Source organism: Thermobia domestica, chromosome 5, assembly GCF_964235325.1.
Source record: "Thermobia domestica chromosome 5, izTheDome1.hap1.1, whole genome shotgun sequence".
Lineage (NCBI taxonomy): Eukaryota > Metazoa > Arthropoda > Insecta > Zygentoma > Lepismatidae > Thermobia > Thermobia domestica.
The window spans coordinates 321,648,527-321,896,130 of record NC_137458.1 but is presented as its reverse complement, the minus strand read 5'-3'; the positions used below and the strand labels follow the sequence as shown (position 1 = coordinate 321,896,130).

The following is a 247,604-nucleotide window of genomic DNA, read 5'->3' as shown; positions in this document are numbered from 1 at the left end:
TTAGTTTTGTCGCCTGCAGAAATTTGTTCCCTATAAACATGTCTTTTCATGCCAAGTATTGAATTTTACCTGTAAATCTTTCAAAATATGGTGCGCCAAAACTACACCTGCACCCGGTTATCTGCCGCAAATGGCAGTCCCGAAATACAAAATTTACAGACAAATGAACAGAATCAGACGAAACGTCAGCTTGAGAGTAACAAAAAAAGGTAATAACAGTCATCAGTCTAGAGTAATTAATTAAAAAGAAAACCTAAGCTAATTATGCAATATTAGGTAAACAAGCGATACAGCAGTGGTTCTCACCTTTTTTTTTTTTTTACTGACGACACAATTTACTGAACGTCTAGGACATTGATACACTCGTTTTGAAATTGTTCTTATAAATAATAATTACAATTATAATTATAATAATATCTGTTATAATAGTGAAACCTTTTTTTTAATATAATGACTATTAGCACTGCCCAAGTAGCATTTTGGGTTGACAAATGGTTGGGCCAACCGAGCATAGTAGGTTGGCCAACGGTGATTTTGGCGGTACTGCAAATTGTTATGCCAACAATTATTTGCAACTGGGCCAACAGATGATTGTGTACAGTTGGCGAACCAAATAATGGACGACAGTGTGCCAACCATGGAGGAGTTGGGCCAAAGAAATTCCAACGAGAAAATCACAGTTGGTCAGCGATCGTTATCCTACAATCTACCAACTATGGTGTGGTTGGGCCAATGGAATGCCAACATAACACCAATGTGAAAAAAACAGTTGGCCAACAATCGTTATCCTACGGAACGCCAACATTGTGACAACAAAATGAACATCGTCTTTCGATGCGTTACCGAAACAACGATGCACCTACGATGAACCATTGTTTTGTTTTCGCTTGTTGGGATCGATGGTTGATGGATTGTCCATTTGCCGTTGGCATTTTGATAGTGGCTTTGCCAACGATGCCTAAAAATAGACAACGGTTGGCACACCGTTTGACAACGAAACTGTTACTTGGGTGGGTGGGCAAACACTGTGTGCGTGGGTTTCCTAAGGGTTCTCCCGTTTCCTCCCACTTTCTTCATTCCACCATTTCATGCATTTCTCATCATCGCCCTCTCCTTTAGCCTAGCCGGCATGTACGTGGGACACAAAACTCAAAGCTTTCATTTTTTCCTGTAGCAGTGAGCATTATTCCTAACGCTGGAGATGTTGACTGCTATAGTCTGTTTGGGTTTAAACTAATTATTATTAAATTCTTCATGATTTTTAAACTCTAAAATTTCGCGACACACCTTAAGGGACTCGTGACACACCAGTGTGTCGCGACACAGCGGTTGAGCACTACTGCAATGGAGCATAATATGACAGTGTTACAAACCCACTGTCTTATTAACTAAACTAGGATGTAATGGAATGAAATACAGATGTGTAGAACGAATACTAATAAGAGGGAATTGCATCTGAACTGAATGTACTGAAATCTGGCAAAATTTTGGTGCTATCCCATTTTATGTGTGTGTGGGGGGGGGGAGTAAATTTGTAAAATCCACCGAAGAAATATGTTGTTTGATATCACACTAGGATTGCACAAGTAATGAACTTACCTCGGAATCTTACATCTTACATGTATACTAAGGTAGACATACGAAATTGAAAGTGTGCTCTTCACCACATAGTGCTATGTCAAGGCTGTGTATGAAGGACCATACAAGTGTCGCAAAGCTGTTCATCACACAAGACATGTATTTTATGCCATCTAAAGTAATTTTTCACTATTCTCGTTTATGCGTAAATCATGATCGTTGACGCTCCTGCTGCCTACCGATGTACCCCTCGCTAACGCATGACCCTCCCTCCTGCGCTTTCTCGGTTCTCGTTTTAATGATACCTAGCGCAAGTTGGTTCGTGTTATGTGTACCGTGGTGTTTTTGCCGTATGTACACACTAAAGCCCTCCTTAAGTCAATTTGCAACTAGTAATTAGCAAACAAGCAAATAATATAGAAATTCTTGATTACTATAAAAAAAATATAAATCCCTGTACAAAAAAAGACATTAATAAAGCCAAAAGGGACTATTACAGTAATAAAATAAACAATGCACATAATAAAAGCAAAGAGTCGTGGAAAATAATGAAGTGTGAAATAGGAAAGAAAAATGAAAAACAAAAATATACAGTTACGTACAAAAGGTAGTAACATAACTACAAATGACCCAAAGTTCGTTTCTGAATACTTAAATATTTACTTTTGTACCGTTGCAAAGAAAGCTATAGGGGCCTACGTGATATGCCTACCCCAAGTGGCACAAGTAGACTACAGCCGCTTAAGTACATCAGTAGGTCATTCTTCCTTACCCCAACTTCCCCACAAGGAATTGTGGAAGCAGTAAGTAAATTTGATAATAAAAAGTCTGCAGGAATGGATGATATTCCGCAGTTTCTTTTGAAGAAATGTGTCCATATTATCGCACCTGCATTAGCGGACATCATTAATGTGTCATTTTCCCAAGGAATCTTTCCCGATGCATTAAAACTCTTAGTCGTTAAACCTATGTTCAGAAAAGGACGTAGGAACGAGATAGAAAATTACCGTCCTATATCACTTTCTTCCGTTATTTCAAAACTTGTTGAAAAACTAGTATGTAAGCGACTACTAAGTTTCATTAATGAACAAAACTTAATCACGAAAACGCAACACGGATTTATGAAAAGCAAATCCACAATTACTGTCATATATGAACATATCAAAATAGCTATAACGTCTGTTGATCAGAAAACCAATCCTGCAGGCATATATTGTGAGCTCTCAAGGGCGTTTGATTGTGTAGACCATGATATACTTTTTTGGTAAATTAGAGCTTCATGCCGTAGGCGTCGGAGGACCACTGATGGGCAACTAGAGATATCTCGCCAAAAATTGGCGGCCCCGCAGTGGCCCCACTTCCGTTTTGAAAATTACACCGTCAGCGGCAGAGACGCGACGAAATGCCAATGAACAACAAAATTACTCCCCTAAAATATGTTAAATCGCATAAATGCGTAATTTGTTACATTAAGGACAGTCTAAAAAACACTTTTAAAAAGTAAAAAATTACGTGTCCCAGGGTAAGCGCGAACCACCAATCTTTGGAATAATAGGCACGCTCTTCCAACTTGGCCACGGAGGCGATGGAGAAAACGTCGTTTGTAGAGGCATAAAGCATTGAGGTGTTTCTGATTTAGCTAATCAGAGTGTTCCTGTAACCGTGTATATTCGACGATAACCGTTTGAGATTAGATAGAGTCCGTTCGCCATGTGATTTTATAACAAAATGACGCCGTCTATTTGCTTTATTTCATGGTTCTCCCATATTCACTTTCAAATAATCAGCTACACTTGTAATCTAAATTCATACAATTATACGCACTTATCTCAAGATTTTTCACTTCATGGTGTAGAGCCAGGGGTTATTTTTGACCCCCGTAGTTTACTTTAGGAACAATTTGTCAGGAAAAATAATATATAACAATAACCGCATGCACATGACTGGCGATAGTTCGTGTTGGTCCCTTCGCTATTCCCCGCGACGAATCGAAAAAGCGCGGACCAAAATGAAGTCCTCGCTGCTACGCGGTGGCAACTTCAATACTCCAACTCAAGATATCTCTTTCGACTCGACAAAACCCTGCCGCCAGTGGCACACTAGCGGCAGTCCTTCGACGCGTCGCTATAGTGACGATCGACATTTACCAGCAAATGAGCCACTAGGTGTTGGCGTCTTTTACGGCATAGGGAAAATATGGTATTAGGAGTATTGCTTTGGAGTGGTTCAAATCATTCTTGTACAATCGTAAACTAATCGTACAAATTATTCATATGGACGAAACAACTAAAAGTCTGAGCAAAATAAACTCAAATGAACGAATAAATAGAAAGGGTGTTCCACAAGGATCAGTTTTAGGACCTATATTCTTTCTACTGTATCTTAATGATTTATCCTTAAATATAGAGAAGGGTAATATACTCCTTTTTGCTGATAACCCAACAGCAATTGTAACTAAGAAGACAGAGATAGCTTGCAAGAAGCCATTGATCTTACAACATTCCAACTTACACATTAGTTTTCTGCAAATAAATTATAGCTAAATGCAGATAAAAACAAGCTATGTTTTATACCATTTATCTCACAGAACATCACACCAACTCCAACAGATATTATTGAATAATGAACCATGTACATTTACTAATACCGTAATCTTTTTAAGGTTTGTATCTAAATGATAATTTTTCATGGCAAGAACACGTAGAGAAACTAAGCAAAAAAGCCCAGACTATGTGCATAATACGAACTCTAGTCCCAATACTGTATCTGCAATCAATTCTGTCCCTGTACTATGCCATAATCTATTCTCATATTAAATACTGAATAGGGTTCTGGGGATCTTCGCCGAAGCTTCAGAATATATTCAAACAACAAAAATTGTCTTAAGAATCATTACCAAATCACCGAAGCACCTCAGCTGTAAGAAACTATTTGAATCATTGAATATAAAGACAGTTCCTTCTTTATTCATATTTGAATTTCTCAAAATTACCTGGGATCATTTAGATAACATTAAAAGAGATGGTGATACAGCTACCTTACGCATGGAAAACATAACTTATCTACTGTGTATCATAGAATATCTGCATACGGAAAATCACGTATCTACATGAGTGTAAAATAATATAATAAACTACCTGGGTATATAAAAAATAGTCATGGAAAGAGTTTCTTTGTGAACTCTGTGCGCCAACTGCTATTAAAACACATTTTATACTGTAAATGAATATTGATTACAAATTACAAATTGATTGATTATTGATTTGCAAATTTTGAAACTTCCAAAAGTAATTAAATTCCAATTGTATGTACTAAATGGTAAATACAAATATACAGTAAAGGATTCATTGTTTTAGTAATCATAACCATAATCATAATTTATTGCATCCGTTCATCGTCATACAACGAAATTGGACATGTCAGTTATATATATACCGGTATACATCAACATATATATACTATTATTACATATGGATTCTTATAAATTCACTAATTTACTTAATATACATTTAATTTTACGTATACGAATTATTTTGAACATATTCTTGAACAGAGTAAAAGCATTGTTTTATCAAGTAGGCTTACCTTTTAAGTAAGATTCTAAAGCTGTTTACAGAGACCTGGTTTTTTGTACATGACGGAAGTAGATTGTATAATAGAGTACCTTTGTGAGTAACTGATTTATTGTATACCTGTATATTTGTTCTATGTGTGTGTAAGTGAATTTCTTCTTTACTTCTTGTGTTGTATCCGTGAATGTCTTTGTTAACAATAAATTCACTACTATGTTTTTTCAAATATGTTAATATTTCGAACAAATACATTGAGGGAAGAGTTATTATTTCAAGTTCCTTAAAAACATTTCTGAAAGGAGAGATCCATTCTTCTACTGCTAGTATCCTTACCAGTTTTTTTCTATAGCCTAAAGATGACAAGTAATATATATACTTAGCTGTTTTAACATTAATCTTATCTCTTATACACATAATCGCATAACACAGTTTGCTTAATTTACTTCTTACGTGTTCTATATGCGGTTCCTAGTTGAAAGTATTAGATATTTTAACTCCGAGAAAGATAGCAGTTTATACATATTTAACTATTTTATTATTTATTTTTATTATTGCATTTCCTTGATTACTTTTAACATTATGAAAATTTAAGGCACACGTTTTATTTGCATTAATAGTTAGGTCATTTTTATTCATCCAACTTGAAAGTTGGTTCATTGCCGTTTGGCAATTTGAAGCTAATTCGCTTTCATCTTTCCCGAAAGTCACACATGAACTGTTAATATTTTTAGGGAGATCATTTATATAAAGAAGAAAGAGAACTGGTCCTATAATTGATTTCTGTGGTAGTCCACGGTTAATAATTTCCTCACTTGATACACATTTTTTATTTTTATTATTAATTATTCCTGTGATTGCAGTTACTTGCCTCCGATCTTTAAGGTATGATTCAAACCATTTATTTACTAGGCCTCTAATACCATAGCAACTAGGTTTTTCTAGCATTACATTATGATTTACTAAATCAAAGGCTTTTGTTAAATCCAAAAATATTACTATACATAAATCTTTCTCATCCAATAACTTTCTGCAGGTCTCTAGAAAATAAAAATTGCTGTCTCTGTTTATTTACCTTTCAAGAAACCATGTTGTGTGTTGGGTAAAATAGAGTATTTATTAATGAAATCCATTACCCGATTCAACATTCTGAATAGGGCATAGTTTGCAACACTTAACAGTTCGAGTGAACTAATTTTGGGCTGTAATACCATATAGATGCATATGGATGCAGGGAAGAACAAAGAAAGCATGAAAATAAGAAATTAGAATATTTGTGATTAACAGTGAAAGATTAACGCCGGAATCAGTGGCGGTGGTTGGACGTTAAAAGTGGGGGGATAAGACATGATCTTAACACTTGTATATCAATGTTAGATTTCCTGGTTGTTTCTAACAATGGTTAATGAAAGGTTGCATAACTAATAGGATACTATCTTTTTCACTTAAAATGCCGTATATCGTATTTCTGTTTTATTAAGTAAATTCGTAAGAGCAATACAGGTACAGCAGAGCAATAACTAGCCCTTTATACTCTTAAACAACGAAAGTATAAGAACAGATTTAATTCCTTGCTCATGAATATCTTACAATTCTGTCTGGAAGATTGTGTGATCAAATTATTTAATAACAAATTTGCAAAACAAATAAATAGAAAGGATAATATCAATCATAGTAATGAATAATGATGCTTGTTTTGCAGAAGTTATATTAAAACTGGGAATTAATGAAGAACTTATACTTTTAATTCCACACATGCCATTAAATGAATGTTTTTACTCTTAGAAAATGAAATACAGTAAGTACTGCAAGCATATGCTATGACATTTAAGGAAATATGCAATTGCAATATTAATTGCTTTGAATTGCAATTAAAACGCAATTCTTGTAGCTTTCTTAACTCCACGGGAAGACAAATATCCAATACGTACTCACACAACTACAAATATCATATGGCACCATTTTTTCCTATGAAACAGTAATGCATACAAAACCTGTACCAGGGTCCACATTCTTGTAAATAAGTGAAAGTCAGGGAAAGGTCAGGGAAGTAAAAATGTTCAGGTGAAGTCGGAGAAATGGCAGATTGGCCAGGGAAAGTCAGGAAAAAATCGATTTAGGCCCATTATTCAATTTCTGAATTTATGAAATAGGGTTGATTTCTTTACTGTTACTGGATGCAACATGTAGTGTTCTCTGATATAGTTGTTGAAACTAATTTTCTGCGAAAACCACATATCTAACTGCATCCTGGCATATTTGCTCAAAAGAGTAGACGCTGTTCTAGAAGAATTGCATGGTGGAAAAGGATATCTGAACAAGTGGCTGAGAACGAGAAGAAATATTATCTCCAGCTCACAGTAAAAGCTCAGACTGAAGAATTTAAAGAACACTCGAATGAATTCATAGCCAATGATAGAGATTGTATTGGACTTGATGAGTTTTTTACTTAGTCTTAGGAAATAGGAAGAACTTCGTTGACTTGTGGTCAGTTATGAAATTATGTTTTATCTTCTTTCAAGGAAATACATTTCTTGAAAGTGGTTTCACAATAAATAAAATTCTCATTGTTGACAACTTACAAGAAGAATCTCGGGTGGCTCAACGGATCATATATGATTCTGTGATGAGAATATGTGGATAATCAGGATTAATAATTACAAGAGGTATGATAAATTCAGTGAGAAGTTCAATGAGACAATACCATGTGTATCTGGAAAAGAAAAGAGAAATAAATGCTGGAGACGAGAAGAGGAGAGAGAAACGGAAGATTCAGCAACAACTAAAGGAGCTGGAGGGAGAAGAAAAGAAAATTAAACTGCGGAGACAACAAGAAGGATATTCAGATCAATGAGAAGAAAACTATGCGAGAAAAAATGAAAACAAATTTTTAAATGTGTTGCATTTAACAACTGCACCAGCAAAATTATGTATGTCTGTGTGCATTTTTTTAATAATCAGTAAAATCATGTATGAACTGTTTATTATATAGGCAATATTATAATGCAGTGTAATTGGTATTATAATGTGTATTTTTATCATATCTTAAGTACTCTGTATACTGTATACTTTCGTTTGTAACTTTACATTTTGTGTAATATGTAGGCCTAATCAATATCGGCCTAATGCATATGTTTGTAAATTTACATTCCTTTGGAAAGAAAATTGAAAAAAGAAAGAAACAGAAGCGGAAGAGAAGAAGTCCAACTATGGGAAGTGTGAAGGCTGGAGTTTCTTCCTTTTTTCTATATTTTAAAGTTATTCAGGGGTCAGGGAAATCTGGAACTTTCGTCATGGAAAGTCAGGGAAAAGTCAGAGATATTTTTTCCAAATTGTGTGGACACCCTGTTTACATTTCCAAATGAAATTATATAAATTAGGGCTTCTCTTCAAAAAAATGGGGGACCAACTGCCCCCTCTTGCCCCCCTAATCGCCGCCCATGGCCGGAAGTGAAACAGGAATACTTGTAGGTAAGGTATACTAAAATAACAACAGGTAAGTAGTAATACAACGTTGAAAACAGCTTCGTGTGTATCTTACCTGGGGCCGCCATCTGCGGAAGATTAGCCAGATAACTCCATCCACCTGATTCCGGAATTATTGCTCAAATAATTAATATTTTTCTGACCAAAATAAAAAATTAATATTTTCCTTCTATATTAAAATTAAAATAAGTCGTAACAGTCTCAATAACGTATATTGTAGCTAACTTTTATATATAATTATAGAACTGAAATGGTTGTTACGACTTTATAAAACATAGAATGGAGAAAACGTCAAATTTAACTGATAATTGAGAATAAGGAGAAGAAAAGAGAATAATAATAATAATAATAATAATAATAATAATAATAATAATAATAATAATAATAATAATAATAATAATAATAATAATAATAATAATAATAATAATAGTGAATATATATACTGTATATATATATATAATCATTTTTTCTTTCTTTTCTTCTTATTCCCAAATATGAATTAAATTCCCAAATATCCCTGAATTTTTATTCTTCAATTCTTTCTAACAAGTTATCCCATAATTCATGAATTTGAAGTGTATTTGCGCAATTCATTAATAATTCTCTTTTTTCTCTATTCATCCTTCGCGCTTTCATCTATTTTCTTATTTATGTTCTATTCTCTTTTTCTAAACCTTGTACTCCTTCCTAATTTATATCATGTCCTGTTTCTTTTACACACACACACACACACACATATATATATATATATATATATATATATAATTACGTTATTCTCTCTTCACGTCATCCTTATGTTGTTTTACTCTTTCTTTAAGCTTTTTCCAGATTTCTCCAATATATATCGTATTCAATGTTACCAAAGTCAATGGACTTAGAAAATCCTTTAAACTTCGCTCACTGTAACAAGTAAACACCTAGAAAGAGGCGCTTGTGGATGAAGTTATCAACAAATTCGCTTCATAGTCTCACATCTTTCAGCTGAAGTTCAAAACAGTGGAGGAGAAAAACTAAAGGAAAAGGTTTGTAATTATATATATATATATATATATATATATATATATATATATATATATATATATATATATATATATATATATATATATATATATATATATATATATATATATATATATATATATATATATATACTATCTGATAATAAGATATTTATTTGTATTTCAGATTGGATAACAATATCGATACTTTAAAATATTATACTTATTTAATATCATAAAATTATTAATTTGTAAGAAATAAATCTGATTGTTCTCTGTCGCATACTTCATACCAATATACATTGGTAACCATATTTGAATGTTCTTAGTCCCTTCAATGATCTACCGTATTTTATGGACTATAAGACACACTTTAATTTTTAAGCATTTCTTTTTAAATACCGTAATATTTTTACCATTTTTATTATTTGATTGCAAAGCCAGACTTAAAAAATTCTTAGTTTATAAAACCTTCAAAATTCCTGAAAATCGTCATATGAATTTTCTTCTTCCAATGTTGCCAGGTAGAAATAGGTTTCCCTGGGCATCGAACATATGGCCATTTTTAAGACCGGTGGTAATTTTAAAATCAAACACTGGATATACGCATCTGAATTTTGAAGGCATTTTTTCGAAGAAAGAAGTACGTTTTATAGTCCGTAAAATACGGTAATTACATAAAAGAAGTCGGATTCGCACATGACAAAACCTTGGTGTTGGCCATTTCTCGTCGCGATAGTGTTGCCAAAAAGTTGATACAAGAAGTCACTAAACGGAGGATCAAAAGACTCCACATCTCGGTGCAAATAATGCTGTCTGGACTTATTGATGCACTTATTGGTCGGGTACCCACAGTTAGTGGAATGCGGATAAATCCTGCCCACCCCCCATTATAACAGTGTGCTGTCTGCCAACATGTAGCCTCGAGTGTGTTCTTTCTCTGCAATACCACCAGTAGGGGTGGTCACGTAATTAGCTCGGTGGCTAGCTATACTTCCTTGCTGCTGTGTATGTGTGTATGTGTGTGGGGGGGGGGGGTCGCAATTGAAATGAAAATGAAATGAAATCTTTAAGTCCCACAGTTATGCCTGTTAGGCTAAAGGAGACTGTGATAATGGGAAATGAATGAAATGATGAATGAAGAAAGTGGGAGGAAACGGGAGAACCCCGAGAAAACCCACGAGCACGGTCTTTGTCCACTACAAAGTCCACACGGTGTGAGCTGGAATCGAACCAGGGGCCCCAAGCACCAGAGGTGAACTCTCTACCACTGAGCCACCGAGTCTCCACGGGTCGCAATTGAGTGAGCACTCGGTGGATATGGGTATGGGTAATTAATATGTTACTCGCTGTAATCAAAAAGAAGGAAAACATTGTTAAATTCAAGGAAGTATTAAAAGATATCTCCTAAAGAACTGCTTTTGTAGTCTTGATGAGTTTTATACTTTTGACTGTAAGAACATATAATTATGCTTGAAAATTGACAAATCCAATATCATGGATATGATCTAAGGTTGCAATACATTAAATTGAGTACGTTGAATAGTGTTGGTGAGATGCAATGTTTTTGTCGAACACTTCTTCCAGTTGCATTACGTTCTGTTATTTCTTCTTATATTATAAATCTTAATCAAGTTTCGTATATAAGTTTGTTCTGAATATTTGAGTTTTTTTTATTCAGACCTAAGTTTCATTAGTAAGTTCATGAAAATACTCAGTTCACGCGGTTAAAAGGCTTCATAAGACGAGGTTAGAAACGTTTATCTAAATTAACAATCACTAAGTATATAATTCCTCTGTTTTGTTTTAAAATCTTCCAACTATTACTTGGTGAAAGCTAATTGTATCTCTAGCGCTCTTTTCTCACTTAAGGTGGATCACCACCCGGAAGTCAGTACATATTTTAGCTCATTCCCGTAACTACTGCGCAATGAAACGATACATATTATAAATATTGTACTATAAGATAAAGTCATGTTTCAGCTACAACACAAGACACTCATTCATTTGGTTATTTATTCTGATATCGAAAAAGGTAACAAATAAGAGAAAAACTTGATTCGTTTTACAATGAGTACACAAGATGGCTCCTGCTGTTAGATCTTACTAGAAGTGCTCAGTTTTATGAAATATTTATTTGTATGTGTAAAGTATTTTAAAGTAACGATCCTATTACGAAATAGATATATTGTTTGACCGTTTTTCGTGTTATCTTTCACATTTTATTTAAATTTTAATTTACATTTAAGGAAATAGATTTTGAGACGAAACTTGCGCAGAACGCCATAATATGATGTTGCCAAATTTGCACGTTTACTGTAGTAGTCACAATAAGTAAATTCCTGGATTCTATCGTTGCAGTTCCAGAAGCGGAACTTAGTTGTCAATTGCGGTATGGGTCAAAAACTAATTTCTCCAGTAAGTATCTGAGCAGAATTCCATGACTACTTCCTTTATTATCTGGCACCAGTAAACACTCGTCACTATCTGGGAATGCCGCATTATTCAAGCAGCGTTTAGCATAACACCGAGAACACCTAGTGATCCACCTTAAATCAAAAATCTTCATCTTCAGTTTTGTATTGAAACTACATAGGTCCTTGGTTCAATATCAGGTCGTGTGAGTTTGTGATGGATAACGTCGTGACTGTGAATTTTCTTGAGGATCTCCAGTTTGCTGCTACTTTTCATTCCACCAACAGGGCCGGCCTAAGGCAATTTGCCACCCCATGTAATGTATCATTTGCCTCCCTCTCCTTTCTCCAGAAAGAACAAATCTTAAAAGACACGATTTTAAGTATGCTACCCCATCGTGAAGAACGAAGGGGAGGGAAAAAGCACTCGCACTCAGAAAAGCCTAAACACTACCAATACGATCTCGTTGTCTCTGTTTTTTCTTTAAATAATAATATATTATGTTAGTGAAAGACAAAGCAAACACAACTCCAGAGGAAAGTTGGTAATCCTTTTTATAGAATTCAATATTGAGCATCAATCTTAATATATCAGTTTGTAATTTCAGTCCAACTAGCTCTTTTATCTTTATTTTTCTTTTATTTTCCTTCTACATGTGTTAAAAACTTTTCAAACAAACTTGTTTCCACCTTCAATGATAAGGAATTTGTTTGTGACAAAGACAAGATTACTTTTCATATGAAATCTGTGATAGGTAATGAAATGGAATAGGTGTTCGCTATTGTTCGAGAATTCAGTTCTTGTATTTGACAACAATCAAGCAATCCATGCTCGTATTTGTTTGACCGTTTGCCTCAGCACTGTCCACGTGACCTTAAACTAATGCGACCTAAACATGATTTCTGAATGTAGTATTCAAACAGAAGGTCAACTTAGTAAATTTAACTACCATCAGCATGAAGTTTATTTCCAACAAGAAATATTTTAATAATATGCCACCCCCGAAACATGTCGACTGGTGCAAATGCGTGTGTTGCACATATGGTAGAGCCGGCTTTGTCCTCCAATTCTTTCAGCGTTACAGTTTAGGCAACAGTTGTATTTCATAATCTGTCTGATGAAGGTAAAGATACTCTGCCGAACTGTAAGGTTATCATTTATTAAATAATATATGGTTTAGTCAGAATTGGTCTTTTATTTTATACAAGAAATTCCAAAGCTAGAATGAGTTTCATTCATTTTTCAATATCCTCATTTGTTCATCCACACCATTTTCTTTTCAACATTTGAAACAGTAACTTATTGCGTGCAATGTGAGACTATAGTTCTACATCTCTTACATCGTTTGTATTCTATTTGACTTCTATTTGGAACTATTTTTTAAAGATCTAATGACGATTTTCATTTTTCGTATATTTGATTAGAATTCACAGTATTTCAGTTTTCATCAACTTTCTTTACATTCTTATAAACTTAGTATGTATATTATTTATGGTTAGTGTTTTTACTTCATTACTTTTGCTAAGAACTTTCTCAAAACTATTTCTTCAGTAGCGCAAATTCTTGTCATCCGCGTTTACTTATTTTGCTTTCTAATATTCAAAATACACAGCTGATCCATACATTTTTAATATACTCATTCCATCTTCCTATAAAATTTATTTCGGTGTCAAAAGTCCATTTGTTCTTATATTTACTAATCGATCCTATGGTATACATATTATGTAAACGAATAAAAAAGTACTAATCTCTGTATCATGTTGAAAATTTGAGATAAGATTATTTCGAACCTCGCTGAAATCTTTATCGATAGTACATCGCCTCGTTGCATTGACTTCTTTGAAGAAAGAAAGAAGAAGAAGAAAAAAGAATTTTAGGAATGATCAAAAACAATGGATCAAAAGATTGCGATCTTCACCAAGAATTAGTTTTTGGATCAGGGGCCACAAAAGTTTTGGATCAGGCCCCTAAATCGAGTTTCCATAGTGTTTACGGAATAAGCACATCATACTGAGTTAAGTGATAGTTTGGATTTGATTGAGTTATGTGTAGTTCTCCAGATATAAGGCGTACAAGAAAACTTTTAATTGAAATATATTGGATCTTGGATCATGGGCCAAAAACTTTTTGAATGGCCCCTAAATCGAGTTTTCGTATTTTCTACGAAATAAACACATAATAGTGAATTAACTGATAGTTTGTGTTTGGCTACACTATATGTATTATAGGGAGCTGGCTTTAATGCGAAGCTGAGGAATTCAGATTTGATTGAGAGGTGCCCCACCTCCGTCACTAAGAAAAGGTCACTCGACGGTCTGGGCAGGGTTGTTTGTGCGTTGTCAAAATATTCACCTAATACTCACTTAATTCAAAGAGTTTATGCAAATTATGCAATCCCTATCGAAAGAATTAAAAAAAAATCGTCATTTAGAAATTTGCATAAGCAGTTACTGTATTTGGGTACATTTTTCATATTACTCACCTTCTATATGTTATAACCATCCGCGTGACGGAGCGGTCTAGTATTACTTTTCTAGTTTCGCTGTGAATAGTTTGCCCTCTCTTACGCTGTGAATCCATTGTCAAATGAATAATAAGCAACAAAACTGCAACCACAACAGCACTCAACAAATAACCAATTCACACTAACTCTTCAGAATGACATTCACATGACAATTTTCTACCCCTGGCAACGCTGACATATAGAAGCAGGGTAAGGGAGTGTCGGAAGAGACAGGCAGAAAAAATGTTGAAATTTTCCTCCCTCTACCTCAGCCCCCGCTGGTAAACAAGCTAGCTCCCTATAATAGTTTTCCAGATATAATGCCTACAAGAAAATTTGTGATTGAAATATATTGGATCTCTTGATCCAAATACGTAAAAAAGAATTCTCTTGTGTATATGAATTATCCTTTCACAGTAAATATAAACTACTAGTGATAAAATATTTACTTATAACATCATCTTGAGAATTGCTTAAGATCACATCTATGATGTTATTTGCAGCTGCTTGTGTTATGAAGAGAAACATTTGACTATCAGTCGCCTCTCCGAAAACAATTTTTGCTGACGAGCACATCTAAGTAAAAGAGAAAGGCGAAAAGAATTTATATGACAATAAAACTAAATTGTGTGCGAGGCTTGCTTTTTCTGAAATTACAAATCATGTTATCTCATTGGTACTCTAAATTACCTTTATCAAAGTTGAGTAGTGGTTCTTAGGTCCGTATGATAAAGACTCCAATACAATTCTATTATTACGGTGGAACAAGGGTGAGGTACTTTAACGCGATCTATCTGATACCTAGCCTCTCATAGTTGCTAGCCGAAGTGAGTACATGCTTTTTCACTCTGTTGGAGATGTCTTCCTATGTAAAACTTTGAATAAAAACAAAAAACTATATACAGGTACACCTCTAAAGTAGTTTAAATAAATGGTTCCAGAGTTTACAACGAAATTAATGCAAAATTCAGTTCTTCTGTTTCAAAATCTTTTTGGAATACATACTAAAGAGATAAAGAGACCCATTTTTGTCTGCTTGATGCTTGTATATCACCATTTTTATGAGAACCGTTGTGAATTTGCAATACGGCCTTCTTCCACTTTTCCAAAGTGTATGAGCAGGGTTGGCTGGTTTAAACCAGCCTTTTTTTCTTTCTTTTTAAAGGTTTAATCACACACCCCAAAAAATAGTAATAAAATGAAAATAAGAAGGAAAAATGCTTTAAATCGTCTGAACTTCATGGTGATTTTTCCACTTATCAAACCATCTTTCCACCTTTTAATCAAGGCGTGTCATGTTCAATTCTCGGTCGAACCACAACTCTTCTTTCAAGTGTAAACCAAGTAGCGGTTTGGATGTCACTTTAAGCGAAAATCTTCTCCTTGATAACCTCGGTACTACACAAGGATGTTAAGCCTAAACATACGAAACGAAACCAAATTGAATATTTCTGCTTGCCTGAATGCCTGTCATTTTATAAAGAAGCCAAGGTTGCTTAAATATATTGATAGAAATTGGCAAAATTTATCGACTGACTACTAGCTTCCAACATTAGCTTGGATTGGACTTTCAGTTTTAATTTAATTGAATGATATCTACATACTAAATTTGTAATTTAATACCTCAGTTTTAGCGAACTGATTATGATACGTTGACCATAAAATTTTATATGCCAAGCAATAATGGGATTTTCCCGTTATTGTTTTGCATTTAAAGTTAACAGGATTTTCCCGATGGCTAAGGCGGGAGTTTCCCGATTTATATATAATCCTGTATAATGGTTTCACTTGTGCAATTGTTTATCTTTTTGCCCTTCTGAAATGACTCTTGGCGATTATATTACAAGTATGTAAAGATTAGTACAACGTATTTTTATCTGCAGTGCTTCGTGAGTGAGTCGGCAGACTCATCGTATTAGTGGCCAATTAGTCCTTGTTTAGAGTCCAAATGGAGGACAATTTCTCCTGGATGTAAGCCGAGAAGCAGTTTGGATTTTCTCTTTATAAGCTTACGTGATCCCTTCCAGTATAACCCCGATGCTGCATAATAACACCAAGGTGAAACAAACTTATTTCTGTTCGTATGTATTATAAATACATAGAGCAAATTATTTAAACTAAAAAAAAAAAATCCGATTTAAACCAAAATAAACAGGTTTTTTGGTTTTTTCGAAGAAAAGTGTGTTTTTTGCCAACCCTATGTATGAGTTAAATCCACACTTTCTAGTGCAAATAACATGTGTATATGTTGACGGAGCTCTGACTCGTTGAAAAATGATTAGGAAAGCACGTAGAAAGTAATTCTTTCAAACGTTTGCCTTTATTAACTAACTCTTCGTGGATAAAAAAATGTCACATGGCCTTTCTTTTCTATGAACAGAAGTGAAAAATTTGTTTTACTTTGTGTAATTAAAACAGTTGTTATTACAATGATAAATACGTTAAGTCAAGAAAATTTATTTGGTTTTCTGATTCTTCTTCCATTGTGAATTTTAAATTAATAAAGATAGCATAGAATTCCAACAAGAGGTCAACAAAGTTATTTTGCTCTTGTAGATGATCCGGCAATCGTCTAAAGACAAAAAGTTCTTTATATACGTGAACTTGTCTTTACTATAATCCTGGTTTTGAAGTGGTTGATGATTACACATATTAGTTACTAGGAAGATAGGAGGCTATCCATAGCAAGAGAATCCTTTTGTTTGAAGATTTGATTTTCGAAGATAAAATGACTATTATTTTACAGGAATTGTAATTCTTGAAAGGAAAATTATTGTAAGCATTCCTGAAAGTGTTAATATATTACCTGAAAGTAACTCTTGTTGAGGAAGTACACAAATAGTATTGGCAATTTTATTTATAATAAGGTATGGAACTTGGTCACACAACTACTTTTGAGTACAGAAAACAACATGATGAATCGAGATGGAGTTAATCATGTCTGTGACATCAATGAACTTCTTCAGTGCCGTGCCGGGGACGGGGCGAGCGGCGCGACGGCCCCAGGCCCCGAAGTAAGGGGAGCGCAAAATTCGGAAGGAAAAAAGAAAACAAGGAAAGAAAAAGGAGAGAAAAAAATTACTTGGAATATTACTAGTATGCACTTAAATCCTCTTCCTTGTTTAGGAAATGGTCCTATAATATTATTCATGTTAATAAAATGCATGTGCAAATATATAAAATGCAAGGAAAAAAGTAATAAAAAATGCTCAAAATCAAGGAAAAGCAGGGTTTATTTTTTAAAATTTTCTTACGCTTCTCGCCAATCATAATGGAGCTTCGCGACTTGTCTGTTGACCTCACTCATATGTATGGGGGTGCCGTCGTATACTCTCGCCCCGGGCGCTGATTTTCCACGGCATGGTACTAGGCTTTGTACGTAGTATATTTATCGTAGTTCTTTTCTTTTGCCTCCTTTCTATTTAGATTTCTGTACTCTTTCTACTTTCCCTTTGTTACCCCTTTATGTCTCTTGTATATTTCCCTGCTTTGCAGGTTTCTCCTCTTAATTTCCTGTTAAATTTTCAGTGTAGTCTTTTATCCTTCTTCAGCACAACTTAGTTTTCACATTCCTCACTACCTTATTCTCCTCAATGTTTCTTGTATAACTCAAATTACTCATCTCTGCTTCCTTCACAAAAACACAACTTTACCCGACGCTCAAGAGGTTTGAAATGATTCTACAACCAGCTCAATTCTCTATCTCGTTCTTCTCTATTTAAGTAACTTTTTCGAAGTCCCGAACGAATCTTTTTTGAGCTGAGCGAAGCGAAGCTCTTATACTCGGGTTAGCCGTTTGGTTGTCCGCGAACTCCTCCTAGACCATTTGGCCCATCTCAACCAAACTTAGCACGCTGATAGAGTATGTCGTGCTGAGTGACAACATAGGTCGAAATCAAAAATTCGATGTACCATCGAGGAATAATCACCGAAAAACGCTTGCATAGACTTAACATGGGGAAAAAGTTTTCACGCGATTTTTTGTCAACAATTAAAAATGGCATTTATTATTGCATAATGGCCAGGAATGATTACGTAGTTTAAGCTCGCTCAGCTCATTTCATTGCAATCGGGTACATCCATTGCATTCCTAATATTATTATTATTATTATTTATATATATTTCCCTATCTTCAAAGCTTTCAATATTTACTTGCTCCTGCTTTCTCATTGGCTTCATTTTACAGCTGGGTTCCACTTTAGGCAATACAAGATTATAACTGAGAAAACATCAGCTTCAGATACAACCTTCAAGTTCTCTAAATTGTTTCGAAAACTATTCTGTATTAACATATAATTCATTTGGTATCTCTATTCATCGAATGGAGAGTTCCAAGTCAACCTTTTCTTGGGTTGAGTGATCTTCATGTTACCTATCGTTAGTGAGTTGTATCGGCAAAAGAATTATTAATCTCTTTTTCTCTTAAGTATTACAAGATTAGAGGGACGACACAATTCTTTTATTCTTACTACCCTCAAAACATATAAATTTCATATAGCCATACAACGCAACATCTAAACGATGTCATAAAGAACGCAACTTTCAAAATGGCCGCCATTTCAGTTCTAGTAAGTTGGCAGCACTGAACGTTACAAGATTTTTATCTGTTGTCTTTGTGCTTAGTCACGGAGTGCGCATGATCGTCATTTGTTTTCTGTACGGATAGGAATGGAGCGTTTCACAACGGAAAAGTGTGTTGTCATAGTGAAAACTTATTACAAATGTATTGAATGCTGTAGAGAGACTGTTCGCAAACTTCATGGAATGTTTGGGCAACGTAATGCACTGAATAAGTCGACTGTGATAATGTTGATGAAACATTCCACGTAGTTTGCGAACAGTTTCTGTACAGCATTCAACATTTGTAATAAGTTTTCACTATGACAACACACTTTTCCGTTGTCAAGCGCTCCATTACTATCCGTACAGAAAACAGATGACGATCATGCTCACTCCGTGACTAAGCACAAAGACAACAGATAAAAATCTTGTAACGTTCAGTGCTGCCAACTTACTAGAACAGAAATGGTGGGCACTTCGAAAGTTCCGTTTTTTTTATGGAACATCCTTTACTACTATTTATTTAACAACGGATATAGCATTTAGTTATTTTTTCCTTTTCATGTACACACTTAAACTTGATTTATTTAAGTCATATCCAAGATAATTGGGTGTGACAGTCCCACTTTTCCCCGCTTGAAACGTCTGCACTTGAGCCATTACCAAACAATTCTACCTGTTTCGGCATAATAAATAGCAGACAACAGATCAAGATTTAGGCTTTCAAGTTAATCGATAGTTTGCTCAAGATCAATTCGAAGGTTTTAATGAAAATGAAAAACAATCATTCTCAATAGTAACCAAGAGTGTCGACTCAGTTTATGCTATAAATCGCCAAGTGGTAGATAGTTCTCTCAAGGAACGCGTTCCATTGCTTTATTCAAATAAAATGAACGAATTCCAAGGAACGTGTTTCTCCCAAGCATTGTCCGATAATGAGGTACTTATACTTTGCCTTTGAATTTCTAGAATATAAGTATAAACTCTTCAATTGTTTTCTGTTTGTTGTTTTTATTCTTTCTATACATGTGCAAAGTTATCTGTCACACATATGTCCACACTTTTTGTATTTAGAAAATGCTAATTATACCGTATCATATGTACGTCTGAGGGTGGCAAAAAGACTTCCTGAAGACGAAGAAGAAGATACCTATGGCTAAGAAATTGAACCCACAGAGATGTGAGGATTATAGAACTATTAGTTTCATATCTCATGCAGCAAAAATTTTGCTTCAAATTCTGAACAGAAGGTTATATGGAAGAATAAATGAAAAAAGTTGAGAAGGAAGAGTTCGGGTTCAGGAGAGTAAGGGCACAAGAGATGCAACTGGATTATTAAGGGTAATCGGTGAAAGGTTTGTAGAAAAAGGGAAAGAAGTGCATGTTCTATTTATTAATCCTAGAAAAGACTTTGACTGCGTGCTGTTGGGAGTTCTAAAAGCAGATTGGTTGGAATGGAAAGATCAACAAGAAACTTATATATGTATCAAAAAGTAAGTGTTAGAATAGGGGATGAAATGACAGAGGAAAGAGCAATTGGAAGGAGAGTTCGACAAGGATGTTATTTCTGCCAACATTACTTAATATCTATCTGGAAGATATAGTGAAAAAGAACTTACATAATGGAAACGGTATTTTGGTAGGAGGTAGAATGATTAGGTGAATACGGTTTGCAGATGATATGATGCTTGTTGCGAAATCTGAACAGAAAATCAATAAGATGTTCGAAAATTTGAAGGAGGGCTGTGAAGAATATGGGATGAAAATAAATAGTAGGAATACAAAAGCCATGGTGATTGAAACGAAGCGGTCGGTGTCAAATATACAAGTAGGAAGAGAGAAAATACAAAAGGTGAATAGTTTTAGATATCTGAGTAGTATTATTAGTGATTATACAAGTCTGAACGCGAAATAAAAGCAAGGATAGGAATAGCGAGAGAAGCCTTCAGGAGGAAGAAAAGTCTATTTTGTGGAACCTTGAATAAAAAGTAGAGAAAAAGACTCATAAAATGCTTTGTGTGGAGTATGATACTGTATGGGGGAGAAATGTGGACATTACTCAAAGATGATGAAAAACAACTGGAAGTTTTCGAAATGTGGTTGTGTAGAATAGAGAGAATTAGCTGGGTCAAGCAGAAAACTAATGAGACGATGTTAGAAATGGTAGGGGGAAAAGAACAATTTTAGATGTTATTAAGAAGAGGAAGAGAAACTGGTTGGGACATTGGCTAAGAAGGAACTGTATCATGAGAGACGTCATAGAGAGTATTAGGAATGGTGGGTAAGAAAAGAACAATTTTAGATGTTATTAAGAAGAGGAAGAGAAACTGGTTGGGACATTGGCTAAGAAGGAACTGTATCATGAGAGACGTCATAGAGAGTATTAGGAATGGTGGGTAAGAAAAGAACAATTTTAGATATTATTAAGAAGAGGAAGAGAAACTAATTGGGACATTGGCTAAGAAAGAACTGTATCATGAGGGACGTCCTAATGGGTATTAGGAATGGTGGGTAAGAAAAGAACAATTTTAGATATTATTAAGAAGAGGAAGAGAAACTAATTGGGACATTGGCTAAGAAGGAACTATATCATGAGGGACGTCCTAATGGGTATTAGGAATGGTGGGTAAGAAAAGAACAATTTTAGATATTATTAAGAAGAGGAAGAGAAACTGGTTGGGACATTGGCTAAGAAGGAACTATATCATGAGGGACGTCCTAATGGGTATTAGGAATGGTGGGTAAGAAAAGAACAATTTTAGATATTATTAAGAAGAGGAAGAGAAACTGGTTGGGACATTGGCTAAGAAGGAACTGTATCATGAGGGACGTCCTAGAGGGTATTAGGAATGGTGGGTAAGAAAAGAACAATTTTAGATATTATTAAGAAGAGGAAGAGAAACTAATTGGGACATTGGCTAAGAAAGAACTGTATCATGAGGGACGTCCTAGAGGGTATTAGGAATGGTGGGTAAGAAAAGAACAATTTTAGATATTATTAAGAAGAGGAAGAGAAACTGGTTGGGACATTGGCTAAGAAGGAACTATATCATGAGGGACGTCCTAATGGGTATTAGGAATGGTGGGTAAGAAAAGAACAATTTTAGATATTATTAAGAAGAGGAAGAGAAACTGGTTGGGACATTGGCTAAGAAGGAACTGTATCATGAGGGACGTCCTAGAGGGTATTAGGAATGGTGGGTAAGAAAAGAACAATTTTAGATATTATTAAGAAGAGGAAGAGAAACTAATTGGGACATTGGCTAAGAAAGAACTGTATCATGAGGGACGTCCTAGAGGGTATTAGGAATGGTGGGTAAGAAAAGAACAATTTTAGATATTATTAAGAAGAGGAAGAGAAACTAATTGGGACATTGGCTAAGAAAGAACTGAATTGTGAGGGACATGCTAGAGGGTATGGTGGCAGGAAAGAGAGGAAAAGAGCGAAGGAGACTACAATTAATGGACGATAATAAAATAGAAAAATCGTAGAAAGACGAAGAGGTTATCGGAAAACCGTAAAGAATGGAAGCTTCTCTGTTGCAGCAAGTGACCTGCCAATAATGGGAAAAATACCTAGGATGATTATGATGATATGTACGTGTTCTTCTGTATCTATGACACGAATAATAATTACCTGAACTAAACTGACTCACTGTAATTAATAACCAAGTTCTTTCCAGTCACCTTAAATTCATTCTGCAGAAAGAAGGAACAGCGTGTTATTAGGGAAGTTAGAATAACAGTCACTGATTAAAACAGTACGTAAGACATGGCCTTTATTTCTCAGAAACTGTGATCCTCATACAACATGATTCAATAGAATCTTTTATTGTATTGGTAAATAAAGAAATTTACAAGGATACTTTCATATATATATATATGTCTCTTTTATATATATTTTTTCTGTAATATCACCTCTCACCATGTTTGGTAAGAAATACCCAATGTGATCACTCTTCCAACACAACCGCACAAATTCTATATACAATAATTACTTTGTTTTCAACCATATTATTTCATAAAAATGGCTGAACCAAACTTAAAACAATAAGGAGAGTGCCTTTCCTCATATATATATCTCTATATATACCTTCATCTGCAGTCTTCTGTTAAGGAGAATTGACAGTGATTATCATTTCTGACGTCTTTGTAACATTTTCTTGGACTTACTTATATGTACAAATTTATGTAACAGTTGCACCATAATATACAGTAATTAATACTGGTGGTAAAACGCAGCGGTAGCACTTTTCACTACACTTACGTTCTCTTTTAATAATAAGAAGATAAAGCTTTTCAAATTGCAGTAGATTTTTAAATCAGCAGTATAACGCTGAATTAATTAAGTCAAACGTGCGTAAAATGATAAATAAGTTATTGCACTACAGATCACAGACTATCTTTACACTAACGTGCTGAGTTGTACGGTTGTACGTACCAACTATTTTTCTTTTTTTTTTAAACAACTTACTTCTTTTTTAAATGTAACTTATTAATTCGCTTCAAATAAGATTATTCTTTAATTAATTAATGTATTTAATATAGTTATATACATTGTTATTCAACTACACACTCTCTTTTTTTTTCTCACTACAGAATATCAACTTGCAAACACTTTTTATTTCCTGTGTGTATGTTTTGTATTCCCAGTACATGGATTTTCACGTAATATCACTGCATTTTAGCCTGTGCTTTTTGTTTTCTACTTACAGGTAATAGTTGGAGCATTGTGATATGTTCAAAATTTCACCAACAAACATACGTATCCAAAAACATTATTTTTCACTCTCTCTCAACATAAATGAGAACAAGAAAGACTCTACGTGAAGTGTTTCCACAATCAATGACTACAAGAACTTGTAAGCAGCGTAACGTAATATTATAATTACATACCACATAATTCTTGATAAGTGTTTTACGGTACACGATGAATAACTCAAAATATGGGGCGGTCAGAGCAGAAGAGGTTAATAAAGTCCAGTCACTAAAGATGTTAGAAAAAAGACATGAAATTTGTATAGTAAGCTTCAGTATATGGAAAAATTAGCACTACGAGTTATTTACAATATATAAACGTAGGTCTTTTAAACTTTGAAAGGAGCTTCAAATAAAGATCTTAAAAGCCTGACTCACTAAAAATAATAAAAAAAATTACCATTATTCTTTTCCTGATTTTTCATAAGTGAAAGAAAATAATGAAACGCAAATTATTACAATCATAGATAATGTTATTCTACAAATATTAACTTGAAGAATTTTCAGTGTTGCCATCCATAGAAATTACAGTATTGCCAGAATAATATTTCTCCCAAAATCTAAATTAAGGCAACGACTAGAGGAACGAACTCAACTGCATTTGATTACGTATCATGTTGTCTTGGAATACTGTGAACTACTTTTTAAATAGTAGTTGTATTTAGTTTGTAATAAACAGAATAATATTAACATACAGTTATTAAAATTAAATAATAATGTTATGTAAAAAGTAGTTCACAGGATACTAAAACAACATGATACGTAATCAAATTCAGTTGAGCTCGTTCGTCTAGTCGCTGCCGTAACTTAGAGTTGGGCAAAATGTTATTCTGGCAACACTGTAATTTCTATGGATGGCAATACTGAAAATTCTTCAGGTTCATATTTCCTGTTGTAGAATAACATTATCTATGATTGTGGTAAGTTGCATTTCATTATCTCCTTTCACTTATGAAAACCAAGCATAAGAAAAATAGTAAATTTTACATTATTTTTAGTATGTCAGGCCCTTAAATATGAAATCTGTTCAAAATGACCAAAAGTAGACTTGATTGCCTTGTGCACTGAATGCGCCATATATATATATGTATTTTTTACCTTGTATCACGAGGAAGTTATATTCTAACTAAGTAATTTTAGTGTACACTGTCATCTTTGTCAATGACTTCTAAAATTTTCAAAACTGAATACGTGTGTGAAATTTCCTGTCTACCTGTGGGATCTTTCCAAAAGAAAAGTAAAATAACTTCACTCTTCAAAACTATAACGAACTAGATTTATTAGAAAAGGAAGTACTATGCACAGTTGATAGTATTACCATTGATAATGAGTTTAATCACTATATTGGTATTAAAGGATGGCCAAAATTTTCCGGAATCGGAAATTTCACTTTCCGGATTCCGGAAAAATTCGGATGTCGGAAAAATTTACGAATTTTTCTAAATTCTGGAATTCGGAAAAAATCTGGAATTTAGGAAATTCCGGAATATTTCCAAATTCCGAATTTTTTCCAAAATCCGGAATTTTTCCGATTTTACTTTCCGGATTCCGGAAAACAAAAATTCCGGAATTGGCTATCCCTAATTGATTATAGATCATTGTATTTTCTGTAAGAAGCCTAGTTCGTTATAATTTTGAGAAGTGAGGTTATTTTACTTTTGTTTCGGAAAGACTCGACAGGTACGTAGAAACCTTCACAGATATGTCCAATTTAGCAATTTTTAGAAGGTGTCAGTGCACACTGAAACTGTTTCATTAAAATGTAACTACTTCGTGATAAAAGGTAAACACTGTATATTTGAGTTAATATATCAAATATTTCGTTCCAAAGAGGAAAATATTATCAAGAAAAAGAACAAGATAAATGCAAGTAAAAAATCGAAAAGAATGAAGATGAGACGCTAACATTTGACGACTTGTCCGAAAAAATTAGAGGTTCAATAGTAGAGAGCTCACCTCTGTTAGAGAGGGTCTCTGTTTCTGCGCAAGGCTATGTAAGATTCTGGTGGGTACCATATCCATGGATTTCTTCGGATTTGTTACCTTCCTCTCAGCTTTCTTCATTTTACTCAGCTATTGGTCATTTATAATGTATTGTGGGCAAGATTAAAATGAGAACTAAATTTGGGGACCATTTTCCATTTTCTTTTTCCCTTTCTAAAGCAACAGTTCACTGAATATTTTCTGAATCTTTGTATTATTCAGCGTATCCGGTTTCTTGTTTCAAGATTTTATTTCTTGTTCTGAACAGTTAAGAGCCTGTCATATTACAAAATTAACCATTTTTCTTTTGCTTGGTTTTCATAGCTGAAAGGAGATAATGACATGCAACTTACCACAATCATAAATAATGTTATTCTACAACAGAAAAGATGAACCTGAAGAATTTTTAGTGTTGCATCCTGGAAATTACAGTATTGCCAGAATAAGAATTCTCCCAAAATCTAAGTTAAGACAGCGACTAGAGAAACGAACCCAACTACATTTGATTACGTATCATGTTGTTTTGGTATCCTGTAAACTACATTTTAAATAACATTATTATTTAATTTTAATAATTGTGTGTTAAAACTATTTTGTTTACTATAAACTAAATAAAACTACTATTTAAAAAGTAGTTTACAGGATTCCAAGACAGCATGATATGTAATCAAATGCAGTTGAGATTATACCTCTAGTCACCGTCTTAACTTAGATTGTGGGAGAAATGTTATTCTGGCAATACTGTAATTTCTATGGATGGCAAGACTGAAAATTCTTCAGGTCTATATTTTTTGTTGTAGAATAGCATTATCTATGATTGTGGTAAGTTGCGTTTCATTATCTCCTTTCACTTATGAAAAACAAGCAAAAGAAAAATGGTAAATTTTGTATTATTTTTAGTATGTCAGGCTCTTAAGGTTTAAGCTACGAACATTTGAAAATGCCACTAAAAAATCTGTATTTTCCTTAAAAAAGAAAAAAACTGACGGCATTACCTTGCAGAATGGGCTCGAATACTAAAAGTTAAGAAAAAATACAATTAAAGTCAAGTTTCGATTCAGGCATATTATGATGGCTAACTACACTTTACCTGTCCCGCATAGAGTTAAAAAAGGAAGAAATTACACTTTTTCCATTTTTATATGCGAGCGGATGAAGTAGACTCGCGAACCGAAATTTGGCCATCAATGGTTTCACTGACCTTATGTCATCGGTCATTTCCATGTATAATCTCTTTCCTTTCGTCTTCCGCACGGAACGTTATAATCAAGATTTTACTTATTTGTTCAAGAAATAAAGAAAAGATCCTTGATAATATATTTTTCCCATTTCCTTCTTTGTTTTAACTTCTTATAACTTGCCTGACAACAAACAACAGATGATTGAACTTTATACTATACTTGTAAACGTAATCCTGGTAATTTGCTTTAATTTTACACACAAATATAAACATAAATGCTATTCTCTTTTCATATAAATGAAATTAAAGTAATCATTACACAAACACTGCTGACACAGATGTTTATAATTTTTGGTGTGTTAGTTCACCTCAAATCATCGATGAATTTTAACATTTTTTACTGGTTGCTCGAATTATCATTGCCTGAGTTAATTGATCACAAAAGTCTTTCTTGAATTAAATTGAAAGTGGTGCAAGCGCTTTCAAAATTGAAATTTGAATTGTTGCCCTTTCGCGTTTATCTGTTAAAATTTCATTTTTACTTTCTCTTCTTTGTTCCCGGTTCCTGTCAAATACTATTAAAGCAACTATTGTCTCTGGACATTTTCAGACTGAGATAAAAAAAAAAAAAAAACATTTATTCTACTATCAAAGTCTACTATTTATTTCAAGTGGATATATCTTTTGTTTGCAAAATCAATTAACAAGGCAAAAATCCACCTAAACTGCAGTTTTGCCCATCAAAATGAGCGCTCGCACTTAGTTAAAGTTAATTTATACAATATCGGAACTCAGTGTGTGTATCTTATACGTATTTATAACATAAAAGTGACTCTCAATAATTGTGATACCTAAGAACATTGAAACATTTTGAATCAATAAAGATTGCTCCTTGTTCCAGACAGGCCATGGATGGCCCAAGGCTAGGGTAAACGTAAGATTCAACACTTAAGTAAGTTCTACACTTAAGGAGATGATATAATTAGCACCACCTCTCAGTAATTTCAAACTAAATTGTTATAAAATTCCATCTTGAAAGGCAAATATTCCATTTTGATTCTGAATTTTAAACGGTATACACTTACATAATAATAATATATGAAAATGAAACTACTTTACATTAGCTTTTTCAATATTTGAGTGAATTATTTAGAAATATGTATTTTTGCTCAATTGAAAACAAGTATATTTTGTTGTCAGTGCAGTGTATGCATCATCCTTTTGTGCCATCATCTTGTACTGAGCCTAACTATATCAGAAAAACTTCATTCTACCATATGTGTTGGAAATTTGTTGTTTCTTTTGATAGTTTGCTTTCTTTTTTTTTTCATTCGTATTTCATTGTTTTATTTTCTTGCTTCTTCAAATACCAGAGGACAATTTTTATTTCTCGATGTATTTCATTTTTGAGAATCACACATGATTTCGTCACTCCGCGCTAGCATCGACGTTGCTGATGAAAAAAAAAAAAATAAATAAAAGACAATTAACACTGGTTTCACGCTTATTAATGACTGACTCATTTACGTTTTCTTCCCACTCCTGAAGAATTTTCTTGGCACATTATATAATAATGAAAAATCCCTATATATATATATATATATATATATATATTGCCAATTTTCGACGAACATTTCCTTTATTCCTTTCCGAAATATTAATGTGAAAAAGATATATGGGTTGGTATCACTCTCTACGTTCTCCACGTTGCTCAAGGTACCCATTTTGAAGAGACTCTGTGAACCTTTAGAGCCTCGCATTGAAACGAGGATTCAACGAGAAGAATGTTCCGCCTCCACCTGACATCGAACCCAGACCCACCTGATTTGTAGGTAGATACTTTAACAACTACGACACCACGACTCTAGTGAAGCATTGTGCCATTCTTCTGTTCTGTTAGGACAAGTCGGTTCATATTAGCAGTTCATCCTCATCTCTTTCATTTTACAAACATTCACCTTTTACCCAGTCTTTCCCTTGATGATGATTCCCAACAAGAATCGAAATATTGGGTTTGCAATTATAGTAATGCATGTGATATTGCTCACAGGTTATTGAAGTTCATGAAACGAGTGGAAACACACCAGATTGATTTTTTCTTTTTTTTTTTTTTTTTTTTTTTATTCTCACAAACGGCTTCCTTGCTCACTAGACATGAATATAAATGAGATCCAACAGTATATTTTGATTTAAAAAACATCTTTTCTCGCCAGTATAAACTAACATACTGGCTAAAATATACCATACGTAGAGGAAGATATAATTGTATTTATCACTGTATTTAAGAGCACTTGAGTTTTATATCCTCAAATGTTGCTTGTAAACAATTACATAATAAAAGCCACAGAAAAAGGCAACCAAATTATATAGGAGTAAAAAAAAATTATCGGTACAAAAGGAAATTTTTCAATAATAATAACAATATTTAAAAAAAAAGATCAGAAAACACATAGAAAAAGGTGTGAAACCGGGTGTTTGACAAAAAGTGCTTACACAAATGCATGTATAACATGCAAAGCCAGTGGAATCATCATACATGTTCCATTTCAGTGCTATTCTGCAGTGAAAAATCCTAAAATTACTCGATATTTTTTTAACTTGACTTTTTTTTTTTTTTTAACTATATACCATAAGACACATATCATTTGCCAATTTCAGTTCGAAATAAGTAGAACAATGGCCATGCTAATTCGTAGGAATGTTGTGAAATATGTTTTTATTTTTTTTTATTGATAGAAAAAAGATATCCTAAACTAATAATATATCATATAATTCATTTTTCTTTAAAACCGCACTGGCTACTAAAGAAGTAGTACCTGAACTTACATAATTAGAAAGTGAAGACCAACACAGGGAGCAACAATAAATTCACAAGTTATTATTATTATTATTAACTTGTGAAGGGTGTAAGTCCTAAAAAGTATGTATAAGCAGTCAATAAAATTACCTTCGCATTTTTTTTTTAAATTATTGTTTCTAACATTATATAGCATGCAATGTGGACTAAATCGGATAAATCACTTTGGTGAGCAAAATTCAATTATAAAATATATCTGAAACTACTACTATTTCAACGTTATTATACTTTATTCTCTTCCTGTTCTTTTATTAATAACATTAGATCACCAAAGACCTTACAAAATGGTGAAAGAGTTTATCACTGTTTCTTTAACCTTATCACTTATTGCAACTCTGTTAGATAGAAATTGATTTTCTTGATGATCTTGTTCACACGTTGTTTTTACATGAATTTCGATCCGTCCTCTTTTCATTGTTTTTTTCTTCTTTCTTTTCTTCATTTCATGAAGACCTTCCTTGAAATCATGTTTTAATTCATGATACCGTCGCTTGATCTTTGTTCGTTTGTTTCAATATTATTTTATTTTCTGTTCACACAGTGAAGAACCTTCCCTACGTTAATTTCGAGTACATATCCTCAATTTGTGGTTTGAAATACTTCTTCAGTTGCGGCCTCTTTGATTTCATTGTTGGCGTGAGGAGACCATTTTGCACAGAGAAAGGATCTGGATGTAGATAAATATCTTTCACCTGTAACGATAATAATAATAATAATAATAATAATAATAATAATAATAATAATAATAATAATAATAATAATAATAATAATAATAATAATAATAATAATACAAATTTAAATATGTAGACAAGAATTTTAGGAAAACTAAAAATGGATCAAAAGATTGTGATCTTGGCCAACAGTAAGCTTTTCAATCAGGGACCACAAAATATTTGAACAGCCCCTAAATCGAGTTTTCGTGTTTTGTACGGAATAAGCACAACATACTGAGTTAAGTGATAGTTTGGGTTTGGCTACACTGTATGTAGTTCTCCACATATAAGACCTAAATAAAATTTTTGGTTGAATGAAATATATTAGATCTTCCATCAGGGGCCACAAAATTTTTGAACAGCCCCTAAATCGAGTTTTTGTATTTTCTACGTAATAAGCACTTCATATTGAATTAAGTGATAGTTTGGGTTTGGCTACACTATGTGTAGTTATCCAGATATAAGGCGTACAAGAAAACTTTTGATTGAAATACACCGTGTATGTTGTATATTTTGATACATTTTTGGATCAGGGGTTACAAAAGTATTTGAACAGCCCCTAAATCGTGTTTTTGTATCTTTTACTGAATAAGCACATCATACTGAGTTAAGTGATAGTTTGGGTTTGGCTACATTCTATGTAGTTCTCCAGATATAAGTCGTACAAGAAAATTGTTGTTTGAAATATACTGGATCTTTTGATCTAAAAATGTGGAACCAAATCAGAAACAATTGAATATGTCACAGGTTCATCCTCTATAATAGCTCCCAAGGTCTATCTGAAAAGACATAATAATAATATTACGAAAACTATTCACCAGTTCCTCGCAGATAACATGGAGCCAATTCCCAACACCATTATATAACTACCTAACTAACTAACTAACTCGATGGTCTATGGAACAAGGAGCTTCAATGCCGCGTTCACAAAAGCTCTCCACTGACTTCTATCCTTAGCCAACTAGATCCAGTTTCTGCTTTGTATTCTTATTTCTGCGAGATCCATCTTAATATTGTCCCCTCATCTGCACTTAGGTCTTCCTAATAGTCGTTTTACAATTGGTCTTCCAGTTAAAACTTTGAAAGCGTTCCTACTTTCTTCCATTCTGGCTACATGATCTGCCCACTTTAGCCTCCTAGATTTGATGACCCTAAGAATGTTCGATAAACCGTATAAATTATGCAGTTCCTCGTTATGAAGTTTCTGCCATTCCCATTTCCCATTCTTCTTGGGTCCGAATATTCAAATTAGAATTTTGTTCTCAAATACTTTCAGTCTACGTTCTTCCCTCAGAGTAAGCGACTATGTTTCGCAATCTTACAGAACAACAAATGGCATGATAATCGTGTTATATATTTTAAGCTTCAAATTCCTCGACAGAATTCGTGACGACAAGAGATTTTGAACTGAATAATAACACGAATTCCCTGCTTTTTGTCGACATTTAATTTCTTTGTGAATATGGTTTTCGTCTGTTAATATTGATCCAAGATATTTGAAAGTATCCACTTTATCAAAAGTATTATTTGGTATTTTAACGCATCCATAAATTACCGTATTACGATCCCGATGAACTTCAATGTATTTAGTTTTCTCCGCATTTACTTCTAAGTCCATGTGCCTGCAAGCGTTTAATAAGACCTCTGCATTTCTTTCTATTGTTCTCCTATCATCTCCTATTAAATTTACATTATCAGCATACGCCATAACGTGGTGAATACCATTCAACTCAAGGCCCTGGTTGCTATCTTTGATCTTCCTTATATCGTATTCCAGGACAAAGTTGAATAATAATGGCGATCAAGCATCTCCTTGTTTCAGACCATTCTTGACGTGAAAGCTCGTGGACAAAAATTGTCCTACCCGGACTTTACTTTGGGATTCATTTAAACATATCTTAATTAATCTAATTAGCTATCTCGGTATTCCAAGTTCTGTAAGAACGATGTATAATGTTTCTCTCCTAATCGAGTTGTACGCCTTTCTAAAATCAATAAATAGTTGATGTACCGGGCTACTGTGTTCCTACTTTTTTTTTTCGAGTATTTGGTGAATGGTAAATATTTGGTCGATAGTTGATCGATTTCGTCTAAATCCGCACTGATAATCTCCAATAATTTCATCTGCGTATGGGGTCAATCTTGCTAATAGAATATTTGAAAGGATTTTATAGGATATTGACAGAAGAGAAATGCCTCGATAATTATTACAGTCAGTTTTGTCGCCTTTCTTATGAATTGGAACAATGATTGATTCTTTCCACTCTTGTGGCAATTCTTCCTTGTTCCAGATAAGGAGAATGAGTTTGTGTATATTGTTTCATAATTTTTCGTCTCCAGCTAAAATTAACTCAGCCGGAATTTCATCTACACCCGGAGATTTGTGTTTCTTTAATTTCTTTAAAGCGGTTTCTACTTCTATTCGGTTGGGTTCTGGAATATACTGTTCTGCGGTGTGTATTTCTTTTTCTCCACGCACATTAGTTTTTGGTTGCGTGTTCAGCAAATCGTTAAAGAAATCTTTCCATCTATTTAAGATGCTATCCGTATCAGTGAGAACTGTACTGTCAGCTTTCTTTAATATATAAGCACGAGGTTGATAGCCTTTCTTAAATTCGTTGATACCTTTATACATGTCCCGAATGTTTTTATTTTTACTATTATCTTCAAGTTCCTTAATTTTAGCTTTCAAAAAGTCGCGTTTCTTTGTTCTAAATGTTTTGGAAGTTTCCAGCCTGATGTCTGCAAAATTTTGTGTAGTTATTTCATTCGGACTTTGTACCCAACGTAATTTTGCCTGTTTTCTCTTCTCTGCTAGTTTAATGCATTCCTAATCGAATCATGGTTTGTTCCTACGTTGAAGGACCCATACGAGATGTTTAGTTCTTCGGAAAGCTCTCGAATAGTCATTCGCCTGTTTGCACTTACCGTTTGTGCCACTTTTTACACGTTTTCATCTGTTTTTGACGTCGAAGGACGTCTCGATCGTTGCTCGTTTTCAACCGACTCCTTGCCACTTTTCAATCGCTCATACCAGTTGTAGACAGTCTTCAATGTCATTGTTTTATCGTCATACACTGATTTTGACATTAAGTGAGCTTGTTTGGCACTTCTTTGCAGCTTAGAGCAAAACTTTAATGTTGGCGCGCGACAGACATTCTTAACACGTCCTCACTCTTCTGCCTCTGGAAGCCAACTAACATGTCACAACTCGTTCAAACTCGACACTGACTATACCAAAGGTTTAAGCTACCGGGCTTATTAGTTGAAACGAATACAACATCGATACATGGTACCGTGCAACTACATTCACTGTACTTTTTGATCACACCCTGTAGAAGATCTAATTTAGTCTTAGTTAGTTTATTGCGAGTAAGAAATACAGCGACTTAATTCAATTAGCATTTCAATAAAAGAAGTGAATAAAGATACGAATCATTTGAGTTCAGTCTGGCTCTGAACCATTCATATCTATGCACAAAATACTTTTGGCTCTAATAAATCACCTACATTCATGTTTCTTGGATTTGTAATGTATACTAATATATTCTATATGGTTTTAGATGTAAGAAAATGTCACCATGGGGATCCCTCAATTTGCAGTACTTTTTCATTTTATTTTATTTATTTATTTATTTATTTATTTGGTGTGTGTGTGTGTGTGTGTGATGCGCTTAAACCATTAAAAAAACACCTGTTTTAAACCACCTTGGTTTAAATAAACCAACTTTGATATAGGTCATCTAATTAACAAACAAAGATATAAATGGAGAAACTATCATTCTTTAATCTCCTCACTACATGTTAGTTTAAATGTTGCCTCATATAACAGTCAGCTAACAAATTCTGCTCTTTTATTTCTTATTTATTTATTTTTAAACGATAAACTGTCACAGCTTGCCTCTACGCCCTTCTATAAGAAGTAAATCACGACAATGTATATTAAATCAGCTAAATATATACCATCCTAAGGTACAGGGTCTCGGTTATAAACTAGATCTTATGAACCTTTTAGTTCAGGCCATATTATTAACTGTACTTGTTATTTGCATCACGAAGCACTGCTTAAGTTCTACTGATATTAAATCTGTAAAATTAACAGATTCTGATAACTTGACACATGGTGGTGTTTTTATATTTGCTCAATGTGCGTTAAATGTTCACAAAATTAATGTATTAAAAATTCAATCTTGAATTTCACTTCGAAGTAGGGGCAATAAACTGCACCGACAACGTGTATATATGTATGTAGTATTTATACGAATGAGTATTTGTACGAAACATTTATAATGGGGTTCGGACCCTTGGGAACTCGTGAAAATACTTTTTTCTCTTTCTCATTCAATTCAAGTCGTCATTTAATTGTGATTATTTCAAATTTGAACTTCCTAGCAAACTGCCCGTGTGTGAGGTCATACATACGACCAATTTTGCCAGCAAAACTTTTCCACAGAAGCTGTTTAAGTTTGTAAATTTAAAATCATGAAAATAAATCAAAGAAACAGATATTTTAACACCATAACTACCTGCGAAGTTGTATCAATTTTTATAACAAATATCAATCATTGATTGTGATAACTGACCACCAGTATCAAAAGCTTTCACGATAAGTCCCTGTTTACTTCAGAAAATGGTAGTATAAGTGATTCTAAGCAAATAATGTTCATACGAACATGGGTCCTATTATCAACGGTTTGAGAACCATTTTTGACCTCATGTTGCTTATTGTTCACCCTGTAGTTATTGTACAGAGGTGAGACATGGTGTACTTGAAAAAGATGATGGAATTTCCCTTTCAACAGTATGCAAGGTTTGCAGTGGTATCATTGAAAAGGAAGTTATTGATGGAAATACGTAGTTCATCTCATTACGTAGTTCACACTTGGCGGCCGCTTTGATTTGCATTCGATATGTTTTTTACGTTCTCTACACTACAATGACTGAATGACCGAATCTATGTATCGGTGTGGCACGGGCGTCGTTAGCGGAGGGGGTCGGGGGACGCGACTCCCAAATTTTAGTTAAATATATTTAAAGAAACTATGCTACTTTGTATATATAACTTTTGTCGGAAAGAAAATTTTGATTTTGATTCATCTGACCTCCCCTCCCCCCAGATTTACAAAGCTAACGTCGCCAGTCTATGTGGTGATGGACTATGTCCAATGAACAATTTGTCTTATCTCCATTTCGTCATCTCATACGTAACTCTCCTCCGATGGTGAGAACAACGGTGGCTCAGTGGTAGAGCGTTCACCTCTGGTGTATGGGGTCCCGGGTTAGATCCTACCTCGCGCCAAGTGAACTTTGTGGTGGACAAATACCGTGTGCGTTGGTTTCCGCGGGGTTCTCCCGTTTCCTCCCACTTTCTTCATTCCATCATTTCATTCATTTCTCATCATCACCGTCTCCTTTAGCCTAGCCGGTATAACCGTGGGACGTAAAACTCAAAGATTTCATTTCATTTCTCCTCCGATGGCTTAGCGAAAGTTGAAAAACAAATATCCCTCGTATATGTAACATTATTTACTTGCTTCAACTTCACGTGAAGTTCATTAAACAGGCACATATTGATAGTATAAGATTCCGAATCTTTGGGTTCTTCAGTGTCACAGACGTAGTCATTTGCTGGAAAAGAAGATAGTAACCTAATCAGAAGAATTAGAAAAAAAAATACACATTTAAACTGATTAAATATTTGTTACATGTCCTTGAGGCATTGTAGTTTTCTTGATGAAAGATAACCGAATCGTTATCCAAAATATCTACAGTTAATCATTTAGCTGTCATTGGAAACATGGTGTTTTAGTAACTTTAAAGCTAATTTTACTTATTAGAAAATCTTTACCTGTTCAAATGATTTAAGGCCTGCCTCTTTGCCCATTTGAATCATGTCATCCATGATGAGTTTTTTCACTTCCGGGTGAACACACAATACTGACAGTGTGCCTGGGATGTCGTTTTCTGCTGCCCACTTTTTCACTACTTCTACGTCAGGTACTACCACAGCCACAATACAAGACTGAAAAAAAATCAGGACAATTGTTAGTGTTTCTTTCAGTAGGGTTGGCAGGGGCGGTATTACCCCCAATTCTTTCAGTAGAGTTGGCAGGGGCGGTATTACCCCATCCTTTCAGTAGGATTGGCAGGGGCGGTATTACCCCCAATTCTTTCAGTAGAGTTGGCAGAGGTGCTATTACCCCCAATTCTTTCAGTAGAGTTGGCAGGGGCGGTATTACCCCAATTCTTTCGGTAGAGTTGGCAGGGGCGGTATTACCCCCAATTCTTTCGGTAGAGTTGGCAGGGGCGGTATTACCCCCAATTCTTTTAGTAGAGTTGGCAGGGGCGGTATTACCCCCAATTCTTTCAGTAGAGTTGGCAGGGGCGGTATTACCCCCAATTCTTTCAGTAGAGTTGGCAGGGGCGGTATTACCACCAATTCTTTCGGTAGAGTTGGCAGGGGTGGTATTATCCCCAATTCTTTCAGTAGAGTTGGCAAGGGCGGTATTACCCCCAATTCTTTCAGTAGAGTTGGCAGGGGCGGTATTACCCCCAATTCTTTTAGTAGAGTTGGCAGGGGCGGTATTACCCCCCAGACTTCGAAATTTACCCTTACCCCCAGAAAATTCTTAAATTTATCATTGGTGAAGTAAAGGAAGATCACGGGTGCAGAAGAAGAAACTAACTTGGAAATACTTCTTAAATATGCCAACACAGTAATGGCTGACAGAAACACAGTACATTTATTTTCCTTGTGTTGCTTGTTTGAAACTTCGGATTGTATTTAGCTGAGAAAAAAAAAATATGTCAGAGACTTTTGTCAATTTTCATGATACGTAGATGAAGATAATATAGAAACAGATATAAAATCCTTCAAATTCTTGACAAAAGGTGTGAATGACAATGTATCAACACTAAAGTATATTTTGAGTCAAGCTCTGGTATGAGTTATGATGCACTAAAACACGCATGTGTGTGAAAATGTAACTGTGCCTGTATCAATAGTTACCGTTGAAGAGTCTTTCAGGGTGGTGTATAATTATACAGGGTATTTCAAAACAACACCGACAACGTTTGGAAGGTGATTCCTGACACCAAGATAAGACAAAAAGTATAGACCAACCTGGGTGCACAAATGCTTCCTTTCGGAGTTATAGGCTGCCGAAAACATGAAAAAATGAACTTTAAATTTTCATAGCTCCAATAGTATGAGACCTAGCGGAGTCGGGTCAAGACTTCATTTAGGAACTAGTATGTGCCTTATCCAAATATCCATGTGTTAGAATAATGTGGTACTTTCGCAACAATTTTTATAGAGGTAGTTGATGAGTACTTCAAATTATATGCCCGCAGCCAAACTGTCTTCATAAAAATTGTTCCGTGAGTACCTTAAGATTCTGAAACATGTATTTGTTTGGCTGCGGGCCTACTTTGAATATCTGAATGAAGGGTTCCTACTTATCTGGAGAAATATTTCCCTGACTTCTCCCTGACCTTTGGCAGGAAATTCCTTGACTTTCGTGACAGGTGTCGGATGACGTTGACATATAAATAAGGAATAAATAACGGTGAATATTTATATATGAGAACATTTATTCTTATAGAGACAAGAGCTCCTTCGTGGCTAAGCGGTTAGCGTACGCGCCTTTGGCGTGGGAGAACTGGGTTCAATTCCCGGCGGGAGCTCAAGTGGTTCGGATTCCACGTTAATCAGTAGGTCCATGTCTCATATAGCCTCGCTGCTGAACGGGACATTAAACTCAAAATCAACTCAACTCTTATAGAGACAAATAGTAATCAATTGCTTATACGTACATTCCACTTACTTCTAGTAAAAATATGAGCAATGTCCCATACTGTGATAATTTATGGTTGGCAAAGCTGAAATTAGTGCACAATTAATGTTAGAAAAATATATTTTATAAAATTTCCCTGGTTTTTCCTGATTTCCAGTCTTTTTCCCTGAGTTCCCCTGTCCTGCACCATTTTCCCTGAGTTTTCCCTCACTTTCCTGACCAGTAAGACCCTAGAATGATAAACTGAGTCAAACCTATCTTAACTATCTTGCATATAAAAAGATATAGACATTTTTTTTTAAAGATTGCTTCCAAAGTTTTTCAAATATAGATATAAGTTTTTCAAATATAGATATTCAATATCACATAATCTGTCAACTATCTATCTAATTTTATGGCTTAAGGAGTTCAAAGGTTCATCACCACAGAAACAACAACAACAACAACAACAACAGCAACAACAACAAAACTGTTTTATCCTATCTTTGTCAACTCAATTTAATTGAGATTGATAAACATTACTTGCTGAGATTTTGTTTTGTACATCTCACGCAATGTATTCTGCCAATTCTAGACGTCTTGAGCTAATAATAATGATAAATTAGTTGACTTGTATATTATTCGGTTCCGTTTTAAGTAACTCTTTATTCATCTTTGTACTGGTACCCTTTAGTTTCCATACTCAAGGCTTTGTTTTCACAATACCCTTAGCTTGTGTTAGTCCCGTCGTGTTAATGATAAACTTTCGCATATAGCTACTACAGTCAATACTACTATGTTCTTATATATAAACTTTCGCATATAGCTACTACAGTCAATACTACTATGTTCTTATATATAAACTTTCGCATATACCTACTACAGTCAATACTACTATGTTCTTATATATAAACCTTCGCATATAGCTACTACAGTCAATACTACTATGTTCTTATATATAAACTTTCGCATATAGCTACTACAGTCAATACTACTATGTTCTTATATATAAACTTTCGCATATAGCTACTACAGTCAATACTACTATGTTCTTATATATAAACTTTCGCATATAGCTACTACAGTCAATACTACTATATTCTTAAATATAAACTTTCGCATATAGGTACTACAGTCAATACTACTATGTTCTTATATATAAACTTTCGCATATAGGTACTACAGTCAATACTACTATGTTCTTATATATAAACTTTCGCATATAGGTACTACAGTCAATACTACTATGTTCTTATATATTTTCAATTTTAAGTTTATCAATATAAGAGTTCCTGCATCGAATAGAAGACACGATGGCTCACTGGTAGAGCGCTTAAGTGAGTTCGTGGCAATAATATTGTATCCGAGGGTTTTCCCAGGGTTTTACTGTTTCCTTCAACATTTTCATTCCGTCGATTCTCTAATAATCATTCACTTTCATTAATTATCCGGCTTCTTTAGCCTAAAGAGAATAACCGTGGGACGTTTAAGATTTCATTTATTTCATTCTTTTGAATCGAGTAGTAACGAGAATTTTCCAAAAAAAATCTGGCAGTACTGATGAAAAATTAATAAATTGCAGTACGTATATTGTGGGCCATCAAAACTATCACCGAAGCTCATATCTAAAGTAATACCAGCCAGTTTCCCTCATGAAGAATTAGCGCGTAGGTTTGAATATGTCTCGTTCTCTACCATTGAACAGAAGGGAAGATGTATGCTTACTGCAGCAGCCTTCGTATGCTTACTGAGCAGCCTTCGTATGCTTACTGCAGCAGCCTTCGTATGCTTACTGCAGCAGCCTTCGTATGCTTACTGCCGCAGCCTTCGTATGCTTACTGCCGCAGCCTTCGTATGCTTACTGCAGCAGCCTTCGTATGCTTACTGCAGCAGCCTTCGTATGCTTACTGCAGCAGCCTTCGTATGCTTACTGCCGCAGCCTTCGTATGCTTACTGCAGCAGCCTTCGTATGCTTACTGCAGCAGCCTTCGTATGCTTACTGCCGCAGCCTTCGTATGCTTACTGCAGCAGCCTTCGTATGCTTACTGCCGCAGCCTTCGTATGCTTACTGCAGCAGCCTTCGTATGCTTACTGCAGCAGCCTTTACCACAATACAACAAGGAGGGGTGAGGCGGAAGGATGCAGGAATCAGCACGCCAAGGTTTCGGAATTCCACGTCACCATACACACACGAGCGTCTCCGAAATGTGCCGTACGGATACGGACACAACTGGCTTTTAAAATTCTGCATAGCACGTGGAGTTACAAGCAACAAAGTACGTGTTTTTAATTGTGTGATTGTTACGGTCCTCAACAGTTGTCTATTAGTATTAGTATTATTTATTTCATATAGTGTACAGTTTACCAAGACAGCTGCTAGCGCTAATTCTTCGAAATGGATGAACAATGTGTAATAAAACAATAGTGAAAAACCATTCTACTCGTAACAGCTGAAATACGAGGACAAGTTAGTGATAGTAAAATAGGGCGGGCCTACTCCAGCTCTTTCACACTTGCAGTGTGAGCAAAAGGAAAAAATAAGAACCCTTACAAAAGGTATTTTAATATAAACAATTATGATAAGTATGTATGACTGTCTGGTTCATACGAACTAAATAAACTTTATTGCTGGCCATGAAATCAAATTGAACTTGATGTTGTATATAGTGTGACGACGCAGTTTACCTGTAAAGAAAGACGGCTGGAATTCATGTATATATAAACAGGTATAGTAAAATTGTTTATTTTCATTTTATAATTGTTGTTTAACTTATATACAGCTTATTTCAAGAAAAATTGATTTAAATGCACTGATTGTGAAGTTAACATTTAATCGACAATCCTTTATTGTCCGGATCTGGTAGGCCTAATGATAACCCAAGTCACAATTCCAGCATACGCCACTGATAAATCGAAACAAATATGGTCTATCGTCATGGACCATTGAAAGTACAAGAATTAAGAATGTTGCACGATTAACAATAAATTTTCATCTTTATTAGATAAGAGCTATCTACTTATTCATGTATATATCTTTGATAAGGATTAGATTTATTCTAATTCTTTATTGGCTGGGTTTTGAGATCAAATTGTGGCCTGTCTTATAATACGCCTCGGCAATCCATCTTATAATAGTGGCCTGCCTTATAATATCTTCAGAATAACTCCCCAGATCGCAAATTAAGATTTATGAAAATGAAATTCCCATACCTTCAAGGATTCTCCATGAACGAAGACTTGTTCTACGTATTGACTTCTTACATAAATGTTTTCTATTTTTTCAGGAACAATGTATTCACCCTGCGAGAGTTTGAAGATGTGCTTCTTTCTGTCAATGATCTTCAAAGTTCCATTCTGAAAATAAGCAAATAAATAGTGTTAGATGATATGGAAGTTTTAATACAATAAAATTAATCATAACGATCGTGTATATAGGGTGTTTCAAAACAACACCGACAATGTTTGGGAGATGATTCCTGGCACCAAGATAAGACGAAAAGTATAGACCAACCTGCGTGCACTCTGAGTTATAGGCTGCCGAAAACGAAAAAATGAATTTTAAAGGTTCATGGCTCCAAAACTATGGGACTTACCGTAGTCGGGCCAAGACTTCACTTAGGAACTAATATGTGCGTTATCCAAAAAATATATGTATCAGAATCCTAAATTACTCACGCAACAATTTTTATAGAGGTAGTTGGTGAGTACTTCAATTTATATACCCATAGCCAAACTCCCTTTATAAAAATTGTTACGTGAGTACCTTAGGATTCTGAAACATGTATTTTTGAATAGACCACATATTAGTCCCTAAGTGAAATCTTTACCCAACTACGGTAGGTCTCATAGTTTTGGAGCTATGAACCTTTAAAGTGCATTTTTTCATGTTTTCGGCAGCCTATAACTCCGAAAGGAAGCATTTGTGCACCCAGGTTGGTCTATACTTTTCGTCTTATTTTGGTGTCAGGAATCACCTCCCAAACGTTGTCGGTGTTATTTTGAAACACCCTGTATATTTCAAGTAACTTCGATTACTTGAAATGTTGATTTCTGAAAATATTTTGCACATATGAGCTTTCGAGTCTGCCCTGGTGTCATGTTCACGGAGGGTAAAAATATAGAAAAAGTAATAAAAACACCAAAGAAATAGAAGAAAGGGACTCACCGGGATAGAGCAATGTGAAAAACACCTTGTCTATTGCTACAGGTCACACATCAAGTAGCGGGCTCAAGTTGTATGTTCTTTTGTTTAGGCAGGGAATGTTATTATTATTATTATTATTATTATTATTATTATTATTATTATTATTATTATTATTATTATTATTATTATTATTTGCTAACACTGCATGTACTTTTTAATGACTATCTCCCATTTCTTGCTTAACCAACTAAGCTAAGATTTGAACTTTAAGAAAAATAAATAAATGTTCTAAAACAAGTCCTTCTATTTCATTATTTACTTCAAATAAAATTCTTGAATCTAAAATATTATGGTTTGTCTGTTTTAAATGTTTCGAAAGATTTGAAACTGGACGTTTAACTTTAATATGTAAGATGTTACTTGACCTTACATCTTTTTGTTATGCATTAGGCAACTTCACTTCATCTTTTGTACTCCAATTTTTGAAATGCAATTATTTTGAACTGTATTTTGTAGTTAAAATTTTATACGTAATATTCCATATAGGAATATGAGTAATTTGTAAGTTTTTATGTAGCTCTTCGAGTGTGGCAACAGCTCTACGATTGTAAAAAATAAATAAATAAACAAAATAAAACAAGCGTTTCCAATACAATTGTAAAGTGCGTACTGCATAATATGATATGGATCAAATAAAAATCGAATTTTACCTAATTAAGTATATTACATATAAAAACCATACATAGATATAAATATTATATATAAACACAAAAGACATAAATACTGTTAAAGTTGAGGAACAAGAATTATCTTGTACTTTTACCTATATCAATGATCGCTAAACCATCGATCGCGAGCTGCTAATAGCTTGCGGGAACATTTTCGGTAGATCGCGTTAACGCTCCGATTGGCTAAACTTGATTCCTCCACTGAGTTGACGCTAATTACAGGGGGCGCTGACGACAACTACTACTTGTTTCTCCCGCGCAACTGCCATTGTCATCCTGATCTCACAGTTGATTGTATACGTGTCGAGTTGTTTACGTTATGTTTTTCGTGTGTTATTAGGCGTTTGCTAACTTGGATAGTTCGATTTCATATTTGCTAGAAATGTACGTTTATAGGCAATAAACAAATGTAAGATACTTGTTATGTTTATCACATGTATATTAGACATTTGCTAACTTGGATAGTTCAATTTCATATTTACTAGAAATGTACGTTTATAGGCAATAAACAAATATAATATACTTGTTATGTTTTTCACATGTATATTAGACATTTGCTAACTTGGATAGTTCGATTTCATATTTACTAGAAATGTAAGTTTATAGGCAATAAACAAATGTACGATACTTGTTATGTTTATCACATGTATATTAGACATTTGCTAAATTGGATAGTTCGACTTCATATTTACTAGAAATGTAGGTTTATAGGCAATAAACAAATGTAAGATACTTGTTGTTTTTCACATGTATATTAGACATTTGTTAACTTGGATAGTTTGATTTCATATTTACTAGAAATGTAAGTTTATAGGCAATAAACAAATGTAAGATACTTGTTATGTTTTTCACATGTATATTAGACATTTGCTAACTTGGATAGTTCGATTTCATATTTACTAGAAATGTAAGTTTATAGGCAATAAACAAATGTAAGATACTTGTTATGTTTTTCACATGTATATTAGACATTTGCTAACTTGGATAGTTCGATTTCATATTTACTAGAAATGTAAGTTTATAGGCAATAAACAAATGTAAGATACTTGTTATGTTTTTCACATGTATATTAGACATTTGCTAACTTGGATAGTTCGATTTCATATTTACTAGAAATGTAAGTTTATAGGCAATAAACAAATATAAGATACTTGTTATGTTTTTCACATGTACATTAGACATTTGTCGTATTCCTGTTTAATACACCAAAAACTGCTTCCTTTACTTTGTCCTGATGAAGGGCATATGAGTGTCAGAAATATATTTGACTGGTATATGAAAGTGGTTATATTTGACTTGGCTGGTATATGAAAGTGGTTATATTTGACTGGTATATGAAAGTGGTTATATTTGACTGGTATATGAAAGTGGTTATATTTGACTGGTATATGAAAGTGATTATATTTGACTGGTATATGAAAGTGGTTATATTTGACTGGTATATGAAAGTAGTTATATTTGACTGGTATATGAAAGCAGTAAAGGTAAGGTTCTATCTTTTCCTATTTTATTAATAGATGGCTTTGTAGTGCTTGATTCATATCAGGAAAGACTTTACAACGAAATACTTTGTATAAATCGATAATTACTTGTATTTTTGGGCAGAAAGTGCTTCTACATAAGCACTATACCAGATATAATGTTAATTTAAAAATAACAAAAGAAGAATGTTTTTAATATATGTAAGAAACATACATTATTGTATAATTAGTTGCTATGTAGTTGTTTATGGATACCTAACAAACATGTACGATTGCAAGACAGTCTGTGTGCATATTCGTTCAAAGAGAATCAACGAATAAAATTGTTTAATACGTATCATCGTTTTGTAATTTCCGTATAAAAGGTGAGAATACTAGTAAATGTAATCACGGAAGATATTTTAAGGTGTGAATAATTACTACCACTAAAAATTTACTTATATTATTAGCCGAACCAGGGTTAACGATTACCTTTGGTGAATCGTTGTAAAAATTTTGGTTTACCTCACCCGGGACTCTTGTAAATTCATATCCCGAAGTAAAGTAAGGGTGAATTTACTTTTGTAATAAGGTTAATGACTATGAACTTGACAAGACTTAAAAGTGGTAGAATAATCACAAGAAAAATGAACGGTGAGGCAATGGAGAAAGAAACCAGTGATAGTGATAACGGTGAACAAAATCCAACATTAGAAATGACATTAGAAGACAGAATCATACTAGCTTTACAGCGGCATGAACAAAGCCTAAAAGACGATATGGAGGCCATGAAGCAGGAATTAAAGCAGATGATACAGCAGAAATATGAAGAAATTAAGACTTTGCTGATTAAAGATAATACATGTCATAACAACATGGTTAATGATTGTGTGGAAGTTCCTTGTTTACAAGAGATGACCCCGCCTTCACCCGTATTTGATGAGGACATTATTTTGGAAGAAATCCATCCGAAGAATGAGGACATTATTTTGGAAGAAATCCATTCGAAGAATACAATTGAGCGGAAAAGAGACGGTGGATCTACATATAACGCCGTAGATAGGAATGGTCACTCAACAAGAACACGGAATGATAAAAGGAAGGTAAAGTTAAGCGTAAATATGAGTGAAATACGTGTTATGAGTAAATGCATCGGTAAATGTAACGAAAATGCTACTTCTTTCCTAGAAAAATTTCAGGACGAGTGCAATATAATGTGTATAGATAGATCGCAATATATGAAACTAATCCCTCATTTATTACTCCCACCGAATCATCAAGCGGGAGTAGATAAAATTAAAAATAATTCAGATCATTTTGTACCTGTTCGAAATCTAAATATCCGTAATGTGAACGATACGGAACATAACCTAAACCGAGTAAATTCTAGCAATCAGAACGAGCAAAATAGGCAAAGCTGTGTTGGGAATCAACCTAACCTAACCAATCGTGACAATAATTATGTCAGATCACTCAACCGAAGTAGACACAAAAACAATCGAAATACATGGCGAAATTCTAGAAATGCTACAAATCCTATGTATAGACATAATCGTTGTTCAAGAGATGGCACTTCGTATCAAAATCAGAATCACGACGCAATACATGTACAAAATAGTACGGAACCTAATCATGATTGTGCAGTACAATGTACTTCATTAGAATCATATGCAAGTACAAATTTAAACTGACTCTAGTTAATGAAGTAAGGGTTAAACCCATACCAGCTATAGATTCTTATGAATATTTATTTTTAAGTTTATGTGTTAATATCAATAATGAAAACAATTCTTATGACTTTGAAGTACAACACATTAAAGGAGTAGTTAAATATTTTATCACATTTGTTTCAACAAATGATAATTTTCAAACGATTTTAATTCTTTCTTGTTAATATGAAGAATTATAGTTCGATTCATTAAAAGCAAAGGTTATTTATAGTATATTTGATTTGTGTTGAAACTTAATTGTCAAAGATTATGTTAAGTATAAGGTTCATTATATTAAGCTAATTATCCGACAACTGTCTTCATGCGCCATCTTATATGTTACTTAAATAAGATTCTTCTATATTCTGACGCCTAATTAATACAATGCATACTGTAAAATATCATTTAAAGTAATTACTATATAATGCGCCCTTGATCATGGTGACTCATGTTTTAAAATGTAATTGCTTCTTACTATTTTGAATTCGTACCCTTCGTTAATTATATAAATAAGCGACGACGTTTTAATAATAATAAAATATATATATTAATGTAATAAAAGATAAATGATGATGAAATGAAAGATTTATTATAAATATATTTATATGAATGAAAATAAATAATGTTATATATATGCGAGGGTCGATCAAAATGTATAGGACATAATTAATGGAATATTGTTATTATAAACGGACCAGTGGTTCTTAAATATAAAAGTCAAGCTCCCTTGTAACTTTTATATTCAGTCCCATCGTCGGGCGACATTTTATACAACGAAATACTTTGTATAAATCGATAATTACTTGTATTTTTGGGCAGAAAGTGCTTCTACATAAGCACTATACCAGATATAATGTTAATTTAAAAATAACAAAAGAAGAATGTTTTTAATATATGTAAGAAACATACATTATTGTATAATTAGTTGCTATGTAGTTGTTTATGGATACCTAACAAACATGTACGATTGCAAGACAGTCTGTGTGCATATTCGTTCAAAGAGAATCAACGAATAAAATTGTTTAATACGTATCATCGTTTTGTAATTTCCGTATAAAAGGTGAGAATACTAGTAAATGTAATCACGGAAGATATTTTAAGGTGTGAATAATTACTACCACTAAAAATTTACTTATATTTTTAGCCGAACCAGGGTTAACGATTACCTTTGGTGAATCGTTGTAACTTATGTATCTTTGTTTCTTAATATAGTCCTTGGCAACTACTTATGTCAATGAGCTATACAAAGCAACTCGCCCAGTAGGATGAAAAGTGTGCTTAGCAATAGCCAAATATTGAAGCATTAAATGAGAGACAAACTGAGTGAAGTAAATCTGTGCGTTTAAGAAACTGGGGCGAAATTAATTTTCTGAGGCCCATAGCAACAAAAATGAGTATGAGAGGCATATTTGAAAGTTTGAAAAAAACAGGACTTAATGCGCCGTTTCTGGCAAGCAACTCTTCTAATGACGTGAAACAAATTTCTTTCCTACTTTATATATAAATACGTAAAGTAACTTTATATATACAATTTGAACCATTTTTGTCAGTTAGCACTCTAATGAGCGTTATGCGTAAATTGGACATTACCTTGTAGTTTCATAATGTTCTGATGTTACGTTACCTGTTAGGTTAAGTTATGCGAAAAATACCCTCCTGTTAGGCTAAGACAAGTTTAAAAGTAAATACTGAAATGAAATTTTAGCTAATCAGAGTGTATATTAGGTGTCCCGAGTAGCAAGGTCGAATTCAAGAAGGACTTACTTTGGAAAAATGCATTTTCAACTTTCTTCATAAAGGCGAACTCAACAAAACGTTCTTTTGAATTAGTTATTATTATTATTGTCGTTAAAATTTCTGTATTATCATCAACATTATTATTATCATTAAATGTCGACTAAAAGCAGGGAATTCATGTTACTATTTTTTTTTCAAAACTTTTTGTCGTCGTGAATTCTGTCGAGGAACTTGAAGTTTAAAATATATATAACGATAATCATTCCTGTTGTCATGTATGGTTGCGAAACATGGCCGCTTACTCTGAGGGAAGAACGTAGACTGAAAGTATTTGAGAACAAGATCCTGAGACGAATATTCGGACCAAAAAGAACCGGGAATGGGGAATGGCGGAAACTTCATAACGACGAACTCCATAATTTATAAGGTTTGCCAACATTGTTAAGGTCATCAAATCTAGGAGGCTCAGGTGGGTAGGTCATGTAGCCAGAATGGAAGAATGTAGGAACGCTTTCGAAGTCTTGACTGGAAGATCAATTGGTAAACGACGATTAGGAAGACCTAGATGCAGATGGGAAAACAATATTAAGATAGATCTCGCAGAAATAGGAATACAAAGTAGAAATACAAAGTAGAAACAGAATGCAATTAGCTAAGGACAGAAGTCAATGGAGAGTTTTTGTGAACGTGGCATTGAACCTCCGGATTCCATAGGCCACAGAGTAGTTAGTTAGTTAGTTAGTTATTATTACTTTGGGTAAATTAAAAAAAAAGAAGAAATTAAAAAATGACCTGATGCTGAGTTTGCTTTTACTACCTTAAACATCTCATGTTGTAATAGCAGTTGATCGTAACTTTATGTGTAAAACTTACCGGCAACCACGTCCCAATGTCTCCAGTATGAAGCCATCCGTCAGAGTCCATCACCTCCTGTGTTTTCTCTGGTTCTTTGAAGTAACCTTGAAATACATTTGTACCTTTAACACATACTTCGCCCTGTCCAGCAGAAGCGAAATACTCCATTTCAGGAACATCGGCCAGTTTAACATGGCAGCAGGCTACTGGAGGGCCAACATGCTCTGGAACGTGATCTCCTTGTACTGTTAGTGTTATAGGAGCCACACATTCTGTTTGCCCATAGCCTTCCACAACCTAGAATAATAATAATAATAATAATAATAATAATAATAATAATAATAATAATAATAATAATAATAATAATAATAATAATAATAATAATAATAAATAGAAATTAAGATATTAACTTAAAGGTAGAGCATGTTCCAATCTTAAGTTTCATTCCCACACACTCATACACAATGCGCGTATATTTAGAATAATGTTAAACTGGAAGTATTGAATCCTTGAAATGTTGAATGAGTATAGAAGTTTATGTTGAAAAGTTATTTAAGTTTAGTAAATTGGATATATACATAACGAGAATAAGCTTGTAAAGAACAGGGCTCTGAAATAATGGATCCTTAACTTTTATAGGGAAATATTTTATTATTACCATGTAGTATGAAATTCATTATTTGTCTTTACTATTTTATGCCTTTATATACTACGAACGGCAATCTTTATAAGAAAATACCTGAAACCATCTCTTAAATGCAACAGTGACATTCATACATACAATACCAGAAACAAAAGCGATCTTGCAATTCCCATTCATAATACAGCACTTTACCAAAAAGGTCCAAAATATACAGGAATACAAATTTATAACAGCTTACGCATCAACATAAGAAACTCAAAATCCGATCACCTTTTTAAACAAAGACTAACAAAGTACCTACAAGAGCACTGCTTTTATACTGTCTCGGAATTTTATGAGCATACTCAAGCTAGAAACTTGTAGTTGTATGAATCAATAGTAAGGTATTTTATTTTATTATTACATGAGTAGTCATATTTATTTATATATTATTATAATCAAATATCTTGAATACGTGTTTCCTAAATACTAAATGAAGATAGCATAATGTAAAGAAAAAACTATAGATTCTCGCACTATGAATAAAACCAGGTAGATGAATAGATAAGGTATGGTATTTCTATGTATATATATGTATCATGTTATAAGACAAATGTGATGTATAAGGAAGTATAGTAGTAGTTTATTATATAGACAATAATAGAATTTGACATGTTCTATATCGCATGTACAAAGGTACAATACTGTGGTCTCTTGAACGCAAAATGAATATGAAGTAAACCCCTATTTTCCACGAGCGGATGATCAGCGATGTGGATTATCCACGAGTGCCGCGAAAAATTATTTTAGTTCTGCTGCAGTCGTGATCATTTATTTTTCATAAATTGACGCTGCGGACTGACACTCCACATGTAAATAAGTACTGTATATTCTAAAACATGAAAATAAATTACATTGTAAAAATCAATATTTCCAACAATAGTGCGAAGTGGAGTTCTACTCTAGTAAACAGAAGCCGATTGTTGTAAGGTATGGAAAATAGGAATTGGAAAGAATGATTTACGTACATTCATTGTTCACTGTGGAGTGAGAGTCCGTGGGCGACTGTTGGAGGGTTAATTACGAATCTTTAAAACAAAATCCAAGCAATTTTAATCTAGACTCTTGCTCTTTCGTTTTGGTCATGACTTTTACATTCTCTGATCACTGATCTTGATGTTTCAAGCAATACAAACAGTAAAATATAGTTTTTATACTGAAATATTGTAATTTTTTTCGTGTCTGCACTTCATTTTAATCTTTTTCCGGATTATCTGCGATTTTCGCTATCTTTAATGCCATTGCCACCTAATTCCGCGGACAACCGTGGCCTTACTATATGCGGATATTGTGGTTATATACACCGGATGACAGTATTGTCTGGTTTAAATTCTTAAGTGACACCTACATTTGAGACTTATAAAGTATATTGAAAGATGATTTTTCAAATAGTCATTTGCTTATATGACATACTAGCTGAAATGCTCCTTTGCAGGGGAGTACAGACTCATAGAAAGTATTTGAACCCCTTCCTTCATCTGGGATATGTACTTCAACGAAAGTGTAATAATAATAATAATATATATTTAACATAAATTTTTGAACCCCCCTACCCACTTAGCATACCGTACGCCCTCGAATAAAAGTGGCATAATAAAATCGTAGTTTGTGGTAGGGATTATGTTTCAAAATTCGTTTGAAACTGTTCCTGTGATGCGATTACAAACATCAGACAACGTCTCTATTAATGTAGCTAAAAAAAAATATGTATAAAATCCCCACTTTCCCTCCTAGAAAACGGGAATTTTCAAAAATGCTGCCACACATGTCCATTTGTTATAATGATGAGTTACGTATCGAGTTTTTATCTTTCTAACTTGACAGCCTCGTAAGATACTACATCTCTCCCTTCCTCCGCATCTTTCCTTTAAGCTTTAGGGTATACGTTTTGGAATGATTAAAAAAAATAGGAATGATAAAAAAAAAGCCCTACGAGGAATGATCAGGAAGAAGATTACAAAGCCAGCAGTGAAACGTGTGTATATATTATTTCATAGAACCAATACAGCCGAAAGAAAGTACGTGAAACGTGTATATATTATTTCAAGCAACCCATACAGCCAAAAGAAAGTACGTGAAACGTGTATATATTATTTCATACAACCAATACAGCCGAAAGAAAGTACGTGAAACGTGTATATATTATTTCAAGCAACCCATACAGCCGAAAGAAAGTACGTGAAACGTGTATATATTATTTCATACAACCAATACAGCCGAAAGAAAGTACGTGAAACGTGTATATATTATTTCATACAACCAATACAGCCAACAGATAATACATTAGGTTGTTTTTCCACATAGTCTCCATATCAGTTGAGACACTTGTTGCATCCTGGGATGAGTTTGAAGATTCCATCCTGGTATAAATCCTGTCCTTGCGTGTTCAGCCACGCTGTCACGAAGTGTTTCACCTCCTCTTCTGATGCGAAGCGACAGCCTCCTAGGTGCTCCTTCAAGTGTGGGAACAGTTGAAAGTCGCTTGGAGCGAGGTCCAGGCTGTAAGGGGTGTGGTCGATGATGTCCCAGCGAAACTGCTTCAACAGCGTAGTAGTCTTCTGGACTGTATTCGGGCAGAAGTTGTTGGGAAGAAAAATAACGCCCTCGGTGAGAAGTTCTGGCCGTTTCCTCTACCAGCTGGCGGTAAATTTCAGCCGCGGTTACACGTTTCGCCCACAGAAATCGAATAAATGAGTGAACTTCTCCAAACGAGTCATCATTTGTGTTTACCTACAACTAGTACCACAGGTGGCAGGTGGCTGAAACTCTGCACAGTTGCCAACTCCATGTATTAAAATTACCACACACTTTTCATTCCTCTATAACAGACGAAACTTCAGAAATATAGGCCTTGTAACCTTAGTTTCTGAACCTCCCTCATAGGTAGATGATAAGTATTTCATTCTTCATTTCAAATGATCAGCCGCTTTCTCGTAATTCGATTACACACAAGATCAGTCGAGGGGGTTAGCGCAACAGTGGTCTAACCCACATTTTTAAAAATGGAGAAAAATCAAGTGAAACTTAAACACACCTGGGTTTTTGTACAATATATGTATATACAATGTATGACACATTCAACCACCTGTGCTTGCTTTTCTTTTGTTATATTGTACAAAAAACCACATGTGTTTAATTTTCACTTTATTTTTCTCCATTTTTAAAAATGTGGGTTAGACCACTGTTGCGCTAACCCCCTCAGTTTAACTTTTTTTATTTATGTATAAGTAGCTGCATATACAGATTAATATAAAAATAATATGGATGGGAAAAATGCGTACGCGCCTTTGGCGTGGGAGACCCGTGTTCGATTCCCGGCGGGAGCATGTGGTTCGGATTCCACGTTAATTAGTAGGTCCTGCCTCATATAGCTTCGCTGCTGAAAGAGACGTTAAACTCAAAATCAACTCAACTCAACAATATGGACGGAAATATTTTAACCAAATGTAATATATCTGATTAATACTGCGTTGGAACACCTTTCAGCTATAGCAAAACTACTATTCGTTGCGAAATTGAACAATATAACTTGTAAACTTTTTCCAGATAAACAGGACAACAATTCTTCATACAATGCAACATTCAGTAGCTTGAGGGATGATGAAAGAGTCAAATTCTGCCAAACTCGCTGGTCTACAACTAATCATAGATGTTTAATAATGTTCACGTCGGACGATAAAGCGGGCCATTTGAAGTGCTGAAGTTTATATTAAACAATGCTGAAGTCGGGAGTGACAGAGCGGTCCATACAAGATATTGAAGTTCATCCTTAAGTTTCTCAAGCCACTCCTGAACAGGTCTAGCCATGTGTAATAGCGCACTGTCATCTTGAAATAACGCATATTAATTAGGAAATAATGTCTGTACTATAAGATGCTCCTGGTCACGTAACCATAATCTCTGCCGGTAATTCGTCCTGTAAAAATAATATTAGCACCAAAGAAATAGCACGAAATTTCAGCCCACACCAACACAGAGTCACCGGCATGTATAACGCTAACAAGGATATGGTCCCGAGCATACTTCTTTTTAGACGTTCACTATGCATGAACCCATCCTATTATTGGAAACAAGGAAAAGAATGGTCCATTGAATCATATTACTCTTTTGTAATCACCAGTGGTCCATGTTTTATGTTCTAAGTGTCACTATTTTCGCCTTATCTCAATGGCGAGGTTGATCAGAAATTTTGAAATCGCAATGTGATCATGTACGTTCAGACATTCCAGTTTTCTTCGGACTGTGATTATAGAAATGAGGTGCTGATTGAGTCCTTCAGTAAGTGGTGTTGCATTAGTCTATGATTTTTCTAACAATTTCTAACAATGTTTGGCGATTCTTTTCATCTAGAACTCATTTTCGTCCACTATTTCTGTTCTCTGATAATGTTTTGCCACGATTCGATTCAAATTTTAGCGTCTCTTACAGCATCGAGGTTATAAGAGACGTGATTAACTTAACGTAGAATCTGAACCACATGAGCTCCCGCAGGGAATATGTCTTACGATGAGTAATATATGCCTTCGTCACACAAAACATTATTGCTCTCGCATACTGCTAGATGGATACATATGCACCAAGTAACGCTCAACCACAATTTGCTCTATTTAAAGTCAGAGAGGTCTGCCATTTCTCAACACCAACATTTGTCCTGTTTCATAGACGAATCCGTAATACTTGCCTCCCATATTAGTCATTATCATCTAACACATTACATATGTATTTCCATTATTTTGTTAACTAGTTGTGTATATGTGCTAATGTCATAATCAAGAATTTTCAGAATAGCGTTTCAAAGTGGGATACTCCTATTCGATTACTACCCAATACGCTTAGAGGTGTTTGCTTTACTATAAACATAATTAAATCTGTAACAAATAGAAGTACTACACGAACAGTATACCCAAGTCTACTTAAGTCACATTAGATATGGAATAATATTTTGGGGTAACAGTACAGATAGCAGACGTATATTTCTATTACAAGAAAAACTCTTAACGTATTGTAAGTGCAAAGCCAAAGGTATCGCGTAAAGAAATATTTGAAAAGCTAAGTATTCTGCCACTATCATATATATATCGGGTGTTCTAAAAATGGCGCCCACAGACTACAGAGGACTATTCTACAGGTCAAAATAAAGCTATATATATATATATATATATATATACCTTTGGGATTCTCGTCGGGTGACACGAATTGCACTATGTAGCAACGTCGCAGATAAAGAACCATAGAGTATCTCTACCAATTCTTCAAATAGTTACATCGATTTTTTTCTAGATGGCAGCTAAAGTAGATACAGGTTGACACTAGCATCACTTATTAGTGTAACATTAGATGTAACTGCTTCATAGGTTCGCAGAATAATGCTAATGGTTCCAAGTTAATATGCGACGTTGCCATATTGTGAAATTTTGATTCCCCATAGCGGCTGAAGGAGGTCCTGGAGGGTATACCACCATATAACATTTTTGCTTTATTTTGACCTGTAGAATAATACCCTGTGGTCCGTGGACGCCATTTTTAGAACACCCTATATATATATATATATATGAAAAAAGTTTTAGAATATTTCACTTGACTTTTGTTACAGGAAAGTTGAACTTTTTAGAATTAAATGAAAGTAAATATTCACACAATATAGAAACTAAAAGATCTCTATATGCTACTTCATAATATACATCATTATCATCAGGATTAAGGGCTAAGATACATGACAACTGGAATGTACAACAAATAACCGTAAAAAGTATAGAAAAATTTGAACAACTGTTAAAGAACTTCTGCTTTCTCGTTGTTTTTATTCTGTAAGTGAACATTTAAATTAGAGAAACTACTGTACATAACTTGTAACATACGAAGATACTGTTTATCATTATGTAACTGTATAATTTTTGTATATTTATAACGTATAATGAAGCTAGTGATTATATTTTTAGATTCTGACTATGTGACGTATTCGAACCATAAGTGTAAAATACGTATCGTTGTATTCAATGTATGAAAATACAATACAATGGAATACGACTGATAAGTTACTAAAGTGTCATGTTTAACCCTTCAATTGGCAAACATTGATAGCATTACCATTAAAATATTTAGTTTCTTTTCATGTTTGAACCATGTCTTCCTGATCATAATTTCGTAATTTTTAAAGTTTTTTTGTACTTTGGTTACACAATACAGAGCGTTTATTTCAAAGCAACATATCCATAAAATAGGCCTTATGTCTAGCTACTAAGGTAAAATATCATAAGAATACTCTCAGTGTTTAGCAGCAGTTTCATTGAAATGTTTTCATACAGAGCAAGAAACCACAAATTAAAAAAAAAAAAAAAAAAAAAAAAAAGAACTTTCGTGGAACGTAGGAGATAAAGCTTTTGACTGTCCTCTGTTGACGAAGATTAGAAGTATCTAAAGAAGCGACCGGCAAATCATGTACATGAATATTGTGTGCAAGCAATAATGCCAAGTAAATGATCCCTGAAGTTATAATTCATGCGGATAACGCAATAGAATGCGATGTTACTTGAGAGCAACAGTGCCAAATAAAGGGTTAAAACCCTGTTGTATTCCATATGATTGTAGTTTCATTTATTTTGAACAGAAATGAAAACAGAATAACTTCAATGAAAAAAAAAAAAATCACACAAAAGAAAAAAAAAATAAAGTGGATGAATTATCGAATGTTGGATAATAAAAAGATTATCTACCTGGATTTTACAAATAAAATACACGAAATAAAGAAGAATTTGATTTTTTTTTTGTCCGTTCAAGAGCATACACAACGTATGACAGCAAAGTAATTGTACTTACAATACAGCCCAATGCACATCTAGTGAATGTAAGAACATTTCCAGCTAATGGAGCTGACCCAACTAGCATCATTCTCAGACGACCACCCATTCCGTCTTGGACTTTCTTGAACACAAGCTTATCCCACATACTGTTGCTACGAACAATGCCTCTGCAAATGCAAAGTTTCTATACATGTAAATCATTCTGTGCAAAAATTAACTAACATAAGTTTATTAACGAACATTTAGAAATTATCAAGCGTTGACAAAAAATTATTAAACTTAAATTCTCTTTATAATTATAATCACAACAATGTTCAATCTTATGAGGAAACCTATATCTTATGCTGTATATCCACACTTTTATGGATGTAAGATGAGGAGAAGGGTATATAAGGATAACATGAAGTGAGATATTACTTACAAAACAAACAAACATGCAGTTTACCAAATATTAACGAAAAGAGAAAACAACAGAATTTTTTACAATCCGAATCCTCTGTAGGTGTTTATTCAATTATATACAAGGAGTGAAAAATGGATGACTGGAGACGGGACTCGAACCCGTGATCTTCAGCATGCCGTACCGGTGCGATAATCACTACGCTACCCAGTCCGCTTCCCAGAACAGCCATACACTCTGTCACTCAGTTTATGACTGTTCAAAGAGACAGTGCCGAAGATCCCGGGTTCAGTCATTCACTTTTTTTCACTCTTTATATATCAAAGATGTAGTTTGTTTCTTAAAACAAATGAATATCGTTTTATATTGTAAAACTCGGTAGACTTCCAAACCATGCGAATTTAATACCGAAACCGGAAATAATATATCTATAACTTCCGATTGTAGCAGAGGGATAAAGCCAGAGGTGGAAACCTATTCTTTGAACAATGAATCCATATCAATAAGCCATTTCTTACTATTTTTTTTACCATTTTGCTGTATGGAGATTAATATTCAACCCGAAAGTATTATAAAATTTCTACCAGTACCGGCTTTAATTGAGAGAAGTAAGGATAGAAACGAAATCTGTTCTTGGTAATTCTGAATCGATCCCAGAAAACTGCTTCTCGCTATCTATTACCATATTTGCTTCACAGTGATCAACGTGCAAATAGGAAAATGATTGCTTTCTACAAGAACAAAAAGTTAATGGAGGAGATGAAAGCTATTTTTGGGACGAAGAAAAAAAAAAGTTTTTTGCTATTTCTTACTATTTTTATCCTGACATCTGTCAACAGACGGACATGACCGTTCTACAAGGCTACTTGTACTTGTGAATAACATAATTGGAAGTCTGGGGAAAAAAGAAAATAGTGTTTAAGCTTACATGCATGTTTATTTTCTTTTTGTATATATTGTTATATTGTTTTTGTAAAAATAGAATGTTTTCATAAATAATTCTTACAAGAAGTATAAAAATATGTTGAAATAATACATCTCTACAGCTTTAACATAATTTTGCGATATTCCCTTCCTGTTCAGAAAAAGGTTAGTTGTTAGAAATGGGTTCTAATCTACTATAATATAAATTCCTTGCACTGAAAAATAAACATATAAATTCCTTGCGCTGAAAAGTAAACATACAAATTCCTTGTGCTGAAAAGTAAGCATTCACATTTCTTGTGCTGAAAAGTAAGCATCCACATTTCTTGTGCTGAAAAGTAAACATACACATTCCTTGTGTTGAAAAGTAAACATACACATTCCTTACGCTGAAAAGTAAACATACACATTCCTTGTGCTGAAAAGTAAACAAATTGACAATACTCACGGGTACAATGGCAGATGGCAGAAAATTAATGTTTAAACGCATTACAGTGGTTCGGATTTCACCTTAAGTTATAGATTTATGTCTTATATGGCCTTGATGCTGAAAAGGAGAAATAAAGAGACAAACAAACTGAACCATACCTCCTTAATTCATTTTCCTTGCTCTTTAAAGCCATGTTGAACAGCGTCCTCTTAATAAATGAATTGCTAACCTCTGACTGGACTTTATCATATATTCTGTTCAGAAGACGAGGAACTGCAGGCATAATGGTGGGTTTTAATATCTTCATGTCGTCTGACAATTTCTTAATATCCCCTGAGAAGTAACCAATAGCACCACCAACCATAAATAATCCAGTCTAAAATAAAATAAGAAATAATAAAACATATATATATATACCTGTATAAACCAAGTTGAGGTGTAATTCAATAGTTATAAATCCACAATACTGAAAAACAAAAACCAATCACTCAGATTTAACATTATTATTACTATATGAACTTCGATAATGTTTATGAATCAAATGGACAACTGTGTTTTCAGATTACTTTCAAATGAAGAGAATAAGTAAATGTACATTTATTTAAAATGCTAATGCACTTACAATTTTTTTTTTCTTACGGTAACCAGCTGCAGAAAATAGTATTTAACTTCTTGCTTTCATGAGTTCGACAACTGTATCTTTTCATAACTTCCACAAACCATATCTTTCCAACTTTTACTTGCAATTGTTTACTTCTTCGCTTAATTTATTGTTTCAAATAATATTGCAAATACATAATTCTAATATCTTCTGATATTCTATCTAATATACATGTATGTTATTATATATATTAGGAATAATTATATATTATTAGCTTGGTAAGTCTCAGATCTCGTAGATATTATAATTCGAGAAAGTATATAGTTCTGTATCTTGCAACAGGTCGTATGTTAAGAATCAGAACTTTACAGGAGAGCACAAAGACCTTCTCATTTTATATAGTTTTGAATAGCATAGAACACAATTCAATTCTTCGTAACTCTGCTTCTACTAGTATTTTAGTACAGTACATACAGTATTTTACCAGGTAATGAAACAAGTGTCAGCTCACCTGCTGATATTAATAGAAAGACCCTAATTTTAACATACGACATGTTGTTGCAAGATATAGAATGATATAATAAACTCCGTGTCATTTTACGAAGCATTCAGAAAGGTTGATTTGGAGTTTACGATGTTGTAAAAGTAAATATATTGAGGTGGTGTGTAATTGTTATCAAACCTACATAGAAATTATGAAGAAGAACATCTATAATAGAAGCAAGGAACGTGAGACTACACCACTAATTACAATAAACAAAACAAAAAAATCTATCTTTTCAGTATTGCATCAAACATTCCGTAGCAATTGAACTACTGAACGATTCCCAATTATTATCTAGTTCAATATTAATGGATATGAAAACACTGTTATTCGATGAACAAAGTTGGGAGCTGTCTTATATTCAGCGCATTGTGTTTTACATGTAGTTAAGTTATCCCATTTCAGAAGCAGACTGGTTTACAAGGTTATTAATTTTGACTTTACGTAATGAAGATACCTTTTTCCTTCACACTAGTAGAAAAACAAATATGGAATATGCAACAGTTTAAGAAATAATCCCAGAATAATAACATGCTCGTCAATGTTGACAGAAATAAGCCCAGAGTAATAACATGCTCGTCAATGTTGACAAAAATAATCCCAGAGTGAAAACATGCTCGTCAATGTTGACAGAAATAATTCCAGAATATAATAACATGCTCGTCAATGTTGACGGAAATAATCCCAGAGTAATAACATTCTCGTCAATGTTGACAGAAATAAGGCTACGAAATTCTATAGCTTTTCTAAACAGACATTCACTCAGGCATCACTCAGGTAAACAAACTCTGATGTTTGATAGAAAATAGTGCATTGAAAAACATACCTTAGTGCAGAGTTTGTAAAATTGAGGTTGGGACTTCGTGAAAGGAGGTAAAAATCATAAATGTGATTAGGAGTCTAGTAGCAGAATATTTTTTAAAAAATGGATTATTTTGAATTTATTTTCATAGACATACAGCATATATGGCATTATTATTATTATTATTATTATTATTATTATTATTATTATTATTATTATTATTATTATTATTATTATTATTATTATTATTATTATTATTATTATTATTTGTGTACATCTTTATTAAATACAGCAAAGAATATTAAATAAAAGTTTAAAAAGAAAAGAATAAAAGAAGAATGAAATGTAGACAAGCAAGAAAAATGCAGATACAACAAAAATTGCATAAATACAATTCAAAATTAGGGTTACTCATACCTACAACTGTAAACGATCAGCAGCAGTGACTAAAAAACTTATTACAAACCGAAAATTACTTATAGGAGTCGCTAGTAAGAGGATGTGATAAAAGAGGGCCGTGATATAAAATAGGTTGAAATAGGCTGCGTTAGCGTATTATAAATATACAATTATTCAAATTTATACTGGTATGATAGCTTATTGCATGGTTTTATTCCCTCGACCAGGATTGTGTGATTCGATTTTATTAGCGGACATATTGGTAAATATAAATGTATATATGTTTTGGTATTGTATGAATAAAAATTCGTGTTCCTTTTTTTAAAAAAAAAATATTTAGTGAATGTATATTTAAAATTGTTTCCAAAATATATATACAGATGGAAGACGTAATATCTTGAGGCTCTGCGGGCGCAGTAGCAGAGATTAAAAAAAAAAAAAATCAAAAGCAGCTTCTATCTGCAGAATGAAAATACTTCTCATTGCAGCACATTTTTTCCAAAATATATTTCCGTATGTTAACAGAGAATGGAAAATTGTATGATTGACAATTCTGAAGTTGGTGCTTGATAATATTTGGTTGAATTTAGAAGATAAAAATATCCCTTTGTATAACGTCTAAGTATTCTTTAACAATGGGGAACCACGCAAACATTTTATCAAGTAGTATTTTCTACGTGCTAAATAGTAAATGGATCAATCATGACGTATTTCTATCAGTTTTCTGTCATTATTTCAATTCCGATGGGTTCCAAACACATAAGGTACAAATGAAATATACAATGGTTATATTTTGATTGATCAATTAATATTATAATGAAAAAGAGAATGCAATTTTTAATTTTCCGAAAGAAGGAATTAAAAATGAATAAAAGATGGGAAGGAAAGGAAATATATTTACATGAAAATGAAGCGAAACACACCGGTCTATGGTACTTATGCCTATGCATCTAGCAGACGTATTGTTTGGAATCGAAAATACGACTTTTGAAATCTTGCACACTCAGTTTTACAATGCAGATGATGAAATTGCTTAATTCATACATTACACAGAGATTTTTTTGTGTTATTCTGTGATCTTCACCATATTATTATTATTATTATTATTATTATTATTATTATTATTATTATTATTATTATTATTATTATTATTATTATTATTATTATTATTATTATTATTATTAATAATAATAATAATAATAATAATAATAATAATAATAATAATAATAATAATAATAATAATAAAATCAATGCAAAGGTGCACTCTGATAATATAGTCTACGTTAACTTTTTTAAACATTAAGAAGTCAAACTTAAAATTAAAAATTACAATGCAATAACTACTGCAATAACTACTGCAATAACTGCAATAAGATACATTATAAATTCTGAATTAAAACCTCGTACTAAATTGTGTACGGTACTTACTGTAGTTTATTAAAAGCCATGACATTAAAATATGCTTCTGTCACTAGGTTGAAATAAAAGTTTAGTCTTCGTACCATATATTTGAACTTTCAGATTTACATTTTTCAAACATATCCTGAACTATAGATATTATCAGGTATTTTTTATAACAAATGTTTAGTCAATCAGTTTTCTCTTGTTCATCATTGGTTCCAATTTCAAATATATTCTTCAGTAATCTGACGTAATACAGTAGTACCTGAGTCCCAAGTTAAAACATAATATTCTAATAAAACATTTTTACACCGTTTCAATATTATGTATAAATATTTATGGTACGGTGTTCAAAATTATCGATACATGTACTAATTTTGATCTTGCTAGGAGTTTATATAAATATATGTAGATGTCTGGTTGACAGAAGGCAGGCCATTGTTTAAACACGAACCGAATTAATTTTTTTTGCTTCATTACATATGTTTTGTATGTTATCAATAAATAATAATAATAACTATAATAATAAGTAAAAATTAAGTGAGGATTGATGATCAACATTAAACATATTATTTCTTAACGTTTATGTCAGACTATGACCTTGGCGAATTTAGAAGCACGAAGGGAAATAAGTCTAGTTTTCGACAATGTCGGCATTAGTTAGAGATTAAAAGCAAAAATTATTAAAGTAACAAAGATGATAGTATATGATTCAAATATATGCATTAACGTAATAATACTTTTGCATGTGTCCTAAATTCCATTCCATTGTTCTTACTGTAATTTGTTCTGTATATTTGTTACCACAAAATTTACACAATATTGTAGAGTTGTTTATAAAATTTGTAACAACTGTAATTTGCAAATTGAGCGCCAAAACAATTTCGTTCCCGTATTTTGCCATAATCTATCAGGGTATGATGCTTACTTATTTGTAAAAGAATTGCGATGTACTCTAGGTAAAATTAATGTCATATCACAATCTGAAGAAAAATATATTTATTTCTTAAGCAAACTGTAATGTTTTTACCTCACAACAACGTTCCAACATATGAGCTAAAGGTAGGAATGAGATCATAATATCGTTACGAGTTGGTTTGTGTTCACCAAGCTGCATCAACACTGCACACACTGCTGAAACTACATTCTCGTGGCTTAACATCACACCTTTGGGGTTTCCAGTTGTACCAGACGTGTAACAAATTGTACAAATATCTCCCGGTTTTGGAGGCTGCAAAGAATATAAACAGTACATATTAGAACAGTTAAAACGTTAACGTAAATATTTCATTCCGTAAAATTAAATAAGATATTTCATTTTGCTATAAAAGCAAATGAAAGCAAATGAAATGCTTATATTCTTTGGACAAGAAAAAACAGTTTTAGGAACAAAGTTAGGGAATCAACATTTTCTCTGATTTTCATGCTTCATTTGATTTTAGTTTTTTATAAATTGATATCACAAGTATATTATATTGTCACCCTCAGATGATCTAACAAAATCTTTATCAAACATACTACTAGTAGATTTCAATAACATACTAAGTGCGAAAAAGTGACTGACTGGGCCAAGACTTAAACTCGGAATCTCTGGCATACCATGCAGATGCGTTAACCACTACGCTTCCCAGAACAGACAAACACCTTCTCACTGCTGTAGTCGGTGCTCTCCGCTCAGACCGCATGGCCTGTACCAAAGCCTAGCTGTGTGCTTGGACAATCCAGCGTCCATATAATGAGAACATCTTTTGACGGTTGTGATCTCATACATTAATGAAAGGATGAATCAACCAATTTAAATTTATTTTTACACAGGAAATCATCTGTATGTGCGAACTCAATAACATACAAAGAGTGAAAACGTAATTGATTGCATTCCGGGTTCCACGGTATGCCGAAGATCCCGGGGTCGAGTCTTAGTCCAGTCGCTATTCTAGAAATTCAAAATTTAGAATTTATTCAATGAGAAGCTTATGAGACGATTTGTGTATTGTATAGGACCTTAATAAAAGCACTTTTACGAATCTTAATAGGTACAGTAGATATGATTTGTGTATTGTATAGGATCTTAATAAAAATCTTTTGTGAATTTTAACAGGTACGGTAGAATCAGTGATGGTGGTGGGAACGGGAGCCAGCATCTTTGCCAACAGCCCAGTCTTAAACCAGATATAAACACAATAAAACATTTAGTAAAATAACTCTTTTGATATTCCATCTATCAGGCACGTAGCCAGGGGGGATCCAGGGGGTCCGGACCCCCCTTCCTTCGAGACCAGAAATAAAAAAAAATAAGGAAGGATGAAACAAAAAGAAACGAGAAAAAGAAGAATCAGTGTTAAAAATAAAAAGCTACACCAAGCTTTTGGTTACTCTTTCTTATGAGGAGATTAGTATTATTAGGAGCGAACGAGCAGGATATCCTGAAAAAATCAGAGAATTTGAAATTTCTAGAAAAGTTACGGAATTCTCACAATTTCTGCTACTAGTCAGGAAAATTTCAAGGTTTCGAAAACATAGTGCCGTTCTGTAATAGTGTTTTCCTTTTTTTCTCATAATTTTTCGTCATCGCTTCTCTACAGCATCAAACATGTTATTTCAGAAACAGTTTTCTACTGCTCCTTTAACCTCTCATTTGGAACAGACAGTAGTAGACGGAATATTGAAAACAAAAAAGTTAATGTGGAAAGAAAGTTCTGTTAACATTTAATTTTAAATAGAAAAGAACGCAGATATTGTAAAATATTTTACAAGACAATATTGGGTATGTACTTTTTATAATGGTGAATGTGTACTTTTTATAATAGTTGAGGTCATAATGAAAGGAAAATTGTTATATTTGAATGAACAGAGCAAGAAATGCAGATATTTGTAAAATCTTTTTCAATGCTTTTTTTTTTCTACTCGAGATTTCTTCATAGTTTGTTATTAAAATACTTAATAACGTATCCTCAATTTATTGTCCTAACAAATTAATATATGTTGCCAGTAAATTGTTTAGATTGATCAAGCTCCTGGGCCTTAAGTATTTCATGTCAAGCCCCCCCCCCCTCCCTATTACGAAATCCTGGCTAAACGAATCACTATATGTTGCCAGTAAAATAGTTTAGAATGATCGAGCCTTTGGTGTGGCGACCACAGTATTTCATGTGACGAACCCCCCCCCCCCCTTTCCCTTTACGAAATCCTGGCTACGTGCCTGAAGTCTAATAAAATAAACACGAATGAAATATCAAGAATGTTACTTGTTGAATTACAAACATGTATCACAAAAATTACGTTGTACAGTAAAATACAGTATTATACAGTAAAACATATTAACGTTGTTACATTGAAGAAACTACAATTTTCCCTAACACATACATTATTTATTACTTTACTTATTATCTTTAAGTTGGTCTTTATGGGTCTTGAAGCTTGGTAGTTTTTTTTTTTTTTTTTTTTTTTTTCCACTTTTATTGTTGACAAGTTAACAACAGATCACATTCTGTTCTCAATGAAGATTTTTCACTTATCTTGTATAATTTATCAAGAACATCTTGCCAAAAATAAATAAATAAATAAATAATGAACTAGGGAACTTTTCAAATTTGAAGCACGTTCTACTAACGAAGAACACATATAAAAGCGCCAAATTTTAATCTTTATTTTGAACTACTATTGTAATAAAATTATTATCTAGGCGCATGAGAGGATGATTCAAATTAACAAAGAACTGGTTACTTATCAGTAAGTCCTCCCGTGGGGAACTAGACATTCTCCACACGTTTCGGAACAACAAGGTAGTTCCGTCTTCAATGGTAAGGTAAGAAGAATAAAAGTGGATGAGAGAAATATTGTATGGAGAAAGGAATACATACCACCAAATAAATATAACGTGAGAGATGGGTATTGAAAACCACAAGTAGAGCACAGTGGACGAAAGAAGGAACGAGCTAAGTTGAAGGAAGCACGATGTCAATGTTATGTCAGTATTGCCAGATCCAAAATATACGCCAATTCGGTAAGTAATCAGATTCTATCAATGCTGCCAAAATTCAGATTTAAAGATTTATATTTATTACTAAAAAAAAAAAAAAAATGAAATGAAATCTTTAAGTCCCACGATTATGCCGGTTAGGCTAAAGGAGACGGTGATGATGAGAGATGAGTAAAATGGTGGAATGAAGAAAATGTGAGGAAACGGGAGAACCCCAAGAAAACCCACGAGCATGGTGTTTGTCCACCACAAAATCTACACGGCGCGAGCTGCGATCGAACCAGAGACCCCAAGCACCGGAGGTGAACGCTCTACCGCTGAGCCACCGCGCCCCCTATTTATTACTTAAAGAAAGATTCTTTAATCTCCAGTTGTTTTTTTGTTTTTGCTGAACCTATTACATTAACCTGCTTTATATTGTGTTTATGTTGTTATATTCTTTCAAGTGATGCGTCAAAATATACATCTGGTTACCCTTGATGTATATTTTAGATCTAAAAATAGTGACGTAACATGGAATCGCCCTTCCTTCAACTCAGCTCATTCTTTCCTAATGTGCTTTGCTCGTGGTATTTTAGCATCCTTCACGTTACTATATTTATTCTTTCTATGGTGTGTATTCCTCTTTCCAAACCTTTTTTCTCTTATCCGTTTTTATCGTTGTTACCTTACCACTGAAAACGGAACTAGCTTGTTGTTCCGAAACGTGTGGAGAGTGTCTAGTTTCCCCACGAGAGGATTTATTGGTAAGTAATCAATTCTTTGATAAGAGCCTGACGTACTATAAATAAAAGAAAATTTACCATTTTGCTTTCGCTTGTTTTTCATAAGTGAAAGGAGATAATAAAATACAACTTACCACAATCATAGATAATGTTACTCTACAACAGAAAATACGAACCTGAAGTAGTTTCAGTGTTGCCATCCATGTAAATTACAGTGTTGCCAGAATAACATCTCCCCCAAAACCTAAGTTAAGGCAGCGACTAGAGGAACGAACTCAACTGAATTTCATTACGTATCATGTTGTTTTGGTATCCTGTGAACTACTTTTTAAATAACATTATTATTTAATTTTAATAACTGTCTATTAAAACTATTTCGTTTATTATAAACTAAATAAAACTATTATTTAAAAAGTAGTTCACACGATTCCAAGATAACATGATACGTTATCAAATGCAGTTGAGTTCGTTCCTCTAGTTCCTACCTTAACTTAGATTTTGGGGAAAGTGTTATTCTGGCAATACTGTAATTTCTAAGGATGGCAGCACTGAAAATTCTTGAGGTTCATATTTTCTGTTGTAGAATAACATTATCTATGATTGTGATAAGTTGCATTTCATTATCTCCTTTCACTTATGAAAAACAAGTACAAAAAGAAAACCATGGTAAATTTTCTATTACTTTTGGTAAGACATGCTCTTAATTTACTATTGCAATAATTGTCACAGTTTTCAAATATTCAGAGTTATTCTCTTGCAGATGTATTTGCTAAGTCATCACAATAAGATAAGATTGCCTATTTCAACAATCAACATCAAGTGCAGATCTTACAAAGAACCTGATATACCGTAAAGTGAATGCTTAAAAAAAATCTACCTACTACTTCTCTATTACTTTTCGCTGCTCCTAGTCGCTCCACATCTTCAAATCTGAAGATCTCAATGCCTTTGTTTTTCGCTCTTTGTATTGTTGCTAGTCGGACTTCTTTAATAGTTATAAGCTTTCGTAGACATTTTGGGGATTTATCCAACAGGAGATTGCACTTGGCATCGCTCTCACACACAACGATGCTGATATCAGCTGGAAAATATATGAACAATGTTTCATCTTCAACATTTACGAGAAGTCATAACAAGGAGAAAATACTTTTATTTTACTTGCTAAAATTAAAATAAGATTATAGTATTACTTGTTTCTGCCCACGATTATTCCAATCTCCGTTGCTACCAATCAGTTTTAGATATGAAAATTAACTTATGTTGGCAAGATTCTTGTAAAAGGTGATTTTTTTTAGAGGTGGAGAACTTTAAACTTGCAACACTGTTTTCTGTGACAGCTGATGTAGTTCTCGGTTGTTTTGAGGTTAGTTTGGCAATTCATCATGAATAGATTCACGCCGGAGCAATGTTTGGAAATTATGCAAATTTATTTTGAAAATCATGGTTCAATTCGACAAACTCAATCGGGCATTACGTGCGTTTTACGTTGCTCATAACAGGGGCGGCTTTAGGATTTTAATTTTAGGTAGGCCCGCTCCCTTGCTTATGAATACATATACGCATTTGATTGATTATTAACCGTAGGAAATTACTTTTACAGAAGTGGTTGAAGCAATTTGTTAAATAATTATCTACCATTAATATAAATAGTGGAATATATATTTACTCTTTATTGTAGTATCTTTTAACATTTATATATGTGTATTTCAAAATTTTTGGGTAGGCCAGTGCCTACCCGGCCTACCTGCTAAAGCCGCCACTATCTAATAATCGTTCATCAGAGGATTAATTCGAGAAACTATGGATCGCTTTCGCAATACGTTTACTTTAAACGATAATACGCATCCGGTGGTATCATTGGTCCATATGTCTTCAAAAATGATGCTGGTCAGAGCGCTACAGTCAAAAGTAAGCAGTACAGAGACATTGTTACTAACGTTTTCGTGCCTCAATTGAAAGACATTAATGTTACTGACATGTGGTTTGAGCAGGTCGGCGCCACTTGCCACACAGTGCGCGCCACAATTAATTTACTGAAAGAAACATCTGACGAACAATTAATTTCATGAATTGTACCTGTTAACTGGCACCTCGTTCGTGCCATTTGACGCCATTAGATTATTTTCTCTGGGGATATGCAAAGCCGCATGTCTTCGCCGAGAAACTAGAAACAATTGAGCACTTGGAAGCCAACAGTCGACGCGTAATTGACGAAATACAGCCTGATTTACTGCGACGAGTGTGTGAAAATTTGACCTCCAGATTACGCCATGTACACGCCAGCCGCGGTGGCCACATGCCTGAAATCATATTCAAACATTAATGCCATAAAATGACCTATCAAATACAGAAAATTTTACAGATATTATAAACATTTTTCTGTGTTTTATTTCAACATAAAGTTCTCCGCCTCTAAAAGGAACGCCTGTTACTTTACCGATCTAATTTACAAGAGGTTCATAACAACTGAAAACAAAAATTAATCAATCAATTAATATTTAATCTTAATGAAGTATGTTGCTGTTTTGAATTTAAGTTTATGTACCCAACCTATAATTTAGATTTAAAACATATATCACGACAAGCATATATCATAATCTGTTTTATTATGCACAGATTACCAACGAGGACAAGAAGTTAAGAAATACTATTTGATACTAATTTGTTTTAAGTTTACAAAAGCTTTACATAGTCACTATATTATGCAAAATTCCATGTGGGTTTTTATTATGTCAATAATATTAGTTTAACGATGGAATGATGTTTAATCCGTCATTTAAATAAATAATAATAATGGGTGAGATTAAAAAGGAAAATATTCCATATATAATCTTACCAAGCCAATTGCAAGAATTACTTACATCAAAGAGATATTTACATTTTTATATGTATTATACAATATATTTAGCTCTTTTAATGATATGCATTGAAATAATATTATGCATCCTAAACACAATATTTTAAATGCATAACAGAGTTCTCAGTGCTATGTATATTCACATATAATAAAAGTATTATACTATCTTGTAATAGTCATGCATCGTAATCTGGATAATAGAGTACATTTTAATTGGCAAAATGAAAATTTGAAAGATACAACGATGCTATATCATCACAATTTTGTAATTATGTATTTTTTGTGCTTTTATGTATTCAAGCCTGACATGTTTTATACCATTTGTATATTTCCATACATAATGTAATCGTCACATGAGAAAGTCAGATTGATTTCGGTCTGGATACCAGCTTCATCGATCAACCACGAGAACAGAGATCTATGCAGCTGTTAATGATGTCATGCGAGCAGCAGTGGAGGCAAATCCAATGCAAACTGTTGAAGAACTAGCCAGCGAACTCCATGTTCATCTATTTTACAATTTATCTTCATCTGCAGTAGCTCCGGTTACCCCATGAGTTAACGCACCAACAGAAGCACCAACGGCTGGACCCACCTGCAGTTTCCTACTTACCCATCACAGACATGAGCCATTTCTGAACAGAATCGTGATAAGAGATTAAAAAAAAAAAAAAAAAAAAAAAAAAAAGTGGATCCTCTACCTTAACATACATGCAAATGTGAGTGGATATTTAAAGGGGGCGCAGGAACTACACCAAAACAAGATCTTCACCGCTGCAAATCGATGTTCAGTGTTAGAATACCCGTGGGATAATACATTTTGACCAGACCTATAATAATAATAATAATAATAAAGAATTTTATTGTCGTTAAGCTATACATAGCAATAGACAACGTCAAAATGAGATACAATATTGATACGTAAGTATAAATAAATAATGATATATAACTAAATTAATGATGAAATGACATTACAAAATAAATTACAATAACAATATACATTTTAAATACAAGCTCAACATGAGATTACAAAATACGTTACACTTCTATTGAACAATTAAAATACTCCTGTAATGAATAAAAGGGCGTTGCAACTAACCAATTGTATAACTTACTTTTAAATCTATCTATATGTTCATCTTTTAGTGATGCAGGCAACTTGTTATACAGTTTTATTCCAACTGTCTCATAACTGTTCAATGATTTGGACAATCGTTGATATGGGACATTTATGAATTTACTGCTTCTAGTATTATACGAGTGGATGTCTTGCCTGAGTTGTAAATTTTGGTGATTACTTTTTATATAGAGGAGTACTGTGTAAATGTATAGATTGATTATTGTCATAATTTTAAGATTGATAAACAAAGGTCTGCAATGAGCTAATTTGTCTACGTTTGAAATAATTCTGATGGCCTTTTTCTGTATTAAAAGAATGCTATTTACATGATAATTGTTACCCCAAAATAATATACCATACAAAATTATACTTTGAAAAAAAGCAAAGTAAGCCGATCTGACATAGTTATCAGGAACATGATTTTTTAGTTGTTTTAGCAGATATATTACTCTTGAGAGTCTTCCAGAAATATAATTAATATGCTGTTCCCACGATAACTTGTTGTCAATATATATACCTAGGAACTTCACACATGTTGAGTTATTCTCAGCAGGCACTTCTTTTAGACTAAAAGTCATATGTTGAGTTTTATTCTCGTTAAGTAAAAAACCATTAGCCTTAAACCAAATCACAACCTGATCCCAAGTATTTTCAGTTATAGAATTAAGTCTACTAAGATCAGGACTAGTATTTAGGAAGGTCGTATCGTCAGCATATAGTATAGAGTAAGCAGATAAAAAGTAAGGTAGATCATTTATCATTAGTAAAAATAGAAGTGGCCCAAGTACTGAACCTTGGGGTACTCCGTATTTAACTGATGCAATACCAGATTTATTGTTATTTACAAAAACAATTTGTTTACGGTTTTCTAAGTAAGACTTGAATAATCTAAAACTTAAACCCTTGATACCGTAGTACTCTAATTTTTTAAGGAGAATTGTGTGTTCAACACAATCAAAGGCTTTGCTTAAATCACAAAATGTTGCCTGAACAAAATCCTTGTTTTCAAACCCTCTAATAACCCTCTTTACCAACGAATCAATCGCTCCAACAGTAGATCTACCCTTTACAAAACCAAATTGTGAATCACTAATTAGGTTATACTTATCAAGATAATCACATAACTGCATATGTATCACAGTTTCAAGAATTTTTGAGAAGACTGGTACCAGAGAAATTGGTCGATAACTAGATGGACAATTCTCGGGTCCCTTTTTATATACAGGCACAACTCGTGATAATTTTAAAACTTCGGGGAAGATTCCCTGTGTTAGACATTGGTTAATGCAATGTGTAAGCGGCAGAACAATACAATCAATAACTTTTTTAATTAGATTACTCGACAATCCATAAACATCAACACTGTTTGAACACTTAAAGTTATTTACAATGTTGAGAACTACTTGGGGAGATATATTTCTGAATACAAAACTATCGTGTATAGGATTTACAGATTGTTCCATTAGATTGACTGCTGTTACATCAGGTTTGTCAATATTATTGTGTACTTCATCTACAGAATTTACGAAATAATTACTAAAATCTTCTGGATTGGGGTAAAGACAGTCCTGATTACTCTTAACTATAGAATTAATTACATTCCAAGCTTGTTTACACTTATTAACAGACGATTCGATTTTTGCCGAAGTATACTGCTTTCTCGCTTCATTAACAGCTTGCTTATATGTATTCCTAGCTTTCAGATAGACTGACCTAGTTACATCATTTTTCTCTCTCCTATATTTGTTTAAATGTAACATCACCTCATACTTCATTGAGTAAAGTTGAGGGGTATACCACGTGGAATTATTTTCTTTATGTGGCTTTTTAAGTAGGCTCCGATTAACTTTACAAATTCTTTGTGGGATGAAGATGTCAAAGTTATAGAGAAACAAATTCAAGAAGCGTTCAAACAGTGCATTAGAGTCATTGTAATTCGACAGCAATTGAAACCAATTCATGTTGCAGAGTGAACTCTTAAACTCAGATATTTTACCTTCAGTGATTGGCCTAGAGACAACTATTTTACATTCTGTGGACAAGATATCAACCTCCTTACTTAATAGTGCGTTATCCAATTTTACCCATACACAATCATGATCAGAAAAAGGAAATATTGATACATCACAATGAATTTGACATAAATTGAAATTTATAAATATGTTATCAAGACAAGCTAGACCTCTTGTTGGCTTCATATTTGTAATACCATAATTAAATTGCCTTAACAAATTGTTTAATTCAGCTACACTGTTCTTTGTTGTTGTTACGTCAAAATCAGAGTTTAGATCACCACCTATGACTATCTTAAAATTTCTAAAACTAGGCCTACTCAATAAGTTTAGCAGTTCCTCGAGCCTATCTAGAAAGACTATTGAATTACCGTTTGGGGATCTGTATAGTGATACGAAAACCAACTTAAGACAATTAATAATGATACCTGTGGCTTCGAAATCGATTTCAGTACATAGAAAGTCAAGGTCTAATTTCTTACACTTAAGTGAGAGCTTGTCTCTTACACAAATAGCTACCCCACCGTGACCACGGTGATTCCTACAGAAACTATTAACAAGTACATAGTCATCTAATTTATTAAACACAATTTCATCCTCTTTGCACCAATGTTCACTTAAACCTAAGACATCTAAATTATTCTCATTCCCAAAGTCATTTAAAACTACATGTTTATTATTGATCCCTTGAACATTTAAATATCCCACTTTAAAATCAATAGCGTGACTTTGTTTTACATTATCCTGTTGTGCTATAACCGCTTGCACATTTTTGGCTAAGTCCGCATCATTAAACTCTTTTGATCTAAAAAATTAGCATGAGCTAGAGGTATTGCATTACCTGAGGTAGTAGATTGTGAGATTATGAGCTGGACAAATTTATTACACATAAGGTGCTTCCCATTGCTGTTTAAATGTAGCCCATGTCTTGTGAAATGTGACCTATCTAGCGACTGCAAATCAACGTACTTTACATTTGGGAAAAACTTACATACCTTTGCTATTTTACGATTGGTACAATTCAGTAGTATATTTACACATGAACTCTCTACCAGATCATGTCTGTATGGAATTCCCACTACAAACACATTAGTCTTTGTTAACGTACACAGCACCTCGTACAAGTTTCGCACTGCCCCCTGACCCTCATTCCTTGCCACATCATTTCCTCCCGCAATCACAATTAATGTATCTTTCATGGTCATGTTTTGGGAAAGCAATACACAATCTTTCAACACTTCGCTGGTTCCGGCCCCAGGCTTCGTAATGCAGCTCACATCATAACTTGACTGTAGTTTTTCTTGTAGTAGGTTAGCTATATTTCTAGCATGACTATCTCCAAGAATCAAAACGCGTCGTTTGTCACTTAATTGCAATTTACTCGGAGTTACTTCTTTTTTTACCTCGGAGTTTTGTTTCACTTCTTGGGCGACGTTCTTTTGTTTCTTTTCACTTTTCTTCCCTATGTGTAAACGATTATGCTTTTGAGATGAAAATTTCCCTTGCACATTGACCGTTGTTTTTCTTGAGTGTGCAAGGGTACAGTTCTTCCTTGCACTTGAATTTTCTACTACTTCACTGTATAGAACATCAAACTTATTGTTCACTGGTACAGAATATAACGTTGTAGACAGATCTCCTTCATTCAGCGTATTACCTTTTTCAAATACTATGTTTTCTGCTCCCCTTTTGTTATGTCGTACCTGTGTCTTATCGTGTCCAGCAGTATGCTGTACTACAGAGTCAATTTGTATACTTACTTCGTTAAGTTTCTTTTTTAACTCCGTGTTTTCAACTTTCAGAGATTGCACATCACACTTTAAAGCACATAGTTCTTCATATAACACACTTAGTATTTCAGGTGTGTTACATTTGCATTCAACACTTTCCAATACACATTGATTGTCACCTGTCACTGTTGAACTGGAATTTAGCATTTTTCTTGACGTTGCTCTTGTGATAATTGTATTTTTGTTTCTAATTTTAATTTCACATGGTTTACATACCTTTTGAGCACTATTTGTTTCGGTTTTGTCACAAATATCACACTTAATTTTATTCTCTACACGGGAAGCCTCAAAACTTTTACCTACCAGTGCCGCCATGATGATATGATGTATGATGTATGACCAGACAATCAATCTTCCTACCACGTAACCAGACAATCAATGCATATGTCAGCAACTTGAATACAGACTGCATTATTGGATAAACGTCCTGCTCTGGTTCATCGCAAGGGTGTGCTCATTTATGATGATAGTGCTCGCCCACACATGACAAGAAGGACATGCGCTAAGATCGAGAGATGTGGTAGGAAGAAAATCCTCCACCAGATCTTGCACTGTATTTTCTTGCACGGTCTTTTCACCAGATCTTGCACTGTATTTTTCGCATCCTGCCAAACCGCCTTTCCGAGAAAACACTGGAAGATGGAGATTACGTGCGTCGAACAGTGACTCAATTCTTTGCCTCCAAAACAGATGACTTCTTCTAGCGAGATATTCAACAACTGGTTGACAGGTGTCAGAGTGTTATTGAGTTCGATGGAGATTATTTTTCTGGCTAACGGTAATTTCCAGGTAAGTTTTTGTTCCTTTCCTCACGGTGTAACAATACGACATTACTTATGAAATAACCTGGTATATATGCAAGTGCGAAAGGTGAGTCGGGTTACCGAAACTATTGACCAATCTAAATTTATGACTTCCATATGAGTAGCAACATTTTTGACTCGTCATCTGTTATATTTCTACCATTCTAGCCTAAAATAATACCTAATAAATAAATAAATAAATAAATAAATAAATAAATAAATAAATAAATAAATAAAGAACTTACTTTGGGTGATAATGTATGCACAGGCATCTGGTCCTAACGTATCATACAATGGGACAATGACCATGGAAAAACAATATGCACCTTGTTCCGTGAGAATCCATTCTGGGCAATTTTGACTGTACACACCAACGTATGTTGTTGGAGAAGGGGAAAGTCCTAAGGCCACCAACCCAGAACCAAAGTTTTTGGCTCGTAACAAAGCTTCATTATAATGAAGCCACTGATAAGGCTTATTAGGCTCATGCCAACCAAGGCAAATGGAATTATCTGCAAAACAACAAAATTCCTTCATTAGTTAAAAGGCGTAACTTAATCATATTTCGTAATTTCTAACCGTAGAGATAATAGTCTCATTAAAGCATTCATGCCGCTCCAAATGTTTCTCATATTACTAATCATTAACAACTATCTATACCAAATCCTAGATTTACATATAAACCAATTGAAAATGCTCCAAAAGCATTGCCAGAACGAACTTAAAAAGAATTAATTTTTCTTATTAACTTCTACAGGCTTTATACCAATTGTTCTATTTACTTTATTATTATACTCATTAAACAATTCTTGTAATATATCTATCCATTTATAATATAAAAGCCAGTTGAAAATAGTCCAAGAGCATTGCCAGAACGAACTTAAAAAGAATGAATTTTTCTTATTAACTTCTACAGGCTTTATACCAATTGTTCTATGTACTTTATTATTATACTCATTAAACAATTCTTGTAATATATCTATCCATTTATAGTATAAAAGCCAGTTGAGAATAGTCCAAGAGCATTGCCAGAACGAACTTAAAAAGAATTAATATTTCTTATTAACTTTTACAGGCTTTATGTCAATTGTTCTATGTACTTTATTATTATACTCATTAAACAATTCTTGTAATATATCTATCCATTTATAATTACCTTGAGTACTAAATTTTTTCCACATGTTTCGTTTAAGAGTTCTGTTAAAACGTTCTACAATATGTTGTTTTATGAGAACAACAAACATTACAAATACATTTCGCAGATATGCAAAATACTGCAAAGTATAATAATAATTACAACACATATATATTTTAACAAAAGAAACACTGACCAAAGCTTAAAACACTTTATTTGAAATTATAATACCGGTTTCGGATATCTAACATATCCTTCTTCAGACAATATCGAAAATAAATGAAAATACAGACATATATATATAGTCATTGCTATGACAAAGTTTAAATTCTTTAACAGTCATATGCTGTATATATAGTCATTGTATTTTATCCGAAACCGTTATTATAATTTAAAATAAAGTGTGTTTTAAGCTTTGGTAAGTGTTTCTTTTGTTAAAACAATCAATCCAAAGCCATGGATAGTCTTACATATATATTATGTTATACCGGTATTGATATTTTTCACGATATGCATATTATGTTCCGTTATAAACAAACAAGGATCCTGAACTTATAAAAGCAATAACATTTTTTTTTTAATTAAGTTGTCTGTGTTTAAGATACAAACAGATTTAGACCGTGAATTTTGTGATCAACATGTAAAACGACTGTTTAAAGAATATGAAATTAATCATTATATTGCTCAAAATTGAAAAATTCGCAAAATATCATTTCTCTCTCTATGATTTATGGTTCCGAGATATGGCCCCTTAAATTTTCCGAAATACGAACTTCTTTGGCCAATATCTGGGGAACGGTGGCCTGTTGGCCAGTGGCCACCGGTTACTATTTGGTACCAAAATGTTCATCATCCTCTTAGATATTGATCAACTCAACATCAATATGATCTCTCTATGACTTACGGTTCCGGAGATATGGTTCCTTAAATCTCCCGAAATCGGAACTTTTTTTTGGCCAATATCTCGGGAACGGTAAGAGTGACTCGAAAAATTCCTTTACTTCTTTCAGATAGTTTTTGATGCTCTATCGAGTGGAGGGCTCAAAATTGAAAAAAAAAATCGCAAATAACACACACACACACACACACACACACACACACACATATATATATATATATATATATATATATATATATATATATATATATATATATATATATATATATATATATACAGAGAGAGAGAGAAAATTCAGTAACGAACTTTTTAAGTTCGTTGAAAATTCAAGATTGCGATAAAGACAAAAATACTTTCAGTTGCCAACAATATTTTGCAGAGAACTCGAAAAGAAAAAGAGCCCTTTAAACACAAGAGCTGGACCATATGTTCACAAGAAAAAGTGATATATCCTTAAACACTAATTGTATTCGATAATGAGCACGTAATCAATACTAATATTAGGTCATGAAAAATGCGTTTGTAGCTAATAACATTGAAAAGAAAAAAGTATTAGCATGTAGGTTAATATTTACAAGAATTGTTATACATTTTATATCTACATTACAATAATGAGTTCCTTAGACTTTCAAACTATGCTATGCATAAATGTGGGAGATGTTACACAGGGCCGGCTCCAGGAAATTTGCTATCCTGTGCTATAATATCATCTGCCATCCCTTCTTCCCTAGAAAGAACAGCCCCACCATAATTCTAGTAGCGTTAATACAAATATAAAATTCATCAAATAATAATAATAATAATAATAATAATAATAATAATAATAATAATAATAATAATAATAATAATAATAATAATAATAATAATAAGTATGGGAGTCGAAAGGGAGAATGTCGGTAAGAATGCATAAAGTTACAGTACGAGGGGTGACCCAAAAGAAACTGGATTGAAAGTGCGCGGTCGTTTCTAAGTGTAGTAGAGAGTTCTGCCGCTGGGTGGGTCTAGTAGGGATCATGGTGGAAAGACTACAAGGTGGATGCAATGCAGTGCTACATTCTTGTCGCTGTGGCGCATGACGTCATCCTAGTCGCAGACGTGGCAAGCGAGAGTCAGATGAACTTTTAACAAGCGCTTGCTCGCTGGTATCTTATACGCAAACTTCTCTTCTATTTATAGTGATCTTCAACGAAGTAAAAATTTTAGTACAAACAATAATTATATAAACGTAATCTAATCAATCTTAAGCTAAGTGAATTCAAAGGAAGATATTTACAATAGCAAAAGAAACAGCAATACCAGTTCATACGTATTAAACAACTTTGAAGCTTGAACAAGCCAATATTACTCACTACATTTTCTGCTTTTTCTTTCTTTTCTTTTCTTTCTTTCTTTTCTTTTTTTAAATATCTGAAGTAATACACTCGAGTATGTATAGGCCTGAATAATCTATAACACAGTGTGTCGTTAATGCATTTCATTATTATATATTTATGTATGCTCAAGTATATTTTCGTAACACATTGACCAGTTTTGATTTGCTATTATTATTATTTTGCTTGAAAGAGAATTCTTTACTGATGACCCCATATAAATTTTGAGAATATTTCAAGGAAGAATTCATGGTTTTCGTAAACAGAAATGCACGTACGTATATTTTCGTTATGCTGGACAGTTTCTTTTTTAAGAGGTTGCTTCCACGTAAGATTCATCAGAATCTCAGGGGAGGTTAAAAACTTTATTGAGCAGGAACGCACGTATTTAATATTTTAAACATCGTTTTTATTTTTGAAAAAAAAATCTTATTTGAAGTCGCTGATCGCTTATTTATACAATTTGTATTTAAACAAAAGGTTTGGTGAAACTGACAGTTCTCTGAATATTAGTGTCAAAATTTACGCCATAACAAACTGTATTATTAAACATTTGTACGAAATAAAACGTTACATATACTATTGTGTTCTAAAAATATACAGAAATAAATATGTATATACAAAGCACCTCAAACAAAAAAATTGCAACTTGACTATTTCAAGCAAGAAACAAAGTACTAGGAGTAGGTGAAGGAGATGTAGGGGTGTTACGACTAGACTAGAAAACATATAAACCATAAAATTACATAATTTTCTTAGTTTTCTTGATAAGTTTTCTGTTTTCTATCCTGTGGACTAAAGAAGACAAAAGATAAATGCAAGTGAATGATTATGTGGAATTTGGTGGAATGAGAATGCGAGAGTACCCCGAGAAACTTACGGACACGATGTTATGCACCACAAACTCACTTGACCGAGAAGCGGACCAGTATCCCTTGCACCAGAGGTGAGCCTTCTGCCACTGAGCCAGCGTGCTTCCTTGATTGGTTGAGAATCTACCATATTTTTAAATTTACTGCAGTCATTCTTAATCTTGTAATTCTGGAGGGGGCCCCTAAATATGTATATGTAATTATCCAAAGTTATGATTAAAATGAACAAAAATTTCAAAATCTGAGTGTAAAAATGTCCCGACAATGTCGTCCTGACATGGTAGGTGGATACTTTATTCGCTTGATCTAATACATTGTTATATATCTTTGTAACCGTTAATCGTTATTACGAACCTTCCATTCGTTAGTTAATTTGAAGTGCAACGTCCCGTTTTAGCACCGAGGCTACAGGGAATGCAGACCTCCAGAATGAAATGGGACCTGAACTACTTTAACGCGTTCAATGCTCTCCATATGTGTAACTCGAGGGAGGTAAGCCTCCTAGATCATCGTGCCTCCCTTCTCAAGTTACATACCTGCCTCTGTGGGGAAAATTTTGTCTCAATATCTTATGTAGAAGGAAATGATGATAGAAATGATCACCTCTGTCTGTTCCCCTCCCTCATGATTTCGAATCCGGGTCTTGCCTCAAAGTTCGTCTTTTTAAATCATACTATTGGATTTTTGTATGCAGAATTAACACAAGCTACTGTAACCCTATATACTATTATTACATACTATTATTACATACTATTAATACTAAAAAGAAACTACATAATGAAATCGCTTTTTTATAATTTCATTTAACATTGCATTTATTTATTACTTTTATGTAAAACTAACCATATTTTAAGATTATTTTGTCCTATCGCCTGCAAGCTAAAATCCATTTCTGGAGACATTCCCCCTCTTTTTGGGGAAATCTAAAGTATTTTATATTAGTTCCCTTAGTTTTTCTGTAATAATTACTACAGCCGTACGCAGCACAGTTAGAGATTCTCGATATCATTTAAAAGAACAAAGTAACAAAGCATTTCCACTTGTCACTTAAAGCCGCGCCTTTTCCCGTTGTCTCTTGCAAACCAGATGACGTCACAGCCACGACAGCGCTCCAGGCGACATGCGCATGCAACCACCTTGTAGTCTTTCCACCATGGTAGGGATCTTCCCAAATCAGTTGCCTAAGCGGCGTCTGCATAAGATATTAACGTTTGATCGAAGTGTTGATTTTCTCAACTGTTCTCATTTGCGACCTGCGAAATCGTTATGGTAGGTTTAAAAGAACAAAGAGCGTGTTTGAAATTTTGCGCCCTGCTTGAAAAATCGGCAACAGAAGCTTACCAAATGCTTTAACGGACTTTCAAAAAGGATGCTATGAGCAGTACACAAGTTTTCGTGTTGTTTGGGCGCTTTAAACGTGATGAGATGAGTGTTGAAGATCTTGTTTGTTTTGGGCACCCTTCATCATCTCGAAACGACGAAAACATTGAAAAAATCCACCAATCGTCGTTTCAAGATTGACGAATTTTCAGAACAACAGGAATGAGTTGGAACTCGTGTCAACAAATTTTGACTGAAGATTCGAAAATACTTAAGACGTGTTGTTGCTAAATGTGTTAGTCGCCTAGTCACACAGGATGAAAAAAGTATCATCTAATTTTGAGCGAGGACTTGAAAAATTACATTGAAAATGACCCAAACTTTTTGACGTCATAGCATAGAGAGTTGGTGGTGCGGATATGACCCCAAAATCAAGCAAGGATCTAGCCAGGAAAGACCCCCAATTTCTCCCGACCAAAAAAAGTAAGACAAGTAAGATCGAATTTTATGACGATGATATTTTTTTTTAATGATCGTGGATTTATGCACAGGGAATTTGTCCGTCCTGTTCAGACTGTTAACCAGCACTTTTATTTGGAAGTTTTAAGACGTTTGCGGGAGGATATGCGGAGAAAACGCTCGGAATTCTGGCGATCAGGTGACTGGTTGCTTCACCATGATAACGTCCCCACACATTTAGCCTTGTCTGTGAACCACTATTTGGGATCTCAGCGGTGGGCTATCGTTCCCCATCCTCCATATTCGCCAGATATACCCCGTGCGACTTTTTCCTGTTCTCAAGAGTGAAAAAATCTAAAAATGGAAGCTTTTTGATGATGTGGAGGCTGTACCAAGAGCTTAGCAGAGGACACTGGACGATATCAAAGTTAAAGAGTTCCAGAGATGCTTCAATCAAAGAGTTGAGTTGATTTTGAGTTTATCGTCCCGTTCAGCAGCGAGGCTATATGAGACGTGGACCTACTGATTAACGTGGAATCCGAACCACATGAACTCCCGCCGGGAATCGAACCCGGGTCTGCTTCAATCAAAGAGTGAGAAAGAAGACTGCAAAAGCGCATCACATCAAATGGAGAGTACTTTGAAGGAGACTGAAAGAATTTGATAAAATTATTTAGTAAATTATTTTTTTAGAACAAAAATCCAGTTTCTTTTGGGTCTGTCCTCGTATGTATGTCCGGAATTAAGTTTAATTCACTGATACTTATTTTAAATAATACATTTTTCATATATTTCAATTTTGTATATTTTATGTCAGATTTTTACCGTCACCCCGTACAAATGTACGTGTTGCGCATATAGCAGAGTCAGCCTTGGTTTTATAGAACGGATATGTCCCGCCTGTCGACAGGAATCGGAATAATAAGATGTAAGAGAAAGCAAGAAGCGGATTTTCGGAATCGATTCATCGTTTCCTGAATAGGTTCCATCTCCTTCATTAACTCTCTATTCAAACTAGAAGAGGTTGAAATCAACCATTTTTGGGTCTCCGCACTGATGGGCAATAGTGATAAAAACTATAATATGTGTATGTGAAATTATTTTTAAAAATGAGTTTATACACATGGAACCTCGTGAAATGCTCCCTTTTTGACATACATTTTAAATCACCTTCCTTCTGGAGATCTATATTCCTTCCGGAGATCTATAAGAGGTGACCAACTTCCAGGGCCGTGCCGTTGGGGAAGGGCGACGGCCCCGGGCGCCGAAGTAAGGGGGGCGAAAAATTCGAGAGAGAAAAGGAAAAAGATAGAAAAAAATGCTTGGAATATATGTAAGGGGGCGCCTCGTATACTCTCGCCCCGGGCGCTGATTTTCCACGGCACAGCCCTGCCAGCTTCCAAGTAACCAGAAAGAGTAGAGGTCTAATAAAGACACAGTTATTGTGTTGAAACTGTTAAGTGTTTGCGTTTATATATATATATTACATACCCTGGCGCAGTGTGTTGATGGAAACATGACAGGTGTAGTTTCATAATATGGAAACAAGGAAGGCCTGATAAAATATTTGTTAAGAATGCAAGTATTAATACAATAAGCCACAAAACTGATTAACACAATTAGAATAACACAACAATTCCTATAGAAACATCAATATCAATACATAATACAATAAGACATGAAGTCAATGTAGAAGTAATACATAAAAGAATATATTATATAAATAGCTACATAGCTTTCGCATTACGTAAACATAGTTTGCTATTTACAATTTTAATAATTAAGATTCCACAATGTATTAAGAAGATTTTTTTATTAGAATCAGAACAATACAATAACATATCAAACATTATGTACACAAGTTAAAATTAAATCTAAGCTAGTACAATCAGTGGTCTCTTTCTTATGGAGGTAGGTATATTAATCCTAACGTCTCAAATACTGATTTTTCTGTTGGTTTCGGAATTATGTAGCAGTCAGTTATTGTGCTGCCAAAATGTCTTGAGCCGTGGCAAAAATGCGAACTAAAGCTCACACCCTCACACACCCACGCGTTGAGCCAATAAGGGTTCAGCTGTTGCTAAGCGAGAGAAAGCGAGTGGAATTCCTTCAGCGGATAGCAGCGCTTGCAACGGAAGACTAGGGATCAAGTCAATGTGGCATTAGTATAGCTTATTCCTTCCCTGTTGTACAATTCCAGCAGTGAGTGTGTGTTCACTAAAATTCATTCCTTGTTTGGAAGCCAATAGTCTCATAGACCTATTAAACACACCAGATCTAGTGAAATGTATTAGAGCAGGTATATTCTCTGAATATGGAGCGGTAATTATATCTATTCTTCGATACTTTGTTCCCATAATGTTCGGAAGGTAATACTAAATCTTCTGCTTTCAAAGGCTCCAACCTGTCATGTTATGTCACTGTCTTGATGTACGGTACAGCATTCATGCCGTAATTTTTCATATAAACTTATGGACTGTGAGCTGTCTCTCCATACTCCTTGCTCGGTTGCTACATAAATTGATGCACCAATGATGTCTGTTTTTAGTCCTAACCTCCCTTCTAGCTCTTTCTAGTGGGTAACGTTCCCATTATAGGCGACACGTTCCCACGTTGAATGGCTATGCTTAAGTGTTGAATCAGGAAACTTTTTGCTCGATTATCTCCTGATTTATTTGATAGACGGTGGCCGATTTCTTTTATAAATTTGAGGCCTCCTTCTTCCCAAGAACCGCTAGACTCAATTGCTATTGCGACAAAGCAATAGTTATCGAGTAGATTACTATATTTATTCCTTTTTTCTTTCGCTCTTCGAGCAGCTACGAGTCCAGCTTGTACTGAGGCATATTGATCATGTAATATATTAACAAGACAAATTGCTTTTCTTTCTTTTTTTTAGTCAATTGACACAAATTCTTCATTAACAATGAAAGAATTTTTCAATGATTATTCGTGTGCAATGCACGTAAATTTTGATCACATTTAATATTCTATGCATGTTGAGGTACCCTAACTATGTATAAAACTACATGAACTGACATAAAATAACGGGTACTTCCGATTGACGTGGAAAAATTGAAAATTGGCATGATTGTAGCTTTTCGGGAGTAACACACAGGAAAATTGTCAAAAGTGAATACTTTAATTTTGAAGGGGTCTAAAAGAGGGATGAAGAAATTCCTCATGTTATTTAAATGACCTTTTTTTAAAGATCTATAACTTCATGTTTTACGTACTTGGAATTAGAATAAAAACTTGAAATTCCATATGCTTCTACGTTTTCGTTAGCGTTACCTAAGCAAATCACAAAAGATAAGAATCTCCAACTTTGGAGAAGTTTTACGGGAAACTGACAAATCTTTCCTATGGTCATTCCATGTCAAATCACCTAGGGCAATGTGTTTCAATGTCTTAGATTCTCTTCAATTTTTTCATACATAAATACCAATGAAATTATGCTAAATTATTTTTCTTTCGATTTTTTGGGTGAGAAATCGTCCGAGAAGAATTTTTTCAAAAATGTGAGTTTGGCGCCAATTTCACTTTCCGACATTCAACATCATGGAACTAAAATTACCATAACTTCCTTATTTATCAAGTTATTGGGCCCATCCAGGTGTCAAATGAAAGGTAAATATCTACTCTTTCAGAAGATTCTAAAAAACCTTGCAAAAGGTTACACTGTCAAACATTAATGGACATACAAAGCAAATTTTAAGGTCTTTTACAAATTGTGTCATTGCTCAAAAGTTACAGCAATGAATCTTTTTCCATACATTTATCTTAGCATGTACAGTCCGCAACAAAAAACCTGCAACATGAGTATGTAAGTTTATTGTGAAACGACGAAGTCTGTTGCTCCAAAATACGTGTGCAGGAGAGGACGCCGAGGTTTCTCCTGGTGTGATTCGTGCCACTTAGACGTTATGTTGATTCCCTTGCCTGTTAGGCGTAGTTTCACAATAATCTTACATGCTCATGTTGCAGATTTTTTGCTGCGGACTGTACATGACATAGTAAAAAAAATGTGATTTTTGTATTTTTGTAATAATAATAATAATAATAATAATAATAATAATAATAATAATAATAATAATAATAATAATAATAATAATAATAATAATAATAATAATTGCAAAAATACCAAAAGCACCTCTTCTTTATTTTTCACCATATCATGTATGTGCTAAAATGATTCTATAAAAAAGTTTCAAAAGTTTCATAGTAGTAACTTATGAGCAATGACAAAATTTGTAACGAAACCTAAAACTGTATATACACCCTTTTTATTTTTTTAACCATACCATGTACGTGCTAAGATGAATATATAAAAAAGTTACAAAAATTCATTGTTGTAACTTTTGAGTAATGATACAATTTGAAGAAAAAAAAAACTCTCAAATTTGCTTTGTATGTCCATTAATGTTTGATAGTGTAACCTTTTGCAAGGTTTCTTAGGATCTTCTGAAAGAGTAAATATTTAGCTTTCATTTGACACCTGGATGAGCCCGTAACTTGAAAAGTAAGGAAGTTATGGTAATTTTAATTTCATGATACTGAGTATTGGAAAGTGAAATTGGCGCCAAATTCACATTTTTCAAAAATTTCTCCCCGGCCCATTTCTCATCCAAAAAATCGGAAAAACATAATTTAGCATAATGATTGAAGCATGATCATGTTTTAAAATTAGATGATTTGACATGGAATGACCCCTATGTTATTTAGTCTATATGGGACATCTTCTACAGCCCAAAATGTTTAGGCATTTCCAGCAGGATTCGAATGATGAAATTTGGCATGACTGTAGCTTTCCGGGACTAACCCACAGGAAAAATTATCAAATGTGGATATTTTTTTAGCTTTTAAGGGGTCTAAAGAGGGATGAAGAAATTCCCATGTTATTTAAATGGGCGATTTCTTGAGATACAAAATTTTATCTTTTAGGTAGTTGAAATACGAAAAGAAATTTGAAATTTAGTAGAATTGTGGGTTTAAGATGTGGGAGGCCGTAGGATGAATAAATGAGGGGCAAGAACGGACCTTAGAAACCACCGTCCCATAAGCTTGCTCAGTCATCTCAGCAAGGTTGTGGAGCGCATCATCCAGAAGAAACTGACACAGTGCGTCGCAGACCAGAACATCATCCCTCACCATCAGTTCGGTTTTCGAGCTGGACACAGTACTACGCTGCAACTGGTCCGAGCAGTAGAAACAATCACCCACCAATTCAACGAAAGTGGACATACGCTAGGCTTGTTTTTAGACGTGGAAAAAGCCTTCGATCGAGTGTGGCATGATGGACTTCTACATAAGATGACCTCAGCTGGCATTCCCAGATACCTCACCCGAATAGTGAAGAGCTACCTCTCCAACAGGAGCTTCCGAGTCTCTCACTCCGGAGCAAACACCGATCCGAGGCCAATACGAGCAGGAGTACCACAAGGGTCATGCATTTCACCTTTGCTGTACAACATCTACATAGCAGACCTGCCCACCACAACCGCAACGATGACAGCGACGTTCGCGGACGACACTGCACTGTTCGCCAGCAACAAGAACCACAGGTACGCGGAAATAGCTCTTAGGAGACACATCGCTCTCCTTGAGACATGGACGCGGAACTGGAAAATAAAGATCAATACGGACAAAACTGCCCTGGTGGATTTCAACAGGAAACGTGCTCCGAAGGAATACAACATTACGTACCAAGGGACACTGCTACAACTGCAGCAGAGTGCCAGATACCTGGGAATACTCCTTGACCAGAAACTCACCTTCCGGCAGCACTTGACAGATACCACAGACAGAGCGAACCGGAGATTCCGTGCCCTGCTGCCTATCTTCCTCACCAGACAACTATCCCACGAGACGAGAAGAAATGTGTACATAGTATACATACGGCCACTCCTGCTCTACGCCCATCAAGCATGGGAACACGTAGCACAATACCATCATAGACCGCTTCAAGTTGTCCAGAATAGGGCAGCAAGGGCAATAACAGGACACACGATGGACACAAGAATCGACCAGATCCATGAAGACCTCAATCTACCGCTCCTCAGCGAAACCCGACGTAGCCTTTCAGCGACCTTCTGGGCCCGAACACGACAACACGAAAACCCTGCAGTCACCGACCTAGCGAGACCACCGCCTCCAGCCAGAAGACACCACAGGATGCCCCAACCCCAGTAGTCAACCAGATCTTCACAAGCCAGAGTCTGTGACAGTAGCAGACTCCAACACCAGAAACGCTGGACCACCAATGACAAACAACCACTACAGATGGAAGGCAAGGGCTTCGGCCCGGTACTTCTGACCTACAAGCCACGACATTGCCGAATTGAAGCCCCCAGCTGGGTCAATTTCAGGAAATGTTAAGAACAAATGCACAAAATTCACTCTTGATGCAAAGGCTGATACATAAGAGACGCGAGGCTGTAGGCCGAGGAAATACGGGGGTATGGAGACGGAGCTCTCAGCTAGGCAAAGGCTATAAAATGCTAGACCCGTGCTCATTGATCATCCTGCATATAGGCCTATTTGAGTTCGATTTCTTACTACGTAAAAATTTGCATGGTGTCTGGTAAAATAAGTATGTATAGTATTAAATAGTGGATCCTTTCGCATATAGTCTCGTGTTGAAAAAGGAACTTAAATTACGAAACCAAACAAAAAAGATAAGTATTAGCTTAGTAGGTCTTGATCTCTATACAAATGAAATAATTTTTTGTAAGCAGAAAATTTGAGAAGAAGAGACGGCTTAAGTTTACAATTGGCACTCCAGTTTCAAAACTACAAAGAAGCATTTAAAACATTAAAAATTGTTAGGTTAGTTTAGGTTAGGTTTCGTAATCTCGTAAGACTGGTTAGACTAGAACAGTGACTGGAACTGGTTCTCACAGAGGCTTCAATTATCACCTAAAATTCAGTAATCCGTGATTCTCACAAAAATTTAATGAATTCTTTTCATTATTCTTATCTAATTCTGTAAAACTCAATGCGGAAATATCACATTCAAAGCACCGATTCGCCATTCTGTATGACTAGCATGCTGCTGAATCATCGAAATCCTCCGCGTCTAGCAAATAGTACCCACTTTTACATATCTTTTCTCATATTAAGCATAATTTTACTCCCAAAGTTACACACCTAAATATCACATAAGAACTCCTAATAATCATTTCTCCTGTAATTTTTTCTAATTTTTATAGAAAACGGATGAGCAACTCTAAACTTAACCCAAAATGTCAAACAGCATACAAACTATTTTTTTCTCTCTCTAAACTATGTTGTTATGAATAAAATGTTTTGTTTGACTGGAAAACCACAAACGTGATATCTTATGTTTGTTGGTTTCTTCTTGACAAAGTGACGCCAACAATCTGTTAAGAAATTGCAATTGAAAAGAGTCCAAGACGAATCAATTTCTCGACTCACACAAAAGTTTGGCATAGATTTTGGAAACATACATAACTTTAATAAGATTTAAGAGTGATTTTGTCACAATAAATAACTTTGTCATTAATTTTGGACCGACTATTCAAATTAAACGCAGTTCTTTTCTTTTAATTATATCACAAAAGTGGCTACTAAAAAAAAAGTAAGTTGTATTTAACTCACAAATGACCTATTTTTTTTAAACGGTAGGCTGAAATTTCAGCTGCCACGTGCTGCAGTTAAAACATTACGATGAACTAGGACATTAGAATAGATTTAGGTAAATTAATTACATGAGACACAAAATATTACCTGCATTTTCAACAGAACTACAATTGGTTTACAGGATGAAAATTTCCGCAAAACTTAAAAAAAAATCAAGATATCAACTTTTTGTTGATGAAATACTGGAGTTTAGCATTTCTTTTCAGCTTCAGAGTTACACGAGACATGAACTCATAGTGTAACATCCTAGGCAATTTGCCGTCTCGCACAATGACATCTTTTGCCCCCTCCCCACTTACAGAAAAGCCAAATCTTAAAAGCCGCAATTTTAAGTATGCTAACCCCCTCATGAACAACGAAAGGGAAGGAAAAGCACTCTCACTCAGAAGGGCCTAAACACTATAAATACAATCTCGTTGTGTCTGTTTTTTGCTTTAAATAATAACCTATTATGTTAGTAACAGATAAAGCCAACACACCTGCGGAGGAAAGGTGGTAATTCTTTTTACATAAATCAATATCGAGATTCAATGTCAATATATCAGTTTGCAATCAAAGTGCAACTAGCTCTTTTAACTTTATTTTTTGCTTTTTCTTCTACATCTGTTAAAAATATTTTTTAAAAAATTGTTTCCACCTTCAATGATAAGAAACTTGTTTGTGACAAAGACGAGACTAATTTTCATATCAAAATTGTGATAACTAACTAAATGGAACAGTTGTTCTACTGTTGGAGAATTGAGTTATTGTATTTGACAACAATCACGCAATTCATGCTGGGATTTGTTTGACCATTTGCTTTATCACTGTCTATGTGACCTTAAACTAATGCGATCTAAACATTATTTATGAATGTACTATTCAAACAGAAGTTCAGCTTAGAAAATTGAACTACCATCATCATGAAGTTTGTTTCCAAAAATAAATATTTATTTTAAATGATATAGTTATGACAAATTTTGCCGCGCCGTGCAAATGCACGTGTTGCACATATGGGTAGAGCCGGCCCTGAACGTGGAATCCCAACCACATGAGCTTAAACTCGGGTCTACCGCTCTGATGGCTCTATTCAACCATGCGGGTGTGTTTAATAAAGTTTAATTAGTTTTGAAAATTCCGTTAATGTTTTTGAGTGCTTCCTTCTTTTGTAACATCAAAATATACGAGGGTAAGTCAAAAATTATCCGCAATTTTGACACAACTCTTCTTACTTTGTTCATACTGACCTATGTCCTCGTTTATTTTATTGTTATGCTGTTGTGGTCTTGCTATGAAAGTTTGATCCCAATTTCTCCATTTGTCTTCCTTTTGTTGCAGATAGATCATGGCCGCTCCATTAGAAATTTGCACCAAAGAGGAACAACGAGATGTGATCCACTTTTAGACGATGTGTCACTTCATTAATAGTCACTCGTCTCTCTAACAGAACCATGTCACGTGCACGCTCAATGTTGTCATCATTTGTGGTGGTATTGTGCTGCCAAAATGTCTTGAGCCATGGCAAAAATGCGAACTAACGCTCACACCAGGGACGTACGGAAGGGGGGGGACACGGGGGTCCGAACCCCCCCCCCGAAATTTCGACTTTTTAAAAATTTAGCCTAATTTTAGGGGCAATTTTAGCAATTTTAATATAAAATAGCTTCATATTTAGTTTGAACCCCCCCCCGAAATAAATTCCTGGGTACGCTACTGGCTCACACCCTCACACACCCACGCGTTGACCCAATAAGAGTTCAGTTGTTGCTAAGCGAGAGAATGCGAGTGGAATTCCTTCAGCCGATAGCAACGCTTGCAACGGAAGACTAGGGATCAAGTCAATGTAGCATATCTATAGATGGTCGTCCAGGTTCTTTCTCGTGCGTAACATTTTTTTTGAATTTTTCAATCCATTCGTAGACACTGTTTCTGTATTGTGCCGGAAGTCTTTGATGGATTGCGACCCCTGATACACCTTCCGACCACAAAATCCGAATCACTCACTGCTCGTTGTTCGTCTTTGGTGCAAACTTCTAATCAGGGTGCGATTTACCGGGGGGATGAGGGGGATTTCCCCGCTCAATCACATTTTGCCCCACCCCCAAAGAAGTCAGCTGAAGTATCCCCACTGGGTATGCTCGCTTTCCCGCACAAACTATGCTTAGTATAACTCCAAATTTCACTGATGCTTGTCATTTCTTGTAAGTTTAATCTTCTAGCTGTATTTCGAAATGAGCGCTGTAAACTACTCAGTTTTGGTCATTTCTACTTACCACCTAATTACCCACTATTTTCAACGTTCTTTAGTGGGGCGGAAACGTGGACATTACGTAAAGGTGATGAAAATCGACTGGAAGCCTTCGAAATGTGGGTGTGGAGAAGAATGGAAAGAATTAGTTGGGTCGAGCGGAAAACGAATGAGAGAGTGTTAGAAATGGTGGGTGAGAAAAGAATACTTTTAGATATTATTAGGAAGACGAAGAGAAACTGGTTGGGACATTGCCTAAGAAGAGATTGTATCATGAGGGACGTCCTAGAGGGTATGGTGGCGAGAAAGAGAGAGAGGGGGCGAAGGAGACTACAATTAATGGATGATATAAAAACAGAAAGATCATACGCGAAGACGAAGAAGTTAGCGGAGGACCATGGAGCATGGAAGCTTCTCAGCTGCGACAAGTGACCTGCCAATAAAGGCAGAATACCTATGATGATGATCAGTGGCGTATTTAGGGGGTGGCTTCCGGGCTTAAGCCCCCCCGAAATCTTACTTAGTATATTAAAGTAAATGAAATATCTTGCAGAATTTTCACATTTCCAGGCAAAGCCTCCCCCGAAAGTTAGCAAAGCCCCTCCCGAAACAAAATCGTAAATACGCCACTGATGATGATGATGATTAGTTGAACTATATTATTATGACTACGGTTGTTACTTGCAACTGTACTTTCGTACCCTTCAGTTTGTCATCGTTCGTGTATTTGAACGTAGAAATTGCGTGTAACAAAGCCACATATGGATTTATAAATGTTCTTAGCGGTTGGCCAAGAAGTAAACAAATAGCTTCTTCCACCATACTTGGAGAAGTTCGGACATGTCATATTCATCCTCTACATTTGTATCAATTATCATCTTATTTTAATTTTTGTTATAACATGTTATTTCATTTTCCAGTGTATTCTTTGTTAGCGCATGGTCCTCATTCCCTGAGTAATAGTTTGTGTGTATGCAAATCAGAAGTTGCATTTAATTTGTGGTAATTAGCATAGTAACCACTGCCTTTTTTTTTACAGCTTACGGAAATGAACTTCTGAAACTGTACTCAAAATCTGAGATATAGGTATTCTCTCGTAACTATATGTTAATGTACACACTGGGGATGCGCCCGTAGTGAGGAGACATGTAAGTGAAGGTGAATAAGCGCATAATTGAAGATTTGTTTCAGCATTTGATAATACGACTGATTCTAGGTGTCATTGTTCGCGTCTGTTTAAGCTCTTTAACTGGAGTGTTTTTTTTTTTTTTTTTTTTTAAGTTAACCCTTCATTTTTCCATCTTTCTTTTCGCTGTACAATTTGCTGTCCACGCCAATAATGTTGTCTGAAAAACTTCAAAGTAATGTTTTACTTTATTTGGATAACGTAGCACATAGTGAATCAACTCATCGGTAACCTAACAGTAAAGTAATTGTAGGTGTTGACTTCCTGAGCTCCATCACGGAATCGATATTTGGAGGGAAAAAGCGTGAAGATCGCAGCTTTAGCGGGGAGTAGAAGCCAAGGATCTTATAAAATAGAGGATCTGGCCTTAACAACAAAATCTTGAAGCCGTACGTCACAGTTTCGCCACCCCTACTCTGCCCACTCCGCCCAATGGGATCGCAATGTTTTGAGTCAACAATCATGGCGGAAACGAAAGTATCCAATCAGACAATGGCAGAAACGAGAGTAGCCAATCAGACGTGCCGATGCTCGGTTGTTTTTTGGCTTCATCGATTTAATAGGATGAAGATACATATGGGCAGATCCTCTATTGATAACATCCTTGGTAGAAACACAAGCTCGAAATTCGAGCTACGGGGACAAGAGTGAGTACAACATTTAAACACGTTCAGAAATTTATTAGATAGGGTGTGAGTATGTCAGACAATATGGGGGGTAAGGCATTATTGTCTCATTTTGAAATTTGCACTTTTAGACTTAACGTCCTGTTGGCCTAATTTTACTTCCCCTCCCCCCCCAATATAGATTATCTAATTCGCACACTGCTTCTAATAGAGCGGCCATGATCTATCTACAACAAAAGAAAGACAAATGGAGAAATTGGGATCAAACTTTCATAGCATGACCACAACAGCATAACAATAAAATAAACGAGGACAGAGATCAGTAAAAATAATGTAAGAAGAGATATGTCGAAAATTGCGGAGAATATTTGACTTACCCTCGTAATGTTGCCAGGTCTCAATAGTTTCCAATTTTTGCATCGGAAAATCTCTAAAATGGTATAGTTTATATTTCTAATGCTTTCAATAACAAATAATTATTAATAAATAAGGTAGGCCGTTCTGTTAAAATTTATGCTTGCATATTTCTGTATCTTGTTTCCATGTATTTTGGTTATTTTATCCCTATCCGAGAGATGCTTTGTGCATATGTAGAATGATTTGTAAATATTTCTTCTAATCTATGATTTGGATTTATGTAGGACTTTATGTTGGCTGTCTCCTAAATGTTTTGGCACACCACACTATACAGGGTGTTACGAAAGTGTACAAAAATGTGGAAATGTCACATCAAAATAAGACAAGTCCTCTTGCATATTGTCGAATTCCACGTCCTGTAAGAGTGACAGTGTTACCAACTTGGAATCGAAAATCGAATCGTGACAATTGCAAAGGAAAAGAAAGATATGCACATACTTCGGGAAGTGATTCGTAACATCAAAAGAAGACAAAAAGTCCGCTTGTATATTGTTGAATTCAGCGTCGTGTAAGTGTGACAGGGGTGCCAACTTGGAATCGAAAATCGAATCGTGACAATTGGAACGGAACAGAAAGATGTGCACATACTTCGCGAGGTGATGGGTCACATCAAAAGAAGATTTTTTTTAAAAAAGTCCTTTTGCATGTTGTCGAATTCCGAGTTGTGTACGAGTGACAGGGGTGCCAACTTGGAATCGACACTATAATCGTGACAATTGGAACGGGAGAGAAATTGTGCCACTGTTCTCACCATTTTTAAAACATTAACACTGCTCTGAACAACAATATTTCTACTCCCTCGTAAACGTAACTGAATTTAAAGAATGTATGCAGGGTTCCCATTTGCTAACTCTCAAATCGTTATTAATTTATTTTAGCGGGATTGGCTGTTAAAAACTTCAGTGTGTGTATTTTATATTTATTTAATACATATCTAGAATTTATTTGCACATTCAAAGAGTAACAAAAAAAATTTGTGTTCTAAAATTATTGTATATTCACCTATTATCGCAAAGGCTTTATCGTTTATAGAATTACGGCTTAAATTATCGTATATCACAACAATAAATTATCATATGGTTGGTAAACCTGATATACCGGTATATATATAATATGCATTATTATTATTATTATTATTATTATTATTATTATTATTATTATTATTATTATTATTATTATTATTATTATTATTATTATTATTATTATTATTATTATTATTATTATTAGAATTATTATTATCTATATACAGCGCTGTAACTTATTTTTCTGGGGGCAAGCATTAATACGCGTATTTGGGCCCTCTAGAAAAAGTTGTTTTTCTAATTCTTGGGCCCCCTCTTTCCATCTTTCTCTTACTCTTTATGGGCCTCCGGAGCCTGTGGGCCCTCGCGCACGGCAAGGTCTGCGGGTCCGTTAGTTACGCCTCTGGGCGCGTTCCAAACATGACAAATTAATTAAGGACACGATATTGACAAATATCAAAGGCATACGAATATATATTATTTCTGGTGTTCCTAATAGCAGACATTTTTTACTGAAATGGGCCCTAGACTCATTTTTGTTTTATTTACGTTTTATGTGCTGTTTTGTTTATGTAATATAGTGAACTTGTTTAATGCTTCATTTATAATTTCATGTTCGTATCGTATATGGAGTAAAACTGTGTCTTAAAATGGGCCCCCTTCGAACGGCGGCGAGCTTCCCTGGGGGGCGGTTGTCCCCCTGCCCTTCCACAAGTTACGGCCCTGTCTATATGTTAAAATCCTAGAAAAGGTTATATGTTTATAGCCAATCCTTTCGACAGTGAGATCTCGAAAACCACAAGTGATAGAAACGTGTTGTTTTCGCTGGTTGATTCCAAATTTTGTATAGAATTGCCAGTTCTCATTCAGATTTTCTAAAAACTTGTCATTATTTTTCTATTCCACATTTTTGGCGTCGTTTTGACCTATTACTGCAATGTTGCTACTAGGACGTTAAGTTTGTTACCCTTGTGAAAGGCAACCAGTAGAGGAGCTATGTATAGCGGGTTGACGGACATTTCAGGCGCTTTGCTTTAATCGAAATGACAAAACTTATTGCAAGCTCGCAACTTCGAAGGCTTGTGGACCCACAATGAGGCGTACTCGGATATGGAATTATAAGAAACAAATGTTTGCATTTGGCATCATCTATTACTTATTCAAGTTTGCCACAAACTCACCCCAACATTCTATATATTAAAATACTACATTTACATGTTTTGTCTATAGCAATTCAGTCCCTTTGAGAGTCTTCCTGTCCTTTACTTGTATTCGTAAAGGGATTTGCACAGATATAGCGAGAAGTGGGAAAGAGATTCACGCTCATATTAGAACTGTACGCTGTGTAAATAGCGCATATTCAGCTAGTTATTATTATTATTGTATGGTAAAAATGAATAAAATCAATTTTGTACATGATGTATTTCGTATAGGCTTTAATAGGACAAAATGTTTGTGTATACTTATTCTTTATGCAAGAGGTGTGTACCATATAAAATAATTAAAAAGTCCTTTGCGTGATTAGGGAGCACTCACGCAATTTTCTCCCAGCCAGTAGCCTTTAACCTTTCTTTCAGACGCGTGGTATGGCGTCGGAAACAGAAATAATTAATCATAATTCCTCGACACAATTCCAAGTATGCTATTGGGTAAAAAATGAACAAATGAATTTCTACAAACAGAATGATCCAAACTTTTAATTGCTCTGTACTTGAAAGAAATAATAAAAGGGATTTTTTTTTTTTAAATTCTCGATCTTTCAGAGCCTTTCACCAGAGAATATAAAATTAAGGGTTTCGAATAATTTTCTTTCCTTTTAATCTATGGCAGGATTTCAACCAAATACTTACATTAAGTTGGTTGAATACCTGCATCACCTTGCTTTCTACGTATGCGTATTAATTTTAGGGATAGAAACCGGTTTCTAGAAAAAACGAAAAACGAACATTTCGGTTTTCTCAAAACCGGTTTGGTTTTTAAAACCAGTTCGGATTTTACTGAAACCGACTTGATAGAAAACCGAACCTGTTTTCGTTTTAAAAAACTGAGACTGGTTTTGATAGAAAATCGAACTGGGTTTCGTTTTGAAGAACTGGAACAGGTTTTGATGGAAAACCGAACTGGTTTTCGTTTTGAAGAACTGGAACAGGTTTTGATAGCAAACCGAACTGATTTTCGTTTTGAAGAACTGGAACAGGTTTTGATAGCAAACCGAACTGATTTTCGTTTTGAAGAACTGGAACAGGTTTTGATAGCAAACCCGAACTGGTTTTCGTTTTGAAGAACTGGAACAGGTTTTGATGGAAAACCGAACTGGTTTTCGTTTTGAAGAACAGGAACAGGTTTTGATAGCAAACCGAACTGATTTTCGTTTTGAAGAACTGAAACTGGTTTTTGACTAAAAAAAAAAAAAAAAAAAAAAAAAAAAAAAAAAAAAAGAACTGGTTTTCGTTTTGAAGAACTGGAACAGGTTTTGATAGAAACCCGAACTGGTTTTCGTTTAGAAGAAATGAAACTGGTTTTGATAGAAAACCAAACTGGTTTTTGTTTTGAAGAACTGTAACTGGTTTTGATAGAAAACTGAACTGGTTTTCGTTTTGAAGAACTGGAACTGTTTTTTGATAGAAAACCGAACTGATTTTGAAAAGCCTGTTTTTTTTTATTTTTTTATTTCTTTTATTTCTAAAATCTTTTTCGTTTCCTGAAAACCTAAAAACCTGTTTTTGTGTCCACCGCTAATTAATTTATGTAGTATTAAGGGGGCATACAGGTAGAATGCTCCCCTTTGGTGCGACTGGTGGTTTGGAGCCCTCATCATATGAATTGGTGGTGGACAACATCTTTCGTGTCTGACGGTTTTCTCCAGGGATGGTAACGGGGTCATAGAGAAATGAAATATATATATATATATATATATATATATATATATATATATATATATATATATATATATATATATATATATATATATATATATATATATATATATTTATATATATATATATATCATAGAGTCTTGACTCCACCCACGCAGCAAAACCTGAAATGACGCCTGTGGGTTTCTTGGGGTTCTCCCGCTTCCTTCCACATTCTCATTCCATCAGTTCTAACATAACCAGTGGCGTACTAGTAATTTAATTAAGCGAAGTTCAAGCACTCATCTCACGTCTTTCAGAACTTCCAGTGGAAGAATTGATTAGTATTAATATCTTATTCATGTACGCGGAGCAATAAACATAATAAAGAAAACTTATATAGACACACACATGTTTATAAACTTCACCATAAAAAAAAAAAAAAACTTGTTCATGTACTCAGATCTACGAACTTTATCATAGAAAACTTATTCACGAGCGCAGGTCTATGAACTTCATCATAAGGAAAGTTATTCATGTACGCTCAATTTGTAAGATCTTTCTGAATGATTGCTATGATGGAGACATAGGAATAGACCTTTATGATGATAGTTACCATGGTAGAGTTTGCCAAGATGAAAACTGACTGTCGCGAGACACGAATAGAATCCGATGAATGAATGATTGTAAGAACGTACGTCAGTGTTTTCTATCCTCTACAACTGTATAACCGTGTGAATAATAATAATAATAATCACGAGTGCTCTTTATTCTCACTTCTTGAGAAAGACAGAATGTATGCATATACGTAGATAATCCATTTTTGTATGAGGTAAAGATAATAATTTCTTTCTGGATTCTGAAACTATTAAAGAGTGAGGAAGGTTTGTTTATGTAATCTTCAACACAATACTAATGTTTACTCAGTGAAAAAGAAAGAACATAGGGTCAAGGGCGCCGATTTCTCTGTAAATTTTGGGAGGGTCCATTCAGATGCAGAAGGCATATATATGAGGATTTTAAGACAAATTGAATTCAAATTATGCCAAATATTGTATATTCATAAATACAATGCGGGGGCCCATATGAGCTTTGGGGGGCCCTCGGCCCCCCAGGATCGGCGCTCTTGCATAGGGTTGTGGTTTGTATCAGAATTGTTAGAGTAATAATGATAAATAATATCCTAAGACATGCCATAATTTAACAGAATAGCTATCATTCCCCTGCGAATTTTATTTCTGCCAGACCATGATTAAAACTAATCAACTCAGAAAATATTCCCCTGAAATATACCATCATTTCAGAGAATACCGGGCACTACATTTCTGTGATTCTCAATGGATTAATGCAGGGATAGTCAAGGAAAATAGTTTTCCACAGATATAAAAGAATTTTGAATGGTGAATTTAGAACTTTAAAACTAGATAATCTAGGAGCAAGAATACTTATAGATGTTGACATTTAAAAAATCGAAGCACAGATAATACGATTCTTCCAAGTTGTGGCAAGGATTTCAGAACGAAGTTTCAAAATTACTTCATCGGTATGCCACTGTTTTCTGAAAATAGCGTGTGTGTTTTAATGGCACTGTAGTGGCACTGTAGTTCTGAGGCTCTATTTTATCTAGCTGAATTAAAATTCTGCAGAATTATTATTCAGTTGAACTAGAATTCTGTAGAATTGTTTTAGTTAGTTGATGAACATTAAAATTGCATTTGGTTTTTATTTAAGGCTGAATTTTCTTTCTTTAAAGGACTGTATCAGCATCCTACTATAAACAACATCGTACCCAAAATCCGGTATTTTCGAAAATCCGGTACTCTTCAGGTCAGGAAGTTGACAGATTCTTAAACGTTAACCTGTACGTATATGAAAAACCTCTCATTCGCTGAAGAGTTTGTGATTTTCAATCGGGAGAAAAAGCTTAATTTACTTGTTCCTCTGGATCTAGTAATTCTAATAGTTAGTGTACTCGACTTGGGGTTAGAGCGTGCTTTTTATTATTATTAGAGTAATAATAAACAAAAAGTTATTTTTTTAATGCTATGTACAGTCATGTCCAAAATGATTGTCGCATATCTATAACTGTCTTCTTGTAAGAATATAATTTGATAATGATTTTGCAAATACTGATACTATGTATATAATCGGGAAATGTAAATTTGTGGTAAATTTCATAGGAAAAGAATTACAAATTGAAAAATTAGAATGAGTAAAACAAAATGTTGCTAAATGGACAAGCAAGTTTTATTTTCGTTTTATTGTTCTTATTTACTGCTCTTTTGACATGAAATTTGCCACATACATGTCTTTGCCGATTATACACATACTAACATTATAAGAAATACCGGGCAAATTCTTTATCCAATTATATTCCTACAACAACATGCGACAATAATTTTGGACACGAGTGTACATGAAAAATGACGACATTCGAAAAACATGGATTCTAATTACTTTCGCAGTGAAACGATAAAAGAGTGAAATTATATACCCTTAGAATATAGTTATGTTAAAAAATTTCAATTTCGTAAATTGAGATCGTTGTTTAAGAAGGAACGAGATTATCTTTCACTTTAATTCGGGAAGTTCCTACCCTTCGGGAGGCTTCTGACGCGAATATACGTAAAAAGAATTTGGTATTTCATTTCCCTTACAACTGCATTTATTTGTTTTGAAGTTTCAGTCTTCAGAAACTTTCGATCAACAACTTACACATTTCTAGCTAAAAAAAAAAAAAAAATCTCATGTTGAACTAAATTCCCTAAGAAAACTACAGTTGATAAAAAGTGATGACTAACAGGACGATTGTTTAATTATGCTATTTGCGGTCAGAACACCAGTTTCTTTTCAGAGTGGAGTTTCATACCTTTTAAATCCAAGTAGCTTCTGAATTCCCGCACGATTTTGATCAAATTAAAAAAAGAAAAGAAAAGAAACTTCTGTTCTTCACCGGCAACCGAGCCTAGGATTAAGGGTTGTAATCGCATGAGCTTTTTACCAGTGGCATATCCACAGGGAAGGATGGGAGTCCGGTTTCCCGAACGAGTTCCTGGCCCCTGAAATGGAGTTCGATTGGTAGGTGATTATTTAGAAATGCTTACTAGAAGCAAATGGCAAATGCTTGTAAAACAACAAATAGAAATGCCCATTCTTCACGCGGGAAGAATAAGGTTTAATAAATATAAAATTGGAAATTTGAATGTTGTAGAAACTGCCTCTCTTTTTCCCTTTTAGAAGCGGAATTGTCAAAAACGCTGAAACATATGTTTTTGATTCAGAGTTTATACATCGAATTTCATACCTTTAATTTAAATAAATACTCACATTAAACATTTTCTGAATAAAGAATCGAAAAATTTAATACTGTACTACAGAACCTGACTTCTCTACACAGCGCATCATTCACATATCAGCATGAATCTCCTTGTCATTCCTCAAAACATCTATACGTGTCCTTTTACAGGCACAAGCAAAGAACATCTTGATAAAAATCGGCAAGGGGTACCATAAAGGGAAGATTTTCTCAACATTCCGCATTGTTTGCAAGATTTGAGCCTTCTTCTGGTTGGAGTTTCTAATTCATGTATGATCAGTGTTTCCTTCCTCCTTGCATGCAGTATGTGATAAGCAAATACATTACACATTCAATTAATTATAATGTCAGTGATATATAGTGATAATCAGGCAAAACACTCTAAACAATAAAGATTCATCTTAGGCTGGAGAACTGGATATCATTTGGCCATGAAGCAAACGCCTGAGAGATATGCAACCCTTATATATAACTATGTTATGTTGGAATGTATAACTCGTAGGACTTTTTAAAATTTCAACACTTCCATTGTATCCCTAAAAAATGTAATAAAGACGGTCATTTTTTAAATATTCAATTAGAACTGAACAATTTACATAAAATTTGCAATCAATTAGTGAAAACGGCATCTTTCTAGAGCTTACGGTTCCCGAGAGCTCACTGTCGACAAGATTGGCCACAAATATATAAACATCCACAAACATAAATTTTTCTAGCATTTTAATATAGACCAACCTTTTAGAGTCGAAGTTTTGAAAAGGTTGAAACAAGTTCTCGATTAATTTTAACTGGAAGTTTATGTCCCAGATTTCTTACTTGAAACTTAAACGAATACTCACAAGGTTTTTTTTTCTGTAGAAATAATCGAAAATTTCCTCAGTATAAGGTAAATTGTCGCATCATGTATTCACTTATTTTTAATTAACAGTTTAAATATCGAATTCTACTCTTCTAACGTGACTGAACCTTTACGTTTTGGCAGTTTCATAATAAAGAGTCTAAATTTATAAGATAAAATTTGTCCTTTTTCCCTCTTTAAGAATGGAATTTTCTGAAAATGCTGAAATACATGTTTCAGTTACTTTAAAGAGAAGCTTATACAGGACGTCTACTAAAATTTCAAAATGAAATTTCGTGACTTTTTCGTGACCTTTTTTCTTTACCAAATCACAAAATTTCCTAACATTTTCAAGAGCGAATTTGAGTGCGAATTAGGCCGAATTTTCATCCATGCGATAGAAACGTACTTTGCTTGCGACTTGGTAGCGTCTAAATCCGACCACGGACATTTTTGGTGGTGAATTTTGACGCTTTATAGAACAAAATTTTCCAGTCTGTACTTACATTTGTACAGTTAAAAAAAATCATGACCGTTTTCTGATTTCGTGACTTTTTCGTGACTTTCGTGACCGATAGACACTCTGTTATATGCCAAGAATTATTTTCCTACTATGATATGTTTCCTTCTTGAATAATAATAATAATAATAATAATAATAATAATAATAATAATAATAATAATAATAATAATAATAATAATAATAATAATAAAGAATTTGAACCCCGTTTAACCCCGCTTAAGCAATGTCGTTTTCTGTCTAGTTGTAGTAGTATGGCCTCATGCTGATGAGGAGTCACTTTTGTATAATATTATCGAAGATGCGACAGGAAAAGTTCTAAATCGCATCAACATATTAGATTATAATAATTATGAACTCCTCAACCTCAAATGTAACAATTAGTGCAATACTGATCAGCGCCATAAGAGAATTAGCATATATGATGGAGAGCACTAATTATTGGCGTAACGAATAAGTGCGCTTACACATACATATACATCAAGCATTATATAGCATTACCGTCTGAAAAGTGGACAATATCGTCGGCCAGAGTACTTCATGGACTTTTGTGACACGAACTTTAATATTTTATTTCAGTACATAGAGATGAGACAAATTGCCTGTGAGAGAGATAAGGAAGAATTTACATTTTTTTTTAGTTTTCTTTAGTTACACAGTGTTGAGATACTTCTGAGTGTGCTAAGAAGCATGGGCGTCTTTGGCATGTTAAAATTGGGGGAGGGGGGACGAGGATGACTAGAGTGCTAGTAGATCCCAACTAAAGTTACGTCAAAATTACGAGTAAACTGGAATCTACTTTACTAATGGCATCCGCTATTTCTACCTTTAAAAACACAATTCATCAACATTTTCTTCCATCACTGGTAGACTATTTGCCGAAAAAAATAATAAGTTTCTATACCTAGGTATAATATGGTCCTTAGGTAATTTCTTCACCTTGACATTCCTACCGGTGAATTAATACTCAGTGCTCTTAAACGCATTGCAGCAGTCTAGCTTTATAGTCCTGGTATATTTCCAGTTTTTAGCTAACAAAATTTTACCTCTCTGAAAGAAGTCTTACAATGACACTTGATTTGATTGCGAATTTCGAATTTTTTATTTTCTTTCTTCTGTATTCTCAATAAACTCAGAAAGTATATTATCTACCTTTTTCTTCTTCATTTCGCTGTATGTGTTTGCACTTGACCAATGAACTATCCTCATTTACTTCGTTTTCCATTTTAATGTCTAAAATGTAGTTTATTCTTGCTGTAAGCGAAATGAAGAAGAACCCGTTTCTCTTGCATTTAAGTCAGCCATTTTACCGACTGAGCTAGAGCAGCCCCAACTTACCCTCATAGTAGTGGGTTATCGCAGTATAGCCCTTTATGACAGTGTTCATAAAAAGATTTTAACTAAAAATAATCGAATGTCGAGAACTCCCTGAAAGCATATAGGCTAAAAAATGTCCCACCATTGATATGCACCCACATAAATTTTGGAAAGTCGGCGCCGTTAAGTGTAGACAACATCTTGATAAATGTTGATGCTCACAAAATGTGTATCTACGCGTAGAAAACACAATATTGTTGTTAATTTCGTGTCTGACGAGATTTGAAATGTGTCTTTAAGAAAGAAAAAAAAACGAAAGAAAACCAAGGAATAATCGATTGTTAGTTTTACAAATAATAACAACTGACTATTGTTAGTTTTACAAATAATGACAATATAATTGTTGACTTATAGAGTTTTAAAATTCTGCTTTATGCTCTAATCAATACTCCCTTGCAATTAAATATTTGAATATCTTTAGAAAGCAAATGAGTTCATGAATGTTAACAGGAACCTACTCACTTGATTCCTTTGCTCCACGCCGAAATGTGTCGTAGAGAGTCCGCGTGTCCTCGTAGAAGTATTTCAGGAATTTCCCATCCCGAGCTTCTTTGTAGAAACGGGACGTTCGAATCATCTCTGGACCCTGCAATTAAAAATAAACAAAAGATAATCGAGATGAAACATCTCTACAATATACACTGATGTTAGTAAAAATAACAAAACAAAGAAGAATATATATGAATGCAATTAAATTTGTGTCAGATTCATTACATTGTTATACATAAATAAGTATAATTTCCGTACTGCAACATATCTCTAACCGTGATAAATCACACTTTCTAATACGTAGTAGCATCGAATCAAATTGGCATTGGATATTCGTGAAGAATCGCCTACCGTGCTGTTTGGATGCGAGTCTACAAGACATTGATATCATCTGCTGGAGGACCGTGGCGAATCAAGCGCCAATCAACCATCTTGACAAATGAGCGACATGTGATGGAAACGTAAAAACAAGAAACGTAGCGATATCCCGACACTCCTTGAAGAAAGTTTGCATATTCCGACATACATGTGGCCGGGCATTATCTTGCTGAAATATGTCGTCCGGAGGTGTGTCGCATTTGTGATCCTTGATCAATGGAAGCCATTATGCGTGCCACCATGCTTCGTGAACTAGGTCCCACCATGCTTTGTGGGCATAACCTCGCTCCCAGTGTTATTCTGATTCTTTCAACATTCTCATTCCATCAATTTTTCCATAAACGTTCGTTTTCATTTTATTATGCGCCTTCTTTAGATGTTGTGAGTTTATATCTAAATGAAATGAAATTTTTGAGCTTTACGTCCCATGGTTATGTCGGCTAGGCTAAAGGAGACGGATGAATAAATGAAATGGTAGAATGAAGAAAGTGAGAGGAAACGGGAGAACCCCGAGGAAACCCACGCACACGGTGTTTGTCCACCACAAAGTTCACTTTGCGGGAGCAGGGTTTGAACCCGGGACCCCATGCACCAGAGGTGAACGCTCTACCACCGCGGCCCTCTAGTTTATATCTAAGTGAAAAAAGAACTTCAAGTACTTTTGGATATTGATATATGTAATTGTAATAATAGCAATAGGACTTACTACTCGGCTTTTGAGACACAGTTGCATCTTACAGGGTTTTTTTCTTTATGGTGTCCTACTTTACCTGGATTTGAGACTTTCAAATTTCATCCTATTTTCTACTGAAAAGTATCTGTAATTCAACAAGGAAATAATTATATATGGTAATTAAATTGAAATTCATCGTAATATGGCCCATGGCAAATACTTTACCATTTTATATCATAAAGGCCACGTTATTGTAACAGAAGGTGCTTAGGAGATTGACTGTAGAAATTCAAACTCCGATTAGCGATAATTTCTCAGCCTTGTTCTATTACAAGTGTAAACTCTTTAGTCAGTTGAGGGGAGGGCGTAGATCATGGGTCAGAGTTGATGACAATGGGTTTTGGTAGGTGGTGGGTCAGAGTGGGTCATGGTGGGTGGTGGGTCAGTGGGTCATGGGTCAAGGTTTCATCGACCCACACTATCTCTTATCTGACCGTGATAACCAATTTACTACACTAAAAAGTCGTTGTGTTATTTCAACGACATGCCTATGTGTTAAAATATAACACAAACAAGTAATTAGAACTACTCACTCTCCATTTGGAGTTGTGTGTCAAATGCCGGTAGTTGAAATGACACACAGCCAGTAAGTTAAATTAACAAAGTGTAGAATCTTCGGTGTTGTTTTCTGCGTGATTGCCAAATATGTTGGATATCTAATTATAAAGGCTTCTGAATTGAAGCTACAGACAAACACAGTATAAAGAAATATTTAAACAAATCCAGGTATACGCAAAATTTCACAATGCAAACCGCGCGATGTGTTTTCAATTGTTCTACATAATGTTTCTGAAGAAACCCTAACAGCACAAGATGTGCTAGGCATGTGCTATTTTGGTGTTCTAAATTCATCTCCCACATTTGATGCATTTATTGCTTCTTTTTCTAAACGATTGTGTACTAGAAGCAACAAACGCATCAACTTTATTAAATGGCAACTAGCGCCAATCATTTGAAAGTGAATATGGAAGAACTATAAAATAAAGTAATATCGTCATTTTGTTATAAAATTAGGTCTATATGGCGAGCAGATTTTATCTTATCCCGAACGGTTATCGTCGAATATACGCGTCTTAAAGGAGCACTCTGATTAGCCAAATTCAAAAAAAGTTCAACAATTTATCCCTCTACAAGCGACGTTTTCTTCATCGCCTCCCTGGCCAAGTCGGAAGAGCACACGGCTAGTAATTGAAAGGTTGGTGGTTCGTGCCCGACACTGGAGTACATTTTTTTACTTGTTTAAAGTGTTTTTTAGACTCTGCATAATGTAAACACATTACGCATATAGGCGATTTAACATATTTTGGGGGAGTAATTTTGTGGTTCATTAACGCATACGGCACGGCTGAACACCAGTTGTGTGCTAAAGACGTAACACACACCTTGTGTTAAACGCCAACACCGCGGGATATGTGTTGAACTAACACCGCATAGTGGTAGTCACGCTTGAACCACTGCCCTGTGTTAAAATTGAGTTGAATTAACACAACCATTTTTTACTGTGTATGAACATGTTCACACATTAATCAAATTTTGGAATTTTTTGACATTTCCTGATTATTATGTTGAATTTTGTCTACTTTCTTATAGGTACTGTAGTAGGGAAGAATGTTCCAGTTTATGTACTCTTAAAAACATTTCAAACCAGAAAACGGACAATATAAACAAAGTCACCAATCAATTGGCAGTTGTGAAATGTTGACAAAGTCTGATGAAACATTCGCGAGGAGACCAACTGACAACCCTTTATTTCTGTGTCTTTTGCAGGACAAACATTACACGGATTAAAAACACCGCATACCATTCTAGAACAAAACAGAAGAGCCTTTTCATTTAAATATTGTGACATAACTTGGCACAAGAGAAGAAAAAAAATAAGCACAAAAGAAAAAATAAAATAGAATATATTTCCAGCACCATTCTTCACACAACGAGTATTTTTAACCATTGATAAATTTAGCTCTCTATAGCGTGATCTAATCTAAGAGAAATTGTGATGCACTTAGTAAGTCTTTCAAATATACTCGTGGGCTACTTAAAATGTAAATTATTCACATTTATATGTGTCGGAATATGTCAAAGATATACAGGACTGCGTTTTCTCGACTGTGACTGAATTAATACAACAGATATAAAATATGGGAAGGTTAGGATTATCTCAAAATGTGTAGCCAAGAGAAACTTTTCTCTGAACCGAACTAGGTCTTCGCGACAATTCCTTCTGCTTTTTGAGTTTCAGTTAATAGCTTAAAGATATTGTAGATAATTAAAATATTAAAAGAGGACTAAACAATATCTGTAACATGCTATTAAATGAACCAATAGTTTTTTTTTTTCTCAAGACCTATCGTGCAGAGTTGGTCTCGAGGCAATAATTAGTGTTAAAGGCATGCACACAAAGTATTAAAATCTTGATTTTCTCATACAGATTGTTAGAACTTGTCGAGATTTGTACTTCGTGTTGCTGTATTAATACTCTTTTGAGTTTTTAATACTCACTGTATATATATATATATATATATATATATATATATATATGCGAGGGTTGGGACAAAAGTCATGGCAACTATTTTTTTTCTTGCAGATATGTGAGCGGATCACAAACTTCTATGTGTCGTGTAGAAGTTCTGCGAGCATAGTGTGTATGCAGAACAACAAATGGTTCTGTGATAGCAGGTTGTAGCACAGCGAGGCCTGTGAAATCAGTCAGTTGGTGAATGTCGTGCGAGATGGAAGTAACCCGTGTTGAGCATTGCGCTTACATCAAAATAACCGTTCTCCGAGGGAGAAATGCGATGGAATGTCACAGTGAATTAGTGGAAGCCCTTGAGAATAATGTCCTACCATACCGGACAGTAGCACGGTGGGTAGGAAAGTTTCAGCAAGGACGTGTGTCAACCAATGATGAGCAACGTTCGGGACGACCTGTCAGTGTGCGAACTGACGTGGCACGTGCCGTCATCGAGCAGCTCCTGGATGAAGACAGACGATGGACGCTACTGGAGTTGGCAGAGGCAAGTGGCATCGAGAAACGCACCGTCCACAGGATATTGCGTAATGAGCTGCAACTACGCATAATCGCATCGCGGTGGGTACCGCATGCACTGACGGAAGTTCAAAGGTGGATGCGCTATGCAATATGCTCCGACCACCTTGCACGCTGGCAACAGGACGGCGATCAATTCTTGTCACGAATAATCGCCATCGATGAATTTTGGGCCAGGGCATACTAACCAGAACTGAAACGTCAGTCCGCGGAGTGGTGACATGCTGGATCACCAAGGAGGCAGAAGTTCCATCAGAATCCTCCCCCAATCAAATTCATGGTGATCGTCGCGTATGACGTCAGGGGTGTCATTATTGCCACTTTGTTCCACATGGCAGAACAGTGACCGCACAGTACTACAGGGACTTCCTGGTGCGACAGATACGACGTGGCGTTCGGGAGAAACGTCCGTATCTTGTGGACAGTGCAATAATCCTGCACGACAATGCAAAACCACATAAAGCAGAATGTGTAGGGCAGCTACTGCAACGTTGGGAATGGGAAGAATTGGAGCACCCACCGTACTCTCCTGACATTTCGCCCGGTGACTTTGATCTCATTCGAAAGATTAAGGAACCACTACGTGATAGGCGGTTTGCAACACGCGGGACATTGCTGATGCTGTGCACGAACAGGTGACCCGATTCACACATGATGCGGCAAATGCTGAGGCGGATGGTATTCAGCGCCTCCCACATCGTTGGCAGCGTGTGGTGCAAGTGGCAGGGGACTACTTTTGAGGGCATTTAGGCCCAGATTTGTCATGTCAACTGTATGCGTACTGTGTTGTCATTCTTTTGTACCGTGAAGGCCATATTGCCCTGTATACTACCGCAACAAATTAGTGTATTACGATATTTCAGTGCTATTCATTGTCCATATATGTAGTTAACACCTTGTCCTTTCGTCTGTATATGTCACATTTTCCAACCGACGCGACTGGTATCTTCAAGAAAAAAAAATAGTTGCTATGACTTTTGCCTCAACCCTCGTATATATATACAGGCGGATCCAAGGGGAACTATAGGCCCCTTGACGCTCAAGTATATACTGAATAAAATGGGCTTCAATCCTGCTTTACACTGGATAAAGCTGCAAAGTATGGTTTAGTCCCTCCCTTGATCATATTCTGGATCCGCCATTATTTATATATATAAGAGACAAAGATTTCATACTGAGTATTGGTGAATTGAGGAAGTGCTCCAGAAGGGAAACCTGCGAAAATTCAAGATTTCCCTCCATCAGTTATGTTACTTTTTATTCTTAGTATTTGTATACAATCGTATTAACAATAAACTAGTCAATAACCTCCCTTTAAAGGTCATATTCTCACAAATACAAGTACAAAAATACTTTGGTTCCAACTTCAACTTTTAAGAAGGAAAGATGATTCGCGTTTGTTTGTTTCGTTTCCCCTTTTATGGATAAGAGTGCAGTTTTTTTCTCTTTTGGTAAGAGAGGAGTGTTGGAACATTTTAAACAGGAGGGTTTCCGGATTTTAAACCCTTTTCCCTGAACGAAATGATATGCAAAAAATAGCATTTATAATAGTAAAGTATGTATGTTTACATAAATCCTGAAACGATAGAACTGGGAACTTGGGAGCTTTCCTGATGAAAGTGTTGCTTACACTACTGGTTGCATGATGGCCCATGTGTTGCGAAAAGAATAAAATAATAAAGGTAGTGGAATTACGACATTAAAAATTATTATTAAAAGATATAAGTAATATATGATAAGTTTTAAAACTAATGATATCAATAACACACAAAGACTGAATCGGACCGGAACTCGGGATCTTCGGCATACAAAGCCGATGCGTTAACCACTAAGGATACGTAAAGGGTCGAGACATATCTCGAATCTTGACTGGATTTGAATTCGAGTCGAGACACACTTTGTAAAATTCGAGACGAGTCGAGAGAAACATATTTCTTGACTTGAATTTTCGAGTCGAGACACGAGTCGAGCCAAGACTGCTCGTAAAAATCTCAACTCGACTCGAATGTCTCGAAAATCTTTCTATAATTTTTAATATTATTTTGAAGAAAGTATTCACTCAAAAACAGCCTTTAAACCAATTCCAGCATTTATTACTTTAGAAAGGTATAGAAGGCATAAACTTAATAGTTAATCTTTCGAGAGGAGACTACGTATACCCTTTCATGACGACCATGTTTCCCAACGGTAGTGGCATCTTTCGACAAGATAATACAGCATGTCACAAGACCAGGAGTGTGATGGAGTGATTCGAGGAACACAGGGGCGAGTTCCAAGTAATGTGCTGGCCCCCTGCTCGCTGGATCTGAACACAATCGAACACATCTGGGGTGTAATTGAACGTGACGTCAGAGCGCATTGACCCCTCCCCGGAATTCACGGAAATTAGATTTACGTGTGTGCATATGTGGTGCCAACTCTCTCCAGCGACCTACCAAGGATCATTGCGTTCATGCCAAGACGCGTCGCCGTTGTTATCCGTGCCAAAGGTGGACATACTGACAAGTAGGTAGGTAGTTATAATGTTCTGGCTGATGTGTGCGTATATTTTAACTCGTATATTTTGTCTCGACTCGAATTTCGAGACGTCTTCTCTCGAATTCGAGTCAAGTCTAGACAGAAACTGTCGAGTCGAGACAGAAACATATTTTCTAGTCGAGGCACGAGTCGAGACAACATTTTCTCGAGACGAGTCGAGACGGGCTTAAATCTCGACTCGACTCTACTCTACTCGTGCGTATCCCTATTAACCACTACACTACCCACTAGGAATTTGGAGATGATTGTGAACGGCAGCGAAATTTTACGTCTGACCTTGAATGCAGCTTTCATATCCACCAATCTCTTTACAATCACGTTGCTAATCATGTGAAATAAAAGTCCGATGGGTTCACATACCTATGTTTATATTGAGGTTAAGAAGGTATGGTGGCTCAGTGGTAGGATGCTTACCTCTGGTGTATGGGGTCCCTGGTTCGATTCCCGGTCAAGTTTGTGGTAGATAACATCGTGTTCGTTGGTTTTCTCGCTTTATTCCCGCTTCCTCCCACATTCTCATTCCACCAATTCGTCCATCATCATTCACTTACATTAATCATCCGTCTCCTTGAGCCTAAGTGCATAAACGTGGGACGTTAAACTGAAAAATTTCGTTTCATTTTCTAGTGAGGTCTTAACATGTCACAATACTGGAAAGCTGAAACCAAACTTCTTACCGGAAGTTTCGCAACAGAATAAGGCAAGCTCATTGGTTTCACTAAACATCAATTCGACTGCCGCACAGTGTAGTATAGGCTGTAGTTTGGAAGTAGAGTGAGGCTTAATTACATATTTAATGACTAAAAAGGAATTAATAAATAATTTATATTAATTTTATTAGACGAAACTGTTTCGGTGTTATTTTACCCAAGGAAATACGTGTTTTATTGTTGATGTATAGTAGCAAGCGATAATATGAGGAAGCAAGATGTAAAGGGGAAGCAAAATAGCTCAAGTGAAGAAGGCATTCAAAGAAAAATCTAAGATTCTAACCGATAACATCGACATTGCTTAAGAAAAGGCTGACGAAGGCAGGGGCGTAAATAAGGGCCCCGCAGATCCCGCATTGCGGGAGGGCCCCAAGCCATCATGGAGCTCCCAAATCGGGAAGTGGGACATAGAGAAGGGGTCCCATTGCATGATGTCTGCGGGAGGGCCCCCAAGCCTTTAGTTACGCCACTGGACGAAGGCATGATGTCGCTATGTGGATGTCAGACATTTATTCTAGAGTAAAAAGAAAAATCAAGAATGAGATGGAAAGTTTTCAGAATGTGGTTCTATAGAACGGTATTCAAAATTAGGCTGGTGAATACGGTATTAAATCAAAGAGAATTGGAAATGGAAAGAGGAAAAATGAGTTTATTGAAGAACATTTCGAAAAGACGAGATAGGATGAGTGGAGATGTTATGACACATGGAGGAATCACGTGAGTAGTTTTGGAGGGAATAGTAGAAGGAGAAATACCCAGAAGAAGGCCGCAATTGAAATATATGGACCAAATAATACAAGAAATACACTGAGAAAAAAATGGTAGATGGCGTACTTGAAAAGATAGGTTAGATGCGTAATTCCTGTAGTTTTTGGACTGAACGTACAGCAGACGTATATCGCATGTTTTATAATACTTTCTGTATAAGTGTTCCATCTGTACGTACTTTTGTATGAAACAATGTAGGCGGTCAGGATCTCACATACAAATGTACGTATATAACATATAGCTGACGAAGGTAACATAAGTATATGCATGTGATATGCGGAAAACTGTTAGATGTCAGACATCCTGCAACGGCATGATGTAACATCTAAGGACAGTGCCTATGTAACATACGGATAACGTATGCTCCGTACTGATTTCTATAGTAAGCAAGAGGATACCGTATATTTGTACAATATACCGCAGTTCGGAGAACGGATTTTTCTCAGTGTAGGGAAAAGAAAGTAGTAGAGATAAGAAAAGAACCGTTCTGTCATTAAAAAAAAGTATCTATTGTTTTTTTGCATTTAGATTAGATTCGAGTTTAGTATCCCCTTTAGCAGCAAGGCGATATGAGACGTGGATCTACAGATTAATGTGGAATCCGAACCAAATGAGTTCGCACCACGAATCAAACCAGAGTCTTCCTCTCCAAAGACGCGTACGCTATCCACATATACAATATATTGTAATGTTTTGTTTGGTAGAATCTAATAAAAATCCGGGATATAAAGCCCTTCCCTTATTTTTTTTTTTAATAAAATTAAAGTCTATAACAATATTACAAAGTTTCTTTGTAATTCTCTTAATGTTTTCACAGTTTAGTAAGTAATAAAGGTTCAATTTGTCTTAGGATATGAACGGGAACTCCTTTGCTCATCACAGCCTCCGGAAATGATGATTAGAGGGAGTCTCCTTTGCCTATTGCAGCCTCAGGAGACTATTATAGGATATCTCCGTAACTCATTGCACCCCGGGAGAAAGGTGACTACGGGATATCTCCTTTGCAGTCTCCTGAGATAAAAATTTAAAGGATTTCTCCATAGCCCAGTGCGACTCCAGGAGAAAAATGTTGGTAGGTTATTGATTAATTTAGACTGATGCCTCCGTCCTCCGTGAAGTCTTCTGTTATAGACATCTTTTTGAAGGGGAGGTCCGTGAAGGGAGATCGGCCATTTTCGGTTTTCTTCCGATCCTTCTTCGTATCCGTCTTCCATCGTCTGCTGGTGTTTACGTTTTAAATACAATAACACATGTTGGTGATTGACACATGTGTTTACAGTAGTTGCTTACACGTGACGGTATGCAACCTTACAATATGGATGGTCTAAGTCTAAACCTTGGTTATGCGTACTTCTAAGGGTACTCGCTGGAATATTCAGGAGTACTCTTAAAATAATTACCGGTAGTCATGGCGGAATAAAAAACAATTTAACCTTTGTTTACATTGTACGAATTTAACAAAGCATTACAAAATACGAAATATGAAAAGTCCCAGGTAGTGAATTGACGCAATTAGAAGTCAGGCAAAGTGAGGGACAGACCAACAAACTATAAATTAATTAACATCCTTTATGAAGGGGCAAAGTGCCAAGACACTATCAGAGAAGCAAGATAGTGGCAATATCAAAATAAAAGTAAAAAAAAAGGAAGAAAGGCGTACATACAGAAATGCCACATTATCAAAGTAATAAATTTAGTTATATGTGTTTAGAAGACTGTAGGTGAAGATACAAAAGAAATTTAATAAAATGAAATATTTGTTATGCTCTGAAGGCTGAAGGAGACAGAGAATTAACGAAACCTAATGATTCTGAAAAAAAATGGAATAATAATGTGGGTAAAAGTGGAAGAATCTCCAGAAATCCACGGGTATGACATTGTCTATCACAAACTCACACACCCTGAGATCCAACTAGGGTCCCTTTCACTAGAGGTGAGCACTCTATCACTGGGTCATCATTTTCCCTGCACAATAGACGAAGTTTCAGCAAAAAATATATTTGGTCCCAGAAGAATACAGACGTTCGAAGCAATAATTACATTAATTAAAAGGATCGGTTTAGAAACGAATTTGATTTGGAAAATCAATTTGCATAACATATATGGACTTTGAAGAGGCATTCGATAATATAAAATGGAACAATATATTCAAGATTCTAAACAAATCAGAAATATCTCTGTATAAAAGAACTAAGAAGTCTTGAGAGAGACTGACTGACTGTAGTGGCGCATCTAGAAGGTAAAGACTGGGGGTGGGGGCAGTTAGAATCCAAACTATGATAGGTATATCATAATTTTTCAATAAACTTTCAAAAATATATAACTGATACCTTAAATTATTTTTGTCCCTCAAAACACTGGGAAGCCTAGGCCCCCCTAGCGACAGGCTACTTCCGCCACTGACTGACTGATTGATCAACGCCCAGACTAAACCGCTTAAGCTAGAAACTTCAAATTTAAAAAAAAAAAATCCATAAGATTTGTGATGTAAGGTACCACTAAGGAAGGATTTTTGGGAGTTCGACGAGGAAGGGAGGGAATAGGGGCGGCAATTATTATATTAAAATGTCCATATCTCCGAATTTCTTAAGGTAAGAAAGATGGAATTTGATATTTTGACTAATTATTTAAAATAATTAGATACGTTTTAGTATTTTTTCGTATTTGAAAGGAAGAAAATAGGGCGCGAAAAAGAGGATAAGATTACAATTATTATAATAAGATGTTCAAATCTCCGAATCTGTTAATGTTAAAAATATGACTAATGTATGTAACTGATAATGGAAGAATTGCTGGAATGAGAATATGAGGAGAAATGGGAGAAAACCCACGGACACGGTGTTGTCTACCACAAATTTAACTGGCCAGAGATCAAGCCAGAAACCCCAAGTACCAGAGATAAGCGCTCCACCAATAAGCCAGCGTGCCAAATTATGAGATGTTCAAGAGAAGAGAAGAATGAACATCAAAACAGAAATGTTGTCATTTAGAAAGTAAAACAACAAGCAATAACAGCTGCAAAGAAGTCCTACAATCCAGAATAGCTTGAAGAAGAATCATTTCGAAGAAGGACAAAAACTTCTGAGCGGAAATATTGACAATTTACCCAAGTAAAGACTGATAAAAGTATATCTATGCAATGTGGTGTTATATGGTTAGAAAAGAAAGAAAAGAAACAGAATGTAGGTGAAGAAAGACGGAGAATGAAAACCATCGGGACGCAGTGATGTAAGAGAATAGTGAAAAATGATATTTCTAGTTTTACTTTCAATGGCTATGCTCTTCAGACTAAAGGAAATGAGTAATTGAAGACATTAAATGATTTTTACTTTCAATGGCTATGCTCTTCAGACTAAAGGAAATGAGTAATTGATGACACTAAATGATTTTTACTTTCAATGGCTATGCTCTTCAGACTAAAGGAAATGAGTAATTGATGACACTAAATGATTTTTACTTTCAATGGCTATGCTCTTCAGACTAAAGGAAATGAGTAATTGATGACACTAAATGATTTTTACTTTCAATGGCTATGCTCTTCAGACTAAAGGAAATGAGTAATTGATGACACTAAATGATTTTTACTTTCAATGGTTATGCTCTTCAGACTAAAGGAAATGAGTAATTGATGACACTAAATGATTTTTACTTTCAATGACTATGCCCTTCAGACTAAAGGAAATGAGTAATTGATGACACTAAATGATTTTTACTTTCAATGGCTATGCTCTTCAGACTAAAGGAAATGAGTAATTGATGACACTAAATGATTTTTACTTTCAATGGTTATGCTCTTCAGACTAAAGGAAATGAGTAATTGATGACACTAAATGATTTTTACTTTCAATGGTTATGCTCTTCAGACTAAAGGAAATGAGTAATTGATGACACTAAATGATTTTTACTTTCAATGGCTATGCCCTTCAGACTAAAGGAAACGAATAATTGATGACACTAAATTATAATGAAAGATTTCGTGTGATAAGAATGTGGAAGGAAACGGGAGAATCCTGAAAAAAATCCACAGACACGACTTCAATCACAAACTCGTACAGCTGAGGATCAAACCAAGGACCTCTTGCATTAGAGGTGAGCAACCGTTAGACCCTAAGACCGTATTGTCGAAACAGTTACACTGTATTTTAGTTTTAATAAAGTGTTAATACTCTGGTCATAAGTGTTAATTACTCCTTTAGTGAGTTCCAGAGTTGTGATGGAAAGAGTATTAACTATTAGGGTGTGGATAAGATGTCGTACGAAAGAATGTTGCAAATAATAGGAGAGAAAAGAATACTACAAAGTATTTCAAAAAGAAGAGATAGGATGTTTTGATACATTAACAGAGATGGGAGGCTCATATTATTGTCTGTGGAGGAAATAGAACAGGAAAACTATCCACATGGAGGCCGAGACTGGAGGTCCCGAATTCGATTCCCGGTGGGGCACTAGGTCGAAAAAGTGTAAGAGCTTTTTCAGGCCAGTTATCTTGAGTGAAATTTTCCTGGCTTTTCCTGATTCACACTAGGTAAATGGCGGCGTAGTACCTAACATACAGATCCCAGGCTACTTCCTTCCCCAATCCTTTCTTCCTTCCCTTTCCCCGGCCAGTGTGATCGCTGAGGGCAGTCATCACTCATACATGACGGACTAAATGGCCTTAGATGCTGAAAGCTCAGAAATCTAATTCCTAATCCTAATCTTAGTGACGGGCTAAATGGTCTTAGATGCCGAAAGCTCAGAAATCTAATTCCTAATCCTAATCCTAGTGACGGGCTAAATGGTCTTAGATGCCGAAAGCTCAGAAATCTAATTCCTAATCCTAATCCTAGTGACGGGCTAAATGGCCTTAGATGCCGAAAGCTAAGAAATCTAATTCCTAATCCTAATCCTAGTGATGGGCTAACATAGCCATAGATGCCGAAAGCCCAGAAGTCTAATTCCTAATCCTAATCCTAGTGATGGGCTAACATGGCCATAGATGCCGAAAGCCCAAAAATATAATTCCTAATCCTAATCCTAGTGATGGGCTAACATGGCCATAGATGCCGAAAGCCCAGAAATATAATTCCTAATCCTAATCCTAGTGACGGGCTAATATGGCCATAGATGCCGAAAGCTCAGAAATCTAATTCCTAATCCTAACCCTAATAATGAAATATATGGATCAAACGATACACGATGTAAGGACGAAAAGCTATAAGGATATAGGGAAGTCTGGCTCAGGATTGGGAAGAATGGAAAAATGTGTAAAAACTACGCTAAGATTATGGATCTTAAAAAGAAGACAAAATGTATAGTACTTAATATCATTGTCGTGGTTTTAAGGCTATGCTACTTTGTGGATAATACAATTCATTCCAAATCAATATAATCATAATTATAAATTCTGGTAAAGACAGTCAAGAGGATCACGCGATATATATGCATAGGATAGTAAGAGCTACCGTTAAAGTTATCGTTATCCGTTAAGATACGAACGGACTGACTTCATTAACGAACTCGATTGTGATAATCGCTCAAATTATCTATTCCAAGAAACATAGTTCAAAAATTTGCTTGCATGTTTGAGATATAGGCTATAGATAGCCACCGTTAAAGACGCCGTTATCCGTTAATACATTAACGGATTGATTCCATTAACGAAGTTGGTCAAAAGAATCAAGCTAGCTATCTATTGCAAGGAACTGAATTTAAAAATTCGTTTATATAAAGGGACATGGGATATAAACAACCACCGTTAAAGTCGCCGTTATCCGTTAATACATTAACGGATTGATTCCATTAACGAAGTTGGTCAAAAGAATCACACTAGGTATCTATTGCAAGGAACTGAATTTAAAAATTCGTTTATATATATGGGGCATGGGATATAGATAGCCACCGTTAAAGTCGCCGTTATCCGTTAATACATTAACGGATTGACTTCATTAACAAAGTTGGTCAAAGGAATCACGATAGCTATCTATTGTAAGGAACTGAATTTAAAAATTCGTTTATGTATATGGGACATGGGATATAGATAGCCATTGTTAAAGTCGCCGTTACTGGTTAAGTTGTTAACGGATTGATTCCACTAATTAACTCGACCGAAATAATCGCTCCAGCTATCCGCATCAAAAAACGGGAGTTAAAATTGAATCTGTTCAAGAGTTATCCTGTGGAGTAACGAACGTACATCTAACAACACAATCTTATAAGTCTCATACTATCCTGCGATATTATACAACATTGTGATGTCTACTGTTATGGTTAAAGTCGCATATGGTTATTCTATTTATAATGCAAAAAGCTATACTATAATCTATGTATGTCAGTAATATCCTGAAATGTTACACAACCCTCCTCAAGAGTTGTGTGATGTTGATTGGAGAAAGACAAGTGGCATAATGAGAATTCTTTAAAATAAATGGCAAACGAATAGTACATCACGATAATTTCTAATAGTGAACAGTCACGCTACATGTTTTACCATTGGACTTCCTGATGCTAATAGATGTCGCTAGCTGATTGGATTGTTGTATATAACGCATTGGGTGAACAATTTTGTCACTAAATCTTGAAAGATTATATAAGTGTCCTTAAGAGATGTGTGACGTTGATTGTAGAAATACAAGGGGCACAATGAGAACTTATAAAAAACGGCAAACGACAAGTAATTCCTAATAGTTAACAGTCATGCTAATAGATGTAGCTAGGTGTGGGATCGTTGTATACAACGTAGTGCGTGAAGAATTCTGTATGCATGGATATCCTGAAATATTATACAACCATCCTTAAGGGATGTGTAATGCTGGTTGTAGAAATACATGGGGCACAATGAAAATTCCTTATAATAAACGGCAAACGACAAGTGCATCACGCTAATTTCCAATAGTTAACAGTCATGCTAACAGATGTCGCTAGCTGCGTGAGTTGTGTGTAATGTGGTCCGTGAATAATTCTGTACGCGTCACTAATATCCTGAGATGTTATACAACCATACTTACGAGATGTGTGATGTTGGTTGTAGAAATATAAGGGGCAAAATGAGAATTCCCTATAATAAACGGCATCACACTAATTTCTAACAGTAAACAATTACGTCACATGCTTTACCATTTGGCTGCCTGACGCAAATAGATGTTGCTATTTGCGGGATTGTTGTGAATAACGAAATTCTTGAATAGTTGCAAAAAAAATAAGGTATGGATTTTGAGGTGGTTAGAGAGCAAATCGACGTAATAAACAAACAAGTAAGCAAACAAATTAGAAAACAAGGAATTAAGGAAACAAACCAGCAAACAAACAAACAGCTAAACACAGTAACAAACAAGGAAGAAAGCAAAGAAGTAAGCAAGCAAGCAAGAAGTCAAGGAAACGAGCCAATATCAAGCAAGCAAACAAAGAAGCGAGCAAATAACAAGCAAGTAAAGAAACTAACAAACAAACAAAAACTGTCAAACTAGGAAGTAAGCAAACAATCAAGAAGAAAGCAAGCAAACATGCAAGAAAACGGGAAGAGGCAAGTAGTATATTTTTATACGTTAAACGCGCGAAAACAAAATTTAATAAGTTTTTTTTTTCAAAATTTTAGTGCATTTAAGTGCAAAAAAATATATATGCTGATACTACTTACTTTTATCCATTCTGATTGGTAGGTGAGATCAATTGGTATCCTCACAGGTTCTACGAAACAACAGTCTGTCAAACCAGGAGACATAGCTGTAGATTTCTTTCCGCTCACAGTTCACACACAATAAGCACTGCACAACACTATTTTATTTTATTTTTTTAATTTTTCAACGAAACCGTCGATGTCCAACCTTTGGAGAAAAAGCTTTATCTTCAGACCCGAGTAAGTAACTCCACAGTGGTGGAACGAGCACAAGATTTCTTGGATAGGAAGGGGTTAAATAGGTAATTGACAGTAAGCATACAGCAAGTAAGTAATGGATACTACCCTAAGTTCTTTTTTTAAAGATATTATTATGTTATTCAATTGTAAAAGTCGTGAAATCCTTACGTTTATTAAGATATTAGGATATTCGGATTTCGGGAGCCTCTTCAACTAACTACACCTACTAACATAGGCTGAAGAATACACGTAAAAATAGAACGCGGAAGGATTAAAAGGGAGTTACCGTGGCTCCATATTTTTCAACTTTTTGAAAACTGAATTTTCGAGAATATGGCATATCAATTATTCATGTATGTGTGAATACGAATCGAATGCGTTCCAGTCGGTCACAGGTCAGCATTGCCCAAATGATCTCACTTTTTATTTTTGACCCCTAATTTGACCTTGAAGCGGTCGGTTCCAGAAATCAAAAGTGGACACTGCTCATCGAAATCTATATTTTAAACCTAAAAAAATACGGAGCCACATTAACTTCCATTTAACGCACTGAAGTATTGTGGAAGCTTAGAGACAGAAGGCTTATATTTCGTGTTAAAGGCTGTAGATTCGATTCTAGGCATATTTGCTTATAGTACACAACAATATGTTTGTGTTTTTCTCAAGGTTCTCACATTTGATACATTATATGTATTCCACCAAAGGCCGTTCAGGTTTTGCACGTTTAACGGAGTGATGTGCAATCAGCACACTCGTTTCTATCACCGTTATTTCTCAATGTCTGGACTGGGGTCACGATGATGTGTCGCCAAGTAATAATTTCTTGCTACGCTGGAAAGCAAAAATATGAAATGAAATATTTCACTTTTACGTCCCACGTTTATGTCGGTTAGGTTAAAGGAGACTGTGTTGATGAGAAATGAATGAAATAGTGGAATGAAGAAAGTGGGAGGAATCGGGAGAACGAGAAAACCCACGCCCACGGTGTTTGTCCATCACAAAGTTCACTTGACGCGATCTGGGATCGAATCAAGGACCCCATGCACGAGAGATGGAACGCTCTACCACTGAGCCACCGCGGCCCCACAGGAAATCGAACCCGAGAGTTTGCATTAATCATATGGCTAGACAGGTTACTTTAATTTACCTTACGTGTCCTGTATCCTACAGCTTTAACCACAGAATGTAAGACTTAATACTTGGCTTTCTTTGTTATAATACGTATAAAAATATTACGTTGTGGAACTTCTTGAAGCAGGTATATACCAAATATGTTTTGGCTCAAAATGATTGTTTAACATTCATAGTATTCCATCCATGATATTACTCAGTCCTATGCCACTCCATTATTATACGCACCAATCACGTCCACGCATTCTTGGCACAACAGAGGAAGAAGCGAGCAACAGGGTTAAATGCCAAATGGCCTGATCTTTAGAGCGAGTGGGACATCACATGGGAAGAGAAGTTGCTCGCTGGCTATTATTGCCTTGTCTCACCTCGCCTAGAAATGACAACAACGGGACCACTGCCAACCATGGGTCCAAAACTTAACTGCACATTACATTATTTTATAACAGCAAGGCCAAAGCAAACGGCTCATTAGTAAACACGAAAGGAGGAAGCTACTAGCTGACTATATATATTTCGTTTACCCGATTCTTACCAAGGTATATTTACAAGACATGGACAGGCATATTCTACGTTTTGTTAAATCAAAGAAATTCAAATCTAAATACCATACCAAAAATTCGCTACTATTACAGAACTAATAGTGTAACTGCTACGTTATAATACTACAGAAATATAGCAAATACACTTCTGACATACATTTAGAAAACATATAAAAATACATATTGTATCCATGATGGTAGGCAACTCGTTTATCACTCTTACATTGTGGGTTGTCTATCTACAAGGGTTGACCTCAAAAACAGTGACTCGGCTCCGAACTCGACTCGAAACTCGAGTCGAGTTCGAGTCGAGTCGAGTTCTAGCTCGGCTCGTGCCCATCCCTAGTGCTTAGATCTGCTGAAAAATCTCTGTGTACAAATTTTGGAGGGACTTCTTTCTTGTTTCATCATTACTGAAACCTCACACTAGAAACTCGAAAGTAAGTCATAACCATTAAAAGAAGACACTCTCGTGGCGTGTGGCAACATTCCACTTTTTCCCAGATAATAGCAATGAGTAGATCGAAAGTGATGAGGATAAATATGCTCAAATAACGAGTATCTCTTCATTAAAGGCATTCAATATAAAAGGGTGTTCCCTAAAGAAAGCAACTTTTGAAATGCCCGCCATTTCTGTTGTAGTAAGTTGGCAACACTGAACATTAACACGATTTTCATCTGTTGCCTTTGTGCTTAGTAGTCACGGATCGCCGAATAGCGCATGATCGTCATTTGTTTTCTGTACGGGTAGGAATGAAGCCCTTCACGCCGGAACAGCGTGTTGTCATAGTGAAAACGTATCACAAATATGGTGAATGCTGTGGAGAGACTGTTTGCACATTTTTATTTTCCTTTATTTGTTTACTACGTTAGCAAATTCTTCGTCATTCATGGTGTGGCAGTGGCTCAATGGTAGAGTGCTCACCTCTGGTGCGAGGAGCCTGTGATTCAATCTCAGGCAATATATATACAGGGTGTTAATAAACTATACCGACAAACTGTAAGAGGTGATTCCTCACATTAAAATAAGAGAAAAAGATCATATGGACCCATGGCGAAAAGTGCATAGTTTCAGAGCTAGGGCTGTCCAAAATCGCGCAAAAGCCAAATTTCAAGAGGTCCTGTTTCGAATTCCAGAAACTGTGGATGGTGGTCTTTAGCAGTGTAAAGGAAGCCACGCATACACAATCCAAAAGTGCATATTTCGTTAATTTTCAATAAGTGTACAGGCCATTCCCTACAGCGTGTAATTCTCACGTATGCTCTCAATAGAGTTTTCAGATATATCCTGACTTCAAGGACTGCCCAAAGTAGGCAGGAGGTAAGCCTTTACAACTGTGGACATCCAATGCTTCGGGAGAAAGTTGGAAGTGTTAGGAACCAGCAGTTTTATGTCTATTTGTGTTCTGAATAACGTGTGATACGATGTATTTTGTGACGGTGTATTTCACGTTTTCTTCACTTATAAGCGTGAAAGAAAACATGGCAGAATACGTTCTACTTAGTACGAGAAACCACGCTGCTGACGATCCTTAACACTTCCGACATCGTGTCAAAGGATTCCATGTTCACTGCTATCAAAAGCTTATCGTTTGCCTACTTCGACCCAATCACAAAGTCAGAGCATATCTCAAAATTCGGTTGATGGCACGTCTGAGAATTTCACCTGCAGGGAATAATCCGTACATCCATTGAACATTAATGAAATATGCATTTTTGGACTACGTATGTGTGACTTCCTTTATGCTGATAAGGACCACCATCCACAGTCTCTCGAATTCGAAATAGGGCCTCTTAAAATTTGGCTTTTTCGTGATTTTGGACAGCCCTAGCTCTGAAACTGTGCACTTTTGTCTTATTTTGATGTAAGAAATCACCTCTCACAGTTTGTCGGTATAGTTCATTAACACCCTGTATATATATATATATATATATATATATATATATATATATATATATATATATATATATATATATATAAATGAAAGTTACTATGTTTATGATTTAATAACTCTTGAAATACCAGACCGATCTCGATCAAATTTTCAATGTAGATGAGAGAATTATCTCGTGGCTAAATTGTTAGCGTACGTGTTTTTGTCGTGGGAGACCCGGGTTCGATTTCCGGCGCCAGTTCATTTAGTTCGGATTCCACATTAATCAGTAGGTCCACGTGTCAAATAGCCTCGCTGCTGAAAGGGGAACACTAAACTTAGAACCAAATTAATTCAAAGTCAACGTAGATGAGATTTAGGCCTGCAATAGTTTTTATCATTTCACTTTGACGGTACAACGTAGAGGAGGGGGAGGGGGATATATATATATATATATATATATATATATATATATATATATATATATATATATATATATATATATATATATAAATGATCGAAAATACCAAGTTTTCGGGGTCGCTTAGATGAACAGTGACACTTCCGATGTCGTTTAAATCACATTTTAGTCCCAGAACTTTGGGGAGGAGAGAGTAGATATATAAAAATGATCGAAAATATCCTATATTAGTGTTGAATTCATAGTTTTCTGGGTCGCTGAAATAAACAGTGACACTTCTGATGTTTTAACCCAAATTTAGCTCATATTAGTACTCCTAAAAGGGTTGGTGTTGACATGTAAAAATAATTGACAATGTCCGATATTAGTGTCGAATTAATAGTTTTCGAGTTCCTAAGTTGATTGGTGACAGTTTTGGTGTCCTTTATGTCCAAAACGAAACGTATTCTCCCCGTGCGAAGAACGGACATTCTGCTAGTTATTTCATAAGCGTACACTTTCATTAGTCATGCATATTCTTTAGCCTGCAGTTATACGTTAAAGATTTTATCCTTTAGTATATAGTGGACGTTAAAGATTTTATCCTTTAGCTCACAGAGGAATGTTAAATATTTTATCCTTTAGCCTACAGTGGACGTTAAAGATTTTATCCTTTAGCTTACGGTGGAAGTTAAATATTTTATCCTTTAGCTTACAGTGGAACGTTAAATATTTTATCCTTTAGCTTACAGTGGAACGTTAAATATTTTATCCTTTAGCCTACAGTGGAACGTTAAAGATTTTATCCTTTAGTCTACAGTGGAACGTTAAAGATTTGAACATTTAGCTTAAATTGATACGTTAGATTTTATCATTTAGCTTACAGTGGAACGTTAAATATTTTATCCTTTAGCCTACAGTGGAAGTTAAAGATTTTATCCTTTAGCTTACAGTGGAAGTTAAATATTTTATCCTTTAGCTTACAGTGGAACGTTAAATATTTTATCCTTTAGCCTACAGTGGAACGTTAAAGATTTTATCCTTTAGCCTACAGTGGAACGTTAAAGATTTTATCCTTTAGCCTACAGTTGAACGTTAAAGATTTTATTCTTTAGCTTAGAATGAACCACGGGCGTCTCTGGCGGGTGGGATGAGGGGGACGCGTCCCCTCCAATATTTTGAAGTACAAAATATTCAATATTTCATTCTAATTTAATTTATTTACTAACGACAGAATATCATATAAATAATAATAATTATATTTATTTGGAATATAATATTTAGGCTGTGAAACGATTGTAATCGAGTTCTTGATATACTTTAGGGGGTCCGTGAAGGTAAGCAGAAAGGTAACAAATGGAATCGAAGTTAATAAACAGGTTGGGCTAGGTAGTACCATTTAAATATAACTTTCTTTGATGTCCCCCCTTCCAAATTTTACATGCCAGAGACGTCAGTGAAAGGAACATTAAAGATTTCATCCTTTAGCTTACAGTACATAGTCATGGGACGTTAAAGATTTTACTTATTTTTGATTTCGTTGTTTTTTTATGCAACATTTGCTATTAAATAAACGTGGTGTTGTTTCAGTGCATTACTAATTCAGTTATTATTCCAGTCATTTTTGCATCCTTCTGCAATCATCCACACTCCTACATGGCTCTCTAACTCTATCAACAGGTATAAAAAGAAAAAAAATGAAATAATCTTTGATTTAATGGAGGTTGTTGTTTGCAGTTCATCATCAGAACAATTTCTCTCCAATTCTCCCGTCGTCAGGTGCTGCAATTCTATTTATTTACTTTTCGAATGAAATGGATAATTAATAACAAGAGGAAATGACCCCATAAACAAAGTGAAGGAAAAAGAATACGTACACTAAACCACTCTGTTTACATTGTGCACAAGTTTCAAAATAAATTTACACTCGTGCTTTTTTCGAGAGCGATGAATTTCGTTTTTTGGTTGCTTTGCCAACTTCTTTAAAGTTACGATTATGATGCGTGGAAACCAGCTGCTGAAGGGCGAAATATTACAAAGCAAACAGTGTTAGCGTTCTTTAATCAGTTGGCTCAACGCATAGGAAATTATTAAGAAACAAAAACAATAAATTTATTTCAACATTTGTTCCTCCCAAGAATTCAAACACGCGGCAAAATTTATTTCGTCCCGAAGGGCTTTCCTTCAAATGCATTTCGCAAGGTATTTGAGTTATGCTTAAGCAAATACAACAATTCAGTTTTCTGGTGATGCGTTCCAAGAAAGTAACTAATATCAACAGCACGTCTAAAATTAACTTATTTTTTTCTCTCCGCTTATTATGCTGTTGAGTTGCACAAGTGTGTTTTTAAACATCTTCAGCCTTATGCAGAGTCGTTTTGACGTTATGATTAGCGTCATTCTAAATGTCTGACTACTGCAGGGAACATATGTTAGTCGAACTCTTTAGTTTGCCACTAATCACGCATCAAAATCACTCTGCATAAGGCCCCTTAAGTTCGGAGTTATTACGTGTAGCGTAAGCATAATGCAACTCACAGGCTAAATACATATGTAGTAGCGCTTTTCATTTGAAAAAAATGAAATGAAATCTTTGAGTTTTACGTCCCACGGTTATGCCGGTTAGGCTAAAGGAGACGGTGATGATGAGTAATGAATGAAATGGTGGAATGAAGAAAGTGGGAGAACCCCGAGAAAACCCACGCACACGGTGCATGTCCCCCACAAAGTTCACTTGGCGGGGGCGGGGATCGAACCCGGGACCCCAAGCACCAGAGGTGAACGCTCTACCACTGAGCCACCGCGGCCCCCGCTTTTCATTTGATTCCTGCACTGATTCTATTAAAAGTCAGAGGAACAATTAGCTCATCTATTACCTCCTTCAAAGTACTTTCTTACTGCTTCTACACAGAGATTTTAATGTTATTAACATCGTTTGAAATAGTCCTGGAACGTTTAATATGGAACGCGCCGCAGTTCTCGTGTCATGTTGTCCTATATGTCGTAGATGGTGTCAAATCGCTTCTCTTTTAAGGTTGGTGTAAAGGGACAAGTTTTGCCAATAGATGTCTCTACAGTCTTCGTATCTCTCTCATGTATTTTTTACCTTTCACGAAAATTTACAATTTCTCTTACAAATTTTAACGTACAGACTTCAAATTTTTGGAGAAGGAATTTCATAACCTATTATAACGACTCTATAGAAAAGCGTCGTCAACCTGGTCCGTCTTGTAAAATATAAGTTACGAAGCGATAATAACTTTTCTTTATGCAAAAATCAACTCAGATATTCAAAGATTATTAGTCTCACCTTTATTGCTTGATATGTCTTAAATATTCCTTTTTAAAACCGTGAAATACATAAATTCACTTGACTAGGTCAACACATAACATGTACATAGCCACAACTATCCCATAATAATCTCTTACATATATTAAAAACATTCTTCTTTTCTGTTAATTTAAAATGAACATTCTACTAAGTATATTACATATTTATGAGCACTTTTTGCCCACGGTACAGGTAAATATTATACAAACTAAAGTATTTCGTTATAGAAAATGTCGCCCGACAAAGGGACTGAATATAAAAGTCATGAGTAGGCTTGGCTTTTATATTCAAGAACCACTGGTCTGATTAGATTAATGTTCGTACATTACATATGTTCTTTATATTTTGATCACACCTCGTATATATCTTCATTACTTTTTGGTTAACCCTCATATATATATAAAATATTAGTTATTATCATTCACATAAATACATTTACAATAAATCTTTGATTTCATTAATATTTCTCTTTTATTACATTATTATTTATTCTTTATCATTAAAAACATCGTCGCTTAGAAATATAATTAACGAGGGTGAAACACAAATTATCAAGATTACTAGTTTCGATCATTATTACAAACGATGATGTGACAAATAATATTTGTTCTTTTCGGGCGCATTGTATAACAAATAAGTTAGATGTTGCAATTGTAATGTATACATAGTAGCACTAAGATGTCCAAAATAAAGAAGAATTTCACTCAAGGTAGTCATTGAATAATTGATTTTATAGAATGGATCTTATTCTTAACATAATCTTTGATAATTAAACACAAATCAATCTAATATAAAATAATTTTTGCCTTTAACTAATTATAAATTGAATTATGATTCTTCACATTAATAAGAAAGAATAAAAATTAAACACAACCTATGTTTGAATAATCAAATGGAAGTAAATAAATTTATTTTACAGAAACAAAAGACACCCTTTTGTTATTATATAAACACGTTTTTCATTATTATTATTATTTTTCATTCTTATTTATTTGATCAAGAATGTTGGGTGCTACTAACTCTTTAACTAGATGCATTTCAAATATTTATAACCATCGTTTTCATTATTAATATTAACACAAACTTTAAAACGAAAATTCACAAGAATCTATAACCAACATGGGTTTAACCTAATTTCGTTAACGGTAATCATGTTACATTCGCACTGGCATATGAATCTAATAAAGTGCACTGTACTGCACAATCGTGATTATGTTCTACATTATGTTGTACATGTCTTTCATCGTGATTTGAATTTTGATACGAAGTACCATCTCGTGAACACTGATTATGTCTATACATAGGATTGGTAGCATTTCTAGGATTTCGACATGTATTTCTATTGTTTTTGTGTCTACTTCGGTTGATTAGGTTAGGCGGATTCCCTACATAACCTTGTCTATTTTGTTCATTTTGATTGCTAGAGTATACTCGTCTTAGGTTCGGTTCAGTATTATTCACACTTCGGATATTCAAATTCCGAACAGGGACCAAATGATCTGAATTATTCTTATTTTTACCCATTCCTGATTGTGTTAGATTCATAGCATGGTATTGAGTTTCGTAGCATTGCACAAGCATTAATAAATGACTGAAACTCATACACTGAGTGGAAAATAAGATCTGCTGTAATTTAAATGGAAGCAAATTGCGAATCGATGCAATTATTCTTGATTCCGATTGCAAGGGATTAACAACCTTTAATTCGTTATAGACATTTACAACAAACTCTACAATAGATTTGTGCAATCGAGGATTGAAATGTTGATTTCTAAGAGTGGCATCTCTGTTTGCCAGCAAAAAGTCATTTTCGTAATTCGCGATCAATGCCGCTTTAAATTCCTCATATGTACTAATGTGATCACGTATTGCCTTAAACCATAAGGAACAAGGTGGAAGTAATACATGGGGTATTAATTTCATGTATTGTGATCGGTCGATAGACATTATATTGCATTCGTCTTGGAATTTCTCTAAGAAAGAACTAGCATTTTCATTGCACTTACCACTAAATTTACTCATGGCTTTGATTTCGCTCATCTTGACACTTAACTTTACCTTTCTTTTCTCACTCCTTGTTCTTGTGGTGTGATTGTTCCGGTCCGTAGCGTGCTGTGTCATGATACCATTTATATTTCGTTCATCAGTGATCTTCGGACAATTTTCCTCTAATATAATATCCTCCTCAGATTCCGGCGAAGGCGTATTTATATCCGGTGATTGGGGAAACTCGAAGCGATCACTGCCCAGATTATAGCGATAAATGTTATCTCTAGCCTGTAACGTTTTAATTTCTTCCTGCATAGTAGCCAACTGGATCTTTTGATGTTTAACGGAAGATTCTATTAACGTTAAATCCTTTTTTACAGCACAGATTTCATGATTTTGATGATCGTGCTTTTCTTGACACTCATCGGCTATCCTTTTTAACTTCTCTTCAAACTGCGAGGATACGTCGTTCATCACCTGGACGATTGTTTGTTTCGTATCGTCTGATTTCAGTTCTATCCGTTCTATTCGTTTACTTAATTCTTCATACTGCTTGCTAGCTTCGTTGAATTTCAATTCTATCTTTTGTTCCATGGTCTGGTTAGCTTCATAGAACTTCTGTTCCATGGTCTTGTTAGCTTCGTTGAATTTCAATTCTATCTTCTGTTCCATGGTCTGGTTAGCTTCATAGAACTTCTGTTCCATGTTTGTGTTAGATTCATTGAGCTTCTGTTCCATGGTTTGTTTTATCTCAGTCGTCATTTGCATAATTTGTCGCTGCACAGCTAACAAAAGTCGATCCTCAGATGACAAACTTGGTGTTGCACTAATTTCACCTGGATTACTGGTATTAGATTCCTGTTGCACTATTTCACTATCCATTTTTCTTTTGATGACCTTACCGCTTCGTAATACGGTTAAGTTCGTATTCATAAATGGTAATATCCAAGTAAATTCAGCCCTACTTTCCTTCTTCGGGAACTGAATTTTCAAAAATCCCGGGTTTGGTAAACCAAATTTTTATAACGACTCTATAGAAAAGCGTCGTCAACCTGGTCCGTCTTGTAAAATATAAGTTACGAAGCGATAATAACTTTTCTTTATGCAAAAATCAACTCAGATATTCAAAGATTATTAGTCTCACCTTTATTGCTTGATATGTCTTAAATATTCCTTTTTAAAACCGTGAAATACATAAATTCACTTGACTAGGTCAACACATAACATGTACATAGCCACAACTATCCCATAATAATCTCTTACATATATTAAAAACATTCTTCTTTTCTGTTAATTTAAAATGAACATTCTACTAAGTATATTACATATTTATGAGCACTTTTTGCCCACGGTACAGGTAAATATTATACAAACTAAAGTATTTCGTTATACTATCGAAGGCAACGATCCGTGCCGATTTCTTATTTAGCATTTTCTTCATTGTTGAAACAGTTGTATTGTTAAAGGTTTGGATATCCCTTTCAACAAACAAGCCATTTCAACAATGAAGAAAATCCTAAATAAAAAATCGACATGGATTGTTGCCTTCGACAGGTTATGAAGTTCCTTCTCTAAAAATTTGAAATCTCTAGGTTGAAATTTGTAAGAGAAAAGGTGAATTTTCGTGAAAGGTAAAAAATACATGAGAGATACGAAGACTGTAGTGACATCTAGCGGCAAAACTTGTCCCTTTAAACTAACCTTAAGGTGAATTTCAGTATAGGTAATAGAAAAAATACCCGGAGCTACATCGGGTGAGTAGGGGATGGTGTACGACGGGGATTATGTTTCTACCCAAGAAGTCGAATCTCATTCCTGAGGTGGCACGGAATACTGTCATGGTGCAATCATCACTCTTCAGATGTCCATTTGTTCGACCTTTTAGACAACACAACTGTATAGATCTCATTTCTGATAATTTGTCCAAGTGGAACAAATTCTTGATGCACAATATCGAACATGTTGGAAAACACAATCAATAGCAGTTTTATCCAGGTTTGAACTTTTCTGGCGTTTTAAAGTCTCAGGGATTTAGATGACTTTTATTCGGACGAGAGTACCTTGTCCGTAAACCCATGTTTAATCTTTGGTAATGATACTGGCCATGAATGTCGCGGCGTTGGTGGTTGTTTCTCCAGTTTCTTGTTTTCCTTGTTGACAGTGATTTGAGTAAAAAGCACATAAGCGTAAAAAGAACTAATGAAATAAGGTCAATTATTCTGCCATTATTCGGCAGGTCACGTCCCGTAAATTAAACGCCTCTATCTTTTTACCAGTATCATCGTTTAAACACGATAATTATTCTTTTAATTTCACCCTCAATTGGAGTCTCCTTACAGAGCTCTCTTATTGCTATGTTGTCGAAGACGTGATAGATCCTGGTTCGATTTCCGGTGGGAGCTCATGCGATGGATCCCACATTAAGCTGTAGGTCTACGTCTCATATAGCCTCGGAGCAGAAAGAGACGCTAAATTCCAAGTCAACCAAACAACCAAGTCTTCTTCCCTTCCGCTGTTTACCTTCCATCACACATTTTACACGATCCTATAAATACAAGTACAATCTATTTCATAACTAAATATTGAAATGTCCTAGAACAATTGTGAAATGAAATGAAATGAAATCTTTAAGTTTTACGTCCCATGTTATGCCGATTAGGATAAAGGAGACGGTGATAATGAGAAATGAATGAGATGGTGGAATGAAGAAAGTGAGGGGAAACGGGAGAACCCCGGGAAAACCCACGAGCACGGTGTTTATCCACCACAAAGTCCACACGGCGCAAGCTGGGATCGAACCAGGGACCCCAAGCACTGGAGGTGAACGTTCTACCACTGAGCCAGCACGCCCCCTAGAACAATTGTGAATATACACCCTTTTGAAGAGAAAATGCATAGACAGCCTTGTTGAAAAAAAAAAAAACTGGCTACAAATCTCTTTAGAAGGTCGAATCTTGACAAGCCCTCGTCGCTAATCTAGTGACTATCGCGCTGTGTTTCGTGCATGAGGTCTTGGGTTCGATTCTTGATGGAAGAGTAAGAGACGAAGCATCATGGTTAAATTACACTTTAAAGTGTTGGTCTCGTGATATACAGCATCATTACTGTCAAAGCGCGTAAATACAAATTAATCAATTAAACAATACTAGTACGTAACGCAACAGTGAGTAGGAAAATTTATTATGTATGTGTGAAATACAAGGTTCATTCAATAAATAGCCTGAAAAGTATTAAAAGTTACAAAATTTCGACAAATTTTATTTTAGTATTTTCTTTTGTTGTTTTTTGGTGGTGTCCTAGAACTATTATCAGAGGGGCCTGGTACACCCGCCTCGCGAACGTCGTGCTGGGAATCAGTGAAACAAGGTCATACCCTTACAGGTTTGCACCAACGTGGAGCAGCAAAGTGTCATTACATTTCTGTTAGCTGAAGGGTTGAAACACTGGCGTAGTTAGCTTTTTAAATCGGTGGGGGGGGGTCGGATGAATCAAAATCAAAATCCTCTTTCCGACAAAAGTTATACATACGAAGTAGTATAAATTCTTTAAATATATTTGACTAAAATCTGGGAACACGCGTCCCCCCGACCACCCGCTGACGACGCCCGTGGTTGAAACTAATCGAAATCTACTGTCGGATTGCAGTGCAATGTGGTAAAAATTGTTTGAGTCGAACAGAAGTGTACGAGTAAGCTCAAACGGGGCGTAACAAGTGCTGAAGATTCGCCACGCCCAGGACACTCTGTCTGTGCAGTCACAGAGAACAACACTGTGAGAGTTGATGAGTTAATACGGGAAAACAGCAATCACACAGAACAACACTGTAAGAGTTGATGAGTTAATACGGGAAAACAGCAGTCACGGAGAACAATATTGCGAGAGCTGATGAGTTAATACGGGAAAACAGCAGTCACAGAGAACAACACTGCCAGAGTTGATGAGTTAATACGGGAAAACAGTCTTTTGCGACAGTATGGGCTGAAGGCGAGGCATTTCTTCACCTTATTAAGCTCAAACAACTTTGATCGTATTGCACCGACATTCGACGGTAAATTTCGATTGGTCTCAACCCCTCAGCTAACAGATATCTAGTGACACTCTGCTGCTCCAATTGGTGCAAACCTGCAAAGGTGTCATCATCTTGTTTCACTGATTCCCAGCATCCCGTTCTTGAGGTAGGAATGCTGTGCCCATCTGATAATAGTTCTAGGACACCATCAAAAAATAACAAACGAACACCAACTTCGTCGAAGTTTTATATTTTTTATACAACTTTTCCTGTTATTTATTGAATGAAACCTGTAAAAAAAAAAAAAAAAAGCATATTTTTCTTCATTTAAATCATTATTGCTATTGATGAGGATGTAGAGCTTTTGAAAGATAGTTTGCTGGCCACAATTTTATGAGCCAGACTGTACAATTACTGATAGCTGTAATCATCATCATCATCATAGGTATTCTGCCTTTATTGTCAGGTCACTTGCCGCAGTTGAGAAGCTTCCATGCTCCACGGTCCTCCGCTAACCTCTTCGTCTTCGCGTATGATCTTTCTGTTTTAATATCATCCATTAATTGTAGTCTTCTTCACCCCTCCCTCTCTTTCCCGCCACCATACCTTCTAGGACGTCCCTCATAATACAATCTCTTCTTAGGTAATGCCCCAACCAGTTTCTCTTCCTCTTCCTAATAATATCTAAAAGTATTCTTTTCTCATCCACCATTTCTAACACTTCTCATTCGTTTTCCGCTCGACCCAACTAATTCTTTCCATTCTTCTCCACACCCACATTTTGAAAGCTTCCAGTCGATTTTCATCACCTTTACGTAATGTCCACGGTTTCCGCCCCATACAGTACAACACTCCACACGAAGCATTTTATGAGTCTTTTTCTCAACTCTTTATTCAAGGTGCCACAAAACAGACTTTTCTTCCTCCTAAAGGCTTCTTTCGCCATTCCTATCCTTGGTTTTATTTCACGTTCGCACTTCATGTCATTACTAAGAATACTACCCAGATATCGAAAACTATTCACTTGTTCTAGTTGCTCCCCTCCTACTTTTATATTGTATAGTATATATACTTTTATATATATATATATATATATATATATATATATATATATATATATATATATATATATATATATATATATATGAGATAGCTGTAAAGGACAATAATAAACACACACGTTTTGTCTGTAAGAAACCAATTCAAGAAGCAATCTTACAAAACATATTTTATTATTATTATTTTATATATATATATATATATATATATATATATATATATATATATATATATATATATATATATATATATATATATATGTGTGTGTGTGTGTGTGTGTGTGTGAAAAATGTCGGATAGAGGAAATGACTATAAGAATAAATACGGAATACTACTTTACTTCACGCCTAAAGTCGAATATTAATGGTGATTCACGGAAATGAATCGCTTACTGTTACAACTACTACTTAACACCTTCTTGAATAATCTACGTACATGCTACGAATGATAAATGCGGAATATTGATCAACCAACTAAACAATTCGTCAGCTGCCGTGTGAAAGGTATAATTTTAGATATCAATTCAAGAGATCATTTTTCATGCAGTTTGATGCTCAACTACTAATTAGTTGGTGGGAAAAGGTCTGATTAATTCTCACTAATCTATTTAATAATAATAATAATAATAATAATAATAATAATAATAATAATAATAATAAATTTCAATATTAACGAGAAACGTATTCACTAAGAAATTAAGTGTAGCTAAAAGAAGGAAATTCTTGTTATCATTCAGTTCAAAATCTCTTGTCTCGAATTCTGTCGAGGAATTTGAAACTTAAAATATGTAAAACGATAATTATGCTTGTTGTTCTGTATGGTTGCGAAACATATTTACTTACTTTGAGGGAAGAACGTAGACTGAAAGTATTTGAGAACCAGATTTTGAGAAGAATATTTTACCCAAGAGGAACGGGAATGGAGAATGGTGGAAACTTCATAATGAGGAACTACATAATTTATACGGTTTGCCAAATATTGTTAGGGGTCATCAAGTCTACGAGACTCAGGTGGGCAGGTCATGTAGCCAGGATGGAAGAAAGTAGAAACGCTTTTAAAGTCTTAACTAGAAGTCTAATCGGAAAACGACCATTAGGAAGACCTAGGCGCAGATGGGACGACAATATTAAGATGGATCTCACAGAAATAGAAATACAAAGTACAAACTGAATCCCGTTGTCTAAGGACAGGAGTCAGTGAAAAGCTTTAGTGAACACAGTATTGAACCTCCAGGTTCCATAGGCCAAAGAGTTAGTTAATAATTGATTCATCAGAGGAAGGATATTGGGCTTTCCTTGAAGCGAAGCGGAGATGTAAATAATATTCTAATACTATAAAATAAAAGTGCTAGTGATTCTCTTGAGTGGGTCCCAGTTTGAAATCCTATTTATTCATAGCAGCAGCTGGAATAAATTTACTTCTTTATCACGGCAGTTATAACACATGTACTTCAATGTCAGTTGTAACAAACTTACTTCTTTATCATTGCAGTCTAACAAATCTACTTTTAAAAAATCACAGCAGTTGTAATACGTATACTTCATTGTCAGTTGCAACAAACTACTTCTTTATCGGCACAGTTCTAACAAAGCTACTATTTATACCAACAGTTGTAACACGTGTACTTCATTGTCAGTTGCAACAAACTATTTCTTTACCGGCACAGATCTAACAACCCTACAATTTATAACGGCAGTTGTAACGCGTGTACTTCATTGCCAGTTGTAACAAACTTACTTTCTTATCGGCATAGTTCTAACAACTCTTCAATTTATACCAGTAGTTGTAATGCGTGTACTTCATTGCCAGTTGTAACAAACTTACTTTTTTTATCGGCATAGTTCTAACAACTCTTCAATTTATACCAGTAGTTGTAACACGTGTACTTCGTTGTCAGTTGAAACAAATTTACTTCTTTATCGGCATAGTTCTGCTAAACCTACTATTTATACCGAAAGTTGTAACACGTGTACTTCTTTGTTAGTTGTAACATACTTACTTCTTTATCGGCACAGTTCTAACAAACCTACTATTTATACCGACAGTTGTAACACGTGTACTTCATTGTGAGTTGTAATAAACTTATTCCTTTATCGTTGCGATTCTAACAAATTTACTTCTTCACCATTGAAGCTGCACCAAGCTGACTTCTTGAATATTGCTTGTAATGATTCTACTTGTTTATGATTATATTAAGCCCAACTACATTCTCATTGCAGTTGAAAGAAATCTACTGGCTTATTAATTGTAACAAATCTAATTTGTCTATCGTTAGTTTTAACATATTTATTTCGTTATCAACTGTATCCAACTTACTTTCTTATAGCATTTATAACAACTCTACTTTTCATCACTATAGCACATTTTCTACTTTTTAATTGCAAATGTAATAAAGCTTGGGGTCGACTTTTCAAATCGTTGTCCTCCATCTGTTTCTATCTTGTGTTATATCCTCTGTGATATCACACTGCACCATATCATTTTTAACACAAGCTCTCCACTTCTTCTTTGGTGGCCTCGGGCTCACTTCTCATCTCGCTTAAAATTATTGTTGTAGAGACAATTTTACTCTCATTCATTACTTATTTTACGTAATGCTTTTCTTTATTTCTTTTTCATAAAATTGACTTTTTAACTTTAGGCTCCAAGTTTTGCTTTCAAATCGAAATATGAAAATAAATTATTATTGTACCAAGAAAAAGTGTGCCATACAAATTTCTAATACTTTCAAAGTTTATTTGGTCTACCAGGATGGTTAATGCCTCAACATCGTAAATATTTTATGTAAGTTGTACATTATCGACTTCTAAGCATAAACACAACTTGGTTTGCTCTAATCTGCAAATGTGAGAATCTGTTAATAAAATGGAGGTATATGCGATAGGAGAAATATTCAGAAGCCAATTTCTAGTTTATTGGCACCCTTCAACTTGTATCACGTGTTCGGTTAATTATGGCTTGGCTTTCTGGAGAACACAGAACAACCCCGTTATAATATTCACGCACTCCTTCGATTGGTACATACATATTGTGCTTATCCCTAATATTCTCTTAGCACGCAACATACACAAACCGCAGCCAACACATTGACATAGAATTATCCTGCTGCTGGGGAGGCATTTTCCACTACAGTGCACTTACTTGACTGATATCCGTATGGTTTTCGTTGTATATTAAGAGCTTGACATATTTAAAATAATACAAAATTTACCATTTTTCTTTTGCTTGTTTTTCATAAGTGAAAGATGATGATAAAATGCACCTTTTACCACAATCATTGATTTACCACAAAAATTTTCAGCGTTGCCAGAATAACATTTTCCCCAAAATCTAAGTTAAGGCAGCGATTAGAGGAACGAACTCATCTGCATTAGATTATGTATCATGTTGTTTTGGCATCCTGTGAACTACTTTTTAAATAACATATTTAATTTTAATAACTATATGTTGAAACTATTTTGTTTATTACAAATTAAAAACAACCATTATTTAAGAAAGTTTCGTACAGCTTTGCGAGAAGAAACTTTCATACCTTTTTCATAAAGTTTCATACACAACTTTAGAACGTTATACAAATAGATTAGTACGTTGGGTAAGCTTTCTTATAGCAATTAGCTAACTTATAGCAATATATCTAATTTAAATTTTTACCTATGTGATTTTTACTGATGTAAAAAGTAGAAAATAGAAAAACCCAAAGAAAGTGAATGTAGTGTATATTGATTTAGAGAAGGCATTTGATCTAGTGAATTGGAAAATGTTCATCAAAATTCTAAATCAACTCCTAATTTATTAGCTGGACTTTGTATCCGAGACAAGCACTGCAACCAGAGCACCAATTGACAGGGTAAGAATTTCACTCCTTAACAAAAGATATCCCATCTGGAGACGAAAATTTTCATCTAGGGCAGGAGTAACTCTCACTCCCTCTAGAATTTTTGCGAATGGTTATGAAGATAGAAACAGAAAGCAACTTCTATTCTGTGCAGCCAAACTAGGACAGGAAACAAAGTGATCAGCTATTGTTTTTTCGTTTTTGGAGATGGTTTCAGGAAGGTTTTACCGGTAGGGCTCTCTCTCTCTCTCTCTCTCTCTCTCTCTCTCTCTCTCTCTCTATATATATATATATATATATATATATATATATATATATATATATATATATATATATGAAGTCTATGTGATGGCTAGACCTCCACTGACCCCCACCGTGAATTGAACCAGGCTTCAGTGCGCGTTAGGCATGTCCAAAATTATTGTCGCATGTCTATAAATATGTTGTTGTAGGAATATAATTTGATAACGAATTTGCCCGGTATTTCTTATAATGTTAGTATGTGTATAATCGGAAAAGACATGTATGTGACATATTTCATGTCAAAAGAGCAGTAAATAAGAACAATAAAACAAAAATAAAACTTTCTTGTCCATTTAGCAACATTTTGTTTTACTCATTCTAATTTTCGTATTTATAATTCTTTTCCTATGAAATTTACCACGAATATACATTTCCCGATTATACTCATAGTATCAGTATTATAAGTACCCTGCAAAATCATTATCAAATTATATTCTTACAAGAAGACAGTTATAGATATGCGACAATCATTTTGGACACGAGTGTACATTCATCGTGGAAAGAAATTGTGAAAAACTGTTATAATTTGAAATAAGCGAGAATGCAACATTTAGAGAAAGCCTGGCTGATGGAGGAGATGAAAAATTAGTTGCAAAATCTATAACTTAAACATATAGAGAAGAGAAGAGAAAGATAAATTAATGAAATATGGTAAAAACAAAACTACCGGACTATAGGTACGCTTAAGTACTGACAACAGAGCGATTCGCGTGGCCCATTCACGCGTTCTTTGAGATGAATCTGTGAACACCGATTCTTCACAGAAGCATGAGTTTGCTTTGAAGTCTCCAAAGATTAACTGTGTGATCGTCAGTCAACCCTAAAGCATCAGCAAAAATAGAAATAACGCGTATATAAGGATGAAATGAAGTGTAAACATACTCACAGTTATTTCCTATAAGAGGTCAAAGCAATTGAGTATCCTCCCACTTAGTGCATCATTGAACGTAGTATAGATAACCAGAGGTGCAAGCCTACTCACGAGAGGTCTACTCGATCCAGAATGAAATCGTTTCCTTTCCCAAACTCTTGAAGATATTGGCTCGCTTGTTGGAGTTTAGAAGTCCTTTTCAGCATCGTGGACACATGAGTCAAGGACCTACGGTTGAAGATGGAATCCGAATACCGTAATTCTTTTGAATTTTAAGCGTCCCCCACCAGAAATCTAACCTATCCCGTACACCAAAGGCGCGCGCGCTAGCCACTTGACCAAAGGGAAGCGCTTAATCATGCGTAACTTCACACATACATGATTTCTTGAGTGATGTACATTCATGTCCAAAATGATTGTCGCATATCTATAACTGTCTTCTTGTAAGAATATAATTTGATAATGATTTTGCAGGGTACTTTTAATACTAATATTATTTGTATAATCGGGAAATGTATATTTGACGTAAATTTCATAGGAAAAGAATTATAAATACGAAAATTAGAGTGAGTAAAACAAAATGTTGCTGAATGGACAAGAAAACTTTATTTTCGTTTTATTGTTCTTATTTACTGCTCTTTTGACATGAAATTTTCCACATACATATCTTTGCCGATTATACACATACTAACATTATAGAAAAACACCGGGCGAATTCGTTATCATATTATATTCCTACAACAACATATTTATAGACATGCGACAATAATTTTGGACACGAGTGTACATAGAGGAATGTTTAATATAGGCTAAAGATTTGAATTTACGATCTTATATTTTACGTTGTAACTCCTTTTTTCACCGACACAGCACTGAAACGTCTCTTGAACATCCAAAAGCCATGACTCCCGTGATTTTGGAATATCCACAGAACCTTCCAATTTTGGCAGTGGCCATACTGTAGATATGTTGTGAAAATTAAGACGATAGAGTATATCCCGGAAACGGTACTTCCTGAGAGATTCCTGTAGGACATTTCTTGATCATTTGGGAGCGCGGTGGCTCAGTGGTAGAACGTTCACCTCGTGTGCTTGGGGTCCTTGGTTCGGTCCCAGCTCGCGCCGTGTGGGCTTTGTGGTAGACAAACACTGTGCTTTTGGGTTCTCCCGTTTCCTCCCACTTTCTTCATTCCACCATTTCATTCATTTATCATCATCACCATCTCCTTTAGCCTAACCGACATAACCGTGGAACGTAAAACTTAAAAGATTTCATTTCTTGATTATTTATGGACAATTACAGGACAATTTTCAAATACAGTATTGTTCCATTATAGGTATATAGGGGTCTATATCTGACTGAAAACCAAAGGAAATCTCATGGATTTTTCCATCATTCTTAAATGAAATAAAATGAAATCCCACAATGATGCTCTTTTAGGCTAAGGAAGACGATTATTAAGGCAAGTGAATGATGATGGAAGAATCGATGGAATGGGAAAGTGAGAGGAAACTGGAGTACCTTGAGAAAACCCACAGACACAACGTTGTCCACCACAATTGTACTTGTCCTGGAATCGAACAAGGGACCACCCATGCACGCGGTGTACCACTAAGCCAACGTGCCCTCCCCCCCAATTCCATTATTCTTAAAGTTTCTACTGCAAACTTTAATGTTCCAGGCAAGATGTTTTGATTTGGACTTATAAAAGAAATTCTTTTGTTAGATATGATCAGCAAATTGAGCCTATTATCATCATAAGGATTTTGTTGTTAGTAACAGTGGTATGTTGCCCATGAGACGAGACAAGACAAAAAATGAGTTTTTGACGTCTCGTTTCGATTACAGAAAACCGTTTCTCGTCAGATCTCATTTTGTAAATTTATGTACGGAATTTATGCACGGAATTTATGTACGGAATTTATGTACGGAATTTATGTATGGAACTTGTGCACGGAATTTATGCGCGGAATTTATGTACGGAATTTGTGCACGGAATTTATGTACGGAATTTATGCACGGAATTTATGTACGGAACTTGTGCACGGAATTTATGCACGGAATTTATGCACGGAATTTGTGCACGTAATTTATGCACGGAATTTATGTACGGAATTTGTGCTCTAATTTTCTTCTTAACTTCATCTAGAAGTTATAAGTACCCTTTCGCGTCACGAGAGATCCCTGAAGAATATAATATAACATCATTTAAACCAGAGATGCAAATAACCACTCGCCCGGGGCGAGTGGTTTATCAGTACGGGTGAGTTTTTAAACAGTAAAAACTACAAAAATCACGATTCGGATGTGGGCTAGTACCTTTTTTCTATTGGGCTAGTAAAATTTTGTTGCTTATTTGCATCCCTGATTTAAACCATATTTATTTTGATTTGATTTGATTTTGAGTTTAGCGTCCCGTTGAGCAGCGAGGCCTTATGAGACGTGAACCTACAGCTTAACGTGTAATCCGAACCACATGAGCTCCCGCCAAGAATCGAATCCGGATATCTCCCACACCTAAGACGCGTACGCTAACCGCTTACAAGTTACAAGGAAGTTTAAATCATATGTATTATTTGAGTATATTGTGTAATGAGTTGGATATCTTTAAACGTTAATAAATGTTCTTCATTTTGTTCGTATAATATTTTTTATCAATTTATGGCTGTTATACTATGAACCACGTAACTCTAAATCAGTGTTTGAGATATAAAACTTAGGTGAAATAGTGTTGCTCGCGAGACTCAGGAAATTTCTCGTTACGTCTTGAATTTAAAAAGATTCTTGTCGTCCAGACTTTCGTCTCGTTTCCGAGACAGCATGAGAAATTTCTCGTTGGTTCGCAAGCACTAACAGTCAGACAGATGGATGAAATCATTCTTTTAGACTTTCCATACACATTCATACCATAGGTTGAAAGCCGACAAATCAGGAATATAATTTAAGCCTAACTAGATTCATGTATATTTTTGAAACACTATTACGCCTACATACTAGCAGAATACCCGTTCTTCGCACGGGGAAAATACGTTCATTTTGAACGTATAGGGCAGAATTTGGATTTAAGCATATCTGAAGTGTTACTGTTCGTTTCAGCGACCCCGAAAACTATGGATTAGACACTAATATCGATCATTTTCGATCATTTTTATATAGCTCCCCCTTCCTCAAGTTGCACATCCCAAGCCCCAATCTCATCTATGTTGAAACTTTGATCGAGAACGGCCAGGTGGTTTAATAGGTACGAAGTCACTTTGATTTTCATATCAGATAGATAGTGATAAAACACAATAGATGCTAGCTGACTACGGCAAAACCGAAAGGAGCGTATTGTATTTGAGATGTCAGTATGTGGAATTATATGTATTCATGCCCCTTATTTCCACACTTATAACAGTTTCAATAAATGAGGTATAGCTGCTGGAATTGTAGTGACAATCGCGGCAACATAGGGTAAGCGAAGCCACGAAAAAGTCATTTGGAGGACATCAGCCGCTATTAAACTAAGTTAGATTTTTTCTTCCTCTACAAACCTTTCATCACGAGAATATTATATATATATATATATATATATATATATATATATATATATATATATATATATATATATTGTAATCTTTCGAAATGCGGGTATGGAGAAGAATTGAGAGAATTACCTTGGTCGAACGGAAAACGAACGATCTGTTAGAAAATCAAATAAATTTACCACCCACAATCATCCATAGTACATAATCGATTATTAGTTTGTTTAAAAAAAAAGATAACTTTCCTTTCTGTATTAGGTACTTTATAGTTCATATCTTACACTGAAAAGTACAAAATAATATATATATATATATATATATATATATATATATATATATATATATATATATATATATATATATATATATATATATATATATATATTTAAAAAAAGAAAAAGAAAAACAGACTACGTTCAAAATAATTCATCGCTCTCTTTGTTCCGAACTGAAAACTAAAAGACCAGGTTTCGTTATTGATATTAAATTAACAGTTGATAACAGTAGTAAGTCGGAAAAGCTGGCGTCGTTAGATTTTTAAATCTGGGGGGGGGGAGGCGAATGAATCAAAATCCTCTTTTCTACAAAACTTATATACAAAAAGTTGTCTTAGATTCTTGAAATACATTTGACTAAAATCTGGGGGCGACGCATTCCTTCGACTCCCGCGAATGACGCCCATGGTTCACGACTCCGACTTACGGTTAATTTAATATTAATAACTGGTAACTTCTTTTTAAGTTTTGAGTTCGGAACAAAGGACGATGAATTGTTTTCAGTGTAGTGAGTTTTTTTTTCTATTTGTTAATTAAGTTTTATTTTTTCAAATTGCGAAATGTTGTCAAATTTGCAATCACCGTTTTTAAGTAGGTACAGTATTAAGAGTCTTCGTTGGTTATTCTGTCATTTAGAGTTTTGCGTAAACCATGAGAACTCATGAAATGCATGACCCAGCTTCTTTTGATCAATAATGTTTCAAACACGAAGTGAGTCAGTCGTATTTTAAAAATAATTACAGAGGTATTAACGCCTACATGACAGCACTGAACGATATAGTATCTTATTAAACGTTGGGAAACGTTACTCAATACTATCTTAACAGTTGAGTAAGTCTTTTTCTCTCTTTCTTTAAAACCTTTTTTCTTCTTTGTCTGTAGAAGTATAGGCAAAATTTACACGTACACTCATGTCCAAAATTATTGTCGCATGTCTATAAATATGTTGTTGTAGGAATATAGTTTGATAACGAATTCACCCGGTATTTTTTAAAAATGTTAGTATATGTATAATTGGCAAAAACATGTATGTGGCAAATTTAATGTCAAAAGAGCAGTAAATAAGAACAATAAAACAAAAATAAAGCAACATTTTGTTTTACTCATTCTAATTTTCGCATTTATAATTCTTTTCCTATGAAATTTACCACAAATATATATTTCCCGATTATACACTTAATATCAGTATTAAGAGTACACTGCAAAATCATTATCAAATTATGTTCTTACATGAAAACAGTTATAGATATGCGATAATCATTTTGGACATGAGTGTACATTTTATAATCCAAGCCTTGAGTGTTTGTATTTTATGTCGTATGGAACAGCGAGGTTATGAAGAATAGAACATATTATTAACTAGTCTTCCCTACGAGACGAGACGAGACGAGATAAAGGTAAGAATTTCTCGCCTCGTCTTGTAAATTTCGTAGAAGTATTGTATTGTCTTGATTCTCAAAGAATTCTTATTCGTCTCATTTTGATTCCCCGAAAAAAGCTTTTCCGCCTCGTCTCGAAATTTTTCTCGTTTACTTTCGTAAAAATTTGCTGATTTTTTAAAAGTTCATCCCGGAAGGCACGATGCGATAGAGCGCTTAACTCTTAATACCCCGGTTCGATCCCCGACCAAGTAAGTTTGTGGTGTACAACATTGCCTCCGTAGGTTTTCTCGACCTACTTCCCTTTCCTCCCACTTTCTCATCCCACCAATCCTTCCATTATCATTCACTTGCCTTAACCATCCGTCTGCCTTAGCCTAAAGGATATAACTGCGGAACGTTAACGCTAAACTGAAAGATATTTCATTTTCACGTTTTCTTAAGTTCATCTACAAGTTATCAGAACCGTTTCGCCTCACGAGGGGTCCACGAAGGGTGTAAATATGACAATATATAAATCATATTTATTATTATTGGGATATAGGGAAGAGGTGGGCAATGGCGATCACCCTAGAAAAATGGGCGATCACCCTAGTTTCATTTGCAAAATATATTGAAACAAATTTGTAAATACGTACTCCAATCCTTCTACAATAAGTGTGTAAAATGAAAAGAGGATCATTCTTTCAGTTCGGGAACACGATGGAAAAAACTCACTTTGGTCGCGATTCTGGTCACATGTTGGTAATGGCGATCACAGTACAAGCTTAATAAACACACATAGTTTCATAGGCAGTTCAAGTTTTTTTTTTTTTTTTTTTTTTTACACTGCGTCTTCGAAAGACTGAGAAACGTCAACTGAATGTTTTATTGACGTTTTTTTAAAGACACGTCACAGATATATCCATGTGGTGCGTCCAGAACAGTACAGTCAGCATGTACCCACGATCCACAAAGATTACACCGATACCAAAGTCTCCGTGTTTGACTCAAGTAGGCGTAGCCTCTATTAGCCTATCTTAGGTCTAGCCTCTTTTATAATTTTTGGCTGGAGAAGTATTCCAAATGTTTGTTAAGAATGGCGATCACCATGATGGTAAACCGATCACGTTGATCGGCATTCCCAACATTGCGCTATTTTGGAAATTGAGCTGGTTATACTGTAAAACGTAGTTTATTTGAAATATAACTATGTGTCGTGCATTAGACGTAAATATAACTTTTTATGAATCTTAGTAACTTCAAGATCTTACAACTTAAAATTGTACGTATCGTGAGTTGAAATATGCAGATCCTTATAAGAAAATCAACAAAAACAAGTTTCAGCACGCTGAAGACTTCAGTCTTCTCTGACAACTTCCTCGGCAATACACAAGAAACCTTGCTACAAGAGGCAGATGGCAGCACTAGTTTGACTCGTCCTCGGGTCACGCAAGAGGGCAAAGTGGGCTGATCGCCATTCCCAACTGATCGCCATTCCCTTCCTCTCCCCTACTCTATAATGACTTGCGTATCTTTAAACGTTGATAAATGAACTTCATTGTGTTCGTACAATCACGTTATCAATATGTAGTTTTTATATGTACTATGAAGACGTCGTGTCAGTAGGAGGTAGAATAATTAGGTATGTACGTTTTGAAGATGTTATTGCGTTTGTTGCAGAATCTGAAGAGAAAATCAATAAAATGTTAGAAAACTTAAGGAAGGGTTGTGAAGAATATGGGATGGAAAATAAATGTTAGAAAGACAACAGCCATGGTGATTGAAACGAAGCAGTCTGTGTCCAAAATAGAAGTAGGAGGGGAGAAACTAGAACAGGTGACTAGTTTTCGATATCTAGGAAGTATTATTAGTAAATGATATAAAGTGTGAATGTGAAATAAAAGCAAGGGTAGAAGAAACGCAAAAGAAACCTAACGGACACGATGTTGTCCACCGTGAACCGACATGAACCGACATGAACTGACATGAACGTGAGACCTTTCGTACCAGACCGCAAGAGCACTAAAATTGAGCCCGTCCGGTTGAGAGAATATGACGTTTAAAAGAGAAGCAGGTGGTCAAGTATTCTTTTTTTTTTTTTTTTTTAGAAAGACCTATATATATACAGGGTGTTTCAAAATGAATATCGGGTTTTTAAGGCCTTGCAGTATTTATTACATTTAACGTACAATTATAAATAATACATCAAATGTAAGAGTAATTCAAATAGTTTTTGCTACAAGTGTTCAATGTGAGCGCTATTCGTCACGCGGCACACATCGAGTTGATAGGCGTGAAAGGCCCATAAACTTTCCGACGAGATATAGCACAAAACACAATCAATTTAGGAAAGTCTTGTTGCAACTGTACCATCTGGTGTGGATTTGCTGACTCCAAAAGCGAACATTATGACTGTTCACGTTGCCAGTTAGGTAAAATGTCGATGAATCATTGAATCCAGAAAATCACCGTCATGCAACAATATTTCATTTGAAAAGCTGGCATGTAAACCCTAGTCCGTAGAGCTTGTAGCAACTGCAAACAATAAGGACGTAAACGGCGTGACAAATATCTTGGCATTTGAAGGCGGCGCTCCAAGTTACCTTTAAACGCTGCTAGCAAATGAGAGGCCAGTGGTATTGCAATGTTTATTTTGTACACATCCACATCTATCCTTTGTCACCTGATCGCTCTGCAGTTCTTCTGCTTAGCCATAACCACGCCCCTTAGCATTCGTCAACATCGCGCCGAGCTTGCGTTTTTTTCGTTTAGCTGAAATGCCAAGATGTTTGTCACAGGCTTTAGTTGTAAGCATCACCTTAAAATTCTTTACACAGACGGCTTTTCTGTAACTACAGATTCAGTTTTTGCAAAATGTAAAATACAAAAAGTTTTGTACTTACTAGTCGCCATCTTTGATACTAGCGCTTTCTGACGGCAGACAGAGGAAGCATTGCATGCGCATGAGTGCGTACAAAACTGTTTGAGTTGCTCTTTTATTTGATGTAATAACTGAAAATTAACTTTAATAAATACCCCGATCGATACACATTTTGAAACATCCTGTAGTTTGGACCGCATGTTAAATTGTATGTCTAATATAATATCGGTGCTGGAAATTGACGTTAAAATATTACAAATAAAGAACAAAAAACAAAAATAAATTCTATGAACTTCTAATTGGAAAATATGTACTCAAGAACCAGAGAAAAGATTTTGTGAATGAAATGAGAGTAAAACTCTGCTATTGACAGTAAAGAGAATCACACGAAATATAAATTTATGAATGAATGAGCTTGGCTTTGTAATAACGAATGTCTAAATATTTTGCCTAAATGGGTATGCAACCTGTAATTCATACACATTTCGAAAAACTGACTATTAGCGTTATACAAAATGTACACTTACGAATGAATTGGATAAAGAATACCCCAATATTTAAGTTAACGTTATTGATGAAGATGTTAATGGATTGACTCTATTAACGAATTCAGACGAGATAATTGCTCTAGCCATCAAATGCAAAAAACAAAAATTTAAAATTCACTTTCGCTCAAAAATTATCAAGTGGAGTAACGGACGGATTATTATTACAATCTTATAAAGACCATTAGCGCAAGAGATGACGTGGGTCAATGAAAAGATGACCCACGACCCACTCCGACCCACCATCCATCGTGACCCACTGACTTACCATGACCTACTCGACGCACCATGACTCACTCTAACCCACCTTCCATCAAAACCCATCGTCATCAAGTCTGACCCATAATCCATGCCCTCCTCTCCACTGACTTAAGAGTTTACACTTGAAAAAAATAAAAAAAAAAACAAGGTTGGGAAACATACTGAATTCAGTTCCCTAAGTTGAACGATTCGTGAGATAACTCATTTTTTCGCAAAAATTCCGACCCCTACTCCTCCCTTTAGGGTAGAAAACGCTATGATAACATTCCAGTTGGGATTGAGGCCTAGCTATATACCAAAAGTCACTTCATTTGGCTTTGCCATTTGGCCGTGATGATTACGCACACATAGTTACATTCAATTTTATATATATTCAATTTTACACCAAACCATTTGGTGTAACGGCAGGCCCGTATCCACGGGGGGGGCTAGGGGGATCCGGGCCCCTCCTAAACTCTGGCTGGCCTCTAAGAAAGTTTCACGGTAGGCTTGCAATTGAACTATAATATAATATGGTGATGAAGTATAATATGATTGGGTCGGCCCTCCCTAACTTCTACCGGCCCCCTAAATTCTTGGGCTGGCTACGGACCTGTGTAACGGCCCATTTGTCAGCCTAAGCCTGCACCAGCGCTATCCGCTAGCGACCAACTGAAATACGATTAGCCTAGAGGCGAGCAACCCCTGTCCGTAACAGGTGCTTTAGGAGCTTTCTAGATCCAATGTTTTATATAATAATTCATACATGAGAGTTGATTCAAAAAAAAAAAAAAAATGTTTCCAGTAGTCAGCTCCTCTGACAAAGCATAGCCTGTGTCTCGCGAAAGCCAAGTAATAAGTCCTATTGCTATTATTACAATTACACATCCAAAAATACTTCAAGTTGTTTTTTCACTTAGATATACTCATCTCAGCTAAGAAAAATTAGAAACAAATGAAAAAGGACGGAACATGGAGACCTCGAAAAGGAAAACGTAGACAAATTCACGTTCAGAAGATGCTGTTTACAATGCATTAAGCGCAGTGGATTAGTGGGTCACGGTTAGGGATGCGCACGAGACAAGATTTGTGACTGGCTCGTCTCGAAAATGTGCTGTAAAAGTGATGTCTCGACTCGAAAAATGTATATTTCTCTATTGGAAGCGCAGTGTCTCGACTCGAATTTTGTCAAGAAAATCCTATCTCGACTCGTCTCGTGCGCATCCCTAGTCACGGTGGGTTTCAGTCGTTCTTCCAGAAAAAGAATGTTCCGGGAAGGCATACCTAGTATTCCGGGGACGGAGGGCACTGCTGGTTCTATTCTAGTTATTATTATATTATAGACGTATTATTTTGGGCTCCTCCGGGAGGGTACTCTAAAAGCGCCGGAGGGGCTGTGACCCTCAAAAACATATCTGGAAGAAACACTGGTGGGTTTGTAGGTCTGAGTGAGTCACGGTCGGTGGTGGGTCGCAATGGGTTACGTCCTGTTGATCCTGTTGAACCACGACCAACTGACCCACTCACAAATCTTGATCCACATGACTCACGATCCACTCCATCTCTGATTAGGGCGATGCTAATAAACTAGAAGAAAGAGAAGATTTAATGGGAAAAAGCAAACAAGACCAGACACTAAACAGAAAAGCATGCCACACCCTCCTCGAAGCAGCTTGAAATCCCGAGAACCTTATCACACCAACAGAAAGAGATGTACTAACGCTAAGAGAAAAATGATTGGAGTCACACAACACGCGAAGTCAGGCAGCTCTCTTGACAACGGAGCCAAAAGTAACTAGACCCACATGTTAGCAAAGAGAATATTTCTGTAATGTTTAAAACGTGCTGATTGTTACGAACAGGAGTTTTAGTTTCAGTTCTGCAGAGTTATTTAAAAGGTATGCAACCTCAGAAACAACAAATAACAAGCAATTTGATACGGTTAGGATTATCAAAAGATGTTTCGTAGATATGAAAGCATATTACTGGCATATACTGTATATCCAATCAGGCAGAAAGTGTTTCAATTTTTATTGCAACGGAATTCTTTTGATGTCTCTCTCCTTTCTCTTTTTCTTTTGTTCTTCTTTTGTTTTACAGCTCTTCTGTTGGAATAATCCGTAGATTAATGATCCACTCCTGAGCTGTGAGCGGTTTTTCAAACTAGCGTATATTTTCAACACAAAAGACAAAATGGTCCTTTCATTTTAAAAGGATTTCAGCGGAAAACTTTACACATAAAGTCAACATAATGGACCATAATTCCATCAAGGACCATTCTACAATAAAAAGCTACTTTCTTTTTTTACTAGTTTGCAGCTCAAAGGACAACTTGTTTCGTGTAATATTTTACGGGTACTAAACGTGAAGGAGCATATTTCGTTAACTGCTTTTTGTTTTTACTTTTTTTTTTTTTTTTTAATAGCGTCATTTAGCAGTTTTCGGTGCAGTTGCAAGCCAACAATGAGGAAACTATGGAAGACAGTATCTCCTAAATCATTCCTATCATCGTAAATTATGCCAAATACTGATCCAAATTTCCGTAAATAATTGGAACCAAGCAGAGATAAAAGTGGATCTGAAAATGTAGGGGAACGTGAATTATGACGTTTCACCGTCCCGCCGTGCCTATCTTTGCCCATTTTAAGTTTTTAGGAAGTGAAGTGACGCCATAATATTTGGAAATGGGGGAATGGCGTATTCTCGCATTCTTCCTCACCAGAGCTGGATTTAGGTTTGGTGGGGCCCTAAGCTACTGAAGATAATGGGGTCCTTTATGTGTCCAGATGAACGTAGGACTCTATATACAGAAATGAAGAATCTAGTGATATTTTAGGAAGCAGGTTAGCAGAAGGGGTCCCATTACTTACATCATAGGACGTATACAAACGAAACACTGTTGCTATATTTAGATTTTACTTTGTTTATTGTTTCTCTTATTTTTTGGAAATGTGCATTCAAATTTTCCTTTAATTTTTGTGGCCTTCAAGAGAATGGGGTCCTAAGCTATAGCTTGTTTAGCTTATACATAAATCCGGCATTGTCCCTCACTTTTATCCTTAGAACCAAGCAGAAGAGTCAGTGGTTAGTGTAAAAAGGATTTTTTGCGTTTAACGTCCCACGCTTATGCCTGTTAGAGTAAGGGAGACGATTAAAGCAAGTGAATCATGATGGAAGAATTGGTGGAATGAAAAAGTGGGAGGAAACGAGATTACCCGAGAAAACCCACGAGCAAGATGTACACTAGAAACTTACTTGGCCGGGGATCGAACGAGGGACATGACGCACCGAGGTAAGCACTCTACCACTGAGCCACCCCACACTGCCCCCTAAGTGGTTAGTGTTCTTGCTTTTAGGGGTGCACACGAGACAAGATTTGTGGCTGTCTCGTCTCGAAAGTGTGCTGTAAAAGTGATGTCTCGACTCGAAAAATGTATATTTTTCTATTGGAAGAGCCGTGTCTCGATTCGAATTTTGTCAGGAAAATCCTGTGTCGACTCGTCTCGTGCGCATCTCTACTTGCTTTTCAATTAAGAAGTTCTACGTTCAAATATGGTGGTCGATCGTCCTGACTAGTGTTACTCAAGAGACGAGAAACTACTCATCTTGTCTCGAAAAACAGATGAGAGTCGAGACGGGAAGTACTTTTTTTAAAACTTCGAGGCGAAAAAACTGAAATGAAATGAAATTTTTAAGTTTTACGTCCCACGGTTATGCCGTTTAGGCTAAAGGAGACGGTGATGATGAGTAATGAATGGAATGGTGGAATGAAGAAAGTGGGAGGAAACGGGAGAACCCCGAGAAAACCCACGCATACAATGTTTGTCCACCACAAAGTTCACTTGGCGGGGGCTGAGATCGAACCCGGGACCCCAAGCACCAGAGGTGAACGCTCAACCACTGAGCCACCGCGGCCCCGAACTTCAAGGCGAGTTGAGAAATATGACAATTCTAGTTTACTCATATCTTAGATCTCAAAAACTGTTTTTGTATTGCATAGTTCATAGTAGAAAGCTATAAATATATAAAGTAGTTGTACGAACACAACGAAGAGCGTTTATCAATATTTAAAGATTAAAAATCATTACACAATATAGTTCGATAATAAATATGCTTTAAATCTTGTTATACCACACTCTTCATGGACCTCTCGTGACGCAAAAGGGTCCTGATCATTTTTAGACGAAATTAAGAATTTAAAAAAATCACGGTATAAATTTTGTACATAAATTTACAAAACGAAAGTAGAAATTTTCCGAGACGAAACGAAAAACGTCTCCAAGCCTAGAGCAGAGACGAGAAAACCTTATTTTTCGTCTCGTAAGTAACATCAATCATGACTGGTCTTGAAAAATTTTTACTCAGTTCCACTAGGTGAGTAAGAGGATGGTATTTGTTCTAAAAAAAAAAAAAAATCATGGAGAAAGTGAAATGCATAAAACACAATCGTATATTGTATTCCAAAGCTTAACCAAACAGAAATACAAATTGCTATAAAGAAACTAAATAATATCGTCCTTGATAATGATAATCCTTCTTGATAATGACACGGTTAGGGATGCGCACGAGACGAGAAGATACAGAATTTTCCTGAGAAAATTCGAGTCGAGACACTGCGCTGCCAATAGAGAAATATAGGCCTACATTTTTCGAGTCGAGACATCACTTTTACAGCACATGTTTGAGACGACAGAGCCTCAAATCTTGTCTGGTGCGCATCCCTAGACACGGTATTTACTATCAGCTTTTGAGTGATTTTAGGTAGCTTCAAAGACTGTCAAGAGATCCTGATAAAATTTGTATAAAATCTGCGAGAAAGTCATACTCTTTGAAACTAAGAAAAGACTAATGAAAAACGGTACATCTATGTTGAAGTTATGTGTGAACATGCACACAATGAAGCGGCTGATTATGTCATCCGTTGGAGCTTCATGGTCTAGCTCCGAAAACTATTATCAGATCCTAATCAAATTTGCTTGCAACCACTGAGAAACTATATTCTTTGAAACAAAAAAAAGAAAAAAGAAAAAAGAAAAAGAAAAAAGAAAAGAAAAGAAAAGAAAATCATCAAAAGTCATGCGCGTGCGCGCGCGTACGTATGCATGTTCATATACTTGCTTATAGCATTAACAATAACAATCTCTGAGGATTTTCATGATTTAGCTCCAACGATTGTTAAATCCTTGTGAAATTTACATAAAATCATTAGGAAAGTATACTCTTTTAAAGAAAAGAAAACCTCAAAATCGGTGCACTTATGTCGAAGTTGTGCGTGAACATACACACGTTGAAGTCGGTTAGTGACGTTTTCACACAGCATCCGTTGAGGTGGTTCATTATGTAGCTACAAAAATTATTGTTATTCCTCAAAAAGTTTAGATTTAACATAAGGAAAACATACTCTTCTAAACAAAAAACAAAACAACAAAAACAAAAAAGAATAATCAAAATTGGTGCACTTATGTTGAAGTTATTCGTGAACATTCACATACAATACATGAGTGTTCACGCAATACTTTGACATAAGTGCACCGATTTTGATTATCTCTTTGTTGTTCTTGTTGTTGTTTTGTTTTGTATATAAACGGAACGAACTGAAAACCTTTTTTCTAAGTCGATTACAAATGCAGTTCATACCGTCTGCAACATAAGTTTATGCTAATAAATGATGCAATACAACCCGTAAGTTACTAACTCTATGGCCTATGAAACTCGGAGGTTCAATGCCGCATTCACAAAAGCTTTCCATTGAGTTCTGTTCTTAGCCAACTGGACCCATTTTCTACTTTGTATTCCATCTTAATATTGTTCTACCATCTGCGCCTAGGTCCTAATGATCGTCCGATCGGAATCCCAGTCAAACTTTGAAAGTGTTCCTACTTTCTTCCATTCTGTCTGCATGACCTGCCCAACTGAGCTTCCTGAATTTGGTGATCCTAACAACGTTTCGTAAACGATATAAATTATGTAGTTGCTCGTTATGAAGTTTCCGCCATTCACCATTCCCGTTCCTTTTGGGTCCGAATATTTGCTTCAGGATCTTGTTCTCAAATACTTTCAGCCTACGTTTTTCTCCATCAGAGTAAGTGACCATGTTTCGCAACCATACAGAACAACAAGCATGATTATCGTTTTATATGTTTTAAGTTTCAAATTCCACGACAGAATCCGCGACGACAAAAGATTTTGAACTCAATAATAACACGAATTACCTGCTTTTAGTCGACATTTAATTTCTTTATGAATATGATTTTCGTCTGTTAATATTGATCCTAGATATTTGCAAGTATCCACTTTATCAGAGGTATTATTTTGGTATTTTAACGCATCCATACTATGCAGTATTTACAATCCCAACGAATTTCATGTATTTAGTTTTCTCCCATAACTTAACATCAGTAAAAGTTGCAGTTAATAACTTTTCCGTTAAGACTGACAAATGTTTGCGGTATCCGTAACTTAACATGGTTAAATAGTTATGGATATTCAAGTATGTCGAACTCTCTATGTCGAAACACGTCAACGCGAAGAAGTTTATTTCTTTTTTCTTTCTTTCCTTTTCTTCTTTTTACACGCCTGTCTCCGCCCTTTCCTTCAGTATTTCGACTGTCATGATTTTGAAACCTCATGCTACATTACATTTATCGCATACTCATGGAATGCTTATAGCAGTACAAAGGTATAATCATGAATAAAATTAGAAAAGAAAGGACGAGATACGTTACAAAGTTTCAGAGACATTTTCTCTGTAATTTAACGTTTTTCATACAAAATGAAATCGCATTGCTATCTATTTATTATGCCGAAAATTAAAAGGTATTTTAAAAAAAGTTCGGGAAAAATCAGTTAAAATCAATTGCAATTTATCAATTAACTGAAAATTATTGTTGTGGAAATTAATTGTAATTGAATTAATTGTCAATTACGTTCAATTGTTGGAGTTCCTTTGTGGCTAAGCAGTTAGCGTACGCGCCTTTGGTATGGAAGACCCAAGTTCGATTCGCGGCGGGAGATCATGTGGTTCGGATTTCACGTTATTCAGTAGGTCACGCCTCATAAAGTCTCGCTGGTGAAAGGGACGTCAAAATCAATCAATCAAAATACATTCAATTGCAACTGAGTGACTGGATTTAATTGCAATTACTTTCCGCAGCAATTTTTTCAATTGATTGATTAATTGCAATTGATTTTCATTTATTAATGGCCAACTACAATTAACAATTGACCATTACTTACTTCAACTGTTAATTGCAACTAACAATTAAATTTACAGATTAATTGTTAATTCAATTGAAATTTGCTTAACACTGGTATCTTCTAATGTGTCAACTGTTAAATTTCGTTTGAATCTGAGTTCTTATGTTTTGAATCCTTTTTAACGTCCCACGATTATGCATCGAGGCTAAAGGAGACAATGATGAGGCTGATAATTATGGTGAAATGAAGAAAGTGGGAGGAAACGAAAGAACCCCGAAAACTTATGCATACGGTGTTTATCCGCCACAAAGCCCACTTGGCACCTAATATTGCGTCCTTTGTCACCACCAAGATTATGAAGAGAGGAATCCATTGTTAACGTGGACTCCGAATTACAACCGATACTTGAATCTGATTTAGTTAGCGAGTGCACAGATTATCATGCAACATGATATAGACCCTTCCCCACCACAATATCTCGCCTACAAGAGAATTAGATTCCAGAAAGACATAATCAGTTTCGGCTGCTAAATTGCGTATCATGATAAAACATTACGACGTGTGGGATGTGGGCGGGAAATATGGAAACTTCTCTACGTTGAAGCACTCCACTGTGAAGAATTTTTTTCATCTTATATATGAAAATACACTAGAAATGAAATGAAAACATCCACTTTAACTATTCTGACCTTGAGTCTAAGGGAGACGGATGGTGAAAACAAGTGAATATTGATGGCAGAAACGGGAGAATCCTAAGAAAACCAACGGATACGATGTTTCAGTGGCGTATTTAGGGGGGGGGCTTCCGGGCTTAAGCCCCCCCCCCGAAATCTTACTTACTATAGTAAAGTATATGAAATATCTTGCAGAATTTTCACATTTTCAGGCAAAGCCCCCCCCCGAAAGTTAGCAAAGCCCCCCGAAACAAAATTGTAAATACGCCACTGGATGTTGTCCATCACAAACTTACTTGGCCGGGATCGAACCAACGACCCCACGCAAAAAAGGTAACAGCTCTACCACTTTTTTAAATAGTTAACTGATTTACCGAACGTTTCTCAGTAACTTAACTATCTAATTATCACTATGTTTTACTTCATTTTTACTTGTTTTCCCGTAACCGATAACGACAGGGATACGAAAACAGAAACATCGAGGACAGTTAAAATTCCAAAGGCTTTCTCATCGAGAATTAAACCCGGTACCCGGTACACTGAAGACGCACGCGCTAGCCATTAGATAGACTAGCTGGGAGAACACCACTGAGTCACTTGAAATCTCGGAAGTTAATGGTACCTACTAGTTCTTCCTTTAGCTCCAAAAGTGGTTCGGATGTCATTTTAATAGTAAGACCTATTTTTTCACGATAGTAGTATTGCATAAGAACATGCCTCCCTCGCTTATTCAATAGCAGAGCCCATACTTTGAGCACGAATTTCCATTAGGGTTGCGCACGAGACAAGATTTGAGGCTGTCTCGTCTCGAAAATGTGCTGTAAAAGTGATGTCTCGACTCAAAAAATGTATTCTTCTCTTTTGGAAGAGCTGTGTCTCGAGTCGAATTTTGTCAGGAAAAGTTCTGTCTGGACTCGTCTCGTGCGCATGCCTTGTTTCCATGTCTGATTCCCAGTGGCAGTGCATGGAACGCACCACAAGGGTTTAGATCGCATTTTGAACTCTAGGTTTGGTCCTATACAGCCTCGTTGCTGACGGAGAACGTAAATACAAGACAGTTGTAAAAAAGTTAAACAACTTTGCCTATGTTAATATGAACTTACTATTATTTCAGCCAGCGGGGAACTATAAAATAAAAAAAACAAAATGACGAGTTTTCACCTCACTGATATATGACTATCACCTATCGCCATTCTGCACAAACATTTTGGTCTTCTCGATCTGATTTATCTATTTCGAAATTCAAACAGCTTACCAATTAACCTCATTATAGTACAGTAACACCGAAAACTTTGTGTTTTCAAAAAAAAAAAAAAACATCGAACTTGGTATCACGAGAACAGGACCGGCCCTAGGCAGTCTCCTGCCCTGTGCAATGCCATCATTTGGTGCCCCCTTTTTTCAGAAAGAACAATCCTTAAAAGCCACGTTTTTAAATATGATACCCAATCATGAACAACGATGGGAAGACAAGGAAGACACTTCCCTAAAGAAACCCCTAAACACTACAAATACAATCTCGTTGTGTCTATTTTTTCTTTAAATAATAATCTGTTATGTTAGTGAAAGATAAAGCAAACACATCTACAGAGAAAAGATGGTAATCCTTTTTATAGAATTCAATATCGAGCTTCAATCTTAATATATCACTTTGCAGTTCCAGTGTAACTTGCTCTTTTATCTTTATTTCTTGATTTTCCTTCTACACCTGTTAAAAAAAACTTTTTTTTAAAAAAAAACTGTTTCCATCTTCAATGATAAGGAACTTGTTTGTGACAAAGACAAGACTAGTTTTCATATCAAAGCTGTGATAACTAACTAAATGGAACAGGTGTTCGCTACTGTTCGAGAATTGAGTTTTTGTATTTGACAACAATCAAGCAATTCATGCTGGGATTTGTTAGACCATTTGCTTTAGCACTGTCCATGCGACCTTAAACTAATGGGACTTAAACATAACTTATGAATGTAGTATTCAAATAGAAAGGCCAGTTTAGTAACTTTAACTACCATCGTTAGGAAATCTGTATCCAACAAGAAATGTTTATTTTAAATAATGTAGTTATGATGGATTTTTCCGCCTCTCGAAATTTGCCACCCCCCGGTTCTGAACTCGAACTAAAAAAATCACACAATATAACCACGAAGCTACAATCACATACTAATCACTACACGATCTCGTGAATCGGTTAAGGGAACTTTTTTGAAAAAATAGAAAAAGGGCGTAAAATCACTATTATGGAGCTCTGGACATCAGGTGTCGATAAAGGATAAAAATCTTGTGCTCGTAATCACAATTTCACATAGATTTTCTTACGTTCACAGAACAGCACACACATTCACATTGTGAAATGTACTTTTTTTAAAAAAAATAATTAATAATAACAAATATTGTATCCGAAGTTGAGTAACGAACCACCAGCTTCGTAAAAATTTGTCGGCTGCGGCTCACAGGCACTAATCAATTGCGAGATATTGTTCCGCCTTCTTCTTGTTGAGTTTGCTCGTAACACATCACAGGAGCTCACTGTGCTACAGACACAAAAATACCGCCCGATAGATCAGCATTCAAGTGCACCACTCACACATACGTACACACACACAGGAGGGGACAAGAGGCTGGCTAAAATTGGAGTTCCCTGAGGGCAAGAGTCCAAGTCGGGTGACATAGGCCGAGAGATGGAGCAGAAGGGTGTCATTTAACTTTTATAGCCCGCATTCAGATGTCACAGAGATCTTTTCCTTCCTGTGACAAAATTTTGGATAATTTCTCATTTATTATTCTGCTCTTTTACAAGGTCAATTTCAGCTTTTAATAGTTTATTATTTTTTTAAAAAAAACGGGGAGAAAGAGAGACATATTTGAGGCACTAATTTACCTATCTTGTCCAACAAGTTAATTGTTTAGATGCTTGGGAATACTTTATCCTTCCTCTCTTCCTGAAATACATCAAGGCTGATGCTCCTTTGGCTTCTAGATTCCAAGTTTAGGGCTATGACCACTTCCCACTGGGGTCAGGCGAGCAGGCGGTGACTAACCACTCACTAACAACTTCACAGATTTTTTTTTTAAAAGAAGTATTTTCATTATCATCCGTATATGATAATCTCTTCATCCACCTTCTTTTACTACTACTTTGCTTCTAACATATATATGCTAGGTTTATATGTTTGTGGCTAAGAAAAGTTTATATGTTTGTGGCCAATCTTTCGAGAGTGACTTCTCAGGAACCATAAGCTCTACACAGATGCCGTTTTCACTCACTGATTGCAAATTTTGTGTAGATTGTTCAGTTCTAATTGAATATTTAAAAAAGAAAACATGACCGTTATTTCCTTATTACATATTTAGGAATACACTGGAAGTAATGACATTTTTAAAAAAAAAGCATCATATCCTACGAGTTATATAATCCAACACCACACAATTGTATACTGGGTTAGTATATCTCTCAGGCGTTTGTTTCCTGGCCAAATTATTATATAATGAAAAACGAACGATAATCATTTCTCCAGGCTATGCTGAATCATTATTGTTTGGAGCGTTTTGTCCAATGAACAGCAAATCACTGGCATTATAATTAATTGTGTGTATAATGTATTTGCTTATTACATACTGCATGCAAGAAGAGAAAACACTGATCATATGTGAATTAGAAACTCCAAGCGGAAGTAGGCTCAAATCTTGTAAAGAGTACGAGATATTGAAAAATAATAGAAAAACTCTCCCTTTACGATACTCTTTGCCGATTTTTATCAAGACGTCTTTCATTTGTGTCTATAAAGGGACATGTAGATGATGTTGTGAGGCATGACAAAGAGATTCATGCTAATACGTGAATGATGTGCTGTGTGAATATATATGAAAGTGACTATACTTGTGCCTTAATAACTCTTGAACCACCCGATCGATCTCGATCAAATTTTCAACGTAGATAAGATTCGAGCCTGAGATGTTTTTTTATCATTTCAGTTTGACGGTACAACGGTAGGAGAAGGGAAGGATAGAGATATATAAAAATGATCAAAAATGACCGATAATAGTGTCAAATCCAGTTTTTGGGGTCGCTGAAATGAAAGTGACGCTTCGGATGCAATTTAAATTCAAATTCAGCCGTCATTAATACTTCTAAGGGGGATGGTGATGAAAATGATCGATATTAGTGTCAAACTCATCATTTTCCGGGGTCGCTGGACGAATAGTGACACTTCCAATGCCGTTTAAATTTAAATTCGACCACACTAGTACTCCTAAGGGGGATGGTGACTTGTAAACATAAACTGAAAATGAGCGATATTAGTGTCGAATTCTTAATTTTTGGGTCCCAAGTTGATTGGTGACAGTTTTAGTGCCCTGTATGTCCAAAATGAAACGTATTCTCCTTGTGTGAAGAATGGGTTTTCTGCTAATATTCTATAATTTCTTCTAAAATAGATGTGCTATTTTTTCTTTTCCGTTAGCTATCTCCTGAATTATTCTCTTTTTAACTTTCGTTAAGGCGCCCTCATTAGTTTTTGATTACATCCAATTAATTCAGTCAAACTTCTTTCCAGTAGCGCAACCAGGATTTTATTTCGGGAGTGGCCAAGACTACCTAGTACAGTAGTCTGTAACGACGTGCTGCACTATCGGACATAAAAAAATTGAAACTTTGAAATCATCTCATTACAAGAAATTTACACTAACATGTAAGTGCTCACTGAATTGTTACCGCCTAGCTATACTTTGTTGGTCCACTTTTACCTCAGAGGACGTCTGGACACAGTGTAGCATGGATTCTCGTAGTTGCTGATATGTTTCCACGGGGATCTGACACCATATATTCCTGATGACATCCCATCATGACCCACAGATGTTGGTGCAGGAGTCATGGTGCGAAGAGCTCGTTCCGCAACATCCCATAAATGTTCTATAGGATTAATATCCGGTGACTTTTACTGACTTAGGAGGACAATTCATACGCTGCAGCTCTGTGGAATGTCCCTTCAGCGAAGCAAGTGGAGTTCTGCCTTAGTGCCACCGTGCATTGTCGTCCTGGAAAATGCTGTCTTCGTATGGGTTAATCCGGAGGCCCGGGACTAGAAAAAATATATGGCCCCTGCTAACTTCGCCTAATATATTTGTGTGAAAGTACAGTAGGAAAGGTAAGGGAATACATGTAGTTCTACAAGGTTTGTCCGGGAAGTAATAGGACTGATTTATTCCGCCATGACTGTACTTCGGAGCGTGCGCGCACCGACTGGATCCGGTAGAGGGCGTTCCTAGCTAACGAACGAGCGGCTGGTCAGTTGTCTCCGAGCACACGGAGAGTCAGGACAGGCTTTTTCGCGCGACATGTTTCTGTGAGTGGTGCAAGCGGAAAATGCAGCGTTCGTTAGAGCAGAGGTACGCGATTAAATTCTGTGTTAAACTCGGTAAATCTGCGACAGAAACGTTTGATATGATCAAGCAGGCTTACCCAGATGATGCTTTAGCAAGAAGTGGTGTGTTTCGGTGGCACAAGGACTTTTCGGAGGGCCGGGAAGAGGTCGCCATGAAGACCGTGCTGGAAGACCTTCGACTTGGACAAACACCGACAATGTGACTCGTGTGCGCGAAGTTTTGAACTCAGACCGTCGACTAAGTATTCGTTTAATTGCCCAGATGTTAAATTTACCAAAAACTGTGGTTCATGAAATTGTGACGGAGCATTTGAACATGCGCAAGGTGTGCGCGAAGATGGTCCCAAAAGTGCTCACTGACGACCAGAAATTGCGGCGAGTGGAATTGTGCCAAGAAAATTTGAACATGTGTGAAAGTGACCCCCAATTTTTGAATAACGTAATCACAGGTGACGAATCATGGATCTTTGAGTATGATCCCGAGACAAAGAGGCAATCTTCCGAGTGGCACACGCCGGCGTCTCCTCGCCTAAAAAAGGGAAGAATGAGCAAATCCAAAGTGAAAACGATGCTCATTGTCTTTTTTGATATCAAAGGCATCGTCCATCATGAATTTGTTCCTCCTGGACAAACCGTCAACGCCAAGTTTTACGTGGAAGTGCTTAAGAGACTCAAACGAAGGGTCAATCGGGTCCGACCAGACATCGGAGCCGACTGGAAGCTGCACCACGATAACGCCCCGGCTCACACCGCCTTTCTTGTGAACAGCTACCTGACCAAGGCCGGCATCCCAACGCTTCCGCAGCCGCCCTACAGCCCAGATGTGGCCCCCGGACTTCTTTTTGTTTCCTCGCCTGAAACGCCCGATGAAAGGCAAGCATTTTGAGACGACAGAGGGGATCCAAGCAGCTTGCACCGCGGATCTCAAGGCTATTCCGGAGAATGACTTCCGTGACGCCTTCAATGCTTGGAAATCGCGCTGGCAGCGCTGCATCGACGCAGAAGGAGCCTATTTTGAAAGTTTTTAAAGAATTGTAACGATTGGCTCAATAATTTTTTTTAAAAAAAATCGACTCAGTCCTATTACTTTCCGGACAAACCCTGTACATCATCAACCATGCCATGCATTAAATTACATTATATCTAATGGAACTTTCCAAATACATAAAAAAACACACACACACAAAGTTACCCTATTACATAAATATAATAAATAAAAAAAATGATACCTGAAAAATCTCTTTTCCTAGCTTTCGTCCTATCGAAGTCCTCTATCTCATCCTGGAAGCCAAACGAACTGGTGACCGTACAAATATGTTTGAAGTAAACAGCCTATTATTGTGGTCAAAAATTCTATCCGACTTCACGCATACAGAGTTTATAAACAGACGGAATTAACCTATTGTGCGTCTACGCAGTGACTTAATTTTTCTGCCGGATTGCGACTGGATATTTTATAATTACGTGAGACTGCAGAACATTTTTATTCAACGAGAAAATATGAATAGCTATTCTCATTCACTATAATTCGGTCTTCTTTCTTAAAAACTGATTTATACTCATTCATCAAAGCGGTGGATGTAATAAACGACGAAATTTGCTTAATCATTTTGGTCATATTCTATCTTATGATGATGGTTATATCCTGTACAGACCCGTAGCCAGCCCAAAAATTTAGGGGGGCCCGGTAGAAGTTAGGGAGGGCCGACCAAATCATATTATACTTCATCACCATATTATAGTTCGTTTGCAAGCCTACCGTGAAATTTTATGGGAGCCAGCCAAAGATTAAGGGAGGCGGCCCCCTTGTTCCCCCTTGGATACGGGCCTGATCCTGTATGATTCTTTTTAGTCAACCAGTTGAGATTTTAATCAGAATGGGGGCCCCCGTCCATCTGGAGGCTGGGATGTACAGGCCACCTTATTCCGGTTCTGGTTACGAGTATTTCAAAAGCTTCTCAAATATTAAGGCTGAGGGCAGGGGGTAAAAGTGGATCTGAAAAAGAGTCACGCCGTCACCCTTACCTATCTTTGCCCGTTGTAATTTAACTAGAAAGTGGGGGACGCCACGTATAATTCCACGAAGCGAGGGGACGGCCTCCCCTCGCGTTTCCCCTCACTTTTACCCCTGGCTGAGGATCATTAGTTCTTTCCATAAAAGAAAGTGGACTCAATTTCAATATTCTGAGTCGAATCATAAATTACAAACAATATGTAATCGATTCCACCATTTCGTGAGCGGAACAGAATTATGTCGATCGATGTCCCAATGAATGGTTCAATTCTACTAAAGTAGGTCATTCAAATCAGTGAAACTAAAACAAAAATTAAATATTTTCTTCCTCTTTTTTTTTTTTTCTCTGAAACGCCACGAGAGGCAGGTCATACTACCTTCATTAAGGAAATGGCTATGGAATGTAGGTCACAATACCATCATACATACAAGAATCATGGTGCGGTATCTGTCTGTTTGATATAACTTACTGCAGCGTTTCCCAACCTTTTTCAACTTGCGGCACACTACGGGTCTAACTTGAATTCTCGCGGCACACTCATAGGTATGATTATTATTATTATTATTATTATTATTATTATTATTATTATTATTATTATTATTATTATTATTATTATTATTATTTGTAAATAGAAAATACCGTCGTATTTGTTTTCTTTGATTACTGACCTCCTTCTCACAAAGAATAAAGCTCGATCACTGGTTTTCCTCCATCGTAAATCATTATACTTACTTTTCATTCAAATTAAAAAATAGAAAACAATTCCAATGAAATGTAGAACTGAGTCTTTTAAAAAATACACTTTCTTTTTCGAAGAATATATCCAACCTTTCACAAGGAAGATCACTAAATTACGAACGAACAAACAAATCTCTTGTACTTTTAAAACAGAATTGCGGTAATTTGTATGAGTGTTTGCTTTGTCGAAAGGATAGAATATTTTAAAATTTCAAGTTACGAAATAATCTGTAACAATAAAGAAACAATAATGGTCATAACAATGATAATTAATACTTTTTTCAACATTAAAAATGAACAGACAAGTAACACAGTGTGAAACTTATAATTTATTAACATGGTTAATATACGTCACAATTTTTAAACATTAATAAAATTCTGTTTTCGAAATACAATCTATGTAGTAGTAATGTATGTACAATAATATATTACAATTACAGTATTTTTTCATTGTAGAGGTTCATAGTAATGTGAAATTTAAATACACATATTTCCTGTCTTGCAATTGTGGTTCCTATATAATTAATAATTTTGTTTTCATTCCCTCGCGGCACACCAGCGGCCCATTCGCGGCACATTGGTTGGGAAACGCTGACTTACTGCATCAAATTTTAATTCAAAATGACATGAAATGACATATTTGAGTTTTACGTTCCACGGTTATGCCGGCTAGGCTAAAGGAGACGGTGATGATGAGAAATGAATGAAATGCTGGAATGAAGAAAGTGGGAGGAAACGGGAGAACCCCGAGAAAACCCACCCACACTGTGTTTGTCCACCATAAAGTTCCCTTGGAACGAGCTGGGATCGAACCAGGGACCCAAGCACCTGAGGTGAACGCTCTACCACTGAGCCACCGCGGCCGAAATTTTAATTCAAGCCTACACCGAAATTAAAAGACGGTATTAGTACTTCTTTCTCAAGTTGGTCAATAACATATATTTTTTTCTCCCATATGATTTTTTCCGACGAAATTTTAGACGAATGCACGAAGAATTACAGTACATCCCGTAATTATAAATCCAAATCCGTAATACAATTGTAACTGTAACTGGTGGTATGTTGGAGAGAATTGCAAGAAGTTGTGTACAGACTGGATATTGTTCCTGCTATCAATGGGGCACAATAGAAGGTGTATTAGTTTAGGATTTAGGATTTAGATTTCTGGGCTTTCGGTATCTAAGGCCATGTTAGCCCGTCATGTTTGAGGGATGACGTCCCTCAGCGAGTACACTAGCCAGGGAAAAGGAAAGAAGAAGGGATTAGGGAGGGAAGGAAGTCGTCTGGGACCTATATGTTAGGTACCACTCCGACATTTGCCTAGTGTGAATGAGGTAAGCTCAGGAAAACCTCATTCAGGATGGCTTCCCCGAAAAAGCTATTTACAATTTTTCGACCGTGTGCCCCACCAAGATTCGAACCTGGGATCGCTCACACAGAAGGCGAGAGCGTTAGCGACTACGCTACGCGGGGCCACCGGAGTGTGTTAGTTTATGGAAAGTAACATTTATTAATTTTTCTTGAATTCTCTAAGTGTCATTGCCCTATCATCCATACTTCCTTTTCTATAATTAATTGAAATTAGCGATTTGAGCAGAACACCCAGTATATTAAAAGGATAGAAGACATGTGCTGCCATCTGCTGGTGAATAGCACTCCTTTAAACCAACTTTTAACTAAAATTAAAGAAAAACTGGAAGAAGTGGGTCTGATTCCACTTTTAGCTATAGATCCTATGTCATCTAGTTTCGATGTTAAAAAGAAATGTTAAGCTGAAATTAATGAGCGGAGCTAACAACAATCCTCACTGGATTGGTTTAGCAAAGTAGGAAGATTCAATAGCGAAGTCCGGGCTTCCAAATACCAAAGAATTAGCCACATTACAACTCTTGCATACATTTACATCACGTACTATGCACTTCAATTTACTATATATATATATCATTGTGAAAGGACTCTATCGGGAAAAAGGGGAGAGATTGAACCTTAATCCCAGTGATGATTTGTCAGGATATGTCAATCCCAAATGGTGATTTAACACATATCATTGGGTCCAGGAGAAGGTACGCGAGTATCTCAACGTGTTCGAAGTACCTCAGTGCGAATTTGAATGTCATGAGAGGTGGGCAAGACCGGAACGCAAGCTCTCTACGGTTCTTCGGGTTAGGTTAGTGTCTGTTGGCCAGTGGTCAGATTGGGGGATACCGAGCTGGTACAGCTCACAAATGACGAGAAGAACCCTAGCAGAAGTAGTGTGACGTAGGTATGGGGTCGCCCACTTTTTGCACGGGGGTTTCAAATGACACCACGGAATAGCACACAGATAACTACCCAGAGTAGCAGACGACATCTAAGTATAGACCACACCTCAAAAACCGAAAATGGACTTGACCGTGTCGTTGACCTTTCCCCGCTACCCCTGTTTTAGGGTTCTTCTCGTCATCTGTGAGCTGTACCTGTATAGGCAGGACGCGAGCTAAATTTACCGCTCGTGCACCTTACACTCATAAGTAAGATGCAGTGGTGGAGCTAGAATGTAAAAACGAGGGGGGAGGACAACCAGAACCCAGACTATGATAGGTAAACCACGAATTTATTATAAACTTTCAAAACTATATGAATAATATCTTAAATTATTTTTGTCACCAAAAAACTGGAGAGCTTAGGCCCCCCTGGCCCTGAGCTAGATCTGCTACTGCTCAGATGATGGTAGCCTCCTCCTAGAGAAGCCTCTTCACCAGTAGGTATAATTAGTAGGGAGTCAAGATTTAGTACGGTTGCGAAATAGGCGTATTTCATATACCCTATCCCGGTTTAAGCGCTTGGCTAGAAATTTGCTGATGATTTCTGGTAAATTCACAGTAGACCCTTTCAACCAATGATTGCTTGGGAAAGAGACTTCAGTTCTTCCTGGATCCAGGAACTCATCCTTCAATCTTAGAATTTCAATGTGAAGAAACTGAAACTGCATACGTAACGGAAATGTAACCAATAGAGTGCTATGAGGTCAAAAATGTAAGATACCGACGAATCGGACTGTGATTAAAATGCAGGGGGAGAAGCAATGTCTCACTGTCCCTTCAAACTCCAACGATGCATATATCATTGTGATTTTTCATTGCCGAAGCTGCACCTGTTGCTAAAAGTGATAATCCATCCACTACACAGGTTCGTATAAGAAACAAATACCCTTTCTGGAATCGAAACCAGGACCATGAGCACGAAAAAACTGGCTCATTAGCCAATTGGCCGCGAAAAGGTATCTTTATGACTTTGATGTATTACTTCTGTTAGTAACTTTCACTACATTCTCTCTCTCTCTCTCTCTCTTTATGGCCTACGTAATCCAAAGGTTCAATGCCGCGTTCACAAAAGCTCTTCACTCAGTTTTATCCTTAGCCAACTGGATCCAGTTTCTACTTTGTATTCCTATTTCTGCAAGATCTATCTTAATACTGTCCTCCCATGTGCGCCTAGGTCTTCCTAATGGTCGTTTTCCGATTGGTCTTCCAGATAAGATCTTGAAAGCGTTCCTACTTTCTTCCATTCTCGCTACATGACCTGCCCACCTGAGCCTCCTAGATTTGATGATCCTAACAATGTTTTAGTCCAGTAAAGATAGCTCATTTTTCTGCCAAGAAAGGAACAAATTAGTAACAAGGTGAAAATTGGTATGGAAGTAGAGGAATGTGTCAGGAATAACATACTAAAAGTACCCTAAAATCCCACTGTAGCTTTCCCCGCAATTTTGAAAAATGGCCGCCATATTTAGACGACGACAAGGAATTTATGGGAAACGTCACCCTTTACATTTATTCCTCTAGTCACTGTTCAAATTATCACAAAGCCATGGATCATATATTGTTCGAAAGCTTGAAAGACAGAGAATCTAAGTAAATAACATATATGCGCATCGTGCTAAATTTCTAGAAGAAGAGGAAGAAGAAAGTAGCTTTTTTATTTAAAAAAGGTATATTTCTAGAAATCATGGGAAGTTTGTAACACTGACAGTTATTGCACATCAACGAAACAACATCAACATATGTCCTTGATATTTACCTCAAACATAGCCAACAATGATACAAATTGGTGCAATACAAGCTGAGGAAAAAAATGATAACCATATTACTTTCTGACCTCTGTATACAAAAGTGCATAAGGTGACATTCACTTTCACGGCTCTAGTCACCTTCTGTTATTACATAGGACCAAGAGTGATATATCATTGGAAATCTTAAGAAACATAAATTCAAACGAGGTAAACTTAACACTTATACTAATCAAGCCCAAACTGGAAGCAGCGCAAAACCCAAAATTTCGGGACAAAACGTGATTTTCATACAATTGTTTAAAACTTGCAACACTGACAATTATCGTATGTTAATAAAACTGAACCACAGTTTTCAATATCATAATTATTAATTTACTTTAAAAATAGCGTATATTTTTCTCAATGGAGTAAGCTTTAATGACACATAGTTTTACCTCACGTAAATATAGCACAAAAATTATTTATTGACAGTATTAGAACGTAAAGGAAATTGGTAGTCTGCTTTGCATGAGTAAACAGTAATTCACACACTTAAAATCACTCTCAACTACAATAGTCTTTTGATTGTAATTCTGTTTCTAAAGGTCGTGTTTATAACAAGAATGATGTTTTCCTACTATTATTCTTCAAATCAAACTTAATGTTTACATTAGATGTAGTATATACTTTAAGAACATTTTTGTAGCTAGAAATCAATGAGATTGTCATTGTTATCTTGTTCATCTCCATGGTCTTCATCATTTGGTTGTGCATTCTTACATCCAATTCATCGACACTGATATAAATTAGAGCACGCAATTCCTGCTTTTCGACAACCGCACATACGATCACAGTCATTTTTACAGTTACAGGATATTAAATGCACGACATTACACGGAGAGGGTTCCTTGGTCATTCTTTTTGATATGAGAATACCTCCTAATGTTTTCCGTAAATACTCTGTCAATCGCGTATCATTGAGCAACATCTCGACTCAATGAACGTACACTGTGAAAAAATGAATGGAAGATATCACTTTTAACGTATACACACAAAGGTAATGGCTTTTCGGGTTTAATCATTGAAGATATAAGACACCTTCGTGTTCTGAATATCCAAACTCAAAACCAACTTCTGTACAATGTAACATGGATGATACTCAAGTTATTGAAGAGAGCAACTTGCCCGAATTGGTATAGATTTATGCAGTTGATGACAAGGAACAACAGTAACTACCAAACATTTCAAGTAGTGATTCTACCTTTCATCAATCTTCAGCCAACAAGCATGAATCCTATATACTTGTCACTTATGTTTGCCAGTAAAGAATATGCAGGAAACAAGCAAAAACGTGCATAGTCATGTTCGATCAACCTTTGTATGCTAAATAATGTGACATTGTAGCAGCATGTAGAAATTCTGGTGAATTACCGTCGGCGGTTGTTACACTTGGGATTTGCCACACATTAATGTCATTTATGGGAGTAGTTGCATATATAATGAAAGATTGTGACATGAAAGAACTTTGGTCTTGTGTGTATCCTAGTAACTCCATGCCACAGATGAAGTCAGGCTATTCTTATTGCTCGTGCTTTGCGAGCTCATTTTTTAGCACAGTTAGCAATTACATTTTGTATATTTAATGAATTAGACGCCAGTGAGAAGTTTATGCGTCAATTCCGAGATGTTTGCATTCCTCTAATGACTGAAGAAGATATCGATTCTGATGTAATTGTTCAACACTCAAATATAATCAAGACTGCAAATGATCTCAAGTTATTCATGGACGCTGCTGCAGAATAAGCCGTACAATTAAGGTCTTTGCCCTGTACTTTCAGCTTGTAGAAATTATGTGTCATTTCATTCGAGCGGAAAACGAATGAGAGAGTGTTAGAAATGGTGGGTGAGAAAATAACACTTTTAGATATTATTAGGAAGAGGAAGATAAACTGATTGGGACATTGCCTAAGAAGAGATTGTATCATGAGGGACGTCCTAGAAGGTATAGTGGCGGGAAAGAGAGGGAGGGGGCGAAGGAGACTACAATTAATGCATGATATTAAAACAGAAAGATCATACGCGAAGACGAAGAGGTTAGCGGAAGACCGTGGAGCATGGAAGCCCTCAGCTGCGGCAAGTGACCTGCCAATAAAGACAGAATACCTATGATGATGATGATGATCATTCGTGCCGAAAGAACTGGAGACTGAAGTCTTCACCTTCACTGCACACGGGAAATGTTGCCGTACTTCCATGTAGCTGGGTATCTTTTGTATGCCAAATACGCACATCTATATTTACAAGGAATCTTGTGGCTGAAGGATGAAATGGATCCTCGCGAGTTCCGGCTATTTACACGAGACGGTTACTTCACTATTCGCAGGAAAAATATTTTTTGGAGTAATATATGGTCTGATATAACGATTGAGCAGGTTTTAATGAGAGCAATGAAGAGAAGTGGTGGACTGTCCCATGAGAGAGGCATGACTGAAAAGGTAATATCTAGATGGGTGTCAAGTATGCCAGCAGCTTAACACATACGAGAATGTCTTGAAAAGTTATTAAGCAAAGATAGACATGAAATTCACCTGGTTCGGCATGTGGAACTGTACGAAAGCAATCAATCGCGCTATATTACTTGTAGAGAAAGTCTTGCGTTGGTTTAGCTAGCATTCTCCATTTCCTTTATATCCGGGTTCGCGTCCCTAAGCACTGGCATAACAGGTAAGGAAGTGGTCAACTGTGATAAAGCTAAGGAAATCGAATTGGCTGCTATGGAAGGAATGTTTGGACAAACATTTGGAAATGTAAAACTTAAATAAAAAGATAAAGTCATCCCATTATCCGCAATGCACAATACAGTGCGCATCCGTGGTGAGCGTACTGGCTGTAAACACCATGCTAATCTTCAACCGAATCAATCGTGTTGAAGTCCGAAGAAGAACTCCGACAGTGTTTTGCTTACGAACTTTCACCCTATCCACTTTTTCTCTTCACAGGAATGTCCATGAGGAAAACGAAGAAGTCTGCTTTGTATGACATGTTTGAATATCGGACAGATTCTAAAACTCAAATTGAGAACACTGTGTACGTTATAGGTGGAGGCTGGCTTCTACATCATGTTGTTTGGCCACAACATGAAACATACCTTGACGTGTACAACTCGTATGTGTGCTATGTAGTCACAAACTTTGGAACGAAAGTAACAGTTATTTTTGATGGGTATTGTACTGAAAACTGTACAAAAGCCGCTGAGCAGGAACGACGTGAGTCAAAGATTCACTCAGCAACTTCATTTATTTGTTATCCACAAATGAAACCGTATTATCAACTAAAAAGGATAAATTCTTGGGTAATTTTAAAAATAAGGATTGTTTCCCCCGTGAGTTGATGGTTCATTTGACACAAGCTGGAATTCAAATCCAGCAAGCAAGAAGTGATGCTGACACACTCATAGCTAGAACTGCAGTAGCCAAGTCTTTAAATCCTTGTAGGCACGTCATAGTAATTGAGAGGATGTTAACATTTTAATCTTTTTGCTTGCAAAAGATAATAATCAGTACGGCACCATATTTCGACAGACAGAACGTGGACAAGAAGTGACAAAAGAATTTAGTACTAAGAAGCTGCAAGATACATGGGCAAATGTACTTACTGTTTTGCTCATTTACCATGCGACACATCATGTGGTTTATATCGACAGGGAAAGAAAAAAACATTGCGATTACTTCAAAAACGGGAAGATTTATACCGATTACTTGAAGTTTTCAACCATGATAATGTTAGTGTATAATCTCCGGCAATAGTAACCTGATTGGATGAATTCCAGTATCATTCATACATCTGTACAGTAAATCGCTGCCCTATTCAGAACGAAATACAATTAGCAACATTGCCACCCACCAGTGATGCTGCGAAATATCATATCTTGAGAGCTTATCATCACGTTTAATTATGGCATGGAAATGATATGCGACCGACTGAATATGGAGGAAAGCATTAGGAAGTATTCTCATACCAACAAGAATGACCAACGAACCCTCTCCGTGTAATGTCATGCATTTAATATCCTGTGACTGTAAAAATGGCTGTGATCGTATGTGCGGTTGTCGGAAAGCAGGAATTGTGTGCTCTAATTTGTCAGTGTCGAAAAATTGGATGTAAGAATGCACAACCAAATGATGAAGACCCTGGAGATGAACGAGATAACAATGATAATCACATTGATTTCTAGTACGCGTAAAACATGTCTGAATGGACTAGTTACAAAAATGTTCTTAAAGTGCATACTAACGTCTAATGTAAAAAATAGGTTTAATTTGAAGAATAATAGTAACAAAATGGCATTCTAGTTATAAACAAGACATTTGAAAACAAAATTACAATCAAATGACTATTGTAGTTGAGAGTGATTTTAAGTGTGTGCATTACAGTTCACCCATGCAAAGCAGATTACCAATTTCTGTTACTTTCTAATACTGTCAAATACTTTTTGTGTTGTATTTACGTGGTGTAAACCTATGTGCCATAAAAGCTTACTCCATTGGGAAATATGTAGGCCATTTTTAAAAGTAAACTAATAATTATGATAGTGAAAATTGTGGTTCAGTTTTATTAACATACGATAATTGTCAGTGTTGCAAGTTTTAAACAATGTATATGAAAATCACGTTTTGTCCTTAAATTTTGGGTTTTGCGCTGCTTCCACAGTTTGGCCTTGATTTGTATACGTGTTACCTCGTTCGAATTTAAGTTTCTTAAGATTTCCAATGATGTATAACTCTTGGTCCTATGTAATAACAGAAGGTGACTAGAGCCGTGAAAGTGAATGTCACCTTATGCACTTTTGTATACAGAGTTCAGAAAGTAATATGGTTGTCATTTTTTTCCTCAGCTTGTATTGCACCAATTTGTATCATTGTTGGCTATGTTTGAGATAAATATCAAGGACATATGTTGATGTTGTTTCGTTGATGTGCAATAACTGTCAGTGTTACAAACTTCCCATGATTTCTAGAAATATACCTTTTTTAAATAAAAAAGCTACTTTCTTCTTCCTCTTCTTCTAGAAATTTAGCACGATGCGCATATATGTTATTTACTTACAAGGGAACCTTCCGAAAATGATAGTTGCAGTGAAAGATGTGACCTATGCCAATTGAAAGAGCTGTAACAGAGATGTTCATTCTCAAAAAATTAGCTGCCCATAGCAATAGGTTCAAGAAATATAAGGGGTGGAAGTTCGGGAAACAGCAAAGTTGAACAAGGGGGAAAAAGTGCAAATTCCGCAAAAAAAAAAAAGGGGGGCACGGCAAAATACAATGCTGACAAGTGATGTATAGAAAGAGACTTGCCACAATAGGGAACAAATGAAGGCCACCAGCGGGGTTAACAGTGTTGCCAACTGCAATGAAAAGTACATGTTTTGCAAAGAGCACTATATGAAGTGAGTGCAATATTCAGTGTCAGTCTGACATGTAGAACATAAGATATGACGTGTATAATCAGTGGTACAATCTAACAAAGAAAATAGAAAAAAAACATAAGTACGAAAAATACGGAAAATACGGAGTTGGCCATAATGCGCCACATTTCATCACAAGCTGTGCATATTAGAATGAACAAAATAAGAAAGCACCAACTATGCAGGAAACCGACATACCTGGAGTCGAAAAGAAAAACGAGTTCCAAAGTTGGCAACACTGGCCATGAAAATCCAGACAATTCTAATATAGTTAGGCCACTCGCTTCACAAAAAGAAAATTCCGGCAACAGGCATTAGCCTTCGCATCATTTGTACATGCTCGTCCACATTGTACGTGCATTTGTTCGATGAGACAATCGTCCAAACAGAAGATACATTTGCAGTAAGCACAGCGGAATACTACCAATCCGTCACACATGGTACAATGATCGCCTGTGAATGTCTCGAAACAGTACTCTAGAGGTGTCGGAACCTTTGGTGGTCTTTCTATCACATATTCACACCTGTAGAAAGCAAACATAATCAAAGGCTTGATCTGCTGTGTGTTGCTGTCTGCAGTACTATCACCGCCTATATGATATATCCAGAGTATTCCACTTAACTCTGCGACTGAAATAGTTTCAAACCGAAAAAAATGTGACACATCCAGTTGTGCAAGAATGTAGCCATGTCAGCGGGCGACAAACTTCTGTGAGACGCAAGTGCCCTCAAGTCCCCCATCAGAGGGTCCCAGGGGCCAACTTCAAAATTTCAAATAGCACCATCGGTCGAGTTATATTTCTTTCGATAAATCTTGGAATATGCAACAACGCATATCAGAAATATTTACTATATGGGATTTCAAAATGGCCGCTAAAAATATCTGCACGGTGACAAGAACAACGTGCACTTTCGGCTGCCATTTTGAAACCCATGCTTCATATAGCAAATGTTTCTTATAGGCGGTGTTGTATCTATGCAGAGAAATATCATCCGCCCCTTGTTCCCATGTGAAATGTTGCGGTTGACCCCTCGAGCCTTATGATAGGGGCCCTGGGGGATTTGCTTCTTACAAAGTTTTCTTGGCCCTCGACATGAGTACATTCGTGTGCAATTGGATTTGCAACATCTCTTTTCGCTTCGCAGCAATTTGAGATCACAATGTTCGATGCCATGTTAAGACACAACATATATTTGTGGCGGCCATTTTGAAAAACATGCTTCATATAGCAAATGTTTCCTATAGATGTTGTTGCATATTCCGTGATCTATCGAGAGAGGTACCGCTCGGTCCCTGTTGCCATTTGAAAGTTTGAAGTTGGCTCCTGGGGCCCTATGATGGGAATCCTGGGGGCACATGCTTCTCACAGGCTTTTATCACCCCCTGACATTGGTACATTCCTGCACAACTGGATCCGTCACATTTTTGTTCGTTTCGCAAATCTTTCAGGTCACAAAGTTTAGTGGGACACCCTGTATATTCCCACATACGACGCAACCATGACATAATGTTCACTACTTCTATTATCGGTTGTTGGCTCAACCCAACCATTTCATGTTCCCCGACTTGACATTGCCTCAATCACTCTAGTATTGATGCATTCCGAGTGATGCCTGTTGCCGGAATTTTCCTTTTGTGAAGCGAGTGGCCTAACTATATTAGACTTGTCTGGATGTTCATGGCCAGTGTTGCCAACTTTGGAACTCGTTTTTCTTTTCGACTCTAAATACGTCGGTTTTCTGCATAGTCGGTGCTTCTTGTTTTGTTCATTCTAATATGCACAGCTCGTGATGAAATGTGGCGCATTATGGCCAACTCTGTCTTTTTCGTATTTTTCGTACTTCTGTTTTTTTATATTTACTTTTGTTAGATTGTACCACTGATTATACACGCCAGATCTTATGTTCTGCATGACAGGTTGACACTGAATATTGCACTCACTTCATATAGTGCTCTTTGCAAAACATGTACTTTTCATTGCAGTTGGCAACACTGTTAACCCCCACTGGTGGCCTTCATTTGTTCCCTTATTGTGGCAAGCCTCTTTCTATACATCATTTGTCAGCATTGTATTTTGCCGTGCCCCCCTTTTTTGCGGAATTTGCACTTTTCCCCCCTTGATCAACCTTGCTGTTTCCCGAACTTCCACCCCTTATATTTCTTGAACCTATTGCTATGGGCAGCTAATTTTTTGAGAATGAACATCTCTGTTACAGCTCTTTCAATTGGCATAGGTCACATCTTTCACTGCAACTATCATTTTCGGAAGGTTCCCTTGTTAGATTCTCTGTCTTTCAAGCTTTAGAACAATATATGATGCATGGCTTTGTGATGATTAGAACAGTGACTAGAGGAATAAATGTAAAGGGTGACGTTTCCCATAAATTCCTTGTCGTCGTCTAAATATGGCGGCCATTTTTCAAAATTGCGGGGAAAGCTACAGTGGGATTTTACGGTACTTTTAGTATATTATTCCTGACACATTCCTCTACTTCCATACCAATTTTTACCTTGTTACTAATTTGTTCCTTTCTCAACCCTATCTTTACTGGAATATTTGGTAAACCATATAAATTACGTAGTTCCTCGTTATGAAATTTCCGCCATTCCCCATTCCCGTTTTTCTTAAGAAGTCCGAATATTCGTCTTATGATCTTGTTTTCAAATACTTTCAGTCTACGTTCTTCCCTTAGGGTAAGCGACCATGTTTCGCAACCATACAGAACATCAGGCATGGTTATCATTTCATATATCTTAAGTTCCAAATTGTACTGTACAACAGAATTCGCGACGACAAGATTTTGAACTGAATAATAACACGAATTCCCTGTTTTAGTCGATAAATAATTTCTTCGTGAATATGGTTTTCGTCTGTTAATACTGATTTTATATTTCACTTTCACTGTATCTAACTAACTAACTAAAACTAACTCTATGGCCTATGGAACCCGGAGGTTCAATGCCGCGTTCACAAAAGCTCTCCACTGTCTTCTATCCTTAGCTAATTGGATCCAGTTTCTACTTTGTATTCCAATCTCTGCGAGATCCATCTTAACATTGTCCTCCCATCTGCGCCTAGGTCTTCCTAATGGTCGTTTTCCGATTGGTCTTCCAGTGAAGGCTTTGAAAGCGTTTCTACTTTCTTTCATTCTAGCTACATGACCCGCCCACCTAAGCCTCCTAGACTTGATGACCCTAACAATGTTGGGTAGACCATATAAATTATGTAGTTCCTCATTATGAAGTTTCCGCCATTCCCCATTCCCGTTCCTCTTGGGTCCGAATATTCGTCTCAGGATCTTGTTCTCAAATACTTTCAGTCTATGTTCTTCCCTCAGAGTAAGTGACCATGTTTCGCAGCCATACGGAACAACAGGCATAATTATCGTTTTGTATATTTTAAGCTTCAAAGTCCTCGACAGAATTCGCGACGACAAGAGATTTTGAACCGAATAGTAACACGAATTCCCTGCTTTTAGTCGACATTTAAAAGAGAAAAACAAACAATCTAAGATTTTAATAATATTGTATCACTGAAGAAGCTCCAGAAGTCTCTGTATTCTATCTGTTACATCGAAAACTAAAACTAACAAACTTTTTTATTTTTTATTTTTAAGATATCGAGCCAAACAACCTGACAGTCAATATAGATCTCTGCACTCAAAGTTCAGAAGAGTTAATGGTCGTTCTATCAATGATGCAATAGATCTTCCATAGAAGCTCTTTGATGCACTGCTTCAATGAATCATAAGTACATGTTTACTTTAGCTCTGTGAAGGAGCCATGCATCGTTTATTGAAGGCTCAAAGGCTTCCAAGTGTCGGAGAGACATATGGTCGATTCTTGATCTTTTTAGAAAAAACTGATTATCCTTTGGACTTTTAATCTTTCTTCAGATGCACTCAAAGATGGGGTTGTGCGTCACAGAGTACCAATTAACTTTTCATCCTTAGCTTAAGTAAATTCATACAGAAATGACGGAGAAGTAACAGAAATCTTCCCATCCGTGTTTCCAATGCAAACAGTAAAAGAGAAGCGAGGTTGAGTATCGGGCCTGGACTACTCAAAAACAATCTTGGCTATATTAATTAAGAGTCTTCATCCCGGCGAAATTAAAATACCGCTAATTTTACAGTAATTATGTGATATCTTCAAATAGATAAAAGATAATCGAAATGTGGAACAAGAGCGCCCTAGACAATATTATTTTACATGAGAAACTGTTATCACGACTCACTTATCTGCTTTCGAATTCGAGCCATTTTGAAAATCGGCATTTATTTTCGCGTTTCTAAACAGCTGAAAACGGAAAGCCGGTAGGTGACTTGTGATAACGGTACCTCACGCAAAATAATATTGTCTAGGGCGCTCTTGTTCCATATTTCAATTATCTTTTATCTATTTGAAGATATCACATAATTACTGTAAAATTAGCGGTATTTTAATTTCGCCGGGATGAAGACTCTTAACTAAGCTTAAAATAGCTCGAGGGTCATCGCCGCAGAGACGAAACTTCTCAATTTGATTCTAGAAGGCACGGGTAGCTCAGTGATAGATCGCTCATCCCTGATGTGAGAGGTTCGTGGATTAATCCGAGACCATGTGAGTTTTGGGTGAACAACGTCATGCCGTTGGTCTACTCGCGATTCAGAATTGCATTGAACTGGGTGGGGACTATGTAGAAAAATAATGTGCAAACAAACATTCTCTCTGCAGTAGAAACAGTGGGAAAAAATTACTTGTGGTATTACAATCGAAAAAGACAGGTCTCCTACTTCCGGTTTCCGTATTAAGCCACGTAATTTGGAATATACAGGAAACGAAACAGATTTTTTGTCACTAAAATAAACACTGATTCATCGTTACTTTAAAACCAATCATATTAGTTGTATTTTACAATGGATTGATTTTAATACTAATAAATCAGCAAGTTTGCCAAGGTTTACGTTATAAATGACCAGGAGCATCATTTAGGGGGCAGGGAGGGGCAATTGCCCCCTGAGTTTGAGATTTATATAGATTTTATCAATAAAATAGTAGTAAATCAGTGAAAAACACGAAATTTTACTTATATCAAGGGGTCTCGCCCCCCTCTCCCAGCAAAACCTGAAATGACGCTCCTGTAAATGACCTGAACTTAGCTGTGCAGGAATGTGTCAGTTTAATTGAAAAGACGAAAGAACACCAACTGTTTTTGTTTCGTCAAGCAAGAATGCATGAATTAGATCTAAAGAATGGTTTGAAAACGTTTCCTGGAGTGCAACAAAAATGGAGCATGACACAAGACGTCTTTTAGTGGAGTGCTTTGACTGGTCACACAACAAGCTGGCTTATTTCGGTCTCAAAGCTCATCTGGCACTAAACCATCCAGGTTGGCTTTCGACAAAACACAAAAAGTACACATACAATCAGTCCAAGCCGCTCTTCGCTCGTGTGTGTGTGCGTGTGTGTGTGTGTGTGTGCACTAGCCTACTCGCCTACTGCACTTCATCTTTGTTTGTCTTCCTCACCAATCCGTGACCAAAATTCCCATCCTAGAGTAAAAGAGTAGGAGGATGTAGCCTTGTTATAATGAATTTGTGTCATGTGTGAAGGTTGCAACATCCTTCATAAAGATTTTCTTTTTTTTTCATTATAAAAAATATATTGGACGGTAACAGTTGTTCAAAATTCTTCAAATGCCTTAATTAGCAGTCAAGGTGTAAACCAGAAATTGGAAAATCAGGATGATGATATTAAACGTTCTCTTTATTTCTTCTTTCTTTTTTTTCGTGTTTTTCTATCCTGATCCAAATGTTGCGCTTTAGTAGAGCGCAAATTTTATTGGACATGATCCATTGTACACTCAGCAAGGACAACTAATGACTATAATTACCTTACATGCCGATTCACAAAAAAAAAGGACTAATCACAACCAGGAAAGAAATATTTTACACACTTTGCGTCTTAGACTTCCAAACTAAACTATATAAGTATGGGAAGAGTCTTAATACGGCTACATCCGTCCATCTGTCAACAGATAACGGTAAAAAAAAAAAAAAAATATGAGATAGCTAGAAATGTTTATATATATATGGATTCAGCGTGCCAAGAATAGATTCTAACGGTATGAGATAGAAGGGTTTTCTATATGGATTCAGTGTGCCGAGAATGGATTCAAACAGTATGAGATAGCGATAAGTTTAATTTTACATGGATTCAGGTGCCGAGAACATATTCTAACGGTACAAGATGACAAGAAAGTTTTTTTTATGGATTCAGTATGCCAAGAATATATTCTAACGGTAAGAGATAGCGAGAAATGTTTTTTACATGGATTCAGAGTGCCGAGAATAGATTCTAACGGAATGAGATAGCGAGAAATGATTTTTATATGGATTTATTGTGTCAAGAGTCGATTCTAACGGTATGAGATAGTAAGGTTTTCTGTATGGATTCAGCGTATCGAGAATAGATTCAAACGGTATGAGATAGCGAGAAATGTTTTTTTTTTATTTAGACCCTACATGATTCAGTGTGCCGAGAACATATTTTAACGGTACAAGGTAACGAGAAAGTTTTTTTTATATATATATAGATTCAGTATACCGAGAATATATTCTAACGGTACGAGATAGCGAGAAACGTTTTTTTTTTAATATACATATGGATTGAGTGTGCCAAGAATAGATCTAACTAACTAACTAACTAACTCTATGGCCTATGGAACCCGGAGGTTCAGTGCCGCGTTCACAAAAGCTCTCCACTGACTTCTATCCTTAGCTAATTGCATCCAGTTTCTACTTTGTATTCCTATCTCTGCGAGATCCATCTTAATATTGTCCTCCCATCTGCGCCTAGATCTTCCTAATGGTCGTTTTCCTATGGGTCTACCAGTCAAGACTTTGAAGGCGTTTCTACTTTCTTCCATTCTAGCTACGTGACCCGCCCACCTAAGCCTCCTAGACTTGACGACCCTAACAATGTTGGGTAAACCGTATAAACTATGTAGTTCCTCGTTATGAAGCTTCCGCCATTCCCCATTCTCGTTCCTCTTGGGTCCGAATATTCTTCTCAGGATCCTGTTCTCAAATACTTTCAGTCTATGTTCTTCCCTCAGAGTAAGCGACCATGTTTCACAACCATACAGAACAACAGGCATGATTATCGTTTTATATATTTTAAGCTCCAAATTCCTCGACAGAATTCGCGACGACAAGAGATTTTGAACCGAATAGTAACACGAATTCCCTGCTTTTAGTCGACATTTAATTTCTTCATGAATATGATTTTCGTCTGTTAATATTGATCCTAAATATTTGAAAGTATCCACTTTATCAAAAGTATTATTTAATATTTTAACGCCTCCACAATTTGCCGTATTACGGTCCCGACGCACTTCCATGTATTTAGTTTTCTCTGCATTTACTTCTAAACCCATGTCCCTGCAAGCATTTAATAAGATCTCTGCATTTATTCCTACTGTTCTCCTATCATCCCCTATTAAATTTACATCATCAGCATATGCCATAACCTGGTGAATGCCGTTCAACTCTAGCCCCTGGTTGCTATCTTTGATTTTCCTTATGGCGTATTCCAGCACAAAGTTAAATAATAATGGCGACAACGCATCTCCTTGTTTCAAGCCATTTTCGACGTGGAAGCTCGTGGACAAAAATTTTCCTACCCGGACTTTACTTTGGGATTCTCTTAGACATGTCTTAATTAATCTAATTAGCTTTCTCGGTATTCCAAATTCTGTAAGAACGTTGTACAAGATTTCTCTCCTAACCGAGTCGTAAGCCTTTCTAAAATCAATAAATAGTTGATGTACCGGGGTATTGTATTCCCACTTCTTTTCGAGTATTTGGCGAATGGTAAATATTTGGTCGATAGTTGATCAATTTCGTTCCTCCCTTAAATCTGCATTCCTACCAGACGTGGTAAAAACCAACCATTTCCAGTTTCGACGTTATCATCATAGAGTAAGAAGCTTAACAGAGAACGAAAGGGAAGTTCGTTTTCGAATCGACTCAGCTTCCCAAAAATAGATTTCTACTCAAACCGGAAGTGATAGAAATCTATCATTCTAATTCAAACATAAACAGTAAGATAAAGCGAGAAGCAGCTTTTTATATGGATAAATTTCGCAAGTTTTGTGTTGACTTTTATCTAAATATTCAAACCAGAAGTGGAGAAATATGCAATTTCTGGTTTTAAAATTTTGAAAAAAAAATCTGTACTAGGGGAAATAGTTTTTTGTTATGGATTCAGTGCTGCAAGAGTAGATTAAATCTCATATATATTCCTCTAATAGGGACTGCAGTTGTAAACCGTTTACCTCTAGTGCGTGGTTCATCTGGCACGATCTCAATTCCTATCTAGTAGGCTTTGTGGTGGACAAACATCGTGTATATGGGTTTTGTCAAGGGTTCTCTCGTTTTCTCCCACTTTCTTTTATTCCACCATTTCATTCATTCTCGTGATCACCATCTATCATAGTACAACTTCCATATAGAGCTAACATTGCAAGAGATAACGAATAAGTGTAACCGGAAGTGGTAGATCTATTACATCCGGTTTCAATATTGAATCCCCATAGTTTGGAAGTCTATCATGGTTTCACAATTGAAACGAAATTCAATTTCCTTTTTTTTAAAAAAAAAAAGAAAGAAATAGATATTACACACAGAGCCCGAAGACATTGATATGGCATAAAAATATATGTCAAATTGTCCGTAATAGGGCACTCACACATGTCGTAATGATACTAAACACACTGCCAACAATGTTATTAATATTGTCACTAAACACACTGCAAGAAGACGCTACAAATATTAATTTTAGTGGAAATAATGCTAGTTTAGTCACTAGACAACATTTAAAAGGTGCTAAATTTATATTCTAACAATGATAAATGAACCAATTGTTTTTGATAAAAATATCATTAAAAATTTCTAGATCAAGAGACAAAGTGCTACATTGGTAACACTGATAACAAGAGACAAACGACAACCACCTCACGTTTCCGCGCATGTGTATAAATTTTTGACGTACAAGTATATCATCTCAAACATTGCCCCAATAATCAAAACATAACATACTAATCCGTCAAAACTAATGAAAACAAGGCAGTAGATCATTTTGACATGCTATACTTGCTCACATGTTTTATGTTCATGGCGGACATATCCGTCATGTCAAAAAATCGACATATTTCCTTATGTCCACCATTAGAAGGCAGTTCATTTGTACACATTAAAGTATGTCTAAATTTGAAGACATGCATTTTTGTGTCGTTTTGAGTCGTTTCGGGCTCTGTGTGTACTCTTTATAAATTACTAGTGTTTAACACTAGTTGCTAATGTTAAATTTTAATTTAGTTGGATCTATCTATAGTTAAGAGTAAATAAGTTCGGTTTTCTATTGTGAAATTACAGTAGACTTACGAATTACGGCGGTTCAATATTGAAACCGGAAGTAGTAGATATTAACATTTCCCATTGTAGTAGAGAGATAAGGTCGGAGATAAAACCTATTTTTCAGAGCTATAGAAGGATTTCTTCTTGAAATCCTCCTGTGCAACACCGGATATGTATCACGTTTCATATAACTTCTGAGCTGAAAAGAGACGTTAAACTGAAAACAAGCCAATATTTATTATAAATAATCCTTCTATAAAATAAAAGACTAATCCTGACCAAAGCAAATACTAATAATAAATAATATCGTTATAGTTTCGGCAAAGTATCTTTGCCTTCATCAGACACATTATAAAATATAAATTCTATGGTTTTGGTTCTCAAAAGTTTATGATTCTGAAAAGTGAAAGATAGTCATTGAAATATCACAGGTGTGATAGTTAAAAGGTTACACTTTCAAGTGAAAGTTTGATCATTGGAAGTTGCTAATATGTAATCGATTATTTTTTTTTTAATAAAAGGATCGATATTATTGGTTCCTAGACATGGCCCCTCTCATTTTCTGAGATACACTGTGAAAAAGAAACGTAGGCTACATGTGTAAATCCTGTAGTGTTGGACTTACGCACAACAGACGTAAACTGAAAAAAGTATGTTTTATAAGTATTTTTCATGTAATAAACGTACTTCTTGTACGAACGAAAGAACTGTATCTCAGGCGGTCAGGATCTCACATACAGATGGACGTATGTAACGCATAGCAGACGTATGAATCATACGTATACGTATGTAATATACGGAAAACTGTTAGATGCCATACACCCTGCGACGACATGATATAACATTTAAGCGGGAAAATTATATAGCATATGGATAAGTATGCTCCGTACTGATTTTCATATTAAACATAAGGATTCCGTATACTTGTACAATATACCATGTCCGCAGAACGGATTTTTCTCAGCGTATATAAGCTGTGGTCTTAGGAATCATATTTCATAATGTATCTGATGAAGGCAAAGATACTTTGCCGAAATTGTAACGCTGTTATTTATTAGAAAATAAATGCCTTATTCAGAAATTGTCTTTTATTTTATACAAGAAGTTCCAGAGCTAAAATAAGTGGCATTCAGAAATAATTCTTGAGAACTTATTTTGTGTAAAAAAAAAAAAAAATCCAAGGCTATAGAGAGCACATTTTAGAACAAAATTGTATTTTCTCGAGAAAACTGGTACAGTTGGCAATCCTAGTTAGAACATTGTACTGACAACCAGATATGTGTTTATAAGAACATCAGTAATTTCCAATGATTCATACTAAGGTTCTTTCTAATGATTGTCTGTGTACGTTGGTTACAATTAAATGAGCGTTAAGAGGTGTGTGTGTTGTATTTGAGAACTAATCCTCGTAGAATGAACAATAGTCTCTGAAGCCATTCCAAGCCCAACAATTTTGTCACTGAACCAGACAAGAAGGTGAGAGGGAGTTGTATTCTAATTCAGCGCCAGCCAGCCATTTTCTAAATCCAGACTCTTGTGCCAAGCTGAAGCTTTTTTTTTCTGCTAAATACAAAATTTTGGAAAAGACATTGCATAATAGAAAATACACTCATGTTCAAAATTATTGTCGCATGTCTCTAAATATGCTGTTGTAAGAATATAATTTGATAACGAATTCGCCCGGTATTACTTATAATGTTAATATGTGTATAATCGCCAAAGACATGTATGTAGCAAAGTTTATGTCAAAAGAGCAGTAAATAAGAACAATATAACGAAAATAAAACTTTCTTGTCCATTTAGCAACATTTTGTTTTACTCATTCTAATTTTCGTATTTATAATTCTTTTCCTATGAAATTTACCACAAGTATACATTTCCCGATTATACACATAGTATCAGTATGAAAAGTACCCTGCAAAATCATTATCAAATTATATTCTTACAAGAAGACAGTTATAGTTATGCGACAATCATTTTGGACATGAGTGTACAATGCTCTTAGAAAAGTAAATCTTGTTAAACGTACAAGCTGTTTTCTTTATTTTCATCTAGGACTTCTAAAAATTTTTCAGATGTGTAAGCTTCCATCTATTTTTGTTGTCAAGGGCTTTAGAAATGATAGTTTTCGTGTGTAAACTTTTATCATATAATTTTGGCTCAGCCTTAGAAAAAATGTTCAACTGAACTCCCGGCAGAAAATATCATCATCATGATATGTATTCTGCCATTATTGGCAGGTTACTTGCCGCAACTGAGAAGCTTCCACGCTATACGGTCTTCCACTAACTTCTTCGTCTTTACATACAATTTTTCTGTTTTGATACCGTCCGTTAATTATAGTTTCCTTCGCCCCTCCCTCTCTTTCCTTCTACCATACACCTTAGTACGTCCCTCATTCTACAATTCCTTCTTATCCAATGTCGCAACGAGTTTCTCCTTTCAATAATACCTAAAATTGTTTTCTTCCTCACCATTTGTAACACCCTCTCATTCGTTTTCTGAGAATGAGACTCAACTAATTCTCTCCACTCTTCTCCACACCTGGGAGACCCGGGTTCGATTCTCGGAGGGGAGCTCATGTGGTTCGGATCTCACGTTAAACAGTAGGTCCACGTCTCATATAGCCTCGCTGCTGAACGGGACGTTAAACTCAAAATCACCTCACCTCTTCTCCACACCTACATTTCGAAAGCTTCCATTCGTTTTTCATAGTTCTTCCCGGGAAATATTGGAGACGTGAAAGTACAATTTAAGGAAGAATTGAAACAAGTATAATGTGTTCAAATTTCAATTCTCTCCCACCTGGATTCTAACCCGGGATCTCGTGCACCAGGGAAGCTCGCACTAGTCACTAAACGGCGTGACAAACATCTTGGCATTAATGAAGGCGGCGCTCCAAGTTCCCTTTAAATTCTGCTAGCAAATGAAAGGCCAGAGGTATTGCCACGTTTATTTTGTACACATCTACGTCCATCCTCTGCCACCTGATCGCGCTATAGTTCGTCTGCTTAGCCATAGCCACACCTCTTAGCACTCGGCAACGTCGCGTCAGAGCTTGAGTTTTATTTGTTTAGCTGAAATGCCAAGATGTTTGTCACAGGCTTTAGCTTTGGGGATTTTTGTCCCTGCGGCAACAAACGTTTGCATCTTTTAAGCCATCACGTTAGTCACGTGTGAAGTCTGTAAGCAAGGCTTATACAATGAATATTTCGTGCCAGACAAGAGAAATGTTTTTATATTTATGATAAAATACGATTGTACTTGACAAGATACGTGCAATGTATCAAAGTGAATTACTGTCACCTTGTTACGGAGAAATATAGGCATTTTTCTTTCCTTCGAAACGGGAAGGGGAAACAAATAAATTCTAGTGTTGCATGAACAATCCTGATATTACATAAGCTTAACCTATTTATGTGAAAAGGAATAATGCCCTAATTCTTCCGTATTATCATCACGCAATGAAACTATATTACGCCATCAAATAAATAGAATATTCTAACACCTTTGACAGAGAACAATCAATATTCTTGGTAGGGAAACAAGTCATAAAAAGGCGTCGAGCTCATTCATACAAATTACGTGATAAACACGAACTTTTTTTTTTTTTTTTTTTTTTTTTTTTTACTGTGGTCCCATAATGATTCATTAAAGAAGAATTTGCAAACAAGTGGGTACTCAACTCTTCCAAGAACCTGACTTTAATTCAGTTGGCAAAGGAAGTAGAATAAACGCAAGGGAGCATCTCTGACTCAATTGCTCTGAAGGTATTACTCGAAATAGAACACAATCGTACATCAGCAACAGAATTACGTGTTCTCTCTCTTTACGCAACGGAACATTACGAGTGTACAGTTACGGTTTGAGTAAGGTCAGTTTTTCTAAGTGGCTGTAGGCCAAAGGTCCGGTCCGGTGACCAGCTTTCTTGACTGAGGTTTAATTATGATTTTAGCTCAATTACATAAGAAGAAAATCCGGATGGTACCTTTAAGAAGCTCCATCACGGCGAAATTAAAATACCGCTAATTTTACAGTAATTATGTGATATCTTCAAATAGATAAAAGATAATCGAAATGTGGAACAAGAGCGCACTAGACAATATTATTTCGCATGAGATATACTGTTATCACGACTCACTTATCTGCTTTCGATTTCCAGCCATTTAGAAAATCGGCACTTATTTTTGCGTTTCTAAATGGCCGCAAACGGAAAGCTACTAGGTGACTCGTGATAACGGTACCTCATGCAAAATAATATTGTATAGGGCGCTCTTGTTTCACATTTCGATTATTTTTCATCTATTTGAAGACATAATATAATTAGGCCTCTTAAATATAGGCCATGGGTGACTACCTTCCATTATGTTTCCGATTTTTGTTTTGTTGTTGACTGTAGTCAGGCGCGCACCTAGTAATTTTTGTTGGGAGGTGTTCAAAGTTTGGGGGTTGGTTCAATACCACAAGACACTGCATATATGTACTATTGAACCGGAATTATTCTGTGCCCAAAAGGACAATGAGTAATTAAGAACTGACATCTATTCTCAATATATAGAATTAGATTGGTTTTCTAGGAAAAGAAAGAGTACAGATGAAATTCAGATAAAATTTTTGTGCTAAATTCATTGTTTCTTTCCTTTAAAAATGTATGTCGAGTTACAAAGTTTCTAGGGGATTTGGACCCGGTGAACCCTTGCGTGGGTGAGCCCCTAATTATAGTCTATTGCAGTGTTAAGTTAGCGTTATGGGCTGCATCTGGTCAATTGAAATGGAATTTAAGATCCCTTTCAGTACTGGGGCTATAAAATGAGAGACGTGGGAAACAAATCAAATGAGCTTCTACTGGGAAACGAACTCGGGTCTGCGCGAACCAAACAGCCACCAAGGTTGTATCTTAAAATGTATTAAATAAGTAATTTTTCAGATAAGCGTTACTTTCTTTGTTAAAGTTTTTAACTAACTAATATCCAAAGCTAATTCAAGCTGAAGAATCCACATTCTTTGACAAGAGTTTTAAAAATTACATATTTAAGTTCTTGAAATATGGGTGTGAAGAAGAATGAAGAGAATTAACTGGGTCAAGCGGGAAACAGTCATAGCGTGTCAGAAATGGAGGGTGAGAAAAGAACAATTTTAGATATTATTAAGAAGAGGAAGAGAAACTGGTTGGGACTTTGGGTAAGAAGCAACTGTGTTATGAGGGACATGACAGAGGTTATGGTCGCAAGAAAGAGAGGGAGAGAACGAAGAAGAAGGAATTAATGGAGAATCTCAAAACAGAAAAATCATACGTGAAGACGAAGAGGTTAGCAGAAGACCGTGGAGCATGGACATTTATCAGCTGCTGCAAGTGACCTGACAATAATGGCAGAATACCTGATGACAATGATGATGATATCATACAGGGTGTTTTTGGAATGGCAATATTTCAAATTTTACCACTTTCTTTAGATGATCTTTCGAAAAGAATTATTGTCTTCCTCGAATATTTTTTATTTGTATTCCGAAAGAGCCGATTTTTCCTTGGAAAAAATAAATTGATTTTACATTCGCTTTTGTGAATGCATACTGATGATTTTAAATAACTGTAACCCCTTGAATCTACAGATTAAAATGAAATATTGAAAACAACCTTCAGATTTTGAACCAGTACACTCAATTAATCCGACCATTCCAGTCAAAATCTGGGGCCGCGGTGGCTCAGTGATAGAGCGTTCACCTCTGGTGCTTGGGGTCCCGGGTTCGATCCCCGCCAAGTGAACTTTGCGGTGGATAAACATCGTATACGTGAGTTTTCTCGGGGTTCTCTCGTTTCCTCCCACTTTCTTCATTCCACCATTTCACTCATCTCTCACAAGCACCGTCTCCTTTAGCCTAGTCGGCATAACCATGAGACGTAAAATTCAAAGATTTCATTTCATTTTTTCCAGTCAAAATCTGGCAAAAACATCGGAAGGAATATATTTTGCAGTGATGGCACGGGTCATTTTCCTCCCGCTTCTCAGACTCGATGACTTAGATAGACCCAGAAGCAGCTGAAACAACATCAAGTCTACAGCAATATTTTATATTGGTTGATGATGTCCAATACAGGAAGTCGAATATTCACGTTTACGATTCACATTATTTCTTTATCCCGAGTCATTTAATCTAGGAGTTCGGAGTTTCATATCTTGCAGAAACGACATCACTATTATACCAAGTTGCCGATTAATGTGATGTACGCTCCTAACAAAAATAGAATCCGAGCGAGAACACAATCACGCAGTGCGTTAAAGTTCATACAATTTAAATTATAGATTGAATCCAAATACGTTAACAGAGGTGACAGAGAGAAAGGAAATGATAGGATAGTGAAAAGAGAAAGAAAGGGAGAAAGAAAATGGTAAAATTAGTCAGAAGTGATAGAGGAGAGAATGGAAATCATAGAATTAGTGAGAAGAGATAGAAAGGGAGAGAAGGAAAATGGTAGAATTATTGAGAAGAGATAAAGGTGAAGAGAAAGACAATGACAGAATTAGTGAGAAGAGATATAGAGGGATAAAAAGGAAATGATAGAATTAGTGAGAAGAGATAGATAGATAGAGAATGTAAACAGTAGAATTATTGAGAAGAGATAAAGGCGGGGAGAAAGGAAATGATATAATTAGTGAAAAGAGATAGAGAGGGAGAGAAGGGAAATAATAGAATTAGTGAGAAGAGATATAGAGGGATAGAAAGGAAATGATAGAATTAGTGAGAAGATATAGATAAAGAGAGAATGTAAATCGTAGGTTTATTGAGAAGAGATAAAGACGGAGAGAAAGGAAATTATATAATTAGTAAGAAGAGATAGAGAGGGAAGAGAAGGAAAATGGTAGAATTATTGAGAAGAGATACAGGTGGAGAGAAAGGAAATGATAGAATTAGTGAGAATGGATAGAAGGGAGAGAAGGAAAATGGCAGAATTAGTGAAAACAGAGACAGGGTAGGGAGAGAATAAATTATGCTTGTTAGAATTGTATAGACTGAAATAGTGTGATGTCACATCTTTCTCGTTGCCATGGTAATCGCCACTTTATTTTCTAAACAACAAGTAGTCAAAATACCTAAAGAACCTATGTGCAAAACGAAAACAGTGATGAAATATTTCGGAACTGCAAGCATAAGAGTGAAAAAAATACTTGTTTATTTTTAAGTATATTTGACCAATGAAACTGAAAAAAAAAGATAGAATAGGTAATTAGAAAAGAAATATGTTAAATATTGTTACGCATGAGAAGCATTGAAACTAAAATTAGGGAGTTGACATATCTTGTGAAATTTTCCTTCTGATATCGTATATTTTGAGAATTTCTACATTTTCAGGTTAAATTAAACCTCAAAATGAACTCATCTAGTTCATAATCAGATATTAACTTTAAATAATCCCGGAAAAATTTTCATTCAATAATATGAGTATGATATAGATCTACTATTGCATTACAAGACCTTTTCTTTCTTTTGTAATGTTCTATACTTAGAAATAATATTGTACACTCCCATTATAAAGAGTAGATATTAGAAGTGTAACTGCCCCAATAAAATTAACATTATTCTAAAAGACTTTTCTTTTTTTAAAAAATAAAATATCTTTACAGCTTTCTCTGTGCCGACAGTTTGTCAATCTACACGTTAGGGAGTTTATATTGCGTATGATTGCTTCTAATGGTAGATTACATGATAATTGTAGATTACATTAACTATTCGATCTCTACCTTGTTACTTAGGGATGTGGATCCTTTAGAAATAAGCTCCATTAGCTTCACGCGTTTGTATAGAAAAAAACATGGCGATCACCATGGTAACAGAAAGGAAATGACGACATCACTATTCCAGTCTATTACCAGACTTGCAGCTCCCAATACGTCGCAGTTTCATGGTCTATGGATCTTCGTGGGTAACCGTGTCATAGGTCTAACACGTCTTCAATCTCGTCAAAGACCCATTAATACATATCAGACACATCTGTGCGCGAATTCAGTGGGAAATCTTTATCATAACGTCAGTGCCTACTGGTGTGCCGATGCAGAATGTTGGCATTGCTTTCCCTGTTGTCATGGTACGTCCAGACCTGAATGTGCTCCACATGACGATGCAGGCGGAAGTAGTATTCGTCCGAGAAGATGATGATGTGCCATTCGGCTCTCTATGTACGATGATAACAACATTCCAGCCGTACATACTTACGGTGTACATTAAAGGGATCCGCAAATATACTCTCCCTCAGAGGATATCGAATTATTCGTAGACACAAAACCTCATTTTTATCGCTAGTATGTAGGATGTGGATAGTTACGCACACGGTCCTCTCGTGGTATGACGCGGCCGTTAGGATTCTGCACGTCGTTGTCCGTTACCTTCCTAGAGCAATCGATTCTGTATAGCCTACTTGCTGCGGTTGCATTCCGCCCAACACGGGCAAGGAATAATTCGCAGTCAGCGAAATGCCACAATTCTACTGCGTAAACCTGCTGGAATTGCTAAAGCATTCGACGACAAGGCTTGTTTTACCGTTCAGGAGAACTCATTCACAGCTAGGATTTTGCCACTACTGAAGTGTGACTGTTTGGTCTGTCTTCAGTTGCTGTTGCCAGAGTGAGGCCAGTGTACGTATGCATCACGTAACTGCACTGTCAATAATTTTAGTGCTATTCAATCCTCTACATGTTCTGTAAATGTGTGTTCAGTCAGTTATTTCCTTCTTGATATTTCGCTTTTAATGTCCAGCAGTGTATGTGAGAATATGAATTTCGTAAAATGTCCTCTGTTGAGAAATCGCGCCTGTCCAAGTTTGCCTGTAAACTTAGCTTGATAGCTGTAAATGCATTAGTTTGTAAACACGTAATAACTTGACACTGTAGCAACAACGTGGCCAATGTAGCAGTCAACTCGTTCAAAGGTCTTTACGTTTTTCTACGCGACTATCTGCAAAGTTGCGTAGCAATAACAATGTCTAGAACATTCAGTAAAACAGCTACATGACGACTCATTCATCTGATGAATGAATCTGTCACTTAGATACTAACCCCTCCCACGTTAAACACGACATATTCTTCAGAAAACGCATTTTACTTCTAGTAGTATCGCACAGAAAAAGAATCCTTATATCTACTAGAGCTAAGCTTATTTTGCAACACCCTTGAAACATATCCTTCAGATTGTAAAGTTTGAGCAAGGGCCAATCGCCAAGGTGAAGAAGCGTCGGTCTTCTCTATTGGGTAGTGAGATTCCTGTGCCACATGCATGTGTGGGCTGATCCACTGAGTCGCAAGTGCGTGGCATTTACTACTTCATGGTATCCGCAAATGTCTTGTTACCATCAACAGTCTCTCCTTATTGCACTTCCTTGCCAGCTGAGAAGTACTTCTCGCTTTTTATCCTAATCACACGTAAGTTTTCTAGCGGAAAAAAAGCATGTTCGTCGCTCTTTACAAGATCTGTCACAGGCAGTTTCTTCAATTACACTTGAACCATAAACTGTTAATCTACTATATTGAATGATAACCAACTCTGTAGAAACTCTTCTGATTTTATTTATTTATTTATTCGACAACTAAAACAATACTTCTTGTGCACATGTATACGAATGTTTAGTGTTTATTTCACTGAGGAGTCCTACATTCGATTCACAGTGGGAGTAGATATTTTTTCTGCTGACCAACAATTGTGAAAGACAATACCATACCGTGGGGGGCAAGCCAGCTGGACAATGGCCCCGGGCGCCGAAGTAAGGAGGCGCAAAATTCGGGAGGAGAAAACAAAAGAAAGAAAGAAAGAAAAGAGATGAAAAATATGTCAGGAAAATGCATATGCACATATATAAAATAAAAGGAAAAAAGTAATAGAAAGTACTCAAAATCAAGGAAAATCAGGGTTTATTTTTGAAAATTTTATTCTGCTTCGCGCCTGGTCTGTGTACCTCATTCATATGTACGGGGGTGCCGTCGTATACTCTCGTGCTGGGCGCTGATTTTCCACGCAACGACACTGGTGAGGAAATCGCTGAGCTCTTTATGGTAAGAAGTAATGAATTCTGATCTTCGGGAAAATTCGGTACGATTCGTGGAGCTGCCTTCCGAACGCACACTTGAAAAAAGTGAAATACAAAAAGAGCATCAACAACGTTGCCAAACTTAGGAACAAAGACAAAAAAGACAGCCCTTAAAGAAGTATAACACATACAGTAACACTTTTTGGAATAAAATGGTAACAATAACAGCAAAAAATATATAAAACGACGACAACAATAATAACAATAAAGTGAAACTTAGCGGTTCTCCAACACTGTACCATCAGATGTCGTCCGTATAGCGCGAGAGACATTGACAAACTTTCATGGGCGGAAGTGACGACCGGGACACATCCTCGCGTTCTATTGGGTGGTGAAATTGGTAAAATCTAAGTCAAGCTTCACGAGTCCTTGCGATCACTATAGAAAGCATGAAGCCGATGTGCTAACCATAGATCTGTCAAATAGAATCTGTCCAGCGGCCATAAACGCTTCTCAGCATGTAAGAGGGTTAAGGATGTAGATGAAATGTATTTTTTTGGGACGCTTAATCGATTCCAGAAAATTGCTTCTCGCTATCTATTACCGTTCCTGTTCTATGTAGTGATCAGTGTTAAAACCAGAAATGATTGATTTCTGTCACTGACGGATTGAATATTGTCTCCATGATCGAATCCGATTCCTACCATTGTTGTTCTAAATTCTGACCAAGTTTGGTGGTGATTTATCAAGTAATTCTTGAAATACCGTCTATTTTGTTTTCCGTACGGATGGATACACGGACAGTGGTTTGGTAAACGAAACTCCTTGGAAGCTTGTTGTTGTTGTAGGCGACTACTTTCCAATTCGAGCTGAAACCGAAGTGATTATTTTAAAGTCATGCGACGATCGGGGAAACCAATTTCAACTCTAGCTACGACCGAGGCAACCATTTTCAAACCAAACTGAGACTGAGACGACCACTTTCAATCCAAGTTAAGACTGAGACAACCATTTTCTATCCAAGCTTAGTCTGGGTCGACCATTTCCGATCCAAGCTCACACTGAAACGACCATTTTTCAATCCAAGCTGAGACTGACGATCATTTTCAATTCAAGCTGAGACTGAGACGATTATTTTCAAGCCAAGCTGAGACTGAGACGGTGTTTTTCAATCCAACCTGAAACTGAGACGACCATTTTCAATCCAAACTAGGATGACCATTTTCTATCTAGACTGAGAAGACTATTTTCAATCCAAACTGAGACGAACATTTTCAATTCAAGCTGAGACAGATGACTATTTTCAAATCAAACTGAAATTGAGACGACCATTTTCAATCCAAACTAAGATGACCATTTTCTATCTAGACTGAGACCATTTTCAATCCAGACTGAGACGACCATTTTCAATCCAAGCTGAGACTGAGACGACCATTTTCAAACCAAGCTGAGACGACTATTTTCAATCCAAACCCAGACTGAGACTACTTTCCAATTCAAGTTGAGACTGCGACAACTATTTTTAATCCAAGCTGAGACATGCGACAATTTTGAATCCGAGCTGAATCTGAATTAACCAATTTTAATCCGAACTGAGACTGAGACGACCATTTTCATTCCAAGCTGAAACTGAGACGATCATTTTCAATCCAAGCTGAAACTGAGATGAACATTTTCAATCCAAGCCGAGACTAAAGCGATCATTTTCAATCTAGACTGAGACAACCACTTTCAATCCAAGCTGAGACTAAGACGACCATTTTCATCTCAAGTTGAAATCGAGGTGATCAAGTTAAACCCGAGCTGAGAGCGAAGCAACACGGGCTGAGGCCGACACCAATAGAACTATATAAATTATCCGTACTCATTCGTGCTGTGTTCCAATTTAATTTAACAATGTCTTGGTAGCACAATTGCTAATAATTCACCGTAATTGTATACTCAAATGTAACAATATCTAAACATTGGTGAAACGTCGTGAATTTGTTCTTTCGACAAGATGTTTAAAAAGATGCTTTACGAAACGGACAGTTGCTTTTTACAGAGGATATTTAGTATATTTTGAAAGAAGTAAATACTTGCAATATTCACTGAATTTGAACAAACTCATGCAGTTGAAATAACTTTTTAGGATTTACACCGCCATAAAAAAATAACTTATTGACAAGCTGTCACAAACGGAGATTTCTACTACAAGAACATCCATCAGTGCATGACAAAACTAGGCTATTGATTGGTTCCACTGCAAAGCGGTTGCTCATCCGAGCGCTTCAGGCTGGTTGGTGTCTGTCAGAGAGAGATTTTCGCTTTTCCAGCAACTGATGAACTTCAGTAACTTCTTATGGTAATGCTATCACACAAAGTTGCTTCATCACATACTATACTGATGGTGTCATGCTGTGTAAAACCGATCCAAATTTGTATATATGAGGGTTACAGCAAAAGTATTGGCAACTGAAAAAATGCAACTTTTTTATTTTTTATTTTATTTTTTAATTTTTTTATTTTTTTATTTTTATTTTTATTTTTATTTTTTTTTAAACGGTCATCATTATTATCATAGGTATTCTGCTATTATTGGCAGGTTCACTTGAGCAACTGAGAAGCTTCCATGCCCACGATCTTCCGCTAAGCTCTTCGCCTTCACATACGAATTTTCTGTTTTGATATCGTCCATTAATTGAAGTCTGCTTTGTCCCTTCCCTCTCTTTCCTGCCACCATACCCTCTAGCAAGTCCCTCATGATACAGTTCTTCTTTTAGCTAATGTCTCAAACAGTTTCTCTCCCTTTTCTCAATGATATCTAAAACTTTTATTTTCTCCCCCACCATTTCTAACACCCTCTTATTTGTCTTCCGCTCGACCCAGATAATTCTCTCGATTCTTCTCCACACCAACATTTCAAAAACTTCTAGTTGTTTTTCATTTTTGGGTAATGAATTAAAAAGTCTGGAATATGCAAATGGAAGGTTACTTCATATGTAAACGTTACATAACCGGAGTTAGAGGAATGCATATCATCATCAGGGTATAGCACGCAAAAGATTACAAATATACGTATATATTTTGTCGTGTCATTGTGTTAGAAGTGTCTTGTATTCTTTAGGAAAGTACTTCGAAGGAATCTGCCACGGGTATGTGTTTCCACCCTGTACTCATAAGTGTAATGCGCGTAGTTCATAATGTTGCAATTTACAGTAAAACACACATGAAATGACAAATATTTTTTTCGTCATTTTCTAGTGTTACATCCTCATGGTGACATGTGTGTTCACCTAACTCCATACATATAGCGTTTACATATAGAGCAACTTTATTTGCATATTGCAGAATGTTTTAATTCGTTACCATTTTCGAAAAAAAAGTACTTGCAATTACTTTTGCGGTAGCCCTCGTATAAAGCTGAGGATGGAGCATTTCAACTGACTCTTGGTTGTCCAAAGTATGATCCATTAATATGAGGAGTATAATAGAAAGTCATCGAACCGTTAGTTTGTTGAGAGGCATGACAGCAAAAACAGTTAAGAGACACTGAAAAATGGTATTGTAATATAAAGTCATTTCAAGAATAGTGAACTGTTGGAAGAAGATAACTATGAAAAAAAAAATTAAATGTGATTAAAATTCGAAATAGATTAAGTAACTGTCCAGCAAGAGAATATGAAGGAACAGAGACGTACGCAGGAATTTATTTCCGGAGGGGTCCAAAGCTTTTTGGGGAGTCCAAACACAATTTCAGGCTAAATTATATTAAAAATTGTAAAATTGCCCCTAAAATTAGACTAAATTTACAAAAAAGTCCGGATTTGTGGGGGGGGGCGGACTCCTGCGTACGTTCCTGATGAAGGATCTATACTTTGTCCTGAGGTTTATCAAGAATAACAGAAATTCTTTCGAAGTACGTAACATTAACAATAATAATAAAAAGCAGTGGTACTTACAGTAAGGACACAAGCTTGGCTGTGAAGCTCTACAAGCGGTTTTTGAACTTCCGGACGACTTGCTAGGTAATATGCAGAGGCTGCTGCAACCCCTGTGAGGGCCAGAGCCCCTGCAGTTCCCCCAACATATTGCAGGTACTGGTCCATCTCTTCCACTGAAATACAAAGAAAAAATTCATTATTACAAATAAATTACGAATAAATAATTACAATGGTTTCCTTCAAAGCTTATTGCTACGTAATATTCATACTCTACAATTAAAATTGCCAACGAGAGGAGACAGTTTTTTTCTTAACGAAATACTATGAGACAGAGCTCTTCCAAGAGAAACGTGAGATCCGCTTCCCGCTGGTCTAGCAGCTGGCATGCCCGACTTTGTTGGACAAGATTCTGGGTTCAATTCCTGATGACAGGAGTATTGAAATTTGAACGCGGTACGGTGGTCAGGATTAGGGATGCGCACGAGACAAGATTTGTGGCTGTCTCGTCTCGAAAATTTGCTGTAAAAGTGATCTCGAAAAATGTATATTTCTCTATTGGAAGAGTCGTGTCTCGACTCGAATTTTGTCAGGAAAATCCTGTCTCGACTCGTCTCGTGCGCATCCCTAGTCAGAATTTCCCCAGTAAGAAAGCATGTCCATGGTAAACTTAAGTTTGTCCTTAATTTCCGTTGATAGACTTAAGATTCTCAAAGTGTATGACTTTGTCAAGTACAAATTTTAGGTCATACTTTGAGTCCAGATCGCCTTGACGTATAAAACTGTGTACGCTTAGACCAGGGGTAAGAATGAAGGCTGCGCAAAAATGAGCGCATGTTAGGTTTAATCATCGAGATGGCTTTGCCAAGTGTTAAATTTTAAGTCATGCTTAACAGATATGTCAATTTAAAGGAATTTTAAGCCTAACTTTATATTACGTATTATTGACAAGTTTGAACCAAGCTTGCAATCAAGGATCTAGCAAGTTTGCTATAGTCTTAATTAGGTTTGCAGCTGTGTAAATATAAGCGTGTCCAAGTCTGCAGACTTAGCCTTGTTGGCTTGAGTAAGACTATTAAACGTCTGGAATGCTATTAGGGTCACTTTTAACTGTAGACCCAGCCTCATATAGCCTCAGTGCTGAAGAGTGACGCTAAAATTTAAGAAATATAGAAATAAAACGAGACAAGGTATCACTTTCACTTATCTCTCAAGACAATACAGTTTGAACTCTTAAATCGGAAGGATTTTGAAGAGCAGGTGGCTTAGTAGAGAGTTCTCAACTCTGGTGCAAGAGGTCCCTGACTTGATTCGCGTTCACGCAAGTTTGTAGTGGATAACATCGTGTTCATGGGTTTTTCTCGGGAGTCTCGCGTTTCCTCCCACATTCTCATTCCACAAATTCTTTTATAATCATTTACTTTCAGTAAGCATTGGTCTCCTTTAACGTAAAGGGCAGTGTGCGAATTAGACAATTTATATTGGAGGATGATAAAATTAGGCCAACCTGACGTAGAGTCTGAAGGTGCAATAATTCAAAATGATACTATAATGCCTACCCCCCCCCACACACACATAAATATAATATGACATTTGTAATAGACAAGGGATTTATTAATTCAATAAATATACCGACAATAACTATGTATATGTTGTTTGACATGCACATACCACACCTAACCTTTCTAAACGTGTTTAAATGTTGTACTCACTCTTGTGCTCCTAGCTCTCTAGGGTTTATTTATTTAATAATTCGGCCCGAGGGATAGCCATGATCACAAGCATATGTTATTTTTTCGCTCATATTGAAATCTCCCACTTTGCATTTTTACACACACCTATTTTTACACACACCTTGCGAAAGAAAACCTACTTTAGTGTTACGAAAACAGTTAAATTATCAGTTAAACCAGGCTTACTTTTAAAAAATCATCTACGTTTAGCTTATCATACGAGAAATGGATTGTTGATGGTCCAGATTTCTGGCATGAAGGTCAAATCGAAAGCAAAATATTTAAAAACTCTCAATTTAAATTCCGAGCTTGTGCTTGTACTTCTCGCTAATGCTGCGCTCCCCATTTTTTTTTCAAATATCGATTCCATGACGGAGCTAAGGAAATCAACACTTATAATTACTTTACTGTTAGGTTACAGCTGAGTTGATTCACTCTGTGCTACATTATCAAATAAAGTATAAACATTACATTGAATTTTTTTCAGACAGGATTATTGGCGTGGACAGCAAATTGAATAATGAAAAGAAAGATTGAAAGTGAAGGGTTAACTTTAAAAAAAAACCGCTCCAGTTGAAGTGCTTATACAAACACGGACAATGAATGATACGGAAAATCAATCGTATTAGCAAATGCTAAAACTAATCTTATGCGCTTATTCACCTTCACTAACGTGTCTGCTCACTACGGACGCATCGTCAGCATGTACGTTAACATATAGCCACGAGAGAATATATAACTCAGATTTTGAGTACAGTTTCAAAAGTTCATTTCCATAAACTGTAAAAGGTAGTGATGTTCAGGCAATAATAGTCCACTTATGTTCTATTAAGTCCACTTGTTCTATTTATTGAATATTACAAATATTATGCAAGCTAAAATGAAATATAACAAAAATTAAAACAAGACGATAATCGATACAAATGTAGATGATGGATATGACATGACCGCGTATGATGGAAGAAGCCATTTATTTACTTCTTGGCCAACCACTAAGGGCATTTATAAATCCATATGCTACTCTGTTAAGTGCAATTAGTACTTTGAAATTCACGAACGACAACGAACTGAAGTGTATAAGGATACCGTTGCAAGTAACAACTGTTGTCATAATAATATAGTTCGACTAAGCAACGGTGAAAATAGTAGGGAAATTAGAAATGACCAAAACTGAATAGTTTACATCGCTCATTTCCGAAATACGGCTAGCAGATTAAACTTACAAGAAATTACAAACCTCAGTGAAATTTGGAGTTATACTAAGCATGGTTTGGAAGGGGGGAAGCGAGCATCCCCGGTAGGTGAAAGCGAGGCATAATTTTAATTTCGCAGTGATTATGCCTCTTAAACGACATCGGAATTGTTACCCAATTAACTTAGAGAGATTCTAAAAACGATTGATTGGACAATAATATGAGTCTTTTTTGAATGTTTTACATGTCACTCTTCCTCTCCACGCATAGGCATGCTGATGAAGGCTGGATTTGGACTTAAGCAGCATGGGGAGTGTCACTATTCACCTCAGTGACCCCGAAAACTCGATATTAATATTAATCATTTTTAATTATTGTTCTACTTGTATCACTATCTCGTACTGGAATGCCGCCAAGCAAGATATAATGTTCTGATATCCGAAGTACTAATTCTGCAACTATCACCTTTGAATCGTAAAAGATCCCTTTCCCATTGGTTTATGTTCTTTCAATTAGCGTTCCCTACAGAACGCTATTGTTATTGTCCTGTCTCTCTGTGACATATCTCCCCTGTTGTCACACCTCCCCTATCTTGAGAACAGTGGTAGATAGAAAATTGCGGGTTTCAACACTTCGCACTGAAAAAAATATGCTTATCAGTCAAATGTTAGACAGCTGATCGCAAAGAATCATTTCCGGTCAAGGGTCAAAAATGTCATTTGTTAACAATTTCTGCAGGGACTACCTGAGTTTGTATCCGATACAAACTCAAAACTATTAGCCGGTCATATCTTTACCATCGTAACATGCTCAAGAATCAACCAGCTGAAAATGATCCAAGAGCATTGCTAGAACGAACTTAAAAGAACTAATTTTTCTTATTAACTTCTACAGGTTTTATATCAATTATTCTATTTACTTTATTATTTATTATACTCACTAACCAATTCTTGTAATATATCTAACTAATTTTTTTTCCACGTGTTTTGTTCAAGAGTTCTGTTAAAACATTCTACGATATGTTGTTTTACGAAGACACATGCTCAAAATGGAGGATTCAAAATTGAAAAATTCGCAAAATATAATCTCTCTATGACTTACGGTTCCAGAGATATGGTTCCTTAAATCGCCCGAAATCTGAACTTATGGCCAATATCTGGGGAACGGTGGCCAGTTGGCCAGTGACCACTAGTTACTATTTGGTACCAAACTGTTCATCATCCTCTTAGTATTGATCAACACCAATATGATCTCTCTATGAATTACGGTTCCCGAGATATGGTTCCTTAAATCGCCCGAAATCCGAACTTATGGCCAATATCTGGGGAACGGTGGCCAGTTGGTCAGTGACCACTGGTTACTATTTAATACCAAACTGTTCACCATCCTCTTAGTATTGATCAACACCAATATGGTCTCTCTATGAATTACGGTTCCTTAAATCGCCCGAAATCCGAACTTATGGCCAATATCTGGGGAACGGTGACCAGTTGGCCAGTGACCACTGGTTACTATTTGGTACCAAACTGTTCATCATCCTCTTAGTATTGATCAACACCAATATGATCTATGAATTACGGTTCCCGAGATATGGTTCCTTAAATCGCCCGAAATCCGAACTTATGGCCAATATCTGGGGAACGGTGGTTAGTTGTCCAGTGACAACTGGTTACTATTTGGTAACAAAATGTTCATCGTCCTCTTAGGTATTGATCAAAACCAATATGATCTCTCTATGACTTACGATTCCCGAGATATGGTTCCTTAAATCTCTCGAAATCTGAACTTTTTTGGCCAATATTTCGGGAACGATAAGAGTAATGGTCTATCAAATGGGGGAGGGGGTTAAAATTGAAAAATTCGCAAATAACAAGCACACATATACACAAACATAGAGAATTTAGTAATTAAATTCTTAAGTTCGTTGAAAATTTCAGCACTAGCCTTGGTGGCCAAAGCGGTTTTTGTGGTCACCACTACTCTGCACAGTTCAATAATAGTGATAAAATTTACGTAAAACTCTTATCATAATTTATACAATGCAATAATGAGAGTGAATATAAATCTACACCGATTTTTTCCTGAAGGGAAGTTCTCTAAGGAAGTATGTCTATCTGGCAGTTAAAGTAGTCTTGTCTTCTATGTCTGGCAGAAACTGTCCTTGTTCTATATATACAGCTCAGAGCGGAGAATGTGAGTGACTGAATCGTGACTTGGACTCCGTCTTATATGTAACAATGCGACACTAAACACGACAAAAAAAAAAGGGAAAAAAAGAAAAAAGAAAAGAAACTCCAACAGACAAATTGATACGGATAATTAACAGGTGATTCCAAGTTAGCTGTACTTGAGGTAGCTTTCCAACTTAATGCGTTAGTTCTCTAAAACATATTGATATTAACTTTTATCATAGAGCCGAATACATGCAGACACAAGAGCGCATGTATGGTTAGCGTACATGTCTTTGGCCCTGGAGAGGCACATTCGATTCCCGCTGGGTGCTCAGGTGGTTCGGATCCCACGTTGAACTTTGGATCAATGTCTCAAATAGCATCTATGTCTGTCCTCTATTATTATTATTATTAGTAATATTAAGTATTGTGTCTTTCAACTGAGTTTTTTATTTATTGTTTTTCAATTTTGGATTTAGGCCTGGAAATGTTTCGTTCACGTTTTTTGATCTTCAACTTTCTCTTTCAACTCCCAATAGTTTCTTTTATTTTTCAAATCATCGATCAGTTGTGTTCTTCGTCTTCCTATTCCTCCCTTTCCTTCCATTTTCCCTCTATGGCCTTATGAAGAAGACAATTTCTTCGCAAGATATGGCTAATTCAATCAGACTTCTTACGAAGGGTACTAAAAGCATCCTCTTCTCTCCTATCCGTTCCCTCCTCTCCTATGCCAGTTAGGCTAAAGGAGATGGTGAAGATGAGAAATGAATGAAATGGTGGAATGAAGAAAGAGGGAGGAAACGGGAGAACCCCGAGAAAACCCACGAGCACGATGTTTGTCCACCACCAAGTCCACATGGCACAAGCTGGGATCGAACCAGGAACCCCATACATTTGTTTCAAGTCTCAGATGTTTATCGTTCTTGGTTCCAAAGATATAAGCAATCAAACTTTGGGTTGCACTACTTTACGAACACTGTAGTATTAAGGCTTAAATTATCGTATATCGTGATAAATTATCGTATGGTTGGCAACCCTGGCTTGTATGCAGTATAAAAAAAATGACATCAAAGCATAATGAACGTTTTGTTTGTTAATACGGTATATAATTAATACCGGTGAGTAATATTTATGTATTACTATCCTTTTGTTAAAACGGACAGAAGACATATAAAAGTATTTACCTCTTGATCTTCTTTCCTTCTGAAAATAATCCTTGACTACTATGACCAATGATCACCTGCACACCACGCCAAAAACTGTAGACAGCATATGTCACACCACTAAGCACTGTTGTCTGGCGAAATGGAAAAGAAGCTAAAACACGAGTGTGGGTTTCCACAATCAAAGCACAACAACCGAGACATTAGTATGCTATTTTTTGTTTCTTCCGGGGATAGGTGTGGAGTCAGTGATCACCTAATGAAGATTGTCTAGACGCAAGAACATGTTAGTCTTGTAAATTGTAGCCAAAACATCCTGGTCACACATCTCCGTTTGAAAAGTTCTAAATTCTTGTTCATAAACGGAGTAAAACAAGTGAGAGCTTTATTTCAACTCAAAGTGTTAAAACTTTCTACTTGTGTTTGCAAGAAATACAAAAAGTTGATATAGCTTTCTATACAGAAGGTGTTCAAGTGTTGCCTTTGATAATACGCTCTTCACCATTGGTTGTATTTCATATGACGACTAGTGCTCTTGACGATTGCCCGACAGCGCACTTTCCACTGCTGAAGAATTCTTTGCAGATGTACAAGAGGTATGTTATTTCACTCCTGTTCAGACGCTTCCCAGAGGCAGGAAACTGGCTATGTCTTACGAAAAATGTCGTGTTTCACAAGTCCAAAGACGATCGTCTATTAGGCTATCATCGGAAATCTTCACTAGAATGTCGGTGAAGGAAATAAGTTAGCACGAATCCAGGTCCTAGCTTCCATCCGTCTGTTGAATACCAGCGATGATTTGGTTATATGATTGGACTCCTTTCCTTGATACAATTGCAATTGGTATCCGGTTCATAAAATGTGGGTGTTTCACCGTTGTAAATATCCTTCAGAGCATGTTCCTGATAACATACAGTATTAATTTTTACAGTAGTGGCAACGCAATGTAGCTTTAACGAAATGCAGGCAATAATGCAACTAGCATTAATGACTGACGAACAAAATTGCTTCATCCTTTTTACCGACATTTGTGTATACCATGTAACTGCCCGAAGTTTTCCACAATTGGTCAGATTGTATATGCCTCGAAGACGGTGACAATAAACTTCAACTGATCTCCCGCTTAGTGGCGCTTGTACAGCCTTCTGCAGTTGGTCTTGCGTTACACTATTGACTAATTTTCAGTTCCTGAACACTTATCTTATGGATCTCCCTGATATGTAGTGTTTTGTGGATTTTATGGCGGATGGTTTATTGGGACACAGAACCAGATGATCCTATGTCGGTAGATTCTTCGATCTATCAATATCTTAATTCCTCGCAACACTGCTGGTGTCAGCTTTAGTGTACTTCACTGTAACTTATTCAATGGTAGACTTTCGGGGGACGATTGTGCTGCATTTCGTCACACTATGATATTCTCAGTGGAGTACCCGACAGCAAATTGGTCTTCGTAGCAGTATTTAAGTATGCTGGAACAACTGAAGCATGCATCGGAAAGTGTTATAATGAAGCTTTCTCAGAATTGATTCAATATGCGCATCATTAGTCTTCGCACAACAGGAGTACTTCACTTGCCTCAGTGGTGCAAATTTCATGTATGTGCGCTGCTGCTGCGTTATACCATACCCTTGTACTTCGTCTACATTGAATCCTATCCGTCTCTTTATTGCTTCTTGAAGAGAGATGAGTGGCAAGCTTTCATTGATCAAAAACATAGATGGCTATTTTGATTCAACTGACTGAGTCATTCAATTCATAAGTTCCATCTCAACCAATGTTCTCGATTTAAATTTGGTCATCTCTCGGAAAACTTTAACCTCAGATCTTCTTTATTTGAGTTACAAATAATAATTGATTAGGATATTAGCAATTTGGAAGTTCTGAATTCCTTGTAAGTAGAGATAGAAAGGCTTGAAAGAAAACGGCTTTTTTTTAAAAAAAATGCAGTTTTTTCAACGGCTTTTTTCTTTTTGCCAGGGAATTTTCCTTTAGGACTTCAACTTTGTAACATGGGAAAATATTAATTACTGTATTGAAGAGAAATTCAATAAGACGTTAGAAAATTTGAGGAAAAGTTGTGAAGAATATGAAATGGAAATAAATGTTTAAAAAACAAAAGCCATGGTGATTGGAACAAAGCGGTTGGTGTCAAATATAGAAGTAGCAGGTGAAACAGAACAGGTGAATAAGTTTCGATACCTGGGTAGTATTATTACTCTGTGGCTATTTGAGAATGCGTTTTTCAAGCGTTACCCCCTAGATCGAACGCGACCAAGGTGGGTATTGGTAACTTTACCTTTCACCAGAGTAATAAATCATACTGTGAGGAAGTCAGGGTTTCCAGGTCTTTTTTGTCAAATCCAGGCCTATAATAGCAGAGTTCCAGTACTCTGCACAAAGCATCTTCAAAGCAGCTGTTTTTTGCTATTAAAATCCACTTGCCTGGCAACATGTCTTTCTTTTTTTCCCCTTCCCTTTGACATCTTTTAAACAGCAGGCGGTCTATTGTCCCGAAACGCACCAAATACGCTCGAGTTGACGTTTTCTCCGCGTTTTTATTGATTTCCCGTTTGCGATTAGCCATCCACATTTAAATACATGGTCAGCGTATTCCAAGTGTACGCATGAGCAATAAAAAACGCGTTGCGCTGCTTCAAATAGTGATGGTATGAAGTGTGAACATGAAATAAAAGATAGAATAGGAATGATAAAAGAAGCCTTCAGGAGGAACAGAAGTCTATTTGATGGGACCTTGAATAAAGAGTTGAGAAAAAGATGGTTTGGAAACATGGACATTACGCAAAAGTGATGGAAACGACTGGAAGCTTTCCAAATGTGGGTGTGGAGAAGAATGAACTGAATTAGCTGAGTCTAGCGGAAAAGGAATGAGAGTGTATTAAAAATGGTGGGAGAGAAAAGAACAATTTTATATATTGTTAAGAAGAGGAAGAGAAACTGGTTAGAATATTGGCTAAGAAGCCAACTGTATCATGAGGGACATGCTAGAGGGTATGGTAGCAGGAAAGAGAGGGAGGGGGTGAAGGAGACAATTAATGGACGATATCAAAACGCCAAAATCGTACGTGTAGACGATAGGATTAGCGGAAGATCGTGGAGCATGGAAGCTTTACAGTTACGGCAACTGATCTGCCACTAATGGCAGAATTCCTATGATGATGACGATGATAGTTTTTCATAACATTGTCAGTACCTTTCCTTCGCAAATTTTGTAAATACGTATTCAGTAGCTTCTGCATAAATTCTTGAAAGTAAAAGTTCAAGTTTATTTTCATAACTAAAGCACACCTATCACAGTTTGTTTTCAGGGAAAAGTTATCAGATTAAAATAAAAGTTACACTGTAACTAGAGGCGCTGTTAGGTTTAGTAGTATCCAAAAATATACGAATCACAATACATCTTCCTCCTCAACTATGCTGTGAATTTTCTAAATTTAAAATATCAAAATATTTATTAATAGACGAGTCAACAGCACACTGTAGACCACCCAGCGCAACATCAATATTTGAAGAAGTGCAGGAGGTGGTGCGGTGAGATAGGTACACACATATAATATTCTAGGTCATCAGTGCAGAGTGGATATAAAAAGATGCCTTACTGCTGAGAACAGCAGGGAAGAATGCTTGCGATGTTCTTTCAAAGATTAAAAAATGAAAAAAAGAAACCAAGCATATTTTCTGGCAATGAAACAGCTGGCATTTCTCCGATATTATTGAGCACATGTTGTCCGAAGGCGGGACCCCTGTTCATATTTCAGTAAACGACATCCTGAGCTTGTTAAATTCCCTGTTAGATTCACCTGCTGAAGGAAAAACGCCAGTGGAGAGAGACAGCAGCCAAAATATACTGGCAGCTCAAATATAACAAAAAAAAAAAAAAAAATCGGACTTTTCGGCCTTTTATTTTAGCAAATCAAAATATTGCGTCCGCGGTTGACATTTTGTTATTGAGCTGGTGACGACGTTCATGATTTCTTGGATATACACAACGTCACTCGTACTGTGTCAGCGATGGTCCCTCTGACTACCAACTGATAGCGAAAGAATTTATACTTCAAAATCTACAGAAAATGCAGATGGTACGAGTTTAGTCCTGTAGTGATTATTCAATACATAATCTGAGGATGAACCTTACTTAAAAGAAATTTAGTCTGAAATTGTCTTCTATAAGATATATTGTTCAAAGAGTTCTTTTGAAATTTATTGAATCGGACAATCGGACTTCATTCTCCAAACTCTAAAAAATGTTGTATAAGATATACCCAGACCCGTATTTCAGTATTTTACGCCCCTGGAACCCTCAAAATTTTGCACCAATCCCTCTTATTTGTTCATATTTAGAATAGGCGCAAACAGTACGGCCGCGTCTGCTTAATTCAATCACCAGTAATGGTACGGTGTCACGCTACACGAATCTTGTAGCTGTCATAAAAAATCTTGAAACCCTACTATATTTCTCCATCTAAACATAATTCTGAAAGGGACATACGACATTTTTTCCATCTTGCAAGGAGTCAAACCATGTGCAACTTTCTGAGTCGTCTTGCTTGCTACCTCCTATCGCCTTGCTGACGTAAAGGACAAACCAGTTTCGCCTCTTCCGAAATAACGGATTCTTTGGACAGGGAGGGGGAGTGCGCTAAAATACACGTTTTTAATGAGAAAGTTCACTATTTGTCCACTAGAGTGCAGTGCTGCACGGGTGGTGATACCTTTCTTGCTTTCAAGTTGTAACATGTAGGCGTAAATAGTAAATAGAAAGATTGGGTTGCATGTTTTTTTTATTTTTTTTTATGACAGCTACAAGATTCATGTAAAATGGAAACGTGGTCTAACGGGCCGAACCTAATAATCACGACATCTGCAGACAAGAAACCTGCACATAGAGAAAAATAGAAAAAAAATAGTCCAAAACATAATAGAACAATGACAGACCAAAAATGTGAAAATAATACCAGTAGTATTATCCGATACCGGAGTGGTCCACAAGACGAATAAAACATTTGAAATAATTGGAATTGGAAAAAAAAAAAGATTATAAAGAAAATACAGAAGACCGTAATATTGAACACATGAAGAATCATAAGAAAACTTCCAGCAAAACAGAATTAGGGTTGGCAACTTTTGAAGATGGAAACACCGGACAGCCTCCTGGAGTACGTATACCCTTAAGGGGACAGACTACTAAATATTTTTGAAAAACTAATAATTTTCCTTTTGCCCGTTTTTCGTAAGTGGAAAGAGGTAATAAAATGTAACTTACCACAATAATTGATAATGTTATTCTACACCCGAAAATACGAATCCGAAAAAATTTCAGTGTTGCCATCCACAGAAATTACAGTGTGACCATAATTTGAATTACTCAAAAATCTAGGTAAAGGCAGCGACTAGAAAAATGAACTCAACGGTAATTGACGGCTTACCATTCTATCTATGTTTCTTGTTTACTACTTTTTAAATAATGTTTCTATTTATTTTGTAATAACTTATTTATTTTGTAACAATTTATGTAAATTTTATAAAATAAATAGAAATATTATTTAAAAAGTAGTAAACAAGGAACATAAACAGCATGATAAGTCATGAATTACCGTTGAGTTCATTTTTCTAGTCTCTGCCTTAACCTAGATTTTTGAGTAATTCAAATTCTGGTCACACTGTAATTTCTATGGATGGCAACACTGATTTTTTTCGGATTCGTATTTTCGGGTGTAGAATAACATTATCTATTAATATGGTAAGTTACATTTTATTACCTCTTTCCACTTACGAAAAACGGACAAAAGAAAAAATATTAGTTTTTCAAAAATATTTAGTAGTCTGCCGCCTTGTGACATCATCGCTCGTGAAAAGTGTGAAAAACCTGAAACTCGTTACTTTACATAAAATTGAGCGATTTAGAGTTCGAATTTAATAACTTTAATTATTTTTAAAGCATTTGTAAAACTTACTTATTCCAATTTTGGTTTAAGTAGGCACATGTAATTTTTGCAGTCTATCATCAATAATAATCGTACATTTAAAACAGAAAAGGAAATATAATTACCGCATACACAAAATACACTTAAAAAATAAGTATTACCAGCTTCACTGGGGCTGGTAATGTCTCATAATGCCTACGTACGTTTACTGGATCTGGTTGCATTATTTAAATGGAAGATGGAGCTGAGGGTGAACCAGTGCTAGCTGCGCTTTTGAAAATGTACTTTTGTTGACCTTTAGCACTTTTGATAAGTTTAGAAAATTTTTCTGCCTTCAGCTCTTCAGCAAATTTCGCGCACGACAGGTCGATATCAAAGCGAATTATAAGCTCTGCTTTAACCATGTTCATCGACAAACGATTCCTTCCGTCACTACAAAATAATCTCAATAGAACAGAGAATAGGGCTAGTGAGAGGAAAAATAACCAGATATTTAATGTCCGGGTTTGAGGTCGTACCGGACACCGGACAACTTGGTCAAAAACCGAACTATTGCGCCTGGTCAGACGAGAAGCGAATAATAATAATAATAATAATAATAATAATAATAATAATAATAATAATAATAATAATAATAATAATAATAATAATAATAATAATAATAATAGTAGTAGTAGTAGTTATTTTTAAACTTTATAAAAAATAAAAAATAATAACTACACTGCCCATACAAGGCCTTAAATTATTATTAATTTAATTATTATGATAATCAAAAATAAACTATTTAATAACATACATTAAATATGATTATTTAATTAATTATCTAATTCACTATCATCAAACCCAAATTAACCAAATTATAATAATATTAACAACCAATAATTAACCTTAATTATAAACCATCAACACCAAACCAAACACCACAATAATAATAATAATAGTTATAGTAATGAAATTCGCAACATTCCTGAGTGTTTTCATGTTATGACTTGCTTAAAAAAAATCATACAACATATTTGTCAAACTGCCAAATCATTCCAAAAATTCTGCGTTGATGATGAGAAAAATTGTAAACACTCGGAACAACATTAAATATGTGTGAATTCGTGCGAATGTGAGTGACTTCATCATATGAGGATCATCACAAGGTCGATCACGTGAGATTCTTCGGGATGTTGCTGTCGTGAAGCCAGGAACAATATTAGCTGTTGTTTACGACGACACCACATGATCAGTCTTGTCTCCCAAGGTGATGTGATTTCACGGCTTGTCCTCAACCATGACAAGAACAAAGAAATCCCGTTGGCTCGAAGAAGAATAATCATTGAAGTGTTTGAGAGCTTCTACCGTTTGATTCAACAAGCGTTGGTGTGTCTGTCTGTCCATTCCACGACAATCATTGTAAAAGTTCATCTAATTTTAATGAGGATGATGTGTGCTTTACAATGACGCCAATTTTTGTATAACTTTTAGGAGGCCTAATTCAGGTTTGTCAAATAAACATTAACAAGCAGAGCCGGCCCTAGACAATTTGCCGCCCCATGTAATGGCATTATTTGTCGCCCTCTTTCTTCAGAAAGAACAAATCTTAAAAGCCACGATTTTAACTATGGTACACCATCATCAACAACGGAGACGGAAAAAGCACTCGCACTCAGAAAGTACAAAACACTACAAACACAATTTTATTGTGTCCGTTTTTCTTTAGATAATAATATATTTATTATGTTAATGAAAGATAAAGCAAACACACCTGCAGAAGAAAGATAGTAATCCTTTTTATAGAATTTAATATCGAGCTTCAATCTCAATATATGTTTGCAATTTCAGTGCAACTAGCTCTATTTTTATTTCTTGATTTTCCTTCTACATCTGTTAAATTAAAAAAAAACGTGTTTTCACTTTCAATGGTAAGGACCTTGTTTGTAACAAAGGCAAGACTTGTTTTCATATCAAAACTGTGATAACTAACTAAATGGAAGAGATGTTCGCTACTGTTCGAGAATTTGGTTCCTGTGTTGGACAATAAACAAACAATTCATGCTAGGATTTGTTTGATTATTTACTTTAGCTCTTCCCATTTGACCTTAAACTAATACGACCTAAACATGATTTATGAATGTAGTATTCAAATAGAAGTTCAGTTTAGTAAATTTAACTACCATCATCATGAACTCTGTTTCCAACAAGAAATATTTATTTTAAATAAAATAGTTATACAGATTTTGCGCCCCACGCAAAGGCACGTGTTGAACATATGGTATAACCGGCCCTGCTATCAAGATATCAATGAGGATGTTAAGAGTCTTCATCCCAGCGAAATTAAAATACCGCTAATTTTACAGTAATTATGTGATATCTTCAAGTAGATAAAAGATAATCGAAATGTGAAACAAGAGCGCCCTAGACAATATTATTTTACATGAGCAACATTTATCACGACTCACTTATCTGCTTTCGATTTCGAGCCATTTTGAAAATCGGCATTTATTTTCGCGTTTCTAAACAGCTGAAAACGGAAAGTCACTAGGTGACTTGTGATAACGGTACCTCACACACACACACAAAATATTGTCTAGGGCGCTCTTGTTCCATATTTTAATTATCTTTTATCTATTAGAAGGTATCACATAATTACTGTAAAATTAGCGGTATTTTAATTTCGCCGGAATGAAGACTCTTAATACAAATATGTAGACTCAAGCAAATTTCAATTAGTGATCAGGTGTTGTTGTATCTTGTCCCTTCAGATCTGCGCCCATGCTGATTTTTTCAGACAGTAGAAATAGGCCTAATTATTTGAGATTTAAATTTGACATGAATAATGTAGCGAGAAGAAAAAAAGAGTTTGAAATGAAATTTCCAACTCCAAGCCCCAAATTTATGCCTTGCAGGTTAAATGAGATGGATGCTAATGGAAGTGAACCATTATCACAAAATTGCAGGAATGAATGGAAGAAAACGGGAGGACTTCGATAAAACCCACGACTTAATGCTGTTAAAGCCCTAGGATCGAATCAGAGGCCCTCGCACAAGAGGTAAGTGTTCTAACGTTGAGCCACCGAAACTCTCTCCCAATTTCAAGTTTACACTCACACTAATGTGGTAAAAATTATTTTTTCACAGTAACTGTCGTTAGAAAAGTAATCGAAAATGAAACCTGTGAGTTTTACGTCACACAGTATGCCGGTTAGGCTAAAGGAGACGGTGATGATGAGTAATGAATGAAATGGTGGAATGAAGAAAGTGGGAGGAAACGGGAGATCCCCGAGAAAACCCATTCACACAGTGTTTGTCCACCACAAAGTTCACTTGGTGGGGGCTGGGATCGAACCCGGGACCCCAAGCACCAGAGGTGAACGCTCTACCACTGAGCCACCGTGGCCCCCTAAAAGGTAATCGATTTTGATGCAATATGATAGGTATACCGCATATATCGTATATTCCCGTATAATGTCCGCAAAATTTTACCCAAACTTTCAGCTAAAATTTCAGGGGGAGAAAATTACACGAGTTCTTCAGTTCGTACGTTTGATGATCGGTACTTGTACCGTGTCTGAAGCAAATGAAAGGTGTTTAGAAAGCTAACGAAAATATCGCAATTCAATATAGCTATAAATGTACTTACTTACGCAGATTTGAGCTTTTTCTTTTTTATGATATCGCAGCCACAACCTCTCGGCCCATAATATCGCGTGGCCAAAATCTTGCCACGCAAAAACTCGCGGGACGAAATAAGAGTTACAAATTTGCAATAATTACTACTGAATTCTTCAAGTTATGTTTTATCAGTATCACGTACTTCCAACTTTAATAGCATGCTTGCACGAGGGTGTTCGTTTTATTACTCACAGGAAAGTATACAGACCGGACCGAACGATAGCTACCAGGAGAAAGCAAATACACGGCGTGACAAACAACTTGGCATTTGAAGGCGGCGCTCCAAGTTCCCTTTAAATGCTGCTAGCAAATGAGAGTCCAGCGGTATTGCCAGGTTCATTTTGTGCACATCCACGTCTATCCTCTGCCACCTGATCGCGCTGTAGTTCGTCTGCTTAGCCATAGCCATACCCCTTAGAACTCGGCAACATCGCGTCAGAGCTTGCGTCTTATTCGTTTAGCTGAAATGCCAAGATGTTTGTCACAGGCTTTAGTGCAAAGGGTTAGTACGCTGAAGGCACTAGAACGTGCGCTATTCTAAGTTTGGTTATTAAAGTAAAGGTGCAAATATTTTTAAATTTACGGAAAATATGAGTGATATACTTACAGTTGTTTCGTTTATTACCATGCTTTAGAAAGTATCCTATATAAAATAATGCAATAGGCATTTTAAAACATTAGGAGTCGTATGCAGATTCGTTTTGACGTATGATTAGCGCCATACTAAGGGATTGACTAACGAATGATTATCAGAAAGGTATTCAGAACATCTGATTAGCACGTGGTGCTTGACTAAATTAATCACATGTAATTAATTAATTTAGAGAGATGCCCTGTTTTAGACACAATAAACTTCATTATTAGCTGTCTTTATTTATTTATTTATTTATTTATTTATTTATTTATTTATTTATTTCATTTCACCTCATCAGGTGAATTAACAGTGAAGCAGGTATTACGCCGAGTCCTCTACAATAGCAGAACTGTTTTTAAAGTAAACAATGAGAGATGAAAAGAAAATTTCCAGTTTTCTGGAGGATACATGCAACTGATCGATAAATTATTTTCCCTTATAATTACAATATAATTCTATTTTCGCTAATATTAACTGATTTCTACTTATTCCCCTATAAATGCATTCCTCAAAAATGAATACGTTAATTTGATTTCGTAACTATTTGTAAGTTGTTGTGATGCCAAACCACAAAGAAAACATTTCGAATTTCATATTTCACATATTTTCATTTTTACAAACTACGCATGCCCACGGGTGAAGTTAGATTTACATTAAAGTTGCAACACTTAAGCGTTACGTAAGGTCACGTGGGCTCCGAATTGTGGTAAAGGTGGAATAAAACGAGGCCTGCGGGGCTTCTAACCACCTTCGCTAACGCTCGCTCAGTTATGTTTCGTAGCGTAAGTAAATAACTTTTTTTTTATCAATAAAGTTGTGTGTACAAAGTGGACTAACCACGTGACTCAAGATCGGTTGGTGCAACTTCAATGTAAATTTAACCTCACCCAAATCAACTTATTACCTGAACTCCAAGCAGTCTCTGAACATCAAAAAGTACACCCTCCTTAGTACACAGCTAATACGATTAACTAGCTAACTAACTCTATGACCTATGGAACCCGGAGGATCAATGCCGCGTTCACAAAAGCTCTCCACTGACTTCTATCCTTAGCCAACTGGATCCAATCTCCACTTTGTACTCCTATTTCTCCGAGATCTATCTTAATCTTGTTTTCCCATCTACGCCTAGGTCTTCCTATGGTCGTTTTTCGGTTGGTTCCAGTTAAGATTTTGAAAGCGTTCCTACTTTCTTCCATCCTGCCTACATGACCTGCCAACCTCAGCCTCCTAGACTTGATGACCCTAACAATGTTTGGTAAACCGTATGAATTATGTAGTTCCCAGTTATAAAGTTTCCATCATTCCCCATTCCCGTTTCTCTTGGGCAGGGACGTACGCAGAAGATGGGTCGTGGGGGTCCGGACCCTCCCCCCGAAATTTCGACTTTTGTGTAAATTTAGCCTAATTTTAGGGGCAATTTTCGGAATTTTAACATAAAATACCTTCATATTGAGTTTGGACTACCCCGAAATAAATTCCTGCGTACGCTACTGCTCTTGGGTTTGAATATTCGTCTCAGGATCTTGTTCTCAAATACTTTCATTCTATGTTCTTCCTTCGAGTAAGCGACCATGTTTCGCAACCATACAGAACAACAGGCATGATTATCGATTTATATATTTTAAGCTTCAAATTCCTCGACAGAATTCGCGACGATAAGGGATTTTGAACTGAATAATAACACAAATTCCCTGCTTTTAGTCGACATTTAATTTCTTCGTGAATATGGTTTCCGCCTGTTAATATTGATCCTAGATATTTGAACGTATCCACTTTATCAAAAATATTATTCGATATTTTAGCGTATCCATAATTTGCCGTATTACGATTCCGACGAATTTCCATATATTTAGTTTTCTCTGCATTTACTTCTAAACCCCTTTTCCCTCCAAGCGTTTATTAAGACCTCTGCATTTCTTTCTATTGTTCTCCTATCATTCCCTATTTTAGATCATTAGCATATGCCATAACCTGATGAACCCCATTCAACTCGAGGCCCTGGTGGCTAACTTTGATTTTCTTTATAGCGTATTCCAGGACAAAGTTGAATAACAATGGCGACAACGCATGTCCTTGTTTCAGGCCATTCTCGTCGTGAAAGGTCGTGGACAAGAATTTTCTTACCCGGATTTTACTTTGGAATTCATTTAAACACATCTTAATTATTCTAATTAGCTTTTTTGGTATTTCAAATTCTGTAAGAATGTTGTACAATGTTTCTCTCCTAACCGAGTCGTAAGCCTTCCTAAAATCAATAAATATTTGATGTACCGGGTATTGTATTCCCACTTCTTTTCGAGTATTTGTCGAATGGTAAATATTTGGTCAATAGTTGATCGATTTCGTCTAAATCCGCACTGATAATCTCCAATAATTTCATCTGCGTATGGGGTCACCTGCGTATGGGAAGCTAATACGACACTAACTAATAATGTGACTAACGCTTGATTTAAAGTATTCTCATTGAATATCGCCCGCTGTAGATGACGCTGGCTTAGTGGTAGACTGCTCACCTCTGTTGCGAGGAGTTCATGGTTCGATTGCAGGCCATGTGAGTTTGTGATGTGCAACATCGTATCGGGAGTTTTCTCGAGGTTCTCGCGTGTCCTTCTACATCCTCATTTCACTTATTCTTTTAAAATTATTTGCGTTTCATGTATCACTCAACTTCTTCAGCGTAAAGAACATAAATTGTGTGTAGTTAAAAATACATTTTATTGTATTGTTTTCATTTCATTTTTGCAACTTGTGGATCATTAAGGATGGCTGGAAGTCACAAATGGGTGCAAAGTAAAATCAAGTCCAGATTCATTTCTCTAATTTCTACGGAAGATTAAATTTAGAATTAATTAGGACCAGGCTGACACCTAGCGGAAATCTCCCGAACTTCTTCGTAAAATTAGATCGACTACTTCGGTTTTAAGTGGGCGAGGTGTGCAAAGTCACAAGAGCGTAAAGATACCTTATGAATGGAACGTTAATTGAATCAATGGACGATGGCCAAATTTACTAATTTTGATCATTTTTCTTGTTAGAAACACATGCTCCTTTTTCCTTTCATGTGTTACTACGTATAAAGTATATACGAGGACATACCAGAAAATAGCCAACAAGAACATTTCTACCAAGGACTGTGAATGTCACCGTTGACTCCCATGGAAGAAACAACTGTACAGATGCATGGTGTCACTAATGTCAATCTACTCTGCTAAAAGCAAAAATTTTACATCGGTGCCGTTACTGTCGGTACTAGATGTAAATGCTCAAGAGTTACGCAGCATTGTATCGATACAGTCGATAGTAAACATAAAGGGTCCAGCGTAACAGTTTGACTTTTTCAATAGAGCTGGTGTTCAGTGGCGTAATTTATACCGCCAGAGACCAAAAGTATAATTTGCGCTCCATGGTGCAATAGTCCCGGTAAGTTTGAGACAATTTAATCCATAGGATAATAATATACCTATGAAACACTGAACATCTTACACCTGGGGTTTTGTTCCCCAAGCAAAATCTGAAATGATATTGAACAGAGTAGTCTTGGTATTGGTCTTGCATGCAAGACCGAAACCAGGGATACCGATACAAGACCAAGGCCATACCTGAAAAACTCGCACAAGACCAAGATTGAATGAAATAGGATCTAATGCTTATTAGTCTGTATCTCAAGCAACAACCCCAACCGGAAATCGAACTCGAGGTCATGCACACAGAAAGCACGCCCCTTAAACCGATAGACGATAAGAGAGATCACTACAGTTTCAAAGACACTATTTGAAATCTCTGTAATTTAAAGTACAGCAAATAAAAGAAAATACGCAGCTTGTTGAATTATGTAGGGACGGTCATATGGAACTCATGTGCGACCACTCACAAGGAACGGACATGAACGTGTCATCCGTACATTACGTCATAGGTTCGGTTTTGTATGTACAGAGCGTATTGATATACATTTCCCCTCATACCTACTCCGGCTATCAAAACAAAACTTCGTACACTCATATCTTATCCCTTATAGTATTTTTCAAGATACATTTGGATTGTGTGCTTTTACCCGGAGTCACTCCAGAGGAGGCCAAAGTTGATGGGAAAGATTATTGGAGGGAATTTTCCCGACATTCTCCCAATTTTCCCTGTTCATGTACGTTATGTGCCTCAATACATAGCACTTCTGGAAAGCTTGTTTCATGCTGAAGAGAATGAACTATTAACCATTACTTTGCACTGAACAGTGTTGATGCCATAATTATTTCACTGCGAGTCTACGATTTTCTTTATATTAACAGGGTTAATGGGCCCCAGATTTACTCCGTTGTCCATGCCACTTAATTTTTTGTGCATGAACATATTTTTGTTACGTTTATCGAATGGACTAGGCAGTGGTGCCCACCCCCTTATGTCCATGACGCATCCCACCAAATTGTCTATCCGTAGGTGTTCTTCAATGAAAAAAAAAAATCTTTTCGATTAATTTTTACACCCCCTCAAACATATTTATATAGATTTTTACCCCTCCAAATATTTCGATGACGCAATTTGCGTCATATCCCTCCTTTGTAGGCACCCCTGGACTTTTGATTCGGATGTCCGGATGACACGTTTATGTTCGTTCCTTGTCAGTTTTATTTAGCTATAGATTTATAAAATTTACAGAAGAAAGATCTAATGTTACTTCAAAAGAGTAATGTATTGATTGATTGATTTTGAGTTTTACGTCCCGTTTAGCAGCGAGGCTATATGAGACGTGGACCTACTGATTAACGTGGAATCCGAACCACATGAGCTCCCGCCGGGAATCGAACCCGGGTCTCCCACGCCAAAGGTGCGTACGCTAACCGCTTAGCCACGGAGGAGCTCAAAAGAGTAATGTATAAGTAATGAAAATATATGGAGATATTATCTATAACATGTCTAATAACTAGCAGCGCAAATCTGTCTTCAACGTTAAGGGGAGGGGGGACGGGTAAAACCGTTTTCATATATATATATATATATATATATATATATATTTTTTTTTTTTTTAAGCGATGTTCAAAATATTTATGAAGTTGAGAAACAATGCTGTGGAGGATCAGGGGAGCAGAGTTTTCTCCAACATTAAGAGGTGGACAGATTTAAGCATATTCTGGGGGAACATCAAGTTCATCTCACTTTCCTCTGCGGCAATCGGACACAAATCATCACATTTCTCTCCGAAAAACACATTTCATATCGGATTATTGAGGGGTACAGTCCCCCAGTTCCAAGATTGAAGGGGACATGTCCCCCTCATCCCCCTGGGATTTGCGCCAGTGCTTATAACATAAAAATATATCAATTCACTTTTTATCTATAAAACAGTCATTACGAAACAAGTCAAGTGAAGGCAGTGTGTTAACTCATGATATGTTGCCATGAAAGTGTGCGAGAAGTGTAAACACAGTGTGTTAACTCCTCAAGCGCAACAATTAAAGTGTCCGAGAGTGTCCCTTTGCAAATACGAAAATACAAGCTAAGCAATTTTTCTTACATCGCACCATCATATTTAAAATGTACAGAAGAAATATGCAATGTTATTCAGACTCGCACTCGGAATTTTTTGTTGGGAGTTGTCCAGAATTTGGGGCTCCAATGCTATAATACACTGCCTCTATGTACAGGGTGGCCCAAAAGTAGGTATACAGCACCGTATTTATCTGCATATGCCATTTCGTATAGTTTATTATTGTTATCCATATAGATATTGACTTAATTTCTTTTATTGTTTGTTCTTAACTTCTTTTCACTTACATTTTATTCTCGGAATAAACCGAAGAAAACAAAATTTATATTTTAATAAATTAAAATGTCATTTTTGATCAATGCAAGGCTGTAAATCTACTTTTGGGCCACCTTATAGTATTGACCAGTTTCATGGCCCTGCGTAGCGTAGTCGTTAATACTCTCGCCTTCGGCGCGAGTGGTCCCGGGTTCGATTCCCGGTGGAAACACTCTGTCGTAAAAATGAAACAGTTTTTCCAGGCCAGCCACCCTCAGTGAGGTTTTCCTGGGTTCTCCTCGTTCACACTAGACAAATGCCGGAATGGTACCTAAAATAGTGGTCCCAGAGCGCTTCCTTCCTTCCGTTTCATCGGATAGTGTGCACGCCAAGTGACGTCATCCCTCATATACAGTCACGAAAGAAAGTGTTCTTCAGTTGACAAAATTTCTTCTCCTAATAATTCAACAACAAATTAACCTATTACAGTATCGATTTTGGCAAGTTACCAAATTATAACTATTTTAACAAGAATAACAACAAAACGATCCAAATTAATTCATTTGTACCCGAGTTATTGGCAAAAGAAAATTTATCAACTCTCAAATACTTTCTTTTCCGTGCGTACATGACGGGCTAAATGGTCTTCGATGCCAACAGCCCAGAAATTTAATTCCTAATCCTAATCATATTGACAAGTTTTATTCTGCACACGGAAAGACGATAAATAATTGCCGCCTATATTTTCAGAAAAAATGACATAATAAAATAAAGAAAATAAAGATCACAAATGAAATAAAAGATGAAATCTTTATGCTACATTAATAATTTCTTTGCTAATCAAATATAATTTTATTAAGAAACTATATAAATGTATGCCGAGTTATAAAGTTTCAAGGGAGGTGGGATTCAGAACCCGATGAACTCCTGTATGGACGTGTCTCTGATGTTATTTTTACATAATCGTTTACACGCATAAAACCGTCGCTAACACGTCTTCTTCCTATAGATTCACCCGTTGTCGGACTGGCCAAGTTGAGGGTCTTTGGCGCTGGTCCGTAAACGCCCCCCACATATATACACCTAACACGTCAGTTGCAAAACATAAGTGACAAAATAATATTTTCTGTATTGAAGAAATATGCAGTACAAAACAGATCGTTAAAAAAAAGTTACAAAAATACTGAGACAAAGTAGTCGTGAAGTTACTGATATCTTCCTGCCGTAAACGTCACCAACACCTAGTGGTCCACTTGCCGGTAAATGTCGATCGTCGATATAACGTCGCGTTGAAGGATTGCCGTTAGTGTGCTACTGGTGGCAGGGTTTTGTCGAGTCGAAACAGATATTTGTGTTGAAGTCGTAGTGTTGAAGTTACCACCGCGTAGCAGCGGGGACTTCATTTTGATCGCGTTCCTTTGGTTCGTCGCGAAGAAACGCGAAGGGACCAACACGAACTCTTGCCAATCATATACCTGCTGTTATTATTATATATTATTTTTTCCTGACGAATTGTTCCGAAAGTGAGCTCTGGGGGGGTCAAAAATAACCCGTGCCTCTACATCATGAAATGAGAAATCTTGAGATGAGTGCGCATAATTGTATGAATTTAGATGACATTTCTCGGCGATTATTAGAAAGTAAATATGGGAGAACTATGAAATAAAGTAAATAGACGAGCGTCATTTTCTTATAAAATTCCATGGCGAAAGCATTTTATCTCATCCCAAACAGTTATTGTCGAATATACACAATTAAAGGAGTACACTGATGGACCAAATTAAAAAGACCCCGATAATTTATCCCTCTACAAGCGAGGTTTTATTCATCGCCTTCGTGGCGAAGTCGAGAGAGCACGCGCCTAGTAATCATTAGGTTGGTGGTTCGCGCCCTCGCGGGTACTTCTTTATTTAGTGCTTTTTAGACTTACCTTAATATAAAGAAATCACACATATAGGCGATTTTCATATTTTGGGGGACTTAATTTGTGCTTCATTGGCGTTTCGTCGCGTCTCTACCGCTGATGGTATAATTTTCAAGACGAAAGTGGGGTCACCGCGGATCGTCGCTGCGGGGCCGCCAATTTTTGGCGAGATGTTGCTAATTGCCCCCAGGGTCCACCGACGCTTACGGCATTCGGATGAGCATGGGGGCCCGATAAGAGTTCTTTCGAAAAGACGAACTGAGGCTTCCGTAACCTTTTTGGTAAGAAAAAGACTCAAGATAGCATTTGCGATCGCGAAAATACGACCAAGTCCTACAGGTCCTGCGCCTCGTGATTCTGCGGGGCCCCCTCAGGCCTCGGGCCCTTGGCGACCGCCAAGTAGCCAATATGGCCAGTCCGGCACTGGATTCACCCCACACTTCAGCGCTGCCCTGCCTGCTTAGCCCTGACCTTACTCGTGTAGGATATGTTAGTTAGTGGTTTCTGCACTGTTCTTTTTATTATATATGCTCGCGTACTGTCTTTGTAACCCACAGCGGTTAAGCACTCATAAAGTGAATCTGCGCGAAAGAATGCAACTTCTCATGAGAAACAATTTAGAAAGTCGGTTTTGTGGTGAAAGATATATATAGAATGGAAAGTCATGAATTCAAGTATGATCACATAAACTGGGCTTGGACTATATGCAGAACTATTCTTATACATTACTATGTGTTTATGCTTCTTAGTTTACTATTGTAGTTAGAAATTGACATTTATTCCGAAGTTGGTCATCTGCCTGGTTTTCGACAGAAAGCGTAATAAAGCAACGAAAATTTTAAAATCATCAATTTTTAGGACAGCTTTAAAGGGGTATAATAAAGTAAGGTAGGGATAAGAAGGGTAAGGTAGGATCGGGTTAGCTTAGGGTTACTAAGTTTTGAGCCATTTTCTTAAAATTAAAAGAGTGAAATTTCTTGCCTTTGTCTAAGGATACCAAATGGAGAGTCTCTGTACACCTACAGCCATGTTCAGAATACACATGCTCGTTACTTTCCCACAATTCAACCATACGGTAACCTTGTGCGAAGTAGTTCCTTCCGCTTGCCAAACAGTTCCATGTTTTTAACCGCTTACATTAAAAAAATAAACAAAGTTCTGTTCTCCCTACATATTATCAAGCACACAAACGAGGAAATTATCCATTTCTTCCCGATAAATTTTCAAAATTTTGCTAGAAACAGATGACCAACTTCGGAACTAAACCCCAGAAATCTGTTGCTTGTATAAATGTTTGTTGAACATTATTATTTCTTTGCGAATATCTTAATTTAAAATATATAATCTTGTTTCAACTACATTGTAAATCATAACTAAATCCTCTTACCTCAGGTGTTACAATGAGATTGATGTACAAGCAACAGTTGCGTTGTATGATGACACATTTTCATCAGGCCTTCCGGAACAAATTTTGGCTTCAAATGAATTCAGCATACATTTACGTCATAATTACTGGTTAAATGTGGGTTGGTTTCGTTGAAATTAGTAATTTAACGGTACGAGACACTAAATTTATAGAGAATAACAGATTTATGTAACCGATTTCATTCATACTATTTATGATGAAAGTGGCAAAATAGCCACTATTTACAAGCGCCATCGGAACTACACACTCGAAAGCTTTTTCTTCTTTCTTGTAAACTTTAGATTGTAACAGGTAGCTACAACACGGAGAGATTCATTGACTGTATAAAAATAAAAGTATGTTTCATTGATCAGTTATGATCACTTAAATGTTTCATTCATTGAAGATATGGATAAGAAAAATTGTTTTCAGTTTCTGCTTTTTATTATCATTATTTTGCATCCTCGTGAAACACTGAACGAAAGGAGGATGAGGTGCAGGTGCAGAATATTTCGTCATATTTAAGAAAAAAATAATCCTTCAATTTTTCTTGTTTCTAATGATTCCGTGAGACTTTCTAGACTGTTATTATCCTGGAGCATGCCCAAATAATTGCGTACAGATTAATTATATGTGTGCAAACTGCTGTTTTTTCCCTTACGGCTATAAATAAGCGTAATATAACAACTACGCCAAAAACACAAAACAACTGGTGCGAGGTGACCACTAAAAATGAGAATACTGCCTAAGTCAAGGCAGGAACGCAGCAGGGGGGAGTCACGTGTTAGCACTGTGGTGCATTCGTAGGAAGCAGGCACGTCAGCGAAGGAGAGTATGCACGATAGTATAAACAACACTTAATACCGCATAAAATCGCGCTTGAAATGGTCTCACACTAATAACATTATACTTGTAAACCAGGAATGCAAATAAGCAACAAAATGTTACTAGCCCAAGAAAAAAAGTTATTAGTCCACATCCCATAATTATAAATAATTTATTTACCTTCGGTATTGTACTAAATACTCGCCCGCACCGATGAACCACTCGTCCCGGGCGAGTGTTAGTTTGCATCCCTGTTGTAAACATGCAATACGAGATTTATATATCGTACAGAAATACTCCGCCGGTAGAAAATAGTAAGTTACACAATCGTCTTTGATACGACCTTTCATTTTAATCCTGGTATAGCCCTTGTAATGGTTTGACACTAGAAGCATTTCACTTGTAAAATTAAAATACTGGTTACCTACATTGTGCTGAAATGTTCCGACAGTGGAAATTAATGTCCTAGGCAATCCTCTTTGATCTGCACTCACTCGTTTTAACCGCAAAACCACTATTTTTATGACGGACTATTCTGCATCAGTAATAAGGACCCGACCTACACTCAACGTAGTCTTCGAACCATGATCTAAACTGAAATTTTGTGAAGTTGGGTGGTGCAAGGATTCTCATGTAAAATCAACCCTCACCGCATATGTTGAGTTGATTTTGAGTTTAACGTCCCATTCAGCAGCGAGGCTATATGAGACGTGGACCTACTGATTAACGTGGGATTAGAACCACATGAGCTCCCGCTGGGGGTCTCCCACGCCAAAGGCGCGTACTCTCACCGCATAGGTCATTCGCTGCCACGCAATCATACTTGCAAGAATTGGACACTCTAATCTGATTCATGGCTATCTGTTGCGTGGTCTCTATGTCCGTATTCTGAAGAATGTATTGTCCCACTGAGTATTCGGCACATTCTTGTCGAATGTCCTGAACACTCAGAACTCAGAGAACGTCACAGACTGTCCTGTACCCGTGACCGGACGTTAGGAAATGCTGTGTATTTTGGCTCGTCGTGTTCTTGGCTTTCTGCATGCTGTTGGTCTTGCTCACGTTCTCTAGGCATTTTAGTTCGTTGTCACTTGTTTTACTTTTCCGTTGCTCATATTTTATCCTTTACTATCTTATTTTAATGTTACTGTTTTATCTTTATTCTTTTACCTGATTTTTTAAAAGCAACGTTTTATTTTTTAGCTTTTAGATTGTTCTTTATAGTTTCTTCATGCGAGCAGTCTGAGTTTGAGCCGGTATGTTGAGCGGGACGGAAACAAATAGCCTCGGTGCTGACGTCACCATTAACCCAACCCAAAATTCCAATTCCATACTTCCAAGAAAGGTTGATTTCAGAACTAACTTACGTTGGTAAAGGAAATCTTGTTGCACCATGCAGAAAATCGAAGTAACAATGAATTTAGAAGTTTCTACATACTAAGAAACTTGTTTTACACTGCGTAACTCTACCATCCACAAATCTGGGATATCTAACAGAACAACTTCGTCCTTCCATTCGTTTATTGGTCGACAGATGAGAAAAAAACCAACAGAAAGACTATAATTTCGAACTTTTATGCAGATTGCAAGAGATGTTGAAACATATTCTTGGAACCATGAATTGAGCATCCCAAGTATCCAAACCGGAAGCACATGGGCGTCCGCAGTGAGAGCAAAGGGAGGCAACTGCCACATCTGGATTTTGGAAAAGGTATAGGTTCTTCGAAATACACTAATTTTTCTTTTATATGGATTCAGTAGCTAAAGAGCATGTATCATCTCTACTGTTATTCCTCTACCGAAACCGGAAGCAGTAAAACCTACTACAACTTCCGGTTTCAATATTGGTTTCTATATATCAATAATTGTAACAGATAGCGATTATTAAGTTTCGGAATTCGGGCTTATTTCGGGCTCATTTGATTTTCACATAAGGTAGGGCCGAGCTCGGGCCTAAATGCTGACATATTTCGGACCCGGGTCGGGCCCGGGCTAAAAATTCCGGCCCTGCAAACCTCTAGTACCTCAGGGAATAATTTTGTAAGAGACGCCGGAGTGTGATTCTGCCTAATTTTGCTTGAAAAGACATTTCAAAATAGTTCATGGTTCAAACCTAGCATATACATGATCGTAAGGGTGCTATTGTATAACAAAAATGCTATTACTCACTATAGTAGTAGGGACCCCCGTTGGCGCGAATGACTCATCCTCACTCTCTTTTATGACCGGGGTCAAAGGTCAATAACCTTGGTCGGGGTCAATGACCTAGGGGTACCTAGGACCACCCCCTCTAGATTTTGGTAGGGTAACATGGCCCATCCCCCTAAATTTTGGCAGGGGTACATAGGACCACCCCTCTTAAATTTTGGAAATTGCCAAATCTAAAAATTTGGTGTGGTAGCCTAGGACCATAGTATGTACCTCTATCAGTATTGAGGATCAATGTCGTTCCCTTTCATGGGTAAAAAATTGCCAAAAATTGAAATTTCGGAGGTTTTTGACCTAATATATTCCCTTTGATGAGGTGTTATTACCCTATATGGTTATATGGGCGTATACAGGGGTCCATTAGCTTTCATAACATATGGGTATATTGATGCACCCCTTGAAAAATTTGGGAGGGGTACCTTGGCCCACCACCTAAATTTTGGGAATTGACCAATTTAAACATTGGGTATTATACTACAGGACCCTAATATGTATCATGATAAATTTGGGTGGTCCAACTTGTTCCCTTTTAGGGGTACACAATTGCCAAAATATAAACGTAAGCAATACGTTGTACCACGTGTTTGGTTTCGACCTAATTTATCCCCTTTGATGAGGTGTTATTACTCTATATGGTTATATGGGCGTATACAGGAGTCCATTACCTTTCATAAGACATGGGTATATTATTGCACCCCTTGACAAATTTGGGAGGGGTACCTTGGTCCATCCCTTAAATTTTAGAAATTGTCCAATTTAAACATTTGGTATTATAGTATAAGACCCTAATATGTATTATGATAAATTTGGATCTTCCACCTCGTTCCCTTTTAGGGGTATCAAATTGTCAAAATATAAACGTAAGCAATACGTAATACCACGTGTTTGGTTTTGACCTAAGTTATCCCCTTGGATGAGGTCCTATTACCTTATATGTTTATATGAGCGTATACAGGAGTCTATTACCTTTCATAAGACATGGGTATATTGGTGCACCCCTTTAAAAATTTGGGAGGTGTACCTTGGCCCACCCCTTCATTTTTAGAAATTGCCCAATTTAAACATTTGGTATAATAGTATAGAACCCTAGTATGTATCACTATAAATTTGGGTGGTCGACCTTGTTCCCTTTCATGGGTACAAAATTACCAAATTTTAGTACAACCACGTGTTTGGTCTTTTCACCTAATTTATCGCGTTTGATGAGGTGTTATTATCCTATATGATTATATGGGCGTATACAGGGGTTCATTACCTTTCATAAAACATGGGTATATTGGTGCACCCCTTGAAAAATTTGGGAGGGGTACCTTGGCCCACCCCTTAAATTTTGGAAATTGACCAATTTAAACATTTGGTATAATAGTATATGACCCTAATATATATTACTATAACCTCGTTCCCTTTTAGGGGTACAAAATTGCCAAATTTTAGTACAACCACGTGTTTGGTCATTTGGACCAATTTATGCTCTTGGATGAGGTCCTACTACCTTATATGGTTATATGGTTATGTATGGGTGTCTATTCCCTATCATAAGAAATAGGTACATTTGTGCACCCCTTTAAAAATTTGGGAGGGGTACCTTGGCCCACCCCTTAAATTTTGGAAATTGCCCAATTTAAACATTGGGTATTATAGTACTGGATCCTAACATGTATAATGATAAATTTGGGTGGTCCACCTCGTTCCCTTCTAGGGGTACAAAATTGCCAAAGTTTAGTACAACCACATGTTTGGTCTTTTGGCCCAACTTATCCTCTTGGATGAGGTCCTATTACCTTATATGGTTATATAGTTATGTATAGGGGTCCATTACCTATCATAAGACATAGGTACATTTGTGCACCCTCCGGGAGGGGTACCTTGGCCCACCCCTTCAATTTTAGAAATTGCACAATTTAAACATTTGGTATAATTGTATAAGACAATAATATATATTACTATAAATTTGGGTGGTCCATCTCGTTCCCTTTTATGGGTACGAAATTGCCAAATTTTAGTACAACCACGTGTTTCGTTTTTGACCTAATTTATTCCCTTGGATGAGGTCCTATTACCTTATATGATTATATGGTCATGTATAGGGGTCCATTTCCTATCATAAGACATAGGTAGATTGATGCCCACCGGAAGGGGTACCATAGCCAATCCCTTAAATTTTGGAATTTTTCCAATTTAAGCATTCGCTATCATCGTACATGACCTCAATATGTATCATGATAAATTTGGGTGGTCCACATCGCTCCCTTTCATGGGTAAAAAAAAATTGCCAAAATATAAAGATAAGCAATATGTTGTACCACGTGTTTGTTTTTTGGCCCAATTTATCCCGTTTGATGCGGTCTTATTACCGTATATAGTTATATGGTCATGTATATAGGTTCATTTCCTATCATAAGACATGGGTACATTGATGCACCATTTAAAATTTGAGAGGGGTATCTTGGCTCATTCACTCAGTTTTAGAAATTGTTTAATATAAGCATTTGGTATCTTCGTACAGGTCTTCAATATGTACCACTATAAATTTGGATGGTCCACATCGTTCCCTTTCATGGGTAAAGAACTACCAAAAATCAATTTTTCGGAGGTTATTGACCCCTTTGATAAGTATTTAGCACATTATATGGTTTATTACCTTTATATGTGTATGTGCCCTTTTAAATTTGGGAATTATCAAATGACAAAATTCGGTAAACGTTTTTCTAGGACCCATTGTAAATGTTGGTGTTCCTTTATGGCCAAATATTCAAAATTTAAAGGTTATTGACCTATCTTTTGATACGGCTTTATTATTGAATAACTACAGGATTTATTACTTTTTCATAAGACAGGTGTATTTGTGTACCAATCTTAAATTTTGGGAGGGGTACATTTCTTATTGTCATATTAATAATTGGTAATTGTTCTTAAAATTGGATAGTATCTCATTCATTGGATAAATCATTGTCAAATATGAGTATGATCACGTGATCAGTTATTGACCTATGATGGGATTAGGAGTCCAGGACAGTGGTACATTTAAACTTTGTAGGATAATTTGAGAATTGTCAAATGAAATTGCGTCATTGGTTTCCTTGAAAAAAAAATTTCAAACAAAAATTTCGAAACAAAAATTTTAAATGAAACAATTTCAAAGAAAATTTTGAAACAAAAATTTCAAAACAAAACATTTCAAAAAAATTTTGAAACAAAAATTTCAAACAAAATTTTGAAACAAAAATTCCAAACCAAAAAATTTCAAACAAAAAATTTTGAAACAAAAATTTCAAACAAAATTTTTTTAAACAAAACTTTCGAAACAAATTTTTCAAACTAAAAATTTCAAACCAGTTTCAAACAAAAAATTTTGAAACAAAAATTTCAAAACAAATTTCAAACAAAAACTTCGAAAAAAAATTTTCAAACTAAAAATATCAAACGAAAAAATGTCAAACCAAAGTTTCAAACAAAAATTTCACAAACTTTTTTAAATGTTAAACAAAACTTAAAACTAAATGCAGCAAAGATTTGAAAATCAGCAACCAATCAGATTGCACGAAAGATAGTGATCAACCAATCAAATTGCATCAACAATAACTTTGCCAGTGATGTAGCATGTATTCCCTTAAGACTATGAGTCATAAGATTCAATAAGGTTAGCTATGTATCCCTGTACACTACCTCATCAAGGTCAATCACGTCGTACATCGTATTGCTTACGTTTATATTTGGTCCATAGGTTGTAATAATCGAAACCAATGACGCAATTTCATTTGACAATTCTCAAATTATCCTACAAAGTTTAAATGTACCACTGTCCTGGACTCCTAATCCCATCATAGGTCAATAACTGATCACGTGATCATACTCATATTTGACAATGATTTATCCAATGAATGAGATACTATCCAATTTTAAGAACAATTACCAATTATTAATATGACAATAAGAAATGTACCCCTCCCAAAATTTAAGATTGGTACACAAATACACCTGTCTTATGAAAAAGTAATAAATCCTGTAGTTATTCAATAATAAAGCCGTATCAAAAGATAGGTCAATAACCTTTAAATTTTGAATATTTGGCCATAAAGGAACACCAACATTTACAATGGGTCCTAGAAAAACGTTTACCGAATTTTGTCATTTGATAATTCCCAAATTTAAAAGGGCACATACACATATAAAGGTAATAAACCATATAATGTGCTAAATACTTATCAAAGGGGTCAATAACCTCCGAAAAATTGATTTTTGGTAGTTCTTTACCCATGAAAGGGAACGATGTGGACCATCCAAATTTATAGTGGTACATATTGAAGACCTGTACGAAGATACCAAATGCTTATATTAAACAATTTCTAAAACTGAGTGAATGAGCCAAGATACCCCTCTCAAATTTTAAATGGTGCATCAATGTACCCATGTCTTATGATAGGAAATGAACCTATATACATGACCATATAACCATATACGGTAATAAGACCGCATCAAACGGGATAAATTGGGCCAAAAAACAAACACGTGGTACAACATATTGCTTATCTTTATATTTTGGCAATTTTTTTTTACCCATGAAAGGGAGCGATGTGGACCACCCAAATTTATCATGATACATATTGAGGTCATGTACGATGATAGCGAATGCTTAAATTGGAAAAATTCCAAAATTTAAGGGATTGGCTATGGTACCCCTTCCGGTGGGCATCAATCTACCTATGTCTTATGATAGGAAATGGACCCCTATACATGACCATATAATCATATAAGGTAATAGGACCTCATCCAAGGGAATAAATTAGGTCAAAAACGAAACACGTGGTTGTACTAAAATTTGGCAATTTCGTACCCATAAAAGGGAACGAGATGGACCACCCAAATTTATAGTAATATATATTATTGTCTTATACAATTATACCAAATGTTTAAATTGTGCAATTTCTAAAATTGAAGGGGTGGGCCAAGGTACCCCTCCCGGAGGGTGCACAAATGTACCTATGTCTTATGATAGGTAATGGACCCCTATACATAACTATATAACCATATAAGGTAATAGGACCTCATCCAAGAGGATAAGTTGGGCCAAAAGACCAAACATGTGGTTGTACTAAATTTTGGCAATTTTGTACCCCTAGAAGGGAACGAGGTGGACCACCCAAATTTATCATTATACATGTTAGGATCCAGTACTATAATACCCAATGTTTAAATTGGGCAATTTCCAAAATTTAAGGGGTGGGCCAAGGTACCCCTCCCAAATTTTTAAAGGGGTGCACAAATGTACCTATTTCTTATGATAGGGAATAGACACCCATACATAACCATATAACCATATAAGGTAGTAGGACCTCATCCAAGAGCATAAATTGGTCCAAATGACCAAACACGTGGTTGTACTAAAATTTGGCAATTTTGTACCCCTAAAAGGGAACGAGGTTATAGTAATATATATTAGGGTCATATACTATTATACCAAATGTTTAAATTGGTCAATTTCCAAAATTTAAGGGGTGGGCCAAGGTACCCCTCCCAAATTTTTCAAGGGGTGCACCAATATACCCATGTTTTATGAAAGGTAATGAACCCCTGTATACGCCCATATAATCATATAGGATAATAACACCTCATCAAACGCGATAAATTAGGTGAAAAGACCAAACACGTGGTTGTACTAAAATTTGGTAATTTTGTACCCATGAAAGGGAACAAGGTCGACCACCCAAATTTATAGTGATACATACTAGGGTTCTATACTATTATACCAAATGTTTAAATTGGGCAATTTCTAAAAATGAAGGGGTGGGCCAAGGTACACCTCCCAAATTTTTAAAGGGGTGCACCAATATACCCATGTCTTATGAAAGGTAATAGACTCCTGTATACGCTCATATAAACATATAAGGTAATAGGACCTCATCCAAGGGGATAAATTAGGTCGAAACCAAACACGTGGTATTACGTATTGCTTACGTTTATATTTTGGCAATTGTGTACCCCTAAAAGGGAACAAGTTGGACCACCCAAATTTATCATGATACATATTAGGGTCCTGTAGTATAATACCCAATGTTTAAATTGGTCAATTCCCAAAATTTAGGTGGTGGGCCAAGGTACCCCTCCCAAATTTTTCAAGGGATGCATCAATATACCCATATGTTATGAAAGCTAATGGACCCCTGTATACGCCCATATAACCATATAGGGTAATAACACCTCATCAAAGGGAATATATTAGGTCAAAAACCTCCGAAATTTCAATTTTTGGCAATTTTTTACCCATGAAAGGGAACGACATTGATCCTCAATACTGATAGAGGTACATACTATGGTCCTAGGCTACCACACCAAATTTTTAGATTTGGCAATTTCCAAAATTTAAGAGGGGTGGTCCTATGTACCCCTGCCAAAATTTAGGGGGATGGGCCATGTTACCCTACCAAAATCTAGAGGGGGTGGTCCTAGGTACCCCTAGGTCATTGACCCCGACCAAGGTTATTGACCTTTGACCCCGGTCATAAAAGAGAGTGAGGATGAGTCATTCGCGCCAACGGGGGTCCCTACTACTACTATGCACCCCTGGATTTGAACCCAAATACGTAAGATAAATCAAACTGTTAGCCAAGATTCGGACACCGATATAACAAGCAAAAGTTGTATTTATTTCCATTTGCCAAAAATGTTTATTTCACAAAGTTTAGAGCAACTTGCAGAAAAAAGGAAATAAACATTATTGGCAAGTCCTGGTTTCGATTCTTGGCAAATAGTTTGATTTATCTTCCGTATTTAGGTTCAAATCTCGGGATGCACAGTGACTAATAGTATTTCTGTTATACAATAGCACTCTTATGATCATGGATATGTTGGGTTAGGTTAGGTTCAAGCAGAATCAAACCCTGGTGTCTGTTTCAAAGTTATTCCCTGATGTACAGGGATAACCAAGCATCAAATCCCAAACTGTAATAAACGACTGCCGTACGGTCGAACAGTAAATATGGAATTGGAATCAGAACAGTTATAAAATGGCCCTCTATCGACCAGGGAAAACTCAGAATCGAACCCTCATATTACAACCTGACGAACGGCGACGTTCTAGGAGACACTTCAACGCTCTGTAAGTCGTTCTATAAGACAAGTTTAGAAACATTAATGACGCCAGGAGGGGTAGGGGTAAGGGGGTCGGTTGTCCCCTATTGACTTCGCCTGCCCTCCCCTTTCGATTGTCATCCAGAGCTCTTTCGTGGCTAAGCGATTAGCGTACGCGCCTTGGGCGTGGTAGACCTGGATTCGATTCCCGACGGGAGCTCATGTTGTTCGGATTCCACGTTAATCAGTAAGCCCCGACTCATACAGCCTCGCTGCTGAAAGGGGCGTTAAACTCAACATCAACTCAACTCGACTATTCTCCAACATGTGTGGAATTGTATTGTAGATCAATTAATATAAACCCTTCATTTTCGGCATACAAAAGAATAGATGGCCCCCTTTCAAAAATTTTCTTTGTCTTTCTGCTTGTAGGGATGCGCACGAGACAAGATTTGAGACTATCTCGTCTCGAAAATGTGCTGTAAAAGTGATGTCTCGACTCGAAAAATGTATATTTTTCTATTAGAAGAGCTGTGTGTCGACTCGAATTTTGTCAGGAAAATTCTGTCTCGACTTGTCTCGTGCGCATTCCTATCTGCTTGTACCCCCCCCCCCTCAAAAAATTAAAGCTAGCATCGTCACTGTTTGGAAGTCTAAAATCATATTTTAGATTATCACATCGAAACAAAATATAACTGAAAAAATCAAAAGGTATGTTTTCTTTTTTTACAATAGTATCTGAAGTACACACCTCCGAACTAGGACATGAAGAAGAAATTCCACTGATAAAGGACCAGACATGTTGTACTACGAACTGTACAAAGTCCGCCTAATCATTTACTCCAACAGATTAAACACTTAGTTTCGTTTACCTTTTTAAGTACGTAACAGCCTTGTATTACGTAATAAAGCCTTAATTATATTGTTTGCTAAGAGGTAAAGCACTCAGGGCAGTATGAACATGAACGAAGGCTCTTCTGTAGCTAAATGAGAGTTTTTTGCCACTCGTATGGAAGGATCGCGTTCGATTCACAGTGCGAATGAATTTGGTTCTTAACTGTTCATTAGGATTTAACATTTGTTTTTGCTGGGAGAGTAGCTTAGAGAACAGAAGAATAAAGATAATGATTGCTATAAAAGCATCGTGGGTTCGATTCCTACTTTCTAGATGGGAATTAAAGATTTATTCTTCCTCTTCCTTTGTTTTAGTCTTCCTCTTAGCTGTTTTTCTGATAGTACGAGGGCAATTTAAAAAAATCCGTTTGGTATCGATGACATACACTCGCAGATATAGACACTATTATACACGTTAGAAAAATATAATATTACATTACTTTTCAACATATTCACCATTCAAATTGAGCCACTTTTCATAACGTTTTACAATGTTTGAAATTCCTTCTGCAAAAAAAAAAAAAAAAAAAAAAAAAAATCTTCCGTCTAGAAAGAAGGTAACCGCTAACAGCATTGTCATAATCAAAACGGTGCGACGCAAGCCAGTGTATCATGTGCCTTAATTTAAATGGGTGTAGTCGATTGCCCCAAATCTGGGCTATAGGGTGGCTACAGACAGGCGCCCACTTCTGTACGTCAGTTCATCCATCTTTAAACATGTGACACCATTGACACCGTACGACATCTACACTCATTACGTTTGGTCCGTAAACACCACCCAGTTTGTGATAAATCACAACTGACGCAATCTTTTTCGCGCTCAGAAATCGTATTACCACACGTACTTCAAGGATTTGAAGAGTTTTGCTATTGGAGTGTTCATTTTCAGTTACTATAGCAGACGAGTGAACTGCAACACAACCTTCTCCTTTAACTGCTAACTGTCTAATATCTACTGAACTACTGCACATAGTACCACACGACTGACGTCGCTCTTTCCCGCCATTTCTTGCACATGCCCAAACGGAGATTTTTTTCAAATTGTCCTCGTCAAATCGTCCTCGAAAGTTAAAATATTGGCCAGTTGGTCTCAGGCTGTTTCTCAACCTGGAAGGCGTGAACATTAAGAACGGGACCACAATCTACTGATAAAACAAACTACATTCGTAATTACAATTATATTATTATTATTATTATTATTATTATTATTATTATTATTATTATTATTATTATTATTATTACTATTATTATTATTATTATTATTATTATTATTATTATTATTATTATTATTATTATTATTATTATTATTATTATTATTATTATTATTATTATTATTATTATTATTGAAGATTTGAGAATTCAGTGCTGCATCTGAAATCGCAAAAGGGTTAGACCAACGAGCAACAAGGAAATGGAACGTGAAATCCTTATGTCCAAGAATCCCCGTAAACTGATTCGCCACGATTATTCCTTATGTCCAAGAATATCATCCCAACCGTAATCAGTGGAAGATTTACGGGGTTTGGGACTTTCAGGCTGAAGCCCATCAAAATTGTATGATTTCCTTTTTTAAAAAAATCTAATGTTAGTCATTCCTATGCATATAAGCTTCAAGCCCTCCGAAAATCTAGTGATTTAAAAAAAAAAAAAGTCTTTGTGAGTGAAGCCCCTCTTAAATTATTTTTCTGGATCCGCTACTGTTAACAATTTATTTCCCAACAAGAAATGCATTCCAGCATCTTCCTAAATAGGAAGTTTTCCTAAATTTAGAATGCAGGAGGTTCCAGTAGTAATAATTTCCCATCTAAGCGGTATTTTGGATTTGTGCAAAGTAACTCCGAGTAGAGGCTGAAACCGCCTTCTCCCAGTTTTACTTTCTTATGACTTTAAAACGATTCACATTTCAATTTCAACTATTGCATCAAAGTCCCATTATACACAGCAGTTTTCTACGAAACTGACTTAACTTTAACGGAAAATCTTTTTTGTGATATCTCAAATTTTTGGTGGCCTTTACAGTGACTGCTTTCCATACCTCTACGACAATGAACCCTCCGGGTAATTAGAACTGATGTTAACCGCCAACATTATAGCCAAAATACAGTTAGATGTTCTATCTTACGGTGGCAGTTGAAACTTCCTCTTTACAGTTCATGGTTTTACCGACAGAGAACTGTGAAACTCTTTTGAAATTTTCTGCAAAGTAAGCCCTGATGTGCAAAGTACGGTATTTAGTAAGTTGATAAAGAAAAAAATCTTGCGAAAACGACGCATCATTATCCTACTCAAAAGAAGAAAAACGTGTACATTATGAAAATGGTAATAAACGAATGAAGGACTTAGAAACATAAATATGGAGCAATACTATGATCCAATTAAATTTTCAATCTGCCAGTGACGTCAGAACTCTTATGATGATTACTATTACAGTGAGACCTCGATAACTCGAAGATGAAGAAAATAGATCAATAGTCGAATTATCGAGTTTTTCAAGTAACCAAAGTGGCCACAACAAAAATTCCAGATACCGAGGTTCCACGTTCCTCATGGAAAGTGACTATACAGGGTGTTTCAAAACAACATCGACAACGTTTGGGAGGTAATTTCTGACACCAAGATAAGACAAAAAATATAGACCATCCTGGGTGCACAAATGCTTCCTTTCGGAGTTATAGGCTGCCGAAAACATGAAAAGAATGAACTTTAAAGGTCCATAGTTCCAAAACTATGGGACCTATCGTAGTCGGTTCAAGACTTCACTTAAGAACTAGTATGTACCCCTATCCAAATATCCAAGTTTCAGAATCGTGTGGAACTTCCGCAACAGTTTTTATGGAGATAGTTGGAGAGTACTTTATATCATAAGCCCGTAGTCAAACTCCCTTTATAAAAATTTTTGTGGCACCATCTCAGGATTCTGAAACACGCATTTTTGGATAGTTCACATACTAGTTCCTAAGTAAAGTCTTGACCCGACTACGGTAGGTCCCATAATTTCGGAGCTCTGAACCTTTAAAATCCATTTTTTCATGTTTTCGGCAGCCTACAACTCCGAAAGAAAGCATTTGTGCACCCAGGATGGTCTATACTTTTTGTCTTATCTTGGTATCAGGAATCACCTCCCAAACGTTGTCGGTGTTGTTTTGAAACACCCTGTATAGCCTCTATAACTCGAAGTTTTATTCATTCAACCTCTATACCTCGAAATTGTGAAAGTTCCATAAATTAAACAAAGATGACTAGTGAAAATAAAATAGTAGACATGAGTAAAACACAATTGCAGTACACATTAGCAACGATGACACATTCGTAAAAGCATAGAGCTATAGCTTCGACTTATCAAGATCTCACTTCGACTTACAGAGGTAAACTTAGACTCGCAAAGGTTCGCAGATACGAAAGTTCGAGTTATCGAGGTTTTTAAATATGATTATGAAAACCCTAAAATTCGACTTATCGAGGTTGTAATTTTTAAACATTCGACTTTCAGAGGTTATTTTAACATTGGAGTATTATGGAGAGTTCAAAGGAATGTGAAAACATTCGACTTATCAAGGAATTCGAGTTTTCGAGGTTCAAGTTATCGATTTCCAACTATATTTTTAAAAAATCACTGGTGTAATGAAAGAGATGTCAAGATGCAACAATTTGCTATACACTTTAAGGACTACTAAGGAACAAAAGCATACATTAAATATATATTTTTGAAAGGGGAAATATTAGTTATGATCAGTGGCGTATTCAGAGGAGCTATCAGGCTCAAGACTCCCCGGAAATAAATTTGTTAAATGCACGACTTCGTTAAATCTTGTCGGCACCCAAAAGGAAAAAAATATAAGTACTTATTCATGTGTTATGCATAGCCCCCTCCCGAAACAGAATCCTAAATACGCCACTGGTTATGTTCCTCAAAATGCACCTTTTATCGTAATGTTTTAGTATTTCTTACCTTTAGTTTCTTCGCAACTGTTTTCCTAATGAAATTTGTTGGCACTTAAATTTACTCAAGGTTCACAACACATCCAAATACAGTAATAAACCTTTAGTTAAACACTGACCAGGTTACGCTATATTCATCTGGAAACTAGCATTAAAACTGATCATCAAACTTAATCACTTGACCCCGAAGCAGATTGAAACTTTGTCACAGAGGTTAAGATAGTCTGTGTATTAAAAGTCATGTATTCTTCAGCTGTATCTATGAAAGAGTTCCTCTTTAACTGATAAGATTTAATGGACTCTCGACTTGGTACAACTGATAGGAAGTTTTTTTTTTTTTTCTTTATGAACCCTGTTGGTTGTACATTCTTTTTGCTAGTTGTCAAGTAACTAGTATCATATTTGCTTACATTCTTACGGCAATCATGGTTGCCAGCTTTTGAAATTAAGATTGACAAATATTCAAAGTGAAAAGTCAGAGTAAGATTGATAAGTGACGAGAAAAAAAAAAGATATCTAACACGTCTAAATATCTGATATCTAACACGTCTTGTTTTTGAATATTCTCCTTTATGCTTATATTTTTCATCTTAGAATTTATTTTTGACTAAAACAGCAAAGAACTTGATCGCATAGGGGCGTAGAATCTATGGAAGCTATGGAAGAGTCTCTTTTCTTGACTAAATTAAATAATACATTCAGAATAACACATATCAGGGGCGTGTAGTCAATGGAAACTGTGAAAGTACTCCTTTTCCTGAATAAACAGAGTAATGCATTAACTATTCAGAATTTTTTATATATCAAGGGCGAAGCGTCTGTGGGAGATATGGAAGCGCCTCTTCCCCTGAACAAGCTGAATAATATATTAAATATTTAGAATAATGTATATCAGGGGCGTGGCGTCCATGGAAGCTGTGGAAGCATCTCTTACCCTGAGCAAACAGGACAATGCATTAAATATTCAGAACAATGCGAGCATATATTAGGGGCGTAGCGTCCATGGAAGCTGTGGAAGCACTTCTTTCTCTGAGTGAAGAGGAAAATGTATTAATTATTATGACTAACACATATCACGTTGATTTCAGGCATAAGAAAGTGAATGAGACGGTTGATTAACTGTGTTATGAATGCAATCTGTACTTATATGTAATTAAAAATTTGATTTTAAAAACTCAAAGAAGAACGATTTCTTTCAGCCATTGGAAATCTTTTCTTACTTGTACTTTTCAATTATCGTGGGGCCGTGATGGCACAGTGGTAGAGCGTTCACCTCTGGTGCATGGGGTCCTTGGCTTGATCCCAGCTCGCGCCAAGTGAGCTTTGTGGTGGGCAAACACCGTGTATGTGGGTTTTGTCGGGGTTCTCTCGTTTCCTCCCAATTTCTTCATTCCACCATTTTATTCATTTCTCGTCATTATCATCTTCTTTAGCCTAGCCGGCATAATCGTGGGACGTAAAACTTAAAGATTTCATTTATTTTCATTTTCAATTTTCGCGTGCTTGCAACTGTTGCATTCGATGTCACACAAATCCTAAAAATTCCATTCTGATCACCTTAAGGTTTATTTTAACAATTCTGCTGTCACTAAAGTCACTCCATTGTTACAGTTTCGTCTACAGGAAGTCAATCATAATAGGTCTACTAAAATAAAAAGTTCGTTTAATTACATTACTACAGTATAAATGTCTCAAGTACGATTCAAATAGACCAATTATCTTCAAAACTATATTTTTTATTACCATTAAACGTAAATATTTAAATGTATTAACTTCCTCTATACTATTATTATTGATTACTTTGCTGTTATAACATATTTTTTCTTTATGTTTTTATTTTGATCCCTCATGGTTTGTGGTTATCATACGTGGCTTCAGCGTCGAGATCTTTGCATGATTCACGAGTTGATATAATGTGGCTCCAAGGGACGGCCCCAGGGGCGTCATTTAGGGAGGGCAGGAGGGGGCAATTGCCCCCCCCCAAGAGTTTGAGGAATACATATACTTTAATCGATTGTCTACTAATATATAGTACAAAACGTAAAAGTCTTATGTCGGTGGTGCTCTTGCCCCCCTCAAGCGAAGTGTGAAATGACGCCCCTGGACGGCCCTAGGAAATTTGCCGCCCTATGTAATAGCATCATTTGCCGCCCCTTTCTTCAGAAAGAACAAATCTTAAAAGCCGTGATTTTAAGTATGATACACCATCATGAACAACGAAGGGGAGGGAAAATGCACTCGCACTCAGAAAGACCTAAACACTACAAATAAATTCTCGTTGTGTCTGTTTTTTAAAATTATTATTTAAATGATATTCTATTATGTTAGTGAAAGATAAAGCAAACAAATCTACAGAAGAAAGATTGTAATCCTTTTTATAGCTCAACATCGAGCTTCAATCTTAATATATCAGTTTTTTTCACTGCAGCTAGTTTTTTATCTTTATTTCTTGATTTTCCTTCCACATCTGTTATTTTTTTTTTAAAAAAAAACTTGTTTCCACCTGCAATAATAAGGAACTTGTTTGTGACAAAGAAAAGGTTAGTTTCCATATCAAAACCATGATAACTAACTAAATGGAACAGGTGTTTGCTACTGTTCGAGAATTGATTTCTTGTATTTTGCAGCAATCAAGCAATTCACGGTGGGATTTGTTTGACCATTTACTTTAGCACTGCCCATGTGGCCTAAACATAATTTATGAATGTAATATTCAAATAGTAGGTCAGCTTAGTAAATTTAAGTATTATCATCATGAAGTCTGTTTTCAGGAAAGAATATTTGTTTTAAATTTGGCTGTGATAGATTTTGCCGCCCCGTGTAAATTCACGTGTTACATATATGATAGAGCCGGTCCTAATATACTTCTCTTTGAGGTGGCCATTTTGTAATTGGGGTTTACGTAGGCTCAGAGTCGCTATCCCCGAATAGGCTAGCGGTAATAATTTCAATGAAACTCACACTCTCACTTGTTCCAGCTCGAAGTCGAGTTTGCTATCCCCAGTGAGACTCGCACTCATAAAACTAATTGAGTTCTCGCTTACTAAGAGCTCGAGCTCGCTACCTCAATTAAGCTCCGACTCACGTGTACTCTTTCTGACGAGCACAATTTTGATTCATGCTTACGACGGATGTCAGATTAAATTCTGGTTCGTCTGGTTGAGACAAAGTCGGGCTCGTGAGTGACGAGGGGTGTCCGGAAAGTAAGTGCCATAAAAAAAAATAAAGTACTAAAACAGGTTTAAACGAAAGAGCACACCTTCAAATATTTTCGACATACTTTCCACCAATGTTCAAATACTTGTCTTAGTGGGTGACCACCTTGTCCATAAGTTTACAGCGTTTTTTGCGTCGTCGTCATTTACTGGCGAGCTCATGTCTCAAGTACAGGAATAAGCAGTATTCAGATGGTGCCAAGTCGTGGTTGTACGACGGGTGATCAAACTGCTCCCACTCGAACTGTCGGATTAATGTTTGGGTGACACCATCAGTATGGGGACGAGCATTGTCATGGAGCAACACAATTCCTTAGCTGAGCATTTCTCTCCTTTTGTTTTGGATTGTACACTAGAGCTGCGGTGGCGCTCAAACGAAACGGTACGTACTTGGAGGACACTGGCGAGACTTTACTTTAAGGAAGGTTTGGACAAGTTGGCTACTCTCTCCGATCTATGTTTGAACATTGGTAAAAACTATGTCGAAAAATAGTTGAAGGTGTGCTGTTTCAAGTAAAAATAAATTTGTCTTGAACAAATCTGTTTTAGTATTTTTTTAAACGGTATTTACTTTTCAGATACGCCTCGTACATAGCCTCAGTGTTGAAAGGAGCATTACATTCCGAACCAACAATTGGTTAATTTTTAAGATTTGTTTTAAGTTTAGCATTATTTTTCACTACCTAGATACATGAGACAGAATTTTCTCTTTAAAGTGGGGGATATAACCATTATTTCACTTTCTAACTAAGACAAGAACTTTTACCGGCAATCAAACCTCGAACTACACACACAGCATGCGTGTAAGCCACTAGGCCACGCGGAAACACATAAACCAATCGTACATTTCATCTAGGGTTGCCAGACATCACATTTTGCACGAAACTTTTCTTCGTTTTTCTGGCATGTTTTATGTAATACGTCTTTATTTTCCCGTAAAACGATTTCTTCCGTTTCGTTTAAATAAAAGAAATGATAGCCTTGGGCAACACCCTGTGAAATTTATGATATGGTTGGTGTTACGATCCAGAGAATCATTGGGTCTTATTCCTTCAAAGATGGCTATGGCAATACAGTGACCGTCAACGGTATTCGATACCGGGCGGTAATTCAAAAAGCTTTGCGCCCTGCATTAGAGAAAATGCCAAATGTTTTGCTCCAGCAAGATGGCGCCACATATCCATGGAAACAATCGTACATCTGCGATTCAGTTTTGGACATCGAATCACTTCACAAAATCCAGATTACCTTCTTTGGCCACTAGGATCGCCAGACTTAAAGGCACCAAACTTTTAGCTTGGGGATCATGTCAATAAAAGTCAAACAATACACCAGCTCAATGAAAACATTCGCTCAAAAATTTAAGCTATAACTTCACAGCAAAGTTTGAGAAGTATGTTGATTCCTTTTATTAGTTTTGAGTTTAACGTCCCTTTCAGCAGCGAGGCTATATGAGACAGGACCTACTGATCAACATGGAATCCGAAATACATGAGCTCCCGCCGGGAATTAAACCCGGGTATTCCACGCCAAAGACGCGTGCGCTAACCGCTTAGGCACGGAGGAGCTCTTTCAGAAGTATAGTGACGAAAACATTCACTTAACAATATTATAACACAATACAGTGGCGTCATTTCAAAATTTGCTTGGGAGGGATCAATACTCCCCGCTATAGGTAGAGCCAGGGGCAGATCCAAGGGGGGCTATAGCTATAGCCCCCTTGACGCTCAGGTATACATTGGATAAAATGGGCTTTAACTCTGCTTTATTCTGGATAAAGCGGCGAACTATGGTTTAGCCTCTCCCTTGATCATATTCTGGATCCACCACTGGGTAGACCTTCACGTTTTTCGTTAGTATGTTAAAATGTAACATTATTCTCTTTTTGAAAACATGTAACGCAGTGGCGTATTTACGATTTTGTTCCGGTGGGCTTTGCTAACTTTCGGGGGGCTTTGCCTGAAAATGTGAAAATTCTGCAAGATATTTCATAAAGTAAGATTTTGGGGGGGCTTAATCCCGCAATCTTCCCCCCTAAATACGCCACTGATGAAACGATGCTTAACAACAGAAAAATATTTCAAATAAAGGACCTGAATTGGAAAGTACCCCAAGTCAACATACATACACATATAAAACGAGTGAACATTGTGGCTCAGTGGTAGAGTGCTTCCTTCTTGTGCGTGGGGTCCCCGATTCAGCCAAGTAAGTTTGTAGTGGACAACATCACGTCCAGTGGCGGATCCAGGATATGATAAAGGGGAGAGGCTAAACCATAGTTTGCAGCTTTATCCAGTGTAAAGCAGGATTGAAGCCCATTTTATCCAGTGTATACCTAAGCATGAAGGGGGGGGGGCTATAGCCCTCCTTGGATTCGCCACTAATCATGTCCGTGGGTTTTCTCGGGGTACTCCTGTTTCCTCCCACTTTCTCATTCCATCAATTTCGACGTTGCACTGAAAGATTTCATTTCATTTCATACGAAAACGGTCATCATGCCTGTTGTGCTGTATGGTTGCGACAGATGGTCGCTTACACTGAGGGAAGAAAGTAAACTGAAAATATAGGAGAATAAAATTCTGAGATGGATATTCGGATCCAAGAAGAACGGGAATGGAGAATGGCGGTAACTTCATAACGAGGAACCGTTTATGAAACATTGTTAGGGTCATCTAGTTTAGAATGCTCATGTGGGCAGGTCATGGAAGAAAGCAGGAATGCTTTCAGAGTTTTAACTGGAAATTTAATCAGAAAACGACCATTAGGAAGACCTGGGCGCAGATGGGAGGACAATATTAAGGTGGATCTCGCAGAAATAGAAATACATGGTGAAAACTGGATCCAGTTGGCTAAGGACAGAAGTCAATGGAGAGGTTTTGTGAACGCGGCATTGAACTACCGGGATCCATAGGCCATAGAGTAATTTAGTTATATGAATCCTTGTTCTATCTACCATTTACATTCCGTACGTTAACTCAAATTTTTCTCGTAGGCCTGGCAACGCTGATAGCATGAGAATAAACAAGTCTTAAAAGTAGTCCTCTGTGACATAACTGCAACATTACACTCTTCGTATTGTTTATTCTTATGGAATGTCTTTTATGCAACAAGGCTATAGAAGTTAGAAGAAAATGGTAGATAATGACTCATATCTTTCTCATATTATTTGAACAAAGTTATTGTTTGTGTTGCAATTTCGTAAAATCATTTTAATTATATTCACGTAATGGGATAAACCTTGGAAAGAAAATAACTTCGTAATTACTTGTCCAAGACGTATGAAGTACTTTTTTAAGTTCGAGACGAGACGCAACCAGAAACATTACAATTTTCGTCTCATTTTCGAGACTAGAATCGAAGCAAAAGGAGGGATTTTATGGCTCTCATCAGTGGCGGATCTAGAAGGTAAAAACTAGGGGGGGAGTCAGAATCCAGATTGTAATAGATATATCATGGGTTTACTATAAGCGTTCAAGATGTTGCGGTGGCTCATTGGTAGTGCGTTCACCTCTCGTGCATAGGGTCCCTGGTTCGATCCCAGCTCGCGCCAAATGAACTTTGTGGTGGACAAACACCGTGTGCGTGGATTTACTCGGGGTTCTCCATTTTCTTCACCCCACCATTTTATTCATTTCTCATCAGCACCGTCTGTCTTCTTTAGCCTAGCCGGCATATGCGTGAGACGTACAACTTAACGATTTCATTTTTTTCATTTTTATAAAGTTTCAAAAAATATAAATCATAGCTTAAATTATTTTTATCATTCAAAACACTTGGGTTCTAGCCCCCCGCCTCGGGATATATCCGCCATTGACTCTCATGCCCAACACTAGTTCACCCAGGTCTTAAGTCTCAAACATTGTTTTAGCGTTTCATGATTATTGTGTAACACTATAAATTGATAATGGCATTGTACGAACACAACGTTTAAAGATATGCAAGTCGTTACGCAATGTGCTCCAATAATAAATATGGTTTGAATGTTATATATCACACCCTTCGAGGACCTCTTATGACGTGGAAGAACTCTGATAACTACTAGATATAATTAAGAAAAATTAAGGCATAAATTTATAAAACGAGACGAGAATAGACAAAAAATTGATAATTGAGACGAGATGAAGAATTGTTCGAGTTGAGACGAGACTTCTATAAAAATTTACGAGGCGAGAAAACTTTATTTCTCGCCATGTAGACAACTTTATTTGTAATACCATCTGACTGATAAAAACCTATTAATTGAGTTGTAATATTTGAAGCGCTTGGAGGATAAAGGTGTTATGTTACATTTTTCGAAATGTTGCATTCTGGCTGTTCATGCACGTGTTATATGCTACTCATGCTACCTAACACATTATTTGGTCAGTCCTCGTCCTAGTGCAGATATTTAGAAATGATAAAGGTGATATGTTAACGGGCAAAGTTGTGAAAGTCAATTTTCCCATCATATTCAATTTGTTACATACCACCTTTATCCTCCAAGCGCTTCATTTGATAAGCCAATTGTGACCAAATATGCCTAAACTGCTTTATTAAACTTCTTTCAAAACTCTCAAAACACTCTTTTCTGTATAACTTGTACTTATCAGAAACATATAACATCTGAATATTTGTCTGTTTATTTCAAGAGTGACATAACTCAAAAATCTTGTTTATTGACTTACGGGTAGAAAATGAAAGCTAATCTTGATGTCAATTTTTGGTAAAAAAAATTCACAGATGTGATTCCAAAACTGAGCGCTGGAGGGCACTTTGTGTCGTTCTTGTGCAAAGTCTTTTTCAAAGCGTTTCAAAACTTTGAAATGCTTCTCCTGAAATTTTAGGAATTTTGAGTTATGTCACTCTTGAAATAAACAGGCGACTAAGACAATCATGAAATTTTCTCAATCTGAATTATTTAAAACTTTCAGATGAGATCGCAAAAGTAAAATTAATTTCTACAGTATATATTTTTAAAAGAAAAGTAAATACCATAGAATATAATGTAAATCATGTCAATCATATATTAAATTTTTTGGGTTAAATTCCAAAGTTGGGCGTCCGTTTCCAGCAAAATTTTTAAAATTTACAGGAAAGATATGGATAATTTAATCGTTTGTGTGCTTGATAATGTATAAGAGTCTCGAAAAATCTGTTTATTTGTTATATATAAGCGGTTATAAACATGGGACTATACGGCGAGCGGAGGGAACTACTTGGCGCAAGGCAACCGAACAGTTGCATTGTGGGAAAGAAACGAGCATTTATGTTATCAACATGGCGAATGTACAAGGGCAATGAACTAACAGTTTTAACATTTGTGAAGCAATACGTTGATAACGAGCAAAATCTTTTAAAAGTTTATGAAGAGCACGGATTAATGAACCTAATAACAAATTGCAGAAAGTGTGGAAAGGAGACAACAGCGAAAAAACGTGGCGAAAGCGGACGCCCAACTTCGGAACAAATGCCAATTTTTTGACCAAATATCGTCGGTGAAGAAGTGAAGTTACCAAGCTCGAAAAATCATGAAAAGGGGCAAGATGGCTCAGTGGTAGAGCTCTTACCTATGGTGTGTGGAGTCCTTGATTCGATCTCCAGCCAAGTAACTTTATGGTGGATAACATTGTGTTTTTGGATTTTCTTAGAGCAATCCCGTTTCCTCCCACTTTCTCATTCCACCAATTCTTCCATTATCATTCACCTGTTTTAATCATCGTCGTAAACGTGCGACGTTAAACTCAAAGGTTGTTTTCGAAAAATCATTATTTGAGTTATAGCCATCTTCATCCATCGTTATTTAACCCGCTCTGTAAATCATAAAAAATGTGGCTGACTCTATCTGAATATAAAAATGAAAGTAACTATGTTTGTGACTTCATACCGGCTGAACAAGCCGACCGATCTCGATCAAATTTTCAACATAGATGAAGTTTCAGCCTGGGAATTTTTTTCTTTGTCATTTCACTTTGACGGTGTAACTTAGGGGAGTAGAATGGAAAGATATTTTAAAATGATCGAAAATTACCGATATTAGTGTCGAATCCAAAGTTTTTGTAGTCGCTGAGACGAATAGTAACACTTCCGATGCCGTTTAAATCCAAATTCAGCTTCCATTACTCCTTTTGTTTAAAATGAAACGTACTCTCCCCGTGTGAAGAAAGGGCGATCTGCTGGTTCTTTACATTACTGAAGATACGAATTTTCTAAAAATTCCGGCTCTTGAAAATGAGTAGCACAGTACAACGTTAAACGAGAAATTTGAAATTACTTCCCTGTAGAATTATAAAAATCAAGATACGCCACTTGGTTTAATCTTCGAACAAATAGTGGTAGGTAATATAAGAGGTTCAAATTTTAGTTACAACTTTTAAATAAGTAGGTTATATTTCAAGTCGAAACTACAGTAGACTTCAAAACTACGGGAGATAAAACATGGAAATCGGAAGTAGTAGAAGTAGAAGGGGAATGGGAAAGGGATATATATATATATATATATATATATATATATATATATATATATATATATATATATATATATATATATATATATGTATATATATTAAATTTTAATTATTTTTATATATTTCCCTTCCCTTCACTCTCCTAAGTTTTACCGTCAAAGTGATATGATGAAAACCCCTCCAGGCTCGAACTTCATCCACGTTGAAAATTTGAGACTTATTAACTCATTAACACAGTCCCTTTTATTTTTATTTACATTGATTTTTGCATATCTCCCCCTCCCCTACATTCCTCCATCAAACTGAAATACTAAAAAGCATTCCATGCACGAACATAATCTATGTTGAAAATTTCATCCAGATTGGTCGTTTGATTCAAGACTTATTAAGGTTTCTTTATTTTTTATATTTCCCCATCTTCCCCACTCCTAAGTAACACCATCAAAACGAATAGACAGAAGTACTCTCAGGTCCGAACATTATCAATGTTGAATATTTGATCGAGATCGGTCGGGTGGTTCAAGAGATATAAGTCACAGTTACTTTTAATTTTATAATATAGTTTATT

At 36.0% G+C, this 247,604-nt stretch overlaps 1 protein-coding gene across 4 annotated transcripts; it reads right to left on the bottom strand.

Moving 5' to 3' along the window:
* Nucleotides 1–22,862: 22,862 nt before the first annotated feature.
* Nucleotides 22,863–237,626, bottom strand: LOC145686826 (long-chain-fatty-acid--CoA ligase 1). Of its 4 annotated transcripts, none has more exons than XM_081760538.1 (12): nucleotides 237,389–237,626; nucleotides 196,901–197,055; nucleotides 103,839–103,962; nucleotides 75,523–75,789; nucleotides 67,577–67,776; nucleotides 63,022–63,222; nucleotides 58,403–58,620; nucleotides 56,507–56,657; nucleotides 49,027–49,305; nucleotides 41,586–41,729; nucleotides 36,449–36,622; nucleotides 22,863–30,579 (listed from the first exon to the last, which is right to left on the bottom strand). In XM_081760538.1, exons 2-12 carry the CDS (start codon nucleotides 197,045–197,047, stop codon nucleotides 30,442–30,444), a joined length of 2,043 nt encoding a protein of 680 aa, XP_081616664.1. In that variant the 5' UTR covers nucleotides 197,048–197,055; nucleotides 237,389–237,626; the 3' UTR covers nucleotides 22,863–30,441. The 4 variants fall into 4 exon arrangements, 3 of the variants coding, with proteins under 3 accessions (XP_081616664.1, XP_081616665.1, XP_081616666.1); XM_081760539.1 differs by lacking the exon at nucleotides 237,389–237,626 and adding an exon at nucleotides 222,427–222,696; XM_081760540.1 differs by lacking the exons at nucleotides 196,901–197,055; nucleotides 237,389–237,626 and adding an exon at nucleotides 119,654–119,779.
* Between the last annotated feature and the right edge of the window lie 9,978 nt (nucleotides 237,627–247,604).

Bases quoted from the DNA above. Each gene is read 5' to 3' on its own strand.
- LOC145686826 (XM_081760538.1), bottom strand. From the start codon at position 197,047: ATGGACCAGTACCTGCAATATGTTGGGGGAACTGCAGGGGCTCTGGCC. The intron at 75,790-103,838 runs GTGAGTAGGTTC...GTTGTTTTGCAG, and splicing joins GCGTGGAGCAAAGGAATCAA to ATAATTCCATTTGCCTTGGT. The intron at 56,658-58,402 runs GTATGGTTCAGT...TTGCATTTGCAG, and splicing joins AAGGAAAATGAATTAAGGAG to AGGCATTGTTCGTAGCAACA.